General features: G+C 34.0%; 13 protein-coding genes across 16 annotated transcripts; 11 read left to right on the top strand and 2 right to left on the bottom strand.

Moving 5' to 3' along the window:
* Positions 1–3,111: 3,111 nt before the first annotated feature.
* Positions 3,112–14,802, bottom strand: LOC129804216 (PIH1 domain-containing protein 2). 2 transcript variants are annotated; one of them, XR_008751947.1, is made up of 3 exons: positions 14,247–14,802; positions 4,794–5,688; positions 3,112–3,730 (listed from the first exon to the last, which is right to left on the bottom strand). XR_008751947.1 is itself a non-coding variant. In XM_055851331.1 (2 exons), exons 1-2 carry the CDS (start codon positions 14,586–14,588, stop codon positions 4,855–4,857), a joined length of 1,176 nt encoding a protein of 391 aa, XP_055707306.1. In that variant the 5' UTR covers positions 14,589–14,802; the 3' UTR covers positions 3,112–4,854. The 2 variants fall into 2 exon arrangements, 1 of the variants encoding a protein (XP_055707306.1); XM_055851331.1 differs by having other exon boundaries at positions 3,112–5,688.
* A 5,064-nt stretch (positions 14,803–19,866) lies between these two features.
* Positions 19,867–73,379, top strand: LOC129804215 (mucin-2-like). 2 transcript variants are annotated; one of them, XM_055851329.1, is made up of 6 exons: positions 19,867–20,035; positions 32,641–33,447; positions 69,565–71,898; positions 71,956–72,155; positions 72,214–72,586; positions 72,647–73,379. In XM_055851329.1, the coding sequence occupies exons 2-6, from the start codon at positions 33,288–33,290 to the stop codon at positions 72,955–72,957; spliced, it is 3,378 nt and encodes a 1,125-aa protein (XP_055707304.1). In that variant the 5' UTR covers positions 19,867–20,035; positions 32,641–33,287; the 3' UTR covers positions 72,958–73,379. The 2 variants fall into 2 exon arrangements, with proteins under 2 accessions (XP_055707304.1, XP_055707305.1); XM_055851330.1 differs by lacking the exons at positions 19,867–20,035; positions 32,641–33,447 and adding an exon at positions 68,176–68,208.
* A 135-nt stretch (positions 73,380–73,514) lies between these two features.
* On the top strand, positions 73,515–76,934 carry LOC129801022 (mucin-2-like). The gene is made up of 4 exons (XM_055845778.1): positions 73,515–75,453; positions 75,511–75,710; positions 75,769–76,141; positions 76,202–76,934. Exons 1-4 carry the CDS (start codon positions 73,515–73,517, stop codon positions 76,510–76,512), a joined length of 2,823 nt encoding a protein of 940 aa, XP_055701753.1. The 3' UTR covers positions 76,513–76,934.
* Positions 76,935–77,069: 135 nt separating this feature from the next.
* LOC129801021 (mucin-2-like) lies at positions 77,070–80,489 on the top strand. Its single transcript, XM_055845776.1, has 4 exons — positions 77,070–79,008; positions 79,066–79,265; positions 79,324–79,696; positions 79,757–80,489. The coding sequence occupies exons 1-4, from the start codon at positions 77,070–77,072 to the stop codon at positions 80,065–80,067; spliced, it is 2,823 nt and encodes a 940-aa protein (XP_055701751.1). The 3' UTR covers positions 80,068–80,489.
* A 6,434-nt stretch (positions 80,490–86,923) lies between these two features.
* LOC129804214 (neurotrophin 1) lies at positions 86,924–93,830 on the top strand. Its single transcript, XM_055851328.1, has 5 exons — positions 86,924–87,515; positions 91,004–91,464; positions 91,553–92,304; positions 92,439–92,564; positions 92,626–93,830. Exons 2-5 carry the CDS (start codon positions 91,045–91,047, stop codon positions 93,722–93,724), a joined length of 2,397 nt encoding a protein of 798 aa, XP_055707303.1. The 5' UTR covers positions 86,924–87,515; positions 91,004–91,044; the 3' UTR covers positions 93,725–93,830.
* A 6,259-nt stretch (positions 93,831–100,089) lies between these two features.
* LOC129804212 (uncharacterized) lies at positions 100,090–104,999 on the top strand. The gene is made up of 2 exons (XM_055851324.1): positions 100,090–101,358; positions 104,105–104,999. Exons 1-2 carry the CDS (start codon positions 100,133–100,135, stop codon positions 104,928–104,930), a joined length of 2,052 nt encoding a protein of 683 aa, XP_055707299.1. The 5' UTR covers positions 100,090–100,132; the 3' UTR covers positions 104,931–104,999.
* Positions 105,000–105,113: 114 nt separating this feature from the next.
* Positions 105,114–107,884, bottom strand: LOC129804213 (shematrin-like protein 1). Of its 2 annotated transcripts, XM_055851326.1 has the most exons (3): positions 107,742–107,884; positions 105,669–105,973; positions 105,114–105,411 (listed from the first exon to the last, which is right to left on the bottom strand). In XM_055851326.1, coding segments are annotated over exons 1-3 (324 nt in total). In that variant the 5' UTR covers positions 107,760–107,884; the 3' UTR covers positions 105,114–105,410. The 2 variants fall into 2 exon arrangements, with proteins under 2 accessions (XP_055707301.1, XP_055707300.1); XM_055851325.1 differs by having other exon boundaries at positions 105,114–105,973.
* Positions 107,885–120,608: 12,724 nt separating this feature from the next.
* Positions 120,609–126,629, top strand: LOC129804211 (mucin-2-like). Its single transcript, XM_055851323.1, has 2 exons — positions 120,609–120,722; positions 125,413–126,629. Exons 1-2 carry the CDS (start codon positions 120,717–120,719, stop codon positions 126,427–126,429), a joined length of 1,023 nt encoding a protein of 340 aa, XP_055707298.1. The 5' UTR covers positions 120,609–120,716; the 3' UTR covers positions 126,430–126,629.
* Positions 126,630–141,536: 14,907 nt separating this feature from the next.
* Positions 141,537–146,389, top strand: LOC129804209 (mucin-2). Its single transcript, XM_055851322.1, has 2 exons — positions 141,537–141,605; positions 141,982–146,389. The coding sequence occupies exons 1-2, from the start codon at positions 141,603–141,605 to the stop codon at positions 146,200–146,202; spliced, it is 4,224 nt and encodes a 1,407-aa protein (XP_055707297.1). The 5' UTR covers positions 141,537–141,602; the 3' UTR covers positions 146,203–146,389.
* Positions 146,390–157,903: 11,514 nt separating this feature from the next.
* LOC129804208 (uncharacterized) lies at positions 157,904–179,892 on the top strand. The gene is made up of 6 exons (XM_055851321.1): positions 157,904–158,074; positions 176,935–177,103; positions 177,175–177,570; positions 177,626–177,952; positions 178,029–178,247; positions 178,314–179,892. The coding sequence occupies exons 1-6, from the start codon at positions 158,072–158,074 to the stop codon at positions 179,474–179,476; spliced, it is 2,277 nt and encodes a 758-aa protein (XP_055707296.1). The 5' UTR covers positions 157,904–158,071; the 3' UTR covers positions 179,477–179,892.
* Positions 179,893–190,172: 10,280 nt separating this feature from the next.
* LOC129804207 (uncharacterized) lies at positions 190,173–192,300 on the top strand. Its single transcript, XM_055851320.1, has 2 exons — positions 190,173–190,406; positions 190,511–192,300. The coding sequence occupies exons 1-2, from the start codon at positions 190,248–190,250 to the stop codon at positions 192,188–192,190; spliced, it is 1,839 nt and encodes a 612-aa protein (XP_055707295.1). The 5' UTR covers positions 190,173–190,247; the 3' UTR covers positions 192,191–192,300.
* Positions 192,301–194,802: 2,502 nt separating this feature from the next.
* On the top strand, positions 194,803–208,022 carry LOC129804206 (cadherin-23). The gene is made up of 5 exons (XM_055851319.1): positions 194,803–195,587; positions 200,659–200,802; positions 202,186–205,778; positions 206,265–207,691; positions 207,844–208,022. The coding sequence occupies exons 1-5, from the start codon at positions 195,416–195,418 to the stop codon at positions 207,932–207,934; spliced, it is 5,427 nt and encodes a 1,808-aa protein (XP_055707294.1). The 5' UTR covers positions 194,803–195,415; the 3' UTR covers positions 207,935–208,022.
* Positions 208,023–215,663: 7,641 nt separating this feature from the next.
* On the top strand, positions 215,664–216,647 carry LOC129801020 (basic helix-loop-helix neural transcription factor TAP). The gene has a single exon (XM_055845775.1). The coding sequence runs from the start codon at positions 215,664–215,666 to the stop codon at positions 216,645–216,647; it is 984 nt and encodes a 327-aa protein (XP_055701750.1).
* The last annotated feature ends 3,014 nt before the right edge of the window (positions 216,648–219,661 follow it).

Here is a 219,661-nt window from a genome sequence, read left to right as displayed (position 1 = left end):
TGCGAATTTTCTGTTGAAATTCCTATAGAAGATCTTAAGATCCTTAAGAGTGCGCCACTTTACTTATAGTAATCTCACTGATGGAACCAAGAGCGTTATAAGTAAATAAAGAGATTTTTGGTTCTATAGTACGTTACTTAAGGAATTCTACAAGACTATATTAAGAAAAAATTGTTTCTTGGGATATCATATTTTTGAATTTATTTTTGAGAAAGTTTATATTTTCTAAAATCGTAATCTATAAAACTACCCAACATTTTTTTTATATTGCATTCAATCATAGAAAATATTTAAAAAAAAACAATTTTTTGTCGTGATCGTAGTGCAAATACATCTTGGGATGTAAATATCTTTTTCTTTCGTTGAATGCTTCGTTATTCACATGAGCATATAAATGTATAGTTAGTTAGAACAAAATAGCAAGAGTTAAAAAAAAAAGTTAAATTATATTCCGATGATGTGTCTTAAATAGTGCTTAAAATGGGCATACGTTTGTATAATACTAAAGGTACTGAACTTTTAACACTACTACATCCAAGCATTGGAAATAGTAGAGGTAAGTTAGTTATAGTTTGAATTTTAAATTTTCTATTACTTTTCTAAATTCGAAAGCTGACCACTTTTGTCTAGATTTTCCATAACTCTGCTAGTATGTTTTTCTAAATTTGTGGTAATAACGCGGCAGATTGTAAATTTAACTATCGGAATTTTCGAATATTGGCAAAATAAGAGACTTCCTGAAGAGTTATGTGGGTCGAAAAAACTGAAAAACAGTATATTTTCTAAAATTTTAATTTAAAAATTTTAAAAATGCAGCTTTTGGAAGTTGATTTTCTGACACCCATAGGAACAAATTTACTTTTTGGTGGACTTAGAGTAAATTTTATCTTAAATTAAAAAATCAAATATATCAAAAATAGGATTTTTGGGAAATTTTTATACAAAAATTTTCATTTTCGGCTTATTTTACAGCACGTTTCATCTTGTAAAATAATAAAGTATAGTGATCAAGAAAAGAAATAGTTATGCGTCCAAGTACAAGTTTAAACTTTATCAAATAACAGGAAATATTTAGTTTTTCAGAACATAAGATAAATATATTCTAATCTTGTCCATTGAACAGTAAGTTTTTTTTTTCAAAAACGTTTCCAAAAATCAGGTCCCTTCAAGGAATTTTTAAAGCTTTTTAGTAACTATATGTACTATATTCTACTTTATGTGCTTAGGAGCTAGAATTAAATATTTTTTATTATGGTAAAGAAAAGGTGTCAAGAAAATATGTTGTATTTTTTTAAAATTCAGAATATCACTGGGCGCAGCTCAGTTCCCTTATGCCCTAGATACACATACGACTTAAGCCGAGAGACGACTTAGTGGAAAATTGTAGAAATGTAGTTTAAATATTATTTCGAATATAAGTACGCTAAGCCGTCTCTCGGCTAATCCTCGTGTCTGTCGAGGCCCTTAGTCTTGCTCCTTCCAGGGCTTAAATGGGCGGTGAATAAGGAATAAAAATAAATAAAAATTCTGGTATCACAAATCTGGAGGTTATCACAGTTTAATTACTTATAAACCATATAAAACTAAAACGGACATTCGTTGGTCACGGACTGCCGAAGACGGAGAATTATCTAAGTTACGCTTTCTGCCTCCGAATGATAATATTGCCATCTAAACTCTGTAATAGGGTGGAGTAAGTACTTTTGGCCACTTTAAGGTTTCATGTGCTTGTAATTTTTCTGATATTTATTTAAATAAAATGAAATTTTGTACAAAGATACTTTAAAGCCGGTTCTTCCTAATAATTCAAGAGAATTCCCTTTTTTTTTGGATATTTTAGTGAAAAATGCATTTTATGCAACTATGCATGTTTAAGTACTTTTGGTCACTTTGTAAGCACTTTTGGCCATTGTGTGTAAGCACTTTTGGCCATTTGTTTTCAATAGAACTTTAATAAAATAACAGAAGAAATAGTTTTCGAAAACTTTTACAAATACACAGCACAAGTCCTATTTTTATTTAACACCAATTTTATGTGATTATTAGGGTATTTTAAACGACTTTTTGCACGTTTTCTATTTCATGTAAAAATCAGTCAAAAGTCACGATTGTTTTTACTGAAATCCGCGAGGTGCGCTTCGTGTAGAATGTATGGGAAAATGAATGGCCAAAAGTATTTACACAGCCGAAAAAAGTAAGCTCTTTTAGCCACATCCAATTTTCATTTAATTTGTTAGAAAATTTTATTTGGGATGATATGATAATAAAATTTAGTTAATTAAGAAATGGACTTTCATTGAATAACATCAAATATTTTCATCAAAAATATGAAATAATGCAAAACAATTTCCCTTAACATTAACAAGTTTCTTAAGAATCCCATGTTTTTTTTTAGTGATTGTTTACCTTGTCGAGAATTTCTTTCAATAACTTAGAATTAATCAAGTCGATACAAAATCAAATATGGTTTTCTGATTCGTTAGATTTAGAGGTCACGAAATAAGACCCATTTTCCTGTTCTGAACTCATAATTGCCTTACAATGTGATTTTACTTTAGGTGGCCAAAAGTGCTTACATGGCCAAAAGGGCTGACTCTACCCTACTTCCAGATGGGCGTCATCCATTATTTTTGGTCTTTTTGCTCTTTGCGTTGAAAGCGTCGTTTCTGAAGCAAACAAACCGATTTGCATAGGTAATTCTCGACGGTTTATTTTCGCTGTAGGTATTTCTCAGCAAACAATGTGCTTTACTTGATTTTTTTTCTACATATATTTCTAACATCATTTATATGTGCGAGGGATAAAAAATTGATGGAGGCCTAGTAAATAGTTCTAGTCTTAATTCACTTATGAAATTACATTTTGGAAGCCATCAATATCACAAAACTGACGATAAGCGACTTACGTAATTACTTACGTAATTCAGAACGAGAAAATACTGTACCTGGAAGCATTGCAACTTTTCATAAAATTCATGAATTTTCTCATCCCTCATTTGTTGAAATCATACTCAAAATTCCATCTAAAAGCCACAAAGAATTTCAGCAAAAGTAAAACCCCGCAGAAAACCTTTTAGCTCGCATTAGGATTAAAGACAAAATGATACATTAGTTTGTTGACTTAAAAAAATGTATGTATATTAATTTATATATAAAAATGCAGAATACATTAAGAATTTATGCCTAGAGCTTGTTCTACAATTTGCGCTCTTGAACATCGCTTCACTAGTCGTTTTCAAATAATTCTAAAACATTGAACAAATAAAAAAAGTTTCACACACTTTGTAATAAAAAAAATGAAACTTACAGAGAGAGAATACAATTAAAATACTCTATAATTGATTGGAAAAAATTTCCACTCTTGATATTAAGTGTGAAATGCTGGAAAAATTATGGCAAAACTTTCTTGCGTCAGGGAATAAATTTCACGGAAAGTGTGTCTCGAAGGACAGTGAGAGAATTGTGTGAAAAATAGGATTATAATTAAATTTTCTCATTCATTTTCCTGTCGTTTCAGCTCTTTTGTGTAATCTATATCCCGTACAAAAGTGTTTATTTTTGTTTAACATGAAATATTTTCACTAGCAGAAAGTGTCTTAATCTCTTCTTTTTTTTTCCGTAGCATTTCAGGCTCAAATTTAAACCTCATGGGGGTTCCTTTTAAATCTCATTCTCAAATGGCAAATTACATTTTAAATTTGTTTTTAAATATTCAGTGCTTAAAAATGTTTCTTTTTTTAAATATAATAACATTCGATAAGGACACAAATAAGAAGATTTTTCTTGTGTCTTTTAGGAAGAATTTAACACAATAACTAAGATTTGGCTGATTTTTCTAAACAGTTGTCTGGATTTTAATTTCGTAAGGGTTTTATTACAATTAAGTTCCTTCACTGAGAGAAATCCGAAAAAGTTAAAATAACATTCCGGAAATATTAATTTTACCTTGCAGTATTGATCCAAAGTCGGTGTAAATATTACCCCTTTCAGGTGTAATGAGGGTTACCGTTACCCTTTTTATGTTAATTTTATCCTTAAAAAAGTGTAAAATTAACATTAAAAAATGTTGATATATTTTTACACCTAAAAAGTGTTAAATTTATGAGGAAAAAATGTTAATCGCACCCTCTTTTTTTCTGAGTGTTGTAATTTTTTCATTCTCTTTAATTTTAGATGACTGTGAGAAAAGTTTAACAAATACTCGAATTTTCAGAATGAAAGCTTGCCATTTTGTCCAAAAATTCTTGCAAAAAAAATATCATACGGAGCGTATACACTGAGAAAAAACGGGGGTGCGATTAACTTTTTTTCCTCAGAACTTTAACACTTTTTAGGTGTAAAAATATATCAACATTTTTTCATGTTAATTTTACACCTTTTGAAGTGTAAAATTAACGTGAAAAAGGGTAACTTTAAACCATAATACACCTAAAAAGCATAATATTTACACCGATTTCAGATCAATAATGCAGGGTAAAATTAACATTTCCGGAATGTTATTTTAAGTTTTTCGGATTTCTCTCAGTATATTTCCTCTTCAAAATGATGTGTTACGACTGTTCTGAGAAATTCACACGATAAATTCCCAACAGGTATCCTAGCTGACACGAAAGTCTAAATTTTTGTGTTAAATTCTTCCCGGAATTAAAGATTCTCAATGCAAAAATTCGAAATATTTGTGGAATTAGCTTTTTTAGAGCATTTAAAACGAAGTCTTGTGTAGAGGTACACATTGAGAGATTGTAGGAGCAATTAAAGAAGTGGAGAAAAGTGTTGAGAAACACGTGCCATCACCTCGTGTGGAGATATTTGTCATCCGGAAGTGCCAGGGGTGTAAGGAGCCCGGAAAAGAGTCTCATTTGGCCGTCGTGGCTGTTTTAACAGATTGTGCAATGTCCGTGAAGGTATCATCCTTGATGACAACTCCCTCTCTCTCCTGCCCACTGAGTCCACTGAGATCCAGAGATGTCATCTCGGATTCCAGACTCTTAGTTCCCTCAGCAATCTCCTTCCCCGATTTCTTAATACTGGCACGATTTTTAGACTTGTCTTTGGCCTCTTTGGCCACTCCACCCTTATCTTTCTTCTTGCTGAAGAAATTGTGACAGCCATTGGGCAGGAATCCTGTCAGCTTCTTCTCCTGCTTTCCACTTCCCGGCACCTTTGCTATTGAGGCATTCTGCGGCGTTTCCTGTGGCAGTGAATTGTCGTTGTGTGCACTTGTGGTCAGTTCTGGCTTGGCTTCCTCCACTGGGGATTTTGCCTTTGTGGTTGTTTTGGTAATTGCACTTTGTGACGAGGCCTCTTCAGCCTCCTCGTGGCTATTGTTCCTGTACGTGGGCGCCGTTTCGGGGCCCAATTCTGTATAAACGACTAGGTTGGATTCACTCGTTCCCGCTGTGGCGATTTGCTCCTGAAAGGACGCTTCACGCTCAATATCTCGCTTGGCTTGCACAGCACCCCAAACATCCTTCAGTTCCCCCGATAAATCGCGATCTTTCAGCACCACCGGTTTTCTCATGAGTTTCAGCCCTGGGTTCATTGCTTCCACAAATTCGCACATCAGCTCAACCAGAGCCTGACGCTCCTGGTCGTCAGCACTGATGTTGCGACCGGTTTCTTTTAGCACGTCCGGATTGGCCATTACGGCAAAAACGAGAGGGGGAGACCGCGGATTCCCTGAGTAGACCTAAAAGAATTGTTCTTGTTTATTTATGACCTTGTTCTTGCGCTTAAAAGAAATAATCGGAAATATATTGAGGTTTTATAGATCAGTTGCTAAAAACCGGTAACTTACCAATAAAAAAATTGTATTCAATTAAACCATGGAGGTTTTATTAGCTTAGGAATTTTTCTTAAAGATTTGGATTACTCAATCTTGGCTTCTTCTTTGAGGATATTACTTGCTTTTGAATCTTAATTTGATTCTGCCAGAGATTCACTTGGACCCATTGGGATTAGAAATTGAACCCTCAAAACGTAGTTAAAATAGGTTAAAAATTTTAGCTTTATAATTTATGGATTTTAAAAAATCATTCTATATAAGTTTCATAGATCACCTACAACTTAATCCGAGAGACGGCTTAACGTAATTATAATTAAAATAATGCTTTGACTAAATATTAGTCACAAACTGATGGAAATGTAATCTAATCATTATTTCGGCTTAAGTTGTAAGTATGTTTAGGGCATTAGACTCATCTTGTAGTATTGTATTTACTGAATTAGATTTATAAATTTAAATCTAAATAAGTTACTTAAATGCCAAAAAATCTTATTCTGAAATCAATGCTCTAAGATTAAGACGCTTTATATAATTATATTTTACAAACTCCACACAAAAATTTCCCTATACTCAAAGATTTAAGATCCTTACAAGCTGATTTAAAAGTAAAGAATATTTAAATTAGAAATTTTTGTTTCAACTTATAATTATTATAAAAAAAATATTTAAGCTTTCATTTTTTAAAATCAGCATTTTGAAAGTTCAATGGAATATTAATGTTAAATTGATAATTCTTTTAATACTTTTAGAAGTTTGAACGCAATAAACATCTTAAACTCATAGAAAGGGAATTTTAAATTTTTAAATGTTAAAAGCTTTAGGTTGAACTAACTAATTCACTAGCTTCTCTAAATCTACGACTCAGTATATAAGTCGAACAACTCGATTTTTCACAAAAAAAAATGTTTTATTCGCTTTTTGGATACTTCTTTATACCCTCTACGTTCCCTGTGACTATTATACTTGAAAGATAATTATTTTCAAAGTTATACCCAATTAGCAATTTAGAGTAAAATTACGGTTGGATGTACTAATCCGGATCGCCGTAATCCGGACGTGTTAACGACGGTTACATTTTAAATAATTTTGAGATCATGTATGCATGTGTGTTCAGCAATGAAAATGAATTATCCTGTGATGTTTTGTTTGTTAAATGAAGTATAATAGCATAGAATTCTCTAATTATGTTTTTTTTAAGCTTCTTTAAAAGTTTTATTCTAATTCTACAAGAAAAACTTTTATTATATATTCGAGACGTTGAACAAATTCAAAAAATCCATCCAGATTACGATGCGGATATCTGTCAGATTGTCTCCCAATCATCCGGATTACAAAGTGGTATTTCAAAATCGGGTTTTATGACGGTCTTCAGAGAGTCGAATGACGGAAAGTGGGGAATAATATGACGGTAATTACGGAAGTCATTTGGCGCCATAATATTATAATTGTGAAATTACTCGCACACGACTAAAATATGATTCCGACTTCCAGTAACTTCCAGTGTCCCTATAAAAAAAATCTATAGAAATCTAAGAACTCAGTGCTCTAAATTCGCAAAGTAGGGTAAGTGTGCCAAATTTCCGCATAGTTGCATGCAAGCGTCAAAGTCTCAAGTTTGAAATGTAATATTTTAAATACAAATTGATTTTTTTATTCTTTCTTCTGTAAGAGTGTTGCATGGAACCTTGTAAAGAGTTTACCGTCTTTATTTACTCTAAAATCATTCTTAATACATACTTCAAAATGAATAAAAATATAAACATAGCTTTGGTACCCTATTTCGGCCACCATCATTCTCATAGTTCCTCGCCCTTTGGGAATTCTTCCAATATCTTTTTCACGTCATCTCGTTTGTCATAGCTACATTTTTTGTAATTCTTTTGCATTGTATAATCTTTAGAGTACGTAAAATCTAAAAGTTCATGGAAATTCGAGGAACAAAAAAGGTGGCCGACATTGCAAGCTGGCCGGAATTTGGCACACTTACCCTAATTGATATTTTCACGTGTTTTTTCAACAATAAAGGAAAAGCTCTCCCGGTAGAGATGTGTGATGTGATTCGAAAAAGTACAATGCCAACAGGTGTTAAGTGAAAATTAGGCCATTTTTTGCATGATAAACACAGACAATTTTTTTTGTAAACTGAAATTTTGTGGTTTAGGAGTTTGCTCCAGTTTCTATAGTGCCATGTAATTAAAATTTTGTGTCGAAATGGCCCATTTAGTAAAAATTTTAAAAGATTTTTTTTGTGTTGTTGCTATTCAGTTGGAAAATTTTCGATATGTCGGATGGCTCATTCAGCAATATTCGAACGGCAAAAATCTTCGCAAATGTGGATAGTGAATTAGGGAAAAAATAGGGAAATTTACATGGAACCTAGTAGAAAACGATAGAAAATATAAAGAATTGTTGAGAAAATAGTGTCTACGGTGGTAGTGCAATACAAAGATATGAAGTGCACTTAACGTGTTCATTCAAAGTTCGTACGTCGATTTGGTACTTATGCGGTAGAGAAGGACGTCAAATGCATTGTTTTTGGAGCATCATTTTTTGAACAGAAAAAGACCCTCATTTGGGTCTCTTTTCTTACTGCATGGCAGAGTAAACTTTAGAACCGTAAAATAACGATGATATTACTAATTCAATCTTGAATAATGCCGTGGCCAAAATACGACGGGAATATGACTAATTTTTAAGATTCCAATTAAGAGTAATCTTTTTGACCATTTCTTGTACACCAAAAACCAGTTATTTTTGAGTCAGAGCAATTGCGGATTGGGTAGAGATTTTAAATCTCAAAAATCCTATACTCTGCATGTAAAATCTCAGCTACAAATCGCTCTCCTGTAAAATTTGCTTACTGCGAGTTATTCGTTTCTTATTCTGAGCAATCGAAATTAGATATAATATATACATATTTTTATTGTAAAATAAATATTTAACTAAAATCGATTTGGCTTTTTTATATCAGAATTAAGGGTATTGTGATGTATAATCACTTAATTAATTTACCACTTTAAAATAAAAAAAAATCTTTATGAAAAAATACTAATAGCCGAATTAAAGATTTTAGGCTTAAAGCTTTTGCTTATTTCTGAGACAAAGGGAGATAAAACATTTAAGTTAGTGTGAGTTAAAGGAATGATGCTTCAACTACAATCTTGCCTCAAAGTTTTCTATATTTGAAAATTTAAGCACCTTTAAAAGTAAATCAATTTGGTATTTTGGTTTCGATATTAGAAAGTTTGGCGTAATTTGTAGGCTTCAGATATCTAGGCTGTATTTAAGCTCCTTATGTTTATCCAACAAACCCTAATTAAATTGTTTAAAACTGGCTAAAGCTAAACTGCTGAACCTGCTGAGTTGCCGCTCTTTTGATATCCTCCAGTGTTAGCATTTCTTACTTAAAGATCTTAATTCTCAGGTTTGAGAATTTAGAACAGTAACAAAAAATATGTTCTACTGTTCCCAGATTTTCTCTCGCTAACCCTTTCAAGGTAAGCTAACGTCTACACCGTACACTTTTTAAGATGTGAATTTAGTCAATGTCCTGTGTATTCCAAATTGCAGGTCTAAGGAAATTTTACACATCAACTACAGATTTTAATTGAAAAATATGAACCTGCCTTTGAATGCCGATTTAAAGATTTAACGCTTAAAGATTTATCTCAGAAATTAAAGGTGAAATTCATATTTTTATGACCACTTTGATGTGCAAGATGTATTAATCATCTTCTACGTATTGATATTGATACGGTGATGTACAGATTAGAAAGGGCGTTTAATTATAAAGTTGTTCCATGTGTCTGTCGCAAATTTTAAAATATTGAGTTTTTTTTTTAATGTCTCAGGGATAAATTAATATAATAAAAATAATTGATTACTGAAAGTTAATTTAAATGAAATTTTTACAATAGATTGAGTGAAAATCGTAGTTATCACGAGCATCATGATTATTTCTATAGAGCATTTATTCTCCAGAAAGCTTCTTGGATTAATCATCAGATTCATTTGATCGGTTCAGAATAAAAGGTTTTCATTTGAGTGTCTTAATCCCACTTCGAGTAAATCTTCAGGCCATGACAAAAACAGCAAATATTAGATTTGAGTAAGTAGAACTATATTTATTGTTGAAAGAATGTTTGAAGAAAATGTGTTTTAACACAGAAGTGATTAAGAAAGTTTCTTTAATCTTTCTGTATAGCTTCTGGAGTATTGTTTTTCTTTCATTTTGAAATCAAAAGGTCCTTCTTTCATTTTGAAATCCTTTTACTATAAGATAAATTAGTTTTTTAATGCAACTTTTAATGCTTAACACATGCAATTTGAACTTAAAATCTTTCATTTTCTTTATTTATAGTCAATTAATAAAATAGGATACTTTTGAATAGCAAAATTGCGATGATAGTTCTTACGTCCTTGATAAGATACAAACAATTTTGCGTAAATGTTGTACAGTTTTGTTTTTATCAAAACTTCCGATTTTTAATTAGGTTTCCTCTATTTTTCTTCAAAGAGCCTTCATGAACCTTCTTAAACTTACAAAGTTTCAAGGAATTCGCGGAAGGATTATGTAAAATAAAAAAAAGAAATTTTGAGCCCTATTTTTGGAATATTTGGCTTACAAAAAATATCAATACTGATTAGCTCAATGCACATTTCTCGTTAAGATAGAGAAAAATTATCTTCGACAAAGTTGTAGAGGAATAAATTTCCTATAAAAATATCTCTATTTGATATTTTTAACGTTTGCGAGAGTAAAGCGTCACAAATTATCCAAAGATTGACAAAATTTCCCCTGCAAATTTTCATAATCTTCACAAAATCGACTTTTAGAAAATGATTCGAAAATCACTTTTCTTTCGAGATAGAGAAAAATAGTCTTTTGCAATGTTTTAGAGCAGTAAATATCCTATAAGAATATGCTCATTATAAAACGTTTAAGTTTTCTCAAAGCTCGTGAAAGAATTAAATATGCGTTTTGACAAGTTTTGCCCTAGTCTCCCCTACCTGTGGCGGTTGTGTCAAAAATTTCAAATGGATTTTCAAATAATGAAGGATTTCTATCTTTTTTTCTTTTTTACATCAATAAAATTCATTTTGAAGTAAAGAATATAGAGCGTTTTATAAAGTTGTAGTTTATTCCGGCTATCCTGTATATTGAAGATATCTTATATGTTTTTCAAATTGGAATTAGCTGTCAGTCTTCAAGTTCTAGATAATAAGCAATTTTGCGATTTTTTCAAAATTCAATAAATCATTTGCTCTTGATACTTCAAGCCACAATTTCTCAAAAAAATTGCCTAATAAGGAATTAGAGCAATTTGGTTATAAGGCTAAATCTTAGGTCTGAAGATTTAATTAGGGTGCATAATGCATTATTCTTTTATTCTTCCGTGAATCTATTGCAGATAAAATCATATCAAATCACAATTCTGACGACTTCCGATAATACACGTACATTTTTATAGTAAACAAATTTATTTCATACGAGGTATAGAGTTGAAAAAGATTAACTTTGACCCATGCAAGTCTTCTGTTGAAGTTGAATCTTGTAAAAGTGTCAACTTTTAACAATTAAATCATTTTATTAAGTAAAATTTATGAGTTTTATTTAAGCCTTCAATAAATTTATTTCTGAGTCCTATCTCTTTTCGCTCTCAATCTCACTTTCCTAACCATCCAAAATAAATTTGTAGAAAAGTTCCTTATCAAGTTATATTACTCATAAAATTCTTTTTATTTAATCCCAATAATTTCTTTTATTTTGCAGTGATTTTCCTCCGCTTTTGTCGCAGTAATTGAAAAATTATCTGTTCTTTTTTTTACAATTCCTTTTAGTTCAAGTTCGTGTTTCTATCCATCTCTGTCTTGAAATTAATTGCTTAGTCTATTCGTATTCTATGTCAACTTCTTATCTTTGGAGCTGGGGTCAGATGATAAAAGCACAATAGCGTTTTGCTAAAAGACACTCCCGTCTTGCAAAAAAATGTCCCCTTGCTTGATTGTATGCTCTTTTGCCGTATTTCAATTAAATGTTGTTGTTTGGTGCTCCCTCAGAAAAATTCAGAGGGATCTGTGGACACAAAGTTGAATCAATGGTCATAAAAATGGTTTTAGGAGGAAGTTTTATTACACCATCTCGCTAAGCCTATTTCTCCAAAGAAGCAATATTGTAATCTATTGTTTATGTGGTCCGAAAACTACGTTAGAGACTTTTTTTCATTACTTATGGTTTTTATGAATTTTTTTTTATCAGGGTTTATTCTTCAAAACCTATTAAAACAAGTCTTCAGTCTAAATCGATTTTTAGCGGGTTTTTGGGATTTCTGCCAAACGAGTTCTTTTAGTATTGAGGGTCTATGGTCAAGGTCGGGTTTGCTCTCTGTACATTTTCCCTTTTGAGTTTACAATGTCCTTTATCAAATCCTTTATAGTGAAACAGACTAATATGTTTCTGGAAAGCTTATAGAAATTAGCAGGGCTAAAATACTTTTTTACATTTAGTTCCAAGTGCTATGCAATTTTACATAAATGACCGTGGTGTCACATATAAGATTAATATTAAGAAAAGCCGAAGAGGCAGGTATATAGTATTCAAAATTTCAAATGGAGTATCACGTGTGTTAGAAAGAGTACACTCTAGTTGAGTAATACGATGAATAAGACATTACTGTTCGTATTAATTGTTTTCTAAATCGTATTACAGGCAATTAGAGCAATTTTTCATGAGTGCCAACCGTGATTCGGTCAGTTTTCGAGTGAAACGCGAAAGAGAGGCAAGATAAAACACTTGCTATCCTTTGTTGGAATTCTCGCAGTTCAGAAAGTATATACAGTAGACTCTCTCTCAATCGGGAATATGGGGCAAAATGTCATCCGGTTTATCGATAGATTTGGGCGTCAACGCCTTTGTAAATTCCACAAAAAGCGCTCAATTATAAAGAATCACGATAAAATAGGAAGAACTATATCGAATTTGAGCGAATTAACTTCGTAATTAAGCGTGAAAATTGTCAACAAAATTTGTCGCCCGATTGAAAAAGAGCCGATTGAGCGAAAGTCTACTGTATAATTCTTTATTAGCGTCCATTATGGGCCTTTTAGAAAATACATTAGTTCTGACACTGACAACATCGGTATTTTTGTTTGACTCCAAACTTTACAAATATTCTTAGTTTCTTCTATATACTCTTTTATTTCTTTTACAAAATCCTTGTATTATGTTTTAATCGCTATAATTTTAAGATTTTCATCGGTTGAACCTCCGTTCTTTTCTGTTTGCCCTACATCGGTATAGCCTGTTTTTTTTCTTTCCCAATATTCTCTTTTCCACCATTTACATTTTGCGTTTTCCTAACAAAACTTTACTTTCCTGTTTCTACACAAATTTTCTTTTGTATACAAAATTTTATCATCTTTATCTCTTCTGTTTATAAATGACACCTAATAAATACAATGAGTGGAAAATGCTTGGACTCCTTCCGTTCCACATTCTCAAATTTTGATTCGTATATTCGTATTCAAATATATAATCTGTCTGTCACTGCAGTTCAGAAAGTATTAATCTTAATATTAATCTTATATGTGATATGGTTATGATTTTTTTATGAAAATATTTTTGTGTATTCTTTTATAATATGAATTTAGTTTTAGCTGACATTCAGGCCAGGCTATGATAACTCGTCTATGGATAGTAGGTAGAAATTTTCGTATCCTATAGTAGTGTAAACAAAGCTAATAAAAGTGCACCCTGGCATAATCCACGGACAGCACTTTTCATGCGATGTGCTATCGGTACGATGTAAATAATACTGATAAGTCACAGATTATCTTTCTAATGATATCACAGATCTTTCTGTCACAGACGGTTTGCGGTTGTTGTGCTAGGTTCCTAGACCCAGCTTATAATAAGGACTAATTAGTCATTATCACCATTGTATTTGTCATGCCAAAATTAGGTAAGATGCAAGGTTTCAATAAATTCATGTAGTTGGAGAAGTATCCTTAGTGGAATTCCAGAAACTTTTACTTATAACTTCCCCCTCTATACCGCTTCCATCGCTCCCAATAGAATTAATCTTTATTTTTCAAAAGATATCTAAATTTTCCCTTCTATTTAGCCACTGAGGAAGACGCGTTGTAGCGCCGAAAGCTTAGGCAAAATCGTGTTTTCCTGTACTGAAAGGATAACCACCCCTGACGCATCCGGAAGGAGTTTATCTCCCTGATTTTTAAGTTGGTTTGATACTTTAGCGTTTGTACAGGGATTCATTGTTACACATTCGAGCACTCTGCGAAGTCGTCCCTCTTTTGTCAAATATTAAATAATTCAAGGTTGCCTGCGAATAATTGCCCAATAAGATTCTATTGAATCTTCACAGTCAGAATTGTCGTCTTAATCCTATCTTATAGGAAAATAAACGATAAGTATTAGGAAGATTAATATCTCAAAATTTTACCCTCATTCCGCCGTAGAGTGGAATGGGATCGTTTGGATTCGAGGGCATAACGATCCTTGACCAGCTCATTACGTTAATGAAGAGTTCCTCTCCATCAATAGTTGTATCCCTAATGCACATCCGTGGTTGTGGGGGATTCTTGAAGTTCCTGAAGGCTCGCGAATGCCGGAAATTTGGGGGTCGTTCTGCTGTTTCCATTTGAAATTGCTGCTGTTTCTGCTGTACCGTAATACCCGCCACTGCGGGCATCTCTACGGTATCTGAGTCTGCCTCCGAGTCTCGGGGCCCCTTCGATGGAGCCTCGCGACCGGATGCGTGCTGAGGTGAATGCGGAGATGTCATTTTTTGAAGCCCTTCCGAAACACACGCAAAATCACGCTGGACTTTAGCACTCGATTCACGCCACTTTGGGCACCTTAAGGGCGTCCGATGGGATTTTCCACGGGCCGCTGGCGTAATAAACTACTTTGTTATTGTCTAAAATTGTTTCGCGTTTCCCTTTCTCTCTTATCCATGTAAAACCTAGTCTTCTACTTCTTCTTCTAAATGTTCACCTAGCTAAGACACGCTCATGACAGACTCAGTGTGGTGAAAACGGTGAAAACAAATGAAAACAACATAGCATGTGGTGCTACCTCTTGGTAAAAAGCGATATACTCAGTAGCGCCAAATAAAGCAGTGTGAGATGAGGAAGAAGAAATGGGCCAATTCAAAGAACATCTTAACGAGCCAGCATCCAGTTATTCCTCGCGATAGCCAAAAAATTCCATAACAGTAAATGAAGATAAAATGCGGCGACAGAAGTAACAGAATCTTCTCTCAAAATGGTAAAATTGCGAGTGTGAGATATTGACGCAGTCATATGTAGGATTAACCGAAAAAAAGAGAAGTGTTATGAAATAATAAATGGAAATGGATTCAAATCAAAAGAAAAGACTGCGCTCCGAAGAGAGAGTGGCTTGCGAATTAAATGATAATTTTTGCTTGATGTAATTACATATTATTGAGTGATTAAGCGAGAACTCATTAGTGAATTACATTTAAGTTCGTTGATGACGGTGAACAAAACATTTCACTTTTCCGATATTAGCTTCACTTGTTGTTTGTTAGTGATATTGAATAGAAAAAGTATTTTTTGAAATGATACGAAAGATAATCTTTTAGTCATTAGGATTTTCAATCATTTGGATGAAAAAGAATAATACAAAAAGTAGGAGCTTTCGAGTGAAGTAAAAATAACTTTTACGATTGATGTTAGAATAGAAATATTGTATTACAATTTATTAATATATTAATGATAAATTGCTGGAACACGTAGAAAGAGTAATATATACCTATATAACCAACATATTAATAAATTAGCTTAATAGAATTATATTTGATGTGTACTTGTTATTGGCCTAGAGACCAAACGATTGGAAGTATTGATTTCTGGAATTCGTTGACGCCCTTCACTGAGAAAAAACGGGCGTGCGATTATCTTTTTTTCCTCATAATTTTAACACTTTTCAGGTGTAAGAATATATCAACATTTTTTAATGTTAATTTTACACCTTTTTAAGGGTAAAATTAACATGAAAAATGGGTAAGTTTAACCCATAATACACTTAAAAAGCATAATATTTACACCGATTTCGGATCAATACTGCAGGGTAAATAAATTTTTTAACATTTCCGGAATGTTATTTTAACTTTTTCGGATTTCTCTCAGCGTTAAGGACACATTTTTATCTTCCTTCTTCCTTTATTCACTAAATTCTCTCTCTCCCATCTAAATAATGATTTTTTTAAATTTATTTTAAAAGCCGTCCTTGCTATTTCTTTTTTTTTGGATAAGTTAGAATTAATAACTGTATCAGGAAGATCCGCCATTTTTATTTTTAAAAAGTTAATGCAAAATAATTTTTTATATTTTTGGTAATTTCCGACGATTAATTCAATAGGTGTGGAAATCGGTGAGCGTCGGGTAAGAAGAAGCAAAGAAAATTCTCAAATTCTTCCCAAAGCTTTCGGCTCGGACTCCAAGCCTTCCTCAGTGGTCAAACTTTTAGTCTTTTCTTGCTTTTTCAAAGGGTCTTTTTTTTGTTCACTGGGCATGGGATTTGGAGCACTGTACTTAATTTTCTACTCATTTTTAAAATTTTTAGCAATTTTTTCCCTCTTTTTGTGTGTCTTTCTTAATATTTCTTTGTGAGACTACAAGTACTTTGTAACCAGTATTAACGAAAACCATTATTATGTTTTACACATAGTCAAGGTAGGGGAAACCGCGGGGTAGAATTAGCCACCAAATGAAATTTTTCATTGTGTATAATGTGTACAAAAAATGTTTATATGAGGCTGATAAATATGGCAATGAATATTAAGGGAAGTATATATTTAGAATAAAGAGTGGTTTCTTCAATATTCCTTTGAAGGCAAACTATAAGATGCCACTAACTAATACTATACGTGGCTAATTCTGCTCCGGTCTCCCCTATGTTGCTCTTAGATATCTATGCTCGAAAAACATTTCGATATCGAATTTCGAAATTAAAGTTAAACCACTTTAAAGGGATTATTTTTCAACCAATTCGCTTAACTTTTGATTTTTTTGAAAGGTCTTGAAATTTCTAACACGGCTGCATTGGACTTAATCGGTAATGAATCGCCAAGGAACCCGTAAATAGAATAACTTTTCCGAATCTATTTTTTTATTTGTCCGTCTGCTTGTTTCTCATGCTAAGATATGCTTTTCTTAAACATTTTTTTTTATTTTGAAATGGTATTTTTTTAATTTATGAATCAATTCAATTGATAGTCAACCGATGATATGTACCCAAAAAGCATGTAAAAGATAATACACGTAGAGCTCTTTTTCGTGAGCTCAAGCACTCCAAAAAGCTGGGGTGGAATGATAACTTTTCGACACTATCTAATCGATAGTATCGATAAATCTATATCTGTTAGATTAAGCGAATGTCGACATTTTACTCATTATTGGGTCAGTGATTGTGACATTTTAAAAAGAATATGACTGTTGATAAATATCTATATTCGTTCCAGGAAGTCCTGCTATCGTTTAAATTTTTCAGAATCGACAGTCGATAGTATCGAAAATAAGTTATCATGTCACCCCTGATTCGCTTTGCCATCACTGCTTTTTTAAATATAATTTGAAAACGATTTTTTTTCTTTTAAGGATTCGTTTAAACTTAATATTATATCAGAAAAATTCACTATTTTAATTTTTTTTTTTTAAGATTGATTTTATTTAAAAGGTCTTGAAACTTCTAACCAGAGTGCATAGCTGTCGTCAATCGATAATGTAGTCGTAAATACAAATATTACAAAATAATTTTAACAATCACACACAACGAATGAGAAATAACATTATCAGTGTTGGTTGATAATTTTTATTTTTAGTTTCAAAAAGATATTTTTTTAAATATCACAAAATTCCCAAAATTTTGAAAAAGAAATTTATGAAGAAAAGAAATTTAAGGGAAAGTTAGTTTTATGGAATAAGTCAGACGGGTAAAACCGTTGGTAGGTTACGTTGGTCATGACACAAGATCATTTATTTTTAGCATATGAAAGTATATTTTCTGAAATTTTTATTTACAAATTTTAAACATTGAGTTGTTGAGATCTTATTTCCAGAGACCTGTTTTGAAATACTTATTTTACGGTAATCTTGATTACTTTACGTACATTATTCATAAAAGACTAAATATTTTCTTATTAGCAGATGAGTTAAACTCGTGCTTGTATGAAGAATTTTTGAAAAAAAAATATTTGTATTTTTGAAAAATTTTATAAAAAAGGGAAAAATATCATTTTCGGCATATTTTACAGCTGTTTTGTTTTGTAAAGTATCTTGTGATTACAGATACAAAACATATTTCGTTCAAGTACGAGTTTGATTCATTTTCTAACAGGAAATATTATGTTTTTTTTTCAATTTTGGGTGAATTTACTCTGAGTAATCTTTAGAATCTTTAGATAAAGAGAAATAAAAAAAGAAACTGATAGAAAATTAAGAAGATATTTTAGTCAGAGTTATATTTCCATTTTTTGTAAGTTTTTTATTATCAAAGACTATCATTTATGTGTCCTAAAATAGCTTTGATCAATGATCCCAAGACCAGTTTATAAAATTCCAATTTTATTACCGTTCCAGAATTGTATTACCAATAGAGGTATGTTTATATTAGTGTTCCAAAACCAAAAAGATCAGACGAGTATTGTTTAGAAGAAGTTTATTATATAATGAAATTAAAAAAAATGTGGATGCACTAAAATTGAATAAAAATTTACAAACTGGTTAAAAAGATAAAACATTGATTAGAATTTTATGAAGACAAGTCCCTGAAAAATGGAATTATAATCGTTGTTTTTAAAAGGATTTTACTGTAACTAAAAAAAAAGAAATTTTGTTATACAATTTTTAAAAATGTTTTTTTTTCACCGGCATAAAATTAAATATAACATATCCTGATTATTTTGAATAAACAAAATTAATATAGAGGAAACTGGTACACCACCAAACATGGGGTAGCACCAAGCACTAATTTTTATTTCTAAACTACTTGGATAATCTCGACCATTTATTCAGTGGACAAGCATCCTTATAATGCCTATAAATTTCTATAAGTCTAGTCTTCTGAAGTCGTATATCCGATTAAAAAATCGCACTGTTTGGTGGTGTCCCAGTTTCCCCTATAATAAAATATATTATCAATTCTTGTTATCACTGCTTTATAAGAATTTTAACGAATTGATTTCTATTTTTTCATAAATCAACACTTGATAATAATGCTTATTATAATGCTTTATTTATTTTTCTTTTTCTTAAATTTGTAAAAGTTTTGGTTAATTTTACTTTGGATAATTTTCGACTTTTTATAATGTGCAATGTAAAAAATATTTCAAAAAAAATTGCTACAGAGAAATGCAACAATGAATTCCTTTCTTCAGCCAAAAGAAAAAACATTTTTTACAATTCTGGGATTAAAAGTCACGTTAATATGGAAACTTTCACGAGGCCCCCGAGTCTGATCATTCAATGAATCATTCGAAATTGCTCGCCCTTTCTTCAATTACCCAGTTTTGTGTTATTTTTTTCCCTGCAAAAAGAGATCACTCGCGCATTTCGCTGTGATTGCACTTTTGCAATTGTAAATCGATTAAAATATCCACTGCATGCAAATTATTTCCTCATGAAGTGTTTCATTAAGTCCTTCCCGTATATCTTCCCAGACCCAACTTTCGATGAGCTGTTGCGCAAAAGAAGTTACTCTCTCGAGGGTATTGCTCTGAAGTCACCGTGTGATTTTCCCGGGCAATTTATCGAGGAGATGCATTTGAGAGTGAAATTGAATGCTGTGGAACCTATCAATGATTTAGGTGCAAATGTCGAGTATATATTTAATAGGACTTTAAGGTGGCATTTATGGGCCTCCCCCGATAGGGTCGAACTCCTCTTGCGACTGGACACGATCTGGCTTTCTGAATGAAATCCGTAGTACGTGAGTAAGAGTTTATAGTCAGTGGAGCCGATCAGAGTCTCCCCACCTGACTTTCTCACAAGCACGATGCCCAACACGAGCTCCCCAATCGTTCCACTGAGGAATTCCTCACCAGTCCAAGTTTCACATTCGTTGAGCGCGTATGGCTTCTTGTCGGTGCCAAACATGCCAATTAATTGAAGAATTCTCAATTCGATTGCCGAACACCTTTAATCATTCACAAAAGTGTCTCGCTCGATGACCATTTGAGGTGAAAGAATCACGCTTATTTGTCGCTGTGTAAGTGTCTGGTTACTTATTTTTTGTCCGATCTCCGACTGCAATTCCATTTTGGGTCCCAAAAAAAAAATGTCACCATCGCAGCAGATTGGAAAGTGAATTTCTTGGTGCTTGTGCTATGCGATCGAATTCAAAGTAGTTTTTTCCTCTTGCCCATCAACCTGAGGATTACTGTGTGAAAATTGTTTCCCTATCTTTTGGATCATTATGGCAATAGATAATTTTTTTTCTGGTAGATATATTTGTGAAAAATGTGTGATATAAATTATTGGGTAATCCCCGTGCGACAAGGAGGGAATTTTTGCAGTGAATGTACCATTTTTCGAAAGTCCAGGTATTTCTGTAAACAAGGCAAAACTGCCCGCACTGCCCGGCTTCGGGGCAAGAAACTACTAAAGTGAATGCTGAAGAATTTGTTTCATCTCAATGACTGTGAAAATGCAGCATTTTAAAAATTAAAATTTTAGTAACAGTCGAAATATTCACGAGTGTAACCTGATAAAACCTTACAAGTTACTAAATATTTAGTTCGGCAATTGTTTAATTTGACACTCAATGGGTCAAGTGGTAGAGCACTCGCTCTATGATGCAAGTGTCCCGGGTTCGAATCCCCTTTAGGTCATCAGGAACTTTTCTGGCGTTAAAGGTGTTCGAATTGCATCCAGTGAGCTTCACTGCACTTGATTCCACGGCCATGGGACTGACAACCTCATCCCGTACAAGAAAAAAATAATAATGCATGTCTAGAAATCCCCTTGCGGGAAGGCCTTGTTCCTCTATGGAATGTTGTGCCAGCATTATTATAATTGTTTGATTATAACCAGAAATTTAGCCATGGACTATACCAATTTATCTTGTACAACACTCCAATTTTCCCTAATCCAAGACACCTTTTATTCTGAGAAAAAATACATACAAAAACTAATCGGCCAAAGCTTAAAATAAACAAACTATTTAGGAATGGAAAATCAATTTTGCCTTCCTTTATATAAATTATTATTTCTTTAAAAATATTCTAGTAAATTATGAGTTGAGAATTCTACATAGAAATTAGTTATAAAACTCAAAAACATAAATTAATTATCTATATGTAGGAGAGACCGGGGTAGAACTAGCCACCAAATGAAATTTTTCAATAGGTATAATTTGTACAAAAATATTTGTATGAGGCGGATAAATATTTCAATGAATAGTAAGGGAAGTATCTATTTAAAAGATACCACTATCTAATACTATACGTGGCTAATTCTGCCCCGGTCTCCCCTAATTAAATATTTGATACCATGAAATATTTTAGCCTGATCGCGCTCTATGATTGGCTGTTGAAATAAAGACATTTAAAACATTCAAAGTTTAAGTCAATAAGAGAACGCAATGGAAGTCAATAAGTTTTATGGGATCAATTATTATTATTGAATTACAAATATGAGACGCATAATCGTAAGGATAACTCATATTGAGAAAGCCTTGTCAATTGTTCGAGAAACGCTTCGTGAAACCAGAGAAACCCGCAAAAATGAATCGTGAAACCCAAAAATTGCGTAGCGAAACCCGAGAAACCAGAAACCATTGTCAGAACAATGGGAATGAATTATCCCTTCCATAAGCTTAAAAATAAACTAAAATGTTTTTATTGGTCCTTCTGTTGGAACTCAAAGAGAGAACAGTATATTTAATACGCTTTTTTCAACTTTTCACCGATCTGTATCTTAAACGGTAAGAGATATCAACCTCCGGTCTTCGGTGACCCCTAAAAAACGTTGTCGTCAGACGTTTTTTCTTTTTCATTCGATACTATCCAATGACTGTAAAACTATGTTTTCTAGTTTATTTCGAAAGCGGATCGAACGATTTCCTTTTTTGATACATTTTTGGAAAGGTCCAGACGAACATTTCGTCCATACATATCTATGACCACAAAAATCGCCATTTTGAATTTTCGAATGTCAAAATTTAATCTGAACGATGAGAATTGGCGCGATTTTCTTGATAGGAAGTATCTGTAGAAGGTTCATATCGGGAGCAAAATTTCTAGACAAGACCAATAAAGTGTTTTCCTCTTATGGCCACAACTTTTTCGTTGGAGAATACCGGAGATACCTCTATCAATGTCAAAATTTAACCACTCTTCAAGGCGTATTTTTTAACCGATTTGATCAAATTCAGATTTATTGAAAAGGTCTTGAAATTTCTAACTCGGCTACACCGATTTTAATCTGTAATGAATTGGTATGATTTAATTTTCTTAAGTATTTTTCTTAATTTGTGCTTAAGCAAACTACTGATGTTTGAACGATTACGATATGGTTTTCTGATTTATAAATAAATTACTTTTAAGCCGAGAGTACAAAGTTTTATTTCGTGAGTTCGTGCATTACCCAAAGATATGGTACAGTTTGTCACTTCTTTTTAAAAGGAAACAATAAGTTAGTAATATGCAATAAAAGATCTATAAAGTTTTTGGGATTTTTTTTAAAATAAAATTTGAAAACAAAATTTTAACTCAAAACCAAATTTGATTTTTATAATTAATATTAGAATAATATTAATGATATAATATTAATAATATAATAATTAATAATTAATCATTAATAATTAATAATATTAATGATAATATTAATAATATAATAATATTAATGATAATTATTATTTATTTCAATAATATTATTTAATCTTACGCTTATAAAGAAATGAACTAATTTTTATTTCTCATGCCAAAAGACATATTTGCCGTTTACTTTAGATTTTTTAAGTTTAGGAAATTTGTTGTGAATATCAATTTTAAACATATTGCAAAATGAATAGTGAATTAGCGTTACAGAAAGGTTAGATTAATCCCCAATTTGTTTAACAAAATTTTCTTCCTTTTTTTATTTTTAAGAGTATTTAGAACATTTAGAATGTAGTTTTTCCAAGTGTTTTTTTATATTTTGAGAAGATTTAAACATGTAAGTTATTTAAAAATATGACTAATATTAGTACATTTTTCGAAGTTGTAATTTATAAAGTATTGTCAGCTTTTGAAATTTCTTATCGAGCCCTAGTTAACACTAAACCTACGAAAACTGGTTTAAAAACTTTTCAAAATTATCACATATTTAAACGGTACATTGTCGCTATCAAACTTTATAAATTTCTTAAAATATCCATGTAAAATATTTTTCGGTATTTAATTCTAATTTCTTCTTCCTGTTTTCGGAGAAAAAATGTAGAGAATTCCATCTACCGCGGTCTGTCATTTGACCGAACACTCTAGGAAAAACGATCAAAAACAGCTGGTAGATTTTGTGTAAATTCCAAAAAAAAAAAAAAATAAATAAATACAGATTTTGTTTAAATAAAAATTTATGGATTATTTAACATAATGAATTATTTTTGGCTCCAAATTTTTTTTTAAATACAAATCGTTTTTTCTCAGATTTTATTTCCTTGAAGACAACTGGTAGATAGAGTTGCAAATGTAATAATAATAAAATTCTACAGTTCTGCCCAATGCACAATAACTTTTGTTTGTAAACATTTTTTTTTAAATTTGCTATGTGAGTGAGCGAGATGACTAGATCGAGATTTCATTCACTCTCATTGAAATGTCAAAAACATGTTTACAAAACCAAAGTTATTGTGCGCTGGACATTATGACCCACAATAACTTTTGTTTGTAAACATGTTTTCAAAATTTCCCTTGAGAATGAGCGAGATGGCTAAATCTAGATCTCACTCACTCTCATTGAAAAATCAAAAACATATTTACTAAACAAAAGTTATTGTGCATTGGGCATTAGTCCTTCAAGTGTAAAAACAACAAACAATAATTTGTATTTAGTTTCTGATTGCTTCAAGAAAACCATTTTGTTTCTTTAGTTATTAGCCCCTCATCTTTGGCTCACTACTGGCTGGAGCTTCCTTGATCATCAGAAGCCTAAAAACAGCCACCCGCCCGCAACTGTAGATAAGAATTTGTTTAAAAAATAATTATTAATTACTAAGCATAGAGTTGTGGAAACGTACTTTTTTTCGCAAGATCTTTTTCTCACACAAGGTTTCGCAATGTTTGAATATACATTTTCGCGACGAAAAGTAATTAAACAAATAATTCGTGTGTATCCGACACAGAGGCACAAAAAAAATCTTCCATGTAATTTTGGAATGCTTGTCGGGTATTTTATGACCTTTTTCTTTGTCGTGGATCGTTTTTTTTCTGCCATTGATGACTTTGCCACTTTGGTAAAACACACAGGAAACATTTTCTTATTCAAAGTGACATCTTGGGGCACGTAGAAAAAATTTAGCAAGGCATCTTCAGAGTCTTCTTCCTTCGATGGGTACTAAAAAAAAAGTTCATAAACACAATTGAGACATTCACCGAAGATGATTGAGAAAATTGGCTGTCCATTTTTCCTCAGCGTGTTGCTAATTGGAATATTGAAGAGTGAAAGCATTTCACTGATGATCACTCAACAGCCAATATTGACCACGTTGAGTTCTTTTAATGTTCCTCGCAAAAAAAAATGAAATAATGTTTAACTGAAGAGAATTACAAAACAGTTCGCGTAACGCATTTACCATGTGACTCATCCATTGAATTTTAGATTAGATAAAAATATAATTATAAATTTTCATTAAAACGTGACCTCCACGTCACTTTCCATGACTTACCTGGGCTTCAATTGAACGTCTCGTGAGCCAAAACCAGGGATACTTCTTCAAAAGCATATCATTTTAATGATCTTCATATTTTTAAGAAGAGAAAAATTTCCCATGAAATAATGAAAATTGGTATAAGATGGAGCTTTTGAGATGTATCATTGATTACAAGTTGAAGAAAAAAACAATAATTACATTTAATTGCAAATGATTTAAAAATCTGATAGTCAATCGATTGAGTTATATCATTAACGAAAGGTGTTTATTTTGAGGCCCCTTTTTTCCTTTCAAAAACAAATTCATAAATGAATTTATTACTTATTCTCGAGGTGATTTTCGTGCTCAAATTTTATATCACTCTATACCAATAAAAGAGTAAAAAATTGTAAATTTCCCTCCAGGCTGAAACTTTGGGTTACTGAAGAGACTCTCTAATGCTGAAATCATGCTTTTATTTTAATACTTTATACCTTTAATAAAAGTTATTACATTAGAGAGCTCAAATTACTCTATTGGAGACATTTTGAAGTTGAAGTATAAATTCTGTTTAAAACTGAATGAGTTGAATTGAATTTAAAACTTGAATAGAAAGTGGTTGTTCTTCAGAGTTACAAAATTAAATGAACATGTCGAAAATCGAGGGATATAATGTATTAAATGTGGTCAAATATCTTTGACATGATGTTAATGACATATTTTAGAACATAAATCAAAATTTTAAGTTATTAAACAAGAATACGATAATACGATCTAATAAAAACAGCGAGTCTTGAATAAATATTTTACATTTTGTTATCTTCTAAAGGCAAAAATTTGAAATTCCAAGATTGTTGCACATTATGTACTTTATTACCGTCTTGTAAACGATTGGAATCGGTTCAAACTTATTTAGAATTCCAATACCACTCTAGAACTGATTAAACTTTTTTTTTACAACCATTAAGTATTAGGAATAATTGAAGACATAAGATGCCAGATTCATTGTCCTATCCCTGTTTTCGTCGTATTGGAATACCTCAAATTTTGTAATACCCCAGCTCAACTAATATAGGATTGATTGTGTCCAAATTCTAGCATAATATGGAACTTAAGGCTTTTGACTAAATAACTTAATTTTCTTCCTACTAAGCCCAGAACTAGTGTGTTTGAAAATAAATGTCAAAAAGCCATAACTCTTATTCTACAGAAAAAAAATTTCGTAAAATTCTTCGTAAAAGAGTGTTACCCGTATAACCCGCTAAAAAGTTCGTATAAGTTTGTATTTTTTCAAAAACACTGCTCATAACTTGATCACTTGACGAGTATTTTTTTTCTTTTACTAACATTTGTTCGTAACTGTTCGCAAATACACAAAAAAGTGTTTGTAACATTTTGTCATTTGTTCGTAAAGTTTTATTAGATTAAATGTACGAACAAATGTTTGTTAAATAACAAGAAATGCTCGTCAAGTGATCATGTTATGAACAAAGATTGTAAAACTGTATAAAATTTTACAAAACCTTTTAGTGATTTATACGATTTACAAGCATTTTGTAGGACCCGGTAGGAATTCACAAACATTTACTGACAATTTTATGAAATTTTTTCCTGTGTAGTTCTCCGAATTTGAGCATTGATAGCATAAATAAAAAGGCTCATGAAATACTATACGATACTAACTTTTTAGAATATATATAACAGTAAACTTTCGCAAGTTGATCGGGGTTGTATGGGAAGGCTTTCAAGCTTCGCACACACTCTCCCTTCGAACATTTCATATTTTTCCCATATTCCCTTAATGCTTCTGAATATAGCTAGTCTTACGTCAATTTTTTTTTTAAATTAGGGCAGATTCATTAAAGCAACTAGTGAAAAATATAAAATGTTCAAAGGCAGAGTATGTGCGAAGCCTGAAAAGCTTCACTTATAACGGTCCGATAAGAATAATTTCAGTTTTTTCCTTCCTTGATATATGAGGTTCATCAGTTACTTACTTTTCTTACTTGTCCCTTTAAGGGACCAGACTTCTCGCGCTAACCTACTCCAGTCTTGGCGACTTCCGTTAGCTCAATAGGGGTATAGTAGGGGCTCAAATGTTTAATGTTGGCATCTCTATTAGCCCTATTAGCAGTGGTTTTTGATCTTCCGATGATGTGATTATATGTAGGATTTAATGAGATTTTTAGTCGAATAATTAGATCTGTATTTTATCAATATTTTTACACGTTTAGTCAAAAAATACTGCTAAACATAAATTTTTTGTTCTTGTAAAATTTTAAAAGTGGTTCTAATGATATTAAATCGGTAAAATCAACAGTCGTCGTATTTGCTGTTATTTTGTATAAAAACTTACTGAAAGGAACGGTTTTTGCATCAATTGCAGATTCAGAATAAGTGCAGATACGACAATGGTCGATACAAATGACGCCACGTTTTTTTTTAATGAAAGTTTGATATACTTTCAATCAATTTTTGGAGGCGTTACTGTTTGGCTTTCCATGTAAAATCACTTGAGAGTTTTTTTTTGTTAAATTACTGAGTTTTGAGAATGGTCAAGTGCTTCAACTATGTTATTATTTTTGCACGAGTTAAAGATGAAAGTTGTTAATATGATAGTATGCTCCCAACAATTCAACTTGTTTACTGTACCTTGGACTGTTGACCTTCCAAATGTCTGAAATTTTTGGTATATTGCTAAAAATCTTGTTAACCAGTTCAAAACATAATCCCAAAGGTCTTTTGATACTGGTAGGAAGTCTATGTTATTTCTTAGAACGCATTTTTCCACTTTTCTAATTGCTGTTATAGGAAATTGTATAGTTTAGTACTGGTTAATCATATTTAAGTACTTGATTGCTGAGTAATTTGCGAATTGAGTGGACATACGTATAGGGTAAATAATAGTTTTATGACTTAGTGCATAATGCACCAAGAGAGATGAGGTTGATGGAAGATTGGGTAGAATACAAAAAGTAATAATTTTCAGGTGTGTTGAGCAAGAAGTTGCTGGCCGGATGGATAAATTTCCCACCGCTGTTCCGCCCTCTTCATCATCCTCCGTGGTCAGGCAGATGTAATTGTGATTTCCTTTATAGAGGAGTTTCACAATCCTCATTGCGCGTCGTTTCATTCTTGTATGGGCACGAAATAAAACCAATTCTCCATCCATATTGCTGCTGCTGCTAGAGTTAGCGCAGAAAAATCAATGGGAAAATTGGATGAGAAGCGAAAACGGTGAATTTTCACCTTGGGCCACTTGTCAATTAACTTTCAATATTGCTTGGCGAGCAATTTGTAGTGTTTTCACAATGGTGAACCTCTCCAACACATATTGGCTTTCCCGCCCAATAACTGAACGATGCAAATATGAGGTCTCCGTCAGTTCAACACGGAGTTTTTCCAAGTGATCGCCCACCTGTGCACGTTACCTGCAGCCATTCTGCATGACTGACTCTTTCACTCTTGGCACAACGCATTGATTGAGTGCTCAATATTGCCATACATAATTGCATTTGCTCCATTCTTTTTCTCCTCTTTCTCCCTCTGACCATGTGCAACCCGTATCGCACTAAAACGCACCAAGAAATTGGGACAAGTTTGTTTTTCTTCTGTTGCCCAAAGAAAATGCCACAGAGATTATCTCCGGAGATGCAAAAGAGAAGCAACAAAAGATGAGATTGAGATGCGAGCACTGAAAGAAAAAAAAAACTCCATGAATTCTCCACTGGATACTTCACTAGGTTAAGGCGAGAAGCACGTGAAGAGAATTCATACGGTGCAAAATGAATTTAATGCTATAAAATTATTTAGTGAGCGCTTCATAGAATGGTATGCTTGGCTCTTTTTTTTTAAGCAAATGCCTGCATGCAACAATGGAGGCCCAAAGTGTCCTCGACTCAAATAAATTATACAAAGCTTAGTGTGTTTTGCACAAATACACCGCGAAAGTTCAGATGGAAGTTGATGGCCCATACTAATCTCTCTTCTCACGATGGTCATTTTAGAACTTCACCAATGAGGCTTATTGTCTGCTCCAAGACCACAGCCCAAAAGTCCATAGCACCGCTAATTGATGCATGGCCACTAATGCGAGATAACATTTGACCCATTTCCATTTTTGGTGTGCTGAGAATTTGTTGAATTTTCATAGGGCCTTTGCCCCTCAAGAACATCCATCAAGCACAACGACGTCTGAGACATTGGTCTGTTGCTCAAAAAGTTGCCTCAAGATTGGATTTATGAGACTGTCTGCACAGGTGAAGACCATAAACAGAAGGAAATGCGAAAGATTACATTGATATTACTAAATTAACAAGGCTCTGCTGAAATTATTAACGGTATCTTTAAAACATAGTGTTAAGATATAGTTAGTAGGATATCCTAATGCCATAAATTTTAGGTGCAATACCTAAGACAGAAAACTCAAGCAATTAATGAAAAATTTCTTTGTAACTAATTTTATTACTTATTCAAAATATCAAGCTTTAAAAAAAAAGTTACCGATACCGTAATATTACAAAAACAGTATTTAAATGTTTAAATGCAAAGAAAAAATACACAGAACGATCGTAGAGAAACCTGGGAAAAATGTTTAAAGCAGGTAAATTCAAAATTACACATCTGGAAAGATAAAAGACACTTACGACTTAATCCGTGAGACGGTTTTAACGTAATTGTAATCAAAATAATGATCAAAAAACATTTCCATCAGTTTCAAAGTCTAAGTAATCCTTCACTCGGCTTAAGACGAGAAACGGCTTAGTTAGTGGGAAACTGATGGGAATTTACTCTAATCATTATTTTGATTATAAGTCGTAAGTATGACTAGGGTATAAGCCTTGGCTATATGGCTTAACTTCCTTATATTCTTATAAATCAATTTTTTTTTTGGAAAATTTTGATTTAGAATTGGATATTTCGAGTAAAAAAATTAATGAAATTACTTGTAATTTATTCTGAATTTTAAGATCTTCAGGAACTAGTCTAACCTCTAGTCTACTAAAACTGTTTAAGGGCTTAAACAGATTCAGACTGACCTTCGAGCATATTTACCCTGTAAAATTTGGCAACAAAGATTTATCTCTGTCATATAGTGAGGATTTATAAGCAATTATAGATCTTACGCATAAATCTCTTTTACCTCCTTTAAGCCTTAGACATATTTACGAACTTAAGCCGAAAGATGACTTGATGGAATTATATTCTAATAATGATAAAGCTACATTTTCATCAGCTTCTCGATAACCAGTCTCTCGGCTTAAGCCGAAAATCTGTCTAGGGTGTAAGAGGTTAAAAAGGTAGTCTAAGTCCAGAGACGGGAAAAGAAACGCAGCGTTTCACATTGTGGGGAGCAGATAATTAGTTTTTCCAGGGACCAGGATAACTCTTAAACCTTTAAAGTTTAATGAGATTTTTTGTAAAGAATACTAGAAAAAACCTAAATCTTTGTAAAAATGGATTCTATCATATAAAAGATGGTTGCAAGTATAATGAAAAACTCTTTATTTTCCCTTTAGCAATATGCATAAACATCTTACAGCTTTTAAATTTCTAAATTCTTGACTAAAGCGATCAAAATTGTTTTTTACTACTTTATGTATAGTGCAAAAAATATATATTTTTTTAAATTTTTATCCTTCTTTTAAAAATGTTTTTACAGATGTAATATCAAATTTTAATTATTGGGAAAACGAATTTTGCGTGAGTTTAGAGTTTACAGTCATAAATGGACAATATGCCAATAAAACCTTATTAGGTAAAGTAGGGAAAAAGGAATATTCTGATCCTTTTACAATTTTTTTTGGGATGAATAGTCTATATCTTTACAAAAAGCTTATAATTCCAGCATTTGGTAATAATAATAATAAATTAAACTTTATTTTCGAAGGATTTAATATTTATCTATTTCTGTTGACAAAGATTGGAACGATGTGGCATCAAAATCCATGATAAATCCTAATCGTTTCGAACTAGTTATTATCGGATTAGACTCTAAAATTTTTAAAATTACTTTTGCAAATGAATTTCAGGGTAGGGGAATGTAGGCATGGTTCACACAGAGTGAGCCTTCAAACGATGCGAATTTTCTTTTTGTTTGCAAAGAGCTGACTTACCATTTCTCATCTCGTCTCATGAGCTTAATAATTATCTATCTTATGGCTAAGAAATGACAAAAACAAGCTCTTTGTAAACAAAGAGAAAATTTACGTTGTTCGAAGGTTCACTCTGTACGAACCATGCCAACATTCCTCTACAGTTTGTAAGTTGGCTAATTTTAAATAATTTTCTTATAAGATTTTAAACCCCGGTTATCATTTCCGAAAAATAAAATTAAATAAAGAATTCTATTATTTTTGAAAAACTGTTTTGAATATATAGTTAATAAAGTGGTAATTCCGATACTGTTTAAGTTTAATTTAGGGTTTAAATTAAAAATTTGTAAGGTTTATTAGCAAACTTTTCGGTATATGTAAATTTTAAATAAAATTTTCTATTTTTTGTTTAATTAAAAAAATATTTTGATAATAATAATAATTTAGATCGACTTTAGAATAATTTAGATATACTTTACAATAATTCAGTTTCATATTAAAGACAGTATTTTTTATTATAAAATTTTTTTATTGTGCAACTTAAATTTATATTTAAAAATATTGGAAAATTGCAGGGAAATTGCAAAATAGAAAATTATTTTTAGAAGTTTGGACAATAGGAGGAGGTGGGGTTGCTTTGGAGCTACATTGATATATGACTTATTTGCATATTTCTGATGGAAACTGAGTTTTAATGTATAATGTAATTTAGATAGACAAAACAATACTGGATCTAAATTAAATTTTTTGGTAAGGCCTATAGGGTAAAGTGGTACAAGTTGGACCATGGTACAAGTTAGACAGGGCTTTTTTTCTTGATAAATTTAGTACTTCATTTTTATTTTTTATTTGTATATTTTTAATGATTTAGTGATTTAATGATTTTGAATTGTCCAACTTGTATCACTTTACCCTAGCTTCCTTTAGAAATATACGAAAAAATCATATTTCAATGTAACTCCGTCAAGTCGTAAGTGTATGCACTGCACACTGCTATAATAAAAATTCAGTGGTAGTGCATTTTCAGTATTGCTTTAATTCTTTGTAAAATTCTACCTACCTTAACACTAAAATTCGCCAGTTCTTTTTTAAAAATTTAAATGCATGTTTCCTACATTGGAGTAATAATGTCTCAATATAATTAATCGCATTGCAAGAAAATTACTTTGCAAGTCTTATCGAAGATATATTCGTCATCTTCATCAAAGCAATTGAATTTTCCCATTATAAAAGAGTTGTTGAAAATGTTGTTTCAGCTACCAGATTGTTCTACTTTCGTAGTCTTGAACACTTGAATGAAAATATAATTTTGTTAGTGGACTATCTCGACACGAAATCCGAGTTTTGAACACAAAATAAATCTCGTGATGATCGCAAATAAAGAATCTCGTTGACCTTCCATGATCGAAGATTTTAGTTGTGATGACCGTTATTAACCGAAAGGCAATGGTATTTTATGACTCTATTGGTTTGGATTACGATTGAATGGTCTAATGGAGATGTTGGAATAAATTTGGAAAATAGAGACATGCTACTTTAAGGTGTTGAAATGATCAAGATTTGTTCTAATAATCTTTTAAGGTTGTAAAAATCAAAACATGATTTGGTTTTGAACGTCACGCACGCTTGAAGATGCATGAATATCACTTAAGAGATTATAGTTTGAAACCTTGAATTCCAAATAAATCATAATTTTTAACGTGTAAACTTTGAAACATTAAGATGGGGGGGGGGGGGGAAGGGAGTATTAGGGCGTATTAATTTATTTCACAAGTTCTTCTTGACAGAAACTTTCCCTTCACAGTTTGTCGGAGAGGTTTAGATTCATGTCTTGTTAATTGTCTTTGAACAACCCATTATTAATGGTAAATCTTTGCCTTCTTCTTTCAGATGATTGGGACAGTTTTTCTTCTCACTTCGCATATATGGAAAGTGGACACAATTATACACCCTACTTTGAATTCACGGAGTAATGGATAAAAAGTGCGTATAAAGAGTGATGAAGTGTTTCTCAACATTAAAATAATAATAGTGGTGAGGCAAAAAAAGTGAAGCAATATTCTTGTATTTTCTCTCTCAATGAGAGAATTGTAAGGTAACATCGACTGGAAGAAGAATAAATTGCATCAGTTTCTCTATACCAGTGAATTGGTAGAAACTCTGGTGTAATTACACGCATTGCATCGGAGGTGGATTCTTCTCATATATGGAATTTATGCTGAAGCTTTCGTGTCGCTGTGCAGAACTTAAGGGGGGTATTGAGTATTGCTGCAGCATCGAATTGCTCACCGAAGCTATTGAACAATTAAAATAAGAGGTGTGCAATTTTGTGTTTTTTTTTTTTTTAACTGCGTATCTCGCCGGTGTGCATTGAAATTGCAAGTGCCGAGAGGAACAAGAAAGGAGAATTTGTTGAGTGCGAGAGGGTTTTAGGGAAAAAAATGTAGCCGTGTGCGGAGACAAAACAAGGGATCAATACATCGTGAGACGAAAAGGCGCAATTAAATGCGATACATTGAAAGGATTACGGCGCCAGCATGAAATCTGTCTCTTTGTCAGCACCACTGATCCTGCTGCTGATAGTTTTCAGTGAAGGAGCCGCCACCGCAGCCGCTGCACCGCCAATTAATCCTGCAACCAATTGCAGTGTGGCCGATGGCCAGGCAGTGCGGGCAAATTGTACAACATCCGATCATGGTAAGTTTCTTAACTATTTCTTTACTGACTTTTTCTATCCCACCCATCCCCTTCTCAAGAATCCACCCGAGAATTTTTCACTTTTCGCCATTCTCAAACTCCTCACACATAACATTATTTCCTCACTATGAATGCGAAAAACACAGCAATTAGTCTCGAAGCAATTTGATGAATGCTAATCTATTTATAGGTGTTCCGGTGATTTATTCAAACACTAATGGATTGAAAATTTTTCTCATAGCACCTTTTTCCTCCCTCTTAACTGTACCACCATACAGAATAGCAAATAGAGTAAAAATTCCTGTAAGATGGATTAATGCATTATTGAGCTATTAGAGTAACAACGCATCACTCATCATCAATCAAATATTCAATTTATCCGTTATGAAGATGTTGAGTGATTAGTGATTAATTTTCACTTAATATCTTCTCTCACCTTCTTAAAACAGCCAAAGTGTTTGGGCGGAAATCATGCTGTTTTTTTTTCTTTGAGAGGACTTCAGTAAAACTGATTGATTTACAAAGTACAATCGAAAATTAATTGAAATGATGAAGAATGGTTGGGAAAAAAGTACTTAAGTTTTTAAATTAAATATTTGACCGTCAGAAATTCTATCAAAAATTTTCAGTACTTAGTTAAAATTAATGACTATAGTTAATCGAGTTGCTAGGTCTTAAATTACGAATTATTCTCATTAACATAAATTATTTCGTCTTAATTATGATTACAAATATGAAGAAAATTAGAATTGTAAACACCTTGGTGTGATTTAAGAGATGTTTTAATGAAGGGTGAGTGGTAGAATTTGCAAATAAAACATCGATCTTTGCACATAGATCTGCAATCATACACTGAGGGAAATCCGAAAAAGTTAAAATAACGTTCTGGAAATGTTTAATTTACCCTGCAGTATTGATCCGAAATCGGTGTAAATATTATGCTTTTTAGATGTATTAGGGGTTAAAGTTACCCTTTTTCATGTTAATTTTACCTTTAAAAAGGTGTAAAATTAACATTAAAAAATGTTGATACATTTTTATATTTAAAAGGTCCCCCGTTTTTTTCTCAGTGTATGGATTTTTTGAACAAGAATGCTGCTTGCGCGTAAAATTGGTATAGAATACTTAACCATTGAAATTTACTGAATGCTAAAACTATAGGGTTGAACGAACATTTACCTGACCTATTGGCATCTTACTGAATCATTTGGCATATTAATTTTGAATACTTTAGGAAAAGTTAGACTAATGAAATAACGTCATATCACTTGCATTTTATTAGATACATTGATTAAACAAATTATAATATTGAATATTGAAATTTGTTTCGGTGATGTTCATAGTGTGAACAAACTGATGTTTGAATTATTAATATCAAAATAAATGCAAGACGTGCCTGGCAGAGGAAAAATCAGAGAAGGGCCCATGGACGTATCCCTATCTGGGGTGCTATTCGGGATACTACTCCGGGTACGAGCGTACCTGGGGTGGTACCCGGGGAGGTGTGCGCAGTGCAAGCGGATGTCTGAACCAGGTCTCCTGGCCTACCCGCAGTGGGAGCCATCCCACTGTGAAATAACTCAATTTTCGTATTGGGAGTATCTCTCTGGAACTCACTACCAAGAGAGAGAAAACAGCAATTGATCCAAGCCTTTGTAATGCCTTGACTGCCTTTCTTTTCTTGCCTTTAATCTTATTTTTCTTTTGCTTTTCTTGACCTTATTTTACTGTCCCCTCCCTGGCTTATACAACCTGAGAAGGAGCATTTCCACCGTTTGGCTCCGGAGTAGGTTGGTCACCAACGCTAAGACGGCGGTGGACGCATTAAACTCTTGTCTGTCATTTTGCCTCTAAGAGACGCACAGTATCAAAGACATTTAATTTTTTCAAATAAATAAAATAAATAAAAAATAAATAAGGTCCCTATAAAATGTATTAACGATCCCATTCTATCAGGCTTCTTAAGAGCACGATTAAAAGAAAAAATAATTTAAGTTACAGAGGTAAGTGGGGCACAACCGAACACAGTGTAGCACCGGACAATGCGATTTTTTAATTAGATATAAGACTTCAGAAGACGTCAAGTATATGAATTCATAGATACTAAAGGGATGCTTGTTCACTGAAAAATGTTCGTCACAGTCCAAGTAATTTAGAAATAAAAATCACTGTTCTGTGCCATCCCTCGTTCGGCGATGCCCCAGTTTCCCCTAAGAGTTATAATGAGATATAGGAGATATACAATGAATTTTATTCGAGGTGTGATTTAGTGGTTGAAAATTTATAAATGAATAACGAATTAAATCGAATGAATATGTTAACAAAATTGTAAACAGGTGTTCCCTGCCGAACAGGGGTTCCTTTGATTCTGTTTTTGTATAAAACTCTTCCAGTTTTGTTTTTCAAAATTTCTTTCGCATAGGAAGTGTTTTCGGGTTTTGCACATATTTTGGTTTCGAAATTCGAATACTTCATACTTTTCTCAAATTCTTTTAATGAATCTATCTGACTTACTTTTTGTTCAGAAAATGTATGTTTTAATACTTGCTTTTAAAATACATTGCTCAGTTTTATTAGTTGAAAAAAAGAAGAAGTGTTCGAAGCCAAACTGTGTGCGAAACCTGAAAGCCTTCTTCCACTCTCGAGCTCCGGAGGAAACTCGATTATTTGGTGAACAACCAATAACCTTCCCGATTTGAGAGCTCTCTCCGGTTAAGGTTTTTTTCTGTATCGATTCGAAGGTATATCAGACAGAACTTATCTAAAAACCCGTTGGAAGTTCGAAAGTTTAAACTGACGAGTTAGGCAAAAGTGAGGAAGTTCATCAAAAGGACATTTATTTTAATGAAAGTTGCAATTAAAACGTTCTATCATCTTGAAATTCCGCAAAACTACACAAAAATTTACTCTTTATAGCAAACATTTACACACTGTTGTTGACATTGTGGATGATTGAAGTATCAAGAATACCAAAATTCGAAATAGCAGAATAATCCAACTCCTTAAAGAGTTCAAAAACTGTTTTAAAAATTTAGAAAATCGTTATGTATATTCGAATCACCATTATGGGATTTTTCCAACTCACTTTAAATCTTATGAAGAGAATAAGTTATTTTTAAATAGACTCAGTTTTTCTTTGTGGCCATATAGTTTTGATTTTTTGTTTCTTTTTAATTAGAAACTTATCTTAGAGAGAAATTCAAAAAACATCTACTTATTTATTCTTTTAAAAATATATTAAACTTTTTATATATTATGTACATTGTACATGTAAATAAAGTTTCAAACCTATTGCATTTAATCGCGTTCTCTGATTGGGATGAGATTGAGTGAACTTAAAGTTCTAGCCAATTAGGGAATGCAATGGAGCAAAAATATTTGACGAAATTAAAGAGTAGCTAATTACATGTGAATGATGCCTAAAACTATCATCACATCATTCACTTGAATTAAAACAGTTTACAGAATTTGCTAAGGATTACTTTTTACTCATTTTAACATTAATAAAAAAATAAATATGTATATACCTATATGTAAAATCTACGACTAGTCAATAAAAGATCGTATTAAAATCTGTTAAACTGAAAATAAAACACGGATTTCATGTAACCAAATCTGCAAAAATAAACATAGATTTTTTTCTTCATGGTAATTAAAAATTAAAATAAATTTTGAAGGTAAAGTTTCATTAGTTTTCTAAAAAAACATCTTCCGCAATGCACCTGATAACAATTTATTCAAATCTAATAAATACTATATTGATTCTATACAAAATCGTATGAAGCTTTACTTGTCTATAGTTCAATTCAATCTGATGAAATTTAAAATTTCAATTTTAAAAAGCAACCTTCATTACTAAATTGTTACTATACAAAACGACCTCCAATATTGCGATTCCATAAATTAAATAAAGAATTGAACTGTATTTTTGACCCATATAAAGAGAAGTTCGAAGTTTTTTTTTAATTAAAAAAAAGTATTTTTTAATGACTTTAAATTGCGTGGTGCTAAATTCTGTCTGCTTACTGATTTGTTTGTATCATCGAGATTGTATCATTGAGATCTTCTTCGATGTTTTTAGGAACACCCACACCTTTTTCATTTTATTAAATATTTGCGGTATGATCGTCATCTTACTCGTTTATCTTCGAATTCCTCTTAAATAGTAAATATTACAATATACTTGTACATCAGTTGAAACTTAAAACCTGATTGTTTTCTTTCTCATCATTTTTTTTTAGCCTTAACCGGCTCGAATTCACTCTTGTTTGAATTGGACTTGTTTGAATTTGTGCCCCAAAAAATTTCGTATTCTGTATTTTTCCATGTCTGCTGAAGAATTCAGGTGAAACGCCTGAGAGGTAAACAATCTCTGTGTCTCGGTATGTGACTTAATAGTTTGTTTGAGCAATTTTGGCTGCGGTGGTTGAAGCTTTTGAAATCTTTTTTGACTTTTCTTCGCTTCACGACATCTTCATTTCTTTTGACACTTTCACTGCTGCTCCAGATATTTTTTTTCTCTCAAGTGGCAAAAGAGATTCTCCGTGATTATTGTATAATCGATTGGCAGAATATGATTCTGCATGGTGGGTAAAAATTGTACATGCTGTGAGATAAATTCAATTGATGTTGACTTCTTGTCTTGTCTCAGCCGCGAGCCAATCTGAGGCAGCTGAAACAATTCTGAGAAAAATCCATTACGACACCTGAGTGTACTTTTCTTTTTATCCCATTGACACAGAAGTGAACTCCTCATGCTAATTTTTTTTTGATTAACCCTTGAAGGCATATCAATAATCTTGAAAATCCATATATGTTACTAATTTTATAAAATGTAGACCGCTTTTAACTTGCTTAACACTTTGAAAAAATTATTTTGAATGCGTAAACTTTTCTGAACATCATGATTTTGCGAAAATACCGCAAGTGGCGCTTACAACAAGTGTAAAAGGGATCATAAAAATCCTAGATAAAAAAATTATTAGTGGAATGCAATGCCTTAGATTGAGGTGAAAAACTTAATTATTCCATGAAGCCTACTATATAAATCTACATACTAAACCGGATTTTGATAAAAGTATATTGTTGAAAAACAATTTTGGATAAATATTTGACAAAAGTTAGCAATCTTTAAGACATTTATCTACATTGAAAATTTAATAAGAGAGCCTAAATTACAAATTCAAAAGAAATCTATGATTTTTTTTATTTAATTCGATGGAAAAACTATTTAAGAATACACGAAAGTCGATAAATGTAAAATCGATACAATAGAATAGGCAGTATATGGCTGATGTAAATCACGATAGGTTGGTAGGGGAGGGTTAGGCCGGTTAGGCACTTTAACACAGCTAAACTTCTTTTTTTTTTTGACACAGACTTTTCAAAGTAACTATGTCCCGTTATATGGGTTAAGCTATATGGCTTAATTGCTCTAATTTCTTATCAATAATGATTTTTTAGAAAATTCTACCTTAGGATTGTATTATGAAGAACAAATTACCTATTAGACTCTGAAAAAGCAATAAAATTGGTTGCCATTTAGGATTCTGAGATCTTCGGGAACTGGGCCAAACCTCTAGTCTGAAGACCGCTTCAGCTTCTCTTGAGTATGGGCTATCTGAAAATATACAGTAGGATGGAGTCATCACTTATGGACGTTATACGTATATGGACAGTGTGCAAAAATCGTACGTTCTTATCCAAAATAGATTTCAAAAAATCACAAAATTTGTAATCATATCGTAAACTAATAATTTTATGATTTTTCGAAATCTGTTTTAGATAAGCACGCAAAATTTTTGCACGCTATCCATAAGTATCGTCCATAAGTGATCACTCTACCCTACAATACGTACATAATTATTTATTTTTCACAAAATAAGTAATTTCGAAAGTAATGCATGTGTGAAACTACCCCAAAAACTACCCTTCTCTTAAAGCTGTATTCAGATTAGAGATTTAGTCCAGTTCCCGATGATCTTGAAATTCTCAAAAGCGAGCAAGAAAATAGATTCTTCAGAATCTAATCCTAAGTAGAAATGTTCCAAAATATCTTGACTGATTAAAAATGAGAAAAATAGAGCCATATTACTAATGATTAAATCTGAAACCCGTATAAAAAGTGGAATATGAATTTTATCTTTCAACTAATAATTTAAAAACCTTTTATTAAATCACTTTTGCAAAAAAAAAAAATTCTTTGAAAAATCTCTATGATTTACCTTGGGTTTCTATGGGTTAATGATGATTTAATGATTTTTTTTAGTTATCTAACATTTTTGAGAAATAATATCCATATAGGTTGAGACAGTGGAATAGATGAGACTCAACACAAAAGAAGGTTATGAATAACTCCCTGTGAGAGATCTCATATTTGATCTCGAGGGAGGTTGCAAATGAAACAACAAAAAAATAATATCAAGATTATTGAATACAATGCAAGGGAATGTTATTCACTATAAATAATATTCCATACGACAAACTCGATCTTGTATGCAAAGCATGACAATTTTCTTTTAAAGTCACACGAGTGCGTCGAGGGAGACAGGAAAAAATGCAAATTGATTCAATCCAGTTCAATCGACCCAATCGTTTATTCAATCGAAAACATTTTTCATGCAAAAGTATAAGATTGTGATCGAGTGTCTGGTACAAAAAAAAATCAGCTGTAACCTGCGGTGATCAGACGTCAAAAGCAGAATCAGTGCACTTTCTGTGGTGAAGGTATTACGATGAACTGATGTGCCCACCAAAGTGCTAAATGTAGTCACTTGAATAGATGAATTATATATAATCTGTGGTTGTTTTTGATGAAATACATATCGACATATACAACTTCTATGACAACATAGCAGTTGTGCTATGCTATGCTAGGTCTGTGAGAGACATGTTAAGGATCTCGCTGCCAAAAAGCTAACTGGTGCATTTATCAACTGTATAACGATATCCGTTTGGCACTCAATGGGTTAAGTGGTAGAGCACTCGCTCTATGATGCAAGTGTCTCGGGTTCGAACCCCCTTTAGGTCACCAGGAATTTTTCTGGTGTTAAAGGTGTTCAGATAGATTGCATCCAGTGAGCTTCACTGCACTTGATTCCACTAGCATTGGACTGATAATCTCATCCCGTACAAGAAAAAAATAATAATGCATGTCTAGAAAATCCCCTTGCGGGAAGGCCTTGTTCCTTCATGGAATGTTGTGCCAGCATTATTATTATTATTAATATTATTATTATCACGATATCCATAGCACTTATTTATATAAAAATGATATTTTTTTTAAAGAATGACTCCTCGATTTAAGTAAAGGATTTCATTCAGTGATTTTTTGAATGACATGATTAATTGAAACAGATCAACTCAAAAGCATATACTTCGGTAGAGAAACCATTAAAGAATTAGCTAAAAATAACACTGCCAACAGAGAGAGCAGTTGCGTTCCGGACTTTAAATTGGCAAGAAAACTTTTGTCATTGGGGCAACTTTCCGGGCGTTTTAATCAAGGATCAGTGCCAAAATTCCAAATGTAAATCCGAAATTCCGAATGGACCGAAATCCGAAATCTCCACGTTCACCTTTCCGATTTATGAGCTCTCTCCGGTTAAAGTTTTTTTCTGTACCGATTCGAAAGTATTTCAGAGATAACTTACCTAAAAACCCGCAAACCTAAACATATTAAAAAACACATCAAAGATGTTTCATATTCATAGACGTTAAGTTTCCAATACAGGTTAAGGAGATGATTCAAGTTAATTGGTACAATTGGTCACAGAGTGATAACTTTTAAGAAGAGCTATTTAAAGTTAGTAAATATTGTGCTGCCCATACAAGTTTTATCGAAAAGATGAGTATTTGGTCACCAAAGCGTCGGATGGTCAGCAACTTTTCACTCGAGCATGATCTCAGGAGTAACATGTTTATATAAATGAAAGAGGTTTAAACAGACTTTATTACAAAATAGAGCTGTTAATATGCACATATGACTGGAATACTCACCTGGTTAATCGGATTAAAACAATTTTTTAAATAGGGTGAAAGGAACACCTATAGACCCTTTAGGAAGTCGCGTCAGGAATACTTATTGACACCCTATTCTGTACCATTTGGAATACGAAATTTGAACATCTATTCTTATCAGATAACGTAGACTAAGGAAAAAACGTCATATAATTTACATTTTGTTAGGGTAAGTGTGTACAAATACAAATACAAATTGAATTATTTTATTACTTCTTCTTAAACAGTGTTCCCTGGAACTTTGTAGACAGTTTATCATCTTTATTTTCTCTAAAATCATTTTAGTACATTTTAAAATGAATAAAAATGTAGACATAGTATTGGCGGCCTATTCCGGCCACCTTCTTTATTATAGTTCCTTGTCCTTCCGGAATTCCACCAATGTCTTTTCCAAATCTTCTTGTTCGTCGATGCGACATTTTTTGTTATTTTTTGCATAATAAACTGTAGAGTATGCAAAAACTGAAAATTCATGGAAATTCGACGAACAAAAAATGTGGCCGAAATTGCAAGCTGGCCGGAATTTGGCACACTTACCCTAGATACTTTTAATAAATTTCAAGATTTTGACTAAAGTGTCAAAAGAGGTTCTCTGTCGAAGAGGTGTTGCTTTCTAATTGCTAATTAAACAATTTTCGAAAAGGTCCTAAAGTCTATATGAATAACCATTTGTTCACTTTATATTTTCGTTCAAAGAATTTCTCAATGGTATTTTATTTACTAGCTGGCAAGTAGTAGCAATTCCATTTTTGTGTTCAATGATGATAACCACGTTTCTCCAAGAGATTCAATTTTATTGTCATGCCACAAGTGTACCAAATGTATATTTTTCTGTGTGAGTGCATCACGAAGAAGAACGTCTAATTAATTTCCCCTGCCTATGTCCCCAGCCATCATGCGATGGCAGAGAGGAAATAATTGCGAGAATCAAATGATACTTATTGGAAAACCTGTTCCATCTATTTTTCTCAAGACGACACGGATGCACTCAATCAAGTCGTGTAGACAGAGAAAAGGCTTCTATTATTAGGTATGCTTTGTTGTATGATTACCTCTTGGCGGCACATTCCTTCTCATGTTGATCACACGGTTCTTTTTTCGTTGATAGAACGCACCCAAGTTGAGGGGGGAAATCATGCAACCACGGAGACGATCGCGTCGAAGATCACAATTTTTTTTCTTAGAGTCTTCTCATAATGAAGGTTGATGATCTTCTTGCACTCATGGTGTCTCTACTTATCTACTTTCAAGGTTAATTCTTGTCTATCACTCAATGTCTCCTCAGGGTTAAATCCGATCTTCGATGCCACGCCCGAACGTGATCACCTATAGGAGGATTTTTTTTTCAAATGCCAAATTGGGTGTTGTGCGTGTGCAAATATTCAGCACGAAAATCACGCTGTTTGCTACAAGATTTTGGATTGGTGACCACGGGAAATTGGGTAATTCCTTCGGTGCGAGGTCAGTGGATTAAAGTCAAAGAAGTGCACCCAGAGTCTCCCTATGGAAAGTGCCTTCTTTAGGTGTTTCTCATGCACGTACTCAGTGGCACGTACAAAAGGTGGCAAATAGCAATTTTCGCCCATTATTGTTGGGTGTTGATGGGGAAAAAAAGACATTTTCAGGTTGTTTCCGGTCTCAGAGAGACATAAATTGGTTGTGGTGTTGTAATGTCGTGTTATTAAATTTTATTCCCACTCTCCAGATTGATTCACCACTTTCCCTCATTTCAGGAGTCATAAATCGTTACTTCTTTTCGCATATTGTCTGCTAACTACATTACAAACACTTAAGAAAATAAAATAGGGGTATTGCATGTATTGTTGAAATTTATTAATTTTTTTAATGTCGCAAAGGAAATTTTTTAAATGGACTTTTGTTATGATGTAAGTCCTGTGTTGAAATTTTGAAGATTCTCTTTTTAAGAATCCTGGTAAAATCTTGGATATAGTCGTCTTTGAAAAAAAATAGAATATCTTCAATATCTACAAGTATCTACTTCTGTAGGGTGTACGACTCATGCGACAATTGTTAACCCAGTCGATGGCCGAAGTCATCAATGATAATCTTTCACTTTGATGACAAACGCGAACTCTTATCCTTAGGCGGATGATGAATGTTGTTGTATAGTGCTCTTGTGCTCTTGTTGTTCATGGAAATTACCATCTCATTTAACTTCGGAGAGTTGAATAATGAATGGTAACAGTTCCCAATTTTTTCCTTTAGAAATTGTGATATCACGGTCACCATCAAGGCTTTATGTTTATAAAATTTTTAAAGGTTCTAAGGCATTCTTTGGATACTTAGAATCGATTACTTACTTTGTGTGCGACTGCTCTAGCTTGTGTAACAAACGATGCGGTGCACCCTGATGAAAATATAACAAGAATAAGCCCCGCCCTGTTTAATGACATTAGTTTAGTAAACGAGCTGGCTTGATTCATTTCGCCTTTGATATAAGGACTTCAACTGATGATGCATAATGAGCCTAAATGGTGGCCTATATCCAGCTATCCTATAAAGTACCGCACCCACCATAATCTAATATGATCTTATCATGGATTTTAGAAAATGATCTCTACGTAGATCTGATACCAGGAATGGTGGGTAAATTACATTATTTAATTAATTTGATTTAAGAAGATATTGAATTTTTAAATTTTTTACTTGTTCCATTTTACCCCAGGTTCACGTCCCCGGATATGAATATTAAACTCTTATCCCATATCCAATTCTTCAACTTTCGGAGGAGTTATGTGTTCACTTTCTTTAAAACAAACAATGAAACAGAATAAAATATGTCCAAGACAAATATTTTGCAAATTTGTCATCTCGTAACATTGGTGTCAGAAGTGGGATATCCGATGATATTTAAAGTGACTACAGACATTTGTTACCAAATTTTCTGAAATTGTTTCAATGGTTTGAATGAAGAAAAAAAAAAACAAAACTTGAGAGTGAAATCACTTACAGTGTTTTCTGCGTCAATTGAACAAGTGGGTATTGTCTTCATGACACTCTCAAAGAGACATCAATTCCTGTGTTTCAAGTCACTGAATTATTTCGTCAAAGAGGCATGTAATGAAAAAAAAGAGGGAAAAGTATCGCGATTGCGGATCGTATTGTTTGAAAGACATCCCAAAAGCGCGACACGAGCTGAATTAATAAGTAGCTAGTTGGTACAGCTCGTGCAAAATGTGTTATGTCATCAGAATAATTGATTAATATCCATTTTCGTGTGTAACGTCTCCCTTCGGAAAAATATATATAATTGTCGCTTTACCGAGAGTGATAACTTTCTAACAAAAATTTATCTACAATCCAATAAAAATTCCAGCGACAATAGCTTATATGATCGGCATATTAAAGCTCTGTCACCAACTTTTCAATTAAAGGTCTTTTTTTTGCTAGACTAACTAATGTCGATGGTTGAGCCATTGATGAGTTGAAGAGCCTCTTTGACCAACTCTGCCCCCCTAGTGGAAGAGGGACATGGTGAAAAAGAGCCCACGTCATTTTGTATACAATAATTGCTAACGATTGCATCGCAGGAATAATTATTAGAATATTGAGGCGTGGTAACACTAACAACATCCACCAGTACACACATTTTATGTTTGGATTCAATCGTTTTCTTGTTACACAATCTCATACCTTAATTTGATCGTGACACCATGCAATGGGTGAGCTTTTTGACTTTATTTTTACAAATCACGAATAGTGGCAATTTATTAAAATTTATTTCCTTTCTTCTATACCTTTGGCATCCGAATGGTACAAAATGATAAAGTCTCGCGGTGCTCCTTTTTCGTCATCGATGTCTTTCTTGGCCACTAGCTGGTAACATTCTTTTTTAACCACTCTTATAGTGTATGCATCCTCGAGATAGTCGCATGTGCAAGAGACTCGTGATGTAAGTGCCAGAGTGTGTAGAAATCCAAATGTGAATTGCGCACAGTTGGTGCATTTTCACAAGATGATCGCGTATTTTGTCGCTATTTGAAGGAAAAATATTTTTCCAAATTGCGTAAGAAACACAGAGAAAAACTATGATTTTTTTTAAAACCTCTTCACCTCACTAGTTGTCCCCGGAGTTAGGGAGAGGGTCATATAGATGGGAACAATGGCAAAAAAAAAACAGTAGAGGCACCCAATAGAATTTTAACAAGACTAGTGATTATTATTTGCAGTGAGATTGCCAATTTCATCAGTGCCTTTTAATTCAATTCATAATTATTGGTGTCTCTCCATATACGGCTGATTAAGTTTGGAGTGACAGCATAAATTGCAAATCGACGTTACAATGGAAGTGCATGATTGCATCCAACACGTGAGTTCCTCTCAATTTTATCCATGTCGTTTAAGCAAACACTCGTCTGATTACAATTTCCTCTATTTTATACATTCTGCATATCATTTATCTTATAAATTCCCATTGAATATTAACTTCACACGATGTTGGGAAACTACGGGATCTTATTCTGTTTGTTAGATAATGCTGTCTATTTCAAATATATTTAATGTTTTCTTATTATGCCCCGTTAGAATTTTCTGATATATCTTACTTTTCCCAGATAATTTTAGAGGTTTTTTTCCAAGAATAATTGGGCTTTTTTGTGTGGGAATTTGCATTTTGGTACAAAAGTCCAATTAATACACAAAGAATTAAGAATTTCAGACACTCTTCGCATTTTTTGTGTTTGTGTGTATTCACGTTCATAGGCTAAAGGATTTGGGATAGTAACTTCATATTTGTGATGGAACCTCCAGATATGTCTACTAAGGAAAAGAATGCTTATTTAGATATTTTGTGGGAAATTTCGAAAAATTTCAGCAACTTTTATTTCAAATAATATCTTAGATTTCTAGGATGATTGTTTCGTTTTATACACTGAAATCACCGACATATTCGATTTTCATTGTTTTTCAAGTTAAAAGATTAAAAAATTAAAGAGTTTTTGGTGGTGGATTTATTATTAGATTTGGGAAAAACTGAGTTTAGTTGAAAGGTTAGAATATTCCAAAACAAATACATGTGATTTGATATAGGGGAAGGCTTTCAGGTTGCAACACACTCTGGCTTCGAACACTTCAAACTTTTTTCATATTCCTTTAATGAATCTGACTTAATTACTTATAGGAAATATGTGACGTAATACTAGCTCCTGAAAGCTACAGGGCCAATTCATTAAAAGAATATGGAGGATAGGAAATGTTTGTAGCCAGAGTGTGTGCGAAGCCTGACAGACTTCCCCTATAAAGTTTAAGTAAGAATCAGTGTATAGAACTAGTCCATGTTTTCTATTACCCCAATTGCCCTTAATTATTACCATCAGAGGGATATAAAAATCACGTCAAAAGTTTTCTATATAGTTCCGTGATTATTCATTTAAGGGTAATAGCTGTTAGGTTCAACCCATTATTAAATTTGTAGGAGGGTTTTGGCCTTAAGTTCTACGCTATCTGAAATAATTCAGATTCTGGGTGATCGGTATAATAATTTTAGTAAAAATAGCTTGAAAAATTCAGTAGGGTAAGTTCGCCAAATTTCGGACAGCTTTAAATTTCGGCCAGTTCAATTGTAACTTCGGCCAAGCAAGTAAATTAATTAAAATTATGTATTTAATCTTTCAATAGTCAATGAAATTTTTTTTTAAATTTTATTATGTATTTTTAACTTTTAAATATTTAACTTTTTAATATTAAAAAAAAATCTTTTTCTTTTAAATATTTATTCTTTTTAGATTTTATTAACACAAAAATCGTTGAGTTTTGGGTATAATTTGAATTAAAATTGTGTTATACAAACTTCAGTGTGGAGAGTCTTAATATAACAAATGACTTGTGGTTCTGGCAGTCTTGTGTTTTGTGGTGAAGTACAAAGAGTTTCCCTTTGAGGCCTTTGCCTTCAAGGTTCCAAATAACCCTCCTGAAAAAAGAAATAACAAAAAATTTCAATGGGTATTAAAAGTATTGCATTTCAAACTTAGGACTTTGTGTCTTATTTACAACTATACCGAAATATGGCACACTTAGGGTAAGTGTGCCCAATTCCGGCCAGTTTAAAATTTCGGCCACTTTTTTCTTCCTCAATTTTCCATAAATTTTTAGTTTTTGCATACTCCAGAGCTTATACAATGCAAAAAAATAACAAAAATGTCGCTTCGACGAACGAAATGATGTGAAAAAGACTTTGGAAGAATTCCGGAAGGGTGAGGAACTATGAGAATGAAGGTGGTTGAAATATATTAAGAATGATTTTTGAGAAAGCAAAGACAATAAATTGTCTACAAGATTCCGAGCATCACACTCCTTAAAAAGAAGTTACAAAAAATCAAATTATATTCAAAATATTACATTGAAAACTTAAGATTATGCGCTTGCATGCAACTATGCCGAAATTTGGTACGGTTACCTTACCCTGTTAGCCCTGTTACATTTTGCGTCAAAAATATAATACTCTAATGGATATTTTCAACATTAAATTAGATTAAGAAGTTATCACGACCAGAATTAAAACACTGATTGACCTTTTCTCTCCTTTTCTTCTTGATTCTACCTTTATTTGTATGTTTTAAATTTTACTTTTCAAATATTATTGACACATAATCATAACTCTAGAACAGATGTTAATACTGAAAATTTACATAGGGCTTGAGAATCATTAAGATATTTTATTCCCATGGAACGTGGTGTCTTCTTCAATCAGCTTTCTTCTTGCGTTCTCACGAAATTTCGCCATCTAAAATTTAAGTATTAGGCTATTTCCTTTTCTTCTCCTTAAAATTCCCTCGGGCTGACTAACAATGTAAACCCAAAGATATGCTAAAGAGATTTTAGTGTACTTCAACCACAGAACGTGCGGTGTAAATACACCGAAAAACTTTCTCCCATGAAGAGCGCATGAAAGAGCAGAGAAAGTTGCTGAACCAGTAGTTACTGATCCACCACATATATTGTTGCAGGCTAAGCATAAGAAAAAAAGTGCGATCACACAAATTAATTTTTTTTTTCACCATGATCTCTCACTGGGATGTATCACTTTTTTTCTTGGAGGTGTTTTCTGCTGAGATTAGTGCGCAAAATGTGTGTTGGAAGAGAAAAAGAGGCATGAATGATTGGCGGACGATGCACGTGAAAAGCGAAACTTTTCTAATCGCGATCTGATGAAAAAAACATTTCTTTAATTGCAATTATTGGTTGTATATTTTTAATATCTCACAGCCAGAAAATCCATTAATTATATCAATAATTCACTGTCTATTGAGAGATATTTGAGATGCCCCAACACGCCCAAATAAACACTTTCGTTTTGAAGCACGAATGGGCGGGAAAATTGATGAAAAATTGGATTATTTTGCATATCCATCAAAATGGAATGTTTGAATAGTTGAAAATATAAAACAAATAGCAAAACTTTCCCTTTGCGGTGAAAGACTCACATGACTTTTCACCTTTACACCACTAATTCTTGGGATTGTGATCTTTTAGTGTTTCTCAAAAGAGCCAATAAAATAAAATGTTGAGCAATGTGTTTAGAGCACATAAATATTGGTGAAGGAGTGATGAAAATATTTAGAGATTTCAATTAGCTTCAACAAGATCATTTAGCCAAATAATATTGTTAGATCAACAATCGATAGGATTGTTCTTGGGTGGATTCGTATAAAAGGCGAATTGTTCCCATTTGGCAACATGGGAGTATTTGTTGGCTGTTGGTTAAAATTGGACTGAAAGCAAATATAGTGGTCATCTAACTAATTCAAGCATCCAACATTGAGCCTCCATTAGACATGGGTAAAATGACGAAACCTCTGGCAGTTTGCATTTGTAAATGCCATAGATTCTCGAGAGATAAGATCACAGACAAGAAATATGCACAAGAGGGTACTTGGCGAATCAATAAATTCATTAAGACCATATTCATACAGACCAATTGATATGGAAATGCTTCAGTATGGGACGTAAATGGAAGAGTTCGTCGTCTACCGCTCGTTGAAGTCTTTCGTTTTAGCGGCAGAATCCCGTACATCCAGTAAATCTCTTTGGAAATATGCAATGCAAATAGTGAAATGAGATGCTTAAATGCCATCTATACACTTTCATCATAAAGAAGAAAACCATATTGGTGTTCTTGTAGTCGTTTCTTGGTCGAATGTTCCAATTTCAATGGGTCACGGTACTGTTAAAACCTCTCTGCTCTGTCTCTGATGGCGGTTTTTCGCATCGTGCCTTTTTGCGGGAATAGTACATGGGAAAAATCATGGACTCTGTGGCATTTTCTGTTGCAATAGAGGCATGTTTGTTGCTTTTTCGCCGATGATTTCGACCGCTTGACATTTTCAAATTCAGTCTCTCACCAGCGGCATAGCAATTTTCCACTTATTAATTATACAAATAATTTTTATATATGTGAAGAGATCACGAGACCGTAGAAGCATTTAAAGGCACCAAGGGAGTCCATATAGGAGACCACAAAAAAAACAAGAAACATTTTTGACAAGATTCAAAGCCCAATTGATTTCACAAGATCACTTTGGAAGTTGGAGATTTTTCTTTAATACTCATAGACATATTATTTACACAAATTAATGCAATTTAACTTATGCAAGGTTTTTTTCAAAGATATTTCTTAGTATTAAAAGAAAGAAGAATATTTTCTCCAAGTGTTTAGAACTTAACTTGTCATCACTGTGTCATCAAAAATCACATTAAATTATAAAATATTTTTCTGTTTATTTTCCGTCCGAATATTTGAATATTAACACAATATTTTTGTAGAAATAATAAAAGATTCAAATATCTTTTTTACATTTTTTTTCTATATTTTTGATTTCAAAAATTATCAGAAACGATTCCATAATGAGTATGTCCGAAACAACTCCATGTTTTTAAATTATTTTCAATAACCACTGAGTATATCGCTCCTTGGAAATTGCAAGGGGCCAACTCACTTTTTGGCGATTATGAGGTTTTAATGCACTCAGACAGAGAATTTAATAAAATTTCAGATGATATAAGTCAATAAATTTCGTTATTAGAAAAATTTTTCAAAATTTTATCCTTTATGATTGCTTGCGCGGTTTTGTTTGAAGTCAAGGGGCACAAAATAGATTTATCGTTCAAATTTTTGTGAAACAAGGGACTAACTCAAGCAAGTTGATCCCGTGTCATTCTAATTTCATGAAAATTTGCGCATCATTTAGAATGACAAAGAGCTAACTCATAAAAAAACATATTTTGAAAGGTAAAAATATGTATGTTTCGATGTTTATAATAATGCTCATGCAAATAGAAAAGAATTGAATTGTTTTTATTAACATACTTAATTGAGATAATTATTTATACAAAGTCGAATCTTTCATGCTGTCTCCAGAAAAATGGCTCAGATTGAGTTGGCCCCTTGTAATTTCCAAGGAGCGATATTTTCTTATTATTGGCTATGCGATACATAAAAAAAATTATAAAACAGATATTATAATAAATATAATAAGTTTTTTTCGATTTTCATTTTAAAATGAATGCGGTTAACAGTAAATTAAATAATAGGATTAATTTATATTATTAAAAATTAAGAAAACAAAAATAGGGGAAATGCTCATAATTTAGGATTGAGTGCATCAATGTTCTAAGTTTGAAGTGAAATATTTTTAATACCAATTTAAGTTTTTTATTACTTTTCTTTTCAAAGTGTTATTTGGGATATTGACAAGGAATTTATCGTTATTGCTTTTTCTAAATTAATCTTAATACATTTAAAATGAATAAATATGTAGAGATGGATTTGACTATAATTTTGGATAGATTGTTTGTAATTTCAGATACTTTGCTTATAATATTGGACAGCCAATCCACCTCAATAGGATGACCAATGTTCTCCAATTCAAGAACCTATCTTACCAAGTCCTCTTCTTGTTTAAGAGAAGGAACCGTAGAATGTTCCAAGGAGCCCGGAAACTCTTGATTAATTGATTAAAAAGAGTTAACTTCGATGTTCAAAATTACAAGCTGTCCCAAATTACAAGCAGTTCGCCTATTAACCGTGCTAGTCAACATTTTATCTAAAAATATTATTATCTACATGAATTTGAATATTTAATCCGATCTTTGGCGTACATGAAGTATTACAAAATGAAAAAAAAACACAAAATCATACACCTAGTTTTTAAAAGTGAAATTGTTCCCAGATCGTCACGTTTAAATAGTCAAAATGATTAATGTTTTCTTCGGTTCCCAAGACTTCTTTCAAAGTCAATATATAGTTGCAATAGCACTAATTAAATACCCCTCAGATATATATCATGTCTTACAAAAAAAAATCTATAAGACGCTTTTTGCGTGAGCTCTTGAATCTCTCTGGGTATGAGACTTTTTTTTACTCAGTTCACTGGACCGATCGGTGTGTCATTTGTGTGGCAATAAGGCAAGGAACCACTTTTCAATTGGCTGCCAACCACCATATTATGATCTTAAGGCGAATGACCTACTCCCCGGGTGACAATTTTCAATGCACAACAGTCGCGTATAGAGTTGAAATTGCGATACGATTAGAAAGGTGACTTTTAGGAGTATCGCAAACACCACTTGTTTGAAATTAATTTGTACCACGGGTATTTCCAGTTGAAGTGATCCAACATTTATATTAATCTGCCACACAATCGAGCATAAATCTATGTGATTTCGTTAGATTACAATGAGCTACTGGTTTGGAGGATATGTGTGCTAAAAAAGACAGGCCCATTTTGTGGATGAATGATGGGCTATAGAGATACTCTGGAGAGGCCTGAAAAAGTCAAAAGGAAAGAATTTTATGTGTTAATTGCGACACCCACGCAATTCGCATTAGAGCAAGTCAGCAGATGGATTGCAAAATTCATATTTAGTGATCTATTCGCAGTAGAGCACCATTGGAATGTCATGCGAGGAATTTTCACTCTTTACAATCCACCGATGGAGAGCTCAAGTGGCATGATCGGCGAATTTATTAATCTGTCATTAGAAGAGTAAGATCGCAAAATACATTCCCATGCCGTTCCCTCTTTGATATATTGATAGAAAAAAAAATTGTTTACTGATCTGCAACTTTCACCCATCGCGGAGTCTTTCTCATCTTTCGATTTGCACATAGCATGTAAAACAATAAATTGGCGTGTCTTAAGTGATTTAAAAGACGCCTCTATGGAATGATATAAAAGCAATTAAACTGCATACAGACTCCATTTGTTATTTGGCATGTGAAATTTTGAAAACCTAAGCAGAGTATCCCAAAGATTATGCTTTTGTAGATTCAAGAGCCTAAATTAACATAAAAATGTCTAAATAAAAAACTCTTTAATATGCATTAAAAAAGCAAATTTTCTTCACTATAAAATATTATAGTGTGCTAAACTTTTAGATTTGGTGTCGGTGTTTTAGAAGATGCGTAAATTTAGATAAGAAGAACTCATGGAAAGCTATTTGGAATTTTACTGCACTAAAAGCTGTAAAGGTTTTAAGATAATACGAATGTTTGTAAAAAAATAAGAACAACCAGGGCATTAAGTTCCTGCTGCATTACGAACATGGAAAGCAACTAATTTATGAATTATACTTCATAAAATATCACAAAAATTTATGAAACATGATGTTCTAGTTTCAATTATCGTAAATTATCTCAAATAAAACTACATAAGCAGTTCTTTATGACAATTTGAGAATGCGACAGTTTCAAGCATCTTCATATTTTCTCACAGATGTTTAACAAAGTAATTGTATGTTTTATTTAAACCTGGTTATATACTTTCAAATATATTTCTTGTGAAAGAGAAATTTCTAAATATATGTAGAATAATTAACCCATTAGAACAATTTACTAGATATTCTAGAAGAAATTTGTCACAGGTTAATAGATGATTTTTTTTAAACTAAATTAAAATTTTACAACATTTCCAAAATTAAATAAAACCAGTTAAACTTAAAATTGGAAGTCCAACTTTTCAGGTTATATAGAACTCCATAAAACTTAAGAACAGTTAAAAATCAAAACCAAAATTTGTGGTACTCGTGGTTCTGAAAAATTCATTTTTGATTTTTAAATAAAAATTTGATTCATTTTTTTTTCAATATATTTTTTTTTTAATAAACTATCCCATTCGTCATGAAAGGGTTAAAGAAATATGGGAAAAATTAGAAGTGTTCGAAGACAGACTCTGTGCGATACCTTAAAGTCTTCCCCTACATATTCATTTTATATTATTTAAAAGATAATTTCGCACTACATTTTTCGAATGCACAACAAAATTTTCACCTTCGCGATCACTTTAAAAAAACAAATAAAATTAAGTAGTGAATATTTTTACTGAGATACAATTTTTTTGCTTTGAAATACTGTATTAACTTTAAAAATTTAATAGTATTGAAATAATGATTTCGTCATAGAATACAAATAAGCAAAGTATAATATAGGTGATTTATTGAAGATTTAAAGATTAATCTTAAAATTCAGTGAAAAATTGCAAAAATACAAGATCTTTTTGTTTTAATAGTTTTAAGACCTTGAGCACAATCTTAAACATAGCCAGTTTTTCTGGAAAGTTCAGTGATCTACAGTTTTTTTTTCTAACAGTTTTAGTGGTTGTAGTAGTTTTTATAATTAATTTAATTCCTGGAAATTGGTATTTTTTAGTAATTCATCATTAAAACTTAATATGACCTCTAAGTTTATCTCTCTATTATATAAGATTCCGTCTCTTAATTGCAACATTAAGTACTATGGAAATTTACCAATGAATATAACTATTTCTCTTTTAGCATCCTATTTCTTGCCTGATTTATTGCTCTAGTTGCAAAAAGTGTCATGAAAGCTTAAAATTACAATATAAATTTTATGTTGTCAAATTTTAAAATACTCTAGGCATGAAAATGAACCAAGAAACGATGGCACAATAGGTATGAAGTATAATTGGTTTTGACCATTCCAAAGACTTATTAAATTGAATTTAAATTGCTCAATGACCACTCTTGAAAGCAAAATTACATTGTGAATGACAAAAAAAACATTCAATTTATATCTCTTTGAGTAACAAGACTCCTTTTTAAAGTGTTTTCAATGTGCAAGAAAAAGAATTCAATTGTTGTGTTATTTTGCATTAGCACCTTAGAGGTGTTAAGGAGAAATAGTGTTGGGAGAAAGAGAGACATTGTGATATAAAATTTTTGCTGACCACGAAATCGTGACTTTCTCGACCACAAAAGAGACAACTAATGCGTTTCTAAATAATCATTCTTATGTACCTCATTGTTCCCGAAGAACCATATTATTAACAATGGATTAAATCAACTTTGTCATGGCCATTAAGTGGGTGGTCAATTCACAATGAAAATTACCCACATGTCTTTGCGCAGAAACATGAAGATGCCAATTGCTCTGCGAACATCGTTAACCCACAAAAAAGTCCATATTCGAGAGATGAGTTACATTGGCACAATATTGTCCACTATATAAATGTTTGTTGAGCTCAGAAGATGGCACAGAAAACAATTTTTGTCCCGTTGATGGAAATTGCATGTTGGAGGAATATTCCATAATTGAGTATATGTTGATTCTGCGAATGGACGCAATTTTCGACGTGTGGAATCAACAAGCGTAACCCTACGGAAAACCATTGTACAACAACATATAACTGTTTGAAAAATAATTGGGTTCAATTTATATTGTACAAAATATTTGCCAATAATACCATCATCGTGATTGTTGGCTCAACGGGTATTGACAGGTTGTTGTTGCACTTTTTGTGGCTATAAGTACACTGAAAAGAATTCACACTACTTGTGAGAAAATTAATGTGTAGCTCGTTCATTGATAAATGCTTGTAAAATGCAACATCAAGGAAATTAAAATGGGAGTGGATTGCAGGTTTAAGAGTCTACCGCTGTCTTAGTGTTTAGCCTTTAGAATAAAGCGATGGAAAAGGTCGTCTTTAATAATTTGGAACATATAAAAGAACCGTAGTTTAGGGCCAAAATAGATCCAGGCTGATCCTTGAGAATATTTTCATCTTGTAGAATTTAGAAGCAAAATATTAGGTAAAGAGTTTATGTAAAGCTTTTAATTAATGATTCCAAGTTTTCAATGTATAACAATTTGGGATAAATCTATACTGTCGTATTTCACAAGCTAAATACTCTCGAGGATCAGCCTGAGTGTATTTGGGCCATTAGCTTAGCAGGTTGTTCAGTAAAAAAATCAAATTGGTCAGACTAAAATGTCTATTTTGGTCACTAAAAAAGTAAAGAGTCATAATTAAGCCTCTAAAAATCCAAGATGATTAATAACTTTTTCATTTTTCCTTACAAATAAAATCGGAATGTATTATTTGGTTGTTTAGTTTTATCGTTTATATAATTTTTAGACAAAATATGGAGCAAGTAGGACACCTTTGAAATAGGGCTATCTATATTAAAGTTTTAAATGAAACTGAACTTTACCGTGATATAATGTATTTCCACAAATTTTGGGAAGTTAAATTAGATTATTAAGACTGCAGTTACATTTGAAGATAGGACAAAAAGCCCTATCTAAAAGCCCTATACAGAAAGCCCTATATGGCTGACTTAACCCTAACGCGATGACTCTGTCACCTCCTGTTTCTAAGCTTTTCTTGAATTCTATCATTTAAGGATAGTACATTTACCGATTCAATCCACTATCTCCGATCATTGAAGACCATCCTTAGGGAGAGGTGGGGCTACATTGAGCTGGGATTACATTGAAAAATCTATTTTTTCTCATATTTTAAAAGAAACCAGGACCTAGCAGTAATTTAATTTAATTCCAGAATTATTTTCTATATAACTGGTGAAAATAATGTGGAATATCAAAAATTATAATTATATAATATAAATCTTATCTCAAATGCTATAAATTGGTATTAGTAGAGGATTACTGGGGCAAAACTTGTAAAAACGCATAATTAATTCTTTCACGAGTTCTGAGAAAACTTAAACGTTTTATAATGAGCAAATTCTTATAGGAAATTTACTGCTCTACCACATTACAGAAGACTATTTTTCTCTATCTCGAAAAAATGTGATTTTCGAATCATTTTCTAAAAGTCGATTTTGTGGAGATTCTCAAAATTGCTGGGGCAAATTTTGTCAGTCTTCGGATAATTTGTGACGTTTTACTCTCGCAAACGCTAAAAATATCAAATAGACATATTTTTATAGGAAATTCATTCCTCTACAACTTTGTCGAAGATAATTTTTCTCTCACTGATCAGTCGATCAGTCGAATGGTGAACTTAGAAGTGGAATCTGTGATCCAAGTCCAAAAAAGTGTAACCATTACCCGCCTGTACGTGATTTTCCCAACAAAATTCGATACCTGATGAAGAGGACATTCATCCTCGAAACGTCGCGTAAAGAATAAAATTGCAAAAGTCAAGAAAGGTCTAGTGTTTTCGTCAATTCTTGCTGTAAAATGCCCAAAAATAGGGCTCAAAATTTCATTATTTTTTATTTTACATAATCCTTCCTCGAATCCCTTGAAACTTCGTAAGTTTAAGAAGGTCCATGAAGGCTATCTATATTAAAAATTTCAAGCCTCAGTCTCTTTTATTTTAGAAAATAGTGAATCATGAAATTTTCGTTTTGACTAATTTTGCCCAGTGTCTTCTACGTAACCTGTTTCTGTAACCTCTTTTTGTCAGTTTTCTTTTTGATAGTTCTCATTTTTTCAATAAGCTCAATTTTTTTTAGTAGTTGAATTACAACATGTCTTTTCTATTTTTTTGTTTTTAGAATTTTTTCAGCAAATAACTTTATAAGTTTATTTAAAAATCATTTAACTGATTGTCAGAAATAGATTTAAAATGACATGTGCGAAGACTTTACAAAGCTTCTTAAGGGATTTTTTCGAGTTCTCTGTGTTGAAATTTCTGCAAATATTTTTTAATAGTGCAAAAGGATTTGTTTAATAAATCTTGAGATTGAGTTTACAGAGTGTTCAACGGCGAATTGTCATGGGAATGAGATCAAAAGTGTACCACAGAGTACCAATAAATTTTAGTCTTTTCCCACTTTAACATGCATCTTAAATCGATTAAAATAAAAATCACCATCCAATTGCTCACTAAAGCGGAGTGAAAGTTGGAATCACACAGTTCCAACTAATGCACCATGCACAAGAAATAGATGTTGTAATAACCATCGAAAAATTTAACATGGATTGAACAACGATGGAGATTGATTGTTGCGTGGAATTTTTATTATTGACTCTTCTTGTTTACCTTTTTTTCTGCCTCTGCTTGTTTTTGTCTCTGAATCTTTTGGTGTGGACAATAAAATTGAGGAAGCAACCACTTAAAAAAAATACGACGTTTTACCAAAAAAAAAAAAAATCACGCGACAAAACACTCTGAAAAGAGCCATCAATGGCCTGTGATCTGTGATCAAGGACTTTTGGACAGTCATTGAGGAGAGGCACCTCCAGCCACTTGCAAGACAATATTTATGAACTGAGAGAGATATTTTTCAGCGCAATACAACACTGTCACAAATGGACAAAAAACTGTCGATTATGGCGAACTAGAAAAAAAAGAAACAATTGTATAAAATTCAAGATATTATACCATGAGGTCAGCGTGAATTCACAGAAACACCCGCTCTAGTCTGCGATATCTGATAAATTCATCAAGAAATATTCATTAATTGGTCTCAACGTGTATCAAGTTGTCTAACATAATGACTTTTTGATACATTGTTAGCCTGATTGTAATTTTCATTCACACTTTTTCCCACATTTTCTGCAAATTTCCCCCCTTGTATCAATTTCACCTTCATTTGCCACCTCATTGAACTCAAGCTATTGTCCTCTAGGGAGATGAAGGAAAAGTCTCTTAAAAGATTGATACTCCCACTGAAGAGATTGTCATCAAAGATAGTGAGATGCATATTGTATTTAAATTCAAACACTTGACTTTGCCTGTATGTCACAAATATTGTACCAATTTGGCAATTAAAATTTCAATGAAAAAAATAATGTTCTCATGGATAAATTTCGATACACTTCACAACGATCAATTGATTGTGTGAACTTGCTGAAGGAATCCAATCAAATGGACAAACATGATTAAACCTTCAAATTTGTTTAAATTGAATTCTTTCTAGTTCTTTTATCATTTATGGATTCCATCATAATGGCAGCTCGAGTAATCAATCGTTTTGATATGGCTTTTATGATCGATCTTATTTTATTAGGGTAGATGAATTAAGCACTCTTCTTTAAGCAGGAGATATCTAAAAGTTTTGGTAGCTTTTTTTTAATATTTTACTAAACTTTGTAAAACTTATAAAAAAGCCTTTATTTTGTAAATAAATGTTTATGCAGATAAAAGATTTTTTTAATATATTTTTTAAAATTATTTATATAATGGTTTCTTCTCGTTTTTTTCTTTTAAATCTTGAAAATTCCTAACGTTTTTCCGGTTTTTTCAACCACTATTTTTGAAATTTAAAATTATTTTACGTTTTATCAAGAATATGTTTTGAATTCACCTAAAACTTCTGAAGAAATTGTCTGTGAAATATCTTATTAAACTTGAACATCAAAAATTTGATCAATAAGAATATTTCTATAAAAATTCCATAATATTTTTTCGTAAAAATGATGAATGGAAATTAGGAAGTTACTCTTAATCCTTATGACAATTTATAATATTTTCTTGATTTACATTACAACCTGTTTTATTAGGGCATCATAATTTCGGTTTATATTTAAATACACCTGTACAAAATTTACTCTCAAGAAATTGAGCTCTGCAGTAGAAATCTGTATCAGTATGACAATCAAGGAGTGAATAAGTGGCTTTCAGAGTAAACCGTGAGTGGCGATCAGCGAAATTGGTCGATCTGGGGCTAAAAATTGACAGATCGGCACAATTTGGCTATGATTATGCTACAGCGGCATGTTAATTAGCAAAAATTAGCAGATCGGCATGGTTTTAGCGAAGTATCGACAGTTTTAAATGTCAGTTTCCTTCTTATGAAGTATAGCGTTTCTTTATTCTTCATATTTATTTTATTAAAAACAAGCGTTTGTTTAGTTTAAACTCATGTGACTCGTTTAAACTGTGTGGTTCGTTTAATATCATTTCGCGGAAATTTTACGGAATCGGCATACCGGCACGAGATCGACAAATCCGTGTTACATCAACAAATCGGTACAATTTTTATGAAAGATCGTTATATCGGCACCAAGTGAACCGTGAGCGGCACAGTTATTCACCCCTTGATGACAATGTCATATGACAAATTTTGAATTTTTTATGTGGTAAATTTGGCGAAAGTTTCGAAAATGTGACTCATACCAATGATTCAGGAGTTCATAGAGCTGCTTGTAATAGCGGTAATAGCCTTTCGATATTCTATATCTATTGAATTCCTCTACTGCAATACGCTGTGGCATTTACAAAAAGAAAAAAATGAAAAAAAATAAGTTCCTTTTATAAAACTATAAGGGAAAAAAAGATAAATTTCACACTTTTATATTTTAAAATTGCAGGATTAAGAGCAGTTTCACATTTATCATCCGATCATTAATAATGCTAACGAAGCTCATTATGTTGAACTTCATTTATCTATGTAACGCGAAGAAGAAAAAATATAAAATAGAAAAAAATTATTACCTATTGGTTATATTTAACAAATGTTTTATTTTTTGTTTATATGTTTTTAATAAAATAGTTTCCAACTATTTTCGGCTGCAATATTAAAAAGAAATATAAATAGTGGGCAGTAAAAATTAATATAGGTCAGTAATAGGTTTTAAAATAATTATTTTTGAATTCCAAATGATAAAAATGTAATTTATTTCCTTATTAAAATGTTTTAATAGTTTTAATGAAGAATCTCAAGTCTAATGAGATTATTGGTATTTATCTTTTTTGCTTTATTTTATCTAAAATATTTAATTACCATTGCAAAAGTTTTATTTCGGATACAGCTATTACAACTTGATACAATGAAAAAAATAGGGGAAAAGTAGTAACATTTAGAAGAGGATATCAATTAAATAACGATTAGCTTTTGTATCTGCTTAATTGATTTTTAAGTATCTAACCAATGCTTTTAATGCAAATTAACATTTTGTGAAAAGCAATATTGTATTAATTTTTATGTGAATCGGAAGAAATAAATTTAAAATGCTTTTACAATAAAATTAAATGAATGACAGATTTACAACAGATGGTAATTTTATGCTTAGTTCCACCCTCAAAAATTTCTCCACAGCATAAACTCATTTATTTAACTCTGTAATATATATTAAAACGTTAACTATATTTTAAAGGTATATCTTGGGAAATTTACAATTTTTAGTAAATATAAAACTAAGTATAATTAACCAAGTCAAAATACAACTATAATCACATGTTAAGTTTATAAACGTGCTTCACGTGAGATCTTAATGCGTAAATATTCAATATTGCGAATCATTTTATGAATTCTTGAATATTTTAAAATTCCATGTTATAAAAATAAGTATATTTTGTTTACTTTGAAACATAAATATATAATTAATTGACGCATAAATCTGGAAGGAAGTGAATCCCATATTTATGCGTCAATTTTGAGCTATTTTTCTATTAAATTGGATTACACAGAAAGATATGATCATTCAAGGAGATCAAATATTAGTTTATCAAGGATTTTTATAATAAAATAACGATGAAATATTTGGAAAATTTCCAGAAATTTGCATTGTGGCCACAATATTTGAAAAGTAAACGCCTTACCAATTAGTTATTCATATCTGGCGCGGATCTAATTAATCTTATCGTGCAGAGTATGACATTGTTCCTACGCCATGTGTCTATTACTGAATGATCCAACGGCATGCCAAGTGTTTTCCCTCATTGAGGCACTGTGGGAAAATCTCGACGAGTCTCAATACAATTTCTGCAAAATGCTAAAAACGCACCAACTCGGCAAATACTTAACAACACGGAAGTCTCTCGCAATCCGTGTGCTAAGTGATCAGTTCATCCACAACGGACTTTTTTTCTGGGTGCAACTAAACTCTCTCGCGATTGTCTAAAATGAATTGAAAAATCCCACAGCTATTTCCCATAATGCCAATTGGCAAGAGCCATTCTCAGCTGGAACATCGGTATAATTCAATGAATTCCAAAATTGCACTTCCCTGTGAGACTCTCCTCAAATGGTCATCTTACATAATACACTTCTCTCAAATTGATCAATTTGGTGGGGCAGAAAAAGGGCCCCACCGAAGGTGTGGATCTCTTGGCTGACCATGCATTTTGAGTGACGGAATTGAGCTCTTTTGTGCTCATCAGGAGATACGCTTCGTTAGCAATTTATTTTGCGATCGGAAATCCAGCCAAAATGGCTCAAAACGCAAAATATTTCCATGCTGGGATGTTGTAGTTTTTTTTTCGCCAACACGAAAATATTTCTGTCTGTTTTTATTATTCGTATTTCCTCTTCTCGGACTGTTAAAAAAATATAACAAAACCATTGACTCACAAAGTCACTCACAAGAGTATTTACTTATCATGAAAAGTGGTTTAATGGGACACACCACATAAAATATTACACATCAATTCACCAACCCGGGGGCTCACAAGTAGCAGTGACTATATCAAGTAGTTTAACATTCTAACTAAATAATTCGTAAAGAAAAATTATCTTGATTTTGTAAATGTATTTTGTAGTATATATGATGAACTACTAAGAATTACTTCTAATAAAATTGCTTGCTTTCTTAATTGCAAAATTTTTGAGCTATAATAATTATTGAATTTTGTAAGATTATGATCCTTAAGGAATATGAAACTAATATTTTGGATGTTATAATTAAATTGAAGTTACTCATAACTTGCTTAACCCTTTAACGACGAGACACTTTTTACGGACTGAACATCAACAATAAAAATTTAACTGAGAAACATAATCAATGATAAGTCTTACATCTAACCTTGGAAAGTCCAACAGAGTCTAATTCGGTGTATTTTGTGCTTTTATGAACGATAGGAACAAAAGTAGTCCAAAAATTTAAGTAATTTTTCTGACAATACCAATGAATAATATTTTTCGCTTTAATGAAAAATATTACGTATGAGTATTTTAGTTTTTATTATCAAAAGTGGCCAAAAGGGTTTTGCTTAAAAAAAAATTGGAAGTATAAAAATTATGAATTTGAGAATTTAAAAATTCGCCATTTTTGAGCTAAATATTTACTACATAGCAAATAGCTAGAGACTTGTAAAAAATATTCTAGATTCTTTCAACCTTCTGCTTTACAATTCTGTATAGACATAAGAAAAAAATAACTTTAGGTAGTCAGGGAAAATTATTTTCTTTATGGGACACCGGTGTTCCGATTGTCCTTAAACGGTTAACTAACTGCATTTTTATGAATTCGAGATCTAATCCATTACAAGAGAAGAAACCATTTCGATAATTTCTATGTTTTCCAATACAACATTTGTAAAATTATTTTAAAAAATCACCTAAAACTGCGTAAACATTAAAACCAATAAGCATTTTTACAACTAGATTTATGTTACGAAAAATTAAAAACTGAACATAGACAATCATCGTAATAAACATAGAATTTTACCTGTTTGGACTTTTCGAAAAATGCAATCCCACCTTTTTTACGGTGTCGGTTGAAATCCAGAAAGCCAAAATTCCGAAGACACAAAATTCCAAATGGATCAAAATCCCGAAAGTCGAAGTCCCGAAAGCCAAAATCCCGAACGCCAAAATCCCGAAAGTCAAAATCCCGAATGGTCAAAATTTTGAAAAGGACGAAATTATATAGAGGATCATGTGTGGAATAATTTCCAAAACAAAGACTATTTCCCTTTGCTTCCAATAAGCGCAGGTGTAACCGTGGGGGTAACAATGATGCTTTAAAGAATTTGAGATTTTGACTTTCGGGATTTTGGTTTTGGGATATAGCCTTTCGAGATTTTGGTTTTGGGAGCGTTGGCTTTCGCGATTTTGTCTTTCGGTATTAGGGCCCAATATTTAGCCTGTAAAATTTGGCAGTAAAGATTAATCTCAAACTGTCATACACTAATGGCTAAGGATCATCGATATAAGGGAGCATCTAATGGGGGATTTTATTTCGAAACCTCCATTTTGACACAAAAGTCCTCCATTGAGCATTAGACCGGTGCATTTTTGCCAATCTTTCGGCCCTTAGAATCTCCCTCTTCGAAAGTTCCATTTGTTTATGTTCGAATATTTTGACATTTCAAGAGATTTTTAATAATTTTTTTCTAGTTTTTCAAGAGATGTTTTTCTCGTGAACTATTTTTAAAGTTATCAAGAGTCAAAAAGCAGGTGAAATAGGGACATGATATCGATCACTCTTCTGAATGCATCGTTTAATCTTTATTAGAATATGGTCGAATTGTTAAATAGACATCCTTGTGTAGTTATGGAATTTGTAAGCTGAAAAGTTATATTCAACTAATTTCTAGGAACTTAGAGACACTTACGTGTATGTAAATAAAGTTGATTTATAAAAAATAAAAACTTACGATATTTTCTTAATTTAGCAATAATATTGGCACAAAATCCTGTGGTAGGACGGTTTTGTTATAGAGGATAGGTGCCCTATCTTCTCTTCCTTATAAAGTGTTCGTCACTAGGCATAAATAATAACTTTACCAATCTTTAATAAATTCTTTGATTGTAAAACACTGTGTGATTGACGTTTGAAACGTTTCGAAATAAAATAGGAAGTCTTCCAGACTATATATTTTAGTTAGAGCACATTTGAAGATTTTGAAACAGAGGGTGGAGAAAATTTATCTCGGGAATGAACCACTAGGGGAGATTTCCCGAGACTCACCGGTTCATAGCACAGTGGGGTGCATTTCGAAATCCCCCCGTATAGAAGACGCCTAGAGGTTCTTTGCATGAGTTTCCTTTGCCCAATCTTTTAGTGCCAAATTTTACGGCCTAAATATTCTCGAGGATCAGCCTGAGTCTATTTTGGTCATTAGGCTATTCAGGATTTCGACCCATTCAGGATTTTGGCTGTCAGCATTGTGTCGTCCGGTATTTTTCCCTTTCCGGGATTATGACGTTCGAGATTTTGACCGGGAAAGTTTTTCCATTAGGTTTCTCAGTGTTTGGATGGGTGTATCCCGGTTTAGAAATCTTTTTGTCATCAGAGTACTTTTGAAATTCATCGAATGAAGATTTTTATCCAGTGAGATTTCTTATTTAATTCCACAAACCAAGAGACAAAAGACCTCATTTTTGTGAAAAAATTAAACAGCTAATCAAATCAACAGGTAATGTTGATTTGATGACTTGTCAGCCCCTTCTCGCCAACACACAGTATTACCAATAAATATCAATTCGCGGCATTAAACGTCTCGAAGAAGAACCGGCCGCGGAAGAACTCTGTCAACACGTTGTGCAATTCCAGAAAAAAGTTACTTCTATCAATATCAATACGGTTTAACTGAAGATTTTCTGGGTCATTTGGTAAGAGACGTCTGAGTGTCAATTTTGACACACTATTTCAATAGAAGATCACTTTTGCAATTTAATTAAACCGTCCAGTCATGCTCACGCCTCATATTGCCAACTTTCAGGTGTGTCCATAAAATTTTTATTTGTGTAGAAATTCTTTGATATATAGAGATTTTATGGGAAATTTTGCAATGTGTGGTTTTCTGTATGCGACACAAATATTTTCAAGTGAGATTCTTCGAGAATTTAGTCGATAAATAGCTAATGTTCCCTCAATTAAAATGAGATCATACACCTCTTTTATTGCATTGACCGGTTAATAAATTTCGCAAAGAAACGAACATTAAAGTTTTCATCAAATTTACACTCGGCTTACGTGGAATGATTTTGTTTGGAGTTTACGCTTTGGTAATGTGGAAAATTTAGTGAATCTGTGTGATAATTCTTCCCATTTTATATAATTACAAGAAAAAAAATACACGCTTGAAAACACTTTTGGAGGTGATTTATATGAATTCTCATGAGAAAATTTGATTAATTTCAAGTATCATAGTCAAAAAATGTGTTATTCTGCACGCAAAAAAAATTGAATAACATATCAAGAATACGTATCTATAGACAATTAGAATTGAATCATAATCCATTTTAGATTGTGATATAAAACTGATTCATTAACATTCTTGTTCTATTGTTACATCGAGTGAAATATATAGCTGTGGATTTATCACTCCTTTTTATTGACTTTTTTATGTTTTGCTATTAATTTAAAAGAAATATTCCATGAAGCATAGGTGTTAATGCAGATATTGCAATTGTAATGCATATGTAACAAACATGCGGAAAAAATAAAGATAAAAATTATTATGAAAAATAAAATAAGTTAATTGAAAAACCTACTAATTCAATATGGAGCAAAAAGTTGGAATTATACATCTTTTTCTACACGGAAACTGTATTTAGATCAATTCTTCATTATATCATTAAAGTCGTCTTAGTGACGCTTGCAAATCTATTCGATTAAACTAAAGATTATTATAAGAAATCATTTCATTTAGAATATCATTTTAATAGATCATAATTTATTATAATAACTTTTTTTATTGACATTTTAAACGGTTTTAGATATATAACAATTACAGTTTTGGGTCACTGCACCGTACCGCAACGAAATTTTGATTCATATTTGAATAGCAATAATTAAAAATTTATGTCTTCTTGTATTTAGAAGGAAAGATATAATAAAGACTCTTAAAAAAGAAAAATTAAGTTTCTAACAAAAATGGGTACCAAAGCCTCGTAGTCTTTGCAGAATACTCAAATTCGTGTCTTCTTATTTGCATTTCTGCAGTATGTTTTTTAGATTAAGAAAGTTGCATAGCGCCAACTCGAGGAATAGGTGTCGCAATGTTGTTTGAGAGTTCTTTTAAAATTCCTTAAGGACCAATGGGACAATGCTTAGGGTAAGTGTGCCAAATTTCGGCATAGTTGTATGCAAGCGTTAAAGTCTCAAGTTTGAAATGTAATATGTTTAATGGAAATTGATTTTTTTATTCTTTCTACTTAAGGAGTGTTGCTTAGAAATTTGTAGATAGTTTATCGTCTTTATTTACTCTAAAATCATTCTTAATACATTTTAAAATGAATAAAAATGTAGACATAGCTTTGGTGCCCTGTTTCGGCCACCGTCATTCTCATAGTTCCTTGCCCTTCAGGAATTCTTCCAATGCATTTTTCACGTCATCTCGTTTGTCGAAGCTACATTTTTTGTTATTCTTTTGCATTGTATAATCTCTAGAGTATGTAAAAACTAAAAATTCATGGAAATTCGAGGAACAAAAAAGGTGGCCGAAATTGCAAGCTGGCCGGAATTTGGCACACTTACGCTATATAAATTTTTGTTTTTTTGAATATTTACAGGGCAAAAGGACATTCCCGGTCAAAATAAATTGTTTCATTTTGAATTAACGATTATTGAGTATTAAGATGATGTTTTAGTGTTCTAATCCTTCTCTTTTATGTTTTTATTTGTAAACTTCACTGCTCCTCTACCGATATAAACCCATACAGCTGATCTAATAATTTTCCAAAGTAATGTAATGTAATTTAGTATATTTTAAAATGATAGAATAGTGGGTAAGGTAAAGTACCCTGTAGTCGGCCGGTTTCTCAACTCGGCCAGTGAGACTATTTATTCAATTTACTTAGATTTGTTATAATATGGTCTTACCGATTTAACATTATAAGGTGTATTATATTACATATAACGTAAAGCAGTGAAAATTTCATAGAAATTTACTATAAAACGTTAAAAAATTGGTTAAATAATTCAACTGGCCGAGTTGAGGAACCGGCCGACTAGAGGGTACTTTACCTTAATTATTAAATGTTAACTGTTACGTTAGCGCACAAAAACTTTATCAAACAGGTTCAGATTTACTCGTAATTCTAATACATGCAAATGAATAATCAATTACAAATGAATTGAATACATTAATTTTAGTAATTTTCGGTTGAGGAGTACTTTCAATAGGGCACAGTAGCTTTTGATCTTGAATGATAATCGTTTAAAGGAATGACTCATGAGTATTTTGCGTGTTTGGAAGAAACATACGATTAAATAATACCTATAACTATTTTAAAAATTAGAACAAACGTAGTACGTCTTTTGAAATAGATAAAAAAAATTAAGGTACATTGTTAAAACATTGCGACCATCGCCGTCTTCGCGTTGTTTTGCGACCTCCAGCGTAAAACGATAGAAAAACCCCTTCTCATGTTGTATGTTTCAAATGTTTTCGGGTTTACACTTTTACATTCTCTTCATAATTACAAGTTTGAATAACTAGAATTCATAGAAGAATGTGCTGATTAGAAATCTCTGAAGTTTTCTGGGAACTCTAAATAAAATATTAGCTTTATCACAATATACCAAAATGTTTAATTTACATTAGCGAAAACTTCTCGAAATATATGCATTGTTTACTCTTGTGGAGCTAAACACATTTCCAAGTTCTAGCTACCAGATTTTATCACGATCGTATGACGCAATAAACCGCATTTTAGCGATAAATATGACAAATCTTATCCAATAAGAACATTCTAAAAAACAGTTTTGTTTTATAATCACACACATGCCACAATATTTTCAATGAATTTACGATTATTGCCATTCAGTTGTCTTACAGCGGATTGAAGAGTGTTCCACTATCAGTGTTCGCGTTACATAAAATCGTGAAGTCCACTGAGGTAAAAAAAATGGAAGTAGAGTGTTATGAATGCCTAATATGTGAATATTATCTCGTATTACGAAATTTTCGAATGGAAGTGTGTGTAGAAAAAAGCAACCGGCATAGATTTACACCATCGTCATTAGAAAATAATGGAAATTATCATCAATTTATATTGCACTTTTGTTATACACCAGAAAAGAGTATCCGCTGCAGAACACAATGGATATTGAGTCATTGTGTAAATTGTTAATTATTGGAGGAGGAAATTGTGTTTTGTTGATTCTTTTTTTCTTTGCTTTGGTTTAAGGCTCAATCGACAAAATAGTGGATGGGAGGAGGGTTTGAATGAAAAAAAAAAACTGCTTTTAGCAAATGCTTTTGCAGAACATTACAATTGCCCTCAGCAAATGGAGCGTCATTGCTTTTATAGCTCTATATTGTTTGATCATTGATATGTGGCTTTTTTTTTGTATTCTGTTGTGTCCATTTGAAGTACATAAACTTTTAGCATGGGGGTATTAAATTTGACCCCGTCCTTCCTGTAAAATCCATGCTTTATGGATGTTGCGGAAGATGGTAACGGTGTTGTACTAAGTTGGGGCGCGAAGAAAAAAGTCGGATATGCTAGCTAAAAACGAAAGCAATGGAACAAGATCGCTGACATTGAGGACATGTGCTGCGAGGTGAAAAAAATTAATTTTCGGCCAATTTATTGTTTTAACACCATGCCACACAAAATGCAATTCCCATTGCAAAAGACACATCCATCTAAAACAATCAGGCATAATTTAATGTGGCCAATGTGAGAACTTTCATTGTTTTTGAGCCATTTGCCCACACCACCCAAGTCAAATGATGTAAACTGATTTGGGTCACTACACACATTTACTTTTGTTTACTGTATTTTGTTTACCTGGTGCTGTTTTAATTCTTCTACATAAATTGTGGAAAGGTTGAGGAGCGCGAAAAAATACGACAACAGATCTCATGATTAAAAAAATAGCACTGGTCATCCACCTTTTGCCAGTTCCATATAGTCATATTTTTAGTTAGAGCTTTAATTTACACCTCATGATCTGTTTTTGACGTTGCTAATGCCTCAAGTTAACCCAATTTTATTGAAGTGTAGAAGCACGAAGAATAATCGATAAAATCTCCATATGCTCTGCTACTGCCAGAGTGAGCATCCAATTTGTGATCTCTAATGAACATTCAACTGAGCTAATGCTGTGTCTGAATCCACCCACAAGTCACGTTTTCCTCATGCTATGAGCCCATTTTGAAAGTGATCCGCTTCAATGTTTTCCTATCAATTGTGCGCTTGATGAGTTCATCTTTTTTTTTCTTCAACTGATCATTTTCTCTTTTGCAGCACGTCGAGTTGTGGATCGCGACAACAAACTCATGTCGGTTTTGGCGGCAAGGAGAAGTGCTCTAGCGCGCGATAGAGGGCGCCATGTGATTTCCCGCCAAGTTCATCAAGAACCGATTCGTGAGTGCGAGCGAAATTGCACAAGAAGTTTCACCATCCAACCAACGGCTGAATGCATGAGGCGGTGTGCTTCACTGAGGGGTGCTGCTGTTCACAAAAGGACCCCTCTAGTGTCTTCCCGTGAGGAGGAGAACATTTCAGAGTCCAACACAATCGTCAATGGAAAAGATGAACTACTGCAAACTGAAGAATCAGCTCATGGAATGACGATCATTGCCACAAGTCGCGAATTGGAATCTTTCCGTAATGTATCCAGGGTAAACTCCAATAATTCTCTGGATACAGAAACAAAGATCTCAAATGCTACGAGAAAGGATGCACCTTCCCCAACCAAATCCACACGATCATATGTTGATATCCGCAGCAAGAGGCTCGAAGCTGCCAAGCAGCGTCAAAAGACTTCCACTGATAAGTCTGTTGAGGAGACAGATCTCCTACCCTATCTCTTCTTTGGTCAGAAGATCACTGCCACAAAGATTACTGAGACAAAGAACCAAGTGATCACTACTAAAAGATCACCGTACTTTGCCAATAGTGGTAGTATTAAGCAATCTCTGAAGGTCAAGGATGATGAGGATGAGATTATGGAAGTGTCTGCACCAAAGACATCCACAACGGAGAAGAATAAATTTTGGCAACAAGGACGCTTGTACTATCCAACAAGGAATATTGTTGCCTTCAGCAGAAGAGGACTCAATATGTCAGGCTTTGGGAGCCCAAAGCCACCATCCTCGACCACCACATCCACGGATGCAAGTGTGGGCAGAAATATGGAAAATACCCCCCTGGATATTATTCACATCCCGGAGAACAATAGCAGTGCAAAGTTAGTAACACTGAGAAGTACAGATGCTGCACCCACACCCTTTGCTCTCGATAAGTCCCCGCCGAATCTCCATGGAATCATCCTAGAAGTTCCTCCATCATCTCTTCCAGCTCTTGATATACATTCACTAAATCCTTCTTCATCAGCTTTCAACGACAAGGATGTCAATCTTGTAATCTTCACCAACAAAAGAGATCAGGATAGTAGTCCGTCCCCTTCTGAGGTCGCTCCTGTGATAAATGGAAGTGAAATTCTCAAAATCAATCGAGATTTGGCTCCAGAACCTACAACAGGAGCTCCTGACATCACAAAGTCAAGCTCAGAAGGGACGGTAGATGACGAAGAAGATACAACAGTTTCTCTTACAATTACTACTACCACAACCAGTACAACAACCACGACGACAACAACTACAACTACCACAACTCCAGTACCAACTACAACAACCCCTAATCCACCCTCATTAACTCCTCCGGAAAGTGGGGAGGAAGATGCCAATACTAGGGCCTACTCAATAGTTCCTGGTATCAAGGCAATCTTTTCTAACATTTCTACAGCAGCATCCCTTCCACCAGACAATGAGGAACCTATTCGTATTCCCATTGTTTCCAGCACCAGCAAGAGTATTAGTAAAACAATATTTTCTACTTCTGTAAGATCTACGAGTGTTCCTATGACATCCAGTTCAACGCCCAGCTCCACTGATGTGGACACCATGACATCCATGGCCAGCACTGACGTTCCAATTGAGACGACAACACCAAAGACCATCAACATTTCTGACCCTCTTCTTCCATCTTTTTTCAACATTTCATCCATTTTTCCCACCTTCCCGCCGATAATGGGACTACCTGGACAGAATATTTCAGCCACAAGGAAGTCCCCTACTACACCAGATGGAGTTCTGTTGAGACGGAATGGAGATGTGACCATTGAGATGCACAGGATGAATATGGCAGCTTATGTTCTAGCTGGCTTGGGAATGTTTCCCATTGCCATCATTATAATCTACGTGGTGAGGATGCTAATACTGAAACGCGAAGCCAAACAATCCAGTGATCTCGAGAGATACATGAACGATGGTCAGCCAATAAGTCCTGTGGTTAAGATGGATGATTCATCGGGTGAAGAGTCAATCATGACAGAGAGGGATTTCAATCGCAACAATCTGAGATTCAAGAGTCTTCTTGGAGAAGGAAATTTCGGACAAGTGTGGAAGGCAGAAGCTGATGACCTGGCAGGACATTTAGGCACAACAAGAATAGTTGCTGTAAAGACTGAAAGAACAGAGAATGGCTGTGGGGGTCTGAATTTGGAAGCGGACATTATGCGAAAGCTGGGTAGTCATCCGAATGTAGTGACACTTCTTGGTGCTTGTATAGATCAAGGTAAGAATGATACAGGGAAAGTCTATCAGCACTGTGTCTAATTTATCTTTGTTGCAGAACCTCATCTTCTTATCATGGAATTTGCCATGAGGGGACGATTGCTCTCTCTTCTGCGTGCTGCCAGGAGTGCTGTTCACTCAGTGCCTCAATCTACACCCAGCGGAACCAAGACTGCTTCTATCCCATTGTCTCCAAGAAGACTATCCGGATTTGCCCATGACATAGCTAGAGGAATGGAGTACATTGCTAGCAAAAGGGTAAGTTGAATTGAAAAAAAAGCTGAATGAATGCTTAAAGAAAAATCCTTTGTTCCAGATTGTTCATCGAGATTTAGCTGCCCGGAATGTCCTTTTGGATCACAATGGTGTCTGCAAGATTTGTGACTTTGGAATGTCCATCGATATGGATAAATCCAAGCGTATCCACACATTGTATTCCCGGAAGTCCAATCTTAGGAGATCGCATAGCAGCAATAGATGTGGAGAGTCCCGATTTCGATTCCAGCCCTTCTCTACGCTGGATACTAAGTTTGGGGTTTGTCGGAGTGAGAGTCAGACCTGTGGGAGCAAAGTAAGACCTGCTCTGCCCATCAGATGGATGGCTCCGGAAGCCCTGCAATACCACATCTTCTCAACGGAGACTGATGTTTGGGCATTTGGGATTGTACTCTGGGAAATTGCTACCCTTGGTTAGTTTATCTAGGTTTCTTATTGATATTGCTTTATTAACGAAATTTGTTTTTCTTTAGGATGCACCCCTTATCCCAATCTATCTGGGCGAGAAGTGGTGCGAAGTGTTCCAGCTGGAATACGACCAGAAATCCCTCCTGATTGTCGTCCAGAGCTGTATCATCTAATGTCAAAGACCTGGCGGAAGGATCCTAGGCAGAGACCATCCTTCTCTGATGCTAGAAGTGAACTAGCTCATGCCTTGCGCCAGTGGGAGATTGAGCAGGAGAATTCCTCAGAGTATCTCGACGTTAGTGGCTTCAGTGAGGATCTTGAGCACGGGATGGTGTACTTTAATAGGCGAATATCGGAATTTGAATGCGATATTTGACTTGAAACCCTATCTGATTGAATTGCAGAACCTAGCCAGTTCTAAAGTATTAGACATGTTGCACACACAAGCTTATTAGACTTTTGAAAATTTTATTCCTGTAAATAGCAAAAAAAAAATACAAAAAAATCTGTAGTTCAGAATTCTTCCTGGACTCTTTATAATTGATCTTAAGAAATTTTTCTTTACAACACACGCTATGCTCTTAATGTTAAGATAGCAACAAAATCTCTTTTAGAAATATCTAGTCTTCGGAGGTAAAGAAAATATGGAAGAAATTTTAGAGTGAATTGTAAGATTTCCTGAGTCTGGAAATAATTTAATGAATTTTAATACCTTCATTATTTATTAAGTGAATGAATTTTATTTTATCTCAAATTGTTGACGTTAATCGAATAAATAAAAAAAAACTGTGAAAACAAGATAATTTGTGTTATTCGATTCAAGAAATTCAATGGCACAGTTTTAGTGGCAATTGTAGGATGGGTTTTATGGTGAAAGTTAAACATGTTTTGCATAAATATTGCAATTAGTTTTTTCCGATTTAATTTGAAGATATGGATACAGAAACAAAGATCTCAAATGCTACGAGAAAGGATGCACCTTCCCCAACCAAATCCACACGATCATATGTTGATATCCGCAGCAAGAGGCTCGAAGCTGCCAAGCAGCGTCAAAAGACTTCCACTGATAAGTCTGTTGAGGAGACAGATCTCCTACCCTATCTCTTCTTTGGTCAGAAGATCACTGCCACAAAGATTACTGAGACAAAGAACCAAGTGATCACTACTAAAAGATCACCGTACTTTGCCAATAGTGGTAGTATTAAGCAATCTCTGAAGGTCAAGGATGATGAGGATGAGATTATGGAAGTGTCTGCACCAAAGACATCCACAACGGAGAAGAATAAATTTTGGCAACAAGGACGCTTGTACTATCCAACAAGGAATATTGTTGCCTTCAGCAGAAGAGGACTCAATATGTCAGGCTTTGGGAGCCCAAAGCCACCATCCTCGACCACCACATCCACGGATGCAAGTGTGGGCAGAAATATGGAAAATACCCCCCTGGATATTATTCACATCCCGGAGAACAATAGCAGTGCAAAGTTAGTAACACTGAGAAGTACAGATGCTGCACCCACACCCTTTGCTCTCGATAAGTCCCCGCCGAATCTCCATGGAATCATCCTAGAAGTTCCTCCATCATCTCTTCCAGCTCTTGATATACATTCACTAAATCCTTCTTCATCAGCTTTCAACGACAAGGATGTCAATCTTGTAATCTTCACCAACAAAAGAGATCAGGATAGTAGTCCGTCCCCTTCTGAGGTCGCTCCTGTGATAAATGGAAGTGAAATTCTCAAAATCAATCGAGATTTGGCTCCAGAACCTACAACAGGAGCTCCTGACATCACAAAGTCAAGCTCAGAAGGGACGGTAGATGACGAAGAAGATACAACAGTTTCTCTTACAATTACTACTACCACAACCAGTACAACAACCACGACGACAACAACTACAACTACCACAACTCCAGTACCAACTACAACAACCCCTAATCCACCCTCATTAACTCCTCCGGAAAGTGGGGAGGAAGATGCCAATACTAGGGCCTACTCAATAGTTCCTGGTATCAAGGCAATCTTTTCTAACATTTCTACAGCAGCATCCCTTCCACCAGACAATGAGGAACCTATTCGTATTCCCATTGTTTCCAGCACCAGCAAGAGTATTAGTAAAACAATATTTTCTACTTCTGTAAGATCTACGAGTGTTCCTATGACATCCAGTTCAACGCCCAGCTCCACTGATGTGGACACCATGACATCCATGGCCAGCACTGACGTTCCAATTGAGACGACAACACCAAAGACCATCAACATTTCTGACCCTCTTCTTCCATCTTTTTTCAACATTTCATCCATTTTTCCCACCTTCCCGCCGATAATGGGACTACCTGGACAGAATATTTCAGCCACAAGGAAGTCCCCTACTACACCAGATGGAGTTCTGTTGAGACGGAATGGAGATGTGACCATTGAGATGCACAGGATGAATATGGCAGCTTATGTTCTAGCTGGCTTGGGAATGTTTCCCATTGCCATCATTATAATCTACGTGGTGAGGATGCTAATACTGAAACGCGAAGCCAAACAATCCAGTGATCTCGAGAGATACATGAACGATGGTCAGCCAATAAGTCCTGTGGTTAAGATGGATGATTCATCGGGTGAAGAGTCAATCATGACAGAGAGGGATTTCAATCGCAACAATCTGAGATTCAAGAGTCTTCTTGGAGAAGGAAATTTCGGACAAGTGTGGAAGGCAGAAGCTGATGACCTGGCAGGACATTTAGGCACAACAAGAATAGTTGCTGTAAAGACTGAAAGAACAGAGAATGGCTGTGGGGGTCTGAATTTGGAAGCGGACATTATGCGAAAGCTGGGTAGTCATCCGAATGTAGTGACACTTCTTGGTGCTTGTATAGATCAAGGTAAGAATGATACAGGGAAAGTCTATCAGCACTGTGTCTAATTTATCTTTGTTGCAGAACCTCATCTTCTTATCATGGAATTTGCCATGAGGGGACGATTGCTCTCTCTTCTGCGTGCTGCCAGGAGTGCTGTTCACTCAGTGCCTCAATCTACACCCAGCGGAACCAAGACTGCTTCTATCCCATTGTCTCCAAGAAGACTATCCGGATTTGCCCATGACATAGCTAGAGGAATGGAGTACATTGCTAGCAAAAGGGTAAGTTGAATTGAAAAAAAAGCTGAATGAATGCTTAAAGAAAAATCCTTTGTTCCAGATTGTTCATCGAGATTTAGCTGCCCGGAATGTCCTTTTGGATCACAATGGTGTCTGCAAGATTTGTGACTTTGGAATGTCCATCGATATGGATAAATCCAAGCGTATCCACACATTGTATTCCCGGAAGTCCAATCTTAGGAGATCGCATAGCAGCAATAGATGTGGAGAGTCCCGATTTCGATTCCAGCCCTTCTCTACGCTGGATACTAAGTTTGGGGTTTGTCGGAGTGAGAGTCAGACCTGTGGGAGCAAAGTAAGACCTGCTCTGCCCATCAGATGGATGGCTCCGGAAGCCCTGCAATACCACATCTTCTCAACGGAGACTGATGTTTGGGCATTTGGGATTGTACTCTGGGAAATTGCTACCCTTGGTTAGTTTATCTAGGTTTCTTATTGATATTGCTTTATTAACGAAATTTGTTTTTCTTTAGGATGCACCCCTTATCCCAATCTATCTGGGCGAGAAGTGGTGCGAAGTGTTCCAGCTGGAATACGACCAGAAATCCCTCCTGATTGTCGTCCAGAGCTGTATCATCTAATGTCAAAGACCTGGCGGAAGGATCCTAGGCAGAGACCATCCTTCTCTGATGCTAGAAGTGAACTAGCTCATGCCTTGCGCCAGTGGGAGATTGAGCAGGAGAATTCCTCAGAGTATCTCGACGTTAGTGGCTTCAGTGAGGATCTTGAGCACGGGATGGTGTACTTTAATAGGCGAATATCGGAATTTGAATGCGATATTTGACTTGAAACCCTATCTGATTGAATTGCAGAACCTAGCCAGTTCTAAAGTATTAGACATGTTGCACACACAAGCTTATTAGACTTTTGAAAATTTTATTCCTGTAAATAGCAAAAAAAAAATACAAAAAAATCTGTAGTTCAGAATTCTTCCTGGACTCTTTATAATTGATCTTAAGAAATTTTTCTTTACAACACACGCTATGCTCTTAATGTTAAGATAGCAACAAAATCTCTTTTAGAAATATCTAGTCTTCGGAGGTAAAGAAAATATGGAAGAAATTTTAGAGTGAATTGTAAGATTTCCTGAGTCTGGAAATAATTTAATGAATTTTAATACCTTCATTATTTATTAAGTGAATGAATTTTATTTTATCTCAAATTGTTGACGTTAATCGAATAAATAAAAAAAAACTGTGAAAACAAGATAATTTGTGTTATTCGATTCAAGAAATTCAATGGCACAGTTTTAGTGGCAATTGTAGGATGGGTTTTATGGTGAAAGTTAAACATGTTTTGCATAAATATTGCAATTAGTTTTTTCCGATTTAATTTGAAGATATGGATACAGAAACAAAGATCTCAAATGCTACGAGAAAGGATGCACCTTCCCCAACCAAATCCACACGATCATATGTTGATATCCGCAGCAAGAGGCTCGAAGCTGCCAAGCAGCGTCAAAAGACTTCCACTGATAAGTCTGTTGAGGAGACAGATCTCCTACCCTATCTCTTCTTTGGTCAGAAGATCACTGCCACAAAGATTACTGAGACAAAGAACCAAGTGATCACTACTAAAAGATCACCGTACTTTGCCAATAGTGGTAGTATTAAGCAATCTCTGAAGGTCAAGGATGATGAGGATGAGATTATGGAAGTGTCTGCACCAAAGACATCCACAACGGAGAAGAATAAATTTTGGCAACAAGGACGCTTGTACTATCCAACAAGGAATATTGTTGCCTTCAGCAGAAGAGGACTCAATATGTCAGGCTTTGGGAGCCCAAAGCCACCATCCTCGACCACCACATCCACGGATGCAAGTGTGGGCAGAAATATGGAAAATACCCCCCTGGATATTATTCACATCCCGGAGAACAATAGCAGTGCAAAGTTAGTAACACTGAGAAGTACAGATGCTGCACCCACACCCTTTGCTCTCGATAAGTCCCCGCCGAATCTCCATGGAATCATCCTAGAAGTTCCTCCATCATCTCTTCCAGCTCTTGATATACATTCACTAAATCCTTCTTCATCAGCTTTCAACGACAAGGATGTCAATCTTGTAATCTTCACCAACAAAAGAGATCAGGATAGTAGTCCGTCCCCTTCTGAGGTCGCTCCTGTGATAAATGGAAGTGAAATTCTCAAAATCAATCGAGATTTGGCTCCAGAACCTACAACAGGAGCTCCTGACATCACAAAGTCAAGCTCAGAAGGGACGGTAGATGACGAAGAAGATACAACAGTTTCTCTTACAATTACTACTACCACAACCAGTACAACAACCACGACGACAACAACTACAACTACCACAACTCCAGTACCAACTACAACAACCCCTAATCCACCCTCATTAACTCCTCCGGAAAGTGGGGAGGAAGATGCCAATACTAGGGCCTACTCAATAGTTCCTGGTATCAAGGCAATCTTTTCTAACATTTCTACAGCAGCATCCCTTCCACCAGACAATGAGGAACCTATTCGTATTCCCATTGTTTCCAGCACCAGCAAGAGTATTAGTAAAACAATATTTTCTACTTCTGTAAGATCTACGAGTGTTCCTATGACATCCAGTTCAACGCCCAGCTCCACTGATGTGGACACCATGACATCCATGGCCAGCACTGACGTTCCAATTGAGACGACAACACCAAAGACCATCAACATTTCTGACCCTCTTCTTCCATCTTTTTTCAACATTTCATCCATTTTTCCCACCTTCCCGCCGATAATGGGACTACCTGGACAGAATATTTCAGCCACAAGGAAGTCCCCTACTACACCAGATGGAGTTCTGTTGAGACGGAATGGAGATGTGACCATTGAGATGCACAGGATGAATATGGCAGCTTATGTTCTAGCTGGCTTGGGAATGTTTCCCATTGCCATCATTATAATCTACGTGGTGAGGATGCTAATACTGAAACGCGAAGCCAAACAATCCAGTGATCTCGAGAGATACATGAACGATGGTCAGCCAATAAGTCCTGTGGTTAAGATGGATGATTCATCGGGTGAAGAGTCAATCATGACAGAGAGGGATTTCAATCGCAACAATCTGAGATTCAAGAGTCTTCTTGGAGAAGGAAATTTCGGACAAGTGTGGAAGGCAGAAGCTGATGACCTGGCAGGACATTTAGGCACAACAAGAATAGTTGCTGTAAAGACTGAAAGAACAGAGAATGGCTGTGGGGGTCTGAATTTGGAAGCGGACATTATGCGAAAGCTGGGTAGTCATCCGAATGTAGTGACACTTCTTGGTGCTTGTATAGATCAAGGTAAGAATGATACAGGGAAAGTCTATCAGCACTGTGTCTAATTTATCTTTGTTGCAGAACCTCATCTTCTTATCATGGAATTTGCCATGAGGGGACGATTGCTCTCTCTTCTGCGTGCTGCCAGGAGTGCTGTTCACTCAGTGCCTCAATCTACACCCAGCGGAACCAAGACTGCTTCTATCCCATTGTCTCCAAGAAGACTATCCGGATTTGCCCATGACATAGCTAGAGGAATGGAGTACATTGCTAGCAAAAGGGTAAGTTGAATTGAAAAAAAAGCTGAATGAATGCTTAAAGAAAAATCCTTTGTTCCAGATTGTTCATCGAGATTTAGCTGCCCGGAATGTCCTTTTGGATCACAATGGTGTCTGCAAGATTTGTGACTTTGGAATGTCCATCGATATGGATAAATCCAAGCGTATCCACACATTGTATTCCCGGAAGTCCAATCTTAGGAGATCGCATAGCAGCAATAGATGTGGAGAGTCCCGATTTCGATTCCAGCCCTTCTCTACGCTGGATACTAAGTTTGGGGTTTGTCGGAGTGAGAGTCAGACCTGTGGGAGCAAAGTAAGACCTGCTCTGCCCATCAGATGGATGGCTCCGGAAGCCCTGCAATACCACATCTTCTCAACGGAGACTGATGTTTGGGCATTTGGGATTGTACTCTGGGAAATTGCTACCCTTGGTTAGTTTATCTAGGTTTCTTATTGATATTGCTTTATTAACGAAATTTGTTTTTCTTTAGGATGCACCCCTTATCCCAATCTATCTGGGCGAGAAGTGGTGCGAAGTGTTCCAGCTGGAATACGACCAGAAATCCCTCCTGATTGTCGTCCAGAGCTGTATCATCTAATGTCAAAGACCTGGCGGAAGGATCCTAGGCAGAGACCATCCTTCTCTGATGCTAGAAGTGAACTAGCTCATGCCTTGCGCCAGTGGGAGATTGAGCAGGAGAATTCCTCAGAGTATCTCGACGTTAGTGGCTTCAGTGAGGATCTTGAGCACGGGATGGTGTACTTTAATAGGCGAATATCGGAATTTGAATGCGATATTTGACTTGAAACCCTATCTGATTGAATTGCAGAACCTAGCCAGTTCTAAAGTATTAGACATGTTGCACACACAAGCTTATTAGACTTTTGAAAATTTTATTCCTGTAAATAGCAAAAAAAAAATACAAAAAAATCTGTAGTTCAGAATTCTTCCTGGACTCTTTATAATTGATCTTAAGAAATTTTTCTTTACAACACACGCTATGCTCTTAATGTTAAGATAGCAACAAAATCTCTTTTAGAAATATCTAGTCTTCGGAGGTAAAGAAAATATGGAAGAAATTTTAGAGTGAATTGTAAGATTTCCTGAGTCTGGAAATAATTTAATGAATTTTAATACCTTCATTATTTATTAAGTGAATGAATTTTATTTTATCTCAAATTGTTGACGTTAATCGAATAAATAAAAAAAAACTGTGAAAACAAGATAATTTGTGTTATTCGATTCAAGAAATTCAATGGCACAGTTTTAGTGGCAATTGTAGGATGGGTTTTATGGTGAAAGTTAAACATGTTTTGCATAAATATTGCAATTAGTTTTTTCCGATTTAATTTGAAGATATTGGTGAAAACAAAAATGATCGGAATATTTGTTGCTAATCGATTCGTATAATGATCTTCGTAAGATTGATTCTTTGGTTCATGATTTTAGATAATTCATTATTATTATTATTGAGGTAAGTTTCTATATTTATTTTTTTCCTAATTTGCATATAAATTAGGTTATAACAAATAAGGTAAGAGTACCCCGGATCGGAATGTTAAGAGACATGCTCGATATTTAGTTGAAAATTCAAGTCTCAAAATATTATTTGGTATTTTTGTATATGCTAATCGGTTTATTTGTGATCCATTTATCTATACCTGTGCATTTGAATTTTAAAATTTTACAATAAATTTTTAAAAAAAATAGATGTAATTGCAACTAAGAACTCTGTATCTCAGATCGTCACGAATTTAATCAGGTGCTTCACGAAAAAATAGTTTTGTAAATTAAATCTGAACTAATGCACTGCATTCTTGTGAGAGTTAAATGGTAAAAAGTAGTTAATAATTTAAAAAAAAATCACTTGAAATTGGTGCAACAATATGGTAATAAGCTAACGATCCGAGGAACACTGCCGATCGCTGGTACTCTTCCCTTATAAGTTTTTATTTTTAATTCGCTATGATTAGAAATTTTTCTTTATTGAGTTATTCCATAAAAAAACATAAATTATATTTGAAAATTACTTCTTTTATAAATAGCTTGAACTTCAATAGGAAATCGGCGGATTGGTGCCGATTTTGTCCTACAGCAAGGCAACTCACCAATTTACAAGGCCAAAATCATTACAATATATCTTCAGGATGAAGGCATTAACGTTATGAACAGGCCCATTCCAAAGCCCAGACCCCTCATCCATTGAAAATCTTTGGTCTTTGCTAAAAGTCAAAATCGCCGCACAGAAACCTCTTTCTTTGAAGGACTTGAAGCAGATCATCATTGGGACCTGGCCTCTTTTCACATCAGACGAGTGTAGGAAGCTTTGCCTTTTCGTGCCTGCCCGAATTGCTGAATTATCTCGCAAGAACGGTGGAAATATGAAATATTAGTGTAGACCGTAACAAACTTTTGAACGATGATGTAGGGTAAGTGTGCCAAATTCCGGCCAGCTTGCAATTTCGGCCACCTTTTTTGTTCCTCGAATTTCCATGAACTTTTAGATTTTACGTACCCTAGAGATTATACAATGCAAAAGAATAACAAAAAATGTAGCTTCGACAAACGAGATGACGTGAAAAAGATATTGGAAGAATTCCCGAAGGACAAGGAACTATGAGAATGAAGATGGCCGAAATAGAGCACAAAGCTATATCTATATTTTTTATTTATTTTAAAATGTATTAAGAATGATTTAAGAGTAAATAAAGACGGTAAACTCTTTACAAGGTTCGAAGCAACACTCTTTCAGAAGAAAGAATAAAAAATCAATTTGTATTTAAAATATTACATTCCAAACTTAAGACTTGCATGCTACTATGCCGAAATTTGGCACACTTACCCTAATGCATTATTTTTGAAATTAATTTTATTAGTAATGAAAAAACAATTCCGAATCTAAAATTAGAAAGAGTAATGAACCAAAGAATGGAATGGAATCAAAAACCGTTTTTTTTTTTAAATATTTACAAAAGTGTTTCAAAGCCTTTGTCACGAGAAATGAGCACTGTAACAAACTTATGATTCCTTGTCGTATTAAATCTGAAAATTAAGGATTTCTAAAATTTCCAATTCTAATACAAATGACGCTTGATATATAATATTTAAAATTAAACTAAATTTTACTAGAATTTATTTAAGGCTTTAAAATATTATAGCGAGTTGCTCCATGATTAAAGAAAACTATAAGAAGTTCAACATTTTCACTTTAGCATAATTTGTAGAGTTTGCTGTAATTCAGTATAAAATTTTAAGATAATTGAGATTTTCAAGTCAAAGGTCTTCTAGAAGTTAATTTAAATATTTAAAACTTGAATATTTATCTCAGAATTACGGAGAATGTGGAGAATACTTGAATAACTCCTAAGGTTATAAAACAGAAACTGCACATAACTAGTGCATTTTGTTTTAATTTAATCCGAAATAATGAATTAAAAATAATAGTTTCTAAAAGTTACTTACTGTATAAGCTATTTTGCTGTATTTTTGCTTAGAATCTTTATATGGGACTTTAGTAAATTTTACCATCTATTTTGTCCATGTGAACAATAATCCAAACATTATACTTTCCTAGATGAATAATTTCTATTTCTGTATGTCCAACATTAAAATGTATGACGCCATTTAACCGTTTTGTTGAAAATTTATGTGAATTTTGAGGAAACCACTAAGCCTAAGGTGGTGATTTTTAATCGGAAGAAGTTATTGGAGCAATTAGAGAATTACAGATATATAAATTATATACCTCTTTGTAGCAGGAAAATTGTTAATGAAACTTGAAGAAATTATTAATCCGGAATTAGCCCAGAATCACCATGAGAAATTTATCTTTCTTTCCTACCATCTGAAGCCACTGTGTCCATTTCCAATGTAAAAAAATTAATCTGCAGAATTAATATGAGAGCAAAAACTCTCATTTGTGCAATATTGAGCGCTTATTGAAACTTTCTTAAGCCAGATACAAACGAGTTCATTTGTCAAAAACTTGTCTCCGGCGGATACAAGAAAAAAAATAGGAAAAAAATGATTAACTATAGCAAGTGCATTAAACCGATATGCAAACTTTCATTTGCAGCCAGCATGTTTGTGTTGCAAGTAGTTTACATCTTAAGTCTAACCATTGCATTCCGCGATCTTTTTTTTCTCTCAGTTCTCTCAGTCTTTACCACCTTCCCAAGGTGTACACAACTTAAGGCAGGAAGCAAGTTTTCTCGCACACATCAACTCCAAGAAGAGCCGTTGCTGAATATTTAACTGAAACTCTGTCGAAAATTATGAAAACAAACCTAAACTGGTAAGTCAAGATTAATTTTATTGAGACTAAAATCTTATAGAGGAACTTAATTTAGTGCGAGGCGAGCTATGTTCATGGTTATGGGTCTTTTTAGTAACAGACGGACTTTTTTCTTGTCGCTTTTCTTTGTAAGATTTTAGGATTGGGAAGCCTGTCGCATAAAGTTTTCTGTCAAGAAATTTCCTTGCTTTTCTGCATGTTTTTTCAAGTTCAATAAAAAAATAATAATTTTAAAAAATGTTGTTTAAATAAATTAAGTTTAAATACTCATGTTATTTTAACAAAGAACATAGAAATTTCATTCATTTTACATGTTTTGTTTTTGTTATTATTATTATAAGACAAGAGAATATTAAAACAGATATAGGGGAAACTCTGGCACCATCGAATAGGGGGTAGCACCAAACACAGATTTTTATTGCTAAACTACTTGAACAATGAGGATTATTGTTTCAGTGGATAATCTTTAGCAATAGTATTTATGAATTCATACAGGTCTCATCCTCTGAAGCAGGGCTGAAACTAGAGTTGAATTTAAGGTAGGGCATCAGTAGTTAAAGGTAGGGCATTCATCAAAATTTTTGATTGATCTCTTTTGATTAGTCTATTTCCGTCCCACTTCACTTGAATGTAAGTGAATGAGGTAAAACAAAAAAATCAAAAAGACAAATTTTAAAAATAAAATATATTATTCTAATTCGTCGATACATATACTTAAGTGGTATTACGTGGATCAAAATTGACAAAAGAAGCAGATTTTTTTCTAATTTCTTTTCTACATTATAAAGAATATAATTAATTCAAGGTCAAGCTCTTACGTATATAGAAGTACAATATTCAAACTAATTTCATTTAGAAATTTATCGTGTGGTACTTGATTTTTGGAGACATTTTCGAAAAATACATACTTTTCGGTGGACAAGATTTTTCGAAATTCGTTCATCTGAAAACTAAAAACCAAATATTTCCTGTTACCTGATGAGTTAAACTAGTATTTAAACGAAGGAATTTTCAAAAAAATGAAATTTGAATTTTAATATGCTGAAAAAAATTGAGAAATTATTATATTTTTACAGTCTTCTTGATCCATGTAACCCCTTAACTATCTTGAAAATGCGTAAATGAGAAAAAGAAATAAATTGAGCTTTTATGTAAGAAATGTAAGAATCTTTACGCTCATTTTGCTCAGAACAATTGAAAAACATTATTTCATTTAATTAATTCAACTCATTAATAACAATGCCATATTGATGGATAAATATTCTATTTTTTTTTATAAGATGTTTGAGAAAATATTTAAATTTTTCAGAAAATTATCGTTTGACTTTCCATACGATTTTAACCAATTGCATTAAGCACTTCAATTGATCACTTATCGATCACAGGCCATTTAAGAGGAGATTAATTTCTTCTCTACCATATCATACTACGAACATTTTACTTAGAACATTATCTTAGTTTTTGGTTTTTAAGGCAGGGCATTGGAAGCTTTAAGGTAGGGCATTGCCCCTCAAAGCCCCCTCAGCGCTACGGCCCTGCTCTGAAGTCTAATAACTAATTGAAAAATCGCAGTATTCAGTGCTACCCCGTGTTCGGTGGTGCACTAGTTTCCTTAAACTTCTAAATAGCAACTATTAGCGATTTTGCCAAAGTAAGTAAACAAATGTAAACGTATTGGACACACAAATCTTGCAAGACTCAGAATTCTAATATCACTATTGAAATCCGATTTAGTCTATGGATATCATCTTATATGTCCTGGAATCTTGATACGCATTCACATTAGCAATTTAAGTGAGGTAGTCACATGATACTTCGCTGGAATTTAAAAGAGAAATTTTAGTTCTTGAGATAAAATATCGGAACCCGGGGATTTGCTTACGCTGCCGGGGTGCGGGGTGTAGGTGATGGATTACTGAACGGCACAGGCAGGACTCGTGTCAGACCTGCCAGGGCTAGTTGCGAATAAGAGCAGTCCCCGACATGGGTTGTGCACGTTGTGTAACTTCACACCCTAACAGATCCATTGAGGCAACACAATCTCTGGAGGCTTCTCTGTGGCGTGATTCACCCGAAGAGTGTGAATGTGAATTAAGTTGTTTAATGGACAATCTCGACATGACACCAAAAAGCCATCACCAGATATAAGCCGAATGGTGTGTGGAAGAGCGCATCAAGAAGCTTAGTATAATGCCTCTTTGGGGCTATTCTGGGAGCCCCATCAAGGACCTTTTCAACGAGAAGGCGATCAATGAGTACAAGATACACTCTAGGCTAAAACGCCTGGCCTTCAACGTGGTAAGTTGATCCTGGAATCAGACGGCAAATGAAGATAAGAAATCGTAAATATCAACAAAACACAATTTAGAAAGCAAATTGGCCTGCTTACGGGACATTGTGCTCTAGTTTTCACTTAAAAAGAATGGGCATTAGGCTTTCCGATAATGTTTAGGGGTCGAAGAGTACAATATTCACTATGCTATTGTCTTACACTCAATGGGTCAAGTGGTAGAGCACTCGCTCTATGATGCAAGTATCCCGGGTTCGAATCTCCTTTAGGTCATCAGGAATTTTTCTGGCGTTAAAGGTGTTCGGATTGCATCCAGTGAGCTTCACTACACTTGATTCCACGGGCATGGACTGACAACCTCATCCCGTACAAGAAAAAAATAATAATGCATGTCTAGAAATCCACTTGCGGGAAGGCCTTGTTCCTTCATGGAATGTTGTGCCAGCATTATTATTATTATTATTATTATTATTATTATTATTATTATTATTATTATTATTATTATTATTATTATTATTATTGTCTTACATTTGGGATACCGCGACTCTGTTTACACTATCTTCATCATGAAAATGTCTCAACCTAGAGCTTTGTTGTCCAACATAAAGGACGCTAAAATTAAACTCTTACAAATCAAGAGGATGGGTACAGTACAAGAAATTGACTAGTTGCAGTGCCCGGGCCTATTATTGGGGCCGCATCGTCACATAGTCGCGCCAGTTGGATCAGCAAGTGTGCTAACTGCATTTACTTTGTGTCTGTATTAGTTGTAAACGACGCGTCGTTGTTTAGCGTTTGCAATGAATGTAAGCACAGAGTAAATGCAGTTGTTGATCCAACAAGTAAAGTTTAAGTGTAAAACCTGACTGTTTCCATAATTTTCAGCATGGGCTTTATACAGCGATCGCGAGTGTTGGTGTTGATTTCTCGATGTAATTTCTTGAAGAAAGTGTATGTGGATTGGGTGGTTTTTTGTAGCCGTGTAATAAATCGTCAACGGAACACATACAAGAGCCCAGAAAGTCCGTCTCTAGGTCACGGGCGCTTGCCGCGTCTTCAATTCCTCAGCAAGTGCTCAGTTTCAATCTGAACACCTTACGATCAGTTGCTTTTTTTCTCCGTGAAAGTGTTAAAAGGAGACTTCAAAACCGTATAAGAATATCAATTGCTGCAACACCTTAAGACCATCATCCACCATTAGAATCAGTGAAAGGGCCTGCCATTTTGCAGTATTTTCCGTCCACTAACTTTGTGGAAATTGTGGAAATGAGGAAGATGTTGTGAAACTTTTAAGTGAAAAAGTAAAAGAGTTTCCACTATCTGCAATGGCATTTGACCTCTTGGATTACTGAGGAATACCAGTTTTTTTTGTGTGAAGACTTTTCGTGGTGCTTTCATCAGTGATTATGTCATTGACATCAATTTCATTCTGCCATTAAGAGACCCAATGGATGAAAAGTCCACAATCATTGCCCAATGAGTTACTAAAGTGCGCAGGTTTTGTACAGTGAAATTACTGAGAGAGACATCATTTTCTCGTGAAGTTTCCCTCGCGGACAACATCTTTCCACCCAGTCCAAGGCAAAAAACCAGTTAACAGGAATTGCAATTATAATTGTATCAAGTGTAGAATGCTCAATCAACACGTTTAATTGCACCGCAACAGTAAGTTTTGTTGTGATTTTTTTGCCGTCTTCCGTGCCAAGATATTGATATTTTGAGTTTATTCAACCTCAACTGTGAGGAAAGTAATTTTCACGCGTTGTGTCGCTGTTTTTCATCTCACTTGGTTGATTTACGGATTAGGTGACAGTGGATCTTCAGTCACGGAATCTTTTACTCAATTCATGTTTTTTTTTACAGTTTTGTCTTGTAAGAAATATACCGTACTGTTCTTTATGAAATTTTCTCATTAAAATTCCATGGTTTAACAAAAAAAATAAGCATCCCAGCGCTGTTTTAGAGATCACTTTGAAAAGTAAATTGCTTACAATAATTTCTTCTTTTTGGGTTGGAGCAAGAAAGCGGTATACATATTCTATTTCGTAGCTTTATGCACATAAATTAGAGAAACAAATTAAAATAATTGTTCAATGTCACAATTTTTTTATATTGTCTTTACACTTTTCTTGTTAAAGTTTTTATAGTAAGTGAATTACATTATTTCTAGTGAGAAAACTGTTAACTTAATTGCAAAATTTTGATGGCGAAGTTGATTAAGCTTTTGGATTGACACTCTATCTAATGAAGGGATCTCTTTTTGTTAGCAAATTTGTGTGTTTGAATTCAAATCACACGAAAAGATTATAATATTAATGATAGGCTTAAAATTTGAATATTGCAAAGAAAATTTAACACACATTTCACGGTTTATATTTTAATATGGATAATTAAATGATACAGACACTTTATTTTTGTTTACATTTAAATCCACAAAAAAATTATAGCGGAATTTTTAATTATCGTCCTATTAAAGCTTTGCAAAATAAACAAAAAAAAACAAATAATTAATAGGGCTATTAAAATGAAAGATGTTTTATTAGTGTACATGTTACCAACATCGGTTAAGTAATACAGAATAGTTCATTGGCGATATTATCATTTCTCCTTTTTTTACTGTGATTAATTTACGTGTTTTTTTTATCTCGTTCTACTTTTATTAAAAATTTTAGTCGAAACCTTTTGTGATCTTACATCAGATTTAGTATGATTTTTCGAGATTTTGCGAGCGAAATGTCATTCGAATTAGGGAGAAATTCTTGTATAAAACTATTTATTTGAAATCTAATGATATTTTGTTCAATATTTATATAGGTACTCAGATTTATTATAAATTCCATAAAAAAATTGAAATTGAATTACCTTTTGAATTAAAACGTAGTCCGATTTAAAAGAACCGAATAGGCGGAAGTCTATTTTAGTTTTTCCACCGTTTTCTCTGTAGGTGCACAATTTACGATAAGGCCGTGTCCTTAATTACAAGGTCAAAAGTAGTTTATATTTCTTATTCTTTAAATCGATAGAGAAACTATCTCGCCATTTCGAAATAGTTCCGAAAATGCAGAGACGAAAGCAACGGAGCGTCGAGCAGATTTGCATCATTCCGGCGAACATCGCCGGAACGCTTGGAACATCATTCACTTCAGTATTAAATTCTCTTCTAGTTGAACTAAAAAATTGTTGAGATCCTATTTTTTTATGATACAGCATTCTAAAACCGAAATCTTGACCAAAAAATGCATGTTTTTTTTAAACACTGAAAAAATTCCGATTTCACGATTTTCTTCGGGTTTTCTTAATTTAATCTTGAAATCCTTATATAAAATTCGAATTTTTTTAGATTGTATTTATCAGATATTACAAACTGTAGGGGAAAGTACTCTCACTTCGAACGTTCATGCCTTCGAATAACGCGAAATTTCTTTTTGTTTTCCTAAGAAAGTTACATATTTCTATTAAATATTAGTTGGCTTATCATCAATTGTTGATAATTCCATGATAATTTAATGTGAATCTCTTACGAAAAACAAAAGAAATTCACACTATTCGAAGGCATGAACGTTCGAAGGAAGTGCACTTTCCCTATATTTCCCGCGAATTAGGCACTGCTTTGGCGAGAGGTTTTCACTAAACTGTTCATTAATCCGCTAATTTGTGATATCTTTTTCTAAAAGACTATTTAACCACTTTAAATATGTATAAACGCATATACAAAAAATTAAAAAAAAATTGCTCGTTTCGAAAAAAAAACATGAAAAGCAGCACAGGTTTGCCTCCTAATTAAGGACACGACCCTAAGACGGCGGTGGACAAAAAATTCACAGATTCTTCACATAAACGATTTTGGTTAAATTTTAAGAATATTCTAAATTCTTTGAAAATCACAGAGAACATAGAATTTAATAATTTTTCAAGTAATATAAGATATTAAATTTTTTCGTAAATTTTTCTAGTAAAAAGGCAGAAGAATGATTTATTGTTTTGATATAAGGGAAACAGGATATTGAACTCATGCGAGATGTTTCAATGTAACTGTAACTTTCATTTACGAAAAAATATGCTCATATTTTTATTTTAAAATGTTGTTATTTTTTAACAAGAACGAATTGCTTTTAAAGATAAAAAATGCGTACAAAAATTATTATTTTTTTGTTTCCCCCCTTGCCTAACCCCCCTTACCAAGGTCTTAGGCCTTTAGGCCTGTTTCGACCAGTATTATATTGAAAATCCTTTGAAAACTAAAAACATCCATAAAAATAGGTACCAAAATCATCAATCTGTAAAATTACTATCTGACAAATACTGAGGAAACACAATAAATAATAATAAAGTCGGGAATCTTACACATTAATTGCCGTACTGCTAGAAAAATTGTGTATTGATGTAAATTTACAAAGAAAAACAGCCAATATTTTTTTTATTGTGTAGCTATTATTGGTATGTTTTTACTAAAGGGATAATAATGCGAATTACCGAAAATTAATATTTTTATAGTTTTTATTTATAATTTTTAAGGTAATTCATAGGGTCTCCGTCAAAAACCCGAAAACCAAAATCCCGAATTGGTTTCTGGATTATGGTTTTTCGGAATTTTAGCCCATTAGGGATTCTGGCTTTTCGGGATTTTGGTCCATTCGGGATTTTGACTCATTTGGGATTTTGGCTTTAGGAATTTAGACCTATTCGGGATTTTTACTTTTAGAATTTTGATCTATTTCAGGATTTAAGCTGGCAGCGAATTCATCTCACGATTTCATTCGAAACTCAGTGTGTGATCTTGTATTCTAAATTAGTGTTAATTTACAACGATTTAAAAAACTAATAAAACTAAAAATATAAAGAATTTTGTAATTTTGATCAGTAGCACATAATTTTTTCAAAAACTTTACAAGTTTACTTTAGAAAATTCGGTAGCGACGAAATAATTTTCATATTTGCAATTAGGTATTCACTTAGGATTAAAATTCCGATTTATATCATTTAGATTCATTTGATACTTTTATAATTTATTTGCCATACCAGCAAAATATAAAATAATATAGTTTCCTCAATTCAAATACTGATTTATTACTGTAATTTCTTTTTAATTTTAGAAATGTAGTAGCAATTTTCTTTCAGATAATTTTGCAATAATTTTCTCTATTTGTTTACAGATCCCACGTGTGCAAGGAGTGCCCAAATATCAACAGAAAAAATGGGTCGTGTATCAAAAGCAATTGTGATCTTTTCACTATTGACACTGTTGAAAGTGATGGTAAATGGTGAAGATGTTGATGATTTAGTGGACTTTGAGTTTGAGACGCAAACGCCTACGAGTGACTATGAGTATGTGGATGAAGTGACTGACAATAGAAATACGCACCAAAATACACTTTTGGATGATTTGGATGATGTGGAAACGGAATCAGATCCGGTGGCTGTGAATTTTCACACAAAAGAGCAAAAAGTGAGAGCGGCACTCATGAAAGCATGGGCTAATCTAAAATTGCGCCAAAAATTTGCCGAAATCCTCCCAATTCTGCGAATGCTATCCAGTCAACAGAGAACAGCCCTGGCTGCTCTCGTTTCGGCTCAAGTCAATGCCAAGCCAGGCAGGGAATTGAATCTCAACCAGGTGAATCAGGCATTCAAGTTTCTTTGTGTTCTTTCATTCACATTAATCAATTTTCTTTAATTTCTCTCTGTATTTTCTTTGGCAAAAGGTGAAAAGCATGTTCGGCGACCGGAAAGATCTGATACTACCGCTGGTTCTCGATATTGCAAATCTGGTGCGATTTGCTGCCACAACTGCACATCATAAGCCGTACGACACTTTCTTCGAGAATGAACCCATTCCTCAGGCACAACTTCTTCGCCGTAGTTTTAACACTCAATCATCCGTGGAAAGTGATGAGAGAAATGAGGCCGTTGGAACAGTTCTCAATACAACAAACCCAATGCTTAATATTAGAGACGATCGTCTATCGGTTGAAGATGATGATGGTGTTATTGTCACCACAGATGATGGTCACAGAAATGCGCGACAGAGCGAATCCAGAGCATTTCTTGTCACCAGAGAAGCTCCCCATTATGAGAAACTCATTCAATCAATGCCCAAATTTGATCAAAAACTTGAACAAAATGACCAAATGCCTCCGACTGAATCTACAGATCCTCTTCTAAGCGTTCAACCCCTATCCATTACGCTTACAAGATCAAGTCCCGTTGAAAAGAATTTGACTCTCGAAGAAATTGAGGATCTAGCTTTTGAGTCTTTGAATGGAACAGAAATCACAGATGCACCAACAACCGAATCATCAGAGAACCTTCCAACTCCAGAAATGCTGATAGGAAGAAAGCGACATCGGAAGAAGCCCCCGCCACCTTTCCTTTTCCGCAAACCTCCACATCTGAGCTCTCAGGGCTGTGAGAAATTCACCGGAAGTATTTGCTTAAGGGTTGATGATTATCCGATGTAAGTGTCCTTTATATTCTAACAGCATTTCAAGTTTTTCACTCTCTGACAACCTAAGAATTCACTAAAATTTCCTTATCCCAATCGCAAATTTGTCTCCTTCATAAATTATAATAAATCTTATCATCTCTCAGGGATAAAATTATGGGAAGCATTAGGAGGCACTCTTATGCAATGAACGCTCTTTTGGCTGAATACAGCGACAAAGCTGAAGAACAGGATACTATGTATTCCGATGACTTGCTCTACGAAAGCAAACGGTAGTACAAATTTCTCATCATATTGTTTTAAAAGGAGTTTTACAAATTTTGAAAATTACAGACGAGAGGACACCGGTCAACCTGGAGCCATGTGCAACAGCATTATACGATACGCTCGTCCTCAGAAAGCCAAGTCTGCAACGGGAGAATGGAAGTATATCGTCAACACTGGAAAGCACACCCAAACCCTTCGATTGGAGAAATGCAGCAACCCCCAGGACAGTTGTACGTATCTTACGGAGAACTTCAGATCACGGTGTGTTCAGGTCTACAACTACCATCGATTGCTTAGCTGGGACAATACTAGGGGTCTTCATGTTGATATCTTCAAAGTACCCACTTGCTGTTCCTGCCGTATCGATGGCTATCGTGATTCCTACCCACCTCTAACAACTGCTTCAAATCAATATTCATCCTACAAAGATGCCTCAACAAACCTCTTTGGATCACCTTCAAGAACCAAGCCCTATTCAACAATAAACGACAACATAAATGACTATGATGAAGATGATGACTTTGAGGATGATGAAGATGAGGAAGAAGACGATATTGCGTATCAGTTTGGGGATGGTTTCAAAAGGATCCGCAAACCACCTAAATCCATTTTGTCCAGTTCTAGTGTCCCCAAGATTAGAGTAGATCATATCAAAGTTCCGGGTGGCCCTCCTTTAACTCTTCAAGTTAACACTCCGCCTGAACCCTACCTCAGTCCACCACTAAATGAGTTCGGAGAGCTTGTGTCTTTCAAAAGAGGCCCTTTCACGGGCAAACGCCGTAAAAGGCCAACGAGTCGCATTGATCAGAACCTATCTGGTAGTGCTACTCAATTTCAGGAGATTACCATTCCATCCACAGCAGCAGGAGTTGTTACTGAAAGGCCAAAAAGGCGATCTACCCCTTTGACTACTACACAAACCCTGCAAGAAGTCACTGCCAAGATGATAACTCCTCGTCTACCTAACACAGGCTTAGAAAGTGATGCCGGAAGTAGCCGGGTGAACTACAATTATCATCCGATAATAGAGTTCTTTGAGAATGGAGCGGCCAAGGGGGGTGTAGAGGTGCCGCAGGCCGCAGCATCCGGAAAAGAGTCGCGCATTGGCGCTAGCAGTGTCGGTAGCGACTGGCAACCAATGATCAATGGCAAAAAGCGGCTGTGAATGCCGCAAGTTATATTAGTTTCTAATGTGTAATTTATTTTTCGTATTTATTCACAATTGGTGGAAAATGCATGTGGAAGCCAATAAAAGAAAATGTAGAAGACCATGATGTAAGTTCTTTATGACTGATCTTTGGAAAAAAAGATGTGTGAAATTGATCAATGCTGATGGGAGATTTTGCATGCATGATCGATGCCTTTATTAAAATTCTAGGGGTATGTCATTTGGAGACCGAAGTACTGTCAACAAGAATAAATGCCAGAAAGATCTTGATGCTGCCTGAAGTTTTAAAATACGAGAACGAGAATAGATTGAATCTGAATGGATTCTGGATGGAATATGTATTATTAGATTAGATTACAATGGTGCCGCTGCACGCAGGCCTCCTTCTGGGCCTATTATGCATCCCCAATTAAATTAGCCCCTGCTAAGGACAAGATGATTTAAGCTAGCCCGTTTTTCGGATAGACTCCATTAAACAGGGCGGCTTTGATCTTGATAGGTCTTCATCATACAGCACCGCTTTGGGGCAGTCGCACACATAGTGAGTGACCGTCTCCTCAGTTTGATTGCATCCTCTGCATATTATGTTACATTGGACACCCATTCAGATGTTTGTTGAAACAGTAACCGGTTAGAAGATCAATAATCTGTCGGGTTCTCTAGTCGAGTCGGGGGTCCCACCGCCCATGAAGCGAACATCTTTACCAATTGCATCACGAAACTTCGGTTAAGAAATATTTTAGGTCTTCTTAGAGCTCACGAAAAATTAAAATATCCGTTTTGTTCCATTTTGTCGTAGGTTTCCTTATGAGATGAGTACAAAGAAGACAACTGAGCCTTAAGAATTCTTATAGGTTATTTATAGGCCCGTGCACTCAATGGGTCAAGTGGTAGAGCACTCGCTCCATGATGCAAGGTCCCGGGTTCTAATCCCCTTTAGGTCACCAGAAATTTTTCTGGCGTTAAAGGTGTTCGAATTGTATCCAGTAAGCTTCACTGCACTTGATTCCACGGGTATGAGACTGACAACCTCATCCCGTACAAGAACAAATAATAATGCATGTCTAGAAAATCCCCTTGCGGGAAGGCCTTGTTCCTTCATGGAATGTTGTGCCAGCATTATTATTATTATTATTTATAGGCCCAAGCAGAGGCCTAAAGTTTAAGCCAAGGATAGCTTAATTAAATATAATGTAAATATAGTTTAAACACTGTTTTTAGGTTAATTACGCTAAGCCGCTTTTCAATTGATTTAGGTGCATGTTCTTATTCTTATGACAGTTAAGCATTTTTCTGCTTTTATAATGTGGATACAATTCTTATTGAAGGTTTTCTGGCGAATCCTTTAAGGACGTAGTATATTCTGATCACTATTTTGGTCATAATTACGTTAAGCCGTCCCTCAGCTTAAGTCGTGAGTGTGTACGGCATTAGAATAATCGATTAGAGGCCCTTTGCATAAATTTCTTTTACTTATTCTATTACTGCGAAATTTTGTAGGCTAAATATTTTCGAGGATCAGCTCAAGTCTGTTCATGCTCATAGCCTAGTTCTTTAATGTATCGATATTCTAAATAACAAACTAGTTTTTCATTTTTCGAAAACTAACGAATAATTTGCTCTTCATATTCAATGGTAAGTCTAGATTTTTATAAACATTTTTACTGATAATAATTTGAGATGTTAAACCTCAGTTTTAAAGCCCGTGTAAGCTTACACTGAGAAAAAAGGGGGTGCGATTAACTTTTTTCCTCGTAAGTTTAACACTTTTTAGGTGTAAAAATATATCAACATTTTTTAATGTTAATTTTACACCTTTTAAGTGTAAAATTAACATGAAAAAGGGTAACTTTGACCCATAATACACCTATAAAGCATAATATTTACACCGATTTCAGATCAATACTGCAGGGTAAAATTAATATTTCCGGATTGTTATTTTAACTTTTTCGGATTTGTTTCATGTCAGTGTAATAGCTCCCTATTTTGTCCGCGTTAAGCTACCTAAACGGTACCCATCAAGTATTAAAAGCATCTGATATTACCTTAAACAGAAAACTTTCAGGCCAACAGTTCTTAAATATGGATGAAACTAAAAACATCGAAGAACTAAATACCGAACCCCTCAGCAGATCAACGAGAAAATTTTCATTTTGCCCTCAACAATTGATTAGCATTTTTCGATTGGGAGACACACTCTACCGGTGGTCTTGAAAAGAAAGTAATCGCATTTTGTAGCTACATAGGGAAAGTGACAGCAATCTCCGGTTTTTGCACAGGTTCAAAGAGATTTTGCTGATACTCAAAACCCGTGCTAAAAGACAATTTTTTTTGTTATGCTTCAGCATCCAGAGAGGTGTCACTTTTTTAGTGCATGCTGTAATTTTGTGTACACTGATCCCCAATCATATGAAACAGTTTAATGGGCAATTGTGTATACAAATGATACAACGATGGCAGTTTAGTGAGACAACTGACCTTTAAGTGCGCCAAATTACATACTTTATCACATAATAGCCAAGAAAATATTGGGCGTTGTGGCACAGCACGAAAGACATATTGCAAGCAGTTCCAAGCGATCATGAAAACATTGTTCATGCAATGCTCAACTTGTAATATTATTTTTCATTGCTGATGCTGGAATAGCAATTACTCGATTAACTTACCACGATAAACCTCTGAATGCCAATGTCTATCAAAATGCCCTGGATTGGTTCGTCATATTTAGTTCTCCCTCCGAAGACTCAGTATGATCTTAGAGAGACTCTCCTAAGAGATTTTTTTTTCGATGAAAGTGTGGCGGCACCTTGAGAATGGAGGTTTATAAAATTCCCATCAGAACTGCCCATTGAGCTCATTTTAATTAATTTGTTTGGTACTGACATCGGGGAAAAAAGCCATTAGTGTTGCAATTTAAAGCAACGAAATTTAATGAACTGGAGAAAAGAAACACTTTTTTTTACCGATGCTCAATGTAATTGTTCTAAATTGAATTTGGGTGAAAAGCGAGAGATTTCTTTCTTTTCTCCAATAATGAGCAAATTGACTTTAAATCGCACAAGACAGACAATTGTTCAATTTGTTTGGAGTTCGGTGTGGAAAGAAATCACATATTGTAGGACTTTATTATTTTCACGATGAACAAAAGACTGGATTAGATTTCACTTGTTATTTTTTTTTGTTTTGAATTAGGCCTAAATTTAAATTTAAAATTCTTATGTCACATTTAGGTACAGCAACTACTTAATAAAAAGGAATAATATTTTTTTTGTGATTCAGTACAGAACAAATATTTAGACACGCTTATTCAATTTCAGAAATTTTTATTTTTATTTTTAAGACGCTTTTTTTTTAGTGATTTTGCGAATTTTCAGGCTGTTTCAGTATTTTAAGAATTTACATTTGTTCGATTATGGTAAAATTTAACACAGAGGTTAATCAGCCATCATATTACTGATGATTTAATTATTTAACAACATACAGTCAAAAGTAAGTCAACACTACATTAAAATTAAAAAAAAACCTTTTTCTCAAGCGTCGTTTTTAGATTTTATCTAACTTAATAAGCAAAATTAGCTTAAACATTATTGTTCCAAGATTCGAGATCGAAGATCCAAGTCAAAACATTTAAAGTAATCACATAATTTAAAGAAATAAATTTAAACGAAATTAAGGCGTTCGTACGAGTTGATAGTCAGACGGAATTCTAAAAGCGTTACCCATAGAAATTCTAATAGCCATACTATATTACCGAGGGCAACGAAACTTCAGGATTGGCCAATTGTAGAAGTGCGTCTGTCTATTAAAATTTCTAAGATCATAGTTTGAAAATTGTAAGTTATTTCCCCTTGCTGGAGTAGGATCTCGAAGAGCGTGTTCATGAGATGAGGAAGTCAGTCTTGACTGGAATAAGAGAGAAGCTTCACCAGCATCTGAATCTTTATTTTTTTTTTAGTCTGATAGGGTGTGATTTGGAATATCAAAAGGCGCAAGCTAGAAATTAGTTAAGGAGTTTCAAGCAGTTCTCTTCGATTAACAAAATAATGGATACTTTTACAACTAGCTAATCTTTTCGTACACATTTCTACTTAATGTTCAGTAATTGAAGGTTGAAAAGAAAGGACTACATGAGGATGATTTTGTCACCATGCTGTTGACAAATATTTCTAGTAGTACTTAAGGATCGTCGTTACTGTAAAGCACCCATCCCTAAGTTCTCTAGAATGAAAGAAATACTTACAGCAGAGGTCACTTGCATCTACGGTATGAGATCAATATTTAAGTTTGATCAGCTAAAATACGTATTTTAAACAATGGAAAATTCTGGGGAACAATATCACCACAACCTGCGCTACAAAACGTCTCCAGTAACTCTTCCATTCGCTTTCCCGATTTTTTTCCGGAATTTTCTGTACCTGAAGAAAAAGGAAACCTGCTTCCGAAACGTTGTATCAAAGAATAAAGGAGAAGAAAGTATAATGATCATAAAGTGTGTAAAATTTCCTGTATTAAAATATTCTTCGGTAAGAAAAATAAATTTCTAAACGACATCATGTTTGTTCTCGTTAGAAAAATTCTGCAAATTCCGACAAGTCTGAACCGGTTCCAAAATAAGTATTTTTCATCCAAAAACAGTTCTTATTATTTTTAAAGATATTTTGGGGGATATTTGTGTGATTTGTGAATGGGCTCAAAACGGATGAGAACCAGTGAACGATAAATGATGTGAAAATACTTCTGAGGTATAGCATCTAAAATATGAGTTCGAGCATTTCGTAAAGTCTGGGACGATTTACCTCCTTTTTTTTAAATAATGCCTTATTTTGTTAAGTTAAAACTAATAGTAGCTTTTTAATAGGGGAGACTGGGGCAAAAAGTTACAAATCGAAAATTTTAAAATTCAATATCTTCCAAGATAAATAAGATAGCGGCTTAAATTTTTTTCCCATAGATAGCCTCCATATAGGTCTTCTTCAATGTCGTAAGTTTGTTAGAATTTGAACAAGGAATTTAGAAAATAAAAAAGATCGAAATTTTTAGCCCTATTTTTGAAATATTTTCCGTGCAGAAGATATCAATTATTAGCTACTTATATTAAATTTGATGCACTGGTGAATATTTCCCAAATTATCTGGATATTCTTTGAATACAAATCCGCTATCTATTTTAGAATTTTACAAAGATTCTTTTCTCCAGAAATTCTTTTATAAAAAACGACCACTTGGGGTAAAAAGTAACAAAAGCTATGGAGCAAAAAGTAACAAAAGCTGAAACAATTTCTGATGTCCCACGGTGAAAAGAAACGTCAATGCTATGTGTCGCCGCTTGTTGTTTGCGTTGGTCAAACGATTTGATGTCTTTTCTGTGTTTTTTTTGTAAAATAACTTAAAATGCGCTTTTTTCACTCAGATAGAGAAAACGATGTTTTACAAAGGTGTAGAAGAATAAATTTTCTATGAAAATATGTAATCTCGGTATTTTACTTAAATTTACGGAATCCCGTAATAAAGCGAATCAAAATGTGATAGTATGCCTGATACTATTTTCAACAGATTTTTTGAGAATGATTACAAAATTACCTTTTAGAAAACGGCTCGATAGATATATTTCCTTACAAAATAGATAAAATGACTTTAACAGAGCGGTAAATTTCCTATAAAACTGTGCTAATTAGAAATTTTGGAGATGCTCGGGTAGCTTGTAAAAAATAAAATATCCGTTTTGTGACTTTTTGCCCCAGTCTCCCCTACTTATTTAAAACTAGACCTAAATGGGTCGGCAAATTTTTGATTTGATCCGGAAAAGATTACGAAAAGAACTGGATTCATATAAAATTTGAAATCAGTAAAATCAATTAAGTGACAATTATTAAGAGAATTTAATTTTAGATTTTTTATTCAAAAATTAATATTTTACTTAGGGGCATGAAGAAGGCCCTTAAGAGTTCTTAATTAATTTCCGATCAAATGTATTTGTTTTCATGACGACAAATTTAATTTTTACTGTTTAATACCATTTTATTACACTTTTTTAATTTTGTTTTAATTTTTTTTATTTATTTATATTAAACTTTGTTCATTTAGAAATATTTCAGCAAATCTATTTAAATTCAAACTAATTTTTTCACAACCGTCTTGTTTAGATTTCATAAATTCCCTGAAATTACTGCATCACTCAATCCAATTCATTTTCCCTTTCCTCAAAATGTTTCAAGATATCTCAGCAAAGAGCATAAATTGGCCAGTCTCCCAAACCAATATGCCAAAAGCTAGTGGTGGGCTTCGGAGTCTGAGAAAGTGCACAGAAGGTGACTCGTTGGAAAAGATATAAAAGCACCACGGACAATTCATTTCGTTACAGTTTCTTTGTAAATTGAACGGTGAAAACACGGAGAGCTGTCCCAAGATGATTGCTGGATTACTATCTCTAGTGTCTTGTGCTCTGGTGACACTGACTTCTGGGATTACAGTGTCACCAATTGTGAGACAAAAGTATTATACAACAACCACCAAAGTGCCTCAAATGATTGCATACTTCCAACCTTCACCTCAAATTCGCGCCAAAAATGCAGACAGTGTGTCCAGTGCTGCGATTTTCGGAAGAGATGTGATTAAAATTGTTCAACCGCCAGACAATGTGCGTGGGAAAGAATTTATCAGAGGTGGTTCGAGGAGTGATCTTAAGAATCGTGTTAAGTTATCCCCGCAGTTTGAATTTGCCAATCCTGGATTGAAATCTATCCCAATACAGATTGATCCGAGGCAGCAGAACTATCAACTGCAGAAAGATTTCTTTTCGAGATCACCAAATATTCGAGAATATCCTCAAGTGAAGCCTTCTGTGGGTTTTGATGTGAATCCTGTGGTGAATCAGCTCAATGTCTTAAGAATGAAGCACAGAGATCTTTTCGCTGAAGAAGAGGGTGTGCCACAGTTTGATTCCAAGAAAACTCAGCGTTTGCAGAAGCCACCCCTGGGTTATGAGATTTTTGCTCAAGAAAAGGAAAATTTCAGGAAGAACATATCTCCAACACGAAAGCGGAAGGAACCTCAGAGACAGAGACTTGAGGAAAAAAATCATACTACCAGCCAGGAAGCTCCGACGAGATTTGTGCCAACTCGTCTCTATGCCCAAGTCCGTCATTCATCCACCCAGAAGCATCGACCACGCCAATTGGAGGAACCTCGAGCAAGAGAGAGATTGCAGACGAAGAAGACTCATGTGGTCTACTCTGAAGATGGATATGAAGATTCCAAATATGATCACGGTGATGAGGAAAAGTTTGCTGAGCACAAAGAGCGTCGCGTGAAGAGAAACACGGAAGTGGCTGAAGCTGAAGAACTACCAGTGGCACTCGCATTGATTGGCAGTGCCAATTTGACTGGTGAAGAGGTGCTTGAGTACTTGGAGGAAGTCATTAGAAATAGCTCAAAGTACCTCCCGGATGACCATGATGACGATCGGTTCAGCTTCACGTCGCACCTCTTAAATAAAACCGAAATTGAGAAGTTGTTTGCTCTCCCCGTTCCAGATACCATGGAGAGTGAATCTCGCCAGTCAAATCACAAGGACAAATACCCATTCTATTTCTTGCCATCCACTGAGAATTTGCCACATTCTTCGGCACTGAGGTATGTTTAAGACTTAAAATTTCAACAAGAATGGAATATTTCTTGAAACTTACGAAAAGTGTAATATTCTTGCATGAAAAAAGCTCTAATGTAATTATATGGAAAGAGCTAGAAGAGATCAAAGCCAAAAATTATGTAATATATTAAATAAAAGTTCTTAACTAATTAGAAATACATTGATTTAGATGGTTTCATCACACATTGGGATTAGGTATTCCTGAAATAACATGAAGGTATTGACCTAATTCTCTTAAAGAAGTAGGAATAAATCGGAAAAGCTGAAACTCTCCACGATTTTAAAAGTTTCACCTAAAATTCCTTAATAATTCAGCTTAGAATTTCAGAAAATTCAAAGGGCTTGTCCACTCAAAAATGAAAAATGAAAAATATAATTATTTTCAAACTTTTTCAATTTTTAATAAATTTTAAAACTTATGAAGTTGTGGACAAAAATTGAGAGATATTGATAGGGACCATTCAAACAAGTAATTGTGACTTCTTATTGAACGCATTAGCGCAGTTCAGCCTTTGCCACTTTTTTCCAAAAACACATTTTTTTTTAATAAATACTGCTTTAAATTTTAGGGGAAACTGGGGCACCACCAAACACGGGGTACCACCAAACACTGCGATTTTTTAATCGTATATTGGATATCAGAGGATAAGACCGATAGGAATTTATAGGCACTATAGGGATGCTTGTATACTGAAGGAATGGTCGTGATAGTCCTAGTAGTTTAGAAATAAAAATTAGTGTTTGGTGGTACCCGGTGTTTGGTGGTGCCCCAGTTTCCCCTATGCACTTTTTAATTCAAGCTTTCCTAAAAGTATAGCTTATTTTTATGCATCATTCACAATTAGATTTTTTCGAACTTGTAGCACTCTTGCAGTGCTATAAATAGACAATAATTCTTGGTTTGATTCACTAAGATATAGCAAATTTTGAAAGAAAATTTTAAGATGTGTAATTACATTAGGTAGCGGTAGGTGGGAAAGTTTCAGATACATGGTTTTTGAATATTAAAAAGAAAAATATGATAATAAATTATTTTACTAGAAGTGTGTTGTATGTTTGTTGCCTGAAATTGTCCCACCCTCCCATAAAGTAGCATTATAATCATAATCTTTATAGGATCTGTCTTTTTTTATAGTGCAATGTATTGTAATTCTTTAACTTTTGTTGTGTTACTAAAATTCAATAAAGTAATATTTTGTAATTACTGGTTTATTTTATTATTTGTTTTTACATTTTTGGTTTAAATACTGGTTGTGTCTTGTAAATAAGTTTGGGAAGGGTAGGGGGAGCAGGCATGTTTGAGACACTTTTTATATTTTGACTTTAAGGCATTTTTTCCAAAACTTAGAAAATTAGGGTAAAGTGATATAAGTTGGACGTAGTGTTACAAGTTGGACAATTCGCCGGTACAAGTTGGACATGGCTTTTTTCTTGATAAATACAGTACAAAATTTGTTTATAAGCACAAGAAACCAAATTATAAATCTAAAGCATTAAAAATATACAAATAAAAATAAAGTACTAGATTTATCAAGAAAAAAAGCCCTGTCCAACTTGTACCATTGTCCAACTTATACCACTTTACCCTACCTTAAAATTTTGTGCAGCATTTAATATACTCACTATTATAATCTATCGCGTCTCAAAAATGCTGGCTCTCCCCTATAAGTTTAACAGATTAATTGAGGGTCTCATGATGCAATGGGTAAGAGCGTTTAATTGTATTCAGAGTAAAAGTTTGGCGCAGTTCTAAAATATCTCGATATTTTAAAAATCTAATGGATCATTTACCCTTGATATTTAATCTTAACACAGAATTTTCTCAAATATTTTGCCTTGTAAAAATTAAAGAAATAAAGCTATATAGGTAAAGTTTATATCTGAAGCTAGTATTAGTCAACTCTGTGGTGAACAAAACCCTGGCTCGACACTGAATGTCTGGAAATGGACATTTTCTGGTGTCGGCCATAATCCCGAAAGCCAAAATCCTTAAATGGACGACATTATATGACAGAAAATTTCCTTTTGCCTCCACTGAGCACGGGTGCAATTGTGGGAGTAGCTATGACACTTTATGAATTGGGATTTTGGCTTTCGGGATTTTTGCTCTAATCGGGATTTTGGTTTTTCAAGATTTTGGCCTATTTGAGATTTTAGCATTCGGGATTTTGGTGTTTCGAATTTTCTCCCTCTCAAGATTTTGACTTTTCAGAATTTGGCCCACTCGGGATTTTATCTTTTCGGGATTCTGGCTTTCGATATTTTGACCGAAACCCGACATTTCCATGTATATTAAAAATGTAATAAAATGTACCGCTATTGCCCAAAAAACGGGAGCAAGGAAGAAGCATGCACATTGCGATGAGACGTTCCTTATCGGTCTACAATCTGCAGAGTCTTCCAGTACGGGAACAATGTATACCACAAATGAAATGTTAAAATGTCTGACATTAAAAACCCAACTTGTATTTCATCTCTTTGAATAATTGTGATATCTCTATAACAATTATAAAGAAAGATTTATCTAAAAAGAAAAATTTTTACAACGAAAATTTCAATAAGTTTTAAGAAACTTGTTATACTTCTCAAAAGAAATATGATATTTTATACAATTTGTCTGATGTTGAGATGTAATTCTAAAACGAAAAATTCAATCTCTTTTTTATTAAAAAATGAAATAATATCAAATTTTCTTCATTTATTTTTAATAATTGAACCTTTTAATTGAAGGTACGCTGAAACACCAAAGACACTCCCTCGCAAGGGTGAGACATTCTATGCTACAAAGAAAAGAAAAATTTGCGAAGAAATTGATCAGGATGTGGACCCCACTGAAACGATGGACAAGAAAAGGCGTTTGAACAATTTGGGCGACAAAATTGACTGTTTCAGGGAAAATTTCTTTGGTGAAGATCCTTTGGATAATCCTATCTTTCACGAAGAATTTGTTGATGCTCAAGAAACAACCACAGTCAGCATATCAACGGATCAAATTGAAACTTTGACACAGCAGAAAACCAATCAAAATCGCAATCCGGGAATAAATGTCTATGATGATGTTATCAGTAATATTAGGGCTGCTGTTGTGGCAGATACTCTAAGTCGACATGCTCGAACTCGACAAGCATACCTCAATATTCCCAAAGTTGAACCGCAACCCGAGAAAGTAAAGCTGGAGAGGCCAAGAGATGTTGTTAGAAGCAATGACAAGAAAATTATTCAAAATTATATGAATCACAATGGATTTGTCTTTGATATTTCCAAATATTTCCCACCACTCTATGTAGTGCAGCCGGAGAGTGGGAAAATCTACAGAATCCATCCGCAGCAGAGAATTGTGAAATCTAAGAAGAAACTCAACAAATCCAAAGGCAAGAGAGTGTCGCATAAAACAAAAGATTATACTGTTTTCCCAACGATCGGCACCTCAACACCAAACACTGTTCGACCACAACTCATTGTACATCCTATTATGTCTTCTGGAAATTATCCGTACATGGCCCTGAAGAAGAATAAAAACAGAAATTTCCACTATGAGGGACTCATCTTCCACTGAGGCTTGTTAAATTCTCCTTCCTATCTTATCTATTTCTATATTTCTAATAAATTTTTATTTATTGTTAAACCTTTTTTAATGGATCCTTAATAAACTGTTTTTTGAGCTTAGGCAATGGTTTACAACCTCACACAGAATCATCCAAGGATTCAAGTAAGTTCCATGTTAAAAAAAATACAAGGATTATAGAGAAGAAAGTTTTATTACAAAGAAAAATAAAGATAGATCTAAAAAAACAGGTATAAACATTTTATACAAAAAAAGTTGTAAATTGAGCGATATTCTTCAGCGACAGACATTTTGTTCTCAAAAAGTTGGACAATTTAACACACAAATGAAAGGGAAAGTGATGGGTATAGGATAGAGAAGAGACTTTATGATACTAAATTAATGCATATTTTGTTCATTTATCATTCCAACGTCAATTTCTTATGATTTACCAATTGATGGCCACTGAGATCCTTTGATTAGTTGATGAAATCTAACAAGAAAAGAAAATGAGTCAATTTCCATTTCAAATGTGTGTACATGGAGAGAAAACTGTCGCAGATTTTCCGCCTTATGCCGAAGAGTCTGAGTCATAGTAAATCATGTTCTAAAGTCTTGGGATTACGATGTAAAGTATAAAAGCAGTGTATAGGTGTGTGAAAGAATAGAACGGAGGATTTGAAGCTCTTTTTTTTCGCATAATCGGATGGTCGGTGAAAAAATCTGGAACAGTTTTTGGTCATTTAGTACCAGTAGCCACCATAGAGACCACCCCAGTTCCTGTAGTATGGGTATCCGCCGTAGTATCCGCCCCAACCTCCATATCCTCCATATCCGAAGCTGTATGGGTAGCCATAGCCAAGTCCACCGCCATAACCGAAGCCGGGATATCCGTAGAAACCGTAACCGTATGAGGCAGATCCTTTGAGGTCTCCAGGAGCTTCGGCACCGCTACCTTGCAGGACCTCAGCCTGATTTTGTGGTACAGCACGGGCAGCTAGAGGAGCAGATGCCGCACTTACAATACCGACGATAGCAGCGACGAACAAAACAATCTACCAAAGACAAAATTCAAGAGATAAATTTGAAAACAAAAAGTTAAAACAATCAAGCATATGAAGAAACTAGAACAGGTAAGCCTTATAGATTAACTTTTATCCTGAAAATTCTTTAAGAACTTCTTATAGTTATATAGAATACTTTTCCGATAGGGACTTTCACTTCATAAAATGGAGAAAATTTTTTTATGTTAGACATTGTAGGGGAAGTCTTTCAGGCTTTGCGCATACTCTGGCTTGGAACACTTAATTTTTTCCCAATTTCCTTTAATGAATCTGACCTAATTTTTTTCAGGAAATGTGTGACTTAAGATTAGCTACCAAAATATATTGCCACTAGGTTAAATTCGATAAAGGATTATGAGAGAAATAAGAAGTGTTTGAAAGACTAAAAGACTCGTCCTATTTGAAGAAATATTTGGAATTTTATTTGATATTATTTGAATATAACTCAAAATTAATCAACTATATTTAGAAATATGAATATTTTTCAAGTTGATCTGTCGATTAAGAATTTAAATCGGAAATGACTAATTTAAATTCATCAAGAAAGATCCTAAAATTAATTTTACATTTTCTGAAAAAAAAACCTAAATTTTAAATCGAAAAAAAACTTATAGAATAAAAATGAACTTCTAATATACATACAGAGAATCATATCTAACTTTTAATTCATCATTAATTAAATTAATTCATAAGGAAGTTCTTTTCCAAATAGGCAAAAAGAATATGAAAAAATAATCCGAAATATTAAAAAGAAGTTGTCTAATATTTAAATAAAATATTCTTGTTTATTGAAAAGTTTGTTATGAATTACTAAAATTAAAGGGTTAATTTGTTTCTTTTAATTTGAAAGAAAAACCATAAGTGGTAACTTGAATATTTTAGTAATTTATGGTTAACAAAATAAGGCTTGTTTATTTCGTACTTAAAATCTTATTTCCAAAATGAGATATTCTTAAGTCAGTTATAGGCCAATGATACTCTTCTCATATTGAAAAATTATTTGAAATATTCTGTTTTATAAATTTCTTTAAAATAGGAATGATTGTTTTTGCTAAATAGCATTCTCAATTTGTTTGTAAAATAATAAAAAAATATATGTTACAATATTAAACTATATATAAATATTTTATTTCATAAAGCATAAATAAAATTTCAATTACTTCAACAATTCCGTATTCATTTTATTTTTTTGTTTCATAAAATAAAATATTTATTTTATTAATAAAATTATGCAATTGCTATCTTTAATAATTTGTTTTGTTTTTAAACTAAAAATAAAAAAAAAGTTAATATTATTCGTAATTATTTTTAATACGGTTGAAGTCTTTTTTTTTCCAAAAATTCAAAATTTGTGTTAAAGCACAATTAAATTCAAAATTTCTTTTGTTAATGTGCGTTGTTTATCCATTATATTTTGTAGCAAATTAAATATCATCACTTAAGATAAAATAATAACTTCAATCAAAAATGTCTATTAGTCAGAATGATTTATTATGTAGCGGTTAATCCAAGGTAGCACATAAAATCACATCAGAATAAAATTGATAGAACCATGACTTTATATATTCCATCACACTTTGTTGAAAAAGAAGTTAAACTCTAGGAATATAAAAAAGAAGCACTTTAAAATTCTTTTGGTGCTGCTTTGAGGATTAAATGTAAAATATTTTTCTGTGAAAACCCTAAGAAATTTTGTAGATAATGTCGTTAAAACTTGTTCACCGATATTCCAAGAAAAAGTTAAAAAAAATGAACTCACGATTTTCAGTGATGCCATTTTAATAAAATTTGGTTTGGACACTTTGGTGTTGGTGGTTTTCGTAAAGGGAGAAAAATGCACAATTCTCACTAGATTGACTCTCAAGAAGACAAGAAGAGCAAGTAGCTGAGACTGACACAAAACTGACCAAGATGCCAGAATAGCTCCCTGTTTATATACACGTAGGGCTGTCTCACAAAGTTGAATTTTTTCCCATTGTGACGCGGGAAAACCACGTGAATGCCAAACCACCACCATCTCGCACCCACTTCCACTCACTCCCTGGGCTTGAGATTCAAGCGCAAGACTCCTCCATGCATTGCTAAGCACACAGTGCATTATTATTAGTTGGTCGATCGCTAATTAATAACAATAGGCATATGTGATCTTTCAACAATTCTGGAAAAATTGCGTAACATGAGTGTATGTGTGCCAGAAATTTTCAGGGCAACAATCCCTGCCTCTTACTCAGCAAGTTCACAGTTATAAATGCCCAATTTTCCGAATCCGTCCCTGGAGGATGCCTGCGGTATGGCTTTTTCTGTGCCAAGCAAGATCTTGCAAGGCTCTTTTAGTTCTTTTGTTCTGCAGAACCCAACACGGATGGGAACCTGAGAGCCTATTGACGGTCAATAGAGATGATAATAACCTCTTGGACGTCGTTGCGTGTCTTCAAAAGCGTGTCGCATGATTTTTCATTCTCCCTCAAAAAGCCCAATGAGAAATAATGATTGTGGACATTTGGCAATTTTCCATAGGTCCCTTTCACAAAACAAACAACAAAAAAAAAAGAATTACCCATCGATTGGGGCGTCTTATTAGGAAAAATTGCCAATAACTATTGCCCAAGGAGAAAAATTTTAAATAGAAGCATTGCGGTTCCGGAGGATTTGTCAATGAGGACGTATGTGGTCACCGCAGCAAATTGGGACCAAAATCATCTGAGATGAGAAAAAAAAGATCACTCCCATTCACCACCATTGTCGAAGGTAAAGTCAATTAAATTGTCAGTGATAATAAGGAAATAATAAACTCATTGTAGACAATCGGATTTGGTCTGTTACCTACCTAGTGTCTCACTGTAAATTAGAATTCAATTAACTATGAAATCGATTGCAAAGCGGTGATTACCCTATCAATGTTCTCACTCTTTTACGAATAACCAGAACCTTGAGTCATTATCATTCTTTTTTCTTTACACTTTAGAGTTCTTAAACAAGAATTCACAGCTATATTCGATGAGATTAGATACGGTCTTCTAATTTATTCTAAAGGATCTTTATTGATTTAAATAAAATTATGTTGGTTTCAGATTAGAGGTTTAAGGGGTTACGTAGGTCAACAAGTCTAAAAACAGCAGATTTTCTTCAAATAAATTTTCTCAACAAAATTAAAAAAGATATTTAACCCTTTAAGGATGATTGGAACACTGGTGTCCCATCACTGAGAGAAATCCGAAAAAGTTAAAATAACATTCCGAAAATGTATATTTTACCCTGCAGTATTGATCCGAAATCGGCGTAAATATTATGCTTTTTAGGTGTATTAGGGATTAAAGTTACGCTTTTTTATGTTAATTTTACCACTAAAAAGGTGTAAAATTAACATTAAAAAATGTTGATATATTTTTACACCTAAAAAGTGTTAAAGTTACGAGGAAAAAAGTTAATCGCACCCTCGTTTCTTTCTCAGTGTATAAAGAAAATAATTTTTCCTGACTAGGGTAATGTGGTACATATTGGAACGACTTTTAACATTTTCAACTTTCAAACACGTTAGTGCACTGATAGAAATCCGAAAAAGTTAAAATAACATTCCGGAAATGTTAATTTTACCCTGCAGTATTGATTCGAAATCGGTGTAAATATTATGCTTTTTAGGTGTATTAGGGATTAAAGTTACCCTTTTTCATATTAATTTTACCCTTAGTAAGGTGTAAGATTAACATTAAAAAATGTTGATATATTTTTACACCTAAAAAGTGTCAAAGTTATGAGGAAAAAAGTTAATCGCACCCCCGTTTTTTCCTCAGTGTGACTTCCCAAATTATTATTTTTTCTTTGTTGAAATTAATATTTATGTTCTTTGCATTATTAAGAATAAGAATCTTATCAAAAGTTATTGGAAAACACATAATTTTTTTTATAATAATTAATTATATATAATTTTACACTCTAAATTAAATCTAATTTCAGAAGTTTTATGTATATCTGGTACATAGAAAGCTAAATAATTCAAATAAAACTTAAAAATGAAGGGAAAACAAGTACTTATATGATTTTAAGCGATATATTTATGATGCATTCCAAAACATCCCAGATTAGGTTCTAAAATGCACCGTTTTCCAAAATGTACCAGATTACTCTACCTAAAGTTATTTTTTCTTATGTTTGTACGTAAATGCAAAGTAGAAGGTTGGAGGAATCTAGGATATTTTTTGCAAATCTCCAGCTATTTGCTATATAGTAAATATTTAAGCTAAAAAATTGAGAATTTTTAAATTTTTAAATTTATACTTGATTTTAATTTATTTTTTATACTTCTAATTTTTTTAAGCAAAACCCTTTCGGAAATAAAAAAGTACAATACTCATACGTAATATTTTTCATTAAAATGAAAGTTATTATTCATTGATGTTGTCAGAAAAAATTATTTAAATTTTAGGGCTATTTTTGAGCCTTTCATAGAGGCTTTCATAGACTCATTGAGTTCATGGAGGCACAAAATACACCGAATCAGACTCTGTGGGACTTTCCAAGGTTAAATGTAAGACTTATCATTGATTATGTTTCTCAGTTTGATTTTTATTGTTGATTTTCATTCCGTAAAAAGTGTCTCGTCGTTAAAGAGTTAATTCTGGCTCGTAAGCATTTAAAAATACAACATTATTTTCTAAAATTTTCACGTAGAATTAAAAAAAAATCAGCCATTAAGGTGTGATTTTCAGAGACTCCTTTTTTTCTTAAAAAAAAACTGGTATTCAAGATTTTTCCAGAGTAGGGGGAAGTGGGGCACCTTTGAAATTGGGATTTTTCTCCTATGTTTAAGTGGAACTAAGCAATATCATAATGTAATTTAGCTTTTCAATCTGTTAGTGCAGCTAAATTATATCACGATAAGGCTTAATTTTATTTAAAAATAGGTGAAATATCCCAAATACAAAGGTGCCCCACTTTCAAAGGTGCTCCACTTCCCCCTATATTCATCTGACGTCAAAACATAAATTATGTCCTTATTAGCAGATGAGATGAACTCGTACTTGGACGAATGATTTTTTGTTTCATTGATTACAATTCATTTAATAGGATAAAACATAGTGTAAAACACTTAGAAATGGTAATTTTTGTATAAAATTCTTCCAAAAACACAAATTTTACTTTTTCCAAGACTCTTTTGACGAATTAAGAATTCTGAAGGGATCTACTCTTATGGCCTCTACACATTAGTCGGAATGCTTAGTGTTAAAAAGGCATTTAAAAAAATTCTTTTTAAAGAAAATTTCCCTTATGTTTTAGTTAGTTTTAAAAGAGACAATTTTTGACGAAAATTGCATCTAGTGTGTAGATACCATTAGAGAGATTAGTTTTTCTTTTAAGTTTTTCAAAATCATTTTTAGTCTTCGTGACCCACAAAACCCCTTAACTCTGTAATGGGACCTACACACTAGAAGCAATTTTTTTCAAAAATCATCTTTTTTAAATTTAATATTGCTGTCTACAATGACAGAACCAATTTTTTTTAAAAAGCATTTTTTTTAAATTGTTCTTAGTGTGTAGAAGCCTTAAGCAATAAAGGGACGAATAGTCACAAGTAAGATACTTTTAGCAAAGATTCTTTATATATATTTTTAAATTTTTAATTAATTAATATAACTTACACTTTATTACTGTAAGCCCTGATGGGGTTCACTGAAATTATAAAACTTATTAAGGGAAAATGGGAACTGAAGGTGCCATCCATCTTTCAACTTCCTTGGAGTGAACCGTCCACGGCGACTGATGCTCACTCACTGAAGTGCAGGGACAGCTGACATGAACAAAAGCCCCAGCAACATTCAGCACCCGCCAAGGGATGATGGGTTGGGTGTGTCATAGGAATGAAGGATTGGGATTGGTGGGTTTGGCCGTCGACTGGGTTAACAATTGTCGAATGGGTCATACGCTCTACATTACACTGATTTATTGAAGGAACAGTTCTCAGCTATTCTTTCCCAATTTTTGAAGTTGCCATAAAGTTCTGGTTTCTGAAAACAAGGAAAATTTAACGAAAATAGCGAGAAAGTCTCAAATATACAGGTTCTCCCCTATGCAACACGGGGAGAACCTGTACCCTATGCAAAACGTTTGGGAGAGAAAGTGAAATGGATTTCGATATTATGACATTTTACTGATATAAAAGGAGTGCCGGAGGCATTACCGACTATTTAGCGAAAGAATACTGCTTAATAAAAAAATCTTAAGATCTCTAAGGTTTTCTGTTTAGCAACTATTAGAATCATTATCACCTGTGAGTGAGACATGTTTAGAAAGATTTATGTTGTCTTTTTTTTGCTTATACACCTACGGAATGCACATATTTCCACCAAATGTGTCAAACGGAACGAAGATGACACATTCTTCTGCTTAAAAATTTTCCATGCTATGGAAAAACTAACGACGCTTAATCACTTCAAAAGTGATAAACGCATTAAGTAATTTGTGCATAAAAATTACGATTAAAATATCACGGTTTGACTGCATGTCTCACTGCGAATCATTGGAAATAGTATCTGTAGAGGTGAAAAAGAACCAACCTCTTTCTCATATATAGCATTAAAAGGCTTATATCAGAAGTGTATCTAACAAAAATTGCGGTAATTACTTTATTTTCATAATTCCTTTTTTCTCTTCAACTTGCTAAGTTTTTTTTTGTTAAATTGTCTTCCCGAGGAGTTGAGCTTAGGAAAAAAACAATACTAGAATTGATTTTTTCAAAGAGTCACTGGCACGACGACTTAGCACTGATCATGCATGCAATTTAGTAAAGATTGTGAGAGAATTCGTGTATTGTCTGTGCAAAGAATATAGCACTATGCTGGAGGGATTGTGCAACATATCGTCGTTTGTGGCTGAAGCAGCATCAACCTGAAGAGAGGAAGTCATGGTCGTTGGAAAAACTACACCTACTATTATATATTATTGTTATTCGGAGTACAACAGTTTTCAATATAATCTCACATGAACCTCACAAATAGCCATACACACGATTCTTGCTCCCTACGAAGGTTAAGTTGCAAATTGGTAGCCAATCACGTATCACACATTTTTCCCAAACTCACTGAAGAAGCTTTTTGCGCATTTATTTAAAAATTACTCACAAATCGTCACAGTATACCTGAAAACTATTTTAAAGAATCAATTGGCAAAATTGAATTTCCTTTGCGTGCTATTTATGTAATTCCCGTAGAAATGAATCTTCAGCAATTGAGAGAATTATCTATCATGCTCACAGTATGAAATATTTTATAGACCATGCAATATCTCTAAACATCATCTGAAATCTAATACAATTTCACAAGTCATCTAGTGAAATATTATAAGTGAATGTTAAGTCAGTTCTTGCGCATGAGAAGTATCAATTTCTTCCCCAAAACTCACCATTCGCTTTTAAAGAAATGGAAAGTAAAACTTTAAGTGATATGAAACACAATTACCTATTGCTTTCAGAAATAATTTCTTAATTTATTTTCAAGACAAAATTGTGGCTTTTGGGTTAGTTTATAATTGTATTTATGTTGCATTAGGCAAAATAATTGCAGAAGTTCTCACAGAACTTTGTGCATTTGGCTTGAGATTGGCAATCAGTTCACTTGACAAGAGAATGTTCTGAAGGTTTTAGCACCTGCGAAATTGTATTGGCAACCGGAAGATAATTTGATGAGATAATTAGGTAAGTATATACTACATTATAGTGCACAGTACATGCTTGCATTCACAAGACTTTTGAAATTTTAGTCATAAAGAAGAATATATTTGATTCTAAAGTTAATATATAGTTGTAGTAATAAAATTTATATTAAATTGAAACCATGCTTGAAAATAAATCAAATGTTTTTATAGGCATCTTAAAGAAAGAATAAAAAGAAGAACTTTTCAGCATCATTTGTATGTTTCAATGGCTAAAGAACATGGCGTAGATCATTTTACAGTGATTAGATTATATATATCTGTGTTTGATTCCGGGATTAAAAAGTAAATAATAAAAGTCAATTACTCTATTTGGTTCGAAAACTGAATTTCAGGGAGATCTATATAATTTTCTAACCTATAAAACTGGTCAAAATCGATAATCAATCGAAACGACAATTATCCGTAGAATAAAATTCAGAACCAATTAATAGCGTTTGAATAGAATAGACAAAATTGTAGCAATGCATTTTTTGAGGCTCGAAAAAAAATATTCCTTTATTTAAAAACTCCTATTTTGTAGAGAAAAATAAATTTTGATTTCATAAGCAGATTAATCCAGACTGTAAGGTGAGGTCCAAAAGATCGTCTAAAAGAATCTAATTATTATATTGGGGTTAATTGAGAAAAATTTTGAAAACTTTACAGTTAAAACAAAAAATGCCAAAAATTGTAAAATTCAATGTCATATATGTATAAATGAAACCTTTGCTTGAATTAACTATATCTTGTTGCTTAAATCATAATTTATGTTTTTGGAAAGCATTGGTACAAGTAAAACAGGAGTTTCAGTACACATATCGTTTTTGGCAAAAGATCGTTGAATTTTAAAATTATCAAGAGCTAAAATTACAAACTTGAAACCTAATTAAAATTGTCCGAAATCTGCCTGTTTAAACGGAATTAATTTTGATATGGTAAAGTATCCTAGAGCTGACCATTCTCTTTTCCTCAAATTGACCAGTGCAAGAATTTATTCAATCTACTTAAATATCAATATATTGTAGTTTAACACCATATGGTAATTTTTTTAATAAATAATACGAATGACGTTATAGTTTCTTAGAATTCAAATAAAAAAAATAGGTATTTGAGTATAGAGAAAAACTTCACATTTTCGAAATTTTTTTTATTTAAGTATATGTTACGACAAAATTAAAATAACAATTGAATTATATAAAAATCTATTATAAATAAGTAATAAATATTTATTTTATGTGAAACTCATGTCAAAAAGCTCAAACTATAAATATTTTTTCATAAGCCATATCTTTAAGTTATTGGCATAGGATCTTTTGGGATACTCCGTCTAAATAAGGTGTTGAAGAGTATTTTAAAATAAATTTACTAAATTTTTACTTTCTAGGAGTTTTTAATGCCTAATAATAACGTTAAGCACTTTGGGTTAGGGGAAGTTGACCTTGCTTTACACGATCCCAAGCTTCATAATGACTAATTTCTCCTATTTTTTTTCAATGAATGTGAGTCATCGTACAGATATTTTAAAAACTGAGGGATAGTGTCCTGTTTTTAAAATATATTGCGTATAATCACATTTATTCAGTAACATAGGAAAAATTTATTCATTATGAAGTTTGGGACCATGCAAAGCATGGGCACTTTCTCAAGTTACTCTAAATTCCCAAGGACCGACAGTTCTTTTTGACTTGGGTACTGATAATTTTAAAACCATGTACCAACACTTACACCTACAAAATGGGCCTAGCCTTATTTTTGGTGAAGGGTCGGACGAGCTCTCGTACATTTTTGCCCATTGTTATTTGGCTACTAAGAAAGCCTTGAAGTTGGACTTCACAGCTCGGAAAATCGATTTTTAAGTCGCCCCATGTTCTGATGCTCACTGACTCACTTAAATAATCTTAAATAATTACAGAAAATTGGCTATGTTCAATTGATATTTAGCTGTACTTTCTTGAATTAATGAAAAGTCACTTGTATCAATGCCAAGAATTCATCTTCTTGCATTTTTCTAACGCACTGTTCTCAGCATATTTAATCTGTTAAATCGACCGTCGTAATATATGTTTAAACAAATCATAAAACAACTCACTGATAATTATATTAGCTTTAAAATAAATCAATTAAGAGTGTTTGGATTCCTTCGAGAAAATTGCTTTGGCATGAAAGAGCCCACTTAAGAGGCAGAAAATGATTAATCGCTGTGAGAAAAAGCCATAAATTTTATCCATCTGTTAAAACAGAAGTACACAAATTTCTTCTTCCCGTTAGGTTTTAAAATAGATATTTCATTGTGTGGATAAAGTTTGTGAGAGAAAAAAAGCTCTTCTGTGAGCTTTTTAGTCTATCATCGAGGAGTTTAGTGGTGTGATAAAGCAGTTTCAGCATCGTTAGGCTTTTCAAAGTCACACGGTGAATTTTGAAAGAGATTATAAAACCATTCAAACGTATTATCATTGTAATTTTCAAAACAAACATATATTTTCGTGACCATGAACTAAAATGGTGAGTATTTAATCAAAAAGAGGCGGTTTTTTCCATCGTGTTCATCATCATTTGGAAAAATCGAGATTAAAACGCTAATATTTGATTTGAGAGAATTAAATTGATTGTGATGACAAAGATGATTTCTAAGTAGATCATAAATTATTTATTTGTGCGTTTACGACTGGTATCGTTTATGGATGGTGTATTCAAAAGAGTCAATCCCTGACCTATGCCTTTATAGTTACATTCTCTCTTTCTTTTAGTGCTCTGTCATTTGCATGATGCTTACTAAAGGTATTAAATACGTGTTAAAACCATGTGATTCAGCGAGAAAATTCAAACATGTAAAACATCGCATGTATAGCCCTGAATCTACAATCAAATTTGTATAAATATTAATAAATAAAATGGATAAGTTATGCAATTGAAGAGTTGATTCTTTAACTCGACGCATTAGCAGCATTTTTTCCATATCTCTTTTTCACCAAATGAATTATTTATTCTTAAAATTTTTGGGGTCAAGTATCCATGCATGTCGCATCTTCATCCAGCAGAAGTCATAAAAAATTGATACAAAAATATATTATGACTAAATACGGACAACAATAAATTAATTTACTTGCGGCATAGAATTGCTAAGTGTTCTCATTGCACATCATCGGCCGAGCTTTAGCTTTTAGAACAAAAGACTTGGATGCCACGAAAAGCGAGAAACCTGAATTGGTCGAAAGAAATTAATATTTGCTGGAGGACTTTCTGAGAAAAATCATCTCATTGGAAGTGAGTTTTCCACTGTGACACACGATTGAGCAATTGGAGTTCATAATGGGTCACTGCAGTGTTATTTATGCTTTCAGAAAGACAAACAGACTTGCTGATTGTTGGCTCGTGGGATGCACTGAGAAAAAACACCAGACTTTAGAGAAAAAATTGTTTTTTCCTACTTTAACTATTAACGTAGTGATACGTAAGAGTATTAACATTAAACCTACCGACCGTTTTTGGTGATTTTTCCTAGCGCGCTCGGTTAAATGACAGACCACGGTAGTTAGGATACTCAAAAACTTTTCTTGGAAAAGATGAAAAAATTAAAATTTAAACACTGAAAGATATATTACACGCATATTTTAAGAAAATCATAAAGTTTGATAGCAACATTGCAACGTTTAGATATGTATTAATTTTAAAAAGTTTATAAACCGTTCAATTTGACCAGTCTTGATAAGTTTAATGTTATAAAATATATTATAAAAATATCAACTTATTTTTAAACTAAATTCTTAAATTTTTATTAAATTAAAAAAAAATTAACATTAAATAAATGACCATTTAGAGCATTTTTTTCAGTGTGATAAAAATCTTTTTAGAGGTTTAATAAAAAGTGTTCATAAACTTATTAAAAAAGGTCAATAAAAAACATTGCCCAGTAAATAATTGAAAATGTTTATCAAAATTTCTTATAGGGTAAGTATGCCAAATTTCGGCATAGTTGCATGCAAGCGTCAAAGTCTCAAGTTTTAAATGTATTATTCGTAATACAAATTAATCTTTTTGTTGCTTTTTTTTATAAGGAGTGTTATTTGGGACCTTGTTAGACAGTTTATCGTCTTTATTTTCTCTAAAATCATTCTTTTCTAATTTTTTATTATTTATTTATTATCATCTCTCTATTTCTTTTCTGACCCACCCCCCGTGCGGCCATCGCCGTCTTAGCGTCGGTTCCAACCTACTCCGGGATGAAAACGATGGAAAATCCCTTCTCAGGTTGTATATTTTGTGATCATACATATACATTTTATTACATTTTAAAATGAATAAAAATGTAGACATAGCATTGGTGGCCTATTCCGGCAACCTTCATTCACATAGTTCTTTGCCTTTTGAAAAGAAATTTGGAAATTTGAGGAACAAAAAATGTGGCCGAAATTACAAGCTGGCCGGAATTGGGTACACTTACCTTATTGTGAATATTTTAAAAATAGTTAATACAATTTACATGCTTACGTATTTAATTTTAGTTAGTAAAATTGTTCAGAAGTCTTTTGAAGCATATATAGCCTGTTGATATTGTTCAAAACTTCCTAATTTTCCATTTAAAAAAAGTATAATTATTTATTAAGCATTCCGTTTTAATTATTTTCATAAAATTCGACTACAATCGAAGGCTATAGGTGAAGAATTACGATTTTTGTGTAATTTTGTGTAGATGACTTTATTTCTCAGAAGTTGTATTTAAAAGGAAATGAAGTTAAATTTATTCTTATACTAATTTTCTTGTGTTTTTTGAATACACGAAATAAGGGAAAAAACACTAAAAGTATGATAAAATTCTATTTTTCTAGGGTTGACTGGAATAAATCGTTCTTAAAAGGTTTATGTAAATTTGAAAGTACGCGTATGGTAGTTTCAAGCAACTGAAATTTTATTTTTAAAAACATATTTACCCATTATTTATTAAAAGTACAGTGCCCGCTCTCTAATCCGGATCGCCGTAATCCGGACGAGTTATTGACGGTTATATTTAAAATCATTTTGAGGTCATGTATGCATGTTGTGTGTTCAGCAACGAAAATGAATTATCTTGTGATGTTTTTGTTTAATAAATGAAGTGTAATAGCGTAGAATTCTCTAATTATGTCTTTTTAAGCTTCTTTAGAACTTTTATTCTAATTCTAGAAAAAAAACTTCTATTGTATTTTCGAGACGTTGAACAAATTCAAAAAATCCATCCGGATTACGAAGCGGAATCTGTCATATTGTCCCCCAATCATCCGGATTACAAAGCGAGCACTGTATATTTTCAGTTAATTAAGTCTAGCTAATTTCTCTGAATGTTATGCCCTAGACGCAGATACGATTTAAGTCGAGAGACGACTTAGTGGAAAATTATGGAAATGTAGTTTGACCATTATTCCTAATATAATTATGCTAAGTCGTCTGTCGGCTAATCCTCAGGTCTGTCAAAACCATTAGATATATACCTTATATTTCCGAATATCATGTATGCGTACTACTGCCTTACCCTCCCCTAACCAACTCCGAAGAACCAAAAATTGAAAATTGATTTATTTTTAATAATTTCACAAAATTTTTAAAAAATTAAATCCTACAAATCGGACTTTGTTTATTTACCACTTTTTAATTTACATAAGGATTATGTATGGGGACTGAGGCAATTTTGAATTGGGGTAACTTTTTTAATAGGCCTTTTTTCCTAATTTTAAATGGAAATGAGCCCTGTCATGATGTAATTAAGCTTCACAACTGGTTTGTGAAGCTAAGTCATGTCATGGTAAGGTAAAGTTTTATTTAAAAATAGGTGAAAAATCCCTATTTCAAAGGTACCCCAATTTAAAGGTGCCTCATTCCCCTTAAATTTATAATTCAATAAAAAATATCGTGTTTGTAAAAACTTTGTTGTTTGGGCACTCAATGGGTCAAGTGGTAGAGCACTCGCTCTATGATGCAAGTGTCCCGTGTTCGAATCCCCTTTAGGTCACCAGGAATTTTTCTGGCGTTAAAGGTGTTCGGATTGCATCCAGTGAGCTTCACTGCACTTGATTCCACGGCCATGGGACTGACAACCTCATCCCGTACAAGAAAAAATGATAATGCATGTCTAGAAATCCCCTTGCGGGAAGGTCTTGTTCCTTCATGGAATATTGCGCGAGCATTATTATTTATTATTATTTGTAAAATTAATAATGATAGATTTTTAATAAATCGTCTTCTCAAATTGTGATAATGAATGTAACAATGACAATTTCTTGAAATTTCAATAAAATAGACGGATATGCTAAATTCCCAAAATATATTTTACCTTCAGTGCATAATTTCGTGTTTACCAAGTTAGCGTGTTTTATGCAAATTATCCGATGCAGTGGATATATGGGTGAAATTCCACACAGTATCCAATTTCAGGGAAGGAATTTCACGAAAATCTAACTGAGAAACTGCTGGAGCTTCTTACATTCTGTTTCATGGGAAAAACTATCGCTTTCGTTTAACTTGCAAGATGAGGCAAGAAGCTAATAGTGTGAGAGAGACATAAAAACAAGATTCACTAAATAACATTGAGATCATGAGGTGTTTATATTCGTCTGAAAGAAAGTCTTTTCACCCAGAAAGAGACGAAACCTACGAGAAATGCAAATTCGGAATGAATAACTAATGATATGGAAGGCTATTCATGAGCATGAGCAGCTCTGTTTTTTTTTTGTGCTGGTCCATCTTCCATGAATGGCACAGTTGCAGAGGGACTTTGTCTGTGTCCGATGATGCGGGTATCAATGAACTTTTTTTTTCATTTCACCTCCTGACACAGTGAGTGTGGGTGGGAGAAAGAGCCCTCCCGGCTGCATGCATTGTTTACCCAAATGCATACAATGCCATTAGAAGCTGCATTCGGAATCTTTAAGCTGCACGCCAGAGTCTTTGGCTACCCAGAGTCAGTCTCAGAGGTAAGGTGGTGACACTGAAACGTATAAATAACAGCTGCACACCGGACTTCTCGCCATTAACTGGTGGCTTTTCGTGCTTAAGATACTCAATCTCTTCAGCAAGTATGATGGTAAGCTTAATTCTGGTGGCAGTGAAAGCGATATACCGTGAGATATCACGTGCAGAAGTGTTCAGTGGACTTAATCCCAGTTAGGACATATTAATCTCAGAGGGATTTATCCGCGTGTGTCACAACTTATTAACATCCGATTTTCTCACTGAAATTCACCTCTATTATTTGAATTAAAATCGTGTATGCGTGATGTGAATTTAGCACGTGGAAATTCTTGAAAATATCACTAATTAAGTACGCTGAAGAACGGTAAATTATGAAATTACCAAGAATTTGATACAGGATGGAAGGGTTAAAAGAAAGACTGGGAATTTGCCAAGAATGCTTAAACTGTTTAATAATTCTTTTAATGAAATAATAATCAGTTTGTGAATTTTCTTTTAGTAGTTTTGCATAATATTTAAGAAAAAGACAAGGACTAAAAATATATTTAGTGTAGAAATATTAAGTTTAGAACATATAGCTATGCTTTATTTGTCCGAAAAAGTATTGACACCATGTGGAGCTTTTTGGAATTTTTCTATCTTAATTTTTCTATCTAAAAAATCTGCTCCTCCTCCCAAATTAGTATCTTTGTTCTGAGCTAGTAAAGTTTAATAATTCTATTTAAAGGACTATATATACACTTCTTTTGACAAATATCTCTGTACACCTTGTTTTGCAGGTTCCATATGGAGCTTTTTATTCAATTCTTTTAAAATACTTTAAACTGAATGAGATGGAGAGTTTTTGTTTGGAAAATTCAAACAGTGTACTAGAATTTTAACGTATTTTTTGTATTCGTCGCTTTAAATAAATGCAGTCGTATTAAACATTTTGGAAAAAATTCTACTTCTACGATAATATTACGTTTTTAATTTTATGCTTAATTTTGTTCTTTTAGAAACCACTACCAATGATTAGTGAAACTTAAATATGCTTAGCAAGAAATCATGTATGATCAGTAGGGGGATGTGGGGATATTTTAAGTTGCGGTGCTACATTAATATAAATTTTTTTTTGCATATTTCTAAAGGGAGCTGGGCCTTTAGTATTTTATTCAATTCCAGAATTGTTTAGCCGGACAAAATAACATTCAGCTGAAGTACAGTTTCTTTTAGAAATATGCGAAAAAAGTTTATATCAATGTAGCTCCACAGCTTAAAATAGCCCCACCACCCCCTATTCAATTTTTATTTTTAAAGCAGTAAAATATTTTTGACAGTGGTTATAATTTTGCAAAAATAAAAAAACTGAACTTTATTTTACTAATAATTAAAGAATTAAAAATGAATTCTATTTGTTGTAAGGATTTTCTTAGTGCCTTGGGGTCGTAGGAGCATCTGTTTGGCAAGGAAAACTTATTGGCAATTTCGTCATAATATTGAAATTTATTTTATGTTTCCAATAAAGTGCAAGTAATATTTATGACGTTATTTAATAATAAATAATAATAATAATGCATATATTTAAATCACAAAAATAGGGTCACCCCTCTTACAATTGTGATTGAAGAACTTATAAAAAGTAATGCAAAATACAATTCAGAATAAAAAAGGAATCTTAACATGCAAAAAAAGAAATGGAAAAAAAACTGAGTAGAAAAATAAGATGCATAGAAGCTTCTAAAGTTCAGCCAGAAAGAATTCACCAATAGCATCCGCGGAATTCCGACTATCACACGGAAGAGAATTAAAAATAGTGATGCCTTTCATTATTTTTAATTCTAATTCACTATTTAATTAATCTAACTTTTCCTATAAGGATAGGCGTTCAAATTTCCTATCTCCAATATTATAAAATAAGATACCAGCCAATAGGTTATGATGCGATTTCTTAAAGCGCCAATATGTGTTCCTTTTGGACCCTATTTAGTAGAAAATAGTTGAATTTATTTCTATTGAATATATTTAAATTGTTCAAAAAAAAGTCGTGTTTTTTTATTTATCTTGTGAAACTTAATAGTAGTGGAATTGCAGTGCTCATTTAGTGAAAAAGTCTTTGAATAAAAAACATCATCTACTAAAAAAAAACTGTTGAAATGTGGAATACAACTCTAGAAAAACAATAATTTTTTATCGTGATATACTTGGTATAAGCAAGAAAAAACATCATCGGCATTTAAAATTAAAGAACTCTTGAACAAAGTTTTTCTGCAAAAGAATCTCTGAAAAAGTTCAATATAAAAAAATTGGAAGATTTAATATTTATTTGGAATACTCTTATTCCTATATTAATTTTATTAATGTGATTATCTTAGAGGAATCTTGAAAAATCTTCCAGTCGTTCAATCAAGAATAATAAAATAATAACAGTAAAATAATTTGTTTAGGGTAAAGACGAGAGCTAAGATGGAGCACGTGGTGAAAAATATTTCTCAAAATCTGATTCATTTTTAGAAAATATATATAATTCATATATCAGATTAATAATTTAATAACAAAAAGGATTTTTTGGCAAAATATTTTTTTTGTGAAGTATTAATAACGTATGACTCGTAGGAAAGGAATTCGTAGGAATTCGTTTTGAAAACCTAAAAAAAAACAGATTCTTTAAAATGAAATAATTTCGATCCAGTGAGGTGTACGTGTAATAGACAGTGAATAATAAAATTAGATTTTTGTTTTAGATTTTTTGTGTGTAATTAAAATTAAATTAGAAACATGTATTATATTTAAGTATTATCTGCATATGGTCTTAATTAGATTTTATTATTTATAATAAATTTTAACCTAAAATTTGAGAATATTTGAGGTCACAGTGAAACGCACAACGTTAATAATTTTCAAACAAATTGCAAAATTTTATTTCGAAATGTAAATTATATTTATATAATTTCGTTCAATACGTAGTTTTAAAATTCATTTCAGAAGATTGACAAGATTATTGATTATTATTTTCCATTTTGAAAAATAATGTGGTGCTATTACTATGCAAAATGAACTTATTTTTTAGCACTTTACTGTTCTCAAGTGCTTCTACATAATCGACTTCTTTTTATATTGGTTCCTGACAAGACTGTTTGGTGGTTCTTAGAACAAAGACAGGACTGGGCAAAACAGTCGTGGCGGGAACTAACCCAAAGAAAAGTCGATAATGCAGAATCATTTGAGAACAGTAAAGTGCTTAAAAATGTCCAGGAGAAAGATTTCCCTTTTCATTAGAATAGTGGTATTAATAATAATAACTAGGCCTTCCCGTAAGGAAATTTATAGACATGTATTTTTTTTCTAATACGGGATGAGGTTTGTCACAGCCATGCCCGTATGCCCCATGCCCCATGCCCAAGTGCAGTAAAGCTCACTGGATGCAATCCAAACACCTTTAACCCATTAAGGACGATTGGAACACCGGTGTCCCATAAAGAAAATAATTTTTTCTGACCACCTAAAGTTATTTTTTCCTTATGTTTGTACATAATTGCAAAGTAGAAGGTTGAAGGAATCTAGAATATTTTTTGGAAGTCTCCAGCTATTTGCTATAGTAAATCTTTAAGCTCAAAAATGACGAAATTTTAAATTCTCATAACGGAAATTAATTTTAAATGTTTTTTATACCTCCAATTTTTTTAAGCAAAACCGTTTTGGGAAAAGAAATTACAATACTCAAACATAATATTTTTCATTAGATTGAAAATTATCGTTCATTAGTATTGTCAGAAAAATTACTTAAATTTTTTGGCTATTTTTCTCTCTATCATTCGTAGAGGCAAGAAATACATCAAATCAGACTCTGTTGGCTTTTTGAAGCCCAGATATAAGACCTTTTACTGGTTTTGTTCATTGGTTTAATTTTTTATTGCTGATTTTCGATCCGCGAAAACTGTCTCGTCGTTAAAGGGTTAACGCCAGAAAAATTTCTGGTGACCTAAAGGGGATTCGAACCCGGGACCCTTGAATCATAGAGCGAGTGCTCTACCACTTGACCCATTGAGTGCCCTAGTGTTATTAATTACGGTGTGATAAAAATATGGTTTTGACAACTAAATTTTTTTGTTGTTTTCAAGAATGTTACAAAAAATACAAAATACCCGTGAATCTCAATTTTGTGATTTTGTTTAATACAAATTCTGATTCAAAAGATTAGAAAAGTTGTTAGTCAATTTTGTGTATTTATATTTTTGTGTCTATTTCTCTTACATCTTATTTCTTTCAGGCGTTTTTTATGCTTCATGAATTTCACGAAGTATTGCTTAACTCAATTGAATATGTCTGAAATTCTATGCAGTCATTATCTATCAGCAAAAAATATTTGAAAAACCATTACAGTATCCGAAACAACCTCCCCATCCCCTATTATTTTTTTTGTGACGATGTATTATTAAAATTTAATCTACATGATATTGCCACTATTGACCTCTAAGGAATCCCCAGATGTATTAAATCCGTTATCTTTAGCATTTTGGCCTCTAAGACTAATTATGATCATTAATAAATGCATAAACAGTCGATCATTGAGCAGAAGACTCATATATAGCGCCTAATTAAAAATCAATGAATAATATATTCCTCCTCTCTCGAGACACTGTTTGAGCAATAAATGACGTTATGCTGAATAGATTTGGATTTCACTGTTCTTTCGAGAGAAACATGTGAAGATCACCTTTGATTGTATCGAACACTTATTGCACAAGAATCGTTGCCAAAACGAGAAATTTCTCCAGCACGATTAAAATATTCAATTGCTCAATTGTTGTCTGTAATTTCAGCATTTCATCCTGCTGCTCTGTACAGTGACACTCTCAGCAGCTCGTCCCGATGTTTCACACATCATCAATGGGCCTTCCTTTGACTATGGAGTGCCATTAGTTGGAGCACCCAATAACATCAATGAAGTCACATCGACGAAATACTTCACTTCGGCCTCGCAAAATCTTCTAGCAAGGTTGTCTAAAGAAGATCACACGGGATACGACTATCCGAAGCCCACGGTACCCTTTGACCTTCCTGCTCCAAGTTCTGTGTCCATCGTACAAACCAATTTGGACAATAACAGGCAGTATTTGCCGCCTGTGGCTGAGAATCGAGTATCCACCACGACAGTGCTACCCCCATCGACTGCTGCTAGTTACTTGCCACCAAGAGTTGCAGCTGCTTCCACAAACAGGCCCCTAGTAGCTACAAGGGACTACTTGCCACCTCTTCGACCTGCAGCTTCAGCAGTAAGTCCGAGGGTTGTAAACCGGGATTATTTACCACCAGTGACCACAGAAAGGAGAGTTTCAACGACGACTTATGTGCCTCCAGTGACTTCTGAAACGCGAGTCTCCTCAACTGCCTACCTTCCGCCATCCACCGCAGAAACTCGCATTTCCACCACGGCATTTAGTCTACCAACCCGTCCGGCAGTAATTTACAATCGTGGCTCAACACCAGCTGCAAATTCTCCTATTCCTGCCACAGTTGCTGCTGAAGAAACCACTGGATATGACTATCCAAGACCTACAGTTAATTTTGATCTGCCCAGTCCTAGTCCATCCAATGATGTCCCTGTAGTGATACCCACTACTTCAAGGGAATACCTTCCACCTGTAGCCCCTTCAGTTCCTGTACCATCACCCTCAGCTCCACCACTCATTCTCATTCCCAGCAGCACCACCCAACAGACAGTCATCTCCTCCACAACAACTGATCTCCCTCCCGCTCCGGAAGTCATATTACCAAGTCACACCTTGGATGAAGATGGCTACAAGTACCGTGTACCAGATAAGCCATTCAACTTCTAAGGGCAGCAGCTTAAAGAGATTATTCAATGCACAAAGTGCTCCTATTCATCTCAAGTGAATTGTGCAAATTTTCGGGGTGTTTTTTCTGCAAACTCTACTCTTTTACACCGCAACAGCTATTATTTTTTTGTAACGGCTATGTCACAATGAAATGATGTAGTGTCATATGTAAATAAAGGCTACAATGGAAGTCAAAAATAGAGGTTTTATTGGCTAATAGGGGTATAAAGATAGTCAAAGGTGATACATAAAAAAATGACAAGATTACCTTTTTAGCAGGTTTTGAGCTCTTTGTTTACTCAATAAGTTCAACAGCAATTAATGTTTAATAAAATTGGAAAAATACAATATAAAAGTTTCAAACTCGAAGATTTAATGCAGCTATTTTTATTTTAATTGATTTCATCAATTGATGGTTAATTTAAAATTTCAGGAAGAAAATTTTGTAGGCATTGGAGTGTATGAGGACAAAATGTTTGCCTTGACCATCACATGATAATAATAAAAAAGGGTTTTGATGGATTAGTGCTTGAAATAGTCCCAAGAGAGTTCTTTTCTCGATAAGCAACAGGATAAAAAGAATGATATTTGGATTCAGTTGGATTTATTAATTCAACTTAGGGGAAGGTGTGTGGGAGCTCTGCCTTCGCACACTTCATATTTTTCTCACATTCCATTCATGAATCTGACCATTCTATATGGCAATATATTCTAATAAACAGTCTTAAGGGGTTACATGAGTCTCTCAAGTCAAAAAATAGGCCTCTTTATTGATAATAATTTATTGTGTCGAAAATATTTTAGATATTCCAACTTTTGGGATATGAAAGAATAACTGTAGAACAAAATTAAAAAAAAATTGAAAAATTTTGAAAATTCGACCGTTGGTAACTGATTTTCGGAACCATTTCTCAAAAAAAAAGACCATGCGGTAGGCAGGATTTCTCCCACTAGGTTCATCTGATATCAAAAAGCCAAATATACTCTGTAAGAAGATTAGTTGGACCCCTAGATGAACGAATGATCTTTGAAAAAAAAAAAACAAAATTTGGATTTTTGGTATAAGTTTTTTTGAAAAAGTATCAAATTTACCCTATTTTTTGACATTTTGTATTATAAAAATGGTTTTGATTAAAGGAAGGGCAAATCCTTCGTTCAAACAGGAGATAATCCTTTTCAAAACAAGTATGCAAAATTTCAGAAAGATCGGTTCAGTAGACTCTGAGTAATCTTGACGGTGTTTTGAGAAAAACGCGTTTAAAGTTTTACAACAATTGACAATTGAATTCCGATTGACTTGAAACTTTCAGAAAATTTCAAATGTTAAGGCTTAAACAAATGACCAAAATTTTTAAGCTGATCAAATGTTTTGGCTAAGCTTTTTTTATAGCATGGAGTGTGGCCATGTTATGGCAATTGTCAAGTGGAAGCTTTTGTTGTTTACTTTTCTTAGCTCAGTTTACAATTATAAAGCGTTAATAAAATGAGTGATCTGTGTGATTTGCTGATAAATGCTTACTGGCATTTATTGGAAATGCAACGAGAAGATGCAACAAGGCAGCGACGCTGGTGGGTTCGGCCAATTATTTCGAGAAGAGAAGAATTTGGCCACTGCCAAAATCTTATGCAGGAAATGGCAAATCGGGATCCAGACTGGTTTTTTAAATACTGCCGTATGAATATAGACCAATTTGAATGGATTCTATCTCAAATTAGTCCAGGAATTGAGAAGAAATATGTTGTGAGGGAACCTATTTCACCGAGGTTGAGGTTGTTCGTGACGCTTCGGTAGGTGTTAAATAATTATAATGTTTGGGAAATCAAAAATGTTTGATATTGTTTAATTTGATAATAGACACTTGGCTACAGGAGATAGCCATTTCACATTGGCAACAGAGTTTCGCATTGGAGTGTCAACAGTGGGTGAGATTATCCGAGAAGTTTGCGATTTTCTCTGGTTGAAATTCGCGGATCAAGTCTTCCCTGAATTCAATGCTGAAAATTGGTCTAAAATATCACGTGAATTTGTCAAACTTTGGAATTTTCCTCACGTCGTCGGATGCATTGACGGTAAACACATTCGAATTCTTGCCCCAAAGAATTCAGGATCCTTGTATTATTGCTACAAGGATTACTACAGCATTGTAATCCTAGCCATTGCTGACGCCAGATACAAATTCACATACGTAAATATTGGAGCATTTGGCTCCTCATCTGATGGAGGAATTCTCACAAATTCAACACTTGGAAGGATGCTAAATTCCGGAGAAATGAATTTTCCTTCAAATGAAGCTATAACTCCAGGAGAGCCTGAAATCCCATTTTTCCTACTCGGAGATGAAGCATTTGGTCTTCGCAACTGGTGTATGGTCCCATATGCAGGAAGACACTTGGACCAAGATAAAGAACACTTCAATAAGTGCTTGTCAAGGTCTCGAAGAGTCGTTGAGAACTCATTTGGAATCTTGGCTGCTCGTTGGCGAATCTTTCACCGAACAATATGTGCCAAACCTGAAACTGTAGAATCTATGGTAAAAGCTACTGTCATTCTACATAATTTCCTGTGCAGCAGTGCTCAACATATGTATGCACCCCCGAGCTTTCTTGATCGAGAAATGAACGGGAATCTTGTCGAAGGGTCATGGAGAATTGAAGCAGAGGGTTCCCGTATTGAAGATATTCCACCAGGTTTGAGATTGGGTTCACGAAATCCGACTCGAAGTGCTTCAGAAATTAGAGAATATTTGAAAGAATATCTAAAAAATAAACGAATTTATTGAACCAAATTATTCAATCTTTATTGATCTTGCAATTCCTCAATGTCTTCAAGAACTCGTGATATAATCGCTACTCCCGTTTTTTTCTTGGCCGCTCCCCACAGATTAAATCGAGCTTCGACATATCCACAGAATGCTTTGACCATCTTCTCATCAGGAGTTAGATCCTTATTATTTTGGGCAGAAAGAATGGTCTTCGTTGCATCAGTTATAGCATTGGCTGTTATTTCGGCAGTTTTGATCGAAATGTTTTGTGCTATGGAATGCTCTGCATTTTTAGAGGAAGCTTCTTGTGTCGCTCTAGCCAAGTTGCTGATGGACTGAACAAACTCCATTCTTTCGTTTCCCATTTGGCGTGTCTCAATCCTTCTCTTGCGAGAGGCTGGGAATCCACGAAGTATTTGCGGCTCTTGTGAAGGACCTGGCAAGTTAGATGAAGCTCTTGAAGGACCAGGCAAGTTAGCTTCAGCTCTTGAAGGCCCTGGGCGAGGCTCGATTTCTGGCTCTGGCTCTGGTTCTTGGACAATTTCATGTGCTTGTTCAAAATTCTCTACATTCGGAATATCCTCGTCGCGAAATGTTGGATCCACTTGAACATTCTCGATCTGTTCTGATGATTGTTGCCTCACTGGGAAATGTTGTAGAATTGAAAGTAATAAACCTATTTATATAGGTGAGATTCTTAACGTGAGCCAACTCGAAATGCATGCAAATTAGTTTTGTAGCCGAGGAGGATTTACACATTTGGAGGATGTAATGTTGTAATTTCAAGTAAAATTCATGAAATAAATGGAATTTTGACCATCAATATATATGCGGTTCTATTCAAACCACAGGTAATTTATGTCAGTATTTAGAAACTTCGTAGTCTAAATTACACCACTGCGAAATTTGATCAACTTGCACAATACGGATTTTGGGAAAAGTTAGTTAAAATTTACGGAAGACGTAGGTCTGTGAGTTATGAGACATATCTATGAAAATCATGTTTTGGTTATCAGGGAGTTGATTTAAACACTTTGGAAAAGTTTGAACCGGATCGGAGAATATACGTTTTTGTCAAGAATTGTTAAGAATCTCACCAAATAGTAAATACCACAAAGTGATAAGACTTCAATTACCTGATTCGACAGTGATATTTTTCTTTAAAACCCTATCAAGGAAACTCATTTGCTGCAGAAGTGGCCATTCTGCTACTTTGTATTTCTTCCCCCCGGGAGCCCCAGATCGAGGCTTTTGCAATTTTGCTTTTTCTGTCTCCCGTTTATACTTCTCCCGAAGTGCAGACCAACATTTTGCAATGTCTTCTGGGGACCTATTTAACATTCTTGCAATGGCAGAGAACACTTTGTCCTTTTTTGGCACATCCCTATATTCCATTGAAGTAAGGTCCCAAATGCATGGGTTTGCACTCACTTCATTAATTATTTTCTCCTGTTCTTCCAAATTGAAGTTATTCATTTTCACTTCACTAATAATTTCACCAAATTGCACTGTTTTTGTTTACAATTTTTCTGTCAGTCAAATGCAATTTTTTTTATAGCAAGATGATTCCGAATCTTCCGAAAATCGTTCCCGCCAAGAAAATACTTCGCAGTTTATCCACATATGGCGCTCATCTCAGTTTCACTCATAAAATTTTATAGCACGAAAAAATGAAAGTTCAACACTGTTGAGCTTTTTTTCTGAAGAAAGCTGCCAGATTCCTCCTCTGGCAGCACGCAAAACAGTGTTTGATGGGCCAAAACATTTGATCAGCCCAAACATTTTAGTCATCTGTTTGAGCCTTTATACTATACAATAAAAAAATTTTAAAAAATGATTTTTTGACATGAGAGACCCATGTAACCCCTTAAGTCACATACATCCTGAAAAAATAGGTCAGATTCATGAAATAAATATGGGAAAAATAATATGAAACGTTCGAAGCCAGAGTGTGTGCGAAATCTGAAAGCCATTCCCTATAGGGCGTAGAAAATTCCGAGTCATTAACTCTAAGTCTTTGATTAAAAAAAATTAACAAAATAAATTCTCGCGTTCTCACAATTTTTTTTACCATGAACTTCAAGAACAGGAAGGGAAGAGCGAGATAATCTTTGGGATGCAAGAACAAAATGTTTCCTGGAATATTTCCAATTCATAGCCAAGGATGAAGGGAATCGCTTAGTGTGGTCTCTAAGATAATTTCCAAAAGAGTATTATTTCCAATAAAGTACACAGAAAAAAATATTTCGTAAAACTGTTCCTAAATGATTGTAAATTCCAATCGGGTACTTACAAATTCTCATAAATTGTATAGGGGGAAATGGGGCAGCTTTGAAATTTGGATTTTTCTCCTATGTTTAAGTGGAATTGAGCCATGTCATAATGTAATTTAAATTCTCAATCTGTTTGTGCATCTAAATTATACCAGGATAAGGCTCAATTTCATTTAAAAATAGGTGAAAAGTTCCAAATTCAAAGGTGCCCCACTTCCCCCTAACCCTCTAAAATATTCATGGAAGTTTCACAAACATTTTTCGTAACATGATCAAGTGACGAGCATTTTTTGTTCTTTTACAAACATTTGTTCGTAAATGTTCGTAAGCACACAAAAAATGTTTGAAAAATTTTGTCATTTGTTCGTAGATTTTTCTAGACGAACAAAAATGTACGAACAGGTTGGTAAAAGAACGAACAATGTTCGTCAAGTCATCATATTACCTACGAACAATGTTTGTGAAGAAGTACAAACTGTTACGAATTTTTTTGTAGGTCATACGATTTACAAACATTTCGTAAGTCTCCAATTGGAATTCATAAAGATTTACAAACAAATTTTACGAAGTAGTTTTTACTGTGTAGTAATACAGTTTAAATCTTTAGATTGACATATACCATCAGGAAAGTCTGAAGATTCTCAATCGCTATCTTAACCGGTTTGACCAGAAAATACATTAGAAACAATGGAAAGTTTTATTATGGTTGAGTAGTTTTATTTTTTCTATAACATCTTCTCCTTAATCAAAGGGTTTTCGTAAGCTTCTATTAGCAAGAATAAAGAAAAAATGAATATATGGCTCAATAAGTAAATGTAATTATAATATCCTAAGAAGTGCAATTTGCACAATTTATTCTCCTCCTGACACTCTAACAAATTACTCATGTGTCCAATTTGCAAGTCATTTCTTATCCAATAAATAAATTACCAAACATTAGTATTGCACATAGTGTGATCTTCAAATAAATGGATGTATATTATCACAATTTAATCTCATAATAATCAGTTTAGCAGATTCTGAAAGCTATCAAATTAAGTTTTCTAAAAATATCTCACTTGTCCAAATATATTCAACATAAGCTGAGATGTATCTCCCCAAAAGTGAGTCATCCTCTTCGAACAAATTTTGGGAATTTAAGGAAACAATGATAAAATTATAGCTCGTTTTAAGTGTTGTATATCAATTATTATAATTCTAAATATCTATATCACCTTTCACTTAAACAGTGTGAAATTATATTCAAAATAAAACTATCCTGCTCTCTTTAATATTCAGTAGTCTGACTTAGTTATCTATATGATGTACTCAATATTAACCATAATTTAAATTAATTTTATTCAAAATCGAGGTAATCTCATAGTCCCCTGCATTAAATTAACAGGTTCTCGTTCAACTGTCAAGAATATCCCCATTAAATTAGCTTCACAAAAATTTGAATGCTATTAATGAAGAAGTTCATATGGTTAATTCAATTTAATCAGACTGTTCATAAGGATCATAAATTTGTTCACCCGTCCGAAGATTATACGTTTTTTATCTATACTCTCAAGTCCTAAATACATAGTGAATAATTTTAACAAAAAAAAAATCGTTAAATTTGCATTACTTTATTACCTAATTTATTAATATTTCATTATATGATGATGTCTGTGTATTTAATTGTCTATCTTCAACTGTAATTCTTTTTTTTTATAATATAAATAAATCAATTTGCGGAAATAAATTTTCGTAAGTAAAACTGCCATCATCACGAAAATTTCGCAGCTCTTTCCGTGATCTGTTTGAATTTACTCTCACTAATTACCCAAATAACATCTGCAAACATTCACCGAATTTCCTTGCCGCTTCAACACTAAATTGTGTTTTGTGGTGGTTTTCGGTATTTTTGGCTGAAGGATAGCAACTTTATCTCATGGAGAATCACAAATTTTCTGCGAAATTATCACGCTACAGCTTCTTGGTATTCAGATTAGCTGGAAAATATTGCAAAAGCTTTGTATTTCTATTATTTTTTTTCTATTTAAATAGAAGTAAAATGTCAGTTTAGAAGTAATTGTTTTAATTGGAACAGCGGGACGCAATTTTAGAGGCTTTTACAGTGAATTAATGCATCATTAAGTGATGCATCCACTTCAGGTGGTACATGTGTTAATTGCTCATTTACGCATGCAAAACTTCACACACAAATTAATTATCATGGTATTTACATAATTTTTGCTGGCTAAAAGCTCGAAGCAAAAAGTCTTTGAGGAGTTTAATTGAATATTTTTCAGCTTGGTAGGGGAAAAAATGTTCCTACTTGGGAAAACTTGAGAAAATTCAAGAATTTAGCAATGGAGGCGCCTGGTGAGATGGAGACGCCGGGTGAAATGGAGGTGCCTGGTGCTGTTGAAATCTCCAAAAGCTATGCAGAAATCGGTCAATATATTGCAGAATGTGATACAATGAGAGATAGTAGGAGAATTAAACGGCATTTCGATTCATAATTAAATAACTATAAATCACAAATATTAGTATTATATTTTATTATGCTGTGAATTGATAGTATGGTCGTTAGTTGTGTGATTTAGTGGTAGATGTAAAGGGTACAGTATAAATAGCATTTTTTTCCTTCATACAATGCAACCATTCTGTTTAAATATTTATAATATTGACCATTGACTGAATTAGCAATATATTTTTTTTTTATGTTGTGAGAAATTACATGCTAATTATTCATCTTGCAAAACAGTGAAAGAAATAAAAGTATATTGCAATTATTAGTGAATCCACGCGAAAGACTATGCGATGTTGTCAGGTCCAAAAGCGACAGACGCCAAATTTGTTCAAAAGAAATTCATCAAAGCATCAATGACCCGATTGTGGTTTCTCATTTTAATGTCCACATCTAATCAGATAATCAAGTGAGCAAGATAGATGCTTTGTGTGAGGAAGATACATGGAGTCAAGAGAGGAAAAAAGAGCTTTATGGTAATTTTCATCTTGGTTTTTTGGGGGGATGACAGAGGCAGAAGGTAGCTCCTATTCGCACCTCAGCTCAAGCAACTAATAGGATTACATTAGATCTTCCTTATTTCATCACGAAACAACACACTTGTCATCTCAATTTATTATTTAACAAAGTCACTTACAGCCACACATTTACTCCTTTATTTACTAACATGCTATAGGAGTTTGAGGCTGGTTGGGTAAATTCAAAAAATGGGCCTTGGATTATCTCGATGATGAGAAGTCATCTCTACCAAATGCGATATTCAAACATGTGAATGAACAACAAAAATGAAATCGAAAGTTTTCTGTTTAACACTGTGTTTAACACTTCTTATTCACATTATGCCATACACAATGACAATGCGTTCCAGCACCTTGGCTTGGCACAGAATACACACGAAGAACCGATCAGACTGGATCATCAATCGAATGAAATTGAGAGTTCAATTTTCAACAGATACAGTTACTTACTTAGCGGATTGCGTACGTTACGTGTGCTTTTATTAGAAACCAATCCCAATGGCCATTTAATGAGATGAGGAGGTACCGAAAACATCACAAGAATTTCTACCTTCAATCACTTTTGCGGTTTGAGAAGGTAACATCTACATCGTCCACATTTATCTCCTACTGTACCCATCCTATAGAAATGATTTCGATAATAAAATTATATGAAGACCCGACCTTGGGGTAGTTGGGAAAAAATTCATATTTAAGATGAAAAAAAAAGAAGTGTTTAATAATAAAAATGACGACATTTAAACTTTTGGGCTTGCGATTATCCGTGTTTATTGTGTTGGACCGAAGAGGCACGCAGGTTAAATTTCTTCTCTTTAGCAGCTGTAAGTGAAAACCACACAGATAGCAAGAGTCAGATGATCAGAAAATTCTAAATCATCTTCAATTGAGTATATGTTCATCTGCGTGACTGTGGGACAAGACGGAAAACCCGTTGAGGTTCCATTCAAACTTCGCAATGAATCAAAATAGGAGTTCCTGTTCAGTGGCTGTAGGTTTATGGGAAAGTTCGACCGTTTGTGGACCTGTGAAGAAGCCAATTAGATAATAATATTCTTGGAATAGTAACGCTTATTGCAAGATTGTATATCCGGACTTAAACTTCAAGAATATTAACTATAAGGCCAAAAAGATACAGTATGCTCTTTAGGTTGATGAGACTGATGAAGGTGAATCTCTTTTTTTTTGGAAACTTTATGTGTCAACAAAATATGTCAGATACTCTGAGGACAAATAATAATTGTTGTATAACTGTTTTATTTGTGGATTTTTTTTACCAGGGAGCTGGTCACGTGATCATTACAAAATCTTTCATAAAATTTCTTTGTAATTCAAAATGAGTAACAATGATAATGATTTATTTTTCCCGTTGTAAATTAGTTTTTTCTCATCAGGAATATCGATGATCCTCAAGATTAGTACATTAAGTGAAGTGAGCATAAAATTATTCCGTGACTTACCGATGTTACTAGTGTGAAAAGTAGACGGCGCAAATTTGATGATCATTGAGAATTAGAAACACGTTATTCAAATTTTTCCTATTAAAAATTTACATAAACCATATAGATTCTTCAACTATATACAAAAATGACTTTTTTAAGCTACTCATAATACTGTAAGAAATTGAACTTGAAATTCCATGTAAAACTGCTACAGAAATCATATAATTTTGCTTATTTTTTATAGGCATCCATTAGTATAATAACGATCCAATGGATCCAATGAAAATCCAAGTGATTTCAATTATAAACGACACTTTTCTTGAAGCTGTTTTGCTATTTTACGGACGTTTTTATTAAAATGTATTATAAATACGTAAAATATATTGAATAATTTATTTATACTTAAACTCCTTTATTTTTTTGAAATCTTGTGTTCAAATTTATCACGATAGAAAGTGTTTTATTGTAAACTTACTACTTACAACATTTTTTTTCCATCTTGCGAATATGATCACTTTTAAATTGTTTTTATCCATTTATTCTGTTTAGTAACTCGACATTTTGTGAAGACCAAAATTTAAAATTCAAATAAAAAAAAATAATGAAAAAGTTTTACGATTTAGGGCAAATTTGTAATAAGGTTAAATTCTCATCTTTTTTATCAAAGCCAGAGTTTTGTTTTATCGAAAGAACAATCATAATTATTTTCTGAACTCTCAAAATTTTCACCTTCCACCAACCAAAGATCCAAAATTTGGCATATATAATCTCAAATGAGATGATTTTATTTAATATTCTTGAGAAATATTGTCGTTTGTTCTCATGCAGTCCTGAAGAGGAATTCTTTAGCGGTATGGCAATGTGATATGACGTTAACATTTTTATTGGGTAAATTCGGGAAAACTCTTCTAAGATGCGATTCATATTATTCACTGAGAGCTTAATAGAACTTTTGCAAAAGCCATTCGATATTCAATTACCTTTAACATTGTCTTGTTCCAACAATTTACTATGAAAATTTGTCAAATGACATTGTCATATAGTTACAGAATTCCCCTATTAGGGACAAAACGGTTATATAGATAAAATATTCATAACCGGAAAATTCATTTTTCCTTCCAAAACAATGCTTTTTGAAATATCTCATTAACTCGTAATGCAATTTGTTTCCTGTTAATGGTTTTGAAGTTGCTTATACTCAAACCAAAAATTCATTTGAACAAATAAAAGTTTTCAAGATCAGAGGTTAAAAAAGTTTAAAGGTCCAAATAAGACTTAAGACGTCAAGAATATTTAGCTTAAAAAATTTGATGAGAAAAAAATTTTCCAAACTGTCATACATTTATGACTTAGAATTATCGATTAAAGGTCCTTTTAAATAAATTTCCTTTATCTAATCCGCACTGCCTAATTTTAAAGGCTAAATATAATCGAGGATCGACTGACTCTATTGAGCCCTTAAGAGAATGTTTTCTCAAGCGAGTGGGACTAATAGGGATTTGTTGGAAAGGCCTTAGAATGTTTGACAAATTTGAACTTATTCCGGCCGGTAATTGATCTGAACTGGTTTATGGTTATGAACTGATAATTAAATGTTTTCTTAAATATAAGGTATATTGCAATTGCCATATATTTTATTGTTTTTTGTTTTCGTCGCTTCAAAAAAAATACGCATTGTCGAAAAACTCAATTAATTGGGAAATTGCTTTTGGATTACAGTTTTTAAGTTATTAGTTCAAACATTTCCGAATGCGGGGGTGCTTGCAATGCCATTTTTGACCATCTACATTTAGAACCCAAGATGATGGCACATAGACAGTTTCTTAGAGAAACTTAAAGGGTAACATTTGTAGAAGAAACTGTTTTTGAAATGTTACTTTTTTTATTAATTTACTTTTCCAAGAATTTTGAAATTTTACATGCCAACAAAAAATTACAGGAATCCTTTTAATCCATTTTCTTGGCAAACTGGTGAACATATCGACTTGAAATACTCTGAGGACTTCTCCATAATGTGATCCAAAGTATAGGAATGGCACTATAATATCATCCCTACGTATTTCCGTCCTCTCCAGAAACCACTCTCACAGGAATATCTCAAGAACACTAATTTCTTGAACACTCTATCTGAATGGTGAATCACAAATCTTCAATATAGCAAGCTCCTAATAAGGAGACGAAGAAAAACGTTCATTTACGTAATTCTCTAAATTATGACTTATCATATAAACATTAGTAAATGTCAATCCAGCAAGATTACATTCTAAAGAATTTTACTTGCAAAATCATTAAATTCAATTACAATTTCAGAGAGAAACACAGAGAAAGAGAACGTAGAAGGGGAGAAAGATTTTTCCAGTGTTTGGTTAAATTATTATTATAGTTATAATCACCATAAAACTTAATGTTTTATTTTTAAATTATTTTAAGAATGAATTTAAGACTAAATTTCAAGCTAAAATTATCATTTTTTTCGGAAGTTGTAAAAACACGTTAATTATCGAGATTGATTAAGAAAACATTGACACCCCATACAAAAACACGACACGGCATATAATGGGGCAATAAATGAACATACAAAGTTATTGGTTTTTTATTCAAATGTTTGTTTGTAATCAATTTGTGAATATTTTATGAAGGTATATCGATGCCTTAACTAAAAATTGCTAACTTTTAGATTAAATATTATGAGATTTTCTTTTAAGATTTAGAATTGTATACATCTTTTATTTTTAATAGAATATAGAAGAAGCCATTTAACCGGCATATTCAGTATTCGATGTATTATTTTATAAGGTTAATTCACAACTTTCTTATTCAAATCATTGTGTTTCAAATGTTTATTGCGGTATTAGCTGATTTGGTGTTTTGTGTTCTTGTCCTGATCATTTTTCTTTCAAATAATCTAGGGTCCTCTTCAACAGGGAACCTCTTTTGACATTTTTGTTAAAATATTAAAATATATCTAATAAAATGTAAATTATATGACGGTTTTCTTGTTATTAAAATTTTTCTACAAAAATGGATGTTCGAATTTCACATCCCGAATTGTAAAGCAGGGAGTCCTGACACGTGTTCTTCAAATATCAATAGGAGTACTTTCACCCTAGTTTTTTATTCATATTTGATGTTTAAATTTGAAATGTTGTCTTAAAACTACGTCTAAATACTTAATTATTAAGAATTACATCTTCCAATAAATAAATCTATGTTGTACTTACATATAAGGTTGAACACTTTATGATTTGTTTTACTAATATTGTCCACTGATAAAAACAAAAAACTGCTCAAGTGTTTTCTGTCGTCCTTCTACTTATAATGTACAAAATAAATTGATGTCTTGGAAAACATTACTCAAATTATTGCTTGTATTAGTAACTTGTTAAGTATAAATTGCATTTTCCTGTGTAAAATGTTTAATTTTACTATAATTATTCACTTCTCTGCCATTGTTTACGCAGGCTATCAGATCACTAGTTATTCTTTTAATATTTGGAATTCAAAATATTGCATTAAGGGTTCAATTTTTCAGCTATTAAAGTGGAAAGATTATGTCCTTATATAACTAGAACAGTTGCTAATATTAGCAAAAAGACTTTGAAGCTTCGCACACACTCTAGCTTCGAACATATTCCCATATTCCTTTATAATGAATCTGACCTATGGCAATATATTTTAATGGTTAGTGTTAAGTTACACATTTCTTAAAGAAAACTAGTCAAATTCATTGAAAGAACATGGTAAAAAATATGAAGTGTTCGAAGCCAGAGTGGGTATTAGGCCTGAAAGCATTCCCTTACTAGTATTACTATTATTAGGGGTTAATTACTAGTATTCTCACAGATTCTTAATTGTCACATGATCAATAAACTCTTTACTATTAGTCTACAATTGTTGAATTTTATGCACAAGTTTTCAATTGGCAATCGAATTTTACCCCTAAGCCTATGAGTTATTAGAATTTAATTACAAGAAAATTTTATTGAATTTTAACATCGCATAAAAACAATCTTAGTTTTTTGTATTAATTCTCTTCTATTGCTTAGGTACACTTCTTTCAAAACATCTGAGTGAAGAGTGTATTTCAACAATAGCTAGAAAAGAAAAAAATTAGGACTTGCAAATTACTTCACCACCAAAAAAAAACCTTACACGTTTAGGTCTGAGCTTCCTTAAATGGTATTAAAAGGTTATAATAAAGAAAACCCCAAGAGAGACTCTATCGAAATATCATGATAAAGTTTCGCGTGGGCTTAAGTGGACCTTTTTAGTAAACAGCACCATCTTAATTAAGCATTTTGGCGGTCGGAGCTTTCCTAGCAACCCAATATACAGATTGATTGACACGCACCACAGAATTATTTCATCCTCCAGTAGCATCTTTCGTCCCAACAAACCCAACCGACTGGTGTTGTAGCTTCTGGCCCAGAGATGAAAATGCTACCTTGAAGATACACCATGACTGTGTGCGAAGATTGTGATGTGATGCTTGAGACTTTGAATTATTAACAGCCGATTGATTGTCAACCAACAAAACCTTTATGTTTGTTGTTGATTTATACTCTACATTGGATTTGTTTGACACAAGTAAACTTTTGCGCGTGCAATTTATAGGATAGGGGGATGGTTTATTGAGGGTTGAAGGGGGAGTATTGGTAGAAAAGTCAAGAAGGAGGAAATAAGCTGCATAAGATTTTTCCCAACAAAAAAGACTTTGTTTAACAAATAAAGTTCAATACCGCACACCTTTTCTGATCTCTAATTGTCCTCATAATGCCGTCTGTTTGGCTTTTATCTCGGCGCAATGAAAAATGGATGAAAAGACTTCCATTTACCGAAATATAATCATCATTGGGTTTGAGCTTGGAAAGGTCTTTTCTGTAACGAATTATGCCATATACAAAGTATGACAATAGAAAATGAGAGTGAATAAGTCAATATTTGCATATGGCACTTTCTTTTAATTACTAAACACACTTCACACATATCGAAGGGTATTGCACCTGGCCAATAAGGAGGAAAATTCAAACGATATTTCACACGTTTTTGCCGTTGGAATTCTTGTATTGGCGATATATGTGTGCACTTTTTTCCTATATACATTAGCTAAGTATATAATATTTCACAATTTGAATATTAATTGTTGATATTAATACTCGGTGACTTCTATCTTGACCCGATCCCATCCCCCCATAAATAATGTGGATCCTGCCTTGGAATGAATAAATTGTTAACACATTCAGAAGTATATTATACAAAGAATAGCATTGTTTTACATATTTAACAGATACTAATCAATAAGAATTGGCAGGAAAAAAAGAAGCTACCGAGTGACGGGGGAAAACTGGAGAAAAAACTTTATAATCAATTTCCAGTGTAAGCACATCTTCTCTGAGAACATATTTTAGTATGTGTACCCGCCTTGGACATCCGGATGGCCATCAGAGTCTTCTCTGCGGTTTTTTTTCTCGCCCCTGTGTTGGTATATAGTGAAACATTAGAGAGCCACGAAAAATGTTTAAAGATGACCACCAGTCCACACACACATCTTGTAAAGAGACTCTTAAATCCACCCGCGAGTATAAATACAAGTTGGACGGCGAATTGCTGCTCATTCGCGACCTAGTCAAGCTCATCTGGTGTTCAGTTTAAAACTCTTTTTAAGCCATAGATTTCATACACAAATGGTGAGTTTTACGCAATCGCAGCATTTGGGATTAATAAAAAAAAGTGCTAAAGTGTCTTGGAAACAGCGCAAGAAAAGATGGAAAAAACTAATTGCCAAGCATCTTGCATATAGTGAATTTTTGGATCTTCCAAGTTTCTTTTCTCTCACTCCATCATCCACCAAACTTGGACACTAGTGAATTACGTGATAATAAAAATCGGAATTGCCAAATATTTACAGCTAAAGAAGATGCAACCAAAGTTAATTTGTTTAAAAATGTTTCGTGATTTGTCAATCAATGTGAATTATGAGAGAAAGATTAATATTTAAACAATTTAGTGAAAAGTTTTTTTTTGTTATGGTAATAGAAAAAATTTTTGCATTATTTTTTGCAGAAATTACTAATTGTGGTGGCGTTGGTCAACGCCTTTGTGAGTGCTGATGTGTCGCACATACTGCAACCCCAAACTGCCGATGGCGCGTACATTTATGAAATACCTAAAATCCAATTGTGTGCAAATGGCAAAGTAGGACCACCGTGTGAAGAATCAACAAATCAGAACAGAGAATACTTGCCACCAAAGTGCCCAGACGGATACACTGGAATATATCCTAAATGTGTACCTCCCAGGTGCCCATCTGGATACACTGGGCAATACCCAGATTGCCGTCGCCCAACTACCCCAACCCCAAGGTGCGCTCCAGGGCTACTAGGAGAGTATCCTAATTGTTATGCACCAACTACTACCCCTGCTCCAAGGTGTCCACCTGGAACCTTTGGACAGTACCCAGACTGCCGTCGTCCTACGACCACACCAGCTCCTCGCTGCCCCTCAGGATACACTGGAGTGTACCCAAATTGTCGCGCACCAACAACAACTCAGGCACCTCGATGCCCTCTTGGTCAATTAGGAACATATCCTAACTGCTATTCCCCAACAACGACACCAGCTCCTAGGTGTGCTCCGGGACTTCTTGGAACATATCCAAATTGTTATGCTGCCACTACAACTCCAGCACCCAGATGCGCTCCTGGACTCGTAGGAATTTACCCCAATTGCTATGCTCCAACGACAACACCAGCGCCAAGATGCCCTTCAGGATACACTGGAGTATACCCCAATTGTGCTCCACCAACCACAACCCCTGCCCCACGATGTGCTCCTGGATTCGTCGGAGTATATCCTGACTGTAGGCGTCCTACTACAACACCCGCTCCACGATGCCCCTCTGGTCAATTGGGTACATACCCCAATTGCTATTCTCCAACAACAACGCCAGCTCCAAGATGTCCTCCAGGTTACACTGGAGTCTATCCCAATTGTGCACCACCAACGACCACTCCAGCACCTAGATGCCCTCCTGGACAATTGGGAAGGTATCCTAACTGCTATTCCCCAACAACAACGCCTGCACCTAGATGCGCTCCTGGATTATTGGGAACGTATCCTAACTGCTATGCACCCACGACAACTCCTGCACCAAGATGTGCTCCTGGATTTGTAGGAGTGTACCCTGATTGCAGGCGCCCAACTACAACCCCAGCTCCTAGATGTCCCGCTGGTCAATTGGGTACATATCCCAATTGCTATTCCCCAACAACAACACCAGCTCCAAGATGTCCTCCTGGATATACTGGAGTTTACCCCAACTGTGCTCCTCCAACCACAACTCCAGCACCTAGATGTCCTCCTGGTCAGTTGGGAAGGTATCCTAACTGCTATTCCCCTACAACTACTCCAGCACCTAGATGCGCTCCTGGACTATTGGGAACATATCCTAACTGCTATGCCCCTACGACTACTCCCGCCCCAAGATGTGCCCCAGGTTTCGTTGGAGTCTATCCTGATTGTCGTCGTCCAACGACAACACCTGCACCAAGATGTCCTGCAGGATATTCCGGTGTCTATCCTGACTGCTACAAGCCTACGACACAACGTAACACCTACTTGCCTCCATCTCCTACAACTCCGGCTCCTCGATGTGCACCAGGATTTGTAGGAGTTTATCCTGACTGTAGGCGTCCTACTACTACACCGGCCCCCCGATGCGCCCCTGGCCAATTGGGAACATACCCCAACTGTTACTCCCCTACCACAACACCTGCACCAAGATGTCCTGCAGGATATACAGGAGTTTATCCCAACTGCGCTCCTCCAACCACTACTCCAGCACCTAGATGTCCTCCTGGTCAGTTGGGAAGGTATCCTAACTGCTATGCCCCTACAACTACTCCAGCTCCTAGGTGTGCCCCAGGATTCGTCGGAGTTTATCCTGACTGTCGTCGTCCCACAACTACACCGGCCCCAAGGTGCGCTCCTGGCCTCTTAGGAACATATCCTAACTGCTATGCTCCTACAACCACTCCAGCTCCACGCTGCCCTGCTGGTCAACTGGGAACATACCCCAATTGCTATTCCCCAACTACAACACCAGCTCCAAGATGTCCACCTGGATACAGTGGGGTGTACCCGAATTGTCGTGCCCCAACCACTACTCCAGCACCTAGATGTCCTCCTGGTCAATTGGGAAGGTATCCTAACTGCTATGCCCCTACAACTACTCCAGCTCCTAGGTGTGCCCCAGGATTCGTCGGAGTTTATCCTGACTGCCGTCGTCCCACAACAACACCGGCCCCAAGGTGCGCTCCTGGCCTCTTAGGAACATATCCTAACTGCTATGCTCCTACAACCACTCCAGCTCCGCGCTGCCCTGCTGGTCAATTGGGAACATATCCCAATTGCTATTCCCCAACAACAACACCAGCTCCAAGATGTCCACCTGGATACAGTGGGGTGTACCCGAATTGTCGTGCACCAACCACTACTCCAGCACCAACATGCGCTCGTGGTCAGTTAGGAACATACCCTAACTGCTATTCTCCAACAACAACACCTGCCCCTAGGTGTGCCCCAGGATTTGTTGGAGTGTATCCAGATTGCCGTCGTCCAACGACTACTCCTGCTCCAAGATGTCCAGCAGGATATTCTGGATTTTATCCCGACTGCTATAAGCCCACAACAGAACGAAACACTTACTTGCCTCCAAGTCCTTCACCCACCACAACACCAGCACCAAGATGCCCACCAGGAACAACCGGTTTCTACCCAAATTGTCGCCGCCCAACAACACCAACTCCAAGATGTGCACCAGGACTCGTAGGTACATATCCTAACTGTTATGCTCCTACAACTACGCCAGCTCCAAGATGTCCACCTGGATACAGTGGAGTGTACCCCAACTGTCGTGCACCAACCACCACTCCAGCACCACGATGCCCCGTTGGTCAATTAGGAACATACCCTAACTGCTATTCTCCAACAACAACACCAGCTCCAAGATGTCCTCCAGGTTACACTGGAGTCTATCCCAATTGTGCACCACCAACCACTACACCAGCACCTAGATGCCCTCCCGGACAACTGGGACGATATCCCAACTGCTATTCCCCAACAACAACACCTGCACCTAGATGCGCTCCTGGATTATTGGGAACGTATCCTAACTGCTACGCTCCTACGACAACCCCTGCTCCACGATGCGCTCCAGGATTCGTCGGAGTGTACCCTGACTGCAGGCGTCCAACTACAACCCCAGCTCCTAGATGCCCCGCTGGTCAATTAGGAACCTACCCTAACTGCTATTCTCCAACAACAACGCCAGCTCCAAGATGCCCACCTGGATATACTGGAGTTTACCCCAACTGTGCTCCTCCAACCACAACTCCAGCACCTAGATGTCCTCCTGGTCAGTTGGGAAGGTATCCTAACTGCTATTCCCCTACAACTACTCCAGCTCCTAGGTGTCCTGCTGGAACAACAGGTGTATATCCTGACTGCAGGCGTCCAACAACTACGCAAACTCCATACTGCCCAGCTGGTACAACTGGAGTCTACCCTGACTGTCGCGCACCAACTACCACTCCTGCACCTAGGTGTCCACAAGGAACTTACGGAACATATCCAGACTGTCGCCGTCCAACCACACCTACTCCACGATGTGCACCCGGTCTTTTGGGAACATATCCTAACTGCTATGCTCCCACAACAACACCTGCACCTCGATGCGCCCCGGGACTGTTAGGTACATATCCTAACTGTTATGCACCAACGACAACTCCTGCTCCAAGGTGCCCGACTGGTCAATTAGGAACGTACCCTAACTGTTACTTCCCAACAACTACTCCAGCACCTAGATGTCCTCCAGGATACACTGGTGTCTATCCCAACTGTGCTCCACCGACAACTACACCAGCACCACGCTGTGCTCCAGGACTTCTAGGAACATATCCCAATTGTTACGCCCCTACAACGACTCCAGCACCTCGTTGTCCACCTGGTCAATTAGGAAGGTATCCCAACTGTTATTCACCAACAACAACACCAGCTCCTAGGTGTCCAGCTGGATACAGTGGTGTTTACCCAGACTGCCGACCACCCCAAACTACTCCAGCTCCAAGATGCGCTCCAGGACTTCAGGGAGTGTACCCCAATTGTTATGCCCCAACGACCCAACGTCCAGTTCCCAAATGTCCGGCTGGAACCGTGGGCGTCTACCCCAACTGCGAAGAGGAAGGATACTTCTACCCGAAACCGTCTGTGCCATTTGTATTCTAAATAGGTGATTTGTTTTCCCACGCAGCAGCCTCCAACGAGATGAATTACAAGCTTGAAGCAACGCAGCCACAAAAATTCAAGAGTTACATAACGAATTCACTCAAGTTCAAATGCATTGAAACGACTCATTTTTTTGTAAAGCGAATTAATTAATTAAAAAAAAATAAAGAAAAAAATCGTGAAAGTTCATGTGCTTATATTATATTATAAAATTTTATGTGTTATATTGAAGATGGCCTGAAGCATAAGATTCACCGAGTTGGTCTCTGTATTTGGTGATTAAACACTGCGTCGCATGATGGAAATTAGCAAGTGGAAAAGGGGACTTGTCGAAGTTGTCTTCATTGGCATCTTCAATGAAATCATCTTCAGTGGCAAATCTGAGCAGAGTTTTTTTCTCAGTTTGACATTCTGTGGAAGACGCTGCGGTAACAGTATATCAAAAATCCGGATTCTGGAATTTGGCATATGTAGGATATCGGCAGCTGCTGAATTTATTACGACTTGTTCCTCCTCCCCCTATATCCAAAACCATCCGTTCCAAGGCCTCAGCTGAAAATTTGACCAGTTACCACGGAAATATCAGCAGTCGGGAGAAAAAAAAATTAGAGAAGATGTGCCAGAGAATAGAAACAACAATCTCTGCAAGATTATCCAGAGAGATTTTCAGTGAAGCGAGGAAAAAAGGTTTAAGAGTCAATTTAACATTTTAAGAAGCGATTAGAATCGCGCTATGTGACTCGAACGCACCTTTGCCATTTTCACTATATACTTTAATACAAGAAGACTCACCGTAGTGTTAAGTTTTCGCATGAAAACGTGAAATTCACCAGACGTACACATGACGAACTGACTGGGTTGTACATATATAGCTCTTGGACAATTTTTCAATAAGTGATCATCTTCAACTTCTTTGAGCTGAAAGTGAAATTACCTGTTAATTGCTTAAGATTTGTGTCACTTTTTTTTATTCTCCTTCAATATCAAATACTTTAGCGATGACAAAATCGTGAAGCTGATCGTTATTCTTCTTCTTTTTTTTTGCTTCTGAAATAGCATATCAAATATGTATAAGATTCACTTTTCATGCATAAAATTAACTAAAAGCTCTTCTTGTGAAAGTTCAACTTGTTTATTTTACATATTTATAGGCGCTCTACAGACAGAGCAAAAAAAAGCTAATTGATGGATGCTGTCGAACAGCCAATTGAAAAAAGGTGTTCCCAAAAAAAAAGAATGATTTTGAATTGATATTTGGTGACATCTACGAAGATGTTACGATCTGTGCTAGACAAAGGCTCCTTGAGTGGCGGCAAATTATTACGCTAAAGGTTAAATTATGATATATGGCGAAAATGTTATCATTAAATCATCATTTAGCAAGTGAACATTGTGTTACAGGTGAGGAAACTTACCTAAAGAGCCAGCCAAATGACTATGTAAAGATATATATCTGTGCACTGAAAGTCCTACAATCTCCCTAATTATTTTACTCTGAAATCACTCTCATGATTGAATTGGACAGATGTGTGCTGTAATTAATAAGGCACATACTTTTAAGTGAAAAGGGCTTGAATTTATTGCACGCAATGCACTAAAGACTTTTTTAGAGAAATATTATGAACGAATTAAATGCTGTGTCATCTTACGATCCAAATTCTATGAATAAACGGATTTCACCTAGGACCACAAAACAATACAGGAATTAATTATTCTTATATTTTTATTGTAGATAATATAGTTATTAGATAGCTTTCACATCGTTTTGATCTGAGATTGATGAACATTGAAATCCCAAAAGGCGGCTATAGATGCAAGGAGATTTTTAGGTTAGTCAATCAAGATGAATAGTGAACGTAGCAATTTAATAAAAACCTGCATATACTAAGTACTATGTAATTAAAATAACTTCTGCAACAAAAGGATCACTCTTTCATTAAACGTGGTCAGTAAAAACTCAAAAATGATAAGAAATGAAAAAAAATATTGGGTTAGTACGAACTCGTCGAAGAAGGTTTCACAGGAAAAAAATAATTTAATTTAATTTTCTGTACAGCCGTACTTTGTGTTTTTCAATAGACTCATTACTCTAATATAAAATGTTTACTAAAATAATATTCGTAGTTTTTCACTGAGTTGAATTTATGGAAATTGTTTTTTAATTATCCTAAATTTTATTCATGAAACAGAATATTTACATGTTTATTGTAACTTGTAACTAAGAAAAACCAGTTTCTGTTCAAAAAGTTCAGAACAAAAATTACAAATATTGAGTAATGGATACGAACTCAGATTCTTCTCTTTTCTTATTATTAAATTATTTAGAGACTTTGTAAATATTCTAGACTCGTTTAGTCCCTTGAGGGAGTTTACCTAATTACCAGATCAAAATGTCGATTTTTTATTGCTTGCTCTAGAAAAAGTCAAGGATTTCAGAGTTTTGAACTACACAGTTTTATATAGCCAATATCCTAATGAAACATAAAATCATTAGACTAACCTTATCAATTTTTTCTCATAAATTATGGGCGTAGAAAAAGCTTCATTTGCTGACTAAGTCTACCCTGGTCTTCCCTACCTAAATATTACAATTCAAAATTAAGGAACTTTTAAGTTCTCGTACTGGTTATTTAATTTAATTTTTTTATATTTCTAATTTTATAAAAAAAAAACTTCTTGTGACTAAATACAACTATACAATATACATACTAACTTTATTATGCTGATTGATCATTCATTGGTATTTTCACGTTTCTTAAATTATTTTTTTAGCTATATAAGGGAAGAGCACCAACGATCGGCAGTGTTCCTCGGATCGTCAGGTTATTACCGTATTGTTGCACCAATTCAAATGAATTTTTAAGAATTATTAGCTACTTTTTAACAATTAACTCTCACAAGAATGCAATGCATTAACCCAGATTTCATTTATAAAACCAATTTTCTGTGAAACACCTGATTAAATTCGTGACGATCCGAGGTACACGGTAAATTGCAATTACACATATTTTTTTATTAATTTATTGTAAAAATTTAAAATTCAAATGCACAGATATAGTTAAATGGATCACTAATATACCGATTAGCATACACAAAATTACCAAGTAATATTTTAAGGCGTATATTTTCAACTGAATATCGCACATGTCTCTTAACATTCCGATCCGGGGTAGTCTTCCCTTATATATATTCCAATTGTTGCAATAATTCATAAAAGTAAAAAACATCTAATCTTAATAATATTTAATTATTATATATTTATCATAATAATAATGCAAATTGATTTTTGAATTTTCACCAAGAATACATTAAAGTAACGTGTAGGGTGGAGTGTGAAGTCATCACCTGGACAGCTTGCTAAAATCTTAAGTTCTTACCTAAAACATATTTCGGAAAATCACTAAATTACAAATCATATCATAAACTGATAATTTTATGATTTTTCGAAATTTGTTTTATACGTAAGAAGTTAAGATTTTTGCATTTATATTTTGCACTTATTTATCAGTTTCATTATTATTGTTGAATTTGGGTCAGTGTGGTCAGTGCAAAACTGTTCGTCTTCAAAGGGTGAAATCCATCTTTTAGTATATTTCACATACAATTTGACATAAGTAACCAATTTCAATAAAAATAATACATTTTAATTTCAGGTGATGAATTATTTTACAATTATTTAAAGATTTTAAACTAAAATATTTGAAATAAAAATATTTATATGTTTATCTATTCAATAACTAAATATCCTGCAAAGTTATACCTAATGAGTGCAAGATAAATACCTTTTTATGAGGGACAATTAAAATATAAACATTTCCAAATTTGTCTTATAAACTGCAACACGATAGATTGAGCAAAAATTTGAAACATAAATATCACAATTTTATCTATTAATTAAATCTTATCAACATTTAAAATTACTGTGTCACACGTGGAAAAGATTTCAGTGCGATAAGTAGTATAGCACGCATCTGTAACTTATGCGTTTTTCATTGAAGATAACGAAAATATACCATTGCGTACAATAAATTAATTTTATTAATAAAATGTATTAATAAACTTTCAAACTTAACAATTCACAGTCTTACATATCTTTCACTTTACGGTTATTTTAGCGTTATTCACGTGAATAAGATTGACGAATTATTACAATTGTCGTAATCATAATATTATATGAGATAAGACATTATTACCACCCAATATTAACCTTTTTATTAACCAACTGTTTATGCAGTGTTACACTGAAGTATTGCTAATTAATTCAGAAAGGAATTACACAGTCTAAAAATTATAACCACAAAATAGTTCGATTGCATTATAAATCTTTCAATTTATTTGCAACATTGTGAGAATATTTCGGACAATAATTCAATCAATATAATTTATTTATTGATTTAAAGGTCATCTTCTGATGATGCTTAAATTCTGGTTTTTCCACCTCTAAAAAAAACATGATCATCTCTTAAATGTTTCAAACACATAATGTACCACAATGGTAAAATTATGCATCTTCAGTTATGAGCATGGTACAGTAATTTCCAAGCAATAAATTGAGGTTTTCTCGCACAATTCACCAACTCTGTGCCATAAACTTTTGCGGAAAAGACAAAACTCTAAAGTTTACTGCAAATCACCTGACCTCTCGTCAAAAATTTGAGTGTCTTCTCAAGATTCTCTCTTATTTTTCGAACTCGAGTATCACAAATATGTCCTTGCTTCTCTTCCGGATTCCCAGTAGTGGCTCTTTTGCAAGTGCACTCCAATCTCAAAATTGCTGAATTATTCCCAGAAACACTAACTTATAGTGTAAAGCTATTAATAAAATCACCTGTTTCAACCTCATATAGTATTATATCCTCTTGATTTAAAAAAAAACTTTATTGGTAGCATTTAAATAAATTTCAACTTAATGGGACACTCGAACGACTTTTTCACATTGGAGCTTTTTTTTGTAAATTTCGCCCCTGGTGGTACTATAAAAAGTTCCTCATCTGTTATGCAAATTAGCAGACGAAGAAGATTTTTCTGTGAAATATTCCTTGCTGAAGCATTAGACAAAAGACACGCGCGGTGTACCAGGAAAAAAACATGGGATATATGGGCAAAAATCGCTCTTTTTCTAAAAAAAAAAAAAAAAAAAAATCTTTAGGTGTGTCTGCAAGAAATGATAATTTTTGCCTATGTCTTCTTGGTTTAGCGTAATGTAATAATTAAGCACATTAAAGTAATAGAAAAAATTACTCAATGGCTTTATTTATAAATGCTTTTTTGCATGATTTTGGTCACAATTGTTCAAAATCATTCCAGGATCTTTAACCACAATTTATTATGTGATTATTAATTGCAATGCAAGAACTGTTTTATTAGGAAAAAATATTTTCAAATGTTCAATAATCGAAAACAAGCTCCGCTTTAAGGAAAAAAATGTTTCAAATTGAATTATCTTAGTCATTACTTTTTGCTGGTAAATTATTCAATCTTCCTATTAAGCTTTAGCACAATTTTTTGTCATAATACTTTTGCTAAATAAATGTTTTGATTATTCGTGCTCATAATCTTCTGTTTTCTCACTTTTAGCTGCAAATATATTATAAATTATATAATAATTGTTAAATATTATTTTATAGTCTAAAATGTTCTCAGTACCATGAACTTGACACTATGCACTTAAAGTGAATATAATATCACTTTTAAGTTATTTAACTATTCATTTCAAAACATAAAGCATCGTAAAAAACAATAATATGAATTATAATTATCAATAAAATAATAATAAATTTACACAATTCATTAACCTTCTTAGAAGAGCATGATTGAATTCTAATTGAAAAAGAAGTATTTCTTGGTTTAATATTACATTCCGTAGTTCATAAAAGCAATTGGAACCAGTGCAATTTTGTCCCAGATTCAAAATACTTTCAATTAAGTCTGAAATTATCACAATAGGTCATTAAAATATACTTTTCATAGCTTATTATAACCTATGACTAGGGAAGTTCTTCTAATTTTGGACAGAGAGCGTATAAGCACCAATGTTCGAAGTTTAAATGAAATGCAATATTTTTAATACAATTCAAGATTTTTGTTACTCCCTTTTCAGAAATGTTGTTAGGAACCTTGACAAGAAGTTTATCGCATTTGCTTTTTCTAAAATTAATCTTAACACATTTAAAAATGAATCAATATGTAGAAATGAATTTGACTATAATTTTTGGATAGTTTATTTGTAGTTTTGGACACTTGTAATTTTGGACTGCTAATCCTTTTCAATATGATGTCCATTGTTGTTCATTTTAAGAACCTAACTTACCAAACCTCTTCCTGTTTATGAGAAGGAGCCGTACAATATCCACAATATAGGGGAGACTGGGGCAAAACTTGTCAAAACGCATATTTAATTCTTTCACGAACTCTGAGAAAACTTAATCGTTTTATAATGAGCATATTCTTATAGGGAATTTACTGCTCTACATCACTGCAGAAGACTATTTTTCTCTATCTCGAAAGAAATATGATTTTAGAATCATTTTCTAAAAGTCGCTTTCGTGGAGTTTTCAAAATTGCTGGGGCAAATTTTGTCAGTCTTCGGATAATTTGTGACGTTTTACTCTCGGGAACGTTAAAAATATCAAATAGACATACTTTTATAGGAAATTTATTCCTCTACGACTTTGTCGAAGATAATTTTTCTCTATCCTAACGAGAAATGTCCTTAAATTGAGCTAATCAGTATTGATATTTTCTGTAATCCAAATATTCCAAAAACAGGGCTCAAAATTTCATTATTTTTTTATTTTATATACCGTCGTTGCGGGTGACTTTGCACGTTTTTTAGCTGTTTTTCAACTTTAGCCTCTAAAGGTTAATAGATAACTGAAGGAAGGGGGTGAATGGGTAAAATTATTTGTATTCAGTTCTTAATGAATGGATTTTGTGCCACTAACATTAATTTTATAAAATTTTACTATGTTTTAAAAATCAAGAAAAAAGGCTTGCACTTGGGATAAGGTGCGGGTGACTTTGCACTTTTTAATAAATATTAAAAAATCAACCGTTTCTGATAATAAACGACAATGAAGATCTTCAGTTCTAAGGGTAAGATGCACGAGATCTACAAGATGACGTGGTCGCCATCTTGATTTGACGTTTCTGTCCGCCATTTTGAATAACTGTCAAACCCTAAAACTAGTCCGATTGGATTGAAATTTTAGTATGTTGTAGCTGATATCAAGACCTTTTCAAAACGTATCTATGTTCCAGTTCACGTCAAGTATTTATCTAGATACAGAGGCTCAAAGTTTAAAATTTTGTAATAGTCATCTTCTGGCGGTCTTTATTTTTTAATTTTCAATATTTGAAACCTAAACGAAATGCCCCAATAACCATTAAAAATGGTTGAGACATTTATTTTATATATTTATTTACTCTAACATAATTAAAGAAAAATAAAAGAAAAGTGTATTTAATTAATTTTTTATTTTTCATCTTTGCGAAAACAGTTTTTAAGATTCTCAAATAATGCGCTGTTATAAACAAAAATATTACTTTTCTTTTTGTTTGTTTGTTAGATATCATCGCCTAACGATAGCGCTGTCTTTTTGTGATGGTTTTGATAAAAGAAGCTCCATGTAGTTCTGTATTCATGAAAATGTTAAAATTTTGAACTTGGAGCCCCTATATCCAGACAATCACTTGACCTAGGTCGGATTTTATATATGTTCTGAAAAGGCCTTGACATCAGCTAGAACATACTAAAAAATCAGCTCAATCGGATGAGAGTTTTGTTTTGACAGTTATTCAAAATGGCGGACAGAAACGTCAAATCAAGATGGCGACCATACCATCTTGTAGATCTCGGTCATTTTATCTTAAGTTCTCACAAAATTGGATAATTTTTAGCCAAATTCTTCTATAATAAAGCTTTAGAAAGACCATTATATGCAATTTTATAACATAAATCATGCGTTCTTAGGAAGATAAAAGGGGAAAAAATATATTTTACTAAAAATAATCAACAAAATCGAAGTGGATTATTCTAGCCAGATAAATTTAGATTGGATTTGGGCAATTTACTACTCTGAAATCGATTTCGAAATTGCACCTTCAGATTACTTTTTCACGGAGGCGTTTTTTGACAAAATACCTATACTAGCATTTCATTGACTATTACTGAAACTACAAGAATCCTTTTGGGGATCATTGTACCTTACTTGGTACATAACATATCCCTATATACTTTGACATGCTGTACTGGATCGGCGAAGACCATCAATAAGTGCTAGAATTTATGGAAGTCTTATGGACAGCAGAGTGCAAAGTCACCCCCCGAGTGCAAAGTCACCCGCAACGACGGTAATTCTTCCTCGAATCCCTTGAAACTTTGTAAGTTTAAGAAGGTTCATGAAGGCTATCTATAATAAAAATTTCAAGTCTCAGTCTCTTTTATTTTAGAAAACAGTGAATATTGAAATTTCCGTTTTGACAAATTTTGCCCCAGCCTCCCCTACACAAGTACAATATTATATAAAATCTCAGTAAATATTTTGTAATATTTTAGCGTATATTCATAAGGTCCATTAAGTTTTAAAACTCTGAAGAAATTCATAAATTAGTTTAGAATACTGTAAAATTTACCCTCAGTGCTTTCAATTCAGAAAAAAATTATTTAGTTTCTAAACCAACAATGATATCAATAAATCTTCGTAAACATTTTTAAAGAACTTGATTGTCCATCTGAATACTGAATAGGTCTTGCATATCCGTTCTTCTACTAGGACTTGGCATAGTTCACAATTGCTGTGCCATTAAGCGCAATGGTTCAACCAGCAATGAACTATATTCTTGAATGAATCAGAAGTATTTCGGGCCTTCTGTATCCTCAACGCTGAAAATATCAGACCATCCTTGTATATCCGTGAATCTGCGAATCTTCTACTGTATCCTTAAAACTGCAGCTAAAAGTCCTTTGAGTACTCTTGAATATTTTTTTCATAACAATCTTATTCACAAAATAATACCAACAATCTACATTTTCATCCAGATTATTCTGACCTTAATAATTTGATATTCTCTATGATGTTTAAAAAATTCAGAAAGTATAACAATTAATTCAATGGTTTCAACAAATTCTGTTTTTCTATCCCAAATGATTTAGTGATGAAATCAACTCAACATTTTTTCACTCTTCAAGAGATTTGCATAAAAAATATTGATTCTCTGGGAATTCTCTTTAAGTTTAATTTTGTATTTCATCGAGCATCTATTGAATTTTATTATTATTACACAAAAAAAATATCTTTTATTATTATTGCTGTCATTCAAAATCCGCGGACATATCTTATGTAACACCCTAGAAGATTGTCCTCAAGACTGCGAAGAGTGCTATAAAACCGGATTAGAGGAGATATATGAGAAATTTTATGCGGTATTCTTTTGGTGAATCTTGAAGAATTGCTCGATAACCCATTGGTTAAAAAATAGTTGTAATTAAATTTCATAAAAGATTCGGCAAGGTCAATGCCATGGAAGAAATGCTTGGCCATTAACAGTGAGAGAGAGGAAGAAAATAAATTGCACGATGACTTTTTCCTCGGTAGAGACTCAAAAAAAATTGTCAATCGCGATGGAAATGGTGATGAAACCCCTTGACATTATTCGTTCACCTTGTTCCTACGTCTGTAAGCACATCTTCGATGGAATTGGAATTTTTGGAGGCATCTGAACTAGTTTTCATTAGCCTGATGTAACATCTTAAATATCAACAAATGACCAAATATCACTTAATCTCGCATGAAGCTAAAAAAAAATATCTTCTAAATTCGGGAGATTGTAAATCAATTTCATGCTTTTGCAGAAGAGGATGCTCTTTTCAGTGGAAGAATTTTTATGATATCATTCCAGCAAACTGTGACATTATAGGAAAACCAGTTAATATTTTTATTCCTTTGCTTATATACCTATATATCTTCTGGAAGAAAAAAAATATTTTTTTTTATGTTCAGTCTCTCTTTAAAAAGTGTTAATTGAGATGGAGGAAATTGTTTATGCATTGCTTACGAATTGAAGACACAACAAGAGGTCATTGAATTTGTTGACACCGTAACAGTTGTATGAAACAATTCGTAGTTCTATATTTAAATACTATATTGATCTTTCAGCAAAAAAAAACACTAAGCGCCTTCACCGTGAGATTAGTGATCTAAAATTTTTTACATATGCCAATATATCTGTATTCTATACATATTTCAGCTAAGCCATTGAGCTCGTCAGACTTGTCCACTATCTTACGTTTCAGACACGAGCTTTTGTGAAAAAATTAATAAATTACGCGTATTTTTTGTCTCATGCTTAATTCTCAACTCTTGTATGCAATAATTCATAAGAATAGATTTTTTTTCTGGCGACAAGTTCAATGATCTTTTTGTGATGCAGAGTGAACAATAAATCTCTATCACATTTCGCAGAATTTGCAATATATATTTTTCATCAAATATATTTCCAATATTTCACATTATAATTCACACATTTTATCATATGTTTGCGTCCACTCCCAAATATTTACTGAATGCTCTTTTGAGAGATGCGATTGTGTCCTTGTTGTTTGTGCTCCAATTTGGAATTTATTGGAGCTTTTCTCCCCCATTTGTAAATTATTGGAAAATTATGCAGCAATGTGTGTCAATCCGGGAGTGATCTTTTTTTTCTATTCATCAATGTGTTTAAAACCTTGAAGATGTGGATTTCGAAAGCATTTTCCAAATACACGAGAAAATTTTTCTGAATGCTTTTTTGGTGTTTGCAAATATTTGAGGAAACATCAGATCGCTGAACGACAGAAATAATTCACTGCTTTGACTGCTGTTAGTCAAATTAGCTGAATTTATTTAATTTTTCTGCCAAAAATTGTAATTATTGATGCTGTGGAAATTTTTCTGTTGTTCCGGCAACATCTAACTAAGATAAACCAGAAAAAAAAACTTTTAGAGCTGCTTGGCTAAAAATATGTGATCATCGTCATGATCTTTTAATGTGTCAACAATAAAAATTTAGATCTATTGCTATGAATCATTTTTTATTTTCCAATTAGTCGAGATCTTTTTTATTGATCAACTATTTTGTGGTGATCCCTCCCAAAAATTACCCTTGTAGATCACAATCGACAGTGATCTTTTATGTTGAGCTATCGTCAAAAAATAGACTTAAGCGGATATCGGTAATGTGTCTCAATATTACATAATGTTCACTAGAGAGACAATGTCACTCAAAGATCTACTAAAGTAAACTAGTTTCATTTGTCAATGTGTTATGTTTGAAGTGTTTGGAAAAGTCGATCTCTTAACTCATCAAGATCATCATCAATATATGCCTCCTTTCATTTTCAACTCACGATCTCATTCTACGAAGGAAACTAGTTCAGATTTTCCAACTAGATCGTGAAGCACATGAAGCTCTGTAGTGGTGATCACTTCATGATCAATATATGTTACATGTGTCATCTCCCCGCAGAAAAAAGTGAACTACTGTCCGCCAACACACTGAGGATGAATCGCTTGACTATTGAGCGGGAAAAGAGCCAAAGTACCCAACACAAACTCACATTCAGATCACTATAGACATTGATCCCCAAGAGTGTTGATCTCTTTCGCACCATCTGTGAACCATCGTATGGTATAAATATGGCAAATCTTGATATGAATACTTCAGTTGGCATTACAATTTTGCCACAAAAAGTTTTACGGTGTCACATCCAATTGTGTGTTCTGAACCCTCCTCCACAGGACGAAGGGGGACTGAGGTGTTTTGTGTGGTGATCCAATTTAAAGGATAAATATATTTAATTAAGCAAAAAAGGGACAATTAAGTGCACGTAATGGTGAGTGATCTTATTAAGTACTCACCCCACCCAACGGATTTTTTATTCAAAAATGTTCCAAAATAGTTCAAATAACGCAATTAGGTTCAATTCTGGATAAATTGAACTCAATTTAAGAGCATTCAATGCCAAGAAGTGCCCTGAAAGTGCAAATCTGCGGGGGGTTCGTCGCTTATTGCGTTGAAGTCTTTTGATTTATTTTGCTCCGCATGACAAAATTACACGCTCAATTGTGGGTAATTTTGAGTGAGACATCCAGGCAGTGACGAAATGGATTATTAATTCAATTTTAGTGTGTGTTCCCTTTGAGAACGTTATTCAGTTGTGCCTCATTTTTTTTTTTTTGAATAATCTCAAGATCTCATTAAGATTTCCATATGAACTCTCACTCATTTTCCATACAACATCTGAAAAATGGGGGACTTCAAATTCAAGAGATCCATGCTAAAAGTTACGTTTATGAAATACCTATCCATGTCGGCAAAATAGATTAAAATTTACTTGTGGGAATAGGGTATTGTGCTGGGTACCTTAAGTGGCTCCTCTTAGTGGAAATATTTCATGACCAGCACAAAAAAGCCTCCATACACTTGAAAATTTATTGCTTTCAGAGAATCATCTCATGCATTTGCCTCTTGCAATGTTTTTTTCTTTAATTTCATTTTATTTATCTCACACCCGCTGACCAAAGAAGGTCGCACGGGATGTTCGATGTTGTTTTTTGGGAAGAAGAGATGCCGTAAGAAGTGGATGTCCTTTGTAAAAGACTCCACCTTGACTGGAATGCATCATATGCAATTTTAATGCTCCCATAAACAAGATGCCGAAGATGAAAACAAATAATTTCGATTGCTTGAACACAGTGAAAAGTCATTATGCAAAAGAATCACAGTGACACATGGGTTAATATAATGATGATATAAATTGTATAATGATAATAACTAAAGACAGAAATTTCCATCATTAGCAATTAACATAGTTCAGATGACGCTGATCAATAGCCTTTTTTTTTGGTATTATGCAATTTCTCCCCAAATAAAATATTTTCCGTATTATTCACACACTAAAAAATGTAAATTACTTATGCGTGATGCTTTCGATTTCAACCTCTACGCAGTAAATATTGGTCAAAGAGACTCCTCATAAGAAGCTACCTTGGGGTTATAGATAAGTCATATAAAATAAATTAGCTAGCGATAAAGAGAACCAATAAACTTTTTTAATTTATCTAAAGTTCATTTGTCAAATTTATAGTTGTTACAAAATTTTGTTACAAAAATATTACAGGCTGAGTTCTTGAAGACAGAAACAATTTGTAATACGGTTTGACGCAGATAATGTTGTCTTAAATCGTTATCCTTAATACTGCATAATTGATAGAGATTTATCATTCTATTAAAAAATAATTCTAGAATCAATTTTATGTGAAACTATCCTATTCTATCCGATCTTCTTTAAATTTCTGAACTTTTCAGAAGAAATATTGAAATTTTAAAAATAAAACTGTAAAAAGGCCATAATTAATGCAGTAAATTGAGAGAAAACGTTTAAATATAAACAATATTATAATTCTTGAATTTTTTTTTAATGATTAATAGGGAAGTGCAACAAAAAGTGCATCAACTAAACCAAATTTTAACCCTTTTCATATATTTTATTAAAGTGCGATTTCTCGCACCGTTATGAATAGGTCGATATACGAACAGGTACAATAAATGTCTACAGAATGGACATTGATGAGACATTTGCTAGCCGCATATAAAAATTGAATAAAAAGTCAAAACTGGGTGAAAATTATAAAACAAATCACTAATTTAATTTTTTGAATTAAGTAAGTATTGATGTCAAATTGAAGCCGAAACTTTTTTATGAATTTTCTTTAGGACTTTCACAATAAAAAGTACCTACTCAAAGTCTTTACACAACTTCGAACATTATATCGGCTCCTTGATTGATAAATTTAATTTTATACACATTAATTTATAAAAAAAAACAGATTTTTTAACTGTTGATTTCTTCTATTGGACTTTCCAAGTCCGGCCTCAAATTGTCTTGAACTTTCCTGGAATTTTTAATCGATTTAATATATAAGTTAATGGAAGTTATTTAAAAATAAGTAAATTTTATTTCAAATAAAACTTTTTTAATCAAAACATATTAATTTACTATTCAGATCTTCCGGTGTTCGTTAGGTCCAATTTCTTTTTCTCAAATGAAAAACATTCAAATGTTTTTCCGAAGATTCCGACCTTCAATATGGGTTTTTCTTTAGTGGGTAAATTTGTATTAATTGAGAAACGTCTAAACGTCTAAAGTACTATTAGTATGATGTGTAGTTATAAGAATATATTAGACGTTTTTCAATTAACTAAAAAAAATCTAACTGACCCACTGAGGAACACCCATATCAAGGATCAAAAGCTTTGGAGTAAATTTGAGTTTTTTTTTTCATTTCAGAAAGAGAAGTTGCATCTGACTTCTTAAATTATTTATCTAAATTTACTAGAATAATATCAAATAGTTAATACAGTTTTTATGTGTAGGTCTAACATTCAATTATAATTTTATCTTTAATATTTAAGATTCAAGATAATTTGTAGTATCTGTGTAATATCTGTGTAGTATCATTTTGTTTCTAAATTTAAGAAAAGAGGAGTCTAAAGAGAAGTTCAGTTGATAAAAAATTAAATTATTTAGTAAAATTCCAAATCTTAATAAAGAGGGGTCCAATTTATTTATAATAAATATTATTAGCTTCTTAAATGATTAATTTTTTCTAAGTTCCCTTTAGAGTATTAATCAAATTTTTAATTTCTTCTGACAAAATTTGATTCTTTTAATGACTATATAGTTTAAATGCGCAAGAGTGATATTCTTACTAAAAATATCAACTGCCGTAACTGAATACTTTTCTTTAATAACTTTTTATTGAAAACTGAAACCTGAAATTAATTTTTAGAATCATATTGGAGATCAAGGTAGAATTAGTCAGCAAATGAAACTTTTGTCGCCTATAATTTGTTAAAAATTTGTATAAATTATACTGACAAATATTTCAATGAATAGGAAGAGAGATAATTACTATAAATAATTGGTAGTAGTTTCCTCAATATTCTTTCTAAGAAAACTGACACCCCACTGTCTAATTCTGTCCTAGACCTCCAAGATACCAAAGAATGTATAATAATGGGTTAGTTGGTGCATAATAACCACAACAATGTTAGAAAAATGGACTTTTATTATAATTTTTCGTAAAAATACACAATATGCGCTTCGCACAGTTCTGATACACATTTTTAACTTTTTTTGTTTCCTCTCTTACCTACTCCCTAAACCCAAGGTCTTAGGGTTTAGGGCGTATTTTGACCAATAACCTATGTTGAAAATTCTTTAAAAAATAATAATAAAATAATAATAATAAATAATTTAAAAAATAATATTCCATAAAAGTAGATACCAAATCTTTAAAATTAGTTTTTGACAAATGGTGAGAAAAAAACAAAAAATAAGGAAAAAAGAGACGTCACACATTAATTAACCGTACACAGAAAAAAATATTTTGTAAAATTGTTCGTAAATGTTTGTGAAATCCTATGGCAGACTTACGAAATGCTCGTGAATCGTATACCCACAAACAAGTTCGTAAAATCTTGTACTTTTTTCACAAACATTGTTCGTAAAATGATCATTTGACGAACATTTTTGTACTTTTACAAACATCTGCTCGTAAATGTTCGTCAATACCCAAAAAAATGTTCGTAAAATTTTGTCATTTGTTCGTAAATTTTTGCCAAACAAACAAAAATTTACGAACAAATACGGACAAATGACAAAATTTACGAAAATAAATGTTTGTAAAAGTACAAAAAATGTTCGTCAAATGATTATTTTACGAACAATGTTTGTGAAAAAAGTACAAACTTTTACGGACTTGTTTGTGGGTTATATGATTCGCGAGCGTTTCGTAAGTCTGCCATAGGATTTCACAAACATTTATGAACAATTTTACAAAATATTTTTTTCTGTGTATAGAAGAAATTGTTGACATAAAATATCTTAATAAGTTTATTCTTTCTATATAGGTCAATAATATAATTTTTGTTCAATGGAAATATTAGCGAGGTCAGGAAACTTTTTCACAATTGGTTAGTAATTTTATTGAAAAATTGGAAGTTTTGCCCAATACGATAGATTTTGGATTCATTATATTGGAATAAAACAATTTATAAAATAATTTTTTACCAAAATCTACGCGTTTATATCCTTGATTTTTTTTTATATAAAATGTCATTTTTTTTTAAACTGTCGTGCTGAGCAAATTTGTTTTCTAAACTGTTTAACATTATTTAAATGGTTTGAAGCAAAAAACAAAACAATGTAGCTCAAAGTACAAAAAAAAAAACAATTAAAATAAAACAACATAAGAATTTCTTATTGTTTTTAATCATCAAAAATCTGGTGCATTCATTCGAAGATTTATTAGCCTCTTCAGAAGCTCAGCCCAATAGGTTCAAACAAACAGTGTTATTGTTATCATTTTTATCACGAAAACCTTCTTGGCATTGTAAAGATCACTTGAGACATTGATTGAATGAGGTGTCAGAGAATTGCAAAATATTGTGTCATCCCACGGATTTTTTGTGTCCGCCAAAGAGAGACGACATTCTTCAAATGTAAACTACTGCGGAGGTGGTACTGAAGACATCAATGCGATTTAGTGTTTTAAACACTGTGGTACCATTGTGTGGTTATAGAATATGTTCTGTGAAACATGCACTTATCTTCATTAGACTCCTAATTTTCAATAGAGATTCATCGTTGATTTCCTCCGCCGCATAGCTCTTGGACCGAATGAAGAAATTCCAATTGAGATTACATAAAATTCAAATCTCACGCATTGCCAATGGCACAGAGAAGAGACTCTGTTTGCATAAACCATTTAATTTTTATTAATCAACATAATTAACTACAAAACACCACACAATAGAGGAATAATCTTCAATGTAGCGGAGGTTCCACAATATTGGGAAAGATGTTGGTCTTCTTGGAGGAATATGGTAAAAAAAATAAAAACAAGAAACATCGTATAGATCTTTCAATGTCAATCATATTAACAAGCGACTCTCTAAATGCGCCATTTGATTGCTATTTGTCCAACCGTTGAATGAGCTAATGAAAAGAATTACTGTCTTTTTTGCCTCGCATTCTATTGCACAGATGCAGAGATTTGCAAATTAGTCAGATTTTTGCAGCATTCATCATTCTCTTGGCATCTTAACCATTGTTCTTTTTTTTCCTTCCTCACCTTTTCGCATTTCAATTAGATTGTCCATTTTGCTCCCAATCATTCTATTAGCCATGCTATACTCTCGCTTGAAGATTCTTTGACCGAAGAAGGTTATTAAGAAAAGCTGTTGAGCAGCATCCCATAAGAGCACAAGTTTTTCCATAAATAAAAATTTCTGAATCAGTGAGAGTTTCGAGACGGAACTAGCCAGATCATCCAGGAATAGAATTTTTAGCGACACTAAAACAGGTTGATGCTGGGTGATCTAAATCGCACGTGGGTTTCAATTAAGCACATTCCCATGAAAGCAAAAGAGCTCGAGACATACAATTTGCTCACTGAAGATCACCATAAGATTAAGCTCTTCGCGAATGTTTGAAGCACTATTAGTCGGTGAAGCATTTGACAACATTTTAGCGCTCAATGAATTATTCATGAGCTATAGCAGTGTTTTGATTTCTGCACGAGTCATTCCATTACAAACTTATTGTATTGCATTGCTAGGCATTGAGTTGTGTACAGCTTCATGTCTTTGGATGATTGCTTGTACTTGCGGAGGTGATTCCGGGAATAAGGTCTTGAAAATTTCAGGCGCCTCTTCAATAAATAGCGGTTCAAAAGAATTATGTTACGTATCATTTATTGTAAATATTTATCAATGACGCAGCAGAAAAATGCAATATTGTTTAATTAAAGATGACAAAATAAGAAATTCGCGGAATAGTCGATTTTCGTAAGTTCGGTAATATTCCTTAAAAAAGTTTCAATTGTTACATTGGTCAGAATTTAAATTTGATTGGTTAAATGTTCAAAAATTGTAAAGTGTTCTTGGCTAAAAGAATATGATGATGTTATAAACTATCTTAACATATGTATTTGGTTGCATTTAAAGAGATTTCTGAACATTTAACTGTTTTTACTGACCATATAGCTCATTTGTTGACTTAAAATTTTTATCCGTTTACTACATTAGTAGATATAAGATAATAACTAAATTGTTAAAAAGCAAACAAAAGAGTCTTCCTATCTTGCATATTATTTAATTAATGGAGTGAAAAAATAAAGAAAAAATATAAAAGGCATAAACTAACAAAGTGAATTAGTAGAGTGGGCCTTCTGAATTTTGACCTATTCTTAAACCACCTCAAAATATGTCTAAAAACAAAAAAGTAACACAGATTAATTGAATGAAGCTTTTTGGGTAGTGTTTTATCTAATTTAATTGCATATGTCAGTAGGGGGAAGTGGGCACCTTTAAATTGGGGTACCTTTGAAATATGTCTTTTTTCTCCTATTTCTAAATGGAACTCGACTTTTCCATAATATTATTTAGCTCGACAAACCAAACTAACTAAATTACAATTTACATAAATACAATTGTGTAACTAAATTTACAATATAATAAGGCTGAATTCCATTTAAAAACATGAGAAAAAACCCAATTTTAAAGATACCCCATTTGAAAGGTGCCCCACTTCCCCCTAACTAAATAAATATTTTTGAGGAAAACTAAATCAAGAATTTTCAATACTGAATAATACTTAAAGCTTATTGTAAAAGGTAAAACCAGAGATTATTAACCATAATGGTAAGGGAAGGGTAATACAGATCGGAATGCTAAGAGACATGCTCAATATTTAGTTAAAATTATAAGCTGCGAAATACTAATTTGGTATTGCTAATTACCATATTAATTGTCCATTGAACTATATTAATTTGTGCATTCGAATTTTTACTATTTACAAAAGTGTAATAAAAAAAAGGTGAAATTACGAACACGGTCTCTATAGGGGTAAATGAGGCACATTCGTATCAGAGTACCTTTAAAAATGGGTCTAAAGCTGAGTTTAAAGGAATTAAAGGTTATCGTAATATAATTTACCTTCAGAATTGGTTTCTAGAGTTGAATTACATATATCATAGTGAAATACAGTTTCATTTAAAAATATCATTAAAAAAGCGCTATTTCAAAGATGCCACACTTCCTTCACCTCTCGCCACGAATTAAGTGTCTTACGGATAATTGATTTTATAAATTAACTGTGGACAAAAGAGTAGACAAAACTGTAGAGCACTGTTTGTAAAAGTTAAAAGGTAAAAAGTTGCGAATAATTTTTAAAAAATCATTTTATTGTGAGAAAAAAAAAACAATACAGGGATATCCTGACGGTCAATAAGATCACTGTGAATCGGTGGTTCCCTTCCCTAATCTGAGACATGGCTCAAGATGATTTTTTTTAGATGTTATGTTTTGAGGTACTAAAATTAAATAGCCAATATGAAATATCATAATTGACTAATATTTTTTACTATTACTTAAAAGTACTAGTTTATTACTAGTTTACAAAAATTGGATTTTGGATCTGAATAAATCAGCAGTTCAGATTTTTCCAGTATTTGAAAAGTTTGAAACAGATCTAATTTTGTACACTCCTTTTTAAACTTTTTAATTATCTTCTTAAAAGACCTCTAAATTTTAACGATTAGAGGTAGCGATATGGGTTTCTGACTCACACTTCAAAAATGTCAACCGCTATCTCTAACTATTTATCCTCTAGAATCAATAATATTAGAACAAATGTTCATATTACTACGTGTCAATCATGAAAGTCATCAAAAATTAAAGTTTTGAAAGAAAATCGTTAAAGCCTAAAAATGGCTTTAGATATGGAGGAAGAATATGAGAAAGAACAAACAAATTGGAGAAGAAAGAATTAATTATGAAAATGATCCGAGAATGGGCAATACCCTGAGGACCCCAATTGTGGTCTCTTAAGCGGTCTCAACGGTTCAGCCCAAGCGCCTGGCAAGTTGGACCTTTTTACATGGAGCTATTTCAAGCCAATTCCCAAATTGATCTCGGACTCAGCTCACAGTGCTCCAAAGGAAAAATTTATTTAAACAAAAATTTAGTATATTTATCCCTCCATACAGAAAGGTATCTTATAATACGGAAAAACTTCTCACTTTTTAAATATTTAGCATAACGATCACGAGTTCAGAAAAATTCCCATACGCATTTGTATGAGAAAGTAAGAAATTGGCTTCAACTTTGAAGGCCACTCGCCGGGGACTAGGTACAGCCTAATTCCCAAAGGTTTGAAATTTCTAGCCAAAAAGCGATTACAATGGTTTTCGTTGTTTTAAAAAATGAGAATTGTAAGCCATGTGAGAAAACCTGAAATTTAATGACCTGGATACACTTACGACTTAAGCCGAGAGGCACCTTAACGTCATTATAATCAAAATAATGCTTTGACTAAATTCCCACACTTTCCCACTAACTAAAACATGTCTCGTCTTAAGCCGTGTAACGGATTAGTCAGAAACTGATATAAAAACAATCTGATCATTATTTTGATTATAATTAAGTTAAGCTGTCTCTCGGCTTAAGTCATAAGTGTGTGTAAGGCATAAGGACCCTATATGCGTATCGTTTCTAAACACGTCAAATTTGAAAAGAATACATTGAAACCATCCTTTTGTCCCATTCGGATTCTAAAGCAGAAATTTTGAAGTATATCGAGGATAAAAAAATCTATGAAAAATTTTAATAAACGTTCTATTTTAAACTATTCACTTTTAACATGATAACATTTGCATAATTTATTTTTCATCACTTATTTCAGAGTAAAACTGTTCTAATTGGACCTAAAACTATTAGGGATAAAATTTATTGTCTGATATTCTGCTTCTTCTAACTTAAAAAAACTTCTAACTTTAACTTCAATAGAACCACAGAAACGAATATATGTAACTGCGAAATTTGGATTTTAATTGATTGAAATGCACCAAAAATAGATAGTTAGACTAGTCTAAACTTGTATTTATTTATAACGAAGGAGTTTTTAGGAGTTTGGATATTGATTTCAAGCAGCGAACTTACGTCAACCTATTTCCCGCGTGTCTAAAATCACCTAATAAATTTTAATCATCTAGAAGCATGAGATATCAATAAAAATTCTCCAGATTCGCACAAGTTATCGTCCGATAAATTATTCTAATTTATACCAATCAATTTCAAAATAGCGATAGAAACATCACAATAAAACTAGATATACTGAAAACAAGAAAGAGTTAAACAAAATTTCACAATTCAAGCTAGGGGTTTGTTTTTCTTAGGAAAATCCAGCTTTTGAAGATTCAATGAAATATTTCATTGGTATAAGCTTAAAATTCTTTGGAATTCCAACACCTCTTCTTGGTGCTGGGAGAGAAAAACCATCAAAGACCACCTTAAAAGCTAAAGATGAACTGCCTGATCGTGACGTCAGCGCGACTGAAGAATCGAGAGACAAATTGTAGGCGGATTTGGACGTGATTTTTTTCAAATATGTGTTAAGTGCTTTATTTCTGTCCACCTGAGCTGTCGTGCAGCGTTTGAATTTTGAAATATCTGCATTATTTATATAGACAACGGCAAAACACGAAAAAATCGTATCAAAAGTATTGTAAAGGTTACAATCTAAATTTTTTGCTATCCCATAAATTATACGTCGACCAATGTGTCCATGAAAGCATCTCCAAATATTTTTTTCCGTTTTTTCACGTGTTTTTTCGGTGTGAGAAATTATGAAATGTGTACACCACAATCTGGACTGTTGTCTTCAATGAGGAGCACGTTCGTGGACAATTTGTAGCAATTCCAAAATGTTCACAAATAGAGTCCAATGCTCCAATGTCGTTCAGTTTCCCATAGCCCGTCTCTTATTGCAGCATTTCTACTTGTGTTTGAATTGCACGCCAATTCGCACACTTTTGCCATCTTAATCAAGTTACAAAGATGATATTTAATTAGATTTAATTGCAAGATGCTATCAATAGTACGTAATTGAGCTACATTCTCTTAAGTTGCTTGGCATCGTCCTCCTATTGGAATTTTTTTAATGCAAAAAAATTATATGACGTACATTTGAAATAGATTAAACTAAAAACAGCTTTTATGAGAATTGCTGCAAAAACATTTACTATTTTTTAATGCCTCGATGTATTATTTAATCTGACTACTATTTTTTTTAAGTAAAAGCCAATACAATGCAAGAAAATGTCAATTCAATTGAGAATTGCAGTTTGCTAATCTTGCTAATGCTCTTACCGTGACAAAAATATAATGAATGGTTAATGAATGAATAGGGTTTATTCAAAATGCGCCTGTTGAGTAATACTGTGTTGCTATTTTACTAAATATTTATATTTTCCGATTAAATAAGACACCTTAACAAGGAAATGTTCTTTATTATTAAAATAGCTGATTAAAAACTTATTTGTAAGAAAAGATTCAAATTAAGCAAAACCTAAGTCTATTAAAATAAGGATTTTATTTAACCTTGGTAATATCGTTATCACTAAAACTTAATAAAGTCCTTTTTCCTACATTTGACAATGTTTTCGTTATTTTGAAAATATCCGTAAGTTAATTCCTAAAACTTTTCTCACAATACAATTTTACATCTTATGAGTATACATATGAGATATAGAGGGAGGTGAGGCTATATTGAATTGGGATTAAATTAAAAACACAATTTTTTCGCATATATCCACAGAAAGCTGAGCTTAAAGGTAATATAATTTAGATAGACAAAACAATTAAGGATCTGAATTAAATTATGGTAAGGTCCAACTTCATTTAGAAACATGGGAAAAATTGCGTTTCCAATGTAGCCCCACCTCCCTTTATAATTGAATAAATATAGGTAGTTTCTCATGGGAAATTAGAATTTACTTTCTTCAACTTTGGAATATTGATGTACTTATCAAGGTCGTCGCGACAAGGAGACAGGGAGGGGCCGATATACCTCCTCCCTACACAATATTCAATCAATAAAAGCACAAATATTTAGCTCACCTTAATGGAAATCTTTTGAGAATTTTTAAAACCAGAGTCGAAAATCACTCAATTCGAATTAAAATCTATATTTAAAATGTCAAAAACGTTTTTTAGTGGATTTTGGAAAGTTTTTCCAAACGATATAGCTATATTGTTCTACAAGAGCTGTTAAGGTATCTCTTAGGCTTTCCATATCTATGGCCCAAAATAATCAAAATTGGTGTAGAATATTAAGGTTTTTGTGAAAATCCTTCAAAGAAACTTTAAAGAAAAACTTTTAAATCTGTTAAGAACATTTCCTATTCAATTTTTAAACCATTTTCCGTTTTTTTTTAAGAAAAAGTCCAATATGATGTCTCTTAGCAAGTTTTCATTTTACGAAATTCGTAAGGTTTTATAATGATTAAGTTTAAATTAGATTTTAAAAAACACTAAAGAAATTTTATTAGGTGAGATTCTTAACAATCTCACCTACTATAATCCTAACAAAATTTCATGTCCTCCGATCGACCTCAAATTTGGCCAAAATGTGTTTCAGCACTTCCTGATCACGAATATATATGTGGCTAATTTACGTTCCCGGCCGCTCTTTGGAGCTTAATAGCTCCTAAACTAAAAAAGATATCGACTTGCGGTTTTCGGCAAAGGTTATATATCGGGTGAAAATTGTAACTTGGTGCATTGACCCCCCACCCCCCACCCCTCCTTCCGCCATTTTGAAGACCCCCCTTTTTTTGTTTTCTCAATAGCTCCGCCCCTATGGCATCGAGCGGGCTCAAATTTTAGTATGTTATAGCTGGGCCTTAGAGCTTTCCATCAATACCAAACTTAAGGTGCCCTGACCCCCCAGACCCGAGCTATAAGGGTCCAAAAAAAATTTCTTAAAATGGCCATAATTCCGATTCTAATTGTCAGAATTTAAAAAGTGAGGGCTTTTTGGAAAGCTCTCGTGAAATGCCACTTCCCCTTCTAACATCGCAAGTTCATAAAACCACCGCTAGGGGCGCTATTATTAAAAAGAAAATTTTTAAATCTTATAAGTTAAATAACTCAAAAATTCCATTGTGCATCGGGCTGAAATTTTAGTATGTTGTAGCCGTTGATTATACCTATCAAACAAAAAAAACCTTAAGTCGATCCATAACCCCTGACCCGAGCTATAAGGGGTCAAAATTCGAACATTGACCGGCCTCTATCTCCGGTTCTAATTAACATAGCGACCTAAATTTTACCTTTTTGGTTTCGCCTCGATGAGCACTTTCAGATGGAAGTTCAAAAAGTCACCACAGGTGGCGCTGTGATAGCGTCAAAATTCATCGAAATTCAAAGTCACTTTTCTCAAAAACGGCATTGTGCAAGTTAATGAAATTTTAGTATGTTGTATTCCAGTCTAGGACGTTTCCAAAATGGTGCGTATGCGCGCTGTGGTTTCAATAGAACCGGAGATATGAGGGGTCAAAGTTCACAAAATTCAAAAAATCATATCTCCGGTTCTATGTGACCGATTTTGATGAATGAGGGCTTAAACGAAAGATCTCACCAAATGCTACAACTTTCTAGAACATTTGAACTTTGTGGGACCAACACCAGGGGCGCCACAGTCGAAAAACCAATTTCAATATCACATAACCTCAATTATCTCGACTGTCGCTGAACCAATTTTGATGATTACTTCGACATAATTGTAGGGCACATTTGTCTCTACATTTCGTCCATACATCATTTTCCACTCAGACTACGCTATCACTTCGATTTTGCCGTTTAAGTGTGAAAAAATTGATTTTTCCCATAATAACGCTTTGAAATCACTCAGATGCCAATTTGACTGCCCCTACTCCAGCAAGACACTTAAAATAGGGTTTTAAATGGAAAGTCCCGCAAAATACAACAATTCCTTGATATAGTTGAAGTTCAACAAATGACTACTTGGGGAACTCTGGATGAAAAAACGAGTTAAGAAACAAAAAACCTCGCTTATCTTGGCTTCTGAGTAATCGATGAGATCATGTTCTATGGGAAAATTATAGAGAACATTCTGGTCTACATTTCACCCATATATCACTTTTCTATCAGTTCATCCAAATCCTTGATATTTTGGTTTAAATACAAAATTTGTATAATTTCACGAATTTGATTCAAGATAACTGAATGGCGTCTCCCTACTTTAGCATCAAATCGAATTTGCATGCACTCCGAGTTAGCTCACGTTAAGAATCTCACCTACATAAGCCGGTTAGGATTATCTGTCCCTTTATCAGAACTTCCACAAAGAAAAGCTATTTCAAGCTCTTTGAAGCTCTAAGAAACTTAACAGCTATCAAAAACACTCACAATAATCAAAATCGGATTGAAATTACATATATTCTGATTTTTTAAACTTAGGTCTAAAACCTTTTTTTATGTAATAATATTTCTTTTCGGATTGGGTGAAGGGAACATCTATTGCCAATTTAAGAACTCATGTCAGGACCTATTGACACCCTACTCTGTACCATTTCGAATATTAAATTTGAACATCTCTATAAGGAAAAGGTATATTACAGAAAAAACGTCATATTAGTTACATTTTATTACATACAGTAAATAAATTACAACAGTTTAATAAAAGCGTCAATAGTAGTGATTTCCTGATGAAGAGATGTTCCTTCGACCCTATATTTGATGCTGATAGCTCAAAAAATTTCCCCATAAAGACTTATAAAAAGGATTTTATTCATTTTCCCATAAACTAAAATTCTTTAACACTGGTAAAAATAAAAGGGTCAAATTGACCCTTTTCCAAAGGATGGATCATATTTGACTCTTTGAAAGGGTCACCAGGTACCCTTCGAAAGGGTCACGGTTTTGACATCTATTTAATTCCGGAATGAACGAATAAAAAAACAATGAAAAAGTGATCTTTGGTGTTCGCTCAGATGAGAGAAATACGATATCAGTAATAAGTTTACAATAAAACATGATTATTCGTGATATATGTGCATACTAAATTTCAAGAGATACAAAAGTGAACCTTTCAAAGGGTCAAATACGATCCATCCTTTGAAAAGGGTCAATTTGACCCTTTTATTTTTACCAGTGAATGTTGTATTAAAATAGTTGTTTTTTGTGAGATATTTCAACAAAATATTGTTCTTTGCGTTGAAAAAACGGTTTTTAGGATATAATCTTACTAAAAATTTTCTCCTGAAATACATAATTTCAAATTTGGCCCACATCTTATTAAAATCCTAACTACGAACTTGGTTTATAAAAACAATTTAATACTTTTTCAAATAATTTTAAAACTTTTTTATGCAAAATTTAATTTTTTAAGGTAATGAACTACAAAAAGGATTCATGCATTTTTTCGAAAATCTGTTTTATTTGTTCGAAAGCTTTCGACATGGCTGTAGGCCAAACGGTAAAAGATATCGACGATGCCCCCCCCCCATAAGTCATACTTAGGACAGTTTTTTTACCTTCCCTCCCACCTCGTTCTTCCTCTCCAACTCCATATTTTTTGGTTTATCTTAAAAATGGCTCCTAGTTTTTTTTCATTTTCAAATATGTTTTGGAGGTAGTCAAAGTGAATATTTCGTCCTTTCGTCAAAGTTTAACAACTTTGGAGAATTATTTTTCAATTGATTCGCTTAAATTTGGATTATTTGAAAGATCTTGAAATTTCCAATTCAGCTATATCGGACTTATTTGGTAAAGTACTCGTAATTGATATGTCTTTCTCGGATTTTCTTTTTATTTGTCCATATACTAGTTACTCATCCTGTTGAAATAATCTAAAACGTACTTTTATGAAGTTTTTTTTATTTTATGAAACACAGGATCAATTAATAACAGTTGTTACTCTTTTGCTTTAATTCTAAAGATCTACCAATTAATTAGAAATATGAAAATTATAGAAAAAACATTTCTGCTTATTAGGAAAAAAACGAAAAGGTTTCGATGTTTATATTTGAATTCAGGCAAATAGAAAAACTGCTCTTTAACATAAAGGTTAGTGACGCATGTATCGACTATAAAGGTTGTTCAATCGTCACTCAAAAAAAAATATATATATATATTTATTTATTTTTATTATTCATTACTTTTCACTACATTTTTTTACAAAAATTCTTGCATTAATTGCTAATGGAATAAATATAGGGGAATGTAGGCAGGCTTCGCACGTGTGTGCTTTCAAACGATGTGAATTTTCTCTTTATTTCCAAAGAGTTGGTTCAGAATTTCTTAGCCATAAGTTAAGTAATTATGAACCTTATCTTCATTGTAAAAATAGGCAGCCAAGCCCTTCTTTCCTAGGTGCTAGGATCACAAATAGAAAATTGGCCCAAAATGGGTAATTTTAATGGCACACATTTCATTTGATTTCTCATATTTAAACTCATTTCTAAAAAAAATCACTTACGCAGTGGATGAAGAGTATACTAGAGATGATATTTACGTAATAACTTTTTGCATCGGAGGGAAATTGTTTTCACGGTGCCGGAAAATTCGCAAGTACTACACTGTGTGTGGTTTCAAACACTGAATGTGTGAGCATTCGCATATGCATCCGGCAACTTCAGATTGAAAACCATAACTTCACTAAAGCCTCATAAGCCACAGGGAGACAATCCTGGACATTTCCTCTTCGACAGGCGTATAGTTTCCTGCCCATCTCCATGAAACGACGTTTATTCGCAGTGTGAACCGTGTGAACATGCTCACCATTAGCCTGGGACTCAATGTCACTAACTAAACTGCTACCATGCTAAAGGATATCGAAAAAATTATGAGCCACTTTAAACATTTGCAATAAGAATTAGGAAAACCAAACATTTTACTCACAAAGCGAGTGTTACTCGAACACTCTGAAAAACACAGAAGCTTATCACCTTTCTTAATATAATTTATGCAACCTTTAGGAAAACAAAACAATATTAACATAACCTCTACAATGTTCCGGCGATTCCAGCTGACCAGACGATTAATTTTGACAGTTTAGTCGATTTTCGATATTTATTTGGAAGAAAAAACAGTGCTCCAGAAAATATGGAAAAAAGTGTTTTAAAGATCTTCTTTTAGTGCAGTGATAGTTTCCGCGGGTTCACGGGGGTACAGTATAACCGTAGGAAAATAATTCTTAATTGTGGATAAAATTTATTTCGAGAAAAAAAGCAATGACGAACCCAAACCCCCCATCGTGTGAACGCTGGCCCCGGGGGCAAGAATCGCACAAATCGTCATATTTTTTTCATTTTCATGTCCAGGAAAAACCAACAATTCTGTGATAGTGGACTAGGCATGCATAGAAACCTAAAGTATCACAGATTTTTTTGGTGTAGTGCAATTTATTGCCCATTTTACAGTTTAGTCAGAAAAAAATCCTGAATATGAAGCACGAAAAAACGTGCGAAGGCTGCCTGCATTCCCCTAGTAAGAGATAATTCGTTAAAAGCGATCGAATAATTTTCAAAAAAGGTCATTTTATTTTGGAGTGACGATTCAACCCTCATGATCGATACATGCTTCGCTTACCTTAACCACTGTGGAACAAAATTTTACAAAAACTTTTTTATTTTATATCTGTATCTACATTTATAATAGCTTTACACATTCACACATCACCTAAATTAAATAATATTTTCGTGATTTGCATTTATTTTTAATTCTAATTTCGAGTTTTACAGCATTTTAAATAACATATAAATAACTGTTTATAATACCATAAATTCGTAAGATTTCGCCAAGAACTTGAAATAAAATAAATCAGAAATTCTCAATAAATATAAAGATTCTACCATAAATTTGATTACTAGCGTTGTAAACACTATTTATCGTGCTAAAACATTAAGAGTTGTAGCGGACAAATTAGTAATGTGCATAAAATATCCGTGAGAGAAAAATTCAAAGAATTTTCCCCCAGTTAAACGTATAAAAATGCAATTATCAGGAAATAATAGCAATTTCTGAGATATTTCACGCATTTTATTATGGCAGACGAGTGATGAAAAAAATGTAGTTAAATCACAATCCTAACCTTGGACCAGAAGATGGCATTTGACAAGGTTCCAACATTCATAGGCGTTGTGCATCTAATATACAGCGCGTGTGACCAAAAGTTTATTAATTATTTAAATGAGTCAAACAAATATAAATATCATTCTTTGGAGAAGAAAAATCGTTTTCAAATATCTTCTTTGTTGGCATTTTCTTTTTGGCAAATTGTGTAACACTCATAATTGATTAAATAACGTATATAAATGATTTTTGTTGGAAAAAATTGCTTCTTCAATGGCATTCGGAGATGATGGAGATATGATCTACAAGGCTTTGATGACTTACCTATCGAACTATTTTTTTTTTGTGATAAAATGATCAACTGAAAGTAAATTGTAATGCCATGTTTAATGTGCCGGAAAAATAGTGTTCTGCAATAAATTTGAAGTCATATGTTAATGAGGAATTTTTTTTAAGTGGACCTCATATGAATCCTCATTGCGATAGCATCTAAGTGGTTTGGACTTGATAGAAGAAACATCTCTTGGGGATTGTTAAATGTGGAGCATCTTTTAACATCTGTTTCGTGTAGATGATGGTGTTAATAAATTTTACGAGATTCCTAAATGACAATGAGGTATATTTGAGATTACGTTTATTTTTGTTGAATCTGGAGGTCACATGCAAATGTTAACAGCCACTGAAGATGAAATCGAAAGGTGTGATAAAATACCTGAGCACACTCCATGAAACTGAAATAAACGCCGAAAGATAGATAAAGTCTAAAGTAGCTTCTGTTTGTTGAGCTTTCAGTAGTTATAGCTTTGAACTTCAAAACAGAAGCTAAAAGAGATCGTGATATTATTGCCCAAAAGTGACTTCATTAGCCTTAAGCATGCGAAAAATCGCACACTTTTATTGTCCATTGTCTTAGGAAGAACACCCCGACTGAAGTGGTATACGAGTGTAGAATTTGCTGTGAATCACAAGTCTCTGTGCCGTAATCTCATCAAGATGATCGCAAATTTACGTAACTAAACTATAAACATAAACTATGTTGGAATATTTCTGCGGAAATTTCTTCTATGACAAAGTTGATGCATTTGAGAACCAAAGCACAATATACCGTGGCTCGTGATGCCGTTTTGTTGGTTTTTTTTTAAAGGATTTTGTAATACACTTTTCTAACTCCTTTTGTTCATGGAGAGAAGCAGATTTCTCAAGATGGCATTTCTGTGGATCAGTGGCGTCAAGATCCCCCGCAGCAGAAAACACCTTTTATTGCACATTATTCCGGAATGCTTCGGAATATTTCAAGGTTTACCATCTTTGGCATCTTTTGCAAGAATTTTGCTCAAGAGTCTTTCAAAAAAATGCAAAAATTTATCTTAAAAACTCTGCCAATGAAATTTTGCATCAATTAACCGTCAAATTTATTATTAGTCTGTGATGTATAAATTGGGTGATCGTGGGTGTTAACAACATAATCTTATAAACGTTAATCTGTCAAGCAATTACCTGCATCCTACGGATTAATTGATGATGGCATTAAAACAAATAATGGTTTTCCCATTACTTTCCCGCACACAATATCCCAAGTAATTTATATAAAATAGTATATCTGACAACGAGGGAAACTCTTGCTACATTTTCATGGCAAAAAAGACTAAAACAATCCGATCAAGATCATCTTCTCATTCAGTCATCTTCATTGTCACACACGAAGATGAAAGCATCCGCATAAATTAATAGCTTCCTGTTTCTTTTCAGAGAGTCTTTGTGGCTCTATTGGCAATCTGTGCTCTGGCACGAGCTGATATTTCTCTAATATCGGCGGGATCTCTCAATTCTGCCAATGACGATGGATACTATTATCCTAAACCAGCAGTTCCCTTTGAACTTCCAACTAAGCTGGAACCCGTTGTGATCGTTCAAAAAGGTAAGAATGTGTAAGATACTTTTGGCTCAATTCGAATGCAAATTAATGTAATTTAATACTTTCTATTTCAGGATATGACTATCCAAAGCCCAAAATTCCATTCCCACCCGTTTCAGAGTATAAACCTGTTAGAATTGTACCGGAATACCTACCTCCAACCACTCCAGCTCCAAGGCCAAGTGGTTATGTGTATCCAAAGCCACAGGTGCCATTCACTTTACCACCTCCAACCACACCGCGGCCACCACCAAGGCAGGTCTTCGTTCAACAAAAAGCACCAGTGGTAGAACCCCAAGGGTACTTCTACCCTAAGCCTAAGGTGCCCTTCCCGCAACCAACTGCACCAAAACCAGTGGTAAGAGGATATGAATACCCTAAGCCTGTGGTGCCTTTCACCCTACCACCACCAACCACTCAGAGGATCTACACAACTCAGAAACCTGTAACCTTACCACCTCCAACTAAAGGTGAACAAACTTGAATTTACCTAATATCATATACTAATCTTTGTCTTATTCTTAGGTTACGTGTACCCTGTGCCTAAAGTTCCTCTGACTCTACCCCCTCGTCCAGTGCCAACAACACCAAGGCCAGTTTTTACAACGCAGAAAGCTCTCCCTATCTCCACACGAGCACCTCCTAAGCCTCTTGAGGGCTACTCATACCCCAAACCTGTGGTTCCCTTTAATCTACCCAGCCCAACAACTCCCAGGCCACCACCACCCCCTCCACCGCCAAGACAGGGCTACTATTACCCCAAGCCTGAAGTGCGTCTACCTCTTCCAACAAGACCTCCACCCCCTGCGCCAACCTATACAGCCCTCAAACCCCTACCTATTGTCAAGCAAGGTCTGATCATTCTTTAATCCCTCTACATACTGTCTTCTTTACAGCCAATCACTTACTTCCCCTTCTTTTCTCTAAGGTTATGTATATCCTAAACCTCCGGTGCCTTTCTCTCTTCCACCGAGGGTCTTTGTAGCTGAAAAACCTCTTCCAATTACAACACAGCCACCTGTGTATTTGCCTCCTGTTACAACACCGAGACCAGTGACTGTGTCCTATTTGCCACCACCTACAACTCCTCGTCCACCCCCTCCACCTCCTCCTCGTGTTGTCGTTCAGAAATCTCCGGTGATTGAAGGTAGGCCTGTTTATTGATTTACATGCATAATATTTGTAAACGACATTTTAATGATATTATACATAGGTTACAGTTACCCACGTCCTCGAGTGCCGTTCGCCCTTCCACCACCTACACCCAGAGTGTATACTACTGAGAAACCTGTAACGAGAACTACCCCAGTTCCAACATACCTGCCACCAAAGCCAACACCAACATACTTGCCGCCACCATCCACTACCTTGCGAACTCTTCCACCTCCAGTCTACACAACTCAGAAACCCCTGCCAATTGTGACTGAAGCCAGGACAGCTCCCCCAGCAACGTACTTACCTCCCACAACAAGAAGAGTTTATACAACAGAGAAACCAGTTTATTTACCACCTAGGACCACAACTCCAAGACCACCACCACCTTCACCAACTCCGACATATTTGCCGCCAGTTACACGACCACGAACGACACCACGACCACCTCCTCCACCCCCAAGGCCAACCCCTAGTTACCTGCCTCCTCCAACTACGAGGAGGGTATTCACGACAGAAAAACCAGTGTATTTACCCCCAGTTACTACAACACCTAGACCGCCACCACCAAGACCAACCCCTACATACCTTCCACCCCCTTCAACTGTAAGAGTGCCTGTTCCAGTCTACACAACCCAGAAGCCTCTGCCAATTGTTACAGTCGCTAGAACAGTAGCTCCAGCATATCTTCCACCTAGAACTACAACTCCTAGGCCTCCACCACCTAGTCCTACACCCACTTACCTTCCTCCCCCATCAACAGTGAGGGTACCTGTTCCAGTTTACACAACCCAGAAGCCTCTGCCAATCGTTACAGTTGCGAGAACAGTAGCCCCAGCATATCTACCACCTAGGACTACAACTCCTAGACCTCCTCCATCTCCAACTCCTAGTTACTTACCACCAGTACCTAGGACTACCCGCCCTCCTCCTCCATCCCCTACTCCAACTTACCTTCCACCTCCGACAACGAGGAGGGTATTCACAACTGAGAAGCCAGTGTATCTGCCGCCAGTTACCACAACACCAAGGCCTCCTCCACCAACTCCAACATACTTGCCACCTAGAACAACCCGACCTCCTCCACCTCCTACCCCAACCTATCTCCCGCCTACAACAACTCCAAGACCAACCCAACCTCGGACTACTCCAACACCGGAATATTTGCCACCTCAACCTAGTGGATACTTCTATCCCAAACCCGCTATTCCCTTCGATTTTTAAGGCATACCCTGCAGCAGCATTCCAAACTTTTATCATATAAAAGTCATTGCCACTCTGTGAGTGACTGTTAACGGAAAATCAGATGGATATAATATTTAAAGAGAATGATTTAAGGAACTATATAGAAAATTCAAGAAATCCCTTATCAAGGGTCCAAAAGATAGAAATAAAATCTTCAATTAAATTTCCCTTTGCACCACACTGCCAGAAAATTAGAGTCCCAGTTCACTGATTTAATTATATTATGGTTTTGTAACAAAATTTCAACACTTAACGCGGTGAAAATTGCTTCTAAGAGGAGTTGATGGAAATTATAGACTATTGTAAATTGGTACCTCTGAGGTGCAAAAACAATGATTTCTAAATACTCATTCTTTTTGTGAAGATATAACTTAATAAAGTATAAATCTTGTGGATCATATTTTTTATTAACGTTTCAGTCTACCAATGATCTCAAATCTCCACCCATTGACCCACTAATCGTTCGATTTAGCTTCAAAAGAGCCTATATCGTAAATTTGACCACAACAATAGATTTTTGACGTTTTCTTGCATCTTCAAAATGTGATTATTTAACAAAGTGCTGAGGAACATCAATATCGATTTTGAATTAACCTTCGTCACCACACACCAATAAATCTTATTTTTCCGCGTGAAAATCAGCTTACAAATGGTTTATTAATTCGCCGCTAAATAATTCTTTATCTCGTCAAATTCAGTTTAATAGCCTTCATTGGGAAAATATCTTTCGGGTGTGTCACTGTTCATTGCATCATGTAAAATTATTTAATACGGCTAAATGTGCTAAATTGACGAGATGAATCTGCAATTTCTACTATGCTTATCATAATTTTCTAATTTATGGCAATTGTCTTATTGATTCTCTCCTCTCATAAGAAACACTCAGAAACCAATGATTATAGTGATGATCTAATCTCAAGATGGTTTTACAAAATCTTTCGTTGATTGAAGACTTTTAATCAAATGTTAGAAGTGTGGAGGAGTTGAGAAGGTTTCTTTAGATAGACATTATATTGGGAAAATTACAGAAAAAAATTATAATAATGGTTCACTTCAATACACTCATTTAACTGCTCGAGTTTATTTTTTATCCCATTGACGAAGCGTAATATCGTTAAATATCATTAATAATATACAGGGTGAGTCGATTGAACTGCAACCAAATTTAGATTTTGTAAATTTAATTTTATCCATTATAATATTATAATTTATTGACTAGTCCTTTGTCTTAAATTTCCTGAAAAGAGCCATGGATCAAATCCATTAAAAACATAGAAAAATTTCGAGTTGTTCGAAGCTTAATTCATCCGGAGGTAGCGTGCGTTCCCTTATGAATTTGAAACTGCTTGTGATAGGATGCTCATATTTTGCATAATTATATTTCGTTTTATTGGTTATTAGAAAGTTTTTGAGATTTTTATTTTTATACGTAATGGAACTCTAACATGATGGGGCGATTGGCGCGATTGTTCTATATTTGACCGAAAAGTCTTAAATGACTATCTTTGATTAACTTTCTTGACCATCTTGGCTATCTTTGGTTAAATCTTGTGATTTTTGAAATGAAACTCGATACAATAATACTACTAGCATTATGAAACGTTATAGCGGATGTTGAAAAAAATTGCATTATCATCAATCATCGTCCTTAAAGTGAAGAAGCGGATTAAATAAAATTCGCGTCATGTAGACAAGTGATCTGTGAGACTCACATAATAGCAATAACCACGAGAGAAATATTGGAAAAGGACCTCTATATAAAGCCTTACAAATTCCAAAAAGGAAAAGATTTCATCGGTGATATTCAAAAAAAAAAGTTAAACTTGTATAAGACGAATCGATTCTGCGGTTAAAGTCCCTGCCTTTTTTTTGAATGCCTATAGACTGATTGTGTACACAATGCATGTGCCTTATCCCTAATGCTGTCTACACACTGGAAGCAACTTTTGTAAAAAAAAATGCCTTTTTAAAAAATTCTGATGTTTCTGCCTACAGGGACAGGGGAAATTTTCTTTGAAAAGGCATTTTTTAAAGAAATTTCTACTAGTTTGTAGAGGCCATAAGGTTAGCCCTCTGAGCTCGCATGCATCTTTACAGGTTATTAGTGAACATGCGTATAATTGGATGAAGAAACTGGCGTGATATGTATATATAGGGGACTCTCCGCTGATGGCCAGTGGATTTGAAGTCACTTCACAAAGAAAAACACTTTATCATTCTTGCCCAGAGCTTTCGGTCCTATATATCGACCTTCTTCAGTAGTCGACTAAACTATGTTTTTCGTACTTTATGAGGTTCATTATTTTGTGTGGGATTGGATAATATCATTACTTTCAGATTATCAATTGGGAAGGTTTTTTTTAATGAATTCGTTTTGTTTGTTAAAAACTTGAAAATCAGTGAAAACAAATTCCTAAAACAAAACCTAAAATGGGGTTGGACTTATTGGAAAGGTCTTGGTATTTTTAACAAGACTGAACTGTTTCCAATCGGCTATGAACCGGTAATAAAACGATTTGTAATCGATGATAAGTAATTTGTACCTAAGCTATATTTTGGGCGATCTTTTGAGTGATACAATTGGTTCAATAAATCGGATACGAACCGGTTAACGGTAAATGATGCAAAAATACTTTTGAGGTATATTTTGAGAATTTCGCAAAGCTGGGATAATACACCACTATTTTCACTGCTCGAACTCCAGGGAAAGTGCAGTATATACAATCCCTCGATTTTTTCACCCCCCCCCCCAAATTTCCACCTTCCACTCCCCGGAGACCACTTTTGTCAACAAATCTTCACGTTTCAGACAATTTCTGAGAAATGTCGTCACGCTGTTTGTCCGTCCGTCTGACCGTCGCCAGCTCTAGCGGCCAAACGGTAGGAGATAGCGACTTGGGACCTTCAAGGAACCCCTCCATAAGTCGACCCAAGGATCGTTAACATGCCCCTCATTTTCCCCCACCCCTCCCTTCCCCTCCCAAACTATGTTTTTTGGGATTGCTCGAAAACGCGTCGTGCGATTTTCTTCATTTTTCGATATGTTTTAAAGATCACCAGGGGAATATTTCAATCATTTGTGGAGCTCAAAGGCAAAATGACACATATCCTATGCTTTAGCCATAGGATATGTGCCATTTTGCCTCTGAGCTCCACATTTATAATAACGGTTTTTCATGGTCAAATGTTAAAAAGACACTAGAAAGCGTATTTATCAAACGAATGGAGTCATGTTTGGGGTCGTTGGAAAGGTCTTGGCATTTCCGACAAAACTGAACTGATTCCAATCGGTTTTGAACCGGTAATGGACCGGTTCACAACCGATAACTAAGTTTCATGAGAAAATTAATTCTATTACTTTTAAAACTGTTTTGGGGGATCTTTTCAGCGATTTGCGAATCGGTTCAAATCGGTTGAGAACCGGTAAACGGTAAATGATGCGAAAGTACTTTTGCGGTATATCATCTGTAAGTCACGAGTTCGAGCATTTCGCAGAGCCTAGAACGCTTTGTCACTCCTTTTTTGACTTTTGCAATTGCAAGTGGGTTCCAACTTTGATTTAGACAGATATGTTTTTATTTTTTTTATTTTAGGTATTTGCTGAAATATAATATTCAAAAAAAAAATTGCATGAAGATGAATAAAGTTTTAAGATAAAGCTGAATGGCATTATTTCATGCATTCATGCCTTTCATAAATTTTTAAACTTCTTACAATAGGAAATTAATATGTTCGTAATAGTGCTCTCAAAGTATTTTCTAACAACAATATACCTTATTTTAAACAAATATAGCATATTTTGTTCGAAAATAGTTCAGCAGCCAAAGTGTCATGAACAAATCTTGAATTGTATGAGACTGCCTTATCACGCCCTAAGAATTTTAAAATATTAATAAACTCGTGTTAAAACAATTTTAATTATTTCAACCAAGAGCAAAGGAGAAGCAAGAACTTGCTTGACATTTTCACAATTTTTTAGCTACTAATTTTTTCCAGGGATTTTTAAAACAATTGATGCTTTAGCCAAAAAAATATTTCATTGCAAGAAAATTATTTAGCCATTCGAGCCATTCGCTGAATTTTAAATAAATTCTTGAACATTGAAATATAATAAATTCATTGCTTTACCTGCGTCAATATCACGTGTTTACTAATTGGAAAGAAATCTTTTGATTGACTTCCACTTCCAAGTGCTAAAGAAAATTTCAATATAGAAGAATCTTTTAATGTCAGCAAACTGCTTGGAAGTATGAAGGTGGACAGGATTTCAAAGAGATTTATTTTCATATTTCCTTCTCTAATAATCTAAAAAAAATTTGTATAAGTTTAATTGGGCGTTTTAGATGATTTTCTTCTATTTAATGTTAGTTTTATTATTGGAATTACCCAGAAACCTCATTTGCAGAATTTAATAATCTCAATGGAATTCCACTGCACTTTTCCCTTTCATTTTCATCGAAGATGCAAGAGTTATTGTGGATAGTGATTATCACTTTCCAATTCGTTTAGTAGCCAATTTTGCGAGGAAATTATTAAACAAACTTGTAAAAGTATTCAATGAACTAATTTAAATTAATTACATTTACTTATACTACGAATTCCGTTATATAGGTAGCTCAGTGTATTCGATTAGTTGGCATAAGTGTTTATATTTAGAAGTAATCTAGCGAGATAGACATCACAGGTGGACAAAATAACGTCATAAGCATCATCTCTTGATTTATTAAAGTGTCATCCTCCCCAAATGAATTAACTAAAATATTCTTTGCAAAAAGGTGTGCTCCTCTGTGGAAACATGTTTCATTCAACCAGCAATTTTCATCAGTTAAAGACGTGTGTTTAGAGCCAAAGAAACTGTGCATCTCCCACTATTCACTTGGTATAAATATACCGAAATTATTTGACCATCGGTTAGTATCAAAGACGCGTTGCGAAAAGCTCGGTTCATTGATAAAGGTTGCACAAAAGAGAAGTTTTTTTTTTTAGGAAAAAATTGTGTTTTTTCTGGTAGCCTCCCAACATGGTAAGTCCTTCCGGCAATTAAGACTAAATTTGCATCGTTAAAACCTGTGCTTGACTGAGATTGAACAGTTCATTCTCGCTTATTATGGAATTATGTGTTTGGAATTATGAAAGTGTTTAAGTGCTAATCATCTGTGATAATTCGATACTCACCTTTTGAGGTTGTGCATGAAACTATATTTAATTCCTTGGCTGCAAAAAAAGTCTACAATGTAATTTGGTGCTCGATGCTGTTTGATGGAATGATTAATTAGGAATTGCTTCATGTGGAAGAATATCTTCTTGAAGGTGGAATTCTTGCTTGGATTACTCAATGTCACTTTTCGAATTATTTAATGTGTGACCAATAGACGTTTGTGCAGAGAAATTATGCAAAAAGTTATGAGAGTGTTTTGTCTGTCTCGGTTTTGCATAAGAGTTGCTTTTTGTCTTGTATACTGATGCCGAAGGGAATCCTTCATTATCTGAAAGGTCGTTGCACAAAACGATTCACTACTAGTTTTTGTTCACGCTTCTTCAAACACCCCAGGTGTTGAATTAGGCTAATTAATTAGCAGGCAATTTAAAGTAACAATTGCAGAGCAAAAAAGATTTATTTTATTATTAAACTATAAATTTCTTTGTTTAGTTTATTACCTTATTAGCAATATTGACAGATGATTTTCTATTATAAGAAAAATCTTGTTTGTGACTCCATCAAATATTCATTTTTGTACATTTGCAAAATATATCGATAAAATCCAAAAAGTTCTTCCTACCTTGTCACATTTTATCTTCAATAGTTCGCAGTTCAATGTTACACGTGAAACTGATTAAATTCAACAATACCCATTGCGAAGGCCAATAAATTTGTCGATTGAGATATTATGACATGCAGAGATATCAAAATTTCCATAAGAATGGGTGCGGAGATTGATGAGATTTTCCGTCTTGAGATGATATTTTTTTATTATTGCAAATAATTTATTTCTTCTATTGCAGAAAACTTTAATACTCTTCAGTGCCATATTTGCTCTGGCAAAATGTGATATTTCGGGAATTAGAGAAGCTAATTTCTTGAGCAACAACATCCTCCCTCCAGTTAAGACTTGTAAGCTATTTTTAAAAACTAATCTGATAGAATTTCTATTTAAAGATCCTATTTGCAGATAAATTGAACAAGAATTCTTTGGTAATTGAGACTACCGGAAGTCAGGGTAAACTTCCAGGTAGACCTATTGAATTTTCTGGATATGATGCAATTCTGCCATCGAGAGAATATTTGCCAGCACATTCATCAACTCCAGGGCCAATGTACCTTCCCCCAGCTAGGCCTACATATACAACGACAACGACTACTCCTAGGAGCATCAGTATGAAACCCCTGCCCAATATTACCTACATTCCAGCCCCAAGCACCATGAGGCCGATACCTACGAGAAGTTATTCATACTCCCCAAGACCCATAATAACCACAACAACTCCTAAAGGCTATGTCTATGTAGCTCCCTCACGGAAAAACAATCCTTTTGCTTTTTGAAGCTCTTTCTATGCCACTTACCTTGAACCAAAATACAGTGTACTTTTAAGAAAAAATTTCATCCAATAAAAGATGATCATACTTTCAATTTATAAGCATCGGTTTTCTCCATTGACTCTTGCCTTTTATTTTTTAAATTTAATATATTTCAAGTTAAGTTTAATAAAGAGATTTTAAAGGCAAATATTGAGTGATGAATAAATTCAACTTTCCATATTTTATTTTATAAATTCCAACGTGTTATGTAAACTAAGATTTTATAGTACCACTTATGAAGATTCTTAATGAAATTAATCATATTTTGCAAGAAAATTCCATACTGACAGCATGCAGGTTAGTTAAACATAAAAAGAAACTAATAGCTAAATCATTCTGAAGGAAAGCTTTTATACTTCGTGCAGACTCGGAATTCGAAGACTTTATGTTTTTCTCATTTTCCTTTAACCCTTAAAGACGATTGGAACACCGGTGTCCCATAAAGAAAATAATTTTTCCTGACTACCTAAAGTTATTTTTTTCTTATGTCTGTACATGTTGTAAATTAGAAGGTTCTAGGAATCTAGAATATTTTTTGAAAATCTCCAGCTATTTGCTATACAATAAATATTTAAGTTCAAAAATGGCGAATTTTTAAATTCTCAAAATCATAATTGATTTTATTTATTTTTTATACTTCCAATTTTCTTTTAAGCAAAACCCTTTTGGCAATAAAAACCACAATACTCATACGTAATATTTTTCATTAAAGCGAAAATTATTATTCATTGGTATTGTCAGAAAAATTACTTAAATTTTTGGGCTATTTTTGTCCCTATCGTTCATAAAGGCACAAAATACACCGAATCAGACTCTGTTGGACACTCCAAGGTTAGGTGTTTGACTTATCATTGATTATGTTTCTCAGTTTAATATTTATTGTTTATTTTCAGTCCGTAAAAAGTGTCTCATCGTTAAAGGGTTAATGAGCCTGATCTAAGTTTTTTAGAAAACGTGTGACGTGTGATCTTAAACTAGCTAATAACATAGGTCAAATTCATTAAAGGAATATGTAAAAAATATGGAATGTTCGAAGCCAGAGTGTGTGCAAAGCCTGAAAGCCTTCCCCTATTAATTAATTTAAAATGTTCTTGAATATAATCTAACTATTCTTTCACAGAAAGCATACTTCAAACTTCAACCAATATATGAAACAAAATATAAGAAATTAATTTTATTTTAAATATAAAAATTATTGCCTCCGCTATGTGTAAACCTAACATGAATCATTTTATATATTTTATTAACCGAATTGCTAATGTATACTAATTAAAAACGAATGCTTTTCTAAAGATAACTGACAAATTCATTGTAATATTCAACAGCCAATGCGACATAAGAATAATCTTAATAACAAATACTTATTGTAGTACTAATTAATAATAATTAATAGAATTAATACATATCAGAATATGACAAAATTATTTAATTATTTTTAAATTAATTTTATAAGAGTCGAGGTATGAAAATATTTACACATGTCTTGCCCAGTAACGGGCCACGTCAATAGCGGCAGAATTTGCCGTCATCAAATCTCCTGCCTTACAATTTCTAAACATTTAATAAGAATAATCTTTTTTTTCAATGAGAGCCATATAAGATATTTCAAATATTTTCTCTAACAGAAAAAGATATTTCATCACTGTATCCCGTATTATAATTAATATATATTTTTTAATCTTATACAATCTTGTTAAATAGCAAATTTTCTTCTATGAAATAAAATTTCGAAAGGTGACTAACACCATCAGTTAAAAAAAAATATTTTGATTATATAGAAAAATATAAATAATACTCCTTCTGTCCCGAAATAAGTCGTACATTCTTTCATATAAAATGTACTAGCAAACGTACGACTTATTTCAGGACAGAGGGAGTATAAAAGATGAAGTTTTAACTCATCAGCGTTGTGAAATTTTTATTTTAACATTTAATTTTAAAAAGTAAAAAATGTATAGTTTGCGATATTCAAATAGATATTAACAAGATAATCAATGAAGTATAAATAGGTTTAGGTACTTTGAAACCTAAATTAGCGCAATATTCTACACCAATTATTGCTCTAACTCCACAGATAGAAGTATATAATAATCCCTTGATTTTGAGTTATATGTGGAGCTCATAATGAAAAATGAACATATTCTATGCTTTAATCACAGGATATGTTCATTTTTCATTATGATCTCCACATAATATACTTCGACTCCGAGAATTGTGAAAATCTGAAGATTCAAATTTTTTGACGTTATAGTGATTGTCCGTCTGTCCGTTCGGGCATTACCACGTCTAGAGGCCAAACGGTTAAAGATTGCCTTGGGACCTTCGGAGGACCCCCCCATAAGTCGACCCTCAGACTCATTTTCCCCATCCCTCCTTCCTCTCCAAAACCATGGTTTTTGGGATTGCTCGAAAAAGCGTTGTACGATTTTTTCATTTCTGGATATCTTTTAAAAATTGCCCAAGCAAATATTCGTCCTTATACGAAAATACCGTTGAATCATTCCTAATAACGGGTTTTCAAGGTCAAGGGTTAAAAAGGACTCTATAGAGCATATTTTTCAACCGAATGGTATCATATTTTGGCTCGTTGGAAAGTCTTGGAATTCTTAACAAGCCTGATTCGATAACAAACTTTCGTCCGAAAATTAATTTTATTAATCTTAAAATTATTTTGTGGAATCTTTTGAGTGATTTATAAATCGGATCAAATAGGTTGAGAGCCAGTAAACGGTAAATGATGCAAATGTTACTTTTGAGGTATATCTCTAAGTCACAAGTTCAAGGACTTCACAAAGCTTGAGACGTTTGCCACCCCTTTTTTCCTTATATAATTGTGCCATCTTAAATTATGTACTAAATCAGGGGGGTGACATTAGCTCTGAAAAATGCGACCAGTTTTAGTGTAAATTTTTCCCTGTTTTCTTACACATATCACGAGATTTCTCCAAAACTACGTAGGTTGCCAATTTGGGGTCTTCGGTTGCCTATTCTATATTAAATTGGATTTTATTTTGTATTTGTATTTTTTGATAATTCATTCTACAATGACAGAAAATAGCTAATAAGCTCAAAAGTTTTTTCGGCACACTAGAAACATATTGGAAACATAGGAAACGTCATGCCCCTATGCTAAATATATCTCAGCTTATATCTTCAAATCTACAAATAACATAATATTTCATTATATATTGTATAATTTGTAGAAAATCATTAAGAATAAGATATGTTAATTAATTAATGTACCGCAGAACTTGCAAAGATAATGCACTTATTCTTAGTTTTCTGTATTTACAATATTTTATATTTCAATTATTCAGTACTATAATGCTCTAAATTCTAGTTTAAAAAGAAAGATCCATAGAAAAGATAAGACACTGCATTAATCTAATTCACTTGAATCATTAACGAATGAGTAAAAGTTATGCTTGTCATATATAATTTTACTAACATTATTGTTAACTATCAAAACAATGAGACATTTTTAGGCATGTAAGTTTCAATGTTTTGTTTTTGAGAAAGTTCTCAAGTAAAAGTCCAATTAAAGAAACATATCAAAAACTTTCTTTGTCTTTGCTCAAAATCCACATGAAATTCGTGCGGCAGAATGAACTTGAGATTAACCTGATTTCTTTGACATGTGTGCAAAAGATTTATATATCTACAAGAAACATAAACAAATCGTTGCGCATCTTAATTATATCATCGAAACGCCTCGGTGGAATTCCTCAGACGCGAATCAATAACACACAGAATCCAGGAATCTCGTGCATCACGGCAAACCATTCAGATGCAGTTTTTTAATGCACTTTATGGAGTAAAAAAAATCGTCCCTGGTGGGTGGTTGTTTGATGTAAACATGACTAAAAGATGCAGCTGGGACCGCTTGGATGAGCATTGAAGACGTCTCACGTCCAATTAAATTTCTAAGATCTTCGCACTACATCTTCACACGTTCCTCGGTATCGCGAAAGCTTGAGGAAAAAACGCATTTTGATATAAATGAGCAATTTTACGGTTACTTGGGCTTTTGTGACTGACGCGACATGCAAATAGTTAAAATAATTAATCCATCGTTAGTTGTGTACCAACCTCCGACCAGTGAAGATCTAACTGAAGTGCTCTTTTGCTTAAGTTACTTGCTTATAAATGGTGTAGTGGGTGATTTCAAATGAAATGGCTCAACCAGATGTTGCTAAAAGCAGAACAAATTGGTTGGCACAATTTGGATTATATCGAGACGATGGAGAGGAGAAAAAACCTTCTAATAAGTCATGGAAACCAACTGTAGGACTCTACATGATCCTCGGTTGTTCTATCCTCTTAATATTAGCGGTAAGACTTGAAAGAGCATCTGAAAAAGTCTTGATAATCCAGAATTGTTATAGTGAAAATATTCGGAATATTATTATTTTTGAAGTATATTCGGTGTTCTTTAGGTATTTTTCATCCTTCAAGAATTATTCGCCGAACGGCAAGAGATCATAGAATTCCCATCTTTCGATCGCCCAACGATTTTTCCCACTGAAAGCTCCTTCAATACCACTGAAGAATGGACTAATACCACCGTTGATCCTAAAATTGGAGAGAATATGACAGAAATTGTATCAGAAAAGCTTGTTCATTCTCCTAGTAAGTTTCTCAAACCTCCTCCGCCACCCAGAGAAACCCATAGAAGATCCATTCAACCTCCTCGACCGTTTGAATTTGAGCTACATGAACCCCATCCATCAGCTTTCCAGAAGCCAAATGTTACAGTGAGTCGAGTGAATAACATTCAGGACATTCTTCAGCAACTGCGAGAGCCTCCTGATCCTGGTTCTTCGAGAATCAGGAGGGTACATATCTCAGGAATGTATCGGAGTCCTGTCAGGATGCACCATCGTCCTCCCCGAAGAACCACAATAATGCCGATCACTAGAACAACTGAGAGAAATTTCGATTTCACTACAAGTGCACCAGATCCTTTCTTCAACTATAAACCACATGCTCCCAGTGATATTAATCTCATGGCTACAAAGCAATTCCGTTTTGCGCCATACCTCTACAAGACATCTCCTGGATCCCGAGGGAACCAACATCCAGCCTTCTACCACTATGCTACGGAAAGTAGTGGAGACATTTCCAGCATCTACCAGGATCTTATAACAGCTGACAAGAATCGAGGAAAACTTGGAGGAAGTCGCGATGAGAATCAGAATAATCTCAAAAAGCCCTTCAGCCTAATGTTGGACATCTATCCAGTGAAGGATGAGGAAGAGTATAAGACTTCACCAAGTTTAACCAGGAAACCCTATGTGAACGGATTGGATACTTCATCCTACTACAGTACCATGAACTTCCCGCAAATTCCACAGAATCATCAAACTACTCACAGTGTCTACCACAATATGTACTATAGAGGTCCATTTGGAACTACTAGGGATCATCATTGGGTTTATCCTGATCCTATCCCTACGGAAGATACCATCAACAAGCCCAGTCAGATGATTGTGCACCTCAATCTCTATCCGAAGAATAAGAAAAGATTGGGCAGAATTGATTCAGCAGCTGATAAGAGAGCATCTTCTAATGAAGAGAATACACCTAAAGACACATTCCAGCCCATCAGGCCAAAGGTCTTCTACAACTCACGACCCCTCGATGAACAGGAAGACCCAGACTTAGGTATAGGGACTGCTGTAGAGATTCCCAAAACTATCACCCCATACTCCAGCACTACCATTTACTATCCAAACTCTACGTCTTACGTAGAAATCGTAAGATCTGTGGATTTAACTCCATCTTCAACTCCTTCGCCCTACCCAGGAAATCGTCCTATTGTCGTCTATCCAAAGTCCGAACATGACAATCACCCGAATTATCTTCATCCACGTGCAACTCTTCCACCGGAAATGCCCAAAGAAGACTTCACCTTTACCAGTGTCAGTGACGAAAGCAAAGTACACAATTCCCAGCAGCCCGACAATCCTATGGTAGTCAGGGCACATGGAGCCAATAAAATTCACGATCCGAGGTTTAATGAAGGGTTCAACCCTTCAGAGCAGTTTGAGAATTTTGATGTACCACCAAGAGATCTTATAAGATTCGATTCTAGAGACGCAATCCAGATGCATTAGGAATGGTCAGTGTAAAATTCCTTCTCTTCTCGGGCATTACCTTCCATATCCAGCAATTGTTGTACAAGAAATGTGTTTTAGGCAATTATTAATAAAGTTTTCATTTTTAACTTTGTTTTTAATTTAATGGCATTAAATGTTTATATGGACGAGACACACGAGATATTAGTTTTCAAAAATCAAGAGTAAAGGCTTATTATTCACATTATGAACAAATAAAATAGAGATTTTATCCTTAGAAACTTAATATGGCAAATTGAATAGAATTGGGAGACAATTGTATATAAATTGATCATAGTCCATTCTTAGAGATAATAAAACTTAATGCCAAATTTACACAAATTTTCGATTTTTCATTTAAATCTTAAAAGTCCAAACTTCGGGGCCTGATTTTCGTAGACCTTTTTGAAAAAAATTATGTTGCAATGGACGAGAATTCTTGGATTTGGTTCATTTGACATTCAACAACCAAATATTTACTTGATGAGTTAAACTCGGTTAAACTTCTACACTGAGAAAAAAAGAGGGTGTGATTAACTTTTTTTCCTCGTAAATTTAACGCTTTTTAGGTGTAAAAATATATCAACATTTTTTAATGTTAATTTTACACCTTTTTAAGTATAAAATTAACATGAAAATGGGTAACTTTAACCCATAATACACCTAAAAAGCATAATATTTACACCAATTTCGGATAAATAATGCAGTGTAAAATTAACATTTACGGAATGTTATTTTAACTTTTTCGGATTTCTCTCAGTCTACTTGAACGGTATACTTTTTTAAATGAAATTTTGACTTTTGGTAGAATTTTATACAAATAAAATTGACATAACGTTTTGTCTCGTAAAATAAGGTGTAATCCATGAAAACAAATCATCGTTTAAGTTCGAGTTTAATTCATCAGCTAATAGGATATAATATTTAGTATTTTTGACGTCAGATAAATATACTCTGAGAAATCTTGTCCATAATATAGTACTTTTTTTTCAAAAACCGTTTCCGAAAATCAAGTTTCAATGGCAGAATTTTTAAAAATGTTAAACCAAATTAAAAAAAAAATAGTTGATATGTTATGTTTATGCTTAAAAGAACTCAAATTAATCGAGATTTTGTTTTTTCTGGATTTTGGCTTTCGGGATTTTGAATCATTCGGGATTTTGAATCATTCGGGATTTTGGCTTTTCGGTACTTAGACCCATTTGGGATTTCGACCCATTCGGGATTTTAATCCGATTAGGGATTTCGGTTTTTCGAGATTTTTGCGTTTTGGTGTTTCGGCTTTCGGAATTTTGGTCATTCGGAATTTCGGTTTTCGGGATTTTGTCTTTTTGGTATTTTGGAGTTCGGGATTTGAGCTCTCGGGATTTTGGCGTTTTGGATTTTGATCGATACCGATGATAATAACATAATGAAAATTTGTCTAGTAAGTCGGTAAAATCAAAACACCATAGACTTCAAGGAATTCCAGATTATCCGATTGAGTGATCTACTCAATTTCTTCAGGGATTAGACATCTAGACATGCAGAGCTACCCGTTCAACATGGCTGCTTCCCATCCCAGGATATTTTCCACAATCTACAATCTAAAAGTCGGTAAAATCTTGTTGAAAGTTTGTTATCCCTTGTTAATTTGTTTTAAAGTTTGTTCGGAGGAAGAACATTATACAATTGTGGTTCGAATAAAAACTAATTAACGGTTCATAACCGGGTAAGCGTTTCGAAAACTCTTGGAACCAGTTCGGATTTATCATGGATTCTAAGATTCTAAGTCAAGTCCAATGAATCTAAACATGCCGCAATTGCTTTATAGTTTGCTTAATAGAACAACCTTTGTAAACAGTTTCAACTCGTGGGTTATTAGCAGCAATCTGTCCTTCATTATCCGCGGTAGTCCCGATAACCTTAAACAACTCTAACTGAAACATAAAATTAAGGACTATACAGGAACTTATTAATATTACTTGTGAATTTTAAGTTAGTTTTATTTCATAAAAACGTTACTACTGATAACAAAATCAAAAGACTTCAATGCCTATAACGCCTAAATGTAGACTTAATTGCTGATGGATGCTGGTACAAGAAGTGGATGGCGAGATTGAGAGAAAATTCTCTCTTGTTGAATAAAATTAATTGAGAAGTATTTTACATAATCACAATGATTCAATCAAAATTTGCATACATTGTCTCTGCATGAGTGATCTGTGTATGTTTATGGTGAATAAGAGAAATTAACACCACTGCATGTGGACTGAGTGTAAACATTGATTGGGGGGCTCGAGGTATACTTTTTCTTTCGTCACACCAAGCGAATCGACATGGTGGGAATACCACATGATTCCTCATCTGTGTAGGTCACTCCAAATATACCTGGGTGACTACCAACACCATGCTGGAAGATTATTTAATGCTCTTTCTCACCGGCAAATTGTTGGGTGCTTCAACGCGGAACTCCGAGAGGGAATTTCTTCGGATCTCAATCAACGGTTTGTAGGTATATGAGAGAAGATCGTAGCTCACCTGGACAAATTCTCTCTCTCTCTCACCTTTACTTGGCGTCTGTGTATTGTATTTCTTTGGCGTCAAGAGCACACATCACTCTGGCCAGCAGCATTCTTTGGTGGAGTCTCGCTGGAAAAGGTTGTGTAGCTTGTGTATTTGGGGAGATGCTTCATCATTTCACACCAATTCTCACTAGCTTTCGACACGCACTCCGATGATGTCAACGTGTCCAGAAGGAGGAGATAGTCACCCAAACCGGAATAGATCCCATAAGACTGTGCAGTGCTGAGTGAATTCTATTTTTATGAAGTGAAAGGTCAAAAATATCAGCCTTGACGAATTGGTGAAGTGCAAAAAAAAATATATTTTAAAATTCACGAATGAATTGCAAGTACAAAGAGTTACAAAAAGTCTGTATATTGGGCAATATTGGCCTCTTTTAGAGAACCCTCAAAGTGCTATTTGAGTATTTGTTCTTTGAAGAAGTTGACTGGAGAAAAATTAGTTAACCGTGCACTGACCTCAATCCGCCACAGTCCGCAAGAGAGACTCGGGAAATCTTGGGAATCAACAAATGTTATTGTCTTGGAGCACAGTGTGAGGGAGAAGAAGAAAAAGAGTCCCACAATCACTAATGAGTCATTGTTGTAGCTGTAAAGTTGTGCACAAGTCCATTTGGGAGGAAAGTGTTGTTGTGAAATAGTGTGGAAAAATTTTATTGAAATGGAGTGGACAAGAGTGACAATTTTTGTCATCATCTTCTGCCTGGGAAGTCTCTTGGCCACTGGACAACTCATCAACAGAATACCCCATTTTATACCAGGGTCTGGAGACATGTCTCGCTTCAGTCTGTCCGAAAACACTCCAGTTGGAAGCCCCGTATACCAGTTAAGAGGTTTGTATAGAATTGTAGAATCATTGATACCCTTTCTATTGCCTATTAGAATTTTGATTCAATTAGGAAAAAAAATCTAAATACTAATCTAAGTACTAAGCGACAAGTTCAATATTAAAGAAAACTAACTGAAACAACACTAAAAAGTTCGTAAAAATTTGTAATTTTTACCAAACATTATTCGCTTAATTCGTCACTTAACGAACAGTTTTTGCTCTTTTATAAGCACTTGGTCATACATTTTTGTTTCTTATGGCCTCTACACACTAAAGAAAAATATGTCCATATTTTAGAGTTTTTCCTACACAATCGTAGGGAATTTGCTTCAATATGGACATAAATTTCTCTAGTGTGTAGAGGCCATTAGACAAAACTTTATGAACAAATGATAAAAAATTACAAACATTTTTTTGTGTGTTTACAAACATTTACGAACTTTTCTGTGGGGTTATACACAATTAACGAGCATTTCGTAAGTCCCCAGTAGTAATTTACAAACATTTGCGAACAATTTAACGATTTTTTTATGTGTACAGTTTTTTTCAATATCAATAACTTAAAATAAAATAAAAATTGAATTTCTAATATATTTCGAAAATTTAAAAATATCTTTCAATTGTTTAAATAAAGGGAATAGATCACAGGAAAAAGACATTTTTCCTATATTCCCTAATAATATTTTCTCTACTTCTATTGAAAATTAAGACAAAACTAATAAACAATCCATTCTTATAGTCATTTGTGTTAAACTTCTATAATTTCTTCAAATCTAAAAATCAGTAAGAGAAGTGGAGCTACTGTGAACTGTGGCCTACATTGAAATACGATTTTTCCGCGTATATTTCTAACGAAAATTGGGCCTTGTCTTAATTTAATTTAGATCCATAATTGTTTTGTCTATCTAAATTACATTATGTTAAAACTCTGTTTTTTTTTTAGAAATATGCGATAAAACCTTATATTAATGTAGCCCCACAGCTCAAAATAGTTCTACCTTCCCCTAATACTTTTGGGGGGAAATTTTAGTTAATGAAACTTGAGTCATCTCGACTGAAGATTGAATCGAAACATTCTACAACAAAGATTTCGATTAACTCATTGAAATACTGGAACTCCAAACTATTAAACTTTAAACCAAAGTTTTATCTGAGTCTGATTCAAGAGTTTGAGTAAGTAATTCTTTGAAAAACCAACTCAAAGATAATACAGTTTTTTTTAGTAATCAACTGACCAAATTTCTTGTAACATTTATTACTAAATTTTCAAAACAGAACATTTCCAAAAATACTAAAATTTTCAAAAAAGCTGTTTTGAAATTTTCCGTTTATTTTTATTGTTAAAACTTCCCAGGGAGGTGACATATAAACTGTTTGATCGTTTAGCCATAAGAAAGCTTGAAGCTAAGCGGTTTAAGATATTGACTTGTAGTCTTTCTACTATAGCACCCTCCAAAAAGTTACCTTTATATCATTATTTTATTAAAAAAATGAAAAAAAGTAAATTTTAATCCTCGAAAACTTAAGAGTCACTCAAGGGTATCATAAGATTTTACTTATTTAAAATTTCTTTAATTCCCTTACACCACATCACATGTAAGATTAATACTAAATGTAAGAAAAGTAAGAAAAGAAAAATACGTGTGTTAAGCTGTCTATATATTAGGAAAAATATGGATGAGTGGCTCTTCAATAATACTATTGATAAAAAGCTTCAATTATTGAAGAGAATTATTGAAGAAAATGCCTCCACACAGGAGCTAATACGTTTCAATATTGACACTTCGTGTCATCTCTCAAGTTTTCTTGCGGCTTGAGATTATTTTTCGTGAAAATTTATTATTTGGCTGCTGGAAAAGCGTGGAAAGTGTTTAGTGAAGTTCATTAGAATAGTTTTTAGTGAATATTAGTGGAAAATTTACCAAAAGTGCGAAGGAGAAGTGTTTTCTAGAGATGTTTTTTGTAGTGGGATTCACCCAAGTTTTACTAAAAGTTTTCACTCGTTTTTTTTATTATTGGTAGTAATCCCTTCTGTGCATCACTGAAGAGTTATTTAATACCATATTCCAATTTCCAAAATGATACGACACATATCCGGGTGACAATAAGGTTTTTCAGAACTTCGAGACATTGAAACATAACCTCAAACTTTGTTCTAAATAGTTTTCTGAAAAGTGTACAGCAGCTGAAGAATACTGTAATGTAATCCACAAGAGTGAAAAGCATCAGTGCGATATGTCGTTCTAGAGCAGTGATACAGCAGTTTGAATCGCTGACTGAGGGATTTGCTAGCTATGCTCAGTTTCCTCGATGGAGGTATTGTGTTGCTGAAAACCGAAGAGGGTAACAATCTGACAGCAGTTGCCGGACGGGTGGATACTGCGAGTCCAGGTCGGCTGAGAAGTTAGCCCACATCGCCATGATGATGAAAAAACCGCGAAGTTGTTCCCTAATAAGGCAGCTGTCGGACAGGTGGCTGCTGTGAGTCCAGCCTCGGCTGAGAAGTTAGCCTGATCGCACTGTTGATGCAAAAACTCCGAAGCTTTCCCTGATAACACTATAGAAAATGCCGATGGGATGCAGAATCTGCTGGTGGTTTAAATACATCCGGATGGCTTTAGATCCACATCCAATAAGCATTCCACGAGCAAATGATGGAGTTCAAGAATCTGGAAATGGCAAAGGGGGCTCGTTATAAGCTAGTCCTCTACATTTAGAAGGTGAGGGACTCTCATATCCGGCTGTTGGATTACAATTCACAGGCATCAGAAACTGTTCTGACTTGTAAGTGCTTCTGCTGTCCAAAGGTTCATGGATACACTCAGCAGCTCTTCCAGAGATTCACAGAAGGGAGTTGCAGACAGATTATGGATACGATTCCGCTCCCGATGTACAAAAAAATATCAAATATAGAAACAAAAAATGAATCTATGTATAAAATTGCAAACACTTTTTTTATTTATAATTTTTTAATTAAAAAAAATAAAATCAACAAAATCTCTTTCTTTTTGCCAATATTGTGGCACTTCAACTGTGGCTCCCAGTGTCTTTGCTTGAGAAGATCTCGCGCCTTATCTATTCCTTGATATTTTCCTTGTCTGTCAGCCAGTGTTTAGGTTTATATTGAAGAGATCCACGGGTTGTGTTCCAACTAAAAAAAACACGGGACCTGCTAATTCAATAGAATGTCTCACTTCCATCCTAATTCAATTCCTTACCTTGATCTGTTCTCCAGCTGGATGCTGGGATTGAGATCTATGCTTTGTCTCAGAAGCCTCAATCCATGTCCAAATGCACAAATTACTCCCAATTTACATCTGAACAAGAACTTTCACCAAAATTGGGGTGAATTTCACTAGGAAGTTACATTCCCTGAACACACACTTTTTTCTTTTTGAACTTGCACCAAAATCGACAAATAATATTTTTCGAATATTCTGCAACACAAAATATTCGAATTTGCGTGAAAACGAAAATTAATTTATTGATGAAAATATCTAATGAACTTGATATCGACCATTTCTTCCATATTGCACTTCAATAATATTATGGAAGAATAATATTGATGATATTTGTCTCAATGTGTAGGGGTAAAAATTATTGAAAGACAATATGGAAGAAAAGTCATCCATATTGAAACGAATATTGAAGAAATTGCCTCCACATTAGACAAATTTTCTTCAATAATCCAAATTTATGTCCATATGTTTTACTAATGTGTAGGCAATTTTCATCAATATTAAATATTGATTGCAAATATTGATGAAATTTTCTCCTAGTGTATAGACAGCTTTAGAAAGAATGCACTTTAATGGAGTAATACGATGAATAGGATATTACAAAAATCGAAAATGGAATTAAAAATAAATTATTTATAATTTTTGAGATTTGGTTTTCTGAGTCTTCGGAACATGAAAGGAATTATGTATAATTTGCCGTACATGAAGCTTACACACAGAAAAATGGAAAATTCTTAAACAGAAACACCGCTGGAATTTAATTTCAAATCCCATCGAATGAATGCCAATGCCCTAATTCTAAATCCTTGATCATTTAGTTTTAGTTGCAATTTGCAAATCTGTAGACATTTTTCATTTTCCAGCTAATGCAGAACTTAAGTTCCCGATCTCTTAACTTGAAAGAGCTAGGGATTCTAGCGCATTTCTTTCGCTCAGAGCTTCTAAACTTAAACGCCTCGGGGATTCACGTCCATTTTAAGTTCCCAGGATCTTATATATTCTTAAATTTAGAGTCAAAATTTTTCTGTGTGTAAGCAAATAAAGAAATATTTATATTTTACTTACCGTTTTTTTTTTTCAAAACTAAACTTTTTAAATACTATAAACATTTAAAAATTTCTTGAAAATCCTTAAATTTTCTTAAGCTCTGTCTTAGAATTGAGGTTTTTCTTCACTAATAAACACATTTTTACTGTTGGGTTTCTAACAAATTTATATTAACATTCGTATAATCAAACCTTAATATTCTTAAACCGTAAATTTATTGCCATCGTTATAAAAGGTTTTGAAGTCAATTTTCTTAATACACAAGCTTCTTGAATGAAGCTATATACAGTACAAGACTTCTAAACAAAGCGAGTTCCAAAGCCACCAAAACCAATTTTGTTCCCACAAAAGTTATTAACACGATTGTCTTACCAAATTCACTCAAATTGTCATACAATGCTCTGTGATGGATGTAGTCTTAAATCACAAAAAATCGCGTGTGAAAATCCAATTATTTTGCAACAAAAGAAATCCCAGAAAAATAACTTTCTTCCATATTTGACTTCATTTGATTATTTTGGTCGAAAGTCAAAGAACGATATTCTGGGTTAAACCGCTCGTTGGCTCAATGAAGTGGCTAAAGCATTTCTCCTCAGCATCCACCAAAGAAGAAGAGAAGAAATTCAGATACAAATAACGGGAAGTTCGGTCTCAACATTCTCATATACATAGGTAATATTTCTGTGTCATGAGAGATTCCAATCGTCCATTGAGCCATAATTTTGTATGTGAGAATGAGATGAGTCTGTATTTACCTGTTCTTTTTTTTTCTGTACTCCAATGTTGTAGGTGTCGATCCTGAAGGGAGTGATCTTCGGTACAGCATTTCTGGGCCAATTTTCACTGTTGATCGAGATACTGGAGTTGTACGTCTGCGACAAGAACTCGATCGCGAGACACAAGACTTGGTGGAGGTGATCATTAGCATCACAGGTGGGTAATTTTCTTCATTATCAGTAGAGTTGCCAAAAGCAGGTTTAACACTTTTCTAGATGAGATCATAATAGCTGCGTTAATGTGAAAATATCATTTGAATTAGGCATTGTGTCTGAAAGTGAGTCACTTTTAAGGAATGTTAAAATTTCACTTAAACAAGCATTCAGCTCTTGGTGTTCAGGTTTATATTAGTATGCTAATGCTATTCTGATTTTGGATTAAAAATATAAGCGGCTTTTTTATGAGGCTGCAACTAAGCACTGGCTTGAATTAAAAATTCCAATAACACCTGTACAAAAAAATCAACTGAAATTGATCTCAATGAAGAACAAAATTCAATGTTAAAAAGGTTGCTCCCCGGATTATGGAAAGTTAAATTTTTTCATTGATTGTCTCTAGATCTAGATTATGAAGCAATTCTGACAATATTATTTCGAAAATTTAGTTGGTCGATTTACAAGTTTAGCAAGTTTTTGTATCTTGTAGGACTGTAAATTAATTTAAAATAATAAAAATTGATGTAGAGTTTACTATTTAGTAAATAAATATAGAAAAAGTTCTCTAAAATTGTTAAAATCATTTTTTTTTTTAAATTTATTTATTGCAACGGAAATACGTAGAATCAGTCTTAACTTGTTTTAAACTGAATATTATGAAAATAGAATACAACGTCTGACTCTATTGGCTTAAATTCTTTTTAAGTTTTTTTTTTGAGTTTCTCTCAAATAGCTAAAATCCCGTTGGTATTCGTCGGTCGCACCGACCGTTGTCGTATCTGTATTATGCGTATTCCATATAAGAGACTTACCGTTGCAAAGGAACGTAAATAGGGTAATGCATATCAAAAAGCTTATTTTTTAATGATAAAGGGAAATTTTTTAGAGACAACAAGTTTGCATCTAACACTTTTCCATCAAAATCTAAGACCATAAATCTAAGACTAAGACCGTTTTAACTGATGATCATATTCGGAATCAGGAACGTTCAAAACTGCAAAATACACATACAGTTATATCAGAAGCGCAGCATCACAGTAGCTGTAATTAAGAATGAGTAACAGCTAATTCCCATCAACGTTACAGTTCTCATTAGATAACATCCTCAAGCAGTATCAGCAATCTCTTATCTATCTATGCATCAACTCTAATTATCAAGAGCAATTTTCTCATTGTAATTAATCCAACGATGCATTGAATGCATGTTATGAATTGAAAGTGATTGAACCCCTTTCTCTTAAGATGGAAAAGTATTCTTTTCCATTTAGATGCAAATAGTGATGGTCAGTCTAATTACCACGCATCGATGAGTGAAAATATCTCATTGACATACAACCTGAAGCTATCGTGTCACTAAATACATCCTCTTCATTTCGCTTTCCAGATGAAGGTGTTCTCGGTACAGAGCCCAACACCGTATCTTTAAGAAGGGAAATTCCCATCAGAGACTACAATGACAATCCACCAATCTTCTCAGGAAGGCCATATTCTGCATCACTGAGTGAGTCTACCCCTGTTGGAAGTGTGGTGATCATCACACCGCCAATTATTGTCACGGATCGCGATGAAGGGATCAATGCAGATGTGACGATCTCCTGCTTCTCAGAAACATCAATGGACACTTATAGTGTTTGCGATGTATTCAGCGTGACCACCGAGAGGAATTCTGAGGGGAACTTTACAGCAACTATTAGATTAATCAAGCCTCTAGATTTTGAAACTCGTCCTTCATACCTTCTCACGCTAAAGGCAAAGGATGGTGCATTTTCTAATCCGTTGACTGCTCTAGCAAGTGTTGCGATAAATGTTATTGATGTCCAAGATCAACCTCCAGTTTTTGTCAACGCTCCATATTCAGCTACGATTGCAGAAAATACCCCTGCAGATACATCAGTAATGACAATCAAAGCCATGGATGGCGATACAGGGAATCCTAGACCTATCATCTTAACTCTCGATCGAGAGAATAATCACCATTTCCGCTTGGAACCAACCGGCGATGGTGCAGCAATTCTGATGACTACCAAAGTCCCTCTCGATCGAGAAGATCCTGATGTCTTGCAAAATGGCGGGGTTTATACCTTCAACATTAAAGCTACAGAACTTATTAATGGAGAAGTCCCTGCTGATGAAACCCTAACTCAAGTAACTGTAGTTTTGACTGATGTAGACGACCATCGTCCAATGTTCAATGCTCCTGAATTTCGCATTGAAATCCCCGAAAACCTTGACTACGACACACCCCTACCAGGGCTCTCTGTGTACGTATTAGACCCGGATTTGGGTCCAAATAGTAGATATAATTTGTCTCTGGAAAACGTGAAGAATGCTGACGGTGTTTTTACAGTAAGTCCTACTTATGGCGAAGGAAGAACACCTCTAGTCGTTAAAGTTGTGAATCCCAACCGCTTAGATTACGATGTTTCCAATGAGGACCTCAGAACTCTGGTGTTCGATTTAACAGCTTCAGTGGGAGGAGAGAAACAAGCCTCTTCGAGAGTAACAGTTCATCTTCAAGATGCAAATGACAATGCTCCAATATTTACAGACTCTAGCTTTCATTTGAAAGTAGAGGAAAATGCTAAAGTAGGGTTCCAAGTCGCGCAGATTCAAGCTTCAGACAGAGACTCTGGTATCAATAAAAAACTCAGATATATCCTAAAAGGATTTGGATCAGACAATTTCTATACGGATCCCGAAACTGGAGGATTGTACGTGAAGAAGAATCTAGATTATGAGGAACAGAAGAGCTACAGTATGGCCCTAGCAGCTGTAGATGGGGGTGGTTTGGAAACTAATGCTAATTTGTTTATTGATGTGATTGACCTAAATGACAATTATCCTGAATTTGAATCTCTCGAGTACACTCGTACCATCCGAGAAGGTGCCACAGAATTTGAGCCACAATTCTTTGTCCGAGCTACAGATGTCGATGGACCTAGTCAAGGTGGTGGTAGGGTTGCTTACTCAATTGAAGCTGAGAACAGTATCTCAGGACGGGTATTCAGCATAGATAGGGACTCTGGGGAGATTGGTATTTTAACTTCAGTATCTTCAATGGATACAGAAAGGGGACAATATGAACTGGTGGTTGCTGCTACGGATTACGGAAAGCCACCCTTGAAGAACACCACAAGGGTTCTTATACGTGTGGGCTTGTCCGGAAACCAACGTCCTATCTTCAAGGGTCATTTTTCATCACTTCACACAGCCATTCCTGGACCACCGAGCTACCGTGTATCTATTCCTGAAAATGCCAAGCCCGGCTTCAATGTCACCACTGTCTCAGCTTCTGACCCAGATGGCATTGACGCGTTATTGCAGTACAAGATTGTGGGAGCAAGTGATAATTTTGAAATTGACGAAGACACTGGTCTTTTGACGGTGTCAACACAGGCGAGGCTCGATCGTGACTCGAATGCCGATAGTTACACAATTGTTGTGAATGCTATTGATGCCGGATTCCCAATTCCAGAAACAGCAACAGCAACTGTTTTTGTGAAGATACAAGATGTTAATGACAAACCACCCAAGTTCAAGCAGCCTAATTATTCAGCATACGTATCAGAGAGGGCAGAAATTGGTAGCAAAGTTCTAGATATCACAGCCACAGATACTGATTTAAATGCCGATCTCGAGTACACAATAATAGAGCCTATCAGGGCCACCTCAAAGACTGGTCTACAGCTCACGTCCACTCATACATTTAACTACAAACAAGCCTTCAGAATTGATCCTAAAAATGGAAGTCTATTTGTTAACTCCACACTGGATTACAATTTAGCTTCGGTGATTATCCTCACAATTAAAGCCAGGGACACCAAAGCAGAATACAACATTGAGAAGCAGGTGGCCACAACAGAGGTGACTCTCTACATTCAGTCCTTTAAGGATACCAATCCAGTCTTTAAGAATAAGGGTTGGACTAGCACCAGGCCAGTTATTTATAAGAGTGTCAAGGAAGAAATGCCAATTGGGAGCATTCTGTTTACTTTAATGGCTGATGATCCGATAACAGAGGAACCTATAGGTGACTTTGAACTTGTTTCTCCTGATACAGGAGGATACATTGGAGTTAGCAATAAAAATGGCGACATTCTTTTGAAGAAACGGCTAGACTATGAAAGCCTTACCTTGCCATATGTGTTGTTCTCAGTCAAGGCTACAAGTAGGGATGGTCAGAGAAGTACAGTCACGAATGTGAACATCACAGTTTTGAATGTAAATGACAATAATCCAATATTCTCAAGTAAAATCTACAAAGCCACAATTATGGAATCTGTGAAATTCCCAGAGAAGATCGCAACAGTTTTGGCTCGTGATAGTGATGCAGTTTTAACAGAGAGAGATGAAGTCAATGGATATCACAAGATTAGTTATTCAATTGCTGGTCAACATTCTCAATTCTTCACAATTAATAGCACAACAGGAGAGATTGTGGTTGCAGCTAATCAGACCATTGATCGTGAAAAGCAGTCCGTTCTGAAGTTCATTGTTCAAGCTGAGGATGCTTTAGGAAAACCTTCTGATTCTCGAAAAACCACATCAGATGTTGTAATTGATGTACTGGATGTCAATGACAATCCACCGACTTTCAGCCTAAAATCTTACAGTGCTGTGATCCCGGAAAATGTCCCTATCGGATCATCTGTGATCAATATTTCTGCCACAGATCCGGATGAAGGTCTAGGGGGTGAAGTTCGGTATGATCTTCTGAATGAGGATGAAGCGAATGGTCTTTTGAGGATTAATCCGGTATCAGGAATGATTGAGACAAAGGCTCAACTCACTGGAAAGGGTCGGTCAGAGCCTTATCATCTCATTATACGGGCTCAAGATAATGGTGGTCAAATCCCAAAGCAGGAGTCTCTATACAGTGATGCTTTTTTCACCCTCTACATCGGAGATGTGAGTGCTAATGATGGGATTCCCTTTTTCATTGCACCTCATGTGGGTCAGATTGCTAATGTGACTGAGGTAAGTCATCAATATTGTATGCGAGCTCTTTCTTAAATACCCTCCCTCTAATCTGAGCACATCCATCATATCATCAATCAATATTCAAGAGTCCCACTCACATAAACTTCATCTGAGTGATGGATCACTCACGCTGATGAGCACTTAATGGGAATCACTGATTTTTTCAAATACTTCTATGAGATAATTTGATTTTTTTTCTCTTTGCAAATTTGCTCTCAAATTGTGATAATCAATTATTTTAATTATTTTGTCTAAAACCATGTTAAAGCACGAGACCATTAAAAAAGTTTTATTTAATTTTCAGAGAGATAAATTGACTTTAAAATTGAGATATATCATGTGTTTTTAATTGCCAATGAGCTTCCGGTGTGAAGATGTTTATTGCGCAATAAAATTAACAAAATTGAAGACTTTATAATTAATCTCAGAGAAAGTCACTTTTATTTGATTTTTTTTGCAATGCCTGTTTTTTTTTGCTTTCAGAACGCAACTATTGGATCTCCGGTCTTTCAAGTAATTGCTAGTGATCCGGACAGTCCTGCAACGCCAAGTGGAATGCTCCGGTTTAAGATCCAGAACGATACTGATGATGCCAAAGCCTTTAGGATCAACAGTAAAACTGGTCTTATCACCACAACTCAGCCTCTGGACAGAGAAACCCAGTCCTATTACAGTGTTATCATTGTAGTTGCGGACAAGGGAGACCCTCCCCAGGCTTCAACTAGAGTACTGAGAATCAATGTCTTGGACATTGATGATCACAAGCCGAGATTTGTCAGGGAAATACATGCTCCTCCATTTGAAATTGAGACTCCAGAAGAGCAAAGTTTGGGTTCAATTGTTGGAAATATATCAGCAGTTGATGAAGATATAGGAGAAAATGGAGCAATAGACTATGATATTATCGATGGGAATCAGGAGAATCTCTTCAAAATCTCTCGAACAGACAACAGCACTGCTATGATTCTGGTCAATGGGAGGCTGGATAGGGAATCAGTTGAATCTTACCTCTTAACTATTAAATGCTTCAAGTTGACGAGCAATCCTCGAATTTCCAGGAAACCCTACAATGCCTTCGATATGTCAGAGATCCAGGTGTTGATAAAAATACAGGATGTAGATGACCATCTTCCGGAATTCCATCCTGCAAATCAAACTCTTGGGGTGCGACACAATGTACCTATTGACATGTCCCTTCTAACTGTTGCGGTTAGCGATAGGGATCCAGATGCCCTTCCAATAAGACTGGACCTCGTCAATGTTTCATACACCCCTCAGTTCTACAAGAGAAGCAACAAATCTCAGAACTTACGATCACTCTTCTCTCTGGACATTCAGACAGGAGAGATTCGAACTCTCAATAGTTTGAGTGACTATGTTGATGGCTTCTTTGACCTTACGATTAGGGCTAATAATTCCAACTCCTCAACTAGATTCACAGACAATGTTATTAAGTTGTTTATCATCAGGGACAAGTCTCTTCTGAGGTTTGTTTTCTCAAAGCCCGCTGTGGAGGTACGGGCCTTGATAGGGGAATTTAGTAAAATTGTGCAGGAGAAACTCCAAGCATCTGCACTCGAACTGCATGTCTTTGACACTCATGTCTTGTCCAAAGCTGATCACAGTTTGGATTTTAGCTCTACAAGTTCCTGCTTCCAGTTAACACGTCATGGAGCAGCCCTACCTCCTGCAGAAATGCAGAAGATCATGGATTCTGAAGAGATCAGAGATCTTTTGACTGAAACTTATGTTGAATATTCAGTATCAGCTGTAGATTCTTGTGCAGTTAAGAGAAACCTTGCCACGGGGAACCTTATGTCATCTTCAGGAACTTGGCTGGTTATTCTGGCTGCTCTCATTGGGGTGGCAGCCCTCATTGCAACTTGCACTTCGTTCTGCTTATTTAGAAGGTCAGATTGTTGAACATTAATTTTTTTCGCACTTTGCTAAAATCCATTAAAACAAAATTGCTATTATATACCATAAAAGCTGAATGAAATATTGCTCAACCCAATTCTCAACCTTCTGAGAAAATTACTAAACATTTCTTCTTTTCCCACAGATTCAAGGTGCAGACAAAGAGATTTCTAACACCGCGAGTTCCGCCAGAGCCTTATGGCGCAGGGGCTCCCGTTCTCTATGGGCCATTCTAATGGGAGTCAAACACCTCAAGACGAACGCCACCAAATGTGATTTATTTGTAGAGATTGTGAATGTGGAAGAAATATAAAGTTTATCAAATAGAAGTGCGTGGGTTGATTTGAATAATCAAATATTCGGTAATCGTCAAACGTTCCGACAACCAGTGATAAGAACGTTTGGCCCCATGTAAATCAATAAATCAATCATGTGTCAGTTCCGCTCATCAAACAAGAAATCAACACCAACTAATCCGATGTTAAGGATTAGGAATTGTTCACGCAATTCACAGAGAATTTTGTTCTGGTTGATTCTTAAATTGAATGTAATCTCTTGATCTTGTCATCATTATTCGACACGACTCGTTGAAGAGTTTTTGAATTTTAAATCCAAAAACCCTTTCCCCCTCTGCCAAAAGGATAACCAGCCCTGTGTGGCGTGTTAGAAAAACAGTTTTAAAACCCCTTTCTTTGCATTTTTCCAACCCCTTCAATGTGTTACAATAGCAATTCGGCCTGGTTGGGATTTTTTCTCGTACAATTTCACGTGCGTTTTTTTTTCTAGTTGTTGTCCTGTCGAATAAAAGTTTAGTGTATCTTTTTCAACTTAAGCCATGTAATGATGGATTTAAAATACACTGCAAAAGGGATTTTATAGGGTTAAATCCTGACTGTTGTGTTATTGGGGATTAATTTTAAAGAATTATTTAAAACATTTTACATCAAATATTTGCCAAAGATCTTGGTAAAATTCCACCGAAGGACAATATTTGCAAAATATAAAAAGAGTTGAATTTTCGGTGGTGAACTTAACTGCCCCCTTAACCAAGCTAGGAAGAAAAGTCGTCATGATTGGGGTGATGGCTCATCGAGAGGAAGGCTCACGGTAAACATCGTGGAATAGATTTAACATAAATTTTAAAGAGAAACTCCTCAACCCTGGAGAGGGTGAGGATTTATCTGAAAATGATGATGCCAGAGAGATTCGTCTGCTATTTTGTCACTCAATGAAAAAAAAGGAAGAGTGTTGGAAGGGTGAATGTGTCACCTCGGACGTCCTTGCAACCCCTCTTCGGGAGCGAAAAATGAAAAGGAAAAAGGTAATTGAATTGGAAGAACAATGCACTTCATTTTTGCTGTGCAATCCCCGAGGGGTCGGGGCAATTTATTTGGTTATTCGTGGCAGAAGCAACTATAAATAACGAGACGGTGGTGTGTCAGAAATTAATGAAATGACAACACTTGAGTCATTTGAATAACAATAGATAGAGCTGAAGAAGAGGAAAAATCACCAATTACCAACAATTGGTGCTATATGCAGAAATGTGTGACATGGAAGAGGATTGCTTAATGACTCTCACTTCTTCGATGACGAGAAATTTAAATACCAAACTCATAACAAAAACATGTTTACTGAATATATCAACTATCAACCAATATCATCCAGTATTAGGAGAGTATGGGGCACTGGCGTTACTATATGAAAAGTTTATTATTTTAAGACTTGAGAGATTGTAATTGGTGATCAATAGGGAAAGGTGGGGCTAATTTACACTCTGCTTGAAAATAATTGAAATTTTTACTATTATCGTGAAAAATATTTTATCCGCTTCCTGACTTAACCTTAAGTCTGAAACATACTCAAGTTGATCGCAGAGAATATTTAACTCATAAATTTTGGCTATGAAGGATCAAGCTAAACTGAGAGACCCTAGGGATTAGATGGATTGGGTCTGTTTGGGACGTTATAAGCCTCTATCTAAATTTTTGTAATTTTTTTGAACATGCTTTAAACTTGTAAGTATTTCTGGTAGGTGAACCATAATGATGAGGTTCTTACTCTACTGTTTTCGGACTAAATTGTCCATCTTTTGAGGGTCGGTGAGGCGGTTTATACCAAAATTAAAACACTCAAGGTTCCAGAGCTTTCGACACTGTATCGTTTCTTCTTCAGTATTCCTTCTCAGCTTCTGTGGTCAAAGATATTTTCTAGTTTATTGAGAACTTAAATTCAGTGGTTTGTCGGATGTATTAGTGATTCAACTCTTTGGTGGTCCAGTAGGTCACCGGTGATGACTTATTGGTTCTGAAAAAGTTAGTCGTTAACAGAAATTAGTTCATTTCCGTTAACGTTTCTTAAGGATTAAGAAAGGAAGCCTTCTAAAATAACGTAATTTGCTAAAAGTCGAACAGTGCTGAAAGTCGACTGCACGGAAAACCGGACTATGAAAGATGGCTTCATCCATAAATGGATATAGACTTATACTCTTTCTTAAGCATCCGTCTTTCTAAATTATTGAATCCCTAAGTATTATATAACCAATTTATATTCGGATTTCAGTCATTTGGGAGGTACTGAAATTCTCGACAAGTGTATATCGGTTCTAACCGTTAATGAATCGGCAAAAAATGGTCATTCAAAATCGTTTAGGGGAAGGCTTTCGGGTTTCACATATACTGTGGTTCCCAACATTTCATATTTTTCCCATGTTTCTTTAACAAAGAATCTGACCTATTTTTTCTGGAAATATGTGACTTAAGACTGTTTTTTAAAATATATTGCTACTAGGTCAAATTCATTAAAAGAATATGGAAAAAATATGAAATTTTCGAAGTCAGAATGTGTAGGAAGCATGTAAGCCTATCCCTAATAGTTTTTTTTAAATTAATTTTGCAAATTTTTAAAATAAATAGGGGAAACTTGGGCAAAAAGTCACAAATCGAAAATTTCAAAATTCAGTATCTGCCAAGATAAATAAGATAGCGACTTAAAATTTTTTCCATAGATAGCCTCCATAGGTCTTCTTCAATGTCGTAAGTTTGTTAAAATTTGAACAAGGAATTTAGAAAATAAAAAAATATCGAAATTTTTAGCCCTATTTTTGAAATATTTTCCATGCAGAAGATATCAATTATTAGCTACTTATTTTAAATTTGATGCACTGGTGAATATTTCCCAAATTACCTGGATATTCTTTGAATACGAGTCCGATATCTATTTTAGAATTTTACAAAGATACTTTTCTCCAGAAATCCTATTATTAAAAACGATCACTTGGGGTAAAAAGTAACAAAAAGCGAAGAAATTTCTAATGTCTCACGATGAAAAGAAATGTCTATGCTATGTGTCGCCGCTTGTTGTTTGCATTGGTCAAACGATTTGCAGTCTTTTCTGTGTTTTTTGTAAAATAAATTAAAATGCGCTTTTCTCGCTCAGATAGAGAAAACGCTGTTTTACAAAAGTGTAGAAGAATAAATTTCCTATGAAAATATGTCATCTAGGTATTTTACTTAAAGTTACGGAATCCCGTAATAAAGCGAAACAAAATGTGATAGTATTTCATGCCTGATACTATTTGCCCCAGCATTTTTAAGAATGATCACAAAATTACCTTTTAGAAAACGGCTCGATAAATATATTTCCTTACAAAATAGAAGAAAATGACTTTCACAGAGGTGTAGAGTGGTAAATTACCTATAAAACTGTGCTGATTAGAAATTTCGGAGGTGCAAGGGTAGTTTGTAAAAAAATAAAATATCCGTTTTGTGACTTTTTGCCCCAGTCTCCCCTATTTCATTTCAACCGCTTATCCCTATTGGAGTCGCAGCCCACGCTTGGGGTTAATTAGCAGCCCACGCTTGTCGATCCTCCGCCACTTCAGGAAGATGTTCGGGTTCGATCCCAAGGCGTTTCAAGGCAAGATTCTGAATTTGATTCAGCCACCTTGTCCTAGGTCTGCCTCGAGGACGACGCCTTTTCAAAATAAATATGAATATTTAAATTTTAAATATAAATTTGATTCTGACTCAATAGATAAATTTGTATTTTATTAAAGACCCATACAAATCATTATGGTAAGATATCTGCATTGGGACTATTAGAGTAAATCTAGGAAAAATGGGCTTATCCTGAGAAATCGACTTGAGACTGGAACACAGTGGCAAACAATCTTAGAAGCAGGAAAGTTTATGTTGATTGTTCTGATCCTGCGGCCCCATTAACGACACGCGGTTCAAAATAAATTAATAAATATTTAGAAAATTTTACTAAAATTTTGGTTAGAACACTAACAAAACTTTTCAAAAATTTCTATAAAGATTTTAATTCACAAAAAAACATTAACAAAATTTTTGCAGTTCATACCACTGTCTCTCCCTTCCCCTATACACTTTCCGTTAATGCTGTATTTAGAGTTTCAAGCTTAAGTGAAGGTAAATTGAATGTTAGCTCCTTAATCAGCCCTTCAGCTGCAAAATTGTTAAATATTGTGGTGTTAGCAGCAGTAGCAAATATATGTGGAATATGCTGTTGATCGCGCAGAAGTTGATTGTGGTGGCGTGAATTGCCGCAATAAAATTGTTGAATTTTGTGTACCTAGTGAAGTGACAGAGGCATCTTTTTTCCGGGCCTCCCCTTCAGTGGCAGCCACCCTTGGCATCATCATTGGCAAGAGCCATGGTAGAGACAGAGTCAGCATGTCCAAATGGAGGCAATAAGTTTGCATGCAGAACATATGTGAGCAATTCAGTGTTTGTACAATTGTTTTAATATTTGGTGGAGAACGTGTTTTATTTGTAAAACACTTGTAAGGGATATTTATATTGACTGATAAGGGCCACTTCAAATATCATATTTGACATATTAAATGGTATTTTTTATGCATATTAATATCTCATGCGGAACGCGCCAGCAATTCAACTACTTGGCTTCCTCACGTGTTGATCACACGAGCCCCCTCATCCAAATCCACCAAGAAAATTTTCATCGAGAATTTTTCCAACAGCTACAAGAACTCACAGAGAGAAAGTGATTTTTTTACTCTCATAAAATCACTGCTTTCATCTCGCCACGCCTTTGATCTCTTTTATAGTTGAATTTTCATCACCATTTCACCCATTACCAATCCATTTGGATGCCATCCTTGGAAAAAAAAACCATCTGCTCTAGCAATTTTTCAATCAAATTACACATCCCAATAATTGTAACAAGAAGTCATTTAACTCTTTTTCTCTCACATCAATTGTGCACTGAACATGAAATGGCCCAAATTCATTTTTCATGGCAATTTTGCAGAGTTTTTTTGGTGCTTTTCTCGCACTTCTAATACATTAAATTTCGCAATCGTGACGAATCTCATGCGATTTATTTGATTTTTCGTGTTTGTTTCTTTGGCGATGATGACAAAAAAGGGGTTGAAGAAAGCAAAACCAATGACATTTTGTTAGTATTGTGAAAAATGAGCATGTTTAGTTGTTTTTTGGCTCCTTAATCTGAGCCAAATGATTATTGGCACCAATATTAAAACAGAAATTTTAAGAATGTTTTCTAGAAATATAATTAAAAATCCTTGATTAATATTTAATGCAATAATAAAGTTAATTTTAGATGCTTTAGTAATCTGAGATAAAATAATATGAACTCAATGATACGAAAAAGTTGGAAGGAATGTGGTAAGAAGAAAGGTTAAGTCATTTAAACCATTAAAACAAATTAATAAAAAAATATGTAGAAGCTACTTAATACAACAAAATCAATAAGGTTTTTATTATTTTTTTCTTGGATAGATTCAAAAATTCTTATAATCATTTATAGTAAAAACTCTGATGAGTACAAATTTTAATAATTACAATAATTTTTATCAAATTTAAATGAAAAAACTATTTCGCAAGCTTTTTACTAAATTTTACTTTAGGGGGAAATGGGGCTACATTGATGTGCGGTAGTTTTTTCGCACATTTCTAAAGGAAACTGTGCTTTAACGTAATTCCATGTAACTTTAAAAACAGAACTAAATTAAATTATTGTAATCAGGCGCAGCTTCCTTTAGATGTGCTAAAAAATATCGTAACTCCAGCTCAATGTAGCCCCATTTCCCCCTATTATTTTGACAAATTATGATGTTGTTGTGATTCTTTCATTGCTCATGCGGTACGTTTTAACTCTTTCGCGTCTTTAGGGTAATATATGACCCGGGGAAAAAAGTTTCTTTTTGGCTATTTACATTAATTGAAATCTAACTGGAGTCTTGAGAAAATGAGCCAAGAATGTTACATCCTTCTATTATGATGTCGTGCACGAACAGATAGATTTCAATTAATGTAAATACCCAAAAAAAACTTTTTTCCCCGAGTCATGACATTACCCTAAAGACGCGAAAGAGTTAAGCATTTTTCATCCAATTTGTCTTATTCACTTTAAATTGATCAGTGGTCATTTTCAGAATCAGTGATATTCAAAACATGTTCCATAAGACAAATGGGACGTGATAGGGAAACTCCGAGGGTTCCAATAGGTGTAATTATAAGAGAATCACACCTAATTGACTGTCAGAATACAGTGAAAAAAAATTTCCAAAAGTTACAAACACACTTCTTAGAAAAATTGCATAAAAATGATGTTAAAACGCATGATACCTTCCACAAACGTTTAAAGCAAGTAGATTAAAGTCCCATCTAAGCAGTGATGTGCAAATTTTTATGTCCGGGATAATGTTTACGGTGAATATGAGGCGTACATAAGTGCAAAAATCTTGTACGTAGCTGAGCAAACCGGAGCAGCTTCGTAAAAGCCACCACTGATTTGTAATTTCCCTTTAGAGGAAAATCTATGAATTTCCAAGGATTTTATGAAATGCAATTACGAACCTAACAAGCAAGAGTTTTTTGACATAGTGGTATAATTAATTCGGCTTGTGTGGCATTCTGTGAAAAATTTTAAATTTTGGTCATCATTTTCCGTACGAAGCTGCACAAGCTTCCCCTATATTCAAGATTTGCATTATTAAAATGGTATTTTTTTTATTATTTTAGTTTATAGTGGGAATTTCACTAAATGTTGTGATGCTCTGAAGAATTGTGCAATTCATCAGTTGGATCAGCAATTGTCGTAACTTCCTATCGCCTCATCAGCACTTCTATACTAACAACATGGAAATACACACATTATACAAGAACTGTTGATGAGGTGATGAAGGTGTTACGACAATTGCTGATCCAACTGACGAATCTCACAAAGCTTTTCAATTTGCTTTATCAACAGTCAAATTATAACAATTATGAATCGCTTTTAGTCAGGGATGGAAGGTGTAAACGTCGAAAATGTCAAAGTGTGTATTTTACTTTCATTTGAATAATCTTAATATGCTACCTTTACTAAAAGAGATTTATTAAATTATGAGCTTAAGAACTTCAATATGATTGGAAACGAATTCCATTTTCAATAGGGGTTTAAATTTTTTTTTTACATATATTTTTTTTGTTTGCGAAATTTTTATTTACAAATAAATTGCATTTTCATCTATAAATAATTTTAATTCTTTATATTTTACAATAAAACTATGAAATTCTTTTTGTGATTCTCCTTGGGCGATAGTCTCGAAATATTTAAAACGCAAAGCAGCAGGTACGAGGGAAAGAAATTTCCCTCCTACTGAGGGAAAATGCACTGTGATGAGGAAGTCATGCGCAAACCATTCTTATCTAGTGTGAGGGATTGGTGCAAAAGAGCCGCTCGCCAGAGACCAACCCCTAAATTTGTCCTCCGAGTTCTCAGAGTTATTTAAGGGAGTGCAAATGTGCCGGCTGAGGCAGTTTGTGAGGATCATCAGAGTGTTGCATGTGTCCTAATTTTTGTGCATTTCTTCTTCTAATTATTTCTTCGCTAAGATAACATTTAATTAATTTGTGCAGTGCTGTGTTTTGTGAATTTTATTGAACAGATTCTCGACAGGAGAATTATGAGCAAATGTCCTGCTACAGTGGTTTCGATGATGGATCTTTTGGATTTAATGAATCCGTGTCATCCACGGATAGTGGCTTCGAGAAGAGCTATGAGTCATCTGATTTCCCCCCAGGATACAAACTCAACTACTCAGGATGTGATTTAATACAGATTCCTGAAGATCCTGTAACATCCCAGTTGGGAATTGCAGAAACGAAAATGGAGGATTTTGTGCCAGTTTTGGGCACTTCGACGCCTGTTAAGCAAAGTTCGGCACCAGCTGTAAAGCCCAAGAGGAAATATGCCGTCGGGAAGAATCGTGTCACGAGATCCCGGAGTCCAACACAAATCCTCAGGATAAAGCGACATCGAAGAATGAAGGCTAATGATCGGGAGAGGAATAGGATGCATACACTGAATGAAGCTCTGGAACGACTTCGTCTGGCTCTACCCACATTCCCAGAAGATACCAAACTCACAAAGATCGAGACACTCCGTTTCGCCCACAATTACATCTTTTCCCTGGAGCAGCTGCTGGAAAATGATGGAGTTGTAAATTTTGACTTGGAAAAGCTCCAAAGCATCACTTTGAGTGGTGAGAGGATCACCAAAGAACTCTTCGATGCTCTTTTCATCCGGAATGTCTCTCCTCATGCTTTTACCACTTCAGCGGCAGGATTCACTTCCATGGACTTCTACCATAGTATGCAGCAATACAGTGTGACCCTGAATAATCCTCATCCACCGCAGGAAGCAGGATTCTCCAAACAGAATTACGATATCTTTAGAAATGCCTTCCATAATGCAGCCAGAGGTCATCCGCAACTTTCCAGCTATGATTACCTTCAACAAAATCCTGGGTATCCCATGACGAATATCGGAGAGGGCTTACCTCAAGGAGAGAGGAACTACCACCAGAACAGTAGCTTCTACAATCAAACACCTCCGTGGCGGGAATGTAATGAACTCCCCATAGTGGATCCCATTCAATATTGTGAGAGATTCTAAAGTCTTTTAGTGTATTTCATAAAAAGCTGCATCTTTTTGATAGAATTTTATTCAATATAAATTAAATAGTCAAGAAAAATCAATACAACCTACAGCCTTTAACCCAGTAAATCCAACATTAACTAAGAAACCATTTAATGGAATAAGCACACCCACTAAAAAGTTCGTAAATGTTTGTACTTATTCACAAACATTGTTTGCAACATGACCGCTTAATAAGGTTTCCCAAATTAGAAACCCAAGACTTAGCTGTTTTTGGCGATTTTTTTTGGAGAAATTTTGGGTTTATATTTATACACATTCAAAGTGTTTAATTTTTTTTTTCGAAAAAAAAATTACAAAATGGCGGAATAATTAATAATTTACTGGAGCGCCTCGTCACAGTACACCCTAATTGGCGGGAAATCTGCAGCTTATAATTTTTGTCTGAAAAAAAAAACCAAATTAATTTTCAAAATTCATAAGTTCATTTCATAGTTAAACCAAGAAAAACTGAATAAAATCATTAAATTGGACCTTTTTCGTAGGTTTAAAAAAAATTGGTTTTTCGGATAAAATTTTGGCTTTAACATGCTGTAAAATATAGAAAAAAAGAGATTTTCTGAAATCATTTAGGTTCAACTAGAAGAGCATTTAATTCTGAAGAAAATAAGCCCTTATACGTTTCAATCGGTCCATAAGTTTTTTGTCGCCAATTCGACAAAATCTTAAAAATGAGAAGTGGAGAAAACGACCTTCAAAGTTTTGTATGTTCGTCCAGGCACTTACAAATCTTCTACGCGCTCCTTTGCTTTCAGTTCTCTATCTTCGAAAATACATGGAATAGAGTTCTGAAATTTTGGTGGTATATTCTTAGATAGTTTATCTCTCGATTTAAGCAATAAAAAACATCGATTTACTTTCACTTTGTAATTCAGGAAACCCACTTAGCGAGCATTTTTTGTTTTTTACAAGTATTTGATCGTATATTTTTGTTTGTATGACAAAATTTTACAAGCATTTGTTGCGTTACATATGTGTCTACAAACATTTACGAACAAATGTTTGTAAAAGAACAAAAAATGCTCGTAAAGTGGTCATCTTGCGAATAATGTTTGTGAAAAAGCATATACTTTTACGAACTTTTTTTGAGGATTATACGATTTATGAGCATTTCGTAAGTCCCAATAGAAATTCACAAACAATTACAAACAATTTTATAAAACATTTTTTCTGTGCTGTGCGTAAGTAAAATTTTAAATGGGTGAAAAATTATAAAATTGGTCAGTAGGATGTGCTAGGAATACATATCAAAAATTTAATCTTATCTATGAAGTTATAATTTTCCTTTAAACCATTATAATTAAATTAATTTTATTTTTTAAATATTTTATTAATTTTATTAAATATTAAATCCCAGAAAATATTTTAGTCCTACCGTATTCTCTGTTTCATATGTTTTCAGATTCAAGTGAATATTTTCTGGAATATAATATTCAGTGAAATTTGGATAGGGGTAAGTGGGGCACCTTTGAACCGAGCCTTATCTTAATTCAATTTATTTTTGCAATTGGTTTGTATAACTAAATTATATTACGATAAGGTCCAGTATCATTAAAATGAAGGGAAAAAAGCGCTATTTCTGAAGTTTCCCAATTTAAAGCTGCCCCACTTCCCTCTGATACGTTGCTACCATTACTAAATAATAAAGAATAAAATATTATTCAAAATTCTGCAGCTTTTTAAAAAGAAATATAGGAGGGAAAATTAGTAGAAGAAGTTTTTAAGAATTTTAAAAGCAATTCTATACCACTATTTAAGCAATATACTACACATTGTCCAGTGAAAGACATTCTAGTCATTTTTTGAATTAGGTGTAATTTTTGCCTTAATAAAAGTGCTCAGATAATCTTTAAATTTTCAAATTTCCAACTTTTGCAAAATAGGGAAACAATTTTTATATATAACTTTTAAATAAAAATAAAAAATATACATGAAAAATCTTATTTTAGAGAATGAGAGGTTGTTGAATAAAGAATGTATATTTTAAGGATCGTTTTCTTCTGATAGAGAACAAATAAAGCATGACGAACTGTTAATGTTTGTTTCTTTGAGCATCCCGACGACTAAATGGCCGTTAAAGTCACAAGTTCCAATTGAGGAAAATCAGTTGCACTCACCCCATTTACTTTGAAAACTCACCCCATGGATAACCTTCCAGCAAGAGAAATCACAACAATTTGGGGGTGCTTTTCTGTTGCAAGCCAAACTATCCGGCGCGCACTTATAATGGTTGGCAGGTGACGTGAAATCGCGTCTATTGTCTTGCCACTCACCCCATGAAAAATCACCACACAAAACAGACCGGGGCTCTGTGCAGCATTTAGCCCAGCAATGGAAATGCAGGGTACAACTCCTCGCCCGGCGATGTTCAATGCGCAAAAAAAGAGGGTTACAATTCATAGAAATAATAATAATAGTTATAATAATGGAGAGACCCCCTGAGGTGTCAACTCTGAATTATTCCCATTTTGATTCTCTTTCTGGGGTGCATCAAGCTTCACTCTCTCTGATCAAGCGAAGCTCAATTATAATTCTATGATATTTCCGATGAACCCTTTCATTCGTCACTCATCAGCTCTTTCTATTTGCCAACCTGGTTTCTATAGTTAATCTTATCGGGAAGTAAAAGTAAATTTTTTTAGGATAATTAGGTCTTAACGAATTTGTAAAGGAAATGAGAAAATAAAAGATTGCAATTGTGAAAAAAATCTATCGTGCAATGAAGTAAAGACTAAACCATAATCACAGTTACTATAGTAAAAAATATTAAGCCGAGACATATACCACAAGTTTAAATCATCTCAAAATCTTATCTCATTGTTATAAAAATTCCTTTTGCGCTTCAATCCAAATTTGTTTTAAAATTTTTTTTTGTACATTTACATTTTCCATAAACAGTTTAATAATCGCTTCGATTTTACAAAGAAAATAAAATCTTGTGGTAGCACGGACTACTACTTTTGTATGAAAAC

Source organism: Phlebotomus papatasi, chromosome 2, assembly GCF_024763615.1.
Source record: "Phlebotomus papatasi isolate M1 chromosome 2, Ppap_2.1, whole genome shotgun sequence".
Lineage (NCBI taxonomy): Eukaryota > Metazoa > Arthropoda > Insecta > Diptera > Psychodidae > Phlebotomus > Phlebotomus papatasi.
The sequence above is the reverse complement of the archived record's forward strand: the minus strand, read 5'-3'. Positions and strand labels throughout refer to the sequence as shown.

Bases quoted from the DNA above. Each gene is read 5' to 3' on its own strand.
- LOC129804216 (XM_055851331.1), bottom strand. From the start codon at position 14,588: ATGACATCTCCGCATTCACCTCAGCACGCATCCGGTCGCGAGGCTCCA. The intron at 5,689-14,246 runs GTAAAATTTTGA...CAATTCTTTTAG, and splicing joins CACTCTACGGCGGAATGAGG to GTCTACTCAGGGAATCCGCG.
- LOC129804215 (XM_055851329.1), top strand. From the start codon at position 33,288: ATGAAATCTGTCTCTTTGTCAGCACCACTGATCCTGCTGCTGATAGTT. The intron at 33,448-69,564 runs GTAAGTTTCTTA...TCTCTTTTGCAG, and splicing joins TTGTACAACATCCGATCATG to CACGTCGAGTTGTGGATCGC. The intron at 71,899-71,955 runs GTAAGAATGATA...TCTTTGTTGCAG, and splicing joins TGGTGCTTGTATAGATCAAG to AACCTCATCTTCTTATCATG.
- LOC129801022 (XM_055845778.1), top strand. From the start codon at position 73,515: ATGGATACAGAAACAAAGATCTCAAATGCTACGAGAAAGGATGCACCT. The intron at 75,454-75,510 runs GTAAGAATGATA...TCTTTGTTGCAG, and splicing joins TGGTGCTTGTATAGATCAAG to AACCTCATCTTCTTATCATG. The intron at 75,711-75,768 runs GTAAGTTGAATT...CCTTTGTTCCAG, and splicing joins AGTACATTGCTAGCAAAAGG to ATTGTTCATCGAGATTTAGC.
- LOC129801021 (XM_055845776.1), top strand. From the start codon at position 77,070: ATGGATACAGAAACAAAGATCTCAAATGCTACGAGAAAGGATGCACCT. The intron at 79,009-79,065 runs GTAAGAATGATA...TCTTTGTTGCAG, and splicing joins TGGTGCTTGTATAGATCAAG to AACCTCATCTTCTTATCATG. The intron at 79,697-79,756 runs GTTAGTTTATCT...GTTTTTCTTTAG, and splicing joins CTGGGAAATTGCTACCCTTG to GATGCACCCCTTATCCCAAT.
- LOC129804214 (XM_055851328.1), top strand. From the start codon at position 91,045: ATGGGTCGTGTATCAAAAGCAATTGTGATCTTTTCACTATTGACACTG. The intron at 91,465-91,552 runs GTGAATCAGGCA...CTTTGGCAAAAG, and splicing joins GGGAATTGAATCTCAACCAG to GTGAAAAGCATGTTCGGCGA. The intron at 92,565-92,625 runs GTAGTACAAATT...TGAAAATTACAG, and splicing joins TTGCTCTACGAAAGCAAACG to ACGAGAGGACACCGGTCAAC.
- LOC129804212 (XM_055851324.1), top strand. From the start codon at position 100,133: ATGATTGCTGGATTACTATCTCTAGTGTCTTGTGCTCTGGTGACACTG. The intron at 101,359-104,104 runs GTATGTTTAAGA...TTTTAATTGAAG, and splicing joins CCACATTCTTCGGCACTGAG to GTACGCTGAAACACCAAAGA.
- LOC129804208 (XM_055851321.1), top strand. The intron at 177,104-177,174 runs GTAAGAATGTGT...TTTCTATTTCAG, and splicing joins CGTTGTGATCGTTCAAAAAG to GATATGACTATCCAAAGCCC. The intron at 177,953-178,028 runs GTCTGATCATTC...CTTTTCTCTAAG, and splicing joins CCTACCTATTGTCAAGCAAG to GTTATGTATATCCTAAACCT.
- LOC129804207 (XM_055851320.1), top strand. From the start codon at position 190,248: ATGGCTCAACCAGATGTTGCTAAAAGCAGAACAAATTGGTTGGCACAA. The intron at 190,407-190,510 runs GTAAGACTTGAA...GGTGTTCTTTAG, and splicing joins CTATCCTCTTAATATTAGCG to GTATTTTTCATCCTTCAAGA.
- LOC129804206 (XM_055851319.1), top strand. From the start codon at position 195,416: ATGGAGTGGACAAGAGTGACAATTTTTGTCATCATCTTCTGCCTGGGA. The intron at 195,588-200,658 runs GTTTGTATAGAA...CCAATGTTGTAG, and splicing joins CCCCGTATACCAGTTAAGAG to GTGTCGATCCTGAAGGGAGT. The intron at 200,803-202,185 runs GTGGGTAATTTT...TTCGCTTTCCAG, and splicing joins GGTGATCATTAGCATCACAG to ATGAAGGTGTTCTCGGTACA.
- LOC129801020 (XM_055845775.1), top strand. From the start codon at position 215,664: ATGTCCTGCTACAGTGGTTTCGATGATGGATCTTTTGGATTTAATGAA.